This window comes from Hyperolius riggenbachi, chromosome 4 (genome assembly GCF_040937935.1).
Source record: "Hyperolius riggenbachi isolate aHypRig1 chromosome 4, aHypRig1.pri, whole genome shotgun sequence".
Lineage (NCBI taxonomy): Eukaryota > Metazoa > Chordata > Amphibia > Anura > Hyperoliidae > Hyperolius > Hyperolius riggenbachi.
The window spans coordinates 238,854,965-239,098,757 of NC_090649.1; the positions used below are offsets into that span (position 1 = coordinate 238,854,965).

At 43.1% G+C, this 243,793-nt stretch overlaps 2 protein-coding genes across 2 annotated transcripts; both read left to right on the forward strand.

Annotated features, from left to right (window-relative positions):
- Positions 1-8,039: 8,039 nt before the first annotated feature.
- Positions 8,040-136,917, forward strand: LOC137504766 (CD109 antigen-like). The gene is made up of 35 exons (XM_068233351.1): positions 8,040-8,157; positions 11,857-11,944; positions 12,438-12,528; positions 15,572-15,674; positions 15,770-15,879; positions 16,565-16,753; positions 18,364-18,459; positions 19,786-19,959; positions 20,131-20,287; positions 24,244-24,340; positions 25,222-25,342; positions 26,524-26,637; positions 29,700-29,927; positions 30,312-30,462; positions 31,958-32,143; positions 32,838-32,919; positions 35,709-35,940; positions 37,986-38,157; positions 40,903-41,093; positions 42,733-42,888; positions 43,059-43,124; positions 43,604-43,740; positions 44,001-44,151; positions 44,384-44,486; positions 49,381-49,570; positions 80,625-80,788; positions 82,088-82,116; positions 91,028-91,255; positions 107,365-107,490; positions 108,570-108,609; positions 121,196-121,283; positions 122,882-122,978; positions 124,755-124,857; positions 134,479-134,588; positions 136,816-136,917. Exons 1-35 carry the CDS (start codon positions 8,040-8,042, stop codon positions 136,915-136,917), a joined length of 4,590 nt encoding a protein of 1,529 aa, XP_068089452.1.
- Positions 136,918-143,850: 6,933 nt separating this feature from the next.
- Positions 143,851-243,365, forward strand: LOC137571816 (CD109 antigen-like). Its single transcript, XM_068281494.1, has 23 exons — positions 143,851-144,053; positions 146,419-146,511; positions 146,595-146,657; positions 151,057-151,239; positions 161,184-161,336; positions 161,475-161,504; positions 165,435-165,495; positions 165,875-165,998; positions 173,915-174,032; positions 180,713-180,826; positions 184,476-184,688; positions 187,873-188,020; positions 194,021-194,197; positions 205,112-205,193; positions 210,231-210,462; positions 213,807-213,978; positions 224,710-224,900; positions 228,499-228,654; positions 228,765-228,830; positions 233,526-233,659; positions 236,788-236,938; positions 239,283-239,385; positions 243,014-243,365. The coding sequence occupies exons 1-23, from the start codon at positions 143,859-143,861 to the stop codon at positions 243,205-243,207; spliced, it is 3,153 nt and encodes a 1,050-aa protein (XP_068137595.1). The 5' UTR covers positions 143,851-143,858; the 3' UTR covers positions 243,208-243,365.
- The last annotated feature ends 428 nt before the right edge of the window (positions 243,366-243,793 follow it).

The window sequence follows — 243,793 nt, forward strand, 5'->3', positions numbered from 1 at the left end:
GGATACACTTACCATTTGGTGCTCGGGCCTTTTCCTATGCAGCCCCTACTCTATGGAACTCCCTTCCACAATCAGTGCGAGAGGCTCCTTCTCTGGACAGCTTTAAAAAAGGCTAATAACTCACCTCTTTTCCCTAGCCTTTGAGACTGTATAATGCAGGGTTACAGCGCTTTGAGTCCCCAGGGATAAAAGCACTATAAAAATATTATTGCTATTCTTATTGTTGGTTAACCTTTTCTGGAGCGCCTGCATTAGATTCTACGCTGCACTGTGGCTGTTCTAGCCTGATGTGGTGTAGAATCTACAACGGCCTGCCGTTTCCGCTCCCGGAGGGGGAGATTAAGCTGCGCACCCGGAGGGGGAGATTAAGCTGTCATATAACAGCTGACATCTCCCCTCAGTGATCAGCAGCCATCGTGTATGGCTGCTGATCACGTGATCACTACGATCGACGGCGGATCATAGTGATCATTTTGACAGCAGCGGTGGCAGGGGGGAGAGAAGAGGATCCACTCACCTCCTTGCCGTTCCAGCGACGATCGGCGCCCCCCTCTGCTCTTGCCGGCATCTCCGCTCCTAATGTAACTCAGTTCCGGGTCCCGGCTTGATGACGTCATCAAGCCGCAACCCGGAACTGAGCGGCATTAGGAGCAGAGATGCTGGCCGGAGAAGAGGGGGCTACTGCGGCTCATCGCTAGAGCCTGGAAGGGGAGTGATGGCTGCTGGCGAAAGGGGGGACACCTGCCACCATGTGGGGACACTGCCCAGCCAGCCACAGAGGGGATCCGACCGCCTTACCCTCCCCCCCAAACGCGCACCCCCCCACCGCAAAATGCCTGGTCCTTAAGGGGAGTTAGGCGGACGGTCCTGAAATTGGTTAAATAAATGCAATGAAAAGGAAGCACCAGCAAAAAAAAAACCATTTAAAATATCAACCTGGGTCTCCCCATTGGTTTATTGATTAGAACCCATCTGAATCTTCCCAGAATATCATCACCAAATTCAAAGATAGTTGTTCTTGTTTCATCTCATCGCTACACTGTACATCCCGGGGACCCTCACAAAAGCACCTTTCAATACCATGCTGTGGTTTTCTATAAGTTCATTGACCTGAAAATGAGAAATAAGAATCCCTGCTGCTGAATAAATCAGCAGAAGTTTTGTAAAAAATCTAATGCCATTTCAGTATTAAGTAATAAAGCAATAGTAATAGTAATAAATAGTAATAAAGTAATAAAAATTACGTTCACGTAATCCACTCATTTATTTTTGTAAATTCAAGGTGAGCGTACATGTGTCTCCCGTACAGTGATATGGCCATTTCCGCTTTGCCATGGTTTTCACAAAACTTTTACATTTTTTGCTAGGATGACAATATCTGTGAAAATATATGGGCATGAGAAAATGCATTTTTGCCAAATGCATTGAAGTTTATGACCATGAGAAAATACATTTTTTTGTGCAAAAAGTTGTGGTCACGCATGTGAAAACAAAATGAATTGAATTCGATGGTTCTCATCTTCATGAGAATGTGTATCTTGTGAAAATCCATCATACTGTCACAAAATTACAAGTCATTGCAAAATTACATAGCAAGTTGTGATAATAAGAAAAAATTAATCCTGTAATAATTTGACAATTTTGCATCATAATGCAAGATTCAAGCTCACCGCTAGTTGCATCAGTATTCAGACAAAAACTGAATCAAATATTGATAGGAAGGTCGTCCGGTTTTTTGATAATTTTTTAAAATATGATTTAGTGTTTTCATTGCTTGAAACTTCTAATACATACAAATCTGTATAGTTTATGCTTTTATTAACAGATAATGTAGTAATGACGACAACTAAACCAGCATCAGTCAGTGATCTATACATAAAATAAGAGCATTAGTATTTTCAGAAATATGTTTTATTCATATACACTTCATCTTACTTTTACAGTAGCCTCTCCAGAACAGTTTCTGCACACCTGAATAGTGTTAGGATACATAACTGTTTTGGTCTAAGTTGTAACACTTGCTAAGATAGCTAGTTTCAGTGGAGGTACCACACGCACAATTGGCAGGAAATCCAGACAAAAAAAGTGAGGTGTCTGCCTTTGTGACAGTTGTTTGCAAGGTGTGCAGTACCAGTCTAGGTGTGAGCAGTCTGGTTTTGTCCTCTAGAGAATATATAAAGGGTCATTGGTCTGAAGAGCACATCATTTCATGCCACTGTATTAGTGATCCAGCACACTAGACACTTTTCAATTTCAGAGGAAGGATCAAGAAGATGTTCATTCTAGGGCCTTGTGTCCTGGGGAACACTGTGCTCCTCACACTATATTTGCTAAGCTGTAATGCCAGGTAAGTCATACATTCTTGTGAGTTATCTGTTTGGCTAAGGCTACCGTACTTATACGTGGAGTGATTTTTTTTTCTTAATCTGAACTGAGAGGAGTATGGAGAATACCATTGCAGACAATTTTTTGTTTTGTTTTGTTTTAAAGAAAGCCATTACTATTGTGTTGATCCTCTGCATTTTTATACTTTTCTTCTTGAACATGTATGAAGATCAGGCTGTCTCTCATGCTTGCATACTTGTTCCATGTATGACTCAAGCTACCATATTTCTCAGTTTAGTTGCCATTTATGATTCTTTACAAATCTAAGCATACACAAGATTTTATTGCTTTAATAACCTGCTGCAAATGGCTGGATATTTCAACAAAACATACTATACGTTCATTGATTTTCATTTTTAACGTTTGATTAATAGGTGACTAGTTTGTAGCTAATTTACTAAAAAAAAAAAAATCTACGGTAATTGTCATTCTGTCTGTGCAAATTACAATAAGAAAAGCAGTCTAAATTCTATAAGAAGCATATGGTTCTACATATTTACTTCAATGCACATTAGCAGGTTGTTCTGTCCTGATTAACACTCAAGCCCAGTTTTTGTTTGGAAAATGACATATTGGGCCATATCCTTTTAACTTTTCTCCTGAGTTTTTTACAAGTAGATATTCTTAAACCTTATCAATAAAACACTTTTATAGGGCACTTGAAGTGAAAGGTATTTGGAGGCTGCCATTTTTGTTTCTTTTAAAATAATACCACTTGTTTGGAGTTTCTGAATCATGTTTTTCAATAGTAGTAGTAGCAGCAGCAGCAGCAGTTTCTGAATCAGATTTTTGTCAGAAGCATCTGATCTGCATGCTTGTTCAGGATGTATGGCTAATGTAACTGGTATTGTTTAGAATTAAATAAATATGGCAGCCTCCGTATCCTTCTGACTTCAGCGTACCTTTAATGCTCTCACCATGCAAGAAATCACTTAAATTAGTTTGATATTACCTTTTTAATTACTTTTTTTTGTACTTTTTCCCTTGCTAATTACTGAAAAATTACGTTATAAGTAAGATGAAAAATTATCTACTTGGAGAAAACTCAGAGGAGAGTTAATAGGATATAGCCCAATACCTTAACATTTGTACAATTCTTATAACTGTCTATGCCCCCACTGAGAGAAGTACCATGACTTCTGATTTTGGTGACACCAAGGATTTTAATTTTGGTGTATGGTGTCACTGGGAAAGAACTGGGATAAGTGAGGGGTAGCAGTATAACTTTCCCTGTGATAGAGTTTTACCCAAGAATACATGTGTCATGGAGTGAGAAATTATACACAGCTGGGGCACAGACAGCAATAAGAACTTGAACAAGATTCTAACTCTTTTCAGCTCTATCTAAATCTAAAACACAAATTTTAGCTTCAGGCAATTTTAAAGAGACATTACACATTTGTTAAAAATACTAAATAATGTAGTATGACACATATAGTAGTGCTGCATGAGTCTTTCTGCAGTGTAATGTTACTAAAAGTGTATTTAAAGTTAATTCTGCAGCCAGCAAGTTTCAATAAGCTCAAATTGTTCCTCTTTGCATCCCTAATGACATACTCTCTGTACCATGTTGGGAGTACTATAAATTCTCAAACTGCTGCAAGAGTAATTGCTTGTACAGGGCAGGAGGCTTTGTCATTCCTTTTTAACAGCTGGACTAATCTAATGACTGGCCATACTCTTTGATATTTTGAGCTGGAAGTTTCAAGCACTACAGAATGCACGTGTTTTATTTAAACATAAAAACAAGTAATTGAGCTAAAAAAATTTCAAACAGAACTTTTAATATATAAAGTTAAACTTAAAACATCAAGTTTTTTTTTACTTAAAGGACGAGGCCTGATTTTTAAAAAATAAACAAAAAAAGTTAGATACCTGTGTGTTTTTGTAAGGCATGGAGGACGCCGTCCGCGCCCTCCGTGCCGTTCCGCCAGGTCCCAGCTGCTGAATATCCCCCCGAACGACCCCCGACCGCACGCCCCGGGTCGGGCTCTCCAGCCTTCACCAAGATGGCCGCCGGAGCTGGCCGCGGCTGCGCAGTCCACATAGCCGCGAGTGCGGCTGCGCAGCTCTAAGGCCAACTCCCCGATCCACGCTACTGTTACGTGGATCGGGGGGTTGGCCTTAGAGCTGCGCAGCCGCACTCGCGGCTATGCGGACTGCGCAGCCGCGGCCAGCTCCGGCGGCCATCTTGGTGAAGGCTGGAGAGCCCGATCCGGGCTGTGCGGTCGGGGGTCGTTCGGGGGGATATTCAGCAGCGGGGACCCGGCGGAACGGCACGGAGGGCGCGGACGGCGTCCTCCGTGCCTTACAAAAACACACAGGTATCTAACTTTTTTTGTTTATTTTTTTAAAATCAGGCCTCGTAAGTCCTTTAAGCTTCATTTCTTAAAGCACATCCAAGGTGAAAATAAACTGATGAAGAAAACAATTGGATCTATCCTCAGTCTCCTAAAAATGTTTTTTTTAGCTATCCCACAGTTTTATTTTATATTGAAATATAGTTTTTAAGTTTTTACTGTTTCATTGTCTCTGCTCAATGACACATTCACTGTCATGAGCTCAAATCTATGAATTATTATTATCTCTTTCCTGCTCTCAGAAGCCATTTTTTTTTTGAAAACAGTTCAAGTTTATTATAGAAAGGATCAAGTAGTACAATAATATTGTATATACAGTAGCAATATATAATGCTAAAAGTATGTGACATATACAATTATCGCATAGCATTGTCCAACACTTGAAGTGTTTTCTGATAACCAGATAACCACTAAGTAAGAAAAAAATAACACATAATACAAAGGAGAGGAAAATAAAGAGAAAATAAAAGAAAAGGGAATAAATAAAACCCATAATTAAAAAAAAAAAAAACAGGTATACAAGTACATTGCCCACTGCACAAGGGCAGAACTGATGAGGAGTAGGGACCATGCTGCCTCCGGTCTCTCAAGAGTAGAAGACTTTGAATACATTATGATTCTTTGTTTTGTTTTAACCACCAAGGTTATATATAGAGTGGTAGTGGGAAGAGAGAGAAGCTATATGTAGGAGTACTATAAGGCTCATAGCTTTGTATGCTGAGAGTCTAACCATGTCTTCCATATTGTGTTATATTTACGCAATGCACCTCGTTTTTCATAGATTGCTTTTCGTAAGGGGAGGACACCATTAACAGAAGCCACCCATTCCCTGCGAGTGGGTACTTTAGGCTGTATCCAGTATCTAGTGAGAAGTTTCCTGGCTATATGTAGTACTTCAATTGTGAATTGACGACTATATTTTTCTGTAAAGGAATCAGGGAAAATGTATTAGAGGCATACTCTAAGGTCACAGGTGATTGGACAGCCCATATAGTCATTTAGAAATTTAATAATTTGTGTCCGGTAAAGGTTAACATCAGGACAGGTCCAGATCATATGAAAAAAGGTTCCCCTATCAGTGGTACATTTGGGGCAATTAGGTGAGACATTGGGTTTAAATTTAGAGAGTCTTATGGGTGTTAAGAAGGCCCTGTGTATTATATACAGATAAATCAGACGATCAGGGGCGTGAGGGGAAACTAGGAGTACTCTATCAAGGGTGTCCTCCCAATCCTGCTCATCTATTGGTCCCACATCCATCTCCCATATAGCTTTACGGGAGTTGGCACGAACACTGGCAGTGGGAGTAACAATCACATTATATAAAGCAGAGATTAATTGTTTAGGGTTAAGACCATTAATTATATTAAGTATACTTGAATCCTTTAGTTCTGACGGAAAGAATTTAAACTGCACATAGATAGCATGGGATAGTTGCATATATTTATAAAAAGATGTATGATGAAGTCCATATTCCTCTGATAGTTGAGAGAACGATTTGAGTCTCGGTCCCTGTAAGAGTTGATAGAGATATTTTATGCCTTTATTAATCCAGAATCCAGAGTCTTCTATTTTGAAAAGTTCCTGTAGACATTTGTTCTCCCAAAGGGGGAGATACCGTATGACAAACTTATGAAGGAGTTTTACATGAGCTTTATCCCATACAGATAGTATTTGTTTCAAGGTTGGAGGAAGAGAGTGGAAATTAGTTATACCCTGTTTACCTTTTAAAACATTGTATACAGGATCTGTATATTTAACAGGTAGCTTTTCAAAGAGGAGGGTTTGCAATACCTGCTTATCCTCTCTAAACCCGGCATACAGGAGGGATAGTTGCGCAGCTAGGTAGTAAGAGTGACAGTCAGGCAATGCAATACCCCCTAAGTCTTTAGGATGCTGTAGGACAGAGAGAGACAATCTGTGTCGTTGGTGCGACCAAATAAATTGAGTCGAGTGTGCATTTAACTTAACAAAGGTGTGGGGTGGAAGATACACTGGTGAGTGCCATAATACATATAGAATTTTAGGAAGAATGTTTATTTTAAACATGTTTGCACGACCAAGTGTGGACAATGGTAGTTTTTCCCAAGTTCGAAGCTTGGTGATCATGGAATGTAACAGGGGTGAGGTTCAATGGGATGAAATCATCCAAAAGGCGAGAGATATTGATACCTAGATATCTAATTTCACTAACCCATTTAAGAGGCGTTGTAAGTTGGTCCGGAGAGGGAGAAAAGTGGTCCACCGGCAAGACATACGACTTAGTCCAGTTTATACGCAGGCCAGAAAATAAGCCAAAATGTTCAATGATAGAGAGGGCTGTTTGTAGAGATTCCCCGGGGTCGGCCATATAGAGAAGCATGTCATCCGCATAAAGACTTATTTTTTCAGAGATATGTCCCAATTCCCACCCACGTATAGTATTAGTATTCCGTATCAGTGTAGCTAAGGGCTCCAGTGCTAGGTCAAATAATAGTGGGGAGAGGGGGCTGCCCTGCCGAGTACCACGTTGGAGTGTCAAGGAGGAGGACAGCCAGCCATTGAGTTTTATTCTCGCAGTTGGTCTGTTGTAAAGCAACTTTACCCAGGAGGAGAACCCATCGCCAAATCCAAATTTAGAAAGTACTGCAAGTAGAAAATCCCATTCTATGGTATCGAATGCTTTTTCAGCATCTAATGAGATAAGTTCCTATATTTGAGTGATTGGCTTGTAGATTGATGAAAAGACGTCGTAGATTTAAAGCTGTGGATCTATTGGGGATGAACCCAGTTTGATCTCTATGTACCAAGGTAGGTATAACTGAGTTCAGTCTGTTAGACAGAATCTTAGCTAAGATTTTGACATCTGTTTGCAGCAATGAGATTGGGTCTCAGAAGCCATTTACTGACTTGAAAGTGTTTTATGGCTGAAATTACTTATCAGTGAGGGTTATGCTATAGTCTGACCCAGTCCAATCTAGTCCCGACCCAGGCAGAAACTTGCACACCTGATGTTTAACTTTTTCAGGCAGAGAAAGAAAAAAAGGAAGACAGCCTAGTTATTTGTGTGCTTGGCACTGTACATACACATGTCTATCGCATCATGTCACATGTCACCTCGGTTGTCCTTTAAGTGCAGATGATTTGTTTATTTGTGTTTTATTACATAAGTAAATCAATAAATTTATTAAAGCAAAATTACCTTATACATTCAGTATGTCTATATACATTTTATTAGTAATTCATAAACTTAAACCTACTTTATTTTGCAGCCCATCACATTATATTACCGTACCTCAGTATATTATTCCAGGCATGAATACATCTCTTGCTGTTCACTGGTTTGGACAGAAGTACCCTGAAATTATTGTGAATGCAGGAATTGCAGCTGGCTCCAATATTCTTGTCAATGCAAGTAAACTGTTTGCCAAAGGTAAGTATCTTTCTTTACAAAACTAAAACAAAAAATTGCTTTCCTAAAACAGAAAGAATTTGCGATAATTCAGGTTGGAGTGAGCTCGAGATGTCTCCCAGAGCACCACTGCTGAATATATGCAAATTAACCATTGTACCCTTAGAAGCTAAACACACCTCCAGAACCGCTGGAATGCAATGATGTGTCAGCTTGTTAAATTGTACAGAGCCATAATAATCCAACATGCATACAGACTGTTTCGGATTGTTTGATCCTCATCAGTGCATGGCATGGATTAATTTGGCTCTATGGAGTAGGGCTTGTAAACCGAGAGGTACAGACTAACCAGCAACAAAACTGTAATTACAAAATGACCCCCAAGCGTAGCTTCCCCATGAATTGGACAATGCTGTGTGTATACATTTACAAGCCTATTCAGTATGTAAGGGTAATTTATAATATTCAAAGCAACCAATCTTATTTCAAGCTTTTCCTCATATGACTGCGGAGAATTAGTATGTGATTGCTTTTGGCTTTTGCTTTGTGCAAATAGTCACTCTGCACTGCTTTATTTCATAAACCTCAATGAAGCTCAGACAAACGTCCTCCTAATAAAGGTAATCGATTAAGTGTTTCTTTCTTTAACTTTCAGATTCTGTTGGATTGCTTACTGTTCCGGCGGTATGTATCGAATTCCACATTATGTTATTTGCATTCCCAATGGATAAAAATCTAGCTGTTATTCATTTTAGTGTTAGAAATAGGTTAAAGAGAACCCGAGGTGTGTTTAAAGAATGTTATCTGCATACAGAGGCTGGATCTGCCTATACAGCCCAGCCTCGTTTGCTATCCCAAACCCCACTAAGGTCCCCCTGCACTCTGCAATCCCTCATAAATCACAGCCTTGCTGTGAGGCTGTGTTTACATATGTAGTGTCAGTCTCAGCTGCTCCCCCGCCTCCTGCATAGCTTCGGTCCCTGCCCCCGTCCCTTCCCTCCAATCAGCAGGGAGGGAAGGGATGCAGGCAGGGACTGGAGTTCTGCAGGAGGCGGGGAGAGCAGCAGACTGACACTATAGAGATAAACACAGCCAGCTCTGACAAGCTGTTTGTCAGCAGCGTGGCTGTGATTTATGAGAGATTGCAGAGTGCAGGGGGACCTTAGGGGGGTTTGGGATAGCAACAGAGGCTGGGCTGTATAGGCAAATCCAGCCTCTTTATGCAGATAATATTCTTCAAACCCACCTCGGGTTCTCTTTAAGGAATACAAATATTCAAGGACTACTAGAATTATATTTCAGGTATGTATTATAAAGTACTTTTTCAGCACCCAGCAAGGAAAGAAAATAAGGAAAACAAGTTGTGAAGTTTGTAACAATAGCTCCTTTGGCTGCAGAGGGCTTGCTTCTCTTCCCCCTTCTCCCAGTACTCCTTAGATAGCTGCTGTCTAATCCCTATATGCAAAGTGGTGCAGCAGAGAATGATTTTTTTTTCTGCTGCGGCACCGGCTTGGGACTAATCTCCTCTTCCATACAGCCAGAGTGTACAATCAGTAGTTCTACGGAGGTAGGCAGCAGCACAGTGTGCCACTGCAGTAAAGAGGATTACTAGATTCCTGCCACTGCAGTGAAGAGGAGAGCAGACTTGACACAGTCTTGGAGCAGGTAAAATACTTAGCTCTGTTTGGCTACCCTGAGGAGGGGGTAAGACGTCACATACTGGTTACATTCGGTAAGGGGGAGGAGAAAAATTAGTACTTATTTAGGTACTACATAATAGGGTAACAAAATTGACTGTGATATGATTTGGATATTATCTGTCACTCTGCAAGGTCCAGGTATAAATTATAAATATGACAAATAAGCACCTCTCTCTCTCTCTCTCTCTCTCTTTCTCATTTTTTTAATTGATCGCTCTTCTTGCAGATCCCATTGAACACAGCCTCAGATATCTACTTATTGCTTGTAAACGGATGTGTCCAGGGTACCATGGTGTTTTTCTATCAAATGCAAATACAAATTCTCACAAAGAATTTATCTATATTCATACAAACTGACAAAGCTACCTACAGACCCGGAGAAACTGTCCATGTTAGAGTGATTTCTGTAAATCGGGATCTGAAGCCATACTATGGAGAAGTAGACCTTCACATACGAGTGAGTATCATTTTTTCATAATGTAGTGGCCAAAATGTAGTAGTGTTTATTGTAGGCATTTCATCATACCTTTTTCTTTCTTAACAATAGGATCCCGAGGGCAATATTGTCCAAACATGGGTGAAAATGAATTTGGACCTAGGAGTTGCATCTACACAATTCATTCTGACTAGAAACCCAATGCTGGGCAACTGGACCATACAAGCTAAATCCAATGTAGGTGGACATTTGTAATTCAGACACCATACTAAAATTGCAGGCAAAACCATGCTAAATTGTGGAAATCAAAACACAAAGGGTTAGGCTGATGAAAACTTTATTGATGGAGAAAAGTAGATCTTAATTTTAATGACTGGGAGTCACAGAGGGATCAGAACTGGATAGAATACAGTATAGTTCTTTAGCTGTCTGGTGTACACCAATATTGGGATATTATCAGAAAAGCTGCTCAAAGTTTGTTTGACTAGGAAAACTTATGTAAAAGTTTTGCCTTATATCTAACGTTGCTTTTCATTTTAAATTTCAGACTTGTACATACTCTGCTTTGTTCTTTGTGAGAGATTACGGTATGTTTCATTTTATTATGTCTTTTCATGTCTGCCTGCTTTTTTTTATATCACTATATTTTTACTAATTAATTGTAAGTCACCATACTAGATATTCATATTATACCACAAACTAGTCAGCATCAGTGTAGCCATGTATCTTTTCTCCTGGAACATATTTTATACTTTATATCTTACTAGTGACCTTAGCCCGTTTAAAAATGGGCTAGGTCTGTCACTGTACATGCGCCCACATGCCCGCCCGTCCGTCCGCCCCTTGGCCCGTCATCCCTTGCAGCGCGTCACTCCCCCTCAGTGTCTCTGCGTCCCTGCACATGCGCAAAGTGCAAAAGGGACACACACACACATGGGATGCAGAGACACTGAGGGATTATTATAGAGGATTATATTTATATGTTCCTAACTTGCAGTCTGTAAAGAAACTGAACTTATCAAAATGAACAACTTCTAATTAGTTGAATGGCAGCTAATAAATAAACATGCCATGAGAAACTTTGATTGTCTAAAGTTGATTCTTTACATGAGTAAGTGGAGATTTGCATGACAGGAAAATGTTTTCCTTATCGCACTTTTATGATTCTAAAGATCATGTGGCACAGCAGAAATCAGAGGTGCCAAGCGTATTTTGGACTCCGTGCTGTGTATCACTCCAGTTGTTTATTGCCTGAGGAAGCGGGATTTTGCCCGTGAAACGCGTTGCAACTTGTCTTTGGAGTATATAAATAAATTATTTATTACTTGAATCAACAGTACCTGTGTCTGTTTTGGGTTGGCTGGTCCACCACCGCATCCCGAACGTTTTAAACGTTTTAATAACTTTTATCCTACTGGCGCCTCTGTACAGCTCTACACAGAAATCATAATTGGACAGTAGTGATAATTTTAATATGACTTTTATTTTTATTCAGTATGTTTATATTTATTATTATTATTTTTGCTTAATTCTCTGGGAAAGTTTTTTGTCAATAATAATAATTTTATTTTTATTTGTTCCCAGTTTTACCAAAATTTTCTGTAAAACTGGATGTACCATCAGTCTATGTTGTGCCAAAGAAGCTCAATCTTACTGGTACAGTCACTGCAAAGTAAGTCTGAAGCTTTGTCTGTTACTCTGTCTGTTACTCTCTCTCTCTCTCTCTCTCTTTCTCAATCTCTCTCTCGCTCTCTCTCTGAACTCTGGAAACCTGCTCTCTTTTGCAACAATATTTTTTTTTACAGAAATTTCAACAGCCAGGACTTGTTAAAATATTTTTGTGGCAACCCAATAGCAGATACTTTGAATAAATGCAGGGAAATAATAATTGTTTGCAATGAACTCCAGCCCTTTCCACTCTACCATTGACATGAAAGTGATCGTTTTTCCAGGTTTCCAAAGATTTAAAAAATTAGAACTTCTGTTTGTCATAACATGTCTTTACTAATTCAGTAGAAACATTTTAGGGTCTCATTGTTTTTTAAATGTACTTTCCTTAGTGCAATTTGCTTCTTTTGACTGTCTTGATATATTCACAGAATATAAACAGAAAACATAACCTTTTTAAGATGCATGTCACCTTTATATCTGTATTTTTCATTTAGGTACCTTTCTAATAAACCACTACAAGGCAATTTAACAATTACTGTGAAACCATATTACAGCCAGTCTAAGGATATTAATGAAACATATCAGGTATGTGCGATTTCGCATTCTTTGCATATTGTGTGTTGATTAGGTTTAAGCAGTACTAACATTTAGGGCCTGTTTCCACTACATAGCCGCATCACACCGAGGCCGAACTGTAACCAATGCATGGCAATGGAACAGTTTCCATTGCGTGCTGGTTGTGTGGAGCAGTGCAGAGCAATGCAGAGCGATCTGAGAATCTGCAGCATGCTGCAGATTCTCGCATGGCTGCATCTGCCCGCATCTGCGCCCTCTCTCCTCCAGTCACTTCTGCATTGGGAGATGCGGAAGTGACGTGACTGCAAGCAGAAGTGATGCGATGTGGCGAGGTAGCCGCATTCTCATCATTTCGCTAGTGGAAAAAAGGCCCCAAGTCTAAGGCTTTGTTCACATTGTCTCCACATAGAAACATTTAAAAAATGCACAGAGAAATACGCATGCATTTGTATGTGTTTGTCGTGTTTTTCACAAACGTTTTTGAGTGATTGACTTGCATTTGCATGCGTTTATGTGCGCTACGCACAGACATGCATGCAACAATGCGTGTAAAAAACGCGTATGGATGAAACGCGCTAAGGTGAATGAGGTCCATAGAAAATCATTGATTTTTATGCACCTCCCAAAACGCATGTTGCAGGCGTTGTTGACACCCGGACAACAACGTGTATAGTGTGAACAGGGACTTAGGGGCTTAACCACTATTAACCACTATTAAGATCGCCAGGGCGGCTGCGGGAGGGTTTTTTTTTTAATAAAAAAAAAACTATTTCATGCAGCCAACTGAAAGTTGGCTGCATGAAAGCCCACTAGAGGGCGCTCCGGATGCGTTTTTCTGATCGCCTCCGGCGGCCAGAAGTAACACGGAAGGCCGCAATGAGCGGCCTTCCGTGTTTCGCTTACCTCGTCACCATGGCGACGAGCAGAGTGACGTCATGGACATCAGCCGACGTCCTGACGTCAGCCGCCTCCGATCCAGCCCTTAGCGCTGGCCGGAACTATTTGTTCCGGCTGCGCAGGGCTCGGGCGGCTGGGGGGACCCTCTTTTGCCGCTGCTCGCGGCGCATCGCCGCAGAGCGGCGGCGATCAGGCAGCACACGCGGCTGGCAAAGTGCCGGCTGCGTGTGCTGCTTTTTATTTGATCAAAATCGGCCCAGCAGGGCCTGAGCGGCACCCTCTGGCGGTAATGGACGAGCTGAGCTCGTCCATACCACTAATTAATAGAAACAGGAAGACTTAGAGGTACATAAAAACTGCCATGCATAAAACCTAATCTCTCCACATAAATACTTGAATGAGGTTCTCATGAAGTGATTCTGAAATAGCAGACCAAGGGGTGCACACAGGGACCATGCACAGGTTATTGAAATGTACTGTAGTTGTACATGAATTATAGGGATCAGCATTTTTTTCCCCATATTCTACATTGCAAAGATAATAGGTCTAAATATCCGTATAACTGATTAGGTGCTATTGTTAACTGGATCCGGACCAACGTAGGTTGAATCTACGTCCAGCAGGTGGCGCTGCGGCCCTGACTGGAAGTAGATTCAACATCCCATTAACCACGTGTCCCCACTGTTACCGCGCAATTTGCTCGCCCTGCTGTCTCTATGACGGCAGAGCACTGTGAGCCAGTCAGGAGCTGTTTTCATTGGCTCCTGGCCCTGTAATCACTGTAAGCCATTCCCAGGGTAAGGAGCCAATGAAAGCGCCTCCTGACCGGTGCACAGTGCTCTGTCATTATTGAGACAGCAGAGAGAGCAGCCTGCGGCGGGGACAGAGCAGCGTGAGCGGCGGATTTTTGCGGCGATTCATCGGAAAGCGGCAGCTTACTGTACCAGCAGCCTCTGGTCCTTAAGGGGGCAGAGGCTGCTGGTACCGAAGTGGTTAAAAACTCATGGTAGTGAGTTATTGTCTACCTAAAGGCCCGTACACATGCCTGACTCGAGTCGGCTGAGGCGGCTGATAACGACCGCCACAGCTGATAATCAGGCATGTGTATGGCAGCTGCCGACCCCTGATCCCCATTCAGCGAGTGATCTGTCCAGCGGATCTCCTCAACCTTCTTGCGTGCTGTTCCCTGCCCACCAGTGACCCCAGTGATGCCGATCCACCACTGATCCCATTGTTCGTGCAGCTCTCGTGCCTGCCATGTGAAGTCATGCATGTGCCGATCATCATCCCTTCATCGTCATCCTGCATTGCAACACAGCATGTTGTCAGCTACGCAGCTGACATGCATGTGTGTAGCCCAGCAATTTTACGCAATAGGAACAGATCCTGATCCCCGACGTGCATCATTCATCAAAGGTGTGTATGCACCTTAAGGACCAGAGACCACTAGTACCAGAAGCTGCTGAATACCAATGAATCACCACAAATACCAGCCCCAACCGCAGTCCAAGCATCACACAAGGAACCTCAGGCCACCCACTCTGCCATCTCTTATGATGGCAGAGCTCTGTGAGCAGGTTAGGAGCCACTTTCATTGGCATCTGACCATGTGATCAATGTAAGCCAATGGGAGTTGCATACATTGATGACACTCACCGGCTCACAAGGCTCTGCCATCATAGCTATGGTAGGGTGAGTGAGCTGCAGTGGGAAGAGAGCGATCGGTGGGAGCAATGAGAGCTGCAAGATTGTGTGGCGGTGGTGAATTGAAATCTATACCCTGGCAGGTATTAGGGGATCAACAGGGCATAGATTTCAATCACCAGCGTCCGTAAGCGGTTAAACATGGTAAGCAGGTCTATAACCTTAGTCTATATGATCATGTTCCACCTCCAAATACATGTATTAAAATACTTTTAAGCTTTCTAGTGAAAACTTTTACTTGTTGTCATCAGGTTTAGCGTCAGTTGATAACATAGCAGAGGTTCAGGTAGAAATCGAGCGTAACCAAAAGTAGCTGAGAACTATTTGTGACTCCCAAGGGTCTGGTTAGGTAACAGTATAAATAAAGCATTGAGAGCAAAAACACATCTTACTTACTAATCATGTAGTAATAATACTTCAGCTGAAGATATATCTGTCCTTCTCTACATAGGTTTCAGGATCTGTAAATTTCAGTTTTGCTTATGCAGAAATACAAAACATTATATATCTGGAAGGATTAAATATAACAGCTTCAGTGACAGATCAATTCACAGGTAAGCAGAATAAAAAAAAGTTTTTTTCTGTTGATATAAACTGATATGCATATATTTATGGAAATTACTATACTATTTACTGTTACTTTGTATAGGTTTTGCAGTGGAAACATCATCCTATGTGAGAATCATAAATTCAGAATATGAAATAACCTTCATTGACCAACAACCACCTTTTCTGTCTGGTGGAAACTATACATCTAAGGTAGACTAAAACTAATACAAATATTGGGGTAGCTTATATTACTGGCAGATTATATTAATGTATGTGAAAGTGTTTGTGTTACTTCAGTCAGTTTCCATGCAGGTTCTCGGAAACCAATAGATAGAATACATTAGCTCACCTGGAAATTTATAAAAACTCTTCAGCATGTCTGCTGATTTCTAGCATTGCTGTCCATGCTTGGGATTACATTATAGACTTAAACATTGCACATCTGAATTTTGAAATCTAGGACCAAACCTGAGCAGTGTTTCCAGTGGTAAATTCAAAGGCTACTCCATACTATAATGCATTGAGCCCCATGGCAGCATGTTCATAGATAAGTAGGGCAATGGAATCCTATTTAGGAAAAACCTCCCCACAGTGACCATTTTTGTTGTGATAGGTATCCAAATCCCACCATTGACGCCAAATACAATTGATCTTTTTCACTTACCTCTCCTGATTTCTATTGCTAATAGGAAGAAGGAAAAGAAAGGAAAACTGAAGAATCTTGTTAATTTATAAGTTGTTGTGGTTACTTATTGCGGGCAGGGATAAGAGTTCAGTCCTTTTGTAACAACCATGAAAAATTTAAGAGGCTCTAATCTAAAACAAAACAAAACATAAAAAATTGACGTGATTTAGATGTACACTACATGTAAATGTTTATACTTTTTACTTACAGATGCAGATAAAAAGTACTGATGGAAAACCCTTAACTGAAGAGGAAAGGAAGGAAAATGTCACTGTTAGAATAACTCACTATATGACTTCATCTACAGAAACAAATGAGCAGCAGTATGTCATTCCAGAAAATGGAACTATCAATGTACAATTTATGGTTGACCCATCATTGCAAAGAGTAAACATTATGGTAAGTAAAGTACTCATTAAAAATATTATAAAATATTTTTATTAGTTCACAGATTGCCACCCCCTCCCTTCCTATCTGCAGAGCGCGTACGTTAAAAAAGGGCGCCGGAAAAAAAGGGCGCACGGTTTGAAACGATAAGCATGAATAAAGTTTAAAAAAAATTGTGCTATATTTCGTTTAAAAATAATGTTTTATAAAGTTATAAATCATTAAACAATGTGTATGAAATCGGCAATTGTAAAAACGTTAATCTTCCCTGTTTAAAAAGTGAAATTTATAATAACGTTTTAGAAAACATTAATAAGAATGTTACTAAAGCTATACCTAACCCTACTCTCACACAGAACCCTTCCTGTACCTATCCCTAACCCCTAGACCCCCCTGGTGGTGCCTAAACCTAAGACCCCCTGGTGGTGCCTAAACCTAAGACCCCCCTGGTGGTGCCTAAACCTAAGACCCCCCCTGGTGGTGCCTAAACCTAAGACCCCCCCTGGTGGTGCCTAAACCTAAGACCCCCCTGGTGGTGCCTAAACCTAAGACCCCCCTGGTGGTGCCTAAAACTAAGACCCTCCTGGTGGTGCCTAAACCTAAGACCCCCTGTGATAAGCATTAATAACGTTTTAAAAAATATTGTGCGGTTTTTCATTTAAAAATAATGTTTTAAAAAATATTGTACTGTTTTTCTTTTAAAAATGTGTAAAAAATTATAAATCATTAAATAATGTGTAATCATGAGAAGCAGTTATAAAACATTAAAAGTCTCCGGGCGCCACTTTTAAAACGTTATTTTTCTCCGGCGCCCTTTTTTCCTGTTGGGCGCCCATTAAACGATATTTATTATGGGAGTGAATGGCGGCGCCCTTTTTGTCCACCTGCCTCATGCGCCCAAATTTCCTGCTTCCCTGCAGAGCACCCCGATGTCACGTGGGAAGGAGGGGGGAAACATATGGACATCCTTACTGTGAAGACCAGCTAATAACGGGGAACTTGTGATGGTTCAGAAGAGCCCCATTTAAATGAGTTCACAACTCTGACTAGGGTTGTAGGACTGCCTGCTATAGTATCGTATAGAGACAGATAGGTATTACAATAGCTTCACAATAGCATCTCTGGACAAAAATGAAAAGTACTAAGATATTGATTCCAATACTTCTTTGATTGTAAATGCAGTGCTAAAAGTGGTCTTGTTAGCACATATAGACTGCACTGTTTGCTTAATGATTACTGAGCTACATACGGTATGCTAAAATATGAAAACTATAAATTCATTCAGTGCACATAATAATACCCATTCAAAGAAGGTCTCTGGTCTCCTAGAAATTCTGGGGCAACTTGAAGTTCTGCTGGCTGTCATGTGATAATGGAAGAATTATTCACTGTAACAAATGCATACTGTAATTGTCATACTAAAACAGGACATTTCCCCATATTTATTTTTTAGACACCTTTGTAAGAAAATATATTTAGATCAAATAAGCAAAGGTACCTTAATATATTTATTTAACTTTACACATACAGTATATAGGTGCAACATATTTTTATTTGTTACTGGTTAATTTTTCATTTGACTCCATAACATCTCCATCTTGTCTCTGAAATTTTATTTTTAGGCTATCTATCAAAGCTTTACTGAAAATGTTAACATCACTGAAGTATTAGCCAAAAATCCTTTTGTTCAGATCCAAACACCAGATTCACTTGTAAAGGTAACTGTTTAATACATATATATTTAAAATTAGAGACGTCAGTGGGCTTGATTCACAAAGCGGTGATAACTGTTAGCCAGCCTGTGAAAACCCCCTTAGCACCTCTAAACGAGCTTTTCGCGCGTAAAACTTTATGCGCATAAAACTTTACACGCGCACTGCACAGAGAAGTGCCCATTAAAGCCTATGGGACTTTGCACGCGCATAGGACTTTGTGCGCGCAAAACTTAGCGCACAAAACTTTGTGCGCGATCTGATTGAGAAATCTGGTGCTAACCTACTTAGCACCCTGGTTAGCACCTCTAAAGACTTTAGACGTGCTAAGTAGGTTAGCACCGCTTTGTGAATCAAGCCCAGTGTCTTTTAATAAATTATGTTTTGCTGGGTGATTTGATCATAGTGAAGATATCTATTTCAGACAGGGAACAGTACAGAGAATAACTGAGATCTGTTATCCTTTTTTGGAATATTAATTTCTAAAGTTGGCTGCATCGTCTACAGGCTATAATAAATTCACTTTTCATAACTCTTTACTGCTTTGTTTGTACAGTGTACATATGTGAGGTGGATGGAAAATCCATCTGCAGAATAAGACTGAGAGGATGGTTGTTACAGTGATTGCTTACCTTGTCTAAAGCCCAACAGAAGATTGAGAAGCAGCACTCAAAAGTTTTTACATAACAACATGTGTAGAAGTACAAAAACATTCTCTGTACTTTATACCACTATTTTAGCAAGTTTTAGCTGCATAACTCTTTTTATACTTGGTATGATCAACATAGTGTTTTACACCAATAGTTTAGAATAGTTTAAAATATGTATTAAGATTTCTTGACTTCATAAAAAATTGGAAGGGGGGGGGGGGGCAAGGGAGAGATCATGCAGCAGAGCACCAACAACATTTTGGGGATAAAGAGTCTATTCTTTATCCTGGTGGGACTATCTATCTATCTATCTATCTATCTATCTATCTATCTATCTATCTATCTATCTATCTATCTATCTTGTCTTTCTGTCTATCCGTCTATCTGTAAGTAAGTATAATACAGTCTCAGCCCCTCTTTTAAAATATTTATATATTTTTAATATAGGTTGGAACACCATTTGAAGTACAAGTTGATGTCCAAATAAAAGTCCAGGAGATTTACTATACAGTACGTATTTATATTAAATTATCTATGACTTGATTAAAAATGATCTTTGGATCAGCATGTCAGTTACTGAATAAGAGATTATCACACACTTCTACATGCATTGAATTTGAATGATAATCATGACTAAAATTTCAATTTATCCTAATTTAGTACATTCTTTCTTCTTGTCCAGGTTGTCTCGAGAGGATTGGTGGTGGCTGCTGGGAAAAATAGGACAACCTTCAGCCTCACACCTGAGAACTCATGGACTCCCAGTGCTCAAATAAACGTTTATTTGATTGATGATAAGAAGGGTATCATGCAAATTTCTAAAACGTTTGATATTAAAAGATCCTTAGGAAATAAGGTAACCATATAAACATTATGCTCAGAATTCTTGTTTGCTATTTATTTACCTAACAATATTATTATTACTATATTTATTGGATTTATATAGCACCAACATATTATGCATATGACATTGGTTTGTTTTTGGTAAGTAGAGTGTGACAGACATGTTTCCTTTGTAAAATTCTAGGTGGAGTTATCCTGGAGTAAAGCCACAGCAGATCCATCAAAACCTGTGTCCTTACTCATCACCGTGAAGGAATCGCGTTCTTTGGTGGGATTGCGAATTGCAGATAAAAGACCCACATTCGCTGACAGAAGAAATGACTTAACATCAAGCAGAGTGGGTTTGATTAAACATTTATGTGTGATTTTCTTAAAATGAATTTTATTCTCTTGGTCTCTGTTCACTTGAAATATCTCACATTTCTTTCCTTTTTCAAGTTTCTGAAGCTTGATTGGGTAATAGAAATATAACATTTACAATTTTTTCATGTGATGCATGCTATACCTTGCAGATACTACTGTAATGAAAATACAAAACTGCTAAAAAATGAGTGTTTTAAAAGCCCCAAAGCTTAAATTGTAGTTACAATAACCTTTGGTATCTCACAGCTTATAACAAAATGGTAAGTAAGGATAAAAGAAAGTGCATTTATTTAGGTTGTTGCTACTGTAATAAATTGATCACATTTTTTTTATTCCTAGATTTATGAGGAGCTGAATATATATTCTAAGGTATGTTTGTAAAAATAGACACTTTGTTAGGGTGGACACAGTCACAACTGGTTAAATCTACGAATAGACCAGGCAGCCCTGACATTATTAAAAGAAACACTGAACTAAGTGGAGTGCCAATTCGAATTTCCACTTATTTATAGGTATTATTCCACTAGCCTGCTTCAGTTTTTCTGGTCCTCATCAGTGCATGGCATGAAATGATATGGCTCTATGGGATAGAGCTTGGACCAGTACTAAGTAATACCCAGGCAGCCCATAGTGACCCTGAACCACCTGGAAGGTATAAGGGGCTAAAAGAGACTGAAAAGCCTTCTCACTAAAAAGCAAGAGGGCCTTTTGGTCTCTCTCTTTAAGCCACTTATACTTTCTTAGTGGTCTAGTGTCACTGTGATCTATGTGGGTATTCCTATTCCCTCTCTTACTTGTGACACTGACTTTGAAGCACCATAGGGCTAGGGCATAGGGCATTACATACCTGCAATAAATTATTTAAACATCTTTTGTCACCTTCTTTTACAGGGTAATACAGTACCGTTGACTGATGCCCCTTTGTATGAAACTTCCTGTAAGTTTTTAATAAGCATCTCACTGACTATGGAAAACATATGCGTATTACATCTTTTTCTGCAGGAATAAAGAGAACTATCTATAATGTAGCAACATTATTTCAACCCCTTTATGTACTATGCTTAAATGTTTGAATAACTCAATACTTTTAAAAATGTTTGCCTGTTATTCATTATACACCACTTATTATTGTAACAATATACTTACAGTGATTAAAAGTATTTCTCCCCCCCCCCCCCCCGAAAAAAGAAAAGACACTTCGGCCCCCCTCCCAAAGAGAGAAAAGACGACTAGCTTACAGCTAGTAACTTAAGTAGTAGAAATCCGACAGAACCAACACATTTTGGATTAGCCCATCTCCTCATGGTGGGTTTTCTTTATTATGAAAAGTACTCAGTGAATGGCAGTTGCAGCCATCCAACTGCCAAAAAAAGTGTGCAGCGAGGCTGGTCCTCATCTTTCTATAAATCTTTTTCAGGGATTGTCTTTATAAACAGTGGCTTAGCTAGATATTATGGGGCCCCATAGCAAAACTTTCATGGAGCCCTCAGATGTAGGCACCCTTAAGCAATGCCACCCACCCCTACCCTATGGATATGAGTTAATTGGGCAATTTACATTTTCTCATCTGATAAACACTTCCCATAGTTCATGGGCATTGAGACAAAGTCAGAGGGCAGAGAAAAACAAGTTAAGGGTGAATACATTAAGTACCACCTGGGCCCCCTATGCTCCAAGGCCCCATAGCAGTTGCTCTGTCTGCTATGGCTATTGCTAAGTTCCTGTTTATAAAGAATAAAGGCCATGCTGTGAATCCCCTATGGAGAGATGGACTAGCCCAAAACTTGTATGTTCTGTCAGATTTCTACTACTTACTAGAAGTGACAGCAACATAGGAGAAAAGTAATTTATGGCTCATTTTACTCAGAAAGAAACGTACTTATTTGTATGTGTTTACATATATTTAAAATGTTAAGACTTTTGCAACAGTGGTCCTGTAAAAGGAACCAGTGGTGATTTGGAGGGTCCTATATCTATTTCCATTTAATTGATACCAGGTACCTGGCAGTCCTGTCGATCTTTTGGCATCAGTAGTTTTAGTTGTGGCTTATCCAGTCAGTAGTGGATAATTGGTGTCAGGACACCTTCTGAGGAAAAGGCATAGGAAACAAAAACACGGGAGCCCAATAGTGTAATATGTTTAGTCAAAATTGTTAATGTAGAAGATAAGAATCTACTCACAAGAGTGGGTTGCAGAGGGGCAACCGACCACAGGAAGCAGGTGGAGACAATTAACCCGACTCCACTCGGGGAGGTCACTAAGAACCTGGATGTGGTCGCTCTCCTTGGAGAAAAGAAAGGAGGCAGATGTCCACCGTGGTGTAAACCACATATGTTCTGCCTCCACCCCTCACACGGGTACCCTATGGGGGTTAGGTATGCACTAAATGGTTTAAAGAGGCGCTCTGGTGGTATATATAAACTGCTTTTAAATGCTTTTATGTACCACCAGGGCGCCTCTTTAAACCATTTAGTGCTTTTCTAGTCAGACTTGAGTCAGAGCACCTGATCTGCATGCTTGTTCAGAGCCTATGGCTAAAAGTATCAGAGACACAGAATCAGGGGGACAGCCAGGTAACTTGCATTATTTAAATGGAAATAAATATGGCAGCCTCTACAGCACTCTTTCCTCGGGTTCCTTGAAAGGAGTTATCAGGCATTTATATGGAAAATAAGTGCTACTTACCCAGGGCTTCGTTCAGCCCCAAGCTCCCAGCATGTCCCTCACTGCAGCTCCGCCGTCAGCCATTCACTGCCGCTGCCTCCTGGTCCCCGGCGATGACGTCAGGCCGACCTGGAGGCCAGCCTGCGCGAGCGGTGCTGTCAATCACTGCCACGGGGACCGGAGCGTACTGCACAGGCGCAGAAATACTGCATGATTGACAGCACCGCTCGTGCAGGCGCAGTCAGGCCGACCTCATTGCCGGGGACCGGGAGGCAACGGCGTCGAACGGCTGACAGCAGAGCTGCAGCAAGGGAAATGCTGGGAGCTTGGGGCTGGGCGAAGCCCCGGGTAAGTAGCACTTATTTTCCATATATATGCCTGATAACTCCTTTAAAGAGTGAAGAGCAGAAAGAAGATGCATCAATTTGTTGCCACTTTTTCATCATTTCAATGCAATTTCAGGGCAGTATTTTTTCCCCACCAAGGTACTTATTTCTTTGCACTACGTTTCTATCTTATTTCGCCAGTGAAAATATTTATTCTCCCTGTTATAAATATTAAGGAGAATGACTAGTGAATATATTTTGAAAATATGAGAAAAAAAAATAGACTCTTTTTAAAAACAGTGCCAGCACAGTGTGACACAGAATGTCTTAAAGTAAACCAGAGCTGTAAAAAATAAAGATTTGATAACCACCCGCAGCTTCCTCCTGCAGCATAAATCCATATGAGTCCCACGCCACCCTGCCTCAGTATAACGTTCAGCCACGATCAGCCCCGGTAATAGGCTCAGTCGCGTCAGTCTACTGTGCATGCGTGGGAGGTCCGCGGATGCGCAGTAGACCTAGTCTGACGGCGCAGGAGGACAGCGTGGGACTCAGACGGGTTTATGCAGCAGGAGGGAGCTGCGGGTGAGTCTCAAATCTTTATTTTTTACAGCTATGGTACACTTTAAAGGCACATTTTAAACACCACACAGCTTTGAAAAATGTGTAGCTTAGCACTGGAGATGTCCGTATGCATATATGTAAGATGTTTCTTGCCTTCGCTTAAAGGCATGGATTCCAGATACATTCAAAATAGGACACAAGCAGCATGACTGCGCTCCCAGCAATCAGAACTGAAAGTGATTTTAGATGTTGGATCTTGGCTACCATAGTAGTATTCAACGTGATTTTTACTATACCTCATAAATTATTGTTGAAAGATGAAACATGGAATACATTGACAGCAAGCTAATTAACAGTTCTTTTTATTCATTCACTTTAGCATCCCCTCCTCACACAGTAAAAACGACTGAGCTGCATTCAGAAGAATCTGAACCTGTTTTTACCGAGATTTGGACTTGGCTAGAGACCAACGTAAGGTATGCTAAATAAGTTTCTTCTTTATAAGTGGACATTACGAAATAATATAAAACCAAATCACCATAATTCCCATGCATGTAGCTGAAGGGGCTTGAAGGAGACAAAAGGAAACCGAGAGCCCAATATAGTGTAGTATCTCAGTGACAATTAGTCAGGTGTACAGCAAAGTAATGGTTATACTCACAAATGTGGATCGCCACAAAGGCAACCACTGGATAAGCAGGCAAGGAGAATTATAACCTGACCTTGCTCAGGTTTAAGAAGTCGCTCTCTGTAGACAGGAAGGAATGGGGATACACGCCTCCACCAAGGGTGGACTAGACAATTTGTAAAGCAGTAACACAGAGGAGCCAAGTAGAGTAAAATCGATTAAAAACTGGTTAAAAGGGGGAAGTTGGTGGACTCACCTCCCTCGTGGAAAGAAAGACCAGACAATGGGACGTTACTCATAGTATAAAGTAACTTTTTATTAAAAGCTCCAAAGTTGCAATGCGTTGGATTGTGACCCGTGAAACACGTTGCAACTTTGGAGCTTTTAATAAAAAGTTTATACTGTGAGTAACGTCCCATTGTCTGGTCTCTCTTTCTACGAGGGAGGTGAGTCCACCAACTTCCCCCTTTTAAACAGTTTTTAATCGATTTTACTCTACTTTGCGCCTCTGTGTTACTGCTTTACAGAATGTAGCTAAAGGGAACTATTAGAGTTCTATTTGGTCTTGCTAGCTTACATAAAAAATGTATTTTTCTAGCGATCTTTACACTTCACTATTATATAGAAACTAGATAGTGAGTTATTGAAAGTTTGTTGATCCCTTGAAATACTGACTCTGTAATGTTTCAGATAATGACAAGACGTATGTAACTGTTTGTATTTAAACAGCTCAAGTCTAAAATCAAGCCTTCAACTGACAGTACCTGACAGAAATGCCACATGGGTGGCCACTGCTTTCGTTCTATCTGCAGAGCTTGGATTGGGGATAGCTGATGATGAGCCAGTGGAGGTGATTAATATATTTTTATATGTTTTCAGTTGTAAATATCTTATTTTAGGATTATGACATAGTCGCTTAAAAATGCCAATATCACAGCATATAATCTGCATGTTAGATATTCCTTCTGCCCAATTGGGATTGTTTCACACTTGTTAGATCAAGAAACAATTTCTCAGCTATTGGGAATATTAGAATTTGAAACCATATGTGCAGATTTATAATAGCATAGATGTAAACAAAAAGGCACAGGAGAATTCAGATGCCGGATATTACCGATAGTAGAATATCTGTAATTTTACCAATGTTCTACTCTAACACTAACTAATCTAATTCTCACACTAACCCTCCCCCCACCTACTTCTATCACTACTCTACACCCTCTATTCCTAACACTAAAATATCTTACCCCTGAAGTGGGGTTCATCTACATAATAGCAGGACCCCGGACGTCCGTTAACTTACCCTCCTCTGCTCCTCCGCTGGGTTCTCCAATATTTTTGGTGCTTGATGATACTATCTGGTTAGTTGCAACTGTCAAATGGTCGAGTTCCAGTTAACCAGGACTTTACTGTACTACAGATTATGAATTTCACTGTGTTTGTTTGTATGGTATCTGAATTGTTTTAAATGTCCATGTTTGACAACAGTCAAAAATATTTTTTTTTCTAACTAATATTGCATGAAAAGATTTGCCAGAAAAATTGTTTCTGCAAAAAAGGAAACACGCTGAATCAATTTTTTGGCATTTAATTTTCTCTTCAGTATCTTCCAGCTGCCTGCCACCCCTCTCCCTCAGTCCGTGTGATGCCCCACCTCCCTACTAAAGAGAGATAGCCATGGTAGGCTGACAGTCAGTATGGAGGCGTGGCTTCATTTCACAAGCCCATGTGATTAACCTAGTGATTCAGACTGAGTGGGAGGGAGCAGACAGCTGCAGGTCACAGAGGAGGAGTTAAGGATCTAATTAAGGGTTTTTTTTCTGCATTTTTAATCTGTTCTGTAGTTTCCAGGGGTGAGCTGTAGTGTTTAATGACACAATGACTTAAAATGTATAATAAAATAAAATAATATTTTATGATATAGTAGCTTTACAGTGATATGAAAGGCCTTTCTTTTTGTGATCTGCTTTGTTATAATATTTACTTTTTCTTCTAACACACTTTCTTCATATTTGTTCTTGATTTTTACAGCTATCAGTATATAAACCTTTTGAAGTTTCCATGTACATGCCACATTCTGTAACCAGAGGTGAAACATTTATTCTGGAAGTTACACTGAGCAATTCTTTAACAGAAAACTTACAAGTATGTCATTCTCCTATACATCCTTTATTGATCAATATTCATTTACACAATAAGTTTGGTTAAATTTAGCAGATCAAAATCCATATAAAATAAGATTCTTGTGTATATAGTAAAGCACATGTGCAGGATCTTCTCAAAAAAATAGCATATTGTGATAAAGTTCATTATTTTCTGTAATGTACTGATAAACGTTAGACTTTCATATATTTTAGATTGAAATACACACAACTGAAGTAGTTCAAGCCTTTTATTGTTTTAATATTGATGATTTTGGCATACAGCTCATGAAAACCCAAATTTCCTATCTCAAAAAATTAGCATATTTCATCCGACCAATAAAAGAAAAGTGTTTTTAAAACAAAAAAAGTCAACCTTCAAATAATTATGTTCAGTTATGCACTCAATACTTGGTCGGGAATCCTTTTGTAGAAATGACTGCTTCAATGCGGCGTGGCATGGAGGCAATCAGCCTGTGGCACTGCTCATGCGTTATGGAGGCCCAGGATGCTTCGACAGCGGCCTTAAGCTCATCCAGAGTGTTGGGTCTTGCGTCTCTCAACTTTCTCTTCACAATATTGCACAGATTCTCTATGGGGTTCAGGTCAGGAGAGTTGGCAGGCCAATTGAGCACAGTAATACCATAGTCAGTAAACCATTTACCAGTGGTTTTGGCACTGTGAGCAGGTGCCAGGTTGTGCTGAAAAATGAAATCTTCGTCTCCATAAAGCTTTTCAGCAGATGGATGCATGAACCCACATTTGAACCAGAAACAGCGGCTGAAGCGCCTGACCTGGGCTACAGAGAAGAAGCACTGGACTGTTGCTCAGTGGTCCAAAGTACTTTTTTCGGCTGAAAGCAACTTTTACATGTCATTCGGAAATCAAGGTGCCAGAGCCTGGAGGAAGACTAGGGAGAGGGAAATGCCAAAATGCCTGAAATCCAGTGTCAAGTACCCACAGTCAGTGATTGTCTGGGGTGCCATGTCAGCTGCTGGTGTTGGTCAACTGTGTTTTATCAAGGGCAGGGTCAATGCAGCTAGCTATCAGAAGATTTTGGAGCACTTCATGCTTCCATCTGCTGAAAAGCTTTATGGAGATGAAGATTTCATTTTTCAGCATGACCTGGCACCTGCTCACAGTGCCAAAACCACTGGTAAATGGTTTACTGACCATGGTATTACTGTGCTCAATTGGCCTGCCAAATTTCCTGACCTGAACCCCATAGAGAATCTGTGGGATATTGTGAAGAGAAAGTTGAGAGATTCAAGACCCAACACTCTGGATGAGCTTAAGGCCACTATTGAAGCATCCTGGGCCTCCATAACACCTGAGCAGTGCCACAGGCTGATTGCCTCCATGCCACGCCGCATTGAAGAAGTCATTTCTGCAAAAGAATTCCTGACAAAGTATTGAGTGCATAACTGAACATAATTATTTGAAGGTTGACTTTTTTTGTTTTAAAAACACTTTTCTTTTATTGGTCGGATGAAATATGTTAATTTTTTGAGATAGGAAATTTGGGTTTTCATGTGCTGTATGCCAAAATCATCAATATTAAAACAATAAAAGGCTTGAACTACTTCAGTTGTGTGTATTTGAATCTAAAATATATGAAAGTCTAACGTTTATCAGTACATTACAGAAAATAATGAACTTTATCACAATATGCTAATTTTTTGAGAAGATCCTGTATATGTCCCGCTTGTATGTAGGGATAAAAGACTTTATTACCATTGTACATAAAATAGCAAACTGTCTTGTAATCATCCACAGACACATAAGGACTATAAATTGACTTCGATAACAAGCATTACTGCATGGCAGCTGTTGATATAAATCAAGTAGATTGTATGTATTTCAAAACAAAAAAAATATATTTTAATGCCAATGTAGTAGCCGTAGAGTATTGCACTATGTTAGCCATCAGTAAAAGCAAGAGGTTTTGAATCAGTGTGATACCATTTATTGGCTAACTTAAAAGAATAAGAGTGAGCTTTTGGTTGTGCAGCCTTCGTCAGACTTCAGGCAAACAGGTATGCTAGCTAATTTATGACAAATAGCTAAGACTATTTGTTTGCTTATAGACAATACATGGGATTATAATAGAATTTGATGGGGGAAAAATCCAACATAGCAGTTTTTTTTGTTGACTCCAGATTGAAATGTAAAGATAATTTTTAATAACCTCAAATTGCAACATTGATCTACTTAATTATTAATGCTTGCTCTACTTACATAACATATGTATTGCACTGTCCACATTTTGATTTTAATGATTTTTCTATAGTAAAAAAAGAGAAAATCCCTCTTGAAGCCAATCCTGACGTCATTTCTTCCCTTACTCTGGGAGGAGGGTGGCCAATGCAAACACAGACAGTCTTCGGACACTCCCACCCAGCTCTGCAATAGAAAGTGCATTGTCATTGTATGACTCTGCAGCTTCTCAGCAAGAGAAATATTGACCAATCATAGAGGAACAGAGGTGTGAGAGGGGAAAACAGGAGGGAAAGAGACTTTAGCCAATCAGGCTGTAGTAGTTAAGTCTGAGGGGAAAGTAAAGAAGCAAAAAAGACAACACAGCAGGCCCTGCAACTTCCTTTGTGTGGCAGAGGTACCAACTAAGAGCCAGGTAAACTGGGGCATGATCTTTTATCAACAAGAAAAGTAAGCGTGGTTTTTAATTTTTGGATTGCCTGGTTAGCATTCTATTACTTGTTTACCAGATAAAAATAAAGAATTGATTTTTGATTTTAAGCCTGACAGTTACGCTTTAATAGTAATTTTGCATCTTAACTGTAATTTTACTGCAGCTTACTTAATGGAACAAGGGTCTGGGAATGTTTTGTGGATAACTGTACCCTACTTTCCAGACAGCTCTCAAGCATGTGTGAATGAAAATATAATATTAATTAGAATGAAATAAAGAAAACAAACAAAAAACATTGAGATGCTTTGCAGTGAGTTTCGATCCTTTATAGTGTTATGCTTTGTTTCTGTATTTCAACTAGGATTGTGGTTCTGTTTAAAATGTTTTGTGTTTGTTCAACTTTTTTGTGTTCACAGATTCTGCTCACTTTGGAAACCAGTGACTTATTTGATACAATCATACCAATTGATAACAATAATTTTGTAGCCATGGTAGCTAGCCAACGGAGAGTAACAGTTCCTAGCAGAGATGAATTGACTGTTCGGTTTCCAGTAAAACCAAAGACATTGGGGAACATCACCCTCACAGTTAAAGCAACATCAAATGCAGCTTCAGAGACTGCAAGCCGAAGTATCTTAGTAAAGGTGGGTGGGAGAAATGAATGTGCTAAAATTTATATTTAAAAAATCTGATACTTTCCAGTGCAGACATTCTTGAATCTGACTGATTGGAGTACATTTATGAATGATGCAATTTTTTGTTAGATCAACTAAATTACTGCACGCCTTAAAATGTTAATTTTTAAGAGCTTCTTTTTATAATTTGTTTCCATTTCATTTGGTACTAAGTGCGTGTTACAATAGAATTGCTCTGCATATTGAACAGAGTTTGTGCTTTCCACATTGGTTCGTGTGTGTGCATGTGTTTGCCCGCACTCATATGCACGCATGGATGCAAAGTATGTTATGATATTTACATTGCTATTTTTTCTTCTGCTGCTACATATGGATTTTTTTTCCCCTTTGAAGGCTGAAGGCGTGAAGCACTTCTTTACACAGGCTGAAGTTTTTGAACTTACTACATCTGGAAACTCACTTCAGACAATGTCAAAGAATTTCTCATTCAGTTTCCCAAGTGATGTGGTTGAAGGAAGTGAAGAAGCTTTTATCACAGTAACTGGTAAGCATTGTTAAATTCATAAGTATTTACCTTTTCCTTACCACAGCAATTTTAAAATACCTTGCTCCTCCCATTCATTCGCCAATAACTTTATCACCACTTATCACACCGACATGATCTATATATTTTTTGTGGGACAAACTAGGCTTTCTTTGGGTGGTACTTTTTGCTAACAATCATTTTATTTCTAATGCATTTTAAGAAGAATAAGAAAAACATGAAAAATGTCATTATTTCTCAGTTTTCAGTTATTATACTTTAAAATTTAAAAAGTGGACTGTAGATAAAGCCCACACATTTTATTTGCCCATTTGTCCTGGTTATTACATTTAAATTATGTCCCTATTACAACGTATGGTGACAACATTTTAATTGTGTATTTTTCATATTGTGTTTTTTTATACTATATCAATAATTACAAGACCTTATTTGCAAAAATAACATACATATTAAAAAGTTCCTAAGGTAAGTATACTATGTATTTTTTAAATGCTTTTTTACTTTGGTAACTATGGGGGAAGGAAGTAAAAGGGGTTAAAAACTAACTAGTATTTATTTTTTTGATGTAATATAATGTATGTAAGTGTATTTTTAATTTGTGTCCACTAGAGGTCCCCACACTTTATCCTGTGTACTGTTCAAAGTGTTGTATATGTGTGTTTTACTTTAATTTTATGAATGAACACTTGCATCTCACTGTTGTTGATGATAATTCTTTACAGGCTCTTTGATCAGCTTTGGGAACACATGTTCTCATTCACGATCAAGGACTGGTGGGACGGCGACAGAGGTGTGCGCATGTGACGAGCAAAAACAAAAAGAGGCCCATATCTACACCCATGATTCTTAAGTGAAGTTTTCAGGGGCGTAGATATGCGCCCCAAGGATCTGGAACTGGAAAATGTCCAGATTGGCTATCAGCTCAGTGTCCAGTGTCCACCATGAAATTGTGTGGAGAGATAAGTTGCAGGGTTTTTACATTTTAAAATCTATTTACCGTAAGGCATTTATGGATCAGCAACAAATTGACACAAATAACATCACCAAATTACACGTATTGCTATTTGTCTTTACATATCTATCTATGTATCTATATTATATCTCTTCCTGATGTTGCCACATGTACTCCCACTACCGTTTTCTGATCCTTGTGTGGTCCCATGATGTTGAGGTGATTAGCTAGTTCCCACAGGGTATTACCCCCCTCCCCCCTTATTGTCCACATCCTTCTGTGGAATTTTCTGTTTAGGTTTAGGAAGGCTTTTCATTCATACTCAGCAGATGTTTCAGTACACAATGTAGGCTACATGGTTGTGCCATTCAGTGCATGCTGTTTCTGCCTGCATCTTATCTTACACACTGCTACTATATTCTGATCTATCTGGCCTCTCTGCACATCTTTCATCTAGCATCCTGCAATATAAACACACGCAAGCAAACATACACACATGTACACACCATGGTAAGTTATGTAACTGTATTTTCTTTTATGCAGGAGATCTTCTTGGACCATCAATACCTTCATTAGCTGGTTTTCACTCACTCATCCAGATGCCATATGGCTGTGGAGAGCAAAACATGATCAATTTTGCACCGAATCTATACATTCTGCAGTATTTAATATCATCTCATCAGATAACAGAAGAAATCAAAGAAAAAACTGTAAACTTCATGCAATTAGGTAATTATTTTTCTATTTGGGTACACTTCAGATATTAAAACATGCTAATTAATGTGCTTAAACAAGGCCTGTCAGCACTTTTATTTGTACATATAGCATTTCTTCCTCTTCTTTCAAGCAATCTAAAGGATTTTTTATCTTTTAAATTTTGATTTTTATGAGCATCGGGTGGCCCAGGTATGAATGTTGAATGCTGAGCGTATGACACATTAAGGTCGCATTTTGTTGGTCAGAAATTTGTGGTGAATACCTGCTAGGCATTGCTGTCCTCCTGAGAATACCCGTATCACATCATTGAAGTATTTGTGAAATATGCATTTTATGTGATTGTACTGAGACATTATTTAACTTAGTCTTGAACCAATATTATACTGTATATAGGTATTTTACACTGATTACATTGTGTACCACTCATTCTATACTTAATAAAGGTCACCTTATTGGTATAAATACGACATCCTTATTCCCAGCGCTGTTTATCCTGATATATGCATGCCTTGTATTTTTAACCTGAGGTATAGCGGAACCTCTGGCCTATAATCAACAGCGGGTGAAATAAATCGCCTCTTCCAGAGACTATCATCCTCTATCCTCATCTTCCTCCAAGCACCTCTCTATATTGAATATTAATGCTAATTATTGTGTCAACACATAATTATGCTGTCAAGAAATTAAACTGATGACATTTTTTCAGGGTACCAAAAGGAACTAACATACAAGCGATATGACGGTTCATTCAGTGCATTTGGGAATGATGACACCGTTGGAAGCACTTGGTGAGGAAGCAAAATAGCACATACTGTGTTTAGTAAACTGCAACATAACACAATTGGCAAGGCCGGGCTCCCCTTTCTTGTGTAGCAGCGCTCCTTCCACTCCATTTGCAGCCAACTCTTCCATGTGTATCATGCGTTTAGTGTAGGCCCTCTCTTTCATAAACAGCTCCCTCAGCATTGGTCTCCCTGCCCCATTCTCAGCTGCCTCTTTTCTATGTAGCTACTCCCCTTTTATATTCAGGTGCCCCCTTGGGCTGCTGCCGCCCAGGGCCTGGGCCTTTGTGGCCTTTCCAGAAATCCATCGCCTGATAATCGCAGTTCATACACAAGCCAGAGGTGATCCCTCCTGTGCAGTACAGCATTCTACACACTATCTACACAGATTATGCAACGGTACAATATTTAGGCACCGCTGAACACAGTAAATCTGATGCACTAATCTGTTTTTGAATCAGTTATCACTTATTATTTCTCACTTTTTTGTTCGTATGTAACATCTTTTTAGCATCCATTAAGCAAAAGCATGTAGAATTTGGCTAAAGCCTAGAACACACATCTAATTTTGATTGGCCAATGACTGGCAAATGTTCCCACTTTCATGTAGTACAAAAATGAGATTTTGAATACTATGAACAGATTGTGCAGGTAAACTCTTATACTACACGAAAGTGTTAAAATTGGCCAATGAAAATCGAATGTATGTAGCAGGCTCAAAAGAGTTAAAGCTGGTACACACCTTACATTTTAATTGCCTTATCACTAACCATTTTTTTTAACCCCCATGTAGTATAATTGAAAAGGTTTGTACCAGGCTTAATAGCAAACTCTATGAAATTCAATATAAAGCCTGATACACATATACAATTTTGAAAGCCGATGATTGGTCAATTATACCACTTCCATGTAGTTTAAGAGCTTATCTACACAATCTGTTGATTGTATTCAAAATCGGTTGTTGTGAAAAAGAGGCTCTCACACATACTCATTTAAAGGACAACCAAAGTGACATAATGAGATAAACATGTGTATTTACAGTGCCAAGCACACAAATGACTAAGCTGTGTTCCTTTCTTTTCTTTCTCTGTTCAAAAAAGTTAAACATCTGGTATGCAAGTGACAGTTTCTTTTCGGGTCGGGACTGGATCGAGCCATAGCATAACCCTCACTGATAAGGAATTACAGTCATAAACCACTTTCCTGTCAGTAAATGACTTTTGAGAGCAGGAAAGAGATAAAAAGAGGCAATAGTTAATAGATTTGAGCTCTGGCATACTTCAATGCATGTGTCATTGAGCAGAGAAAATGAAACAGTAAAAACTTAAAAACTAGAATGAAATATAAAATAAAACTGTGGGATACCTAAAAAAGTAATTTTTGGAGGAGGATAGATACAAATGTTTATCTCATCAGTTTATTTTCACCTCGGATGTCCTTTAACCACTTGAGTACCAGAGGTTTATACCCCCCATCAAGCCATTTTGTACAATTCCGCACTTCACAATTTTAACGGTTTATTGCTCAGTCATACAACTTAGCACCCAAATGAATTTTACCTCCTTTTCTTCTCACTAATAGAGCTTTCTTTTGGTGGTATTTAATTGCTGCTGCTAGTTTTATTTTATTTTTATAAATAAAAAAGTAGCAATCTTTAAAGTGATCCTTAAGTGTATCAAAAAAAATGAGATTTACTCACCTGGGGCTTCCCTCAGTCCCTTGGAGCCGATCGGCTGCGAGGGCACCGATCGGCTCCAAGGGGCTGAGGGAAGCAGCAGGTGAGTAAATCTCATTTTTTTTATACACTTAAGGATCACTTTAAAACATTTTTTTTTTTATTCCCCGTTCCCCTTTAATTTGGCCCTAGACTGTGATACATACACTACACTATACATACATAGACATATGACTATGGTAGGGATTAGATTGTGAGCCCTTCAGAGGGACAGTTAAGTTACATGGCAATCTTTTTGTACAACGCTGTGCAAGATTGCAGCGCTATATAAATGTTTTTTTAAATTATAAATAGAAAGAACAGCCTGCCAGCGCCGATCGCAGACGGCTGGCTGATCGCTGCGGCCCCCTGTGTTTACAGACGGGAGCTCGCGCAAGCTCCCGTCTAATCTCTTTTCTCCTGAGATGATGCCATATGGTGTCGCTGAGGAACAACGGAGTCACTCTGCAGCCGCCAATCGGCGTTAGGCGATCGCAGAGTGGTTAATGGACTTGTATCATTTATATCTGAAGATACAATACAATAATACAATACAATAACATTTGTAGAGCGCTTTTCTTCCATAGGACTCAAAGCGCATAGATGCAGGTAGGTTCTCCCACAAACCTCTTTGTTACAGTGTTCAGTAAAATCCCTTGATTACCTATACAAAGGTTACTCGTCCCTAGAGATAGTGACTTAGTTGCATGTTTTTAATGGTTTTATAGGGGTTTTTTAGCACCTTATTCAGATTTATGTTTAACGCTCTAAAAAAAGGTATTGTATAGTTAATGTGAGAAAAGGAGTGGATAACTAATGAGAACATCTTAGTGCATCAGGGCCAGTGTTTCCTTCCTGGAGGGGATCCTGACCGCCTGAGTGAGATGCAACCTGCATCTTGTTTTACTATGATATACTTAAAGGACAACTAAAGTGAGAGGGACATGGAGGCTGCCATATTTAATTCCTTTTAAATAGTATACATACTGTTTCTATAGAGTGATTATAGATCTATTAGTTATTTGTCCTTATATTCACACATAATGTATGTATTTTGAATCCATATTTAATTATTTTTCAGGCTCTCTGCATTTATATTTAGATGTTTTCTTCAAGCTCGGGAATTTATATACATAAGTCCAGATATCTTAAGTGGAACGGTACAATGGCTGGTTCAGTATCAGAATATGAACACAGGTGAATTCTCTGAGCCCGGGCGTGTAATTCACAAAGAGCTCCAGGGGGGGCAGAATGGTCCCATCACCCTCACTGCCTACATAGTGACCTCATTACTAGAAGATGAGACATACAGGGTAAGAGGAACTCACTGTGAATGTAAATATGAAACTATTAGATTCTACAGGGTGGGTCATTTATATGGATACACCTTAATAAAATGAGAATGGTTGGTGATATTAACTTCCTGTTTGTGGCACATTAGTATATGTGAGGGGAAAACTTTTCAAGATGGGTGGTGACCATGGTGGCCATTTTGAAGTCAGCCATTTTGAATCCAACTTTTGTTTTCTCAATAGGAAGAGGGTCATGTGACACATCAAACGTATTGGAAATTTCACAATAAAAACAATGGTGTGCTTGGTTTTAACTTAACTTTATTCTTTCATGAGTTATTTACAAGTTTCTGAACACTTATAAAATGTGTTCAATGTGCTGCCCACTGTGTTGGATTGTCAATGCAACCCTGTTCTCCCACTCTTCACACACTGATAGCAACACAGCAGGAGAAATGCTAGCACAGGATTCCAGTATCTGTAGTTTCAGGTGCTACACATCTCGTATCTTCACAGCATAGACAATTGCCTTCAGATGACCCCAAAGATAAAAGTCTAAGGGGGTCAGATTGGGAGACCTTGGGGGCCATTCAACTGGCCCACGACGACCAATCCACTTTCCAGGAAACTGTTCCTGAAGCTGGCATGTTCCCTGATTTTTTTCCAGCAAGATGGTGCACCACCACAATATGGGTGTCAGGTCCAAGCATTCCTAGATGAACTGTTTCCTGGAAAGTGGATTGGTCATCATGGGCCAGTCAAATGGCCCCAAGGTCTCCCGATCTGACCCCCTTAAACTTTTATCTTTGGGGTCATCTGAAGGCAAGTGTCTATGCTGTGAAGATACGAGATGTGCAGCACCTGAAACTAAGGATACTGGAAGCCTGTGCTAGCATTTCTCCTGCGGTGTTGCTATCAGTGTGTGAAGAGTGGGAGAAGAGGGTTGCATTGACAATCCAACTCAATGGGCAGCACATTGAACACATTTTATAAGCGTTTAGAAACTTGTAAATAACTCATGAAAGAATAAAGTTACATTAAAACAAAGCACACCATTGTTTTTCTTGTGAAATTCCCAATGAGTTTGATGTGTCACATGACCTTTTTCCTATTGAAAAAACAAAAGTTGGATTAAAAATGATCGACTTCAAAATGGCCGCCATGGTCACCACCCATCTTGAAAAGTTTCCCCCCTCACGTAAACTAATGTGCCACAAACAGGAAGTTAATATCACCAACCATTCCCATTTTATTAAGGTGTATCCATATAAATGACCCACCCTGTATATTTTCTGCCCATCATTTTTAATGCTTGTAAAGAATATCTGAGCATTCTTATATGCTGAAATAGATTTTTAAGCCTAAATGTGTGTTATTTGTATAAAATAATTATATAATAATATAGTTTAATAGAAATGTAGTAATAGTGTAAGTGTAGTAATAGTGTAGTGTAATAAGTAATAATGGTGCAAGTTTCAGATGTGTCTCACATCAAAGCTATGCAGGCATCACATCTCACAAGATGCACTCTTTTATTCTCAAACCCTTTATGAACCTATGCTGAGGACAAGCTACTGTGCGTTCAGGGGCAGTTCCCTGCAGCCTGAGAGATGCCGAAGACTCCCTAGGCTTCCTCTAGCAGTTTTACAGATAGTTTATGATCTGCAACTGCTTCTGTCTCTGCTAGCATTCAGAAAGCTTGTCTGATTGAGACAGAGATGGACAGAGCTACAGATCATAAATGAATACTCACAGAGGAAGCCTCTGAGTCTTCAGCATCTCTTGAGCTGCAGAGAGAAAAACTGCCCAAAATGCACAGCAGCTCCTTCTCACCATAAGGTTTATAAAGGAGTTTGAAAATCTAAAAGTTAGAAGTAAGGCTGGAATTATGCGTAATAATAACAATAATCATAATATATATGGGCACTTTTTCATTTTAATTTGATATTTATTTTGAGTTTAATCCCACTTCAAAAAAACCTCTTTGTTAAACAATTACAATGTAAAAACACTAGCAAATTAGTTTACTGGGTGTACTAATTTATTGTGATTTTTTTTTCTTGTAGAACCTGTATATTATCAACATTCAGAAAGGTGTAGCGTTTATTGAAAAAAAATTTGATGAAGGAATTACCAGCAATTATACATTGTCAGTTGTTGCATATGCATTATCACTGGCTAACAGCAGCAAAGCAGCAGCAGCACTGAATCAGCTCGGTATGAGGGCAGATGGTACAGGTAAGGTTTATACACTGCAACTTGACAGTTTTTGAACACTTTTCAAGTTTCAACATTTCCGAATAAAAGCGAGTGCCTAGTAAGCTCAACATAAAGATGGGAATTTGGAAGGGACAAAAGTAACAACAACAAAAAACTTAACTAAAAAGCTATGCTAAGTATTAACTTGCCTTTTTGAAACAACCCCTTCTCAGAAGTACACGCATACTTTCCCCTTGCACTCTATCCCCTCCTTGCAGAGCAGCACAGCAGAGCAGTGTGATATTTACTTACTCATGGCTTACTTGCTTTACTCACTAATTATTATTTTATTTCACCACTTCATCCTACAGTGTTGTTTCACCTTATGCATTCGAACAACTTTTACCTCCCATTAATTCATCAATAACTTTATCGCTACTTATCACACTGAAATGATCTATATCTTGTTTTTTCCGCCACCATGTAGGCTTTCTTTGGGTGGTACATTTTGCTAAGAATTATTTTAATCTAAATCTATTTTAGCAGGAAGATTAAGAAAGAAATGGAAAATATTCATTATTTCTCCGTTTTGGCCATTATAGTTTTAAATTAATACGTTACCGTAATTAAAACCCATGTATTTTATTTGCCCATTTGTCCCGGTTAATACACTATTGAAATTATGTCCCTATCACAATGTATATGATATTTTATTTGGAAATAAAGGTGCATTTTTTTCAGTTTTGCGTCCATCAGTTAAGCCCATTATTTAAAAAATAACAGTAATATACCTGACTTTCAGTTTATAGAATGGATCTCATATATATATATATATATATATATATATATATATATATATATATATATATATATATATATATATATATATATATATATATATATATATATATATATATATATATATATAGTGGGTTGCAAAAGTATTCGGCCCCCTTGAAGTTTTCCACATTTTGTCATATTACTGCCACAAACATGAATCAATTTTATTGGAATTCCACATGAAAGACCAACACAAAGTGGTGTACACATGAGAAGTGGAACGAAAATCATACATGATTCCAAACATTTTTTACAAATAAATAACTGCAAAGTGATGTGTGCATAATTATTCAGCCCCCTTTGATCTGAGTGCAGTCAGTTGCCTATAGACATTGCCTGATGAGTGATAATGACTAAATAGAGTGCACCTGTGTGTAATCTAATGTCAGTACAAATACAGCTGCTCTGTGAGGGCCTCAGAGGTTGTCTAAGAGAATATTGGGAGCAACAACACCGTGAAGTCCAAAGAACACACAATAACACACAATAACTTGATCCCTGACCTAGGGATCAAGTTATTGAGAAATTTAAAGCAGGTTTAGGCTACAAAAAGATTTCCAAAGCCTTGAACATCCCACGGAGCACTGTTCAAGCGATCATTCAGAAATAAAAGGAGTATGGCACAACTGTAACCCTACCAAGACAAGGCCATCCACCTAAACTCACAGGCCGAACAAGGAGAGCGCTGATCAGAAATGCAGTCAAGAGGCCCATGGTGACTCTGGACGAGCTGCAGAGATCTACAGCTCAGGTGGGAGACTCTTTCTATAGGACAACTATTAGTCATGCACTGTACAAAGTTGGCCTTTATGGAAGAGTGGCAAGAAGAAAGGCATTGTTAACAGAAAGCATAAGAAGTCCCGTTTGCAGTTTGCCACAAGCCATGTGGGGGACACAGCAACCATGTGGAAAAAGGTGCTCTGGTCAGATGAGACCAAAATGGAACTTTTTGGCCAAAATGCAAAACGCTTTGTGTGGCGGAAAACTAACACTGCACATCACTCTGAACACACCATCACCACTGTCAAATATGGTGGTGGCAGCATCATGCTCGGGGGGTGCTTCTCTTCAGCAGGGACAGGGAAGCTGGTCAGAGTTGATGGGAAGATGGATGGAGCCAAATACAGGGCAAACTTGGAAGAAAACCTCTTGGAGTCTGCAAAAGACTTGAGACTGGGGCGGAGGTTCACCTTCCAGCAGGACAACGACTCTAAACATAAATCCAGGGCAACAATGGAATGGTTTAAAACAAAACATATTTATATGTTAGAATGGCCCAGTCAAAGTTCAGATCTAAATCCAATGGAGAATCTGTGGCAAGATCTGAAAACTGCTGTTCACAAACGCTGTCCATCTAATCTGACTGAGCTGGAGCTGTTTTGCAAAGAAGAATGGGCAAGAATTTCAGTCTCTAGATGTGCAAAGCTGGTAGAGACATACCCTAAAAGACTGGCAGCTGTAATTGCAGCAAAAGGTGGTTCTACAAAGTATTGACTCAGGGGGCCGAATAATTATGCACACCCCACTTTGCAGTTGTTTATTTGTAAAAAATGTTTGGAATGATGTATGATTTTCGATCCACTTCTCACGTGTACACCACTCAGTATTGGTCTTTCACGTGGAATTCCAATAAAATTGATGCATGTTTGTGGCAGTAATGTGAAATAAATGTGGAAAACTTCAAAGGGGCCGAATACTTCTGCAACCCACTGTATATATATCATTATTTGAAATGTATGCAGAATATATACTTATGTACAATATACTTTTTTCCTGTGTTACTTATTTTACACTCCAATTCTTTATATATATATATATATATATATATATATATATATATATATATATATATATATATATATATATATATATATATATATATATATATATATATATATATGTTGTCAAACAATGCTAAATTATACGCACTATTTCACATCACAGCACAGGTCAAGTTCTGGTCTTCACCTTCCAAAGCAACTAATTACTACTGGCAGCCGAGAACAACAGATATTGAGACTGCGGCTTACGCCCTGCTTTCCTACTCCCAGCAAAACAGAATTGTGGATGGCATCCCTGTGATGAAATGGCTGAGCCTCCAAAGAAGCCATCTTGGGGGCTATGGATCTACTCAGGTAAACAGCAATAAAAATGAACCAACAAACACTACAGTTAGTGAAAGTAGAAAAACCATGGTGAAATAAGTGACATATAAAGAACATGTATACAGTAGCAATAAAAAGTATGTGAACCCTTTGGAATTATATGGATTTCTGCACAAATTGGTCATGATTTGATCTTCATCTAAGTCACAACAATAGAATAGACAATCACAGTCTCCTTAAACTTATACCACACAAATAATTAAATATTTCCGTGTTTTGATTGAACACACCATGTAAACCTTCACAGTGCAGGTGGAAAAGATATGTTAACCCTTGGATTTATTAACTGGTAGAACATCCTTTGGCAGCAACAACTTAAACCGAACGTTTCCTGTAGTTGCAGATTAGACGTGCACAACGTTCAGGAGTAATTTTTGACCATTCCTCTTTACAGAACTGTTTCAGTTCAGCAATATTCTTGGGATGTCTGGTGTAAATCAGATCACATCCAAGGGTTCACATACTTCTATTGCTACTGTATTCACTGTATCCTGTATATGAATTAGTTTTCATGGGCATCGTGTAGGCACTCCAGTTTCCTCTTATACTCCCAAGACAAACTGGTAGATTAATTGTCTCCCTCCGAATGGGCCCTTGACTTTGATCGGGACAGTGGGGGACATTTATCAAGAGTGTCTGAGACAAAATATTGGTAGTTTTTTAGAAATCTCTGCAGAACTGTCTCAGGCATCACTAGATAGTGCATTTTCCTTCTAAAACTGTTGTAAAATAGGAGGCGTTAAGCCCCATCTACACGATGGGACATTGCAGCGATGTGGCGGCTCGATTAGCCGCCGGATCGCCTCTTCCGCGTGCCCGCCGCGTCCCCGCTCGCCGCGCGTGCGCCGGCATCAATACCCGCTCGATTCCTGCTCGTCCCCGCGCCGCGCCGCTTATCTTCCACTCGATTCCCTGCCATTGTCCCCTAGCGGGGAGCGAGCAGGGAATCGGCGGAAGCAAGATCCGTCCTGTCGGATCTTATCAATCGAGCCGCATCAGCGGCTCGATTGATAAGGAGCATCGCGGCCGCATCTACGCGTGTAGATGTGGCTTTAGGAAGGTTTATCAGACAGTGCAGTGTGTAAGGGAAATTGCTGTTGCTGAGGTAACCAATACATCTGCTGTATTGATACTCGCAGGCTGTGAGTGAGGAATTCAGCAGGGGGGTGGAGCACTTCACAAATCATGCCTTGTCTGTACTGATGCACTATCTGTAGAACTGCTATTAAGCACTTCTTAATCTGCGACAGTTTAGACATGGATTTGCAGTTTTCTTAACTGTGGTGCAGCTCTTAAAATTCACGCTAAACTAACGCTATGGCGTAGGGTTTAAGAATTTTCTTATTATCATGCAAAACAGTTCCCCTGCTGGTTAGAACTGTTTCAGAAGAAAAAAATGAAAAATCTAGATCACTGACCAGTAACTATGGTAGGTTAATTTGTGAGTTCCTCAGGGAGACAGTTAGTGACATGAATTGATCAATGTTTTCAGTTTAGCACTATGAAAAATGCCAGCACTATCATTACGGTACATAATGATAATGAAAGTATACATACAGTATATACAATATGGCTAGTCATGAGATTTCTAATACTTGTGTCATCATAGGATACACTCATGGCCCTGCAAGCTCTTTCCAAGTTTATGATACCGTCATCCTCCAGCAATACACTTCTTTCCATGACTATCACTGGCACAGGCATGCACATGCCAAAACAATTTCAAATAAACAAAGACAATATTATATTGCTGCAAAGTCACAAGGTAAGCTTTCTCTATGATCTGATTTTTCCACTGCATGTTAATCTGTGTATAGTAGTTACCACCAGTTTACTTTATGTATGCAGCCATGTATCCATATGTTCAGAAACCTGATATTTACATCATATGTAGTAAAATAAACTGTTATTTTTGTTATTTCCTCTAACTAATAGATTGAAGTCACTAAGTCACTGATGATTATTGTTACTGCTTCTGGAACAGGACTAGGTATTGTACAGGTAAGTCATTGTTTTTTGACATATTGCGGAATTTTGCTATTTATAATGCAATCATGCAACCTGAAGGCAGAAGCCAAGCTGTATTTTATCCACCGCAGTATACATGGTGGAGCTGGGGTTTGGCTAATCAGCTTTGCTAATAGGGGCTTAGCTAATCAGCGTGTCACCGCTTTGGGTCTATTTTTTTGACCAAAAGTGTGTGTGTGTGTGTGTGCGTGTGTGTGCGCGCACGCACGCACGCACTTGTGTGTGTGTGTGTGTGTGTGTGTGTGTGTGTGTGTGTAGGGGGCGGGGTTATGCATGAGCGGTCTAGGCGCAAGGATATACAGAAGATGAAGTTAGAAGAAGTTAGGACATTTGCTAATAGACATTGTATATATAGGTAAATACAGAGATTGATGTGTTAAGCACATTTGAACTTTAATTGTGTGCTTTGAATATTGTGACTAGCATGTATCTTGTTTATTATTTTTTTATAGCTTAACGTGGCATATAACAGGGAGTCACTATCAAGCCGCAGGCGAAGATCTCTCGTGTCAGAAGCGTTCACACTGGACGTGAGCACTAAAGAAGATACAGGCAACATTCATAGAGTATCTGTGAATATATGCACACAGTAAGCTTAACCTCACACACATCATATACTTTCATTTTCCATTATGTTGCTCCTAACATTTTTCAAATAAATGAAAGTGTCGGTGTAATTGACATTTTTTAAAACGGGGCCCTTATCAATAATGCAATATATTTACATTATATCATACTCATTTTCCCCCGACCCCCTACAGTATTCCTTTAAAGGACTTTCGACACTTGTTATTTTACTTCTGTTGTAGTGGTGATTACTTACATGGTGCTATATGTTTCTGTTCACAGATTCCAGGGAATGGGAAATGAGAGTGGTATGGCAATATTAGATGTTGGCTTACTGAGTGGATTCACAATGAAAACCAATGATTTCATCAAACCCAAATCTCTTAAACTAGTGGAGACACAAAATGACAAAGTTTACCTTTATTTTGATTCTGTAAGTTAAAATTGTTATAGATTTTGATATGCATGACAAGCAGTAGACTAAAATAACTAAATAAGTTTCTGTATTTAAAAAGTCAAACATATTGAAAAAGAAATATTAAATATTGGTTTAAGGTTTAACTGAGCATAACCTTACGTGTGAGATTAAATATAAGGATTTATTAATACTTGTAATATCAGAGTGATCATTTGTGATCTTGAGGAATGTTATGCTTTTTTTTTAGTTGACCAAGGATAAGCTTTGCATCTCAGTTCCAATGGTTCGCTCTGCAGAAGTAGCAAGTTCTCAAGATGCTGTGATTAAAGTTTATGATTACTACATGCCTGGTAAGTGCCGAAGAATGGAAATGTATTGTTTTGAGAACACTTTTAAATCTCTATTTCCATCTTTCATATTCAAGTGTACTGGACAGAGATGGTAAGGTGGATAAACAGAAATAAGACATCAAAATGGTCTCTATCCTTACCCACTGTTCTAAAAAATTGTGTTTTTTTTTCTGATTGTGTCAACTTTGGAGAGATTGTCTTAAGGCCTCGTTCACATTACATGCATTACCATCCGTATTTTGGCAACGCGTGTAGGAGGCAGGCACGCACAAACATCAGAAGTGCATAGACTGCACTGTCTGATGTTCACACTGCATGCGTTCCGTACCAGTGCAGTGGGCGAATGCATGCTACAAGCATTTTTTGGCAAAACCCGCTGCTGACCCATTCACTACAGTGAATGGGATCAGCCACGCAATGCATGCAGATGCATATGCGTTGCATTTTGATCACACGGACATCTGCGGGTGATGATGTGAGCCTTACTGTCTGTTCTCAGTTACAATTAAAGTGCGAGTCAATCGTCTTTCCAATGGGAATTCAGATAGCAATAAAATCTTATAAATCTTTGACCCTAATCAACTTTTTTCAAAGTTAACCACTTCCCAACTAAGGGGTTTTACCCCCTGACCACCAGAGCAATTTTCACCTTTCAGCGCTCCTTCCATTCATTCGTCTATAATTTTATCATTACTTATCGCAATGAAATGAACTATATCTTGTTTTTTTCGCCACCAATTAGGCTTTCTTTAGGTGGGACATTACGCCAAGAATAATTTTATTCTAAATGTGTTTTAATGGGAAAATAGGAAAAAATGTGGGAAAAAATGTATTATTTTTCAGTTTTCGGCCTTTATAGTTTTTAAATAATGCATGCTACTGTAATTAAAACCCATTAAATTGCCTATTTATCCCGGTTATAAAACCGTTTAAATTATGTCCCTATCACAATGTTTGCCGCCAATATTTTAATTGGAAATAAAGGTGCATTTTTTTCAGTTTTGCGTCCATCCCTAATTACAAGCCCATAGTTTATAAAGTAACAGTGTTATACCCTCTTGACATAAATATTTAAAAAGTTCAGTCCCTAAGGTAACTATTTATGTATTTTTTTTAAATTGTTAATTTTTTTATTTTTTTTTAATTACAAAAAAAAATTGGGGAGTGTGGGAGGTAAGGAGTTAATTTTTTGTGTAAAACTAGTTTATTTGTGTGTAAAAAATGCTTAGGGTGTAGTTTTACTATTTGGCCACAAGATGGCAACAGTAACTTTTTGTTTCATGCGACCTGCAAGCGTCCTTCCGGACGCTTGCAGGAAGTAGAAAGAGGCTGGGAGTGTGTTATTGCTCACAATGATCGCGCTGCTCAGCCGAGCGGCAGCGGATCATTGCGGGTCTTAGATCAACTAACGGGAATGGATTTTCCCGTTCGTTGATCTCTGGGCGAGCGGGCGGCGGCGTGTTTACTAGCGGCGGGCGGCGTGTTTACGAGCGGGAGCGCGGGCAGCGGCGGGAGTGCGCAAAGTACGGATTTCTCCGTCCCTGGGGGTTAAAGGATGGAAAAAGGGACGGAGAAATCCGTACGGGCGGGGGTAAAGTGGTTAAAATTTAAACTTCCACAAAACTGTGAGAGCTGTCTTTAATTCTACCAAAATGTTTATATTGCAAAATCTCATTAATAATTATCCCCACATTTTTAGGCTTCTTTCAAAGAGCCGGTGATTAAACACATATTAATTTTAGTAGCATGTTTCCTATTGCCTCACACCCCTTCCCCCAATCCTTCTCTTCAATGTTGATGGATTTGTCATGTTTATGGGGGTATGCATTGGTCCTGGATGTGCTATTGCATCAGCATCTGTGTGAATAAAGTCTTACAAGTAGTTTATTTTAACTACTTATGTACTATTTTGTAATTTGGTTTACCAAAGCGACCTTTGCTTTTATATATAAACCAGTATTAATTATTTCTCCAGTTATCACACTCCAACTCTCTCAGTCAACCACCTTTCCCACAGTCCTACCTTATGTGTCCCTGGCCAACCCTTTAGATTGTAAGCCTTTAGCAGGGCCTCCCCCCTCCCTTAGTGTGTCCTTCTTAAAGGGGCACTATGGCGAAAAATGGTAAAATTTAAAATATGTGCAAACATAGGCAAATAAGAAGTACGTTTTTTTTCCAGAGTAAAATGTGCCATAGATTACTTTTCTCCTATGTTGCTGTTACCTACTATAGGTAGTAGAAATCTGACAGAAGTGACAGGTTTTGGACTAGTCCATCTCTTCATAGGGGATTCTAAGCAAGGCTTTTATTCTTTATAAAGATATTCCCTAAAAAGGATTTAAACAATGATGCTAGCCAGTCTCCCTGCTCGCTGCACAGTTTTTTGGCAGTTGGACAGAGAAACTGCCATTCACTAAGTGCTTTTGAAAATAAATAAATCCCTGAGAATCCCCTATGAAGAGATGGACTAGTCCAAAACCTGTCGCTTCTGTCAGATTTCTACTACCTACTGTAAGCGACAGCAACATAGGAGAAAAGTAATTTATAGCTCATTTTATTCTGGAAACAATGTACTTCTTATTTGTATATGTTTGCACATATTTTAAATTTTAAAATTTTTCGCCATAGTGCCCCTTTAATCTTGCAACCCCAGCAATGACACCCTTCTCATGGACTAACTCGGACTTGTTTTGCCGGGTCTCTGTAAAACGCATTTTATACCCTGATTGCATGTAGGGATGCTCATTCGGATTCCGCGGAAATGCAATTTCCGAAATTCCGATCGGAAATTGCATTTCCGCATCGGAATGCGGAAATAGGTAATGTAAGTGCCGTAGGCGGATTTCCGCCGGAAATCGCGGAAATTTCCGCCGGAAATCGCGGAAATTCCACCCGACTTTAACATCGATTTTCTCAAAAACTATAAGGTCTTTTCGAAAACTTTTTTTTGCATCTTGTTCACAAGATTCGGTTTAATAAACCCTGAAAATTTGGTGTTTCTAGGACTTAAGGGGGCTTTGTTATTAACTATTAAAGTCGGTGGATTTTTACTGTAATGTAAAATGCAGAAAATCTGCATCTGCCTATTTTCTGCATTTTATATTACAGTAAAAATCCGCCGACTTTAGCAGTTAATAGCAAAGCCACCGTAAGTCCTAGAAACACCAATTTTTTAGGGTTTATTAACCTTTTCGGGACCACGTGCATTAGATTCTACGTCGCACTTGTGGCTGTTCTAGCCTGATGTGGCATAGAATCTACGCCGGCCCGCAATTTCCGCTCCCGACGCGATCGTGCGCACCCGGAGGGGGAGATTAAGCTGTCATATGACAGCCGACATCTCCCCCGAGTGATCAGCAGCCATCGCGTATGGCTGCTGATCACATGATCACTACGATCGCCGTCGGATTGTAGTGATCAGTTTGACAGCTGTGGCGGCAGGGGGGAAAAGAAGAGGATCCACTTACCTCCCTGCCGTTCCCGCGACGATCGGCACACCCCTCCGCTCTGGCCGGCATCTCCACTCCATCTGACGTCAGCCTGGTCCTTAAGGGGGGGTAGGTGGCCGGTCCCGAAAAGGTTAAACAGAATCTTCTGAACAAGATGCAAAAAAAGTTTTCAAAAAGACCTTATAGTTTTTGAGAAAATCGATGTTAAAGTCGGGCGGAATTTCCGCGATTTCCGGCGGAAATTCCGCATTGGAATGCGGAAATTGGTAGCGGAAGGCGGAATCGGTAATCGGTACATGACGGAATGCGGATTTACCGCGGAATCGGAAATTGGCATTCCGACCATCCCTAATTGCATGTATAACCTTGTGCTATGTTGTATAACCATTTGCTACCTCTCTGTCAGTCACTCCTTGTTGCAATGTATGTATCCCTATTTATTGTCCAGCGCTGCGTAATATTTTGGCGCTTTATAAATACAATAAATAATAATACTGAAACTATAAAACAAGATTCTCTGTAGACTGATGCTACTCAAATAGTATAACAGTTGTGTTGCCTTCCACATATATATAATGCTGTCACTTTTTCTGAAACACCTTATAAAGTGTATCAAATAAATCACATCACTAACTAGCCCCAGCATGACTTACAGTCCAAAGTCCAACCCCTGTCAAGGGCCAGTTTTGAAGGAAGCCAAATATACAAGCTCCATACAAACATGCAACTGGCTGAGATTCAGGCTTGGGACTCTAGTACTAGTATGCTTGCCATGTAGCTAATGTGACACCTATGACTTTATAATTTATGTGCCATGCAGTCAAAATTCTAATATGAAAATCTCCTCTGTCCTGGTGGGGGCACTAAATTTAGCCAATTCAATTCTCTAGTCACTGGTAAGTGAGCAGCTGCAGCTAATTGATCAGCAACTTCAGCTTTGATTGTCTTTCTCTTCCTGACTTAGTGTAAATATGCATGTTTGTCCATCACTAGAGATTTCCATTGCATCACAGTTTTTAGAATACTCTGCTTTAAATTTATGGTATTTTGAGTAACAACATCATTCCGAAATACTAAAATTTTGACTGTTTTAGATAACAGATCTATTATTAATGATTTTACTGGCTGAGCAGCATGGCCTCATGAGCAAAGATGTATGCAACAAGCCAATAAGCAGCAACAGCCATAGCTGCAAGGAAGTGAGAGGGCAACACCAGGACAATTAAATTAGATTTAACATAGGAGATTTGAATAGGAGTTCAAATCTTGTTTGGGTTCTCAATGTTATTTGTTCCCTCATCTGGGAGAATTTCTTAATAATGCCTAATAATCCAGAACGCTGCATCACACCCGGAGCGCCAACCCCTAATGTAAACTAGCCCTTAAGAAAGGTCACACTGTATAGATACATTTTTTTAATTAAATACTTTGGTTTTTTTTTGTAGAAATGATGGCAACACGCACATATAATTCCTTGACCATGAAGCGGATATCTCCCTGTGACTTCTGTGGATTTAACTGCAGTCTCTGTAGATCAAATATCTTAGTGATACCACGACCCCAGACCAGCAGTGCATCTGCCCCTGCAGTGCTCATCATGCTCTGGCTCTCTGTGATTTCTGTGTGCTCTTTATTGTAAGTGTTACTAGAATGTCACTGGTTTACTCCTCAGCTGAATAGTGTACTGGTTAAGAGTGTTGCCTTTGATGCAGTGCTCAAGCCTTTGACCAGAGTTTAAATTCCAGCTCAAGCCAGTACTTGAACCAGTAAAGTGTCTTTGGGCAAGTTTCCCTAATGCTCCTAGTCGCCTGTGGAGGGCGCTCTAAGTGGGTGCAACTCTGAAGTGCTTTGAGTCTCTGCATTTGAGGTTAAAAAGCTATAGAAAAATGTTCTGGAAAAGAGTAAAATACATTTTAGAGTTATTCCTTAACTTTCTATGTGTATTTATATATGTGTGTGTGCCTTATAACTAATGGAAAGCACTGTCCACTGTATACTTGTATTTATAATGTAATATTATTATGTTGGTATGTTTTACTGTCTCATGTAATGTTAATTGTTAACTGACTGTAAATAAAACTTATTCTGCAAAGGCTGTGGATTTTATTTATGGACTCATGAATAGAAGGATATTTCTAAAACACTAATAACGAGACGGCACAGCTCAGGGGCACCATCCTGTTGTTCACTAGGCAAATAATTTTACCAGTTAATGACATCACCAACATCATTATCCCTTAAAGTGGTCTGAAAGTCAGCATTTCTACTTTGTTCTAAAAGATTCCTTACAGCTTTAAAGCTACTATCCCAGAAAAAAATTGGAGCAGAACATCATTGAAATGGTTAAACACAGCACTTTGTCCTGCTATAGAAAGGCTATTCAGCTTCAAATCCACATCCAGACTGGAGATAACAGTACCTTTGTTTACATTTCGATGTTGATACATTTGTGTGTAACAACTCAAAACGCTCTTTAAAAAGCTCTCTGTGCTACATACAGACAGTTCAGAACAGCTCACTAGAAGATTTTAATATATAATAAAAGAAATCTGGAGTAAATCGTTAACAGTATTATTAAACCACACATGAATAATACACAATTAATGCAAAAAGGCAGCTTCAAATGAATGTCTACCCCACTGAAAATCTCAGAAAGTATTCCACACATTAACATGTACAAATTATATTGCACTAAATAAGTGCAGGATCAGAATCATACCAACAAACTTTTTGTTTTATGCAGTACTGGCTCAGAACCATACAAAAACGTTTTGTTCAGTTTTGATCCAGTTCTGTAAAATTCTTAAAGAAGAAACTTAAAGAGACACTGTAACTAGAAAAACGGCCCCTGGGGGGTACTCACCTCGGGAGGGCGAAGCCTCCGGATCCTAATGAGGCTTCCCCCGTCCTCCTCTGTCCCACGGGGGTCTCGCTGCAGCCCTTCAAAGCCGGCCCTACAAATCCATCAGCCTGTTCAATATCCAGCAGGGGCACTGTTGCGGCTTTCGGCTCCGAAGTAGATACCCGATCTCAGTCGGGCCCGTTCTACTGCGCAGGCGCCGGAGACTTGCGCCTGCGCAGTAGAACGGACCCGACTGAGATCGGGAATTTCCGCCTACTTCGGAGCGCAGCGCCGCTACTGCACCTGCGCTGGAGCCAGGAAGGTAAATATTTACACCGCCGACGTTCAAAGGGGCATAGCGGGACCCCCGTGGGACGCAGGAGGACGGGGGAAGCCTCGATAGGATCCAGAGGCTTCCCCCTCCCGAGGTGAGTACCCCCCCGGGGCCGTTTTTCTCAGTACAGGTTTTCTTTAACATCTCAAAATTTTGCAATTATCATTAAAGGTATCACTGGAATCAACGTTTGTTGATTTGATGTCTGCACTTGTGCTACACGACTAACATCAGACCATACTTCACTTACATAACCTAATTCCCATCTCTCTTTCCTCCATGGAAATAGAACTTGCCAGCCAATAATAATAATAATAATAATAATAATAGCAACATATTATGTTTTAAATGAGCTCCTGTAAGGGCCCGTTCAGACTGCATGCGTTTCCAGCCGCGTTTTGGAAACGCATGCAGGAGGCCGACACGCACGACATCAGACAGTGCATAGAGTGCACTGTCTGATGTTCACACTGCATGCGTTCCGGACCTGTGCGGTCCTGGAACGCATGCTGCATGCAGATTTTGTCAAAACGTGTGGCTGTCCCATTCACTTTTCAGTGATGGGATCAGCCACGCAACGCACACAAACGCGGATGGCGTGCGTTCTTACGCGTTGCGGTCCGCACGCGCTCCGCACGCATGGCCAACCGCATTTGTGATCTGAACGGGCCCTAATACTGCATGTTGTTTCTGACTACAGATACAATGTCTTCCTCTGGTGTACATATTTGTGCACTGTTTGATTTTTTTGCTCTTTACAGAAATGTTGCCTGATGGTCCAATTGATCTGATACACAAAACCTGTTCCCTGAGTTTAACTCATGGAAAATGAATCTGTTTCTTATTTGATGCATAATAAGTCACAAATATACATTTGAAATTACTAGAGTTAAAGCCTGGTTACAATGGTATAAGTATAAAGCTTGCAGCTGATAGCATTTTTAAAGTCTATTGCTGTACATCTGAAATGAAAGGGATTATTCATAAAAATTCTAATTTAGAACATCAGCATATTCTGTATAGTTAACAATTAGTTAAATCACCCCCTTTAAAAAAAAGTGAATGCTTTTGTGTTTGCGTAACTCCAAATAGATTTTGAAATAATCCCAAGGAATTTTGAATTTATTTGATTTCCAAATATTGTTCATTGATGTCAGTGGATGTTCTCTATGCTGCTATCTAAAATCTGAAATCATGCTAACTTCTAGGTGGTGAATAGAGAAGATTAATCAATTTTCCCAAGGCAAGCAGGGGAGTAGTAGACCCGGTGTAGGACCTTGATCATAATACGTTTATCTCTGGCTGAGATTCTTGCTAAACTGTGAAGGAGAGATCCTGGTCCTATTCCTCTGTATCAAGGTCTGGGTTGTCAGTTTGCAATTTACTAGTAGTTGTTTGCGAGCGTAAGGCCTGGTAAAGTGCAGACAGTGCCTTAGGAAAGTTCTCAGCCTTTGCGCGCGCAAAAGTCAGCGAAAAAGTTTGCACCGCTTTGTGAATCAGGCCCAAACTGGGCTTGATTCAAAAAGCGGTGCTAACTGTTAGTACGCCTGTGAAAACCCCTTTAGCACGTCTAAACGAGCTTTTCACGCGCAAAACTTTACGAGCGCAAAACTCTATGCGCGTAAAATTTTACGCGCGCAGGGCGCTCCACGCAAAGTGCCCATTAAAGCCTATGGGACTTAGCACGCGCATAGGACTTTGCGCGCGTAAAACTTTGCACGCGGTACTTAGTGCGCGATCTGATTGAGAAAACCGGTGTTAACCTACTTAGCACCCTGGTTAGCCTAAAGACTTTAGACGTGCTAAGTAGGTTAGCACCGCATAGGGAATCAAGCCCACTGGGTGCTAGAGAAAGAGCTGAGACAAATTAGGCTTTTAGTGTGTGATAATTTTGTTTAGTAATTACTTTATTTTCTATGCATTTTAAAGGGAAAATAAGGTAAAAAAAAATTGAAAAAACACTTTTTCTCCATTACATTATTTTAAATCGAAGATGAAAAATTATCTCCTAGGAGAAATCTCAGGTGAAAAAGTGAATTGCATATGGCCCTCTATATCTATTCTACTACTTATCATGGTTAAAATGTTACCACATAAGGGCCCATATGCAATTAACTTTTTCTCCTAGGTGATATTTTCACAGCATGTCATAAAATGTCTCTTAAGTCACCAGCAAGCGAGAAAATACTCAAAATAAATATGATAATACTTTTCAACAACTTTGAGGTACTTTTTTAATTGTAAAATGCTGAAAAGTTAGTTTCAAGAGAAGATGAAAATTATCTCCAAGGAGATAATGCAGGTGAAAAAATTAATTGCATATGGGCCAAGGGCCCATATGCAATTCACTTTTTCACCTGAGTTTTCTCCTAGAAGATAATTTTTCATCTTCAAATTAAAATAACTTTCCAGCACTTTTCAACGAAAAAAATTATCAAAAAGTAAATGAAAAAGGATTATTAAAATTATTTTGAGCATTTTCTTGCTTTCTGATGGCTTAAAATGCATGTTATTGACAAATTTAAAAATAACACCCAGGAGAAAACTCAGGTGAAAAAGAAAATTGCATATGGGCCAAGGGGTCATATGCAACTCATTTTTTCACCTGAGTTTTCTCCCAGGTGATACTTTCACAACTTGTAAATAAAATGCCTTTTGCTCCATCAGCAAGCAAACAAATACTCAAAATAATTTTGACAGTGCTTTGTTACCTAATTTTTGGTACTTTTTTCATCACAAAGTGCTAAAAAGTTATTTTAAATCGAAGATGAAAAATTATCTCCTAGGAGAAAACTCAGGTGAAAAAGTGACCTTTACCTTTTTCTCCCGAGTTTTCTCCTAGTAGTAAGCCAGAAAATGCTCAAAATAGTTTTGATAGTATTTTTTCTCCTACTTTTTGGTACTTTTTCGATTGCAAAGCGATGAAAAGTAATGCGAAACAGAAGATGAAAAATTATCTCTGAGGAGAAAACTCAGGAGAAAAAGTGAATTGCATATGGGCCAATGGGCCATATGCAATTCACTTTTTCACCTGACTTTTCTCCCAGGAGATAATTTTTCATCTTCGATTAAAATAACTTTTCAGTACTTTTCAACTAAAAAAAGTACCAAAAAGTAGGTGAAAGGGTACTATCAAAATTATTTTGAGTATTTTCTTGTTTTCTGGTGGCTTAAAAGGCATTTTACTGACCAGTTTAAAAATATCACCTAGGAGAAAACTCAGGTGAAAAAGTGAATTGCATATGTGCCAATGTCTCTTGTAGTTTTGCTAAAACTTTCCCAAGGTTGATCATAATTTTGAAAATCACTTTTTTTTAATGTTGGATTGAGTTTGCCCCTACCTTTTTTTTGTGATGTGTGTCTAAGCTTTAAGACACACCAAAATGTATTGTACAACTCGTCACGGTTAAAATGATACATGTGCCTCATTTAGTAACTGGTGGTGCATTCTCCACAACTACACTGGACTTATATATAGGTCCAGTTGTCATTAAGTGGTTAAGGCTTTTATTTATACAGGTCATGATGTGTAAAAGAAAAAAAAAGTAGTTTCAACTTCACAATCTTCTGTGTTTAGAATACATTTCATCACTAGTACAATTCACCCATGGTATTACTGAGTACCATACACAGTTGATTCTTAGGCAGGGAATCACAGGCATATTGCAGCGTACGGGAAGCCCCCCACCACCATACTAACAAGTCACTGAGCCCCCAGGAATCAACGTTATATGCCAGCATCCCCAATTTGCTTTTGTTTTCTGTGGTAAAAAAAATGGACAGCCTTCTGCTTTTTTTCAGCATATTGCACACATTTGTAATTCTGTTGTGTTTCACTGCCAAATGAAAAAAATTGTGTGCAGAAAAAAAATGTGATCGCACAGCACTGGAAAAATGACAAAACCCTGCCTTAAAGGGATTCTATGGACAAACAGGCTTTATAAGTTCAATGCATATAGAAATATAATTGATGATAATAAGGAGGGACTGGTCTTCATTTTTTTTGTACCCTGTAGATGTCTACTTCCTTCACTCTGACATAGCCTATGAGAATGCAGACCTCCTAAAACTAAAAGTCCACTAAAGCATCCATATTGGCGGCACTGCCCTGACTTGATGTCCCAAAAGTTGCTGCACTCACTTTTGGTTGATTCAAACTGAACAGCTTGATATTTGGGATGAATTTAATGTTGCCTTGAACTCAAACGGCAACACTACCCATAAAAAGCAACCCCCCCTTTAAAAACAAAAAAAACCTTTACACTACAGAACAGTTTGTAAGATATAAAACCACATGGTTTCAAAGTCCTTTTTTTTAACACCAATATTATACTCCACATCTAATTTTCAACCAATCTCTTTTTCTGTATTTCATCTTTCAGTTCTCTGACGTCACTGAAAAAAGCCCCGGTTTCTGGCCACAAAAGTGATGGAAAACTTGTTTCAAAGGGTCTAACACCTGGACAAGGGCATGCCGGAAGGGGATCCATGCCAAAAGTCCCACCAAACATTACAGAGTTCATGCAGAGTCAGATTTTAATCCCTAAAGGGCAGAACTCACAATACATTCCCACATTTGAGGAAATGGGCTGCTTTTAAATGTCCAGAGTGGTAATGTAAGGGTTATGCCCGATTCACACTGACAGACCAAACGCAGTGTTTACCGTGATTGAGTGCTAACAGATCTGTAAGGCATATAGCAGAGGCCAGAATAGGAAGTTAATAATGGAGCTATATGATGAAAACAAACTGACAGGCTCAGTGTACAGCCACTGGGCTCTGTGGAATATTAAACACAAAGACATGCAATAGGTCAGATACAATACAGTGATAACGGAGGCCCTGGAGCAGTAGTGATAGTACTCTGCTTGTGTAATGTGGCACACAATTATATCACTAGAAGTGGGCACAGGTGTGGGTCAGTGTCAGTGGGCTCTGTCTGTGGAGTATCAGACAGACACTGAGATATGCAACAGTTCAAACACAATACAGTGATAACAGAGGCCCTGGAGTACTATTCTGCTTATGTCTAATGTGACACACAATTATAGTAGTGGGCACTGGGCACAGCTCTGGGTGGGTGCCTGTGGGCTGTGGAGTGTTGCACACACACACACAATAACTAAAAAAAAAACAGCAAAAGGATAAAGTAGCCCTCAAAAGGGCTGTATCGGGTGCTTTAACAGCAAGTCAGTCAGCGAGGGTCAAAATAAACAGGCCTAGCTAATGCTTTCCCTATCTCCAGCAAGCTCTCTTCCTCCTACTATTCCAGCCGAAGACAGACTGGAACATGGCGGGTGCGAGTGCATTTTTATACGGGGCAGGGGGTCCGTGAGGGAGTGCAGGCTGATTGGCTGCCATGTGCCTGCTGACTGTGATGTAAGGGGTCAAAGTTTAGCCTAATGATGATGCATGGGGAGGGTCAAATATCGCCATGTGCTTGCCGCTCGCGTTGAGCATGAATATCTGATCTTCGCCGATTAGTGCTTGACGGTGAATCGTTCGGGCCATCTCTATTCCTCACTGCTATGCTGAGTAGGAGTCCTGCCATTGCCATGTTTACTTCCCTACTAGAGCTTCTTAGTAGTGATCCATTTTCCTGGACAGTGACAAATAAGCCCCAACAGGAAATTCAAATAAGTTTCAGAAGGGCTTATTTGAATTTCTTACCAAGCATTCCAGTTGTTCCTTACCAATGGACCAATGAAGGTGCTCAGTGGTAAATTGAAATAATAATAATAATATATTCCTGTAATATTAAATATTATGCCAGCTGGTATGATTTTGAGAGTGAAGTCTCATGTTCAAACGTTTTGTTTGTGGCTGCCATTTTGCTGGTGCTGACGACTAAAGGTGTTTTATGGATAAGACAACAAAAATCAGGAGAATGGTTTTGTGAAGTGGAGCTGATGAATTGAAGTCATGGATGCTTTGCAATATTCAACTTTTTTTAAAGTAGCCATTAAAATTATCTTGTTTCTTCTACCTACGTGCTGTAAAGTTAGCTAAAAGTAAAAGAGTTTTACAAATGTGTGCACCACAAATCTAAATCAAACTTGAAAATAAACTTATGAGATAATGAACTGAATGTGTTTTACAGCTAAGAAATAGAACATTAGTAGCAAAGAAAAGAGTCTCATATTGTTTTCCAGTGCAGGTTAAAAAACTTCAGTTGTTATCTATGCAAAAGAGCTTCTCTGAGCTCTTCGACCCACTGGGTCTAATACAGTCCTGTTTTCTGAAGCACTTAACCACTAGCCGACCGCTCCATGCCAATTGGCGTGAACGCGGCGGCGGCCCCAGGACCGCTCCACGCAGATTGCGCACGCATCTCCACTTGGAAGGTGGCGTGGAGCCCCGCCTTCAGTCTCCCAGTGGCTATCGCCGCTCGGAGACTGCTAGACGGCAAAATCGCTGTCTAATTAGGCTGTACGATCTAAGGCAGCGCTGTACTGGGGACAGCCGTGTGACACCGCACCCCCTGGGACACAGGAGAGCGATCGGCTCTCATAGGCTGAAGCCTCTGACAGCCGATCGCCGTGATTGGCTGGCTAGGGGGAGGGAGGGGGATTTCAGAAAAAAAAAATAAATAAATAGGTACAGTTATTTAAAAAAAAACATAACAAAAATATTTATACAAAAAAAATAAACACTGGGAGAGCGATCACACCCCACCAACAGAGAGCTCTGTTGGTGGGGAGAAAGGGGGGGGGGGAATAACTTGTGTGCTGAGATGTGCGGCCCCGCAGCAAGGCCTTAAAGCTGCAGTGGCCTATTGACAGAAAAATGGCCTGGTCACTAGGGGGGTTTAACACTGCGGTCCTCAAATTAAACAGCCATGAAACAGTGAGAGATAGCTTGAGATAAGGATTTATTGCAGGGTATTTCAAAGGGGTATTATTTCTGACTTGTTTTATAGCTTGAAAGACAGTGTGGTTTTAAAACTGCAACTGTGGCAGTATGTTATAAAATGTTATTAAAAAAGCTATATAAATGAAAATAAAAACATGAGACTCTTTTCTTTGCTACTAATGTTCTATTCATTATCCGTACTACACATACAATTCATTATATCATAAGGGTTTTTTTTGCTTCAGGTTTGCTTTATGATTAAATATTTTTATAGGCTTGTAAAAAGATAAAATATGTAGATGAATACTTGCTCCTTTAAGGCCTGTTTCAGACAGATAGCTGAACAGTTTGCTTGTCTGGCAGTTCAGCCCTCATCTGCCAGCCATGTGTGCCTTTTTTGGCTGCAATTTAATGCAGCCAAATGGCAGTGTTTGTAGCCCCACACGTGTCAGCTTTTGACATGTAGTGGAGTTAGCTGGTGGCAAAACAAAGTGGCATGTTGTGTCTGAGTACGGCACACAGGGGCCACCTCTCCGCTGCTCATGTCAGGTGCTAGCAAGAGCCCAGAGGGTGCACAGGAGTGGCTTACAGACAAGAATTCATTGCTTTCAGGTTCTTGTGTGAAAGCCCTGCTTCCTGAATAAAGTGACTAGGGCTATGAAAAATAACTCACATGTATGGAAAAAAAGAATGCAATCACAAATAATAAATGATTAAAGTGTACCAGAGACATTTCAAATGAAAGAAACCATACTTACCCTGGGCTTCCTGCCACTGCATAAACACGTGTGAGTCCCTCGCTGTCCTCCCACGGTCTGCCGTTCAGCCGTGATCAGCCCCGGTAATCTCAGTCGCGTCTGGTCTGGGTCTTCTGCGCATGTGCGGACTAGTGTTGGGCGAACACCTAGATGTTCGGGTTCGCGAACGTTCGCCGAACATCGCCGCGATGTTCGGGTGTTCGCGCCGAACTCCGAACATAATGGAAGTCAATGGGGACCCGAACTTTCGTGCTTTGTAAAGCTTGCTTAGATGCTACATACCCCAAATTAGCAGGGTATGTGCACCTTGGGAGTGGGTACAAGAGGGAAAAAAATATTTGAAAAAGAGCTTATAGTTTTTGAGAAAATTGATTGTAAAGTTTAAAAGGAAAAACTGTCTTTTAAATGTGGAAAATGTCATGTTTCTTTGCACAGGTAACATGCTTTTTGTCGCCATGCAGTCATAAATGTAATACAGAGAAGAGGTTCCAGGAAAAGGGACCGGTAACGCTAACCCAGCACCAGCAGCAGCACACGTGATGGAACAGGAGGAGGCGCAGGAGGAGAAGGCCACGCTTTTTGAGACACAACAACCCAGGCCTTGCATGAGGACAAAAAGCGTGCGGATATAGCAATGCTTTTTGCCGCCATGCAGTCATAAGTGTAATACAGATGAGAGGTTCAATAAACAGGGACCGGCAACGCTAACCCAGCAGCAGCAGCAGCACACGTGATGGAACAGGAGGAGGCGCAGGAGGAGAAGGCCACGCTTTGTGAGACACAACAACCCAGGCCTTGCATGAGGACAAGAAGCGTGCGGATAGCATGCTTTTTACCGCCATGCAGTCATAAATGTAATAAAGATGAGGAGAGGTTCCATAAACAGGGACCGGCAACGCTAACCCAGCAGCAGCAGCAGCACACGTGATGGAACAGGAGGAGGCGCAGGAGGAGAAGGCCACGCTTTTTGAGACACAACAACCCAGGCCTTGCATGAGGACAAAAAGCGTGCGGATATAGCAATGCTTTTTGCCGCCATGCAGTCATAAGTGTAATACAGATGAGAGGTTCAATAAACAGGGACCGGCAACGCTAACCCAGCAGCAGCAGCAGCACACGTGATGGAACAGGAGGAGGCGCAGGAGGAGAAGGCCACGCTTTTTGAGACACAACAACCCAGGCCTTGCATGAGGACAAGAAGCGTGCGGATAGCATGCTTTTTACCGCCATGCAGTCATAAATGTAATAAAGATAAGAGGTTCCATAAACAGGGACCGGCAACGCTAACCCAGCAGCAGCAGCAGCACACGTGATGGAACAGGAGGAGGCGCAGGAGGAGAAGGCCACGCTTTGTGAGACACAACAACCCAGGCCTTGCATGAGGACAAGAAGCGTGCGGATAGCATGCTTTTTACCGCCATGCAGTCATAAATGTAATAAAGATAAGAGGTTCCATAAACAGGGACCGGCAACGCTAACCCAGCAGCAGCAGCACACGTGATGGAACAGGAGCAGGCGCAGGAGGAGAAGGCCATGCTTTTTGAGACACAACAACACAGGCTTTGCATGAGGACAAAAAGCGTGCGGATATAGCAGCAATGCTTTTTGCCGCCATGCAGTCATAAATGTAATACAGATGAGAGGTTCAATAAACAGGGACCGGAAACGCTAAACCATCCCAGATGTTCATTGGTCATGTTACTTGGTTGGGGTCCTGGAGTGTTGCGTAGTCGTTTCCAATCCAGGATTGATTCATTTTAATTTGAGTCAGACGGTCTGCATTTTCTGTGGAGAGGCGGATACGCCGGTCTGTGACGATGCCTCCGGCAGCACTGAAACAGCGTTCCGACATAACGCTGGCTGCCGGGCAAGCCAGCACCTCTATTGCATACATTGCCAGTTCGTGCCAGGTGTCTAGCTTCGATACCCAATAGTTGAAGGGTGCAGATGGATTGTTAGACACAGCTACGCCATCTGACATGTAGTCCTTGACCATCTTCTCCAGGCGATCGGTGTTGGAGGTGGATCTGCACGCTTGCTGTTTAGTGGGCTACTGCTGCATGGGTGTCAGAAAATTTTCCCACTCCAAGGACACTGCCGATACCATTCCCTTTTGGGCACTAGCTGCGGCTTGTGTTGTTTGCTGCCCTCCTGGTCGTCCTGGGTTTGCGGAAGTCAGTCTGTCGGCGTACAACTGGCTAGAGGAGGGGGAGGATGTCAATCTCCTCTCTAAAGTCTCCACAAGGGCCTGCTGGTATTCTTCCATTTTGACCTGTCTGACTCTTTCTTCAAGCAGTTTTGGAACATTGTGTTTGTACCGTGGATCCAGAAGGGTATAAACCCAGTAATTGCTGTTGTCCAGAATGCGCACAATGCGTGGGTCGCGTTCAATGCAGTCTAGCATGAATTGAGCCATGTGTGCCAGAGTCCTACCAGAATCCTCATCATCCTCCTGTGAGCGTTGTGATAGTTGTTGTGATGCATCATAGTCGTCACCTTCTTCCTGGTCTGCTTCTGCTGACCATTCGCGCTGAATTGTGGAAGTCCAACGTGCACCGCTCTGGCCCTCGTCAGTGGTGGCAGGAAATTCCTGCTCCAACTCCAGCTGTTCCTCCTCCTCTTCTTCGTCATAGCTGCTGGGGCCAGCGTTTCCTGATGCGGATGGCCTGATGTTGGTACCATCACACTGATCGTTTTCTCCTTCAGATTCCCCCAGTTGCATCATGACAGCTGTTTCCTTAATTTTCAACATTGACCTCTTCAGTAAACACAGCAGTGGTATGGTAATGCTGACTGAAGAGTTGTCACTGCTCACAAGCAACGTGGATTGCTCAAAATTTTGGAGGACTTGGCAGAGGTCCAACATGTTGGCCCAATCGGATCCACAGAAGCTTGGCAGCTGGCCGGATGTGCCTCGGTACTGCGCCGTCATGTACTGGACCACTGCACTCTTCTGCTCGCAAAAGCGGGCTAGCATGTGCAGCGTAGAATTCCAGCGCGTAGGGACATCACACAGCAAGCGATGGTGGGGGAGATTGAAGCGCTCCTGCATCTTGGCGAGTGCCCCCGAAGCAGTACTGGAATTTCTACAATGTTTGGCCACTCGACACACCTTCAACAGAAGATCGGCCACGCCTGGGTATGTCCTCAGGAACCGCTGAACTACTAGGTTCATCACGTGCGCCAGGCAAGGGATGTGTGTCAGCTTAGCCAACTTTAAAGCGCGAATGAGATTACTCCCATTATCACACACAACCATGCCCGGTTTCAGGTCCAGCGGTGCCAGCCACAAATCCGTCTGTACCTTTATTCCCCTCCAAATTTCCTCCCCTGTGTGCTGCTTATCCCCAAGGCAGATCAGCTTCAGCAACGCTTGCTGACGCATGCCAACAGCTGTGCTGCACTGCTTCCACGATCCTACTGCTGCTGGTGCTGGGTTAGCGTTTCCGGATGAGGTACAGCTTTGAGATGCGTTGGAGGAGAAGGAGTCAGAGAGGTAGGTGCTGCTGTTGTTATCCAGTGGGAGGGACGGCGGTGCAGCTGTTTGCGGCGTGGGCAACACCCGCGCCGTAGCAGGTGAGGAATCGCTGCCAGGCTCCACAAGGTTCACCCAGTGCGCGGTAAGGGAGATGTATCGACCCTGGCCGAACGCACTCGTCCAGGTGTCAGTGGTGAGGTGAACCTTGCAGGCAACGGCATTCTTCAAGCTTCGGGTTATTTTGCTGACCACGTGCTCATGCAACTCAGGCACTGCAGAGCGCGCAAAGTGGTAGCGGCTGGGAACCACGTAACGTGGGATGGCCACTGACATCATGCCCTTGAAGCTGTTTGTCTCCACCACTCGATATGGCAGCATTTCGCAGGCCAGAAGCTTGGCTATGCTGGCTGTTACTGCCACGGCCCGGGGGTCATTTGCTGGAAATTTCCTCTTGCGCTCAAACATCTCCGAGACAGACAACTGAACCGTAGGGCTGCACACTGAAGGGCTGTTGGTTGTTGTGTTTGATGAACACTGGGAGACCTCAAGAGCACTAGTCCGGAAAGTGACAGTGTCAGCGTCGTCTGATGTTTGTGAATGTTGTGAACCACGCAATGGCTGGGCTACTGCTGCTGCTGAGGCGGGTCTGGTGGTGAGTCTGGTGAACCCAAGGGAGGCAGTGTTGCTGGTACCCTGTCCTGCCGCGTTTGCCCACAGAGTGGGATGTTTGGATAGCATGTGGCGGCTCATGCTGGTGGTGGAGAGGTTGTTAATACTTTTCCCCCTGCTCAGGCGGGTCTTGCACACCTTGCAAATCGCCATGGTACCATCCTCAGTGCAGTCTTCAAAGAAAGCCCAGACTTTGGAGCACCTGCCTTGCTGGCGATTTCTGTTTGCGCCTCTTTTGCCTCTCACTTGAACTTCCACGCTTGTGGTGCCTGAAATTGCGCGCCGCCTACCTTGTGGCACAAGGCGAACTCGTGCAGCAGTGGGTTCTTCAACAGACTCATCTGTGCTGCTGCTACGACGGCGATGTTCTCGTTCACAAACAAAATCTGGGTCTATGTCCACATTGTCCATACCCTCCTCTTCCATCTCCTCAAACTCGTAATATGTCATTGTGGGATGCCGCCGCCGTGGAGTAGAGCTCCCCAGAACAACCTCTGCGCAGCTCACTCCAACGTCGTCTTCCAGAGCTTCTCGGCCGACCTCCTGCAATTGCAACCCCTCCTGCCCAACTTGCTCTGGAATTTGGGCTTCAAAGTCCTCGGACTCGCCTTGTATTTCAGTGCCCGGTGCATTTCCCACAGTTAATGGTTGTGAATCCGGGCACAACATTTCTGGCTGTTCCTCCATTGACCTTTCAAAGGTGGAAGTTTGTTGGCCTGGGAATAGCTCCTGCGAATACCCCATTGTGTCCTGAGGTAATTCATCGGACTGGTTATCTGGCAGTTGTGTGCGTGGTGTCGCTGCCGGTTGTGTCAGCTTTGTGCCCTCTGGCTCCTTGTAACTGGCTGAGGACTCGGACCTCATGCGTGATGTGCTGGTGCTGCTTAACCCACTGCTGGATGCTTGAGAGGTCATCCAAGTAATTATCTGGTCCTTTTCTTTTGGATCTGTGAGGGTTGTTGTCCTGGACAACATGGGCGGTATTGAGTTGGGTGCTCCCCTGTGGCCTGTACGTGAACCGTCAGGGGAAACACCTCTTCCCTTGCCCCTCCCTCTTTCACCGGATTTCTTCCTCATTTCACATTTCACTATTCTTAAAGTACACGCTGACTGGCAGCAGTACAGTGGCAGTACAGAAATGCTATACAGTGGTGGGTGAGCGGTGTACCACTATTGCCAGCAGCGACACAGAGCACAATGCTATACAGTGGCGGGTGAGCGGTGTACTACTGTTCCCAGCAGACACAGAGTGGCAGTAAACACAATGCTATATAGTGTGGCTGAGCGGTGTACACAGAGTGGCAGTAAACACAATGCTATATAGTGTGGCTGAGCGAGCGGTGCACTACTGTTCCCAGCAGACACAGAGTGGCAGTAAACACAATGCTATATAGTGTGGCTGAGCGGTGTACACAGAGTGGCAGTAAACACAATGCTATATAGTGTGGCTGAGCCGTGTACACAGAGTGACAGTAAACACAATGCTATATAGTGTGGCTGAGCGAGCGGTGTACTACTGTTCCCAGCAGACACAGAGTGGCAGTAAACACAATGCTATATAGTGTGGCTGAGCGGTGTACACAGAGTGGCAGTAAACACAATGCTATATAGTGTGGCTGAGCGAGCGGTGTACTACTGTTCCCAGCAGACACAGAGTGGCAGTAAACACAATGCTATATAGTGTGGCTGAGCCGTGTACACAGAGTGGCAGTAAACACAATGCTATATAGTGTGGCTGAGCGAGCGGTGTACTACTGTTCCCAGCAGACACAGAGTGGCAGTAAACACAATTATTATTATTATTATTTTTTATTTATATAGCGCCAACATATTCCGCAGCGCTTTACAAAGCACAATAAGACGACAAGGGGAACATAGATACAACTAACAAATATACAGCAGAGTTCCAAGCAGCACAAATATTGTTACAAAAACAGTAAACATTAGGAGGATGACCCTGCCCTTGCGAGCTTACAATCTAATGGGTAGTGGGGGACACACTAGGTAAGGGGGTGGAGGATGGATGAGGCAGTGATTCTTTGCCTCTGATTACATTGTGACAAATAAGTAAATAAAGGGCTATAGAATGTTATAAGCTTGTCTGAAAAGGTGTGTTTTAAGAGTGCGTTTGAAGATGTCCAGGTTTGGAGCATGACGTACAGGCTGTGGAAGAGAGTTCCAGATAAGGGCTGATGCTCGTGTAAAGTCCTGGATGCGAGCATGAGAGGAGGTGATCAGCTTAGAGGCCAGGAGAATTTCTTGGGAGGAGCGAAGGTTGCGGGAGGGACAATATCTTGAGATTAGTGAGGAGATGTATGGAGGAAAATGCTATATAGTGTGGCTGAGCCGTGTACACAGAGTGGCAGTAAACAATGCTATATAGTGTGGCTGAGCCGTGTACACAGAGTGGCAGTAAACACAATGCTATATAGTCTGGCTGAGCGGTGTACACAGAGTGGCAGTAAACACAATGCTATATAGTGTGGCTGAGCCGTGTACACAGAGTGGCAGTAAACAATGCTATAAAGTGTGGCTGAGCCGTGTACACAGAGTGGCAGTAAACATAATGCTATATAGTCTGGCTGAGCGGTGTACACAGAGTGGCAGTAAACACAATGCTATATAGTGTGGCTGAGCCGTGTACACAGAGTGGCAGTAAACAATGCTATATAGTCTGGCTGAGCCGTGTACACAGAGTGGCAGTAAACACAATGCTATATAGTCTGAGTGAGCGGTGTACACAGAGTGGCAGTAAACACAATGCTATATAGTGTGGCTGAGCCCTGTACACAGAGTGGCAGTAAACAATGCTATATAGTCTGGCTGAGCCGTGTACACAGAGTGGCAGTAAACACAATGCTATATAGTGTGGCTGAGCCGTGTACACAGAGTGGCAGTAAACACAATGCTATATAGTCTGGCTGAGCGGTGTACACAGAGTGGCAGTAAACACAATGCTATATAGTGTGGCTGAGCGAGCGGTGCACTACTGTTCCCAGCAGCGACACACAATGACTGGGGGGACCCTGGCTAGCCTGGCTGGAGAGAGAACTACCCTGCCTGCCTACCCAAAGCTAAACCCACAGACAAATGGCGGAGATATGACGTGGTTCGGGTATTTATTTAACCGAACCACGTGACCGTTCGGCCAATCAGAGCGCGTTCGGGCCCGAACCACGTGAACCGTTCGGCCAATCAAAGCGCGTTCGGGTCCGAACCACGTGACGGCCAATCACAGCGCTAGCCGAACGTTTGGGGAACGTTCGGCCATGCGCTCTTAGTTCGGCCATGTGGCCGAACGGTTTGGCCGAACACCATCAGGTGTTCGGCCGAACTCGAACATCACCCGAACAGGGTGATGTTCTGCAGAACCCGAACAGTGGCGAACACTGTTCGCCCAACACTAGTGCGGACCTCCTGCGCATGCATAGTAGACCCGGACTGACGCGACTGAGGATATTACCGGGGCTGATTGCAGCTGAACGGCAGACTGCAGGAGGACGGCGAGGGACTCACATGTGTTTATATAGTGGCAGGAAGCCCCGGGTAAGTATTGTTTCTTTCATTTGAAATGTCTCTGGTTTCCATTAAGTTTAGGGGATGTGTGCTGGAATTACATCAATAAATACAACTATTAGTCTCTAGGGGCTTGGGGTAGCTGTGATAAGCACTACAAAATGAAGTATTGAGGTGAAATCTGAGTCCCCAGTAATGTAAAACCACTGTGCAGTCAGAAGAGTTTATAAATGTTGAGCTCTGGCAAACTGCTCTACTGATATAGAAGCATAACTGCAATTCCTTGGGAACAATAGACTAACAGAACAATAGTGTGCTCCAATAGGCATTCATCACTTTATTAAAAATCTCACCTCTTAACTACACCTACTTCATCACAGTAGTGGTATAGCACTTGGAAGGGTGAAAAATCTGCACCCAGGCTCTGTGTATCTGGCTCCTTAACTACTTGCCGTCTGCTCCACGACAATTGGTGTGTAAAGTGCGGCAGCCCCAGGACCACTCCACACCGATTGGCGTGAACGGCCGTGTATAGGGCTAGCAGGGGATCGCGCGCAGGCTGCGCACGCATCTCCTGCTTGGGGGGCGGAACTCCGTAATCGCCGCTCGGGAGACTGTTAGACAGCGAAACCGCCGTCTAATTACTTTGTACAGTGCTGCGATCTGCAGCAGCGCTGTACTGGGGACAGCCCCCCTGGGACACAGGGAAGTGATCCGCTGTGATAGGCTGAAGCCTATCACAGCCGATTGCAGTGATTGGCTGGCCAGGGGAGGGAAGGAGGGATATAAGAAAAATTTTTAAAAAAATAGTACAATTTATTAATAATTTAATAAAATAAATATTTACCAAAAAAAAAAAAAACACCTGGGGGGGGGGGGGGGGGGGGGGGATCAGACCCCACCAACAGAGAGCTCTGTTGGTGGGGAGAAAAGGGTGGGGGGGGGGGGGGATCACTCGTGTGCTGAGTTGTTTGGCCCTGCAGCTTGGCCTTAAAGCTGCAGTGGCCATTTTAGTAATAAATGTCCTGGTCACTAGGGGGGTTAACTCCGCAGTCCTCAATTAAAAGAGACAACAGATGAGACAGCAGACAACTATTGAAGAACACAATAGGGGTAAAGAGGCACCTCTTACCCCTATTGTGCTGAGTTTCACCCCGTCACATGCAGCTGTGAGAGGGGTCTGGCCTGGCCTCACATGGTGATAACCATTGTGAAGGCCAGCTTTTTACTATGAAGGAGAGCGACGGCATCCAGTTCAGCTTGGACACCCAAAGTGGAGTCGATTCAATTGTCTCCACCTGCTTCAAGCGGTTGGTTGCCTCCCTGCAACCTACCTTTGTGAGTAGCCCTTCTATATTCTTACATTTATCCAACTTCAATCAAACATACTATGCTATCTGGGCTCCCGTGTTTGTTTTTCGGTGTCTTTTTTCCTTTAGGGTGTCAAGACACCCCATCCTACCTCCTGAAGAAGAGAACTAGGTATGTTCAGGCTGGTAAGCAGCAATATGGCAGATGGGGGTCACTAACTTGCATATAGGATTAAGTATGTATCAGGAGGTATATAAAATCTTAGTTAACAACATTTCTGTATACAGTATATGTGAGGCTTAACTGCCTCAGGTTATACGATCAGATTTTTAAACAGAATTTTTAATTGGAGAAGCCTTTTTTTATTTTATTTACAACAACAGTATTATTTGAACTCTCAAAAGGTGGACGGCGCTTTTGTAGGCTTACTACCCGCAGCTAACTAGTCATGTGTGGGGACCCACTAACCCACACAAAAAAACACTATGTAATATTTGCAAACAGAAGAACTAGTTGCGCTGGGTATATATAATTTCACCAATCTAAATCATCAATAATAATTAGTGCTTATACACCTGATTAAAATTTGAAACATGCATAAATTCGCATACATTTATTAATACAAAAAACATATACAAAAAAATGAATGAATAAAAACTTCCACATAAAATGTTATAAAGCATCAGTTGGTACCAGTAATTGCATATTTAATCAACCGTTGCAATGAATATCACACTCATACGCTCACGCACACCCAGACCATCCAATATGTACAAAAAAGGGGATGTGGTTGATCTTTGTATCAACCAATTTGGAAAAATATATATAGAATGTGATAGATTAATTACAAAAGGGGAATTAATGTATTGTAATGAGGAATTGATGTATGGGGATGGACTTGTGTTTTTATGCACAGTCCCTCTCCATAAACCTACCAGTCTATTAGGATTTCTCTTTATCTTCCCAAATGGGTTGCTGGTTTGGTGATACGAGGAATCTAACTGTGTGTAGTCGTATAGGAGTATTCCCCTTGTCCTCGGTCCTGTTAGCTAGTGTAATACCTTTCCGATGGTATAAAAGCATAAAAATCAAGGAGTTCACTCTCTCAGAGTCTATTCCGGTTCTGTGCCGGTGTTTAGATCTAAGTTAAGGTAGCTTACCGTGTGGATTATAAGTATACTCACGCTCCCCTCTTGATTGCTGCGGGGTTGCGGCGAAAAGTTCTATTCTTGAGTCAGAGCTCCGGCCGGCAGCTCAATGACTCACAGTAGCTCTCGTCTCCCGTAATTACTATGTATCCACTTCCGGTGACGTCACCTACTCCCCGCGTCTCCGTTTGCTTGGATACCACTCTGCTGCCATCTGCTGCATCAAGCAACCGGAGACGCGGGCAGTAGGTGACGTCACTGGAAGTGAACTAGCTGCCACCCGGAACTACTACACTCTATTATCGTAGATACATAGTGATTACGGGAGACAAGAGCTACTGTGAGTCATTGAGCTGCCGGCCGGACCTCTGACTCAAGAATTTAACTTTTCGCAGCAACCCCGCAGCAATCAAGAGGGGAGTGTGAGTATACTTATAGTCCACACGGAAAGCTACCTTAACTTAGATCTAAACACCAGCACAGAACCAGAATAGACTCTGAGAGAGTGAAATCCTTGATTTTTATGCTTTTATACCATCGGACAGGTATTACACTAGCTACCAGTATTATTTGGATTGTCAGTCTGTCTACTAAGATTTGCATTGGACATTTCCTTGTTCTTATTTTACTTTGCTTTGTATTCTGCTGACATTATAGCTTTGTGGAAGTTCCCCCCTACATTGTCATGCCACAGAGATTACTATTATGTTTGTAAAGACAAGGTATTATGTATCAGTTTTTAAGGTTTTTATTTTTGGTTCCTTGACATCCTCATTTGTAATGACTGAGATAATGTTTACCATCCTTTGTATATTTCTTCAACTGAGGTATTCAATTTCTTTTTAACCTCAAGGCATGTCTTTTATTTTGTATACATTTATTGTATTGTATTGAATGTAAAATATCTTAGCTGTCTGTGCACAGGGGCAAACCCAGGATTTTTAAGGGGGGATTCCTGAAAGGTCTCCCTCAGCCACGTACAATAAAAGTATAATAATATGGTAGGACATCATGCTGGGTACACATAATGCAATTTCCCATCTGACTGACAGGATCTGACAATTATTTCTGAAATGTCCAATCTGCTCCCAATCGACAACGGGATTGATCAGGAGCAGTTTGGATACAGATAATAATGAGGACAGCCAACATTGGTAATGAAGGAAAAAGTGAAGCATTCACACCGCAGGGCACAGAGCTGTGTCATACCTAAGTTCTCTAGAGCTGCTCCATGCTCTGTACACAAGCTGCTGCTCCATGCTCTGTACACACGCTGCTGCTCCGTGCTCTGTACAGATGCTGCTGCCCCTTCCAAAGTTAACTGTAGCAGGGAAAGAAAGGGGGCAGTGCTGCGAGCGGCAGAATGCCTGCAGATATTTGGGTGTCTCAACTTGTGCCTGTCCCCAGACACTGCACCGGCCCTGGTCTGAGGGGGGGAATCTGGGCAGCTGTAATCCCCCCTGCATTTGCCTATGGTGCACTGTTCCTGTATTTCAGACCCTTTTATGTTGCTGAAATCAGCTCAGCAACACAACAAGTGTGCACAGCTTCTCCCTGAAAGTGATAATTTCCTTGGTGTACTACAGGGGTGCCCATTAAGTAGATCGTGATCTACCGGTAGATTGCAAAGGACTTTAGGATAGATCCCACACTGCCGTATACATTATACTCTGACTTGGATGAGCAGTGTAGAGGATTATGATGTTGTAAGGTGGGGAGTCATACATTTACAAGCATTATATAATACTGCTGGATACAATTTTGAGCATGATATTGTAAGCACGATACTGTGACTGTTTGGTCAAGCACTGTTCTATTTGGCTTACTGAGGAGGACTCTATAATATGATTGATTGACTGGCGGCTTGTGGTAATCACTGATAATCTGCACTTATGGTTTGTAACTGTTGGTAGATTCTACCTGGTAGATCATTTTCATTGAAAATTTTCAAAGTAGCTTGCAAGCTAAAACATTGTGTGCACCTCTGGTCTACTACCTTGCATCACGCCATATTAGATCCAATTCCACAGGGGATCTGATCCAGTATTGTGCCCACTGCTGCTTCTGCTTCTGACTTTATAGTGCTTTTTGCAGTACAAAAGTTATAAAGCGGCCTGTAATGTAAGGGGTTGCAAGGTAAAGCACCCACAGCATGCGATGGGGGCTGAAGTGGCCACCACTCTTTCTCTCCCTCTTCTTTTGCAGGTAATCAATCAAGCTATCTCTGGGCAGATTGCAGTCCATGTGCCTGACTAATTAGGCCACTTGTGAAAGAATGAAAGAGATTGCTGCTCAACTGTTATACGTTGCCAGAGCGGGCACCTCACAGGGTCTTTCATCCCGGACTCCAAGATTCCCCTACCCAACCCATTTATCTTTTCCGTTGGGTCTATTTTATCTGGTTTAGCGCAATGCTGAGCTAGTTGGAGCAGTTTGATTACTTAAAGAGACTCTGAAGCGAGTCTAAATTCTCTTTATTAACTTGTATTCATTTGAATCACCCTCAGCCCTGCTAAACCGCTGCTATCCCATGGCAAAACGAGGGATTTATACCCCCAAATCCCCTGTGCAAAATCCACAACTTTCTTGGTCGTGGATTTTGCTGCTCATGGAGGCAGAGCTAGGAGCTGCAGCTCTGCCTCAATGCGCGTCAATCTGCCTCTCCCCACCCCTCTCAGTGAAGGAAGACTGAGAGGGGTGGGGAAAGGCGGCGATCAGCGGGGATTGACGCGCGAAGAGGCAGAGCTACAGCCCTAAGCTCTGCCTCATCAGGAAATGCTCCCTGGACACAGGAGAGGGGATTTGGGGGGTATAAACCCCTAGTTTGCCGTGGGATAGCAGCGGTTTAGCAGGGTTGAGCGTGATTCAAATGAATACAAGCTAATAAAGAGAATTTAGACTTGCTTCAGAGTCTCTTTAAAGAGGAACTTCAGCCTATACAAACATAATGTCATTAAGTTACATTAGTTATGTTAATTAAAATAGAGAGGTAATATATCTTACCCATCCTGTTTTAAAAGAGCAGGCAAAGGTTTGTGATTTCATGAGGGCAGACATCTTTTTGGTTGAAAGGAGGTGACAGGGAGCATGAGACACAGTTCCAACTGTCCTGTGTCCTGATCACCCCTCCCAGTTGCTAGGCAATGAGAACAACAACATCAGAAATCCCATCATGCTTTGCATAGCATCAGGGGAAATATGCCCAGACAGTTTTCTTTGATGGGGTGCAGCTTAGCTTCTAAGCAGCTAAAATTTAGGCTTGGGTATGAAAAAAAGTTCTAATGCTGTGAAACTGTTAAAGAAACACCAAGCCTTTTCAGTGCTGCTGAGTAGATTTATAATCTGGAGGATCACTTTAAAGAGTTATTTATACTGCCGGGGCTGCGGCCAAGCAGCACAAGTGTTCATTATTGATGATACGTTTCAAGTTCAGTTACAAGTGATCTTTAATGATTTTCTCAAGTTTGCTGTTCAAGTTAAAATAAAGTTATCGTAATCCATAAAATAGCCACGGCCAGTTTCATACCATTCAGATCTCTGTGTGTTTTGTTTTAAAGTTATTTTAAGGTATGTGATGTATTTATTTTTAAGTATGTGATCTTAACCAGTGCAGCCTGCACTCCCATGTAAAACACTTGTCTGCAGCCCCTTGACTCTATCCTACTGATGGAGATAAGAATGTCCTTTCCTGATCTATGTTGTTTGATTGCTAAACTGATCAAATGTTGATTGCGAAAACCTACATAAATATTCATTAGATTCTTGTTTTGTTTTTGTTTTTTTAACCATTTCCGTACCAGCAGTCTCTGCCCCCTTAATGACCAGAGACTGCAAGAACGGTAAAACGCTGTCTCCCGGTGAATCGCTGCTCTCACCCATCACGCCGTTCTGTCCCCGCCACAGGTTCCTCTCTCTGCCCTCCCTATGATGGCAGAGTGCTGTGCGCCAGTCAGGAGCCGCTTTTTCATTGGCTCCTGACCCTGTCACTCAATGTAAGCCAATGGGTTTGGCTTACAGTGATGACAGGGTCAGGAGCCAATAAAAATGGCTTCTGACTGGCTCACGGAACTCTGCCGTCATAGAGACGGCAGGGCAACTGTATTGCAGCGGGGAGAAAATGGCGGAAGGGGCGTGACTGCACGGCGGGATGATTGAAATCTACGTCCTGTCAGATCCGTGCAGGATGTAGATTTCAACTGCGTCGGTCCGCAAATGGTTAATAATCTGATGTGTAACTTATTACAAATATTATTTAGTATATAAGTACCCTTAAAGTAAACCTGAGACAATGGCAAATAAAAGTTTTTACATACATGGGGCTTCCTCCAGCCATCTCCGCACTAGAGATGGGCCGAACCTCCAATTTTAGGTTCGCAAACCTACCCCTGAAAGTTCGGTTCGCGCAAACTTTCGCGAACCGCAATAGACTTCAATGGAGAGGTGAACTTGAAAATTTGGACGGAGACATTGTTGAGTGGCATACACGTCAAAAATCTCAATAAAAAACCTAGATTTGATGCAAACCACTGTTTTAAGGTCAGAAATCACATTGAATGTTGATTTACAGGCCTAAACTGCTTTACAACATCTTGCATATGTATACATCTATCAGGAAGTGTAGTTCCCTCCTTCCCTCAAAACAAAAAAACAGCAAACAGAGAAGCTTCCCCATATTGAAGCATTGGATATGGTAAAGTCTTAAGCCAATGGCCTCAATTCACTAAGATCATGCTAGAGATAATAAAGCAAGAGAAAACTTACCTCCACACGTGAGAGAGTTATCTTAACTCTTCATTCCTTAAGTTACCTCTCCTGTAGTTAGTTTACCTCCTCTGTAGTTAATTTACCTCCTCTGTAGTTATTTTCACATGCAGTTAATGAACAGCCTGTCTTTAACTCTGGAGTTATTTTAAGGATTGGAGAGTTAATTTAAAGACAGAAGAGTTAACTTTAGGCTTGCCTGAGGTAAAATGTTTCCTGAATACTACATGCCTTATCACCATGGTAACAACTCTAGAAGAGTTATTAAAGACAGGAGATAAGCTTATTGAATTGAGGCCAATGTGTTGTAAGACACAAGTAAGCTATCAGTAGATACCACTACTGATCTCTGCTTATCCGAAGCCACAATAGGTTCCATAGTAAAATACTTGGCCTGATTCACAAAGCTTTTCTGTTACATTATCCCACCTTATTTATTAACACACAATTTATCTCTGCTTAAATAACTTAACTCATGATTTACCTCTCCTTATCTAACTTAATTTATGGTTCAGCTCTCCTTATTTGACAGAACTCATGGTTCAGCTCTCCTAATTTGGCAGAACTCATGGTTCAGCTCTCCTTATTTGACAGAACTCATGGTTTAGCTCTCCTTATCTATTTATCTCATGAATTATCTCTCCTCATTTGTTTATCTCCTGCATTAGCACTCCTTATATGAAAGGAGATGAAAAATAAATAACCTTTGTGAATCAACCCCAATGTGTCTTCTGACTAGTGTTCTCACTACAAAACCTTATATAAACCCACTCTTTAACCCTCTGGGGGATAATCCCGAGCTGAGCTCGGGGTAAGCCGCCACAGAGGTTTTCTCAGGCCCTGGTGGGCCGATTTGCATAATTTTTTTTTGTTGCACGCAGCTAGCACTTTGCTAGCTGCGTGTATATACCAATCGCCGCCGCTCCGCGCTGATTCGCCGCTACTCGCCATGCCGTGCCGCCCCCCCCCCCCCCAAGACCCCCTGCGCAGCCTGGCCAATCAGTGCCAGGCAGCGCTGAGGGGTGGATCGAGACTCCCTCTGACGTCACGACGTCGTTGACGTCGATGACGTCATCCCGATCGTCGCCATGGCGACGGGGGAAGCCAAACAGGAAATCCCGTTCTGAACGGGATTTCCTGTTTGCTTTGTATGCCGGAGGCGATCGGAGGGGGTGGGGGGATGCCGCTGCACAGCGGCTATCATGTAGCGAGCCCTGGGCTCGCTACATGATTTAAAAAATAAAAAAAATTTAAAAATAGTGCTGCGTCACCTCCTGGGCGATATAATTGTATCCCCCAGGAGGTTAAAAACTATTAAAGATGATTTTGTCATGCCAAATAATCCACCAATACACACATCTAAAATGTGTTTTTGTTTGCTGAATTTTTAAGGATGCCCCTCTACAATCAGCTAACATGGTTTCCCCCAGTTTGACTGCTCTCTAACAGTTTATATCTGTTATATATAGATAGATAGGCAGATAGCTTCTAGTATGTTGCTGTTAACACAGTGTGTGTGTTTTCTTTTTATTTGAATAAGTTGTTGACAGTATCTATATGCTTGCCAACATTCCTACTAAACTCATTTTTGTGTTGACAACTGACACTGAAACAAATAGTGCTGAGCTGTCAGAATGATAAAGCAGCAGGTACTGTACAGGAGAAGTTGTTGTGCAGTGCAATCAAAAGCATTTGCTTTCCATTTTCTCTGTAATGCCTGTAACACACCATGCAATTTCTCACCAGATAGATGGTCCAAAAGATAATTTTCGACAGGTTCAATCTTATTTCAGATTGTTTTTCTAATCAATTTTGTATAGAAGTGATTGGAAAATCGATCAGAAAAATGATCAGAAATCAGATCGGACCTGTTAGAAATGATCTTTTGGACCTGTCTATATGATGGAGGATTGCATGGTGTGTACCAGCCAGGCATAAAATATGCATGCAGAGTCCTTCCAATAAGCCCTCACCTGGATCTCCCCCTCATTTTCTTAACTTTGTTGTAGAGTTTTTGCACTATGAAGATTAGATTACTGTAATATGACAAAATGTTAATTTCCTGTTAGAAAAAACAAACATATTTCTGTGGAATCTGGACTATGTGAATAGATTCCTCTATTAAAAAGAAAACAAAACAAAAAAGAAAACAAAAAACAAAGTCACTGGTCACTATTGTGGCACTTACTGGGCCAGCTTTGATGTGCCTGTCTTAATAAAGGCTGCCACTTTTGGTGTGCTGCTAATTCCAAAACACCAGCCAAATACATACCCGGGCAACCCCAGGCCATCAGCTAGTATGTAATAAAGAAAAAGGACTGTAAATGTGTACATAAAGACTGTGGGTGGCATGGTGGTATAGTGGTTAGCAATCCCAGCCAGGGAACTATCCCCTCGTGTCTGAGTGGGTTTCCCCTGGGTACTCTAGTTACCTCTCACTTCCTAAAGACATACATATAAGTTAATTGGCTTCCCCTAAATTGGCTCTAGGCTACGATACATACACTACATGATATATACATATGGCTAGGGTAGGGATTCAATTGTGAGCCCCTTTAAGTGCCTGGACAATATACTTTGTACAGTGCTGTGGAAGATGTCAGCTGTAACGATTGCGGAATTATTTCCGTGGTCAGCGCACAGGACGCGCGCCGACACTACGAAAATCCTCCACAAGCATGTAATCTAAGAGAACCCAGCTATGGTGCTATGCACCTGTAGAGGGACATTCCTACCGGCAGATGGAGCTGTGGAGTGCAGACAAACACAGCCTCTGCACTGCCACAGACGGCAGATGGGAATTGTACGAGTAGAAGTAATGTAGGGCAAGATCGCCCTTAAAGAGAGAGAACACAGAGACAGAATGTATGTGTGTCCACCAATCCAGTCGCCACCCAGCGACGGTGAACACACAACAATGAAAATGAAATGGGAACGCAATCGCAAGTGTAGCGATTGCCAATAGTGACACAAGACCGAACTAGACAGAGCACAAGTTTAGAGAAAGAGCACAGAGACAGAATGAAATGTGTGTCCACCAATCTAGTCGCCACCCAGCAACGGTGAACACACATCCGTAGAAACAAAGTATGAACGCAATCGCAAGACTGGTGATTGCCAACAGACACAAGACCAAGCAGGACAGAACACAAGAGTAGCAAAAGGCACAGCAAGCAAGAACAATCATAACATCAAGAAAAATAACAAACGCTAGCTAAACGCGAACACCGAACTCATTCGCAACAGCGAACGCGTTTACGATACGATCACCGTGCGTTAGGCGCCCGGTGATAAGCGTGCCACCCTAACTAACCAATGAAACACAAACACGAAATAGAGAACGCGAACGTTTGCTAAACAGTTACCTCACCGAGCCTACAGCAAGCGTTCGTACCAGACAAGACAAACAGATGGGGCTACCAGTAGCAACCGCAGCTCTGGCCTACACTCCCAGACAGACAGACAGATTTCCTGTCGACCGTTGCTGGCGACAAGACAATCGAGGCAGAGAGACAGAACAAGGCAATACAGATAATACAACCTGACTGCACTAGAAGGGATGCCTAGTGCAGTCCCAAGGATTTACTCTAAGATAATCTTTAGCAAAGAATAGCGAGGCTGATACTCTTGGAAAGTTAGCAGGAACGTTTGACCAGCAAGGGATTCTGGAAGAACATGGTATTTATACTGCAAGCCTTCAAAGGAAGCAGCTAGGCAATTTGCATGACAAGTGTATGCAAATTCCTCAGCAGAGTAACTCTGAAACTTGCAAAGCGAAGACAGGTCTCTTTTCCAGAGACCTGCAGCCTTCAGACCTAAAGAATGGACAAACAGCTGTCTGCCCATGCAGACAGCTGAGCAAATCATTACTTCAGCGCTATGTAAATAATAGAGACAATTTTGTTGGTATGTATGAAAAATTGGAACTTGAGTGATTTTTTTTAAGTAGGAGACTCCCTGTATGTACAGTAAAATGTGAGTGTTATAGCCAATAGTGTGCATATAAAGCTACTGCTGACATCTAAGGGAAATTTATTTGGAAATAATATTTGAAAGTTTGAGTGTCAGGTCCTTTAGTGAGCAAACATATCCTTTCTCAGTCTTTCCAATATGGGAATCCCATGTAATCAAAGGTAATAAATATCAGTGTCATACCCCATACTGTCCTCATTCAAACTACTGAAAGGAAATGTGTTGCAAGGAGGGTAAGGGTGATATCCAATACTCTTTTTTCAAAACCTATAGCAAGGTCTCCCTTTCAAAGCAATTAGATATTAACAGTTGCTAGAAAAATGTGAGCCATGCTCAATAATCTACCTATATATTCATTTGGAATGTATATTTATAAAATTTCTAAAAAAGAATAAAAAAAATCCCTGTGTCAAACTGTGATTTAATGCTGAACCTTTACAAACACAACCTCTTTTTCAGGTCCCTCTTCAGGGTGCAACTATAAGGAACACTTAACTGAAAAGCCAGGTACTTACCTGGGGCTTCTTCCAGCCTCTTGAAGTCCTCCTGCTCCCTTGCGGTGATTCTGGACTGTGTCGTTCCTCCGCTGCCCCCCTCCATAAGCCAGGGGACTTGATAGTCTCAGGCCGCTGCATATGCATGATGCCAGCTGTGCCCCTCCATTATTGTGCTCCTGAGGCCAGTTGCATTAAATTTTTGCTTACTGCAGAATGCTTCCGGCTACAGAAGGGCATTGGTGAAGGTGTATGGCACTGGGCCGCACATCCAGCATTCATCTGAGTGACATCAGGAGTACCGTGCAGCGTGGGATGACAGCAAGGGACCAGAAAGGCTTCAAAGGGTTGGAAGAAGCCCCAAGTAAGTAAGTGGATAATTTTTTTTCAGTTAAAGTTTCCTTTATGTGGTTAAGAAATAAAAGCCCTATCCCATAGCCATATCAATCCATACCATGCACTGATGAGGACCAAGATGATCGAAACAGGTTGTATGTACATTGGATCGGTGTGGCTCTGTTAAATGTATTAGCTACAGGCTCACAATACACCAATGGTTCTGGATGTGCTTTGCTTTCAAGGGCATAAAGAAATGATTTGCATATTCAGGAGTGATGCATAAAGGGAAACCACCGTTGCTCACTTACATCCGAATTATCACCAATACCTTCTGTTTTAAGAAGGTAAAATTACATTTAGCATTGCTTTTTAACAGAGGGCTTTTTGGTCTCTTTAAGCTCTGTATACCTTTCAGGTGCTTCTGTGTCACTATGAACTCTGTGGGTATTCCTAAGAAATGAAAGTGTAACTGAAGTCATTTTATTTACTTTATTTCCTATGAGAGCGCAGTTAATGACTTACACAAAAAGCAGCAATGTTAACATGTAAAATATGTTTTTACCTTTAAAAAAACTAAAATTTTCATGTTTGACCTACCCCCTCTCCTCATTTCCTTCTCTCCCGAGGTAATCTGTTACCTAGTGTTAACAATAACTACAGACCCGACATAAGAATGTAAACAAACATTGAAACTTGTGAGCAACAAGTGGGTTCAAAGGCACATTAAAATTGTCATGCCAGGTACTCTGCAAATACTTCTTGCATCTAAAGACATTTTTGTATGAAGACATTTGTTCAGAAATGTCATACCAAACAAACAAAGATATCCTGCGCTCCGAGTCAAAGTCGCACAGCCAAAGGAGGTTCCCCTTTACACTTTAAGCATTGCAGCGCTCCAGAGTAGGGTGATGTGTAGAGAAACTAAAATGAAATGGAGCGCGCCATAGTGCATTAAATGTTTCAGGGAGTTTTATTCACAATTAAAAGTTATACTCACAAACATTAGTTGTGTTTTTCGCGTATCAGCGGACAGCCAGCCGCTTATCTCGACACTGGAGGATGACGCGCTGTGGCCAGCAGCGCGTGTCTCGATGTCCTGGATACCGTCTAACTGGGAGGTGGGCGTGGCTGAAGTGAAGCAAGCTGTGCGCCGAAACGCGTAATGACGTCACATGCTTGCTTCACTTGAGCCACGCCCACCTCCCAGTGAGACGGTATCCAGGACATCGAGACACGCGCTGCTGGCCACAGCGTGTCATCCTCCACTGTCGAGATAACAGCTGGCTGTCCGCTGATACGCGAAAAACACAACTAATGTTTGTGAGTATAATTTTTAATTGTAAATAAAACTCCCTGAAACATTTAATGCACTATGGCGCACTCCATTTCGTTTTAGTTTCTCTAATGTCATACCAAACCCTGTGCCTATACACCACCTTACTAAACCCCTCTTTGCCATATTTCCTACAAAAAAAGTAGAATATACTGAGTTCTAGGAATGGATAGTTAACTCTTTGAAAGGGAAGAGGCATAAGGAAGTAAAATTGTTTATTTTCTTTGCTTCAGGTTATAAAAGGGGATTTTCCCATTGCTTTATGTTAATATGATATATATAGGTGTGTTTGTGTAAAGTATCAAATTCTCTGTCACTCACAATATCATGGCAGGTGCATCAAAAGACTGTTTCCTATTGGTCAGAACTCATTTATAAGTCCTGTGGGCAACTGTGAGTTTACCCTTCACAATACCATCTCCCATCTCAGAAGGAGTTCCAGGATGTGGTTGCCTCTTTTGAAACAGCTGATTCTAATTTATCCCTTTGTGTTGAGTGTCTGCTATGCTGCGTAAGTTACTTTATATGTTTCATTGCTATAATACTGCTTACAATTAAAAGATAAAATATGTATATAAAAACACTTTGGGTTAATTAAAAATAGCAAAACAAGACTTGAGGAACAAGTAACAATAGTGGACCTTTTTAAGAGAGTTCTAAATGCAGTAGCATGCAATAACATGGACTTTGATTTGGCAGGTAATATAAATGGACTTTAGAATTTGGTTTGGTAGCTAATATAAATGCAGATGCTTTAGAAAGAATTCTGTGCAAATGGTTATCTGAGCACACCTCTCATAGGGGGTCCCGATCGCTGAATAATATCTGTATGTTTAAGCCCTGGTAAATGGTACATACTTAGAACTGTCTTTGCTTTTACAGGCCTTCATTTTACATCATTATACCCAGAAGTATCATCAGCAATGAAGATACGAGGCTCGCTGTTCACTGGTTTGGCAACTACTCTGAAGTTCTTGTTACTGCAACACTTAGGCCTGCGCATGACAGAGCAGATGTCTTAGTTAAAAGTGAAATCTTTTATAATGGTAGGTAGAACATTATGAAGCTGAATTCTGACTCAAAGAATGGCAGCTGGGGTTAATAACTGACTTCATTACATCACTGTGATAATAAATATAAACCATTAATTCAAAGATCTGGGTAAAATTTCTAAGAAATGACATTTTATAGCCTGAAAAATACATGGTCACCGTTAAATGGAACCTGAGCTGAAGGGGGTATGGAAGCTGATTTGGTTATTATCCTTTAAACAATGCTAATTGCCTGGCTGTCCTGCTTATCCTCTGCCTTTAATATGCTTAGCCATAGACCCTGAACAATTATGTTGATGATCAGGTGCTCTGACTTATGCTGGGTACACACTATGAGATTTTCTGGCCGATTTACTACCAGATCGATTATTTCCAACATGTTCAATTTGCTTCCCGATCGATTTCCGCGCATTTTCCGATCGATTTCCTATAAAAGTGAACAGAAATCGATTGGAAAATGCTCAGAAATCGATCAGAAAGCAAATCGAACATGTTGGAGATAATCGATCTGACAGTAAATCGGCCAGAAAATCTCATAGTGTGTACCCAGTATAAAGTCTCACTAGATTAGCCATCTGCTTGTGGCAATGTGCATTGTTTAGCCAGACAATGTGCATTGTTTAATGGAAATACATGTCAGCCTCCATAGGCCTCTCACTTCAGGTTTGCTTTGACTGTGTCTTCACTCACATTATCATGGAAGGGATTGTTCTTGTTCACAACTTTCTCCAATGCTGCCATTTGCCTGGTTATATTGGTTAGGCATCGGTAGAGGGAGGGCTCATGTGAGAATAAGGTTAGGTTTAGCGATATTAAAATATTGCAAAAAATTACTGATCTTTTGCTGTTGAAGTTACCATTGCCCAATAGTAAGTAGTAATTTTATCAATATTCTACTAGCGGCTATTTCTGGTGCCCAAATTACCATGGCACCCTTTTTAGATGCATGTCCTTGTTGATGTTGCCCATATAATACCGCCTTTGTATCAGAGCTATCTCTTATAGTCACAATGATCAGTATTGAGATAAATTGGTAGTTCTCTTTTCCACGAAAGTACATTTTCCCATGAAGTCACAAGCCAACAAACAAAAGGGCACAGTCATCTATTTTATTGTAGCAGGAGCTATAAAGACTGGGGAGTGGGTTTGCAATTTGTTGCTGAGAATTAGACTGGCTAATCCAAAGGAAAGAAGAAGTCTCATGTTACAATACATGCTTTACAATGATAATTCTTCCTCTATGCTGTATTGTATATGTACTGCTTTGGACTCACTGCTTTTTTTTCTTTGTAGATACTGTTGGAATCCTGACTCTTCCTGCAGTAAGTAAATACAAATATAAAAGTAAAACATTATAACTCTGAACTACCCCTGTAAGATGCCACATATTAATAAGATGCATATGAATGGAGCAAAGTACAGTGATAACACACACAAACCATATTCAGTCTTGTATTGGTCTGTGTTTGATTTCATAGATTTGATAATATAGGTTATTTCACTTTTACTGTGGCTAAGCCAATTTTATCACATACTGAAAGTTCAAATATGGCGCCATGGCTTTCCCAAGAGTCAAATTACAGCAATCTGCACAGTGCATATATTCCAATTGCATCCAGGCAGATATGTCTAAAGCTCAGCAGTCTTATGTGCCCAGACAGGCTACAAAGATACCCAAAGAATGAGATGGGCAGTGCCCAATTTGGGTAATTTTGACTGACAGCTCCTGGGGAATCATTTACAGATATTCACTAGTCAGTGTTGCTGCCTCTAGTGAGAGGGTATTTCAGTGGGATAGCTAGAGATCATGGGGCCCCATAGCAAAACTTTTATGGGGCCCTCGGAGGTAGGCACTCTTAAGCAATGCCACCTTCCCCTACCCTATGGATATGAGTTAATTTGGCAATTTACATGCACTCAACACTGCACATAGTTTATGGGCACTGAATTACAGGGGATTACCGGGCTTTAGATTTACCACAAATTGGAAAATGTCTCTTTAAATCGTGGAGCGCAATAGCAAAAAAAAGTCGCTTAACTTATAATTGCTATGTATATATAGAGATATCGCGCTGCAGTTCACAGTTCCAATGCGATGAAATAAAGTTCACTGAGAAGACATTCCATCCAAGGGTCACCAGAAGCAAAACACTTGAAAAAGAGACAAACAAGAAACTTCATAGGGCAACACTGTTGATTTCAATAGGTTACCATCACCATGTACACCTGTGAGACCACAAAAACTTTCTCCCATAGGACACAGCACCTTATGAGTGACAGGCACCCCCCCCCTCCCCACTTAGCCTGCACTCACCCAGGCAATCTCTCAAACAAGAGGCATATGAATCGCTTTGGGGGGTTTGTTTATTCTCAATTGCATAGATTTCCCAGCCTTTCAGGTGCACTTCCGCAAAAGGAAGCGACCATAGCGTAATACTATTTATTTATAAAAACTTTTAAAAACACAGATTGCACTCACAATTTCTCAGAAGATACAAGTGCACAGTACATGGTGTTCCCGGGACACCGTTCCCACTGCATCAGCCTCTGTAAACATGAAGAGCGCCAATCCACGCCACCATTGAACACAGCACTTCCTTGCACCGCCGTAGGCTCCGCCCTACGCATTTCGTCTCGTAAGACTCATCAGGGGCTTCCGATTGGCTGCAAGGAATTATCTTTTAACCCTCCCACTCATTCCCCATTGGTCAAAAAACAGGAGTTGCAGTACCGGATCTTCCCCGTCTGCACCACCCTCCATTAAAAATAAATCTAATAAGCTTGTAGTACTCAAAAAGGACTGTCTGCGCCCCCTTCCTCCTAATCCAACGCTATGTCTGCAGTACCAGCTCTCACCTGTCTGCACCACCTTCCACTAAAATTCAACATCCTGCAGTACTTAAAGATAACTGTCTGCGCCCCCCTCCCTCTAATCCCTTAAAAAGGCTTGCAGTACCTTAAGGATACTGTCTGCACCACCTCTGTTATATTCACCACCTATACTTCTTACAGGAGGCTATCTGCGCCCCCTGTTTCCTTACTTGGAGGATAAATATAGAAACCATTTTCCCTAGGATAATCTAGAAGAAACCAGCCTCTCATACATCTGCCACCGCTACTGGGACTCACTCCACCACGGGAGCTATTAAGCCCCAAAGCCTGATGCACATATAAATCATAGGGCCACCTGAAAATTACGTATATAATAAAAATATAAAAAATTTAATAAAAAATTAATGAAAAATTTAAATAAAAATATGAAAAAAGTGAAAAAGACTTGAATTTATAAAACATTCATGAGGTAGATTCGAATGGGAACGAGTTCCTTCACAGTCTTATTCCTTAATCATTACTAATGAAACAATTTAAATCGATATCCACATTCATCCCTCCCGGTCTCAAACATCCTAGATCAAAGATCCACTTTGTTTCCATCCTAGATAGTTCCCTAACCTTGTTACACCCCCGCCATGAGGGCTTTAATTTATCAATAGCACAGAATTTCATACTCATCGGGTTACAATCATGCATACGTTTGAAGTGTAGAGATAGGCTATGTTTTTCATATCCACGCGTTATGTTATATAGATGCTCACTAATACATTTCTTTAGAGCCCTCGTGGTGCGACCTACATACTGTAGGCCGCATTCACACCTTATCATATAGACAGTGCAGTTTCTAGGTTAAATTTCTCCCAGGGCGAGTCTCAAAAAATACGCCCCCCCCCCCCCCCCCAAGAAATTGTGTGGCAGCCACCCTAGCCCCCCAGCTGGCCAACAAACCTCCTTTAGCTCAAGAGAACCCCCCCCCCCCAAGTGGCCCATGCAGGTCCTCCAAAGTCCCCTCAGCCAAAGAGAAAAATCTGAGGGTCGAGCCATCTCTACTGGACAGCAGTAGTGGTGGATTAGATAATAGGTGGCAGTGCGGTGGTGTAGTGCTTAGCACTCTCGCCTTGCAGAGCTAGGTCCTCTCAGCCAGGGCACTATCTGCATAGAGTTTGTAAGTTCTCCCTGTGTCTGCGTGGGTTTCCTCCTGGCACTCCGGTTTCTTCCCACATCCCAAAAATATACATATCAGTTAATTGGCTTCCCACTAATTTGGCCTTGGACTACAATGGACATTTGACATATGGCAGGGATTAGATTGTGAGCTCCTCTAAAGGAACAGTCAGTGACATGACTATGTACTCTGTACAGCGCTGTGGAAGGTGTCAGCGCTATAAAAATACTAATAATAATTAGTGGTCAAACTTGCTGGGTGAGTTCAATCCCACACGGGGTGTATGGTGGTGGAATCAGGATACAGCTGAGCGCTATCTTGTATACTGGAAAACTAATAATAATTAGTTCAGAGGACCAATACCTTTCCCACTTTGTAATTAGAATCCACTTGTAGTTAGTATTATCCTATACTACTCCCATCCCCCCTAGTATTCAGTGCTACACGCCACAACTGCCAATTAGTGAGTTAATAAAATGGATGCAAAACAAGCACTAATCATTAAGTTTGCTAAAGGAGGCCCAATATATAAAAAAAGGATAGGTAGAGGCTACATAATTATGATAGGATGTTAATTTTGTCACTAGCATTTGCCATAGCTAAAATGAACAGTAAAACAGACGTTAGAAGTTGAGTATTGGCTTGGGTTATTGGGTAGGGTTAGGTGAATCTTTAGTTAAAAGTTAGAAAACAGGAATGGTTTGGTGGGAAGAGATTTAGGGGTCAGGAAAGGTGGTAACATCAAGGTAGGTGGGGAGTAGGGATACGCCTTCTGATTCAGAGTGCTGTTCCAAATGATTCGGACCAGGACTCTAATCTCTAGGGAGGGTTAGGCATTGACAGAGTTGGTTACGTTAAGGCAGGGCCAGAGGAGGGTTAAGGCTCATACACACATCAGACTATAGTTTTTGGAAAGTGAAAGATCACAGACCAATCTTACCACCCTGCATGTAGTATGAGAGCCATACTCTACACAGTCTTTTCTATGGAGCTGAACTCCACATCAGAAAAAAATCTTTGCAAGATGCTGCACACACAGATGCTGTACAGACACAAAAGATCAGTATCTGCAAAAGATCTGTTCCTGCCAAAAATCCATTCCTGCAAATTGCAATGATAGTCTATGAGATCTGAAGATCATCATACACACATGATTTAACTGACATTCATCTGCAGATCAAGCAATCATCCGCAGATCTGAAAATCCATCCTGGTGGATCTGATCTGCAGATGAATGTCAGTTAAATCATGTGTGTATGATGATCTGCAGATCTCATAGACTATCATTGCAATTTGCAGGAATGGATTTTTGGCAGGAACAGATCTTTTGCAGATACTGATCTTTTGTGTCTGTACAGCATCTGTGTGTGCAGCATCTTGCAAAGATTTTTTTCTGATGTGGAGTTCAGCTCCATAGAAAAGACTGTGAAGGTATGGCTCTCATACTACATGAAGGGTGGTAAGATTGGTCTGTGATCTTTCAGTTTCCAAAGACTATAGTCTGATGTGTGTATGCACCTTTAGGCACCGCCAGAGTGGCTAAAGTTAGACATGGCCAGGGAGACGTTAGGGTTAGGCATGGCCAGGGGGAGGATTAGGGATCGCCAGGGTGGATAAAGTTAGACATGGCCATAGGGAAGGTTAAGCATTGTCAGGGGTGGTTAAAGAGAACCAGAGATGATGTAAAGAAAAGATGTTATACATACCTGGGGCTTCCTCCAGCCCCATACGCGCTGATCGATCCCACGCTGCCGTCCACCACTGCCCGCATCTACGAGAACCGGCTCCTGTCTCTGCCGTCAGTCGGACTCAGTCTAGCATAGCAGAAGTGCTCTCTTTGCGTATCTCTGGAGCAACCGCTGGAGAGATATGTAGAGGGCGCACTTCTCCTGCGGCAGCTGGCTCCAATGACGTCAGTGATGGGAGCTGGTTCTCGAAGTTGCGGGCAGCGGTGGATGGCGGCGTGGGATCGATCACCGCGTATGGGGCTGGAGGAAGCCCGAAGTATGTATAACATTTTATTTGCATCATCTCTGGTTCCCTTTAAAGTTAGGCATGGCCAGGGGGAGGGTTAGGGTTAGGCATTGCCAGGGGTGGTTAAGGTAAGACATGGCCAGGGGGATTGGTTAGGCATTGACAGGGAGAGCTCTTGAGACGGTTAGGCCAAAGTAAAATATTGATAAAGATTACCAAGATTTTACTATTAACTAATTAGGATATTGGTAATTGTATCTATATTTTACCAGCTGTATCTATATTTTACCAGCTTTTTCAAAGGTATGCCTGATGAGCACCTTTTTGAAGATGTGTTGTACATAAATACCAGGGGAGAGAGCATATATCAGCAGCAATGGACATTGCTGCAATCAATAAATCTGCTTGCAAACATAACCTGGTACACAAAAAAGTAATTTCAATCAAATGATTAGCACAATAGCACAGGTTCTTACTGCAAGTAAGCATCAGCAGTTGATCTCCTTGCTGGATGTATGTATATATCCTGCACTGTCCCATTGACTGCCTGACTAGTGACCCCAGAAGCCAGGGTGCTCTATCTGTCATTTATCTCTAGCCTGCTTAGGAATTTGACCTCCATCCTGCAAATAAACGCTGCCCACAGATCTTTTCATCCCAGGGTCGCCCAGCTAGCACCAGTATGCAGAGACTCGTGTGCTCGGTCCATCCATTGGGAAGAAAGCTTGGATTCTTAATGCAACTGCACTATGAATGACCTTTAAACCTCAGGGTCCCTGGCATCTGAGAGAATAGAAGAGGAGCGTGCTCTATCGTCTGCCTTTCCTGCAACTACTGACTGGAAAGAACACAGGAGCAGCTTGCCAGGTGGCCATGTGAAGCTCTGTCGGGAGAAGTGTTGGTTTCCTGAATGTCAGTGAGAGGATACAAATCACGCGGAAACCCTTCTGCTCTGCTGATTGGCCAGTGTATTAAAAAGGGTTGAGTCACATGTGAGGGAGCAGCGTAGAGGTTGCAGAATCCATCAGATCCCAGCTCTGCCGTGCAATCCCCTAGCTGTTCAGTGGCTGCCGGCCTGCCGCAGCCGCTACATACACCCGGCCACTTGCTCACCTTGTCATTCTGGCCGGACAACCAGGGGAAGAAAGCACGCAGGGGCCGACCAGGGGAACACACAGGAGGCAAGAAAACCAGGACTCCTCCATCGGCGCCTCTCTCTCTGCCTAGCCTGCAGTACCACTCCGACGTCAGCTGTCATCACGCATTGGTTGACGTCGGAGCGGAAGTAGAAAGCCGCTGGACACCCAGGAGGAGTGTGGGAAGCACGGTGATTGCGCTGGTGTACTTTAATCAGCTTGCACCGTGCGTCACCGGTTCAGCGGCTCCCTCTAGCTGTATCCTCCATCCTGCGCCCTCCTTCCTTCACCTGCCGACCTGCGCTCAGTGCCGTCGCACTGGCCGCACGGTGGTAGAAACGGCCCTGCATATAGACCACATGACTTGTATTACATGTCAAAAAGGGCCTTAATTTGAAACTCCTCCCATTCGCAAAAGATGTTATATTTTCAGTTCTGACACCCAAACCCCTTTCACATCCCCCACATCCCCTACAAGGATAAAACCCTGGTTTTTGCCACCCACTAAAACTTGTGGCCACAGGGGGTGCAACACAACTAGGGACTAGGGCATTCCTTAAATTAGGGGCCTTTCTGTATATAAAGGAAGGTTTAGATGGTAATACATTTTTAAGCACATGGTCACTTGTGAGAATTGGCCAGTTCTTTCTAACGATCTTTTCAACAGATTTATATTGTCTAGAGAAATCACTTAGTAAAGCCAACATTTTATTCCCACCAGTCCCAGTCGTCCTATTCTCCAGGAGTTTCCCTCTATCCATATTGGCTACATCATATTGAACCTGTTTTAGCCATACTGCATCATAACCCTTTTCCACAAACCTCCTAGTAAGCACTTCAGCCTGCATATTATAATCCCCCACATCAGAGCAGTTCCTTCTTACTCTTACATACTGGCCCCTAGGGACCCCCTTTAGCCAATTCCGATGATGGCAACTCTTCACATTAATGTATCCATTTCTGTCTGTGGGTTTAAAGAAACATCTAGTCAAAATCTCCCCCTCCCTTTTCATAATCTCCAGGTCCAAAAAATGGATACTCTCTCCATCCCATTCAGCTGTTAGGATGATATTTGGTTGGATGCTATTGATTTCTTCTATAAATGCGTCAACCTCCTGTCCCGTCCCCCTCCAAAAGATCAAGAAGTCGTCTATATACCTTTTCCACAAGAGGATGCGCTCAGGGGAAATCCCAACCGCCTCCTCCTCCCAGTCTGCCATATATATATTAGCCAGACTGGGGGCAAAAGTCGGAGGGTGGAGGAACACAAGAAAGGTAATGGTGAATACATTTAGTACCGCCTGGGCCCCCTATGCTCCAGGGCCCCATAGCTGCTACTATGGCTTTTGCTACGCCCCTGGGGTATTTTCAGTTTGTACTGCCCTCCCTAATCTCATCTCTATAGTTTAAAACTAGTTTGATCAGTTAAACCCAGGAAGCATGCTTGTGTGCATACATGAGGAATTCTTCAGTTGTCATGGTAATTTATATAGAAGAATCTACATGTAGGAACTTTCTATTTTTTCTATTTCCACCCTGCTGCCCCTCCATCTTCTATAAATGTCCTTCTGAGACTCCGACAGATCCTGCTGCTCATCATACCACTCACCCTTTCCCTTATTTGCTGATTGGAAGTGATGGGCATGGTTCCTACAATCACTGACAATCTCCCTCCCCGATATGTGCATAAACAAGAGCCTGAGAGAGGGGCACAGCAAATTAAGATCATTGCACAGGAATGAGAATGTTGGGGAGGCGCCCAATATATGTGTTAGGGTGGGTAGGACAAATATCTATACAAATAAATATATAAAAAGACTTATCTTACCTCTAATGAAGACTCACATAGAAGGAAAAAAGGAGTTTTTATTAGTCAAAAATAATAATGCTGTAAACACAATTCACGGATCTCTGCCTGTTTCCTTGGGTCAGCACAAACAGATAACCTTATCTATGGGCCGTGTGCCAAAGGCGACAACGCCGCACACGGCCCATAGATAAGGTTATCTGTTTGTCATGTGCCCATATTGGGCACATGACACATATTGGGCACCTCCCCAACATTCTTATTCCTGTTAATATTCCACACCTCCACATGAGGTGTAAATCCCCCACTACTTGCTGGCTAGTCCTCAAGTGGAAAGGACCAGAGGAGGAGAGCGCCCACGCAGCTCCAGAAGGATCCGGGACACCAAGCGGGAGCAGTTTTATTTCCGCATGCACATACGGTGGTAGTATTCACTACCCTCAACATTCAGTATTTATATTGCACCTAATGATATACTGCACCATCAGGCTCCTGGTCTCCCCTTATCTACAGACTAAGGGCTGGAACCCACAGGAGCGCTTTTGGCAGCGTTTTGGCAGCACTGCGATACGCTAGCAGTTTGCCAAAACGCTGGGCTAATGTTAATGGATGGGGCAACTTCCACAGGAGCGTTTGCGTTTCCCGGAAACGCAAACGCAGGACCTGCAGCATTTTGGGAGCGTTAGCGCTTCAATGTAAAGTATTGAAACGCTAGCAGAAACGCTCAGCAAAACCTAAACTGAGCGGTTTTGCTAGCGTTTTGTGGTTAAGCACACTGTAACAAAATGAAAAATAATTCACAGGACCAATCAGGATAAAAACGCAAAACGCAAAACGCTAGGCACCCGCTGGGGAAAAAAATACAATGTTGCAAAACACGACCAAAAACGCGCATGAATCCGCTTGCAAACCGCTCAGACAAAACGCTAGCGGTTGCGTTTTGCGTTTGCTGATTTCAGTGGGTTCCAGGCCTAAGGGATTTCCACTCCCTTTGTGAAGGGAATCCGTGTCACTTGACCTACTACATACTCAATAGGATCATTACAGGTGTTTTTAGGTGGTGGTATGGGGGGTTATGGAGATCTGATTCTGGACAGCAGGAAGGGAGTTTGAGTCCCTAAAAGGTTTGTAACCAGAATTCCTTTCTCCATGTGCCCTTTACACACATTTGGAATAAGTGCAGCTACATGCTTTTTCCATGTGTGTGCGCTGACACCAGACAGCATTGGAATTTTTTGTTCTGAGCACATATAGATTACTTTATTCTGAGCCATGATAATTGCTTTCACATCCTTTTTTTTTTTTTTTTTTTGCAGCTAACAGGAAATATATCATCAGAGTACTATCTGACCATAGAAGGATATCAGGAAAATGGTACGATTTTCAGCTCCGAATATATGTTGGAGACGATATGGAGGAACATTTCTCTCTACATACAGACAAACAAAATGACCTATAGACCAGGAGATACGGTCAAACTCCGTGTTGTAGCTGTGGATCATGAACTACAGCCCTATAATAAACTTATTAATGTAAATGTGATGGTAAGTTTTCATATTTTGCATTACCAAGTGATTAGAATTTGGATTTGAATCCTATGAAACACATGGGTATATAACTGATTTCCTGTTAAAGCAGACCTGAGTTCAGAACTTCCTCTCAATTCTAAAAGATACACAACAACATAATAACCTTTAAAGAGAAACAATTCTTTATTATAGCTGATACAAATCCTGCATAAAATCTGCAGTGTATCTACTTCCTGCTTTCATGGAAGAAGACATATTGCTAACATCCTGTGTTTACCAATTAGTTTCTCTGCTGTGACAGTCATCTGACACAGCTGGGGAATCAAATTACAACTTGTGATTAATCACATATGAGGGGCTAAATTATTATTATTACTAGCTGATTGCCCGGCGTTGCCCGGGTATGTATTTGGCTGGTGTTGGCTCCGCCTACTTTTTCTAACCCTAACACACAATTACTCACTGACCAAGTTTGTGAGCTTTGCGGTCTTTGGTATCAATAATCTGCATTGAAATGAAACAAATCTGATTGGGTGTGTGTGGCTCCACCCCCTTTTCTGAATTTGAACCCCAGTCACCCAATAACCAACTGTACCAGGTTTGAGGCCTGTGCCATTAACAGTTCAAGAATGGTAGCAATTAAATATTCCCCTTGAAAAACAACAGGTGAAGTTTGATTCACTTTTGTAGGCTCCACCCACTTTTCTGAATATTAATTTCAGTCACCCAGTGACCAACTGTGCAAAGTTTAAAAACCCTGCCATTAACAGAATGGCTGCAGTTTACATTTTCTCAGTGAAATTTGTATTTGTCTTCACCCACTGATGACCCGGCGTTGCCCGGGTATGTATTTGACTGGTGTTGGCTCTGCCCACTTTCTAACCCTAACGCACAAACACTCAATGACCAAGTTTGTGAGCTTTGGGGTCCTTGGCATCAATAATTTGTATATTTCCATAGAAATTAAACAAATCAGATAGGCTGTTTGTGGCTCCACCCCTCTCCAGCATTTGAACCCCAGTCAACCAATGACCAACTGTAGCAGGTTTGAGGCATCTGCTATTAACAGTGTAAAAATGGCAGCAATTTAAATATTCCACTTGCAAATCAACAGGTGAATTTTGATTGGCTACTATAGGCTCCACCCACTTCCCTGAATATTAATCTCAGTCACTCAGTGACCATCTGGGCAAAGATTGGGAACCCTGAAATAAACAGAAGGGCTGCAGTTTACACTTTTCCAGTGAAATTTGTTTTTGACTCCGCCCACTTTTTGTAACCTGGACACAAAGTCTAAATGCCCAAGTTTGTGAGTTTTGGGGTCCTTGGCATCAATAATTTGTATTTTCCCATTAAATGAAACAAATCTGATTCACTGTTTGTGGCTCTGTCCCCTTTTCTGAATTTGAACCCCAGTGACCCAATGACCAACTGTGCCAGGTTTGAGGCTTGTGCCATTAACAGTGCAAAAATGGCAGCAATTTTAATATTCTCCTTGAAAAGTGACATGTGATTTTTGATTGGCATTTTTAGGCTCCACCCACTTTTCTGAATATTAATCCCAGTCACCCGGTAACCAGCTATGCTAAGTTTGAGAACCCTGCTATTAACAGTGAAGACGGGCTGCAGTTTACAATGTCCCAGAAAAATCTGTTTTTAACTCCACCCACTTTTTGTAACCTTGACACACAGTCACTACTCAATGACCAAGTTTGTGAGCTTTTGGGTTCCTGGCATCAAAATTGTGCTAATATAAGCAGTTTATCCAGCAAAGAAATCTGGCTGTTTTTGGCTCCGCCCCTTTACTGAATTTGAACCCCAAACACTTAAAGGGAACCTGAAGTGAGTAAAATTATTTAAAATAAACACATGACGTCGCTGCAAATGAATATTACATACTTACCTCACTGTCAGTTCCTCTCAGAAGCTCACCATTTTCTCCTTACAGTGATCACTTCCAGTTCTGACAATATTTTGTCAGAACTGAAATATACCAGTTGCTGTCAGTTATATATCAGCAGCTGTCAGTTACAACTGAATGTACAAGGTAATGTCCATGTTTCCCTATGGCTCAAGTGAGCGATATTACAGTTTAACAGTGTGATGAGCAGGAAGCTGTTATGGGGTAATGGCCATTTTTAAAATGGAGGACGGAGAATTCCATTGATCACAGTGGACAAATGGGACACGGGAGAGGAGAAAGAGATTGGGGAGTAGACTGCACGGGAGGTAAGTATGACCTGTGCATGTTTATTTTGACTTTTTATTTTCAGTTCAGGTTCTCTTTAACGACCGACTGTAGCAGGTTTGAGGCCTCTGCTATTAACAGTGCGAGAATGGCTGCAGTTTCAACATTCCCCTTGAAAATCAATAGGTGAATTTTGATTGGCTCTTGTAGGCTCCACCTACTTTTCCGAATATTAATTCTAGTCACCCAGTGACCAACTGTGTGAAGTTTGAGAACCCTGCCATTAACAGTGTAAGAAAAGCTGCAGTTTACATTTCCCCATGTAAAAAGTTAGTTGTTTTTGGCTCTGCCCACTATTTCTAATCTTGACATACAGTCACTTAATGACCAAGTTTATGAGCTTTGGCATCAATAAGTTGCATTTCACCATTGAAATTAAACAAATCTGATTGGCTGTTTTTGGCCCGCTCCTTTCAGAATTTAATCCCCAGTCTCCCAGTGACTGACTGTAGCAGATGTTAGGCCTCTGCCATTAAGAGTGCATTAATGTCAGCAATGTAAATATTCCCCTTGAAAATCAAAAGGTGAATTTTGATTGGCTGCTGTAGGCTCCACCCACTTTTCTGAATATTAGTCCCAGTCACCCAGTGGCCAACTGTGTCACGTTTGAGAACCCTGCCAATAACAGAATGGCTGAAATCAATCTAACAAATCTGATTGGCTGTTTGTGGCTCCACCCCTATAGTGAATTTGGACCCCAGTCACCCAATGACTGACTGTATCAGGTTTGAGGCCTCTGCCACTAACAGTGTAAGAATGGTAGCAATGTGAATATTCCCCTTGAAAATCAATAGGTTCATTTTGATTGGCTGTTGTAGGCTCCACCCACATTTCTGAATATTCATCCCAGTCACCCAGTGGCCAATTGTGTAAAGTTTGGGAACCCTGCAATGTAAAAAATGAAGTTGTTGGCACTGCCCACTTTTTCTAACCTTGACATACAGTCACTCAATTATCAAGTTTATCAGCTTTGGGGTCCTTGGTATCAATACTTTGTATATTCCCATTGAAAAATAAACAAATCTGGCTGTTTGTGGCTCCGCCCCCTTCCTGAATTTGGACCCTAGTCACCCAGTGTCCAACTGTACCAGGTTTGAGGCATCTGCTTTTACCAGTATAAGAGAATGGTAGCAGATGAAATATTCCCTTTGAAAATCAAAAGGTGAATTTTTATTGGCTGTTGTAGGCTCCACCCACCTTCCAAAATCTTAATCTCAGTCACCCAATGACCAACTGTGCAAAGTTTGAGAACCCTGCCATTAACGGTGTAAGAAGGGTTGCAGTTTATATTTTCCCAGTAAAAGTTGTTTTGGCTCCACCCACTTTTTGTAACCTTGACACACAGTCACTCAATGACCAAGTTTGTGAGCTTTCAGGTTCCTGGCATCAAAAATGTGTGCATGGAAGCAGTTTATCCACTAAGGAAATCTGATTGGCTGTATGTGGCCCCGCCCCTTTAGTGAATTTGGACCCCAGTTACCCAATGACCGACTGTAGGAAGTTTGAAGCCTCTGCCATTAACAGTGTAAGAATAGCAGCAGTTTAAATATTCCCCTTGAAAATCAATAGGTGAATTTTGATTGGCTGTTGTAGGCTCCACCCATTTTCTTGAATCTTAATCGCATTCACCCAGTGACCAAGTGTGGCAAGTTTGAGAACCCTGCGATTAACAGTCTAAGAATGGCTGCAGTTTACATTTTCCCATTTAAAATGAACGGCTGAAATTTGATTGGCTGTTTTATGCTCCGCCCACTTTTCCTGGATTTGTAACCTCGGTCACAAAGTGACCAACTGTGCCAAGTGTGGGGACTTTGGCTTGATTACTGTGAGAATGGCAGCCTTTTACATTTTTTCCATTGACTTGAATGGGTGGAATCTGATTGGCTGTTTGTAGCTCCGCCCACATGTGCAGGGGGGCCGCGAGACCCCCAGAACCTATCATCCCAGGTAGTAAGGGATCTGTGTACCAAGTTTCGTTCAAATCGGTCAAGCGGTTTTCGCGTGATCGCGGCACATACACACACACACACACACATACACACACACACACACACACACATACATCCGATTTTATATATATAGATTATTAGACAGGCAAAATTCTCTAAATACATATAGGGTGCATTTCTATATGTTTTCCTTCTGTCCTGTGCAAGAGTTCAGGTCCACTTGAATACTTTTTTGAGTCTGTACTTTGTACTTTTTAGTGAGCTGGGTGTTTACCTTATGTTAGTTTAGGCATGTTGATGTGTGCATAAAATCATTTGTGTGAGCTGTAGCATTCTGTTACCCAATTATGGCTAAATTAAGATGTGATCAGTAATACAATCGCCAGTGGTGTAGCAATAGGGGGTGCAGAGGTAGCGACCGCATGGACCAAAGGGGCCCACTAGGGGCCCTCCTTCATTTATCTTATTAGCTTTTTTATTGGTGCTATGCTAATTATGAACTCCTCTATATGTGCATTAAATAATGGTAATCCTTAACAAACTGTTTCCTTACTCTGATTACACTTCTCTGACACTACACCTTTCCTTGGTGGGTTTTGAGGCTCCATATTAATAGAGTACTTGGGGCCCCATGTAAAACTCGCCCTGGGGCCCCAAGCTCCTTAGTTACGCCACTGACAATCGCACAACTGAATATAGTGCAAGAAAACCTTACATTGTAGTGGTCTTTGAATGAAAGGTTTCAAAAAATTATAATTGTAATCCCAAGTCTCATTTCCTTGTTAAGATGGTGGAGTGCAAGTCTTTTTCAGTTTTGTGCAGCCAGACTTCACAAAAGTGGAAGTTGTTCAGTTTTGGCTGCAGTGCTCTGAAATGACTGGCAGCAAATTCTCACATCTCACACTTGTATCTCTCAATTTCTGGTAAAAGCACTGTGGTAGGATATTTCAGTACACTCTCAAAAAGTAGATCCTGCCAAGTTATGCCCGGTAATACCCACATGCCTACATGAGTACTTATTGGCAAAGAACAGAAAGCATTGCAACTCTGGCTACTGACCTTCACTAATCAGCAATCTGACACACCCAGCAGGCACATTGTGCTGTTACTAATCCTGTGGCAAGGCTGTCTTCGCAGATACAACTAAAGAAAGAAATATGAATCGATGTTTGTTTGTAAAACTCATAGCAGGAAGCTGATACCATTTGTTGGTTAACTTTAAAAGATGTAAAAATGAGGCTTTCAGCCAATAGGCATTCTTCAGACTCTATTCATGTAGATTTAAAGAGACATGGATAGTGTCTATAAAAAGCTTATTGGATGAAAGCTTACTCTTTACATCTATTAACAACTTTGCACCTAGACCTGTTTTCCCCCCATGGACTAAAGCAGTTTTGATATTTTAGCTATGCCCCTATTTAATCAGCAATAACTTAATCGCTACTTATGAAACTTTAGTGATATATACATACATGGGGGAGAAACTAGGCTTCTGTGGGTGCTTTTTTCCCCCAGGAGTTATTTCATCTCATATGCATTTTAAATGGAAAAATAAGACAAAAATTGAAAAAATACACAGTTTTTCAGTTTTCACCTGTTATTATTTTAAAATAAAAAGTGCTATCATCCTATACAATAATTTCCCTGTCACTGCATCCACGGTGTCCATATCAGGGGTGCTTGCCGTGCATGCGTGGCAAGTGGTGTTGGGCGGGCTTTGGGCAGCAGTCGTAAAGGGCGGCATGGGCATGCGTGTGTGCAGGGGTCACGGTTGTGCACGCGCGCCATGTGACTGTGGTATGAAAAACCGTGTAAATGTAAACATGAGGAATAAATGGTTTATAGATAGCACAATAAGTTGCTTTATTATGCAGGTGGTGTGGTTTTAAAAATGAGTGGGGTTATATGAGATGGCAAAGCAGTATTTGTATCGTAATAACCAGTGGTGCTCAGCAGAGCTCGAATATTCGAGTAGCTCGAATATTCGAGCTCTTTTTCAGCTATCCGAGCTCGGTATTCGAGCTCCGAATAGCTGTAGCTATTCGAATGGGCTATCCGAGTACACTCGAATAGCCCATTCACTATTCGAGCTATTCGAGCAAACGGCGCTATTCGAGCTCGGTACCGAGCTCGAATAGCGTCATAGCCCAGATTGATGTCCTTAGAGCCAATCAGAGGGCTCCCAGGCCCTCTGACGGCAGCCAATCACAGAGGGGGACCCTGGCCAGCCCCTACCCTATAAATAGCGGCCGCCATGTTCCGTTTCTCCATGCTTGCCTGAGACTTGTACAGAGAGAGAGTTGCTCCTTTGTGCTTTGGCTTAGCAAGTGCTCTATTGTGATCATTTACCTAGCGTTTTTGCTCACCTACACCTGCCATATACACCTATATTGTTGTTAGTTAGATAGACATTGTATTTTAGTTAGTAGCTTGTGTGTTACATTAGAGACAGGCAGCTGCTGCAAGCTTACAGGTTTAGGCCTCAGGGGGGCCTTGCCTCTGTGGGCAGCTGTCCTCTGTTTATTTCTCTCATCTATACCAGTATTTCTGCTGTCCTTTACTAATAGTATTGTAGTTATACTGTACTAGGAGTAGGACACTCACTGACTGTCACAGTTTATAGGCTACTAGCTAGCTCCTGCGTGTGTGCACTCACTCACTGTCTGTGTGTACACACACTCTATTTCCTTCTGATTACTGATAGATTATTGTTAGTTAGTTGTACTTACTGTTACTACTTACTCTTACTGTACTAGGAGTCTAGGACACTCAGTCAGACAGTCACTGTGTTCATAGGCTACTAGCTCCTGCGTGCGGTCACTCACTGTCTGAGTGTACACACACCACCCACACTCCATTTCCTTCTGATCGCTGATTGATTATTGTAATTAGTTAGTTCTACTTACTGTTACTACTTACTCTTACTGTACTAGGAGTCTAGGACACTCAGTCACTGTGTTCATAGGCTACTAGCTCCTGCGTGCGGTCACTCACTGTCTGAGTGTACACACACCACCCACACTCCATTTCCTTCTGATCGCTGATTGATTATTGTAATTAGTTAGTTCTACTTACTGTTACTACTTACTCTTACTGTACTAGGAGTCTAGGACACTCAGTCACTGTGTGTTCATAGGCTACTAGCTCCTGCGTGCGGTCACTCACTGTCTGAGTGTACACACACCACCCACACTCCATTTCCTTCTGATCGCTGATTGATTATTGTAATTAGTTAGTTCTACTTACTGTTACTACTTACTCTTACTGTACTAGGAGTCTAGGACACTCAGTCACTGTGTTCATAGGCTACTAGCTCCTGCGTGCGTGCACTCACTGTCTGAGTGTACACACACCCACACTCCATTTCCTTCTGATCGCTGATTGATTATCGTAATTAGTTAGTTCTACTTACTGTTACTACTTACTCTTACTGTACTAGGAGTCTAGGACACTCAGTCACTGTGTTCATAGGCTACTAGCTCCTGCGTGCGTGCACTCACTGTCTGAGTGTACACACACCCACACACTGCATTTCCTTCTGATCGCTGATTGATTATTGTAATTAGTTAGTTCTACTTACTGTTACTACTTACTCTTACTGTACTAGGAGTCTAGGACACTCAGTCACTGTGTTCATAGGCTACTAGCTCCTGCGTGCGTGCACTCACTGTCTGAGTGTACACACACTAAATTTACTTGTGATTACTACTGATTATTGTAACTGCTAGTTGTACTTCCTGACTGTTACTACTTACTTACTGTACTAGGGGACACTCACTCAGTCACCTCACCAACCAACCCACTCCATTAAAGTACCCCACTTTTCACCCGCCCTTTTACAAAACTTTTGTCTATACGCCCAAAACATTTAAGATGTCTGGAAGTGGCAGCCAGCGCGGTTTGGGCAAGGGGAAGGGCAGCAAGGGAATCAGGAGGAGAGGGAGCAGCATTGTGGCAAGCCGCGGCCGCGGGCGCGCCACCATGCACAGTTCTGCAGCAGCAGCAGCAGCGTCAGTGGCTAACATTCCTCCCATAGCCACTGGCCGTGGACGCCTTGGGCGCCGCCCAGCAGGAGCATCTGCAACTCACGCTGCAGAGACACAGCAGCAGCAGCGTGTAGCACCTGCTCCCATTTTCCTCCAGCCGGGTCGGAAACGTCCCATTGAGGAAAAGGATGCAGACACTGTGGTGCAACTCATGACGGAGGATGAGCAGCCCGCCATCAGCTCTGCATCCGAGGCCTCCACCCTCACCACCACCACCACCCCTGTTCGCAGCAGCCGCCCAGCAGGGTCTGGGGAGGAGGCCAGTTCACCGTCACTCGCCGACCTGTCATTCAGCAGTCTTTTGACCCCAGGCATCATGAGTAAATTGTCTGCTGTTGTTGGCGATCTTGAGGAGGAGATGCTGATGGGCACTTTGGGGGATGAGGGATTGGACAGCAAGACTGTGGCGACAGTCAAGCAGCCCATCCATGCATCAGGAGAGGAGTTTGGGGGGTCCTCATCCCAGCAGGACATGTTTCAGGAGGGGGAGGATGATGATGACCCGGTGACAGACAGAGACTGGGTGCCACCACCTCCAGGGGATGTCGTCCTCAGCAGCTCTGAGGAGGAGGAGGAGGATGCTCTTGTGGGCCTTGCAAGGAGGCGCATCATTGCAAGCATTGGCAGCAGCAGTAGGCAGGTCCCACAGCCTGCTGGTGTCTCAGGCTCAGCAGCAGCAGCAGCAGCATCTGCCAGTACCACCACCAGCCGCACCCAAGCCCCCCAAGCCCCCCCCCCCCAACCACCACAGGGAGACAGGCAGCAGCGCTTCCATGCCGTAGGGGGATGTTTAAGTCACCAATCTGGCGATATTTCACCATGCCCACTGTGTACAGCAAGTACGCCACTTGCAACCACTGTCAGCGGAAGTTGAGCAGAGGTGCAGACCCCTTAAAGTTCTGCACCAGCTCGCTCATCAACCACCTTGCGGCTAAACATTTCCACCAGCATGAGGAGTTCCAGAGGCTGAAGGCATCTGGTGCTGGCAGTGGCACCACACCCATCACTGCACAGCCTTCAGCAGCAGCAGCAGCAACAGCAGCCACCCGCCCTCCTGCTCCTCCAGCAGCACCAGCAGGAGTGCGGAAACGCACTGCTCCTCCCCCCTCTGCAACTCCTGCCGCCGACACTGAGGCCTGTTCTGGCAGCCAGTCCTCAGTGGCCTCCTCTGCTGTGTCTGCTGATTCCCGTGTCAGCAAAAGGCCACGCCAGAGCCTTTTGAGCGAGTCCTTCCAGGGGGTGGTTAGGGCTCTGCCTCCCAGCAGCCGTCGCGTGCGGCAGCTGAACGGCTTGCTGGCACGGGCCATGTGCTCCCAACTCCTGCCGTACACGCTCGTGCAGGAGGGGAGCGACATTCGTGCGCTGCTTGCTTGCGCAGCCCCAGACTGGCAGCTCCCCAGCAGACACTTCTTTGCCCGCAAGGCCATTCCTGCACTGCACCGCTTTGTGATGGCCAATGTGGAGCGAGGGCTGGAGCACGCGGTTGGTGAAAGGACTCCTGGAGCAGCCGCTTCGGGACAGGCCGCTACCTGTCCTTCACTGTCCACTGGGTCAGCTTGGTGGAAGGGGGTGAGGATGGGAGAGCAGCAGCGGGCACAGCAGCAGCAGCAACACAGTGGGTGGTGCCACCCCGCAGGCTCAGGGGAACTGCAGCAGGTTCCTCCGATCCTCTGCCATCCTCCGGCACACCTGGCCAAACCCCCCGCCTCAGCAGCTGCGTGAAGGCCCGCCACTGCCAAGCGCTGCTGCACTTGGTCAGCCTTGGGAAGACCAAGCTGACGGCAACCCATGTGTTGGCCAAACTCCAGGAGCAGGAGAGGATTTGGCTGACCCCCAGAGGCCTCAGAGTCGGAGAGGTGGTGGCCGACAATGGGGCCAATCTGGTTGCCGCAATAGACAGGGGAAACCTGACCCACATCCCCTGTCTTGCCCACGTGCTGAACCTGGTGGTGCAGAAGTTCCTGCGCACCTACCAGGGGATGGGCGAACTGCTGGAAACGGCAAGGAATGTTGTGCGTCACTTCCGGCGCTCGGCTGCAGCCTGTGCGAGCCTGGAAGACGTGCAAAAGGAGCTGGATCTGCCACGCCATCGGCTGATCCTTGACGTTCCGACTCGCTGGAACTCCACCCTGGCGATGTTGGAGCGTCTGGTTGAACAGAGGCGCGCTGTCAAACAGTACCTTGCCCTGGCCACTGTTTCCGCAGCTCAGAGAAGGGACAAGACCAGCAACTTCCCGTCCATCGTCCCCGATGATGACTGGAGGCACATGCAGCAGGTGTGCTTAGTGCTGGCTCCCTTCCTGCAGGCCACAAACATGGTGAGCAGGGACCATGCTATGGTCTGCGAGTGGGTGCCCCTGGTTTCTCTGCTGAACAGGGCCCTCGATGCTTTGCTGGAACAGGGAGCGGCAGCCTTGGACCAGCAGGAGCGGCAACCAGCTGCGCAGTCCACCTCTGAGGGGGAGGAGGAGGAGGACTTGGTGGAGGTCCCTGACCTGGCTGCTGATGAGGGGGATCAGCACAGCGCAGCTGAGTTGGTGCGGGGGTGGAGAGAGGATGAGGCGGCAGAGGAGGAGGATGAGGACAGCACTGACGTCGATGTGCCAGCAGACGTGGCCCGCCTCTTCCCAATGGCAGCGCACATGCTGACGTGCCTGCGCAGGGACCCCAGGGTGATCCAGATGAAGCAGAGGGAGGACATCTGGATCAGCATGATGTTGGACCCACGCCTCAAGGGGAAGTTGAGCCAGTTCCTGCCGCCTGCAGGAGGAGACCCAGCGCAACAAATAAGGAGCTTGCAGCAGGCCCTTGTTGAGCGCTTGGAGGAAGCCTTCCCCCAGCCTTCCACCCCCACTGTCCAGCAGCCAGCACAGAGGCAGCAGCAGGTGCCTGCATCCAGCAGCAGCAAGCGCCCCACAGACCTGCTGTCTCTCAGCCACGAGCTCTACAGGACTGTAGAGGCTCCGGCAGCAGTGACTAGAGAGGAGATGCATGCAGCAGCATCCTCCTCCGGTCACAGCCAGCGCCTGACCCGCATGGTGGCTGACTACATGGGGTCGTACAGCGGGCTTGACAGCGATGCCCCTGTTGATCCCATGGAGTATTGGGTCAAGCGCATGGAGATCTGGAGCGAGCTGGCGCAGTACGCCCTGGAAGTGCTGTCCTGCCCCCCTTCCAGCGTGCTGTCCGAGCGCTGCTTCAGTGCAGCTGGTGGCGTGGTCACCGAGAAACGCTCACGTCTGTCTCACAAGTCTGTGGACAGACTGACGTTTCTCAAGATGAACCAGGCGTGGGTGGAAGGCGAGTTCCTGGCCCCTGTTGTCGGCGAGAGGGGGACATGAACTGGCTGCCGGAACCATCGTTAATGTGCCTTACCACCCTTTACCACCTCCTGGCTCCTGCTCACTAAGCCAGCCTGGTTCACTTTGACTATTACGTCGCCTGCAGCCACACATTTTACACCTACAGTGGGCTGCTGTGTACTGCCCTTCTGCTGTCTGTCTGTGTTTCCCACTGCCAGGGTACACAGATGATTTACCTTCTGCTGCCACTCTGCCACCAGCTATTACGTCAAACAATAGCTGCTCGCCTACTCCTCCATTCCTCCTCCTGCTGCTGCTGTCTGTCTGTGTTTCCCACTGCCAGGGTACACAGATGATTTACCTTCTGCTGCCACTCTGCCACCAGCTATTACGTCAAACAATAGCTATATTGGTTGCAAAACCAAAAACCAAAAAACCATAAAAAAAAAAAAAAGGTTTAATTTTTCTGAGGTGCCCGGGTTGAAAACTGTGTTTTCCCAGTTGTGTATTGGACACAATGTGGGCTGCACGACCGCTGTCTGGGACCTCCTGTTGTGTTTATTTACAGCCCTGGTATCACCGCTAGGTACCAGGGCTATTATGTCACGCTGCCTACCTGCTGCCACACTCACACTGCTCCTCCATACCTCCTCCTGCTGCTGCTGCTGCTGTCTGTCTGTGTTTCCCACTGCCAGGGTACACAGATGATTTACCTTCTGCTGCCACTCTGCCACCAGCTATTACGTCAAACAATAGCTGCTCGCCTACTCCTCCATTCCTCCTCCTGCTGCTGCTGTCTGTCTGTGTTTCCCACTGCCAGGGTACACAGATGATTTACCTTCTGCTGCCACTCTGCCACCAGCTATTACGTCAAACAATAGCTATATTGGTTGCAAAACCAAAAACCAAAAAACCATAAAAAAAAAAAAAAAGGTTTAATTTTTCTGAGGTGCCCGGGTTGAAAACTGTGTTGTCCCAGTTGTGTATTGGACACAATGTGGGCTGCACGACCGCTGTCTGGGACCTCCTGTTGTGTTTATTTACAGCCCTGGTATCACCGCTAGGTACCAGGGCTATTATGTCACGGCGAGCTGCCTGCCTCATTGACTGCCTGCTGCCACACACTCATCCTCCTCCTCCTGCTGCTGAATTTACCTCCTGCTGTCTTTGTGTTTCCACTGCCAGGGAGCACATACAATGGCGCTTCCAACATGCGTGCGCCCACCAGCTATTTGTTACGCTCAAAAATAGCTGCATTTCTTTAAAAAAAAATTGAAAAGAGAAATACGTGAAGAAGAATAAGACTATATTGAAAAGGAAGGAGAAGATGAAGAAGAAGAAGAAGAAGAAGAAGAAGAAGAAGAAGAAGAAGAAGAAGAAGAAGAAGAAGAAGAAGAAGAAGATATAGAAGAAGACGATATAGAAGAAGACGATATAGAAGAAGACGATATAGAAGAAGACGATATAGAAGAAGACGATATAGAAGAAGACGATATAGAAGAAGACGAACAAGTATATACAGTAACACTACTGAACAAAATTAAGGACACAACTTCTCTTTCCACATTTTTTTTTAAAGGAACATCCCCACATAATCACTTGCTGTTGTTACTTGGAAAAAAAGAGGTTTCTTGCATCATTCACCCTCAAAACAAGTGTTGGAAGCTATTTAAGGCCAATTCGAATAGTCAGCTCGAATAGTCAGCTCGAATACCGACTCGAATAGTGAGCTCGAAGTCCGAGGTCGAATCGAATAGTAAAAATTATTCGACTCGAATATTCGAATGACCTCGAATAATTTACTATTCGAATTCGACCAAACTCGAATTTTAAAAAGGGGTATTTGAGCACCACTAGTAATAACCCCCTCATTTTGTTAAAACTTGCCCTGTTAATCTAGAGGTCCCCCATCTTACTTATGGCTTTTTGGGAGGTGTCGGGCGGTGGGGGTATGAGGCAGATCAGTGATCAAGCACTAGTGTATTAGAACCTGGTACCTCCTTCACAAATGGCCATAGTGATTAGCACAAGAGTATGCTAACACACATGCTGTGCTCGTCTAAAGCAACGGACTAACACTCATGTTATTCTGGCAAATCGGTTGCCAGAAACAACGTGAATGTACTGTATGCCTGGCAAAAAGAGGTTAAAGGGCCCTTGAATTGAATGAAAATGTGTCTGTTATGGAATCCTAATACTGTCCTACTCTGCACTACTGTTTGTCAGTGCTCCCACCCCAGCTGTTGAAAATGGGGATTCTGAGCATGCACACTTTGAAAAATGCCACTAGTGCACGGACAGGAAGTTAGCCAATAAATGGTATTATCCTGATACAAAACTTCCAACTTTAAGGTAAAGAACACAGTACAATTTTCTACTGCTACTAAAAAAATTTGTAGTGTGTACATTTGAAAAAAGGGTTTGTTTTTTTTGTTGTTAAAGCTGAATAATACATGAAAGCATTTAGCCAGTGGACACATTTAGCTGCTTCATAAACACAATAGTGGAAAATTATAAAGCTGGCTCCTAAGGTTGTATGGAACAAATAAAAGGGAAATCTGCATCACATCTGCTGAGGATCTGGACAAATGTGGTTTTAGGAAACAAGGAAATCATTGCATTTTAAGTTTTGAGTGTGGAGAGCAAACAGGTGTGTGTGGTGGATTTACCATTCGCTTCTCACGAATCACAGTGAAAATTACAGAAATTTATATTTTCTTTATTATAAACAAAATCTAGATGTTCATGAGTCTGTATCCCAAATCTATATGTTTCAGTAACTTATAGAGGTCAAATCACTTGAAAAGTTGTTTGTTGAAATATTGGGGGACATAACATTGTCCCACTGCTGCTAAAGTAAACTGAAATATTAACCTCTTCAAGACCACAGGCTTTACCCCTCCCAAAGACCAGGCCATTTTTTGTAAAATAGGCCACTGCAGCTTTAAGGCCAAGCAACAGGGCCGCACAACACAGCACACAAGTGATCCCTCCCCCCTTTTCTCCCCACCAACAGAGCTCTCTGTTGGTGGGGGGTCAGATCGCCCCAGGTTTGTTTGTTTATTTTGTATAAATATTTTTTATTTTTTTAAATTACATTTTCCTATATTTTATTATTTTCTTAATTCCCCCTCCCCCGTCTGCTGCCTATCACAGCGATCGGCTGTGATAGGCAGACGGGGGGTGATACACGGCTGTCCACAGTACAGCGTTGCTGTAGATTGCAGCACTGTACATGCTAATTAGATGGCGGTTTCACCATCTAACAGTCCCCGAGTGGCGATCAATACTGGGAGACTGCTCCGCCTACCAAGCGGATATCCGCGCAGCTGCAAAAGCCAGCACCAGGACTGTACGCCGATTGGCGTTAGGCGGTCTTGGGGCTGTCGTCGCGTTCACTCCCATCGGCGTGAAACGGTCCTCAATCAGTTAACCACTTCACCCCTGGAGGGTTTTTCCCCTTGTGGACTAGAGAAATTTTCACATTTCAGCTCTCCTCCCTTTCATTCGCCAATACCTTTATCACTACTAATCACAATGAAATGATCCATACTTTGTTTTTTTTTGCCACCAATTAGGCTTTTTTTGGGTGGTATGTTTTACTAATAATTATTTTATGCTTAAAGGGAAGGTTCAGGGACTGTTTAAAAAAAATAAAAATCCGCATCCACTTACCTGGGGCTTCCTCCAGCCCGTGGCAGGCAGGAAGTGCCCTCAGCGGCGCTCCGCAGGCTGCCGGTGGTCTCCGGTGGCCGACCCGACCTGGCAAAGCCGGCGGCCAGGTCGGGCTCCTTCCGCGTTCCAAAATACGCCTCACGGCGGCGCGCTGACGTCATCGGACGTCCTCCGGGCTTTACTGCGCAGGCTCAGAACTACTGAGCCTGCGCAGTAAAGCCCGGAGGACGTCCGATGACGTCAGCGCGCCGCCGTGAGGCACATTTTGGAACGCGGAAGGAGCCCGACCTGGCCGCCGGCCTGGCCAGGTCGGCCACCGGAGACCACCGGCAGCCTGCGGAGCGGCGCCGAGGGCACCTTCTGCCTGCCACGGGCTGGAGGAAGCCCCAGGTAAGTGGATGCGGATTTTTATTTTTTTTAAACAGTCCCTGAACCTTCCCTTTAATGCATTTTAACGGGAATAAGAAAAAAAATTGGAAAAATTCATTATTTCTCAGTTTTTGGCCACTATAGTTTTAAAATAATACATGCTACTGTAATTAAAAGCCCCTATTTGATTTGCCCACTTGTCCCAATTATTACAACATTTACAACGTTATTTCCCTAGTACAATGTATGACGCCAATATTTTATTTGGAAATAAAAGTGCATTTTTTTCAGTTTTGCGTCCATCATTAATTACAAGCTTATATTTAAACCAAATAACAATAATATACTCAGGGAGACATTGCTGGATCCATCTTCCTGCATAACAAGGTGAGTATGTAGCTTTACTTCTGCAAGAATATCCACAGTATGTTATAAGTTATTGTGTGTGCAGCCTGTAATGCAGTAGAGATTGTCATGCACCAAAATACACAGCCTGGCTAATAATTCACCCATTTCCATTTATGTTTTCTTATAGGATCCAGATGAAAATATTATCCATCAGTGGGCAAAAAGAAAGCTAAACTTGGGAGTAGTGACTCTGGAAATGGTGCTTGCTAAATATTCTATGACTGGATCGTGGAAAATACAAGCAGTGACACAAGTAAAAAAAAAAAAAAAAAACTTTTTCAGGTTGTTTCAAAGAGAAATAGTAACATGGAGGTTACTTTTTAGGCCCCTTTTACTCAATTCAAGGGTATGGAGCATTTTACACTTGTCACGTCGTACCAGAAATTTCTGAATCGTTGATGAGCCAACGCAAAGTCTGCAGCGTATTACCTTGTGACTTCCAAGGCGACGCAGCAGCAGCGGAAATCATTGGATTCAATGGGTGATGCAGTAATTTAACCGACGGTAGCCCAGTGCGGCAGACGACGGAATCCCAGGGAATTCCAATGATGTACTTCCTGCCCAGAAGCAATTACATCAGTGAGCTGGGGGTGGGGTCGGAGCTATGCATATGACCCTGCTGGCACAGGGTCATATGCTTGTCATTTTTTGCGTTGAGGCAGAATGCAGCATGAACATTGCATTCCTACTGCAATGCAAAAAATAAGTGTAAAATTGACCTGAATAGGCAATCAAAATAAAGGTAAAGTAAAGAATAAAGTCTGACAGCTTATCTAAAATGTAAAAGGCCACATGATTAAATCCTTGATGGGCCCCTCAATGAGGGTTAGTGTGCCTCTGCCTCATAAGATTTTTTGTTTGCATTAGTGACAGTCCCATGGATCTCTCACCAGAAGATTATAATGCACTGCTTTCAGGAAATGCTACTCCCTATACCCATAGGCCTCAATTCACTAAGCTATATCAAATACTTTATCAAACGTTTGATAATTTACCTCATGGGTAAAATCTAATTTTGAATTCACTAAGGTGGAGGGTAAAGACCCCTCGTTCAGCCGCAGGATAGCGGCGTTTTAGCTGGGGCAAGCATGCCTATGTTGATTATAAGCTAAAAAGTGAGTTTTTAACTAGCTTCAGAGTCTCTTTAAGTGACAAGACAATATACTCTGTTCAGTGCTGTGAAAGATGTCAGCGTTATATAAATACTAAATAATAATTATTTCGCATATATTAATTTTTACGTGATTGTATACATATATATATGTATTTGAAGTAAAGTATCAGTAAATATTTCAAATCTTAAATCACACTTATTTTTGATGTTGCTTTTAGGACTTTTCCAGCATAGAATACTTTGTGGTTGATGAAGGAGGTGAGCTAAGCTTTCTGCTATTTCCTTCATGATATTTATATTACGGTCTGCCTTAGCTTCTGTTGTATGTTTCTGATATTCATTTTAAATTTCCCAAAATAAAATAAATAAGGTTTCTTTCTAAGAATTGTATTTTGTAGTCAGAGTTCTGTGAAGAACCCACAGCCAGGGCTGGCACTTCCATAGGCACAAAAGGAGAAATTATTCATGTCCCTAGAGCCTGTAGAGGCCCCAAAGTCTACTCTGTCAGCATCACCATGAAAGTGTGGCACACATCCGGTGTCACTGCCTGTGGGGGAAAGAGGGGGGGGGGGGGGGAACAAAGGCCACCTAATACTACTGATTGAGGGATTGGAGCAGGGGCGTAACTAGAAATCACTGGGTCCCCCTGCGAATATTTGGATGGGGCCCCCCCCATAGGTGCCAAATAATCGTAATGGGGCAGCGTTTCACTGTAAATTAATTGTAAAGTGGGCAGCATTTTACCAGACAATCGTAATGTGGGCCAGAAAATCGTAATGTGGGCAGAGTTCACCAGAAAATCATAATGTGGGCCTTTAGAAAATCGTAATGTGGGCAGAGTTCACCAGAAAATCGTAATGTGGGCACCAGTCACCAGAAAATAGTAACGTGAGCAACAGTCACCAGAAAATTGTAACGTGGACAGCATTCACCAGACAATCGTAATGTGGGCAGCGTTCACCAGAATATCGTAATGTGGGACAGAAAATCGTAATGTGGGCAGAGTTCACCAGAAAATCGTAATGTGGGCAGCGTTCACCAGAAAATTGTAACATGGACAGCATTCACCAGACAATCGTAACGTGGGCAGTGTTCACCAGAAAATCGTAATGTGGGCCAGAAAATCGTAATGTGGGCAGCGTTCACCAGAAAATCGTAACGTGGACAGCATTCACCAGACAATCGTAACGTGGGCAGTGTTCACCAGAAAATCGTAATGTGGGCCAGAAAATCGTAATGTGGGCAGAGTTCACCAGAAAATCGCAATGTGGGCAGCAGTCACCAGAAAATCGCCATGTGGGCAGCAGTCACCAGAAAATCGCAATGTGGGCATCAGTCACCAGAAAATCCTAATGTGGGCAGCAGTCAGTCACCAGAATATCATAATGTGGGCAGCACACACCAGAAAATCCTAATGTGGGCAGCAGTCACCAGAAAATCCTTATGTGGGCAGCAGTCACCAGAAAATCGCAATGTGGGCAGCAGTCACCAGAAAATCGCAATGTGGGCAGCAGTCACCAGAAAATCCTAATGTGGGCAGCATACACCAGAAAATCGTAATGTGGGCAGCAGACACCAGAAAATCGCAATGTGGGCAGCAGACACCAGAAAATCATAATGTGGGCAGCAGACACCAGAAAATCGTAATGTGGGCAGCAAGCACCTGAAAACCGTAATGTGGGCAGCAGACACCAGAAAATCCTAATATGGGCAGCAGACACCTGAAAATCGTAATGTGGGCAGCAGACACCAGAAAATCGCAATGTGGGCAGCAGTGACCAGAAAATCGCAATGTGGGCAGCAGTGACCAGAAAATCGTAATGTGGGCAGCAGACACCTGAAAATCGTAATGTGGGCAGCAGACACCAGAAAATCGCAATGTGGGCAGCAGTGACCAGAAAATCCTAATGTGGGCAGCAGTCACCAGAAAATCGCAATGTGGGCAGCAGTGACCAGAAAATCCTAATGTGGGCAGCAGTCACCAGAAAATCGCAATGTGGGCAGCAGTGACCAGAAAATCGTAATGTGGGCAGCAGACACCTGAAAATCGTAATGTGGGCAGCAGACACCAGAAAATCATAATGTGTGCAGCAGACACCTGAAAATCACAATGTAGGCAGCAGACACTAGAAAAAAAAATGCACCTGTGAAAAAAAACCAATTCACTTACCTGACAGAAGTCTTCTCCTCTCCCGGCATCTGGCTCGCAGCTCCCCGAGTCCTCCTGCAGCACATCTCCCGCGCTGACAGGCAGAGTGCAGGGCTACGGCAAGATGGCTGCCAAAGCCCTGTACTAGAGACACAATAGTCTCCAGTGTAGGGCTTCTTCGGCGGCCATCTTACCGTAGCCCTGCTCTGCCTGCCGGAGACTATGCAGGCTGCTGGAGCGGGGCTGCGGGGAATGAACTGGCGCAGTGTCTATTAGACGCTGCGGCCTTGCTGGGGGGTCCAGAGCAGCGCTCCCCCCACGCACAGTGAGCGGGCCCCAGAGCAGCCCCGGGCCCCCCTGCGGCTGAGGGGGTCGCATCCCCGGTAGGTACGCCGGTGGATGGGAGAAGGGGACTACATGTTAAGTATTTAAGTATTTCACATAAAACTGGCACTGCCTATGACATCATGACAGCATTATTGCAAATAATTTGTTAAAATTACACCCGTTGACTTTTCATATCGGTAGCACCGTTCATTTATATTTAATACATTTTCAGTGGTTTGGAAAGAGTATGCACAGTCCTCATTATACATTAAAAAGTTAACATTTAAGGAGATTTACTAAACTGTTAGATGATATTTTTTACATCTGTGCCTGGAGATAGTTTAGATTAGTCCCACCTACCTTCCCATTTGAATTAAGTAGCCTTTGTGACTGTGTTCTCCTCTACTGGTGTGTGTACCCAGGATGGGGGGGGGGATGTGTGATCTCTGCTCCCCATGAGCTTCTGGCTGCTGCTGTATTGCCGGGCTGCTGGGCCCTGTCCTCCTCCACCTTCCTCATGCCATGCACGTCCACCACCTCCTCCACTGGGAGAAGCTATGCCCCCACATGTCTGTCTACACTGCACTGGGACTAGTAGAATCTGGGAACCTCCAGGCACATCAAGACACTGTATTCACTTGCCAGCAGCGCAGCCAGCTAGCCAAAGTAAAGTAAGTGTGTGTGAGCACTCAGCAATAAGTTGAGAGTGAAGAAGGGACGTAACAATAGACCCTGCAAGGGATGTAGCTGCAGGGGGGCCCAGAAGCCGCAGGGGCCTCATGGGGGGAGAAGTTTATTTTCCTTGTCCTGAGAGACTGACAACTAATGGCATGGAGAGAAAAAATATTCTGCTCTCTGAACAGTTGTTCTAATGACTGCTTCTGCTCAGCCACAGATAATGAATCATACAAAGTTTTAAAAGTTTTGCAGGCAAAGATTTGTAGACAGTCCCTATTCAGTGTTCCGGAGGGTCTTGTGTACAGTGCCCTGCCCCCAGCCTCTCTATCCATCCCCAAGTGCTGTGTACTGTAGTGATGCTGGAGAAGTCTGTAGAGCCAATTCTGCTCCATCAGAGATGGACAGAGTGAATGTAATAAGCTGAGGCTGGGAGCACACTAGTCTGTCAGGTTTTTGTATGTGTTTTCTGCACACCATGTGTGTCTGTATGTGTGAAAATATGCAGGTTTTATCACAGAAGCTAATATAATTGATTGCGAAAATTCTCCCAGTGCTTCACTGCTGTCTGTTTTTATCTGCATGGGGAAAACACATTCAAGTGTGCACTAGCCTATTGATTAACATTGGTGCTCAGTTTACGTGTGCAGAAAGTGAGGGGGGGGGGGGAGGGGGCCCCATCTAAAGTTTTTCAGGGAGGCCTAGTGATTTCTAGCTACCTGGAGTAAAGTGATTAAATCTCACTAAAGGATACCAGAGGTGAACAGACCTATGTAAATGCTGGCAACAGGGATGTTTGCAAATGGGGCCTCATGCCCTCCGCTCCCCCCATTCATTGCCATCCCCTCCTCTCCTGTATAAAAGGCCCCACAAGTCAGCCAAGTCTGGTGGTGCGCATCCTTGATAACTCTCCCATGGCCAGGAGCACTCTGGCTATGGGTCTTTACATAGTGCACATGTGCTGGTGATTAAGGATGAACGCCACCAGGCCAGCGCTTACTCAGTAGTCTGTAACTTTAAAATAAAGTGTGTTCTTTTATTTTCCTGGGACTTTTTCCAGCCACTGTAATCTTGTATGTCCCTAGCTGTACTTCTGGTCCTCTTCCTTGATCTGTTGTGTGGCTTGTTAAAGTGAACAACATAGCTAAGTCGTGCATTTCTACACATGCTCTGGCCTGGTGGCATGTTTTTTTAGGTACTGTAGGAGGCGCTAGGTAAAAGGATTATAATCAAATTGGTTCTATATGGTAGGTACGACATTGAATAGAAAAATGGTGTGGTCCTACCTTCTAGGTGTCCCTTGTGGGAGATATACAAATCGAGGTGTATACTTATACAGTCAAGTTTTATTTGGGGCACGGACAACGCGCTTCACGGTCAAAACTGCTTCCTCAGGTCAATTGAGGTGCCTTAAAAATTACAAAAATAACACACAGCACTCAGACACAAGCGGTATAAAACATAAATAGTAAGTAAAAAATATACAAAACATAGAATATAGAGCATATTGGATACATAAAATATAAGTATATTAGATACATACAATATAAAAACATAGTATATAGGGCATATTGAAAACAAAAAATATAGCACATATGGGATACAACAAGAATATATACATATGTCTATATAGCAATTGGTCAGGTGAGGTACAATCAAATGCAGTAAAACATATACGGTAATATGTTGGAATCTATATTGCTTGTGCCCAGTACCCCTATGTTACTGAAAGAAGAAAGCTTCTAATATCTTAACTTAACAGTTAAGGTATGGGCCGTGAGATTACATCTATAAAAAACATATCTAAAAAAATATATATCATAAATAGTGTCTAAAATCTACAATAGCGATATGACTATAGGACTAAAAGTACTCTTATCATACAAAACGGCGTGGTATGCAGATATCCGTTAGGTAAAGAATACACATATATATTCCCTGTACGGGTGCACTCTATGGTATGTGGATTATATGTGTTGGCTGCGTTAGTCCTCCTGTACTAACCCACCTACTTTGTTCAGATGTGTATGTCCCTGTATGTCCGTCCCCGTGGGACCCTTGATTGGGGGGGGGGAGCGGAGGGGAGAGGGGAGAGTTGTGGGGGGTATATATGAGGGGAGTATTGTATTGTGGGGATCTGTGTCAGAGTGTAGTCTGTGTATAGGGACACCGTCAGTCAGCGTCAGCTAGGGTCTTTGTGTGCGCAGTGCACATCTGCGCTGTCCGCACCCTCTCATTAGTGCTACACCCGTCCTATTGTTTATATATTACTTCTATTGTGTATTCGCTGAATTGTACTGTAGTCTGTGTATAGGGACACCGTCAGTCAGCGTCAGCTAGGGTCTTTGTGTGCGCAGTGCACATCTGCGCTGTCCGCACCCTCTCGTTAGTGCTACACCTGTCCTATTGTTTATATATTACTTCTATTGTGTATTCGCTGAATTGTACTGTAGTTTGTGTATAGGGACACCGTCAGTGAGCGTCAGCTAGGGTCTTTGTGTGCGCAGTGCACGTCTGCGCTGTCCGCACCCTCTCATTAGTGCTACACCCATCCTATTTTATTCTATTACTTCTATTGTGTATTTGCTGACTTGTACTGTACTGTAGTCTGTGTATAGGGACACCGTCAGTCAGCGTCAGCTAGGGTCTTTGTGTGCGCAGTGCGCACTCTCTCGTTAGCGCTACACCGATCTCTGCTGTAGAGTACACCTGTCCGTCACCTCACACACCCACCACCACCAGTCCCACCCCATTAAAGTACCCCACTTGTTCCACCCGCCTTTACATACTAACGTTTTTTTTTTCATTTGTATAATATTTAAAATATACGATGTCTGGCACTGGCAGCCGCGGGTTGGGCAGGGGCAGCAAGGGCAGCAAGGGCTTCGCCAAGAGAGGAGGTCGTGGGCGTGGCAGCCATGCCACCACCACCATGCGCAGTTCTGCGTCTGCACCAGTGGCTATTCCGCCATTAGCCACTGGCCGTGGACGCCTTGGCCGCCCAACAGCTGGGAGTCACGCTGCAGAGACACAGCAGCAGCAGCAGCGTGTGGCGCAGATATTCCTCCCACCGCCAGGTCATAGCCGTCCTATTGAGGAGAAGGACGCAGACGCTGTGGTGGAACTGATGGTGGATGAGCAGGCCACCATTAGCTCTGGAACAGAGTCCTCCACCCCCGCCACCACTCCTGTTTGCAAGAGCAGCAGCAGCCGCCCAGCATTGCCTGGGTGGGAGGAGGAGGAGTGCAGTTCTCCAGCCCCAGTGGGCAACACCAGCACCCTGTCACTCAGCAGCACCTTCTTGTTATCCCCAAGCACAGCGGGGCTATGGAGTGCTGTTGCGGCAGAATTGGAGAAGGAAGGAATGCTGATGGGCACTTTGGGGGATGATGCTTTGGAAGGTCAGACAGTGGTGACTGTCCATCCGCCCATGCATGCAGAAGGGAAGTTTGGGGGATCCCAGCAGGACATGTTTGCGGAGGGGGAGGATGATGATGAAGGGGTGAAGGACAGAGACTGGGTGCCAGGTCCTGGGAGTGGGGATGTCATCAGCTCTGAGGAGGAGGAGGAGGATGAGTCTGTGGGCCTTGCTAGAAGGATCAGCATCGCAGGCATGGGCAGGATCACAAGTGGGCATGGTATGCAGGCCACACAGCCTGCTGATCCGGAGACGAGTTCTGCCAGTGCCACCACCAGCCGCACCAAGAACCTCCCCCCCCCAACCACCACAGGGGGAGACCAGCGGCAGCAGCACCTTCCAGCCGAAGGGGCAACTTCACCTCCCCAATATGGAATTTTTTCACCCTGCCATATGTGGAGTACAAGTATGCCACCTGCAACCAGTGCCGCAAGCAGCTCAGCAGAGGGAAGGAGCCCTCTGCGTTTGGCACCACCTCTCTGGTCAACCATCTTGCAGGGAAACACTTTCATGATGTTAGTTCTAATGACAGCGCACAATACAATGGGTGTGTTCTATATACCCCTCAGCATATAGAGTGTAATCACAATCTTAAATATAAGTCCTTATTAAGTTTCGTGATAGCAGTCTGTTTGCGCTTCCAGATAGGCGTCAGTTCCGCCTTGTTCAAAGTTCAGGTATAATCGGGTAGCGCTCCAGCTCACAATGATTCAACATTAAATGGCACTCAATAGTAACTTTCCATCTGGTATCACACTCACCCCGTCAGTTGACCACTGTTAGATTGGTCATCAATCGCTTGTGTGATATCCTGCACCGCCTGTGCTGTCGTTGCTCGTCACTCTCCTCCACTTCAATTCCAGTTCCTGATACTTCCTCCACGCTATGTACACCTCACTCTTTCTAAAAGCTTCTGAATACTCTATGCGTAATACCATATTCCATTGACTGACTTATGGTGTGTCTCCTTGCTTCTCTAGCTTCATATAGAACCGTAACCGAAAGTCAAAAAAGCACACTGGAAAAGAGAAGAAGGCTTCTGGGTGAGGCTGCTGAACTCCTTTTTTGAGGAGAGACAAAAAGGATCAAAGAAATCCTTTTTTGACTTTCGGTTACGGTTCTATATGAAGCTAGAGGAGCAAGGAGACACACCATAAGTCAGTCAATGGAATATGGTATTACGCATAGAGTATTCAGAAGCTTTTAGAAAGAGTGAGGTGTACATAGCGTGGAGGAAGTATCAGGAACTGGAATTGAAGTGGAGGAGAGTGACGAGCAACTACAGCACAGGCGGTGCAGGACATCACACAAGCAACGACAGCACAGGCGGTGCAGGATATCACACAAGCGATTGATGACCAATCTAACAGTGGTCAACTGACGGGGTGAGTGTGATACCAGATGGAAAGTTACTATTGAGTGCCATTTAATGTTGAATCATTGTGAGCTGGAGCGCTACCCGATTATACCTAAACACTTTCATGAGCATGAGGATTTCGTGAAGTTGAAGGAAGCTGGCAGTGGCAGTGGCAGTGTGAAGCCGTCGGCAGCAGCCACCCGCCCTCCTCCACCTCCTCCAGCAGCACCAGCAGGAGTGCATCAGCAACGCACTGCTCCTCCTCCCTCTGCAACTCCTGCCGCCGACACTGAGGCCTGTTCTGGCAGCCAGTCCTCAGTGGCCTCCTCTGCTCCCTCCACTGATTCCCGTGCCAGCAAAAGGCGTCGCCAGACCCTGCTCAGCGACACCTTCCAGGGGGTGGTCAGGGTTCTGCCTCCCAGCAGCCGTCGCGTGCGTCAGCTGAACAGCTTGCTGGCACGGGCCATGTGCTCCCAACTCCTTCCTTATTCCCTTGTGCAGGAGGGGAGCGACATGCATGCGCTCCTGATGTGTGCAGCCCCCAATTGGCCAATCCCCAGCCGACATTATTTTGCACGTACGGCCATCCCTGCACTTCACCGCTCTGTGATGGCCAATGTCGGGAGAGGGCTGGATCACGCAGTGAGTCAACGGGTCCACGTCACCATGGACTCGTGGAGCAGCCGGTTTGGGACAGGCCGCTATCTGTCCTTCACCGCGCATTGGGTCAGCTTGGTGGAAGGGGGTGAGGAGGGGGGAGCAGCATCGGGCACTGTCAGAGCAGCAGCACCAACAACGCAGTGGGTGGTGCCACCATGCAGGGTCAGCGGAACAGCAGCAGGTTCCTCTGATCCGCTTCCATCCTCCGGCACACCAGCCCAAACCCCCCGCCTCAGCAGCAGCGTGAAGCCCCGCCACTGCCAAGCGCTGCTGGAATTGGTCAGCCTGGGGAAGGCCAAACTGATGGTGAACCACATCCTGGCCAAACTCCGAGAGCAGGAGAGGAATTTGCTGACCCCCAGAGGCCTCAGAGTTGGAGAGGTGGTGTCCGACAATGGGGCAAACCTTGTTGCTGCCATCAACAAGGGAGACCTGACCCACATCCCCTGCCTGGCGCACGTCCTAAACCTGGTAGTCCAAAAGTTCCTGCGGACCTACCAGGGGATGGACCGACTCCTTGAGGCGGCAAGGAAGGTTGTGCGTCATTTCCGGCACTTGCCTGCAGCCGTGACGAGCCTGGAAGAGGTGCAGAAGGAGCTGCACCTGCCACAGCACTGGCTCATGCTCGATGTTCCAACTCGCTGGAACTCCACCCTGGCGATGTTGGAGTGTCTGGTTGAACAGAGGCTGGCTGTCAGCCAGTACGTTGCACGAGCAACAGTTGCCTCCCTCACTGCAACTGGGTGTGCCGCCACCAACCTCCCGTCCATCATCTCCACGGAGGACTGGGGGCACATGCAGCAGGTGTGCTCAGTCCTGGCACCCTTCCTGCAGGCCAACATGGTGAGCAGGGACCATGCAATGGTGTGCGAGTGGGTCCCCTTGGTGTGTGTGCTGGACAGGGCCCTGTATGCACTGCTGGAAGAGGGAGCGGCAGCCTTGGACCAGCAGGAGCTGCAGGCAGCTTCACAGGCCACCTCTGAGGAGGAGGGCTTGGAGTTGGTGGAGGTCCCTGACCTTGCTGCTGATGAGGGGGAGCAGCAGAGCGCAGCTGGACTGGTGCGGGGGTGGAGAGAGGATGAGGTGGAGGGGGCAGAGGAAGAGGAGGAAAGCACTGTCGGCTCTGGGGCTGCCGATGATGTGCCAGCAGACGTGGCCAGACTCTTCCCAATGGCAGCGCACATGCTGAGGTGCCTGCGCAAGGACCCAAGGGTCATCCAGATGAAGAAAAGGGAGGACATCTGGATCTGCATGATGCTGGACCCACGTCTGAAGGGAAAGCTCAGCCAGTTCCTGCCTGCAGGAGGAGACCGTGTGCAACAAATGAGGGATTTGCAGCTGTCCCTTGTTGAGCGCTTGCAGGAAGCCTTCCCTGAGCCATCCACCCCCACTGTCCAGCCAGCACAGAGGCAGCAGCAGGTGCCTGCATCCACCAGCAGCAAGCGCACACGCACCACAGACCTGCTGTCTCTGACCAACGAGCTCTACATGAGTGTAGAGCTGCCAGGGACTAGAGAGGAGGTGTCTGCAGCAGCATCCTTCTCCTCCAGTCACAGACAGCGCTTGACCCGCATGGTGGCTGACTACATGGGGTCCTTCAGCGAGCTTGACAGCGTGGCCCCTGTTGATCCCATGGAGTATTGGGTCAAGCACCTGCCGATCTGGAGCGAGCTTGCGCAGTACGCCCTGGAAGTGCTCTCCTGCCCCCCTTCCAGCCTACTGTCAGAGCGTTGCTTCAGTGCAGCCGGTGGAGTCGTCACTGAGAAGCGATCTCGTCTGCCTCACAAGTCTGTGGACAGACTGACGTTTCTCAAAATGAACCAGGCTTGGGTGGAAGGCGAATTCCTGACCCCTGTTGTTGGCGAGAGGGGGACATGAAGTGGCGCACACACACATTACACCTGCTGCTGCTGCTGCTGTATTTCATCCTGCTGACTGTGTGTCTCCACTGCCAGGGAACACATTACAAGGTGCTGCTGCCCATGCGCCACCAGCTATTACGCTCAACAATAGCTGCATTATTTTGAAAAAAATAAAAATAAATTGTAAATAATTTAGAGGTGTCCGGGTTGAAAACTGTGCTGTCCCAATTGTGTATTGGACACAATGTGGGCTTCACGACCGCTGTCTGGAACCTCATGCTGTTCATTTACGGCCCTGGAACCACTGCTAGGACCCAGAGCCTACTATGTCTCGCTGCCTGCTGCCAAATGCCAGTCTGCCACACACACTCATCCTCCTCACGCTGCCTGCTGCTGAATTTCCTCCTGCTGTCTGTTTGTTTCCACTGCCAGGGAACACATTACAAGGTGCTGCTGCCCATGCGCAACCAGCTATTACGCTCAACAATAGCTGCATTATTTTGAAAAAAAAAATTGTAATTAATTTAGAGGTGTCCGGGTTGAAAACTGTGCTGTCCCAATTGTGTATTGGACACAATGTGGGCTTCACAACCACTGTCTAGAACCTCATGCTGTTCATTTACAGCCCTGGAACCACCTCTAGGACCCAGGGCCTACTATGTCTCGCTGCCTGCCCTCCTGCCTGCTGCCAAATGCCAGTCTGCCACTCACACTCATCCTCCTCACGTTGCCTGCTGCTGTATTTCCTCCTGCTGTCTGTGTGTTTCCACTGCCAGGGAACACATTACAAGGTGCTGCTGCCCATGCGCCACCAGCTATTTCGCTCAACAATAGCTGCATTATTTTGAAAAAAATAAAAATAAATTGTAATTAATTTAGAGGTGTCCGGGTTGAAAACTGTGCTGTCCCAATTGTGTATTGGACACAATGTGGGCTTCACGACCGCTGTCTGGAACCCCATGCTGTTCATTTACGGCCCTGGAACCACCGCTAGGACCCAGGGCCTACTATGTCTCGCTGCCTGCCCTCCTGCCTGCTGCCAAATGCCAGTCTGCCACACACACTCATCCTCCTCTCGCTGCCTGCTGTTATATTTCCTCCTGCTGTCTGTGTCTCCTCTCCACTGCCAGGGAACACATTACAAGGTGCCGCTGCCCATGCGCCACCAGCTATTACGCTCAACAATAGCTGCATTATTTTGAAAAAAAAAAATTAAATTATTTTAGAGGTGTCCGGGTTGAAAACTGTGCTGTCCCAATTGTGTATTGGATACAATGTGGGCTTCACGACCGCTGTCTGGAACCTCATGCTGTTCATTTACGGCCCTGGAACCACCGCTAGGACCCAGGGCCTATTATGTCTCGCTGCCTGCCCTCCTTCTGTCTCGCTGCTGCTGCCCATGCGCCACCAGCTATTACGCTCAAAAATAGCTGCCTCCTGCCTGCATCAATTTGAAAAAAAAAATTGTACTTAATTTAGAGGTGTCCAAGACACATAATATGAAGAAAAAGAAGAAGAAGAAGAAGAAGAGGAGGAGGAGGAGGAGGAGGAGAACAAGAAGTCTTCCAACAACCATTTTGGACACACCTTCTCATGCCAACACTTTTCATGAAGTTAATTTACTATTTTTGATACCTTTTTTATAACTACTACATCACCACATAATCACTTGATGTTCTTCTTCATAAAAAAGGTGGTTTCATGCATCATTGACCTCCAATACAAGTTTTAAAAGCTATTTCAGGCCAGCTCGAATATTTTACTCGAATACAGACTCGGATAGTGACGTCGGATATCCGAGGTCGAATCGGATATTCGATTAACTCGAATATCAAACTTCGAGTGAATTCGGATAGTTTACTATCCGAATTCGACCAAACTCGAATAGGATAATGAGGTATCCGATCAACACTATTAGGCACCACCAGGGGGGATGGTTAGGGTTAGGCACCACTGGGGGGTTAGGGTTAGGCACCACCGGGGGGTGGTGGTTAGGGCTATGCACCACCGGGGGGTGGTTAGGGTTAGGCACTACCAGGGGAGTTGGTAGTTTTAGTCACTTCCAGGGATAGTTCTGTGTGAGGGTAGCTGTATTGTTGAATTACAATTTTTTACGTTAATATCTTTTCGTTACTAATTAATTCCCGTTTGTTTTTACAATGGTATTTATCGATAACCAAGTCTGACAACAATGTTTATCGTTATCAGATTTCGTTATCCACCGGCGCCATTTAGTTATCCAGCTGGGCCTTTTTTCACTGCGCCCTTTTTTCATGCGCGCTAATTATAATTGTCATCTTTTAACTTTATCATCTTTCTACTTTTCACTATTTAGAAGAAATGACTACAAAAACATCGAATGATCACAGAAGTTAACTTTTGAATTTTTTTTTCAGTTTTACCAAAGTTTGATGTCACACTTAAAGCCCCTTTTGTTTATATTGACTCAAAGAAGACAGATATTTCTGGAATAGTTACTGCAAAGTAAGTAATCCCATAAACATGTATTTATTTGATATTTCTGTTTCCAGTAATAAACAAATGGATATCAGATGTGTTTCCTGTTGTTGCTGAAAACACGTGAAAGTACTGTACATAATAATACCCACCAGATTAGGAGACTAACATTATAGCATTTCAGGAGGCTGTGTAGGCATCTCCACTCATTCTTTAGAAGAGGCTTTGGTCTTTTGGACTGTTGGAGGCTATCCAACTTTTTATATATATATATATATATATATGATATGTAGCTAATTATGTTGGCAAAGTAACAGAAACACAGATCTATTAGCACAAAGAATGTATGCAGTAACACACGGTAATACAATTTTTCATGTATGTCAGACAGGTATGGTTTAATAAAAGAGCTTCAATAAATTGGAAATTGGAATAATTACGATTTTGCTGAGGCATCTTTTCCTGTTTTACCAATTGTTGAACAAAAAAAACACAATGAAAATCGCATGCATTGTTTTTTTTTTCTGCACTTCCCAAACGCAAGCGCTCAAAAAACACTGTAGGCACTGAAAAATCGCAGGCGATTATAAAAAAGCACTGCAGCCAGTGCGTACAGACCCTAAATGTTACAAAACACAATCAATCGCTTCAAAATCACACTGTGAAAATCGCATTGCTTTTGCGATTTTCAGCACAAAAGTGCCCATATAGTGTAGCTTGTTTGAAAATGACCGGGTCACACATGCGCGGAAGCGTATTTTAGCAAAGCGCTTCCGCGCACTGTCAACGATTGAGCCACAGAAAGTGAATGCTAGAAAGACTCTGTATGGCCTGCTCCCAGAAGTGGATTACCACACCTGTTTTTTTTTGTCGGTGCTGTGCGGTCCCTGGACCACACTGCACCGCTACCACCAATATGCAGTGTGAAACCGGCCTGATCCAAAATTGCTACAAACATAGATCAGTGCTCCAGAAAACATGAGATTTTATGTTATTTAAGGTGTCTTTCCTGCAGCCAGCTACCTTTCTCCAAACCTGGCTGAATCTGAAAAGACAGTGTTTCTGTTTAAGTGACACTGCCTATTTATGTGATATGCTGCATTTTTTTTTGTATTAATGGAGAGGGGGGCTTCATCCAACATTTTGCTGGGTGGGCCTTCTTAGATCGCTGTTAAGTTCATGTAAATTTGGCTCCATCCATTCTGGTGCGTGGCCACAACCATTTTTCAGCTGGAGTGCCCAAAAGTGCCCCAGATCTCTTAGGAACGCCCCTGGAAGCTACATACACACATGCGATAACCATTATTTGAAATGGCCGATAAAAGTGTAGCAACTTGTTACTCACTTTCCACACCTGTACTAATCCACTGAGTGGCAGTAAACTTGGGCAGTCCCAGATCATTACCTAAGGATCCCATGGAATAACTGAGTATGCATGTCTGTTTGTTTTTACGTGTTTACAGGTAAGAAAGCTGAAATAGGGTTTGCTACTAATCCTTGCAATGTATACAGAGAATCAAAAGGAATACTATTTATCCATACAGTAGTAGTAGAAGCGTTTCCCATTCAAACATTAATCATAAAACTACTGATTTTCTTTGATTGCTTGTTTGTTTTTATTCCAGATATCCAAGTGGGAAGCCAGTGGCAGGCACTGTATCAATATTTGTAACACCAACATATATTTATGGGAATTCATATAAGGTTAATAAAACATTTGAGGTAATCATGACCAAACCCTTTCTTTCTAAAATAAAATTGTATTTGATTTAAAAAATACATTTTTAATGATGATAAAAATAATGATCCAATGGGTGTCTGATGTGCACAACTCAGTACCAGTGGCTGGACTGTCATAGCTTAACCTGGATGTGCTGTCCAGTGATGAGCAAAAATGCCAATATTCTCTTTGCATTCATTTTTGTGAAAATTATTGACTGTCAATCGAAAAAGCCGCCAATAATCACATAGTAATAAGTTTGTGAGGGTTTTTTTTGCGCTAAAAATAAATTATTTTGTGCTTTTTGCTATTGTTTTAATGATAAAAAGTAAAGATTTTCAGTGTTTTTCGTGAATTTTTTGCAAATTTGTTTCCTTTGACCATTTTGCAAAAGCTTCAATGTATTTTTATGAATATTTTCTCGAAATCGAAAACAGCATTTTTGATACGAAAATTTGCAATCAACACTGGTGTTGTCCTATGCTGTTCACTGGAAAACAAAGACATTTTTTTTAAAGCATCAACATCCAACTGTACCTCTGTCATTTACCAGCTGCTGTTCTTAAAAGGAATTACTACTACAGTTGTGTTCACCAAAAAATAAATAAGTTGACGTTAAAGAAAACCTGTAATAAATAAATCCCTCTGGGGGATACTTACCTCGGGAGGGGAAATCCTAAGGAGGCTTTCCCCGTTTTCCCCTGTCCCTCTGTTAGCCTGTCCCCTGAAATGCGGAAATGTAAATATTTACCTCTCCGCGATCCTGCACAGGTGTACTAGCGGCTTTCCATTTGGGTGAGGCGGAAATAGACAAACCCAATCGATCCTCTATACTGCGTAGGCACAAGTCCTTTTGAGCTTCGCTATTTCCGTCTGGCCCATAGGAGAGCCGCAACTGCACCTGCACTGGATCACAGAGAGGTGAATAAATCAAGCCTTGTCAAGCTTGTCGGGGTGGATTGCGGGTGGTTTCGGAGGAACCAGTGCTGAATTGCCTGCAGCTACAGGGATGAGTGAAGCCTCATTGGGACTCTGAGGCTTCCCCCTCCCGAGGTACGTACCCCCCAGGGGATGTTTTTGTTTTTTTAATACAGAGTCTCTTTAAACTTTTTTTGGCCTTTAATTATTATAAGATACCTGTAGAGGAGAATTCTGTCCAGGTGGTGCCAGAGGTCCACCTCAGCCAGAGGTGAAAGGCTTCTCCACTGAGGAACATGAGAACTTGTGTTAATGGGACAGTCTGCTGGCAGAATGCTGATGTGACAATGTGTTCCGAGAATCAGGGCCGGGCCGAGGCATAGGCTGGAGAGGCTCCAACCTCAGGGCGCAGTGTAGGAGGGGGCGCAGAATTCATTCAGCTGTCATTCCTAATTGTGTTTGAATTAGAAAGAAATAAGAAAAGGGGATACATGGCAGTGACTGCAAGCCAGATAACTAGATATTAAGGTGTTGGGGAGGTTGTGGGCCCTGTGGCGCCTCTTAGTCTAATAGCAATCAGTGTGTGATGGCTGGGGTGGGAGGGATGGGGGGCGCACTTTGGTGTCTCAGCCTTGGGTGCTGGAGGACCTTGTCCCGGCTCTGCCGAGAATGAGTGCATCACGCCTGCACATCGAGCTAGCCATGCAACCATCAGCCTGCTTCCCGGGCAATGGAATATCATTTGAATAGGGCGGTTCTGGATGGTTGTACGTCATGTAGTACATGAGGATGAGAAATAGCGTTAAAGTAAACAGTATTTTTTGTTTATAAAAATTAATTTGTGTTTATTTAAATTTTAGATTTCTGGATCTGTAAACTTCAACTTCAACTATACAGAACTTGTTAATGTAATGATGTGGGGTTCAGCAAATATAACAGCCACAGTCACAGAGGAGCTAACAGGTAGGGATGACTTTATCTTTGCAAAATTAAATTACAGTATATTCTGGCGTATAAGAATACTTTTTAACCCTTGAAAATCTTCTGAAAAGTCAGGGGTCGCCTTATACGCCGGGTGTCATTGATGCACCCTATCCTGTTACCGCTTCTCAGATCTCGCTGTTGAGGACTGTAGTGAAGCAGCGCAGGCACACAAGTGCGAGATCAGACAGGCAGAGAAGGAGGTAAATAGTATACAAGGGTGGGCCAGAAGGGTGAAAGAGGCGTGTTTTATGGGCACAGCGCGATCTATTCTTCCATACCGCTCTAATAAACAGGTAGACAAGGAGAGCTGACCAAACCACTTAGGGAGAGTTGACCAATCCAACCAGTCAATCGCCTATATACTGTTATATACTGGGTACCACATACAGTACAGCACCAGTATCTGCACCAGTACCACTACATAGTACCAGTAAATTATTTGTTTAAATTCTTTGGGGTGTGCATTGGAAGAGGGGTAGTCTTATACGGCGAGTATATCCCAAACTCTATATTTTAACTGGAAAAGTTGGGTAGTCGTGTTATACGCCCAGTTGTCTTATACCAAGGAGAGTGGTGAAGACCGCTCACCCCAGAAAGAGCAGTGCCAGACCAGGATAGCTGATCCTAGAAAATACTTGAAGACGAAAATGGTCCGCACAATGCTCCTAAGATCCTATATTTTATTTGTGGACGTATCCAAAGGTCAACACATATCACCAGCTGACATGTTTCGGACCTACTGGTCCTTATTCATAGCTAGAGTGCAAATAACACAAAAGGCCTCCTATATACCCTCCTTCGGTGGAGTGGGTGGCTCCCTAGACAATGTCCAGGGAAACACCCCCAGCCCCACACACAGGGGGGGATATGTACAATATAAAGTACAACACCTAAAAAGAAAAATAAAATAAGACAACATACTAATTGTTCAAAGCTAGGTGTTGAATTAAAACGGGAGGCCTAGAGGCATAACGTACAAAATTCCAATCAAATCCCACACCAGTATATAAATGTAGAAAAAATATATACATAATAAAACCTATAAAACTATATAGAAAATGTGATTTGTACAATTAAAACCATCAAGGAGCAGCATATGTAGAGGGAATATGCACTAGGTTAGAAGCGCCAGATCCCAGCGGGAGTTCATACCCTTTGGGAGTCTCGTGCCCATTCTGAAAATCCACAAAGCCTCCCGGCTCTTGAGCCGTTTAGTTGTGTCCCCCCCTCTCCGTGCAGGAAAAATTCTCTCCAAGCGTTTCGTTCTCGATAGCGAGAGCTACAAGATGGAGGCTCTGAGACAATTGGAGGACCCCACAGTTTATCAGAGACTCAAGGGAGACCCCATGAGACCTTTCCAGAGGGAGCTTTTTGAACTCCTGTCTTTTGGTCGAGATCTGGGTGTTTTGGATCAGAAACTTTTTGACTACTTGGCGGTGACCCATCCTGTTACCCCAATTTTCCACCACCTTCCCAAAATCCACAAGCCGGGCGCTCCCCCAGAGGGCAGGCCCATTGTGGCTGGCATTGGCTCTCTGGGGGAGCGCCTGAGCGAGTGGATTGATTCTCTGTTACAACCACTTGTGATGAGGCTTCCAGGCTTTATCAGAGACACAAAGCACTTACTTGCAAGCCTGGAGGGCTTCTCTTGGAACGATCATTTTGTGTGGGTGACAATTGATGTTAAGGCCTTGTATTCATGTATACCCCATGACCTGGCCATCCAAGCTATTGAGCACCACCTTGAGAAATACTCTGCGTATTCTGAAGACCTAAGATCCTTCATTTGTCTGGCCGTCAAGTACCTCCTGTCCCGCAATTATTTCATGTTTGATGGTGGCTTCTACCTCCAGAGGTGTGGCGCCTCCATGGGGGCTAAGTTCTCTCCGTCACTAGCAAACCTCTATATGGGTTGGTGGGAGGAGTGCCACATCTTTGGGGGTGAGAGCCGCCTTCTGGGGGATGTTGCGTGGTACGGGAGGTACATTGACGACCTTCTCTTGGTGTGGAAGGGTAACCCTGAGGATATCCCCCCATTTATGAAAGAGTTGAACACCAATATCTTCAATTTACAGTTCACCTCCAATTGGGGGGTGGGCTCTATTGATTATTTAGATGTTACTTTGGTGGGAGACTCCGATGAGGGGAGGATACACTCTAGGACCTACAGAAAGCCGTGTAGCGGGAACACCACCCTTCGGGCTACTAGCTGTCACCCAAAACACACTATACGGGGGGTCCCGGTGGGTGAATTCACCAGGGCCCGCAGGAATTGTTCGAGGGGGTCTTGGCTTGGGGAGGAGTTTGTAACGGTAGGGACCAGATTGAAAGAGAGGGGGTACCCCAATTGGATGATCAATAGAGCACAGGTCAGAGCCAATTCTAAAAGCAGAGATCTTTTGCTTAGGAATACGGGTGACTCGGATGCCAATTTAGGGGTTTCAAAACCCACTTTTGTTACAACATACAGTGAGGAATATGACAAGATTGTGTCTATCGTTAGGAAGTATCTCCCAGTATTGGAGGGTGATGAGGACCTACGTTGTGTTTTGCAACAGGGGGTACGCTTTGCAAGTAGGCGTGCTCCCACTTTGGCACAAACATTGTCTCCTAGCCTGTATGAGTCCCGAACCAGGTCTTCTACCTGGCTGAATGTGTTGGGCTCATACGGATGTGGAGTGAGAACATGTCACTATTGCAGGGTCCACACTCGAACTCGAGTTGCTACGTCAACATCGAACGGACGCAGTTTCCCCATTAGGCAATTCGTTAATTGCGGGACGTCGAACGTGGTGTATCTTATTACCTGTGGGACTTGTGCCCTGCAGTATGTGGGATGCACCACGAGACCGTTACGTGCTAGGATAGGGGAACATTACTGCGGTCCCGCTTGGCTTAGCTCCAACGTTTCCAATGTGGCGAAGCATTTTCGCCAGGTCCACCAAGGTGACATGTCCTCTTTTTCCTTCCATGGCTTGGAGAGAATTTTTCCTGCACGGAGAGGGGGGGACACAACTAAACGGCTCAAGAGCCGGGAGGCTTTGTGGATTTTCAGAATGGGCACAAGACTCCCAAAGGGTATGAACTCCCGCTGGGATCTGGCGCTTCTAACCTAGTGCATATTCCCTCTACATATGCTGCTCCTTGATGGTTTTAATTGTACAAATCACATTTTCTATATAGTTTTATAGGTTTTATTATGTATATATTTTTTCTACATTTATATACTGGTGTGGGATTTGATTGGAATTTTGTACGTTATGCCTCTAGGCCTCCCGTTTTAATTCAACACCTAGCTTTGAACAATTAGTATGTTGTCTTATTTTATTTTTCTTTTTAGGTGTTGTACTTTATATTGTACATATCCCCCCCTGTGTGTTGGGCTGGGGGTGTTTCCCTGGACATTGTCTAGGGAGCCACCCACTCCACCGAAGGAGGGTATATAGGAGGCCTTTTGTGTTATTTGCACTCTAGCTATGAATAAGGACCAGTAGGTCCGAAACATGTCAGCTGGTGATATGTGTTGACCTTTGGATACGTCCACAAATAAAATATAGGATCTTAGGAGCATTGTGCGGACCATTTTCGTCTTCAAGTATTTTCTAGGATCAGCTATCCTGGTCTGGCACTGCTCTTTCTGGGGTGAGCGGTCTTCACCACTCTCCTTGATCTCAATTGCTTCTGACTACCAGCTCCCCCATGAGTGATCCATCTCCAAAGGAATTGCCTGGTCAATATTAGGACTAATCCTCTAGGTCTCGCATATCTAGTTCTCATGGCACAAAAGGAGCAGCGTAACTTGAGGAGTAATACTAGTGCACAGGACTGCTACAGTAATGCACCCAGATCCAGACCGGAGGTGTACTCTAAAACCACTAAACCACCATCTATGAATCTTGCCAGCAGGGATGTAAAGACGAAACATAGAGATACCTTAAGCACCCAGCCGGAGATTCCACTGCGGGAGCCAATCGGAATTGGTAAATGTAAGCCCATGCCGCCCTCTGTTGTAGTTGCAGAAGTACATGCTGGGACTGACCCCTTGGCGGAGAGGAACTCACTTCTGGAGGGGGACGCCGTGCGTACACAGCTGCTGGAGGATGACGGAATTGCCCCGCATGTCGCTGCCCTGGAACGAGCGGGTTTCCGTGTTCGGGGTCTGACGGAGCAGAGGAGGAGACACTCTATGGGACCTGAGGTCTCATCGCGCGATGCAGCTCTGGTGATGTCATCACTTGGCGCCGGACCCAGGCGAACGGGAGAGGCCGCCGACATGGTAGTGAATGCGGGTGATGAAAGTGTCCAGTCCCGCCCGCACTGCAGACAGCTGGTGCAAGGTCTCCTGCAAGATTGGAACCATGACACGGCCAGACAGGAGGTAAAGGATGCCCCTCTAGCAGATAAGTCTGGAAGCATGCGCAGTGCGGAGTCACCCGAGAATGACAGGAGGGAGATGGATATGACTCTTGTGGAGTCTGCTTCTCAGACAGCGATATCACGGGTCCAGGAGGCCTCCCCTCCTGTTTCTGATAGCCAGCCTGCCGAGCACACATTGTTGCAGCAGGAGCAGGAGGCTACATGGCAGTGGCCTTCTGCTGCGGAGATCGCAAGGCAAATGCAAACGGCAACCTCCTCACGCCAGGAGTCCATCGTTTCTACCGATAACTGTGAACTCGAGGTCACAAGAGCAGGTGAGACAGATAAACATCTCATAGGTTTGGGGGATTTAGCTTATGATTCTACCAGATGTCAGAAGTTCGCGGCTGTGTTTTCAAGGCAGCCGTATGCCGTGGACTTTGAACCTGAAATAGGTTTGCGGACATCTTTTGCACAATTGGAGTCTCTCATTGAGAAGGAGACCAAGGTTTGGTGGGATTTGACCACATTAAAGCAATATGTAGCAGAAAAAATTATACCTAGGGGACTTCGTATCAAAAAAGTACCCACAACATTGTATTCTGAGCAATTTATAGTGGAGTGGAATGGGATCCTTACGGACTGTTCCCTGGCTTTGATGAGACTCATTATCTCCTATGAAGAAACCAAATTGGTGGACTTAAGGTTCAAAATTACTGATCTGGAAACAAATATTGTTAGATTTAAAAAATTTGAACAGTACGATAGATTGCATAACAGAATGCGTGATAACATTGCTAAATTAGAGTCCATCATTACCGAAACAAAAAGAACCAAGTACCTGAGAGATGTTGAGGATTATAGGCGTGAGGTGGTATATGAATGGGGAAAGTGGGAGTCCATGGCTAGATCACCAAGGTCACCGAGGCCTATTCTACGCAATTCACGAAAAAACCAGGGCAGACGAGTTAGCTTTAGCTCTCCGGAGGTGTCGGATCTCTCCGACTCCTCGGATCCCAGGAAATCGATCCAGCCTAGGAGAGTTATGGATAACAATATTTCTGCAACCTCAAAAAACCTCCAGGGCCAGGCCACCCCCTACAGGATACAGAGAAAGAGCCGCAGGAAGGGCAGGAGATGGGGAGACGGAAGACCAGACGGGCGGGAGTGAAACATAGGACCACAAGGGGTAGTCCAGGGAGGGTCACACCATGTAATGTAGTCAATCTATCAAAATATGAGCTCACTGATATGGAGAGGGATGTTCTCGCGAAGGGCCTCTCTTTCGCACCTACTAATCACATGGATGTATTTACAACTATTGTGGATGTGAATAGGTTTGTGAGAACTATCCTTCTGCGAAAACATTTCCTAAAATGTGAGAGTGGGATTCCTGGGACCAAGGTCACGGTGGGCGCTACTGATATTGGAGATTTTGAGGAAACCAGGGCCAGATGGGCTTTGGACTGCCTGGCAGCTGAAAACTCAGGATTAATCTCCTTAGATGATGTTAAGCCCATCCGTGCCCGGAACCCAGACTTCTACCCTCTAGCCAGCAGGACCCCCCATGTAGAGACCTTCCAGGAGTTGGTGGAGAGGGAACTGATAGAGCTGGAGGGTGCTCGTAGTTCTAGGAACTCCAATTTGTCGCATCGGGAGCGACAGGCCCTCCAGAGTCTTAAGAATAATTCTGACATTGTTGTTCGAAATGCAGATAAAGGGGGGGCCGTTGTCGTTCTCGATAGCGAGAGCTACAAGATGGAGGCTCTGAGACAATTGGAGGACCCCACAGTTTATCAGAGACTCAAGGGAGACCCCATGAGACCTTTCCAGAGGGAGCTTTTTGAACTCCTGTCTTTTGGTCGAGATCTGGGTGTTTTGGATCAGAAACTTTTTGACTACTTGGCGGTGACCCATCCTGTTACCCCAATTTTCCACCACCTTCCCAAAATCCACAAGCCGGGCGCTCCCCCGGAGGGCAGGCCCATTGTGGCTGGCATTGGCTCTCTGGGGGAGCGCCTGAGCGAGTGGATTGATTCTCTGTTACAACCACTTGTGATGAGGCTTCCAGGCTTTATCAGAGACACAAAGCACTTACTTGCAAGCCTGGAGGGCTTCTCTTGGAACGATCATTTTGTGTGGGTGACAATTGATGTTAAGGCCTTGTATTCATGTATACCCCATGACCTGGCCATCCAAGCTATTGAGCACCACCTTGAGAAATACTCTGCGTATTCTGAAGACCTAAGATCCTTCATTTGTCTGGCCGTCAAGTACCTCCTGTCCCGCAATTATTTCATGTTTGATGGTGGCTTCTACCTCCAGAGGTGTGGCGCCTCCATGGGGGCTAAGTTCTCTCCGTCACTAGCAAACCTCTATATGGGTTGGTGGGAGGAGTGCCACATCTTTGGGGGTGAGAGCCGCCTTCTGGGGGATGTTGCGTGGTACGGGAGGTACATTGACGACCTTCTCTTGGTGTGGAAGGGTAACCCTGAGGATATCCCCCCATTTATGAAAGAGTTGAACACCAATATCTTCAATTTACAGTTCACCTCCAATTGGGGGGTGGGCTCTATTGATTATTTAGATGTTACTTTGGTGGGAGACTCCGATGAGGGGAGGATACACTCTAGGACCTACAGAAAGCCGTGTAGCGGGAACACCACCCTTCGGGCTACTAGCTGTCACCCAAAACACACTATACGGGGGGTCCCGGTGGGTGAATTCACCAGGGCCCGCAGGAATTGTTCGAGGGGGTCTTGGCTTGGGGAGGAGTTTGTAACGGTAGGGACCAGATTGAAAGAGAGGGGGTACCCCAATTGGATGATCAATAGAGCACAGGTCAGAGCCAATTCTAAAAGCAGAGATCTTTTGCTTAGAAATACGGGTGACTCGGATGCCAATTTAGGGGTTTCAAAACCCACTTTTGTTACAACATACAGTGAGGAATATGACAAGATTGTGTCTATCGTTAGGAAGTATCTCCCAGTATTGGAGGGTGATGAGGACCTACGTTGTGTTTTGCAACAGGGGGTACGCTTTGCAAGTAGGCGTGCTCCCACTTTGGCACAAACATTGTCTCCTAGCCTGTATGAGTCCCGAACCAGGTCTTCTACCTGGCTGAATGTGTTGGGCTCATACGGATGTGGAGTGAGAACATGTCACTATTGCAGGGTCCACACTCGAACTCGAGTTGCTACGTCAACATCGAACGGACGCAGTTTCCCCATTAGGCAATTCGTTAATTGCGGGACGTCGAACGTGGTGTATCTTATTACCTGTGGGACTTGTGCCCTGCAGTATGTGGGATGCACCACGAGACCGTTACGTGCTAGGATAGGGGAACATTACTGCGGTCCCGCTTGGCTTAGCTCCAACGTTTCCAATGTGGCGAAGCATTTTCGCCAGGTCCACCAAGGTGACATGTCCTCTTTTTCCTTCCATGGCTTGGAGAGAATTTTTCCTGCACGGAGAGGGGGGGACACAACTAAACGGCTCAAGAGCCGGGAGGCTTTGTGGATTTTCAGAATGGGCACGAGACTCCCAAAGGGTATGAACTCCCGCTGGGATCTGGCGCTTCTAACCTAGTGCATATTCCCTCTACATATGCTGCTCCTTGATGGTTTTAATTGTACAAATCACATTTTCTATATAGTTTTATAGGTTTTATTATGTATATATTTTTTCTACATTTATATACTGGTGTGGGATTTGATTGGAATTTTGTACGTTATGCCTCTAGGCCTCCCGTTTTAATTCAACACCTAGCTTTGAACAATTAGTATGTTGTCTTATTTTATTTTTCTTTTTAGGTGTTGTACTTTATATTGTACATATCCCCCCCTGTGTGTGGGGCTGGGGGTGTTTCCCTGGACATTGTCTAGGGAGCCACCCACTCCACCGAAGGAGGGTATATAGGAGGCCTTTTGTGTTATTTGCACTCTAGCTATGAATAAGGACCAGTAGGTCCGAAACATGTCAGCTGGTGATATGTGTTGACCTTTGGATACGTCCACAAATAAAATATAGGATCTTAGGAGCATTGTGCGGACCATTTTCGTCTTCCAGTTGTCTTATACGCCGGAATATACGGGTAGTAGCATTTTCACTCTATTGATGTTGTAAAAGGACAGCTGATTCCCTCCGCATTCTATCATCATCCTCTTTTTGGCTCTGTATATTTAATACGCAGTTGTAATGCACAGCGTGGATGCAGCTGCATGATATGTCTATCACTATTGAAGAGTATTTTTGCACTTTTGAACATATAAGATAAAATACTATTTTTGCAATTGGTTTCATGAACTCTTTTTTTACTTCCATATCCTTGAAATTCATTGATGTGACCAGTGTAGTGGAACTCCACTAAGGATCTAATCCAGGAACATTTGTTGTAAAAGTCTCCCAGTATCTCACTTATCAGAACTGCAGTAAGAAAGAAATGGTGGCAGGGGCGTAGCAATAGAGGGTGCAGAGGTAGCAACCACATCGGGGCCCTTGGGCCAGAGGGGCCCCGAGGGGCCCTCCCTCAACTGTAGTATTAGCTCTCTATTGGTCCTGTGCTCATAATAGCCACTTCTATAGATGCTTTGAATAGTGGTAGTTATTAACAAACTGCTCCCCATCTCCTTTTTGCACCTCTGACACTGTAGTTGCCATTTGCAGGTTTTTGTGTGACGTATCAATTGTTATGCATAGAGTGCTTGGGAGGGCCCAATGTAAAACTTGCATCAGGGCTCACATCTCCTTAGCTACGCCACTGAATGGTGGCTACATTTTACAGTTTCATTGATCACTATTAACAGGTATTTATTAAATGTGCATCAAATGTGTTCTGTATTTGTTCACTGGAAGTTTAATTGAACAATTGTCCTGTTTAGTTTCTATGCATTTTTCTTGAAAATGCTGAACACTCAACATGTAATAATAATGACATTCAGAACATAAAACTAAGCATATAGACTAAATAATATGCAGCATTGTACACATGTCTGTATCAGCCAATTTCAAAAATGCAGCTTCAGTGAGCCCAGGGGATTCCCGAAGTGTAACACCTCCAGCTAGTGAAAGTCTAGGCACGTTCTCCCTGTCATGTCATACTCAAGAACGTGTTGCTATAGCTTTATAAGAAACATTATTATATTTTCAACAGAAGCAATTTGGTGCTCAGTCTTTGTATAGATCAAATTATGTGACTGTGATGCTGCCTTATTTTGGTAAAAGTAATTTATTATATATTCCTAGGAATCAAACTCAACGCAACCTCACAAATAACAAGATCTTATTATGAGTATACATTTATACTAAAAGACAGATATGGACAGTTTATTCCTGATACAAATTACACTGCAAAGGTCAGTACAAATTATTATTATTATTATTTTATGTAGTTGTACATTAAAATAAATATATTGGAATATATTGGAATACAGTAGTCTTAGTTATGTCATTAATTAACTAAAATGTAAAAACTTGGCTTGTTACATCAGGCCTCATGCCCGCCTTGGCCACAGGGACAGTTATCCTGCATCCCACCTTCAGCACTCAGTATGTCATTTGTTGGTACTATTGGAGTGTGCCATACTGTGTGCCTGGTGCCTGCCAGATAAATCATTGTTTTTTTAAATGTCATTAATTAAATAAAATGTAAAAACGTGGTTTTTTACACCAGGCCTTATGCCTGCCTTGGCCACAGGGACAGCTATCCTGCACCCCACCGTCAGCACTTAATATGTAATTTGTTCCTACTAAGATTGCAGTGTGCTACATTGTGTGCCGGCGCCTGCCAGAAATTAAAAATGTAAAAACTTGGCCTGTTACACCAGGTCGGCAGGTCAACCAGTCTCTGGCACACAGTGTTGGGGCTAAGGTCCATCTGATCACAGGCACCTGGGGCTTGATTCACTAACACAAATAGAGCGAGTAACCTGCTGTTACTCACGATATTTAACCCTGCGTGCCTTAATGCACACTATGGTTGCTATTGGCAGCATAGCGTGCATTATTACCTGTAGTCAGATGAGTGCTTGCTAATCAAGCACTTTGAGTCCGACAGGAGAAAGGCGCTATACAAATACTGCCATTATTACTGCCATTATTATTATTCCCAGCATAGCGATCGCTTGTAGCTAATGCCGGCTATTACCCATTAATGAGTGCTCCGAACATCCCGTCCTGGACCCCTTCAGGTCCAGTAACTTTAAAGGAAGTGGTCCTGACACTCTGATTGGCCCAATAGACTGCCTGTCACGTGACATCACTTGATGTTTGGGACATATTGGATGCCTTGAAACGTATGCAGGGCAAGGAAAACACTAGTCTGATGATAGTCTAGGATGTATATTAATGGAATTACAGGTAGTCCTCGGGTTACGTACACCCGCTTTACGAATGCCCCGCCGATACGAACGGCCCGCCGATAGCTCCGCCCCATCGATGACGTTATCGCGAGCGTCGGATTGCGGTGATTTAAATGTTTGGTACTAAGAAGTTACTGAAGGAAAGCAAATACCTTAGTACTGATGTCAAGGAGGAAGGGATTACAGACATGATTGTATGGACAATAATGATGTTGGAGTTTTCCAATGGGGTTAGAGAGAGTAGCAGCTTTGGAGGCAAGCCATTTACTTGCTTGTTTCATGCTTGTACTCTGTAGTCCCTCAAAACAGATTTAGATTTTTACTTTGTAATCATCTGCATTTGAGAAGAAATCTTAAAATGTAAAACACATACAAATAAGAAGTACATTTCTCCCAGAGTAAAATGAGCCATAAATCCTTTTCTCCCATGTTGCTGTCACTTTCAGTAAGTAGTAGAAATCTGACATTACCGACAGATTTTGGACTAGACCATCTTCTCATAGGGGTTCTCAGGGTTTTCTTTATTTTTAAAAGCACTTAGTGAATGGCATTTGCTCCGTCCAACTGCCAAAACAGTGTACAGCTATCAGGGAGGCTGGCCAGCATCTGTATAAACCTTTTTCAGGGAATGTCTTTATAAAGAATAAAGGCCATGCTTAGAATCCCCTATGGAGAGATGTGCTAGCCCAAAACCTGTCGGTAATGTCAGATTTCTACTACCTACTGTGAGTAACAGCAACATAGGAGAGAAGTAATTTATGTCTCATTTTACTCTGGAAGGAATGTACTTCTTATTTGTTTGTGTGTTAAATTTGAAGATGTTCGCAACAGTTCCTCTTTAAAGAGGCAAAACATAATGGGGCTGATTCATGAAGCTGCGCTCCTATAGCAGCACAAGCTCCATGACAGCACCACAAGCAAAATTCAAGGTTGCACGCTATGCTCGCTCTTGCAGCGTAGCGTACCTTCTTTAGTTAGGTGTGCTACTTACATAGCAACGTGCGTTCCTTTAGATGCCGGCTGCTGCTGTGAAGTATCACTACCGTGGTACTTCACTAAAGTGTACAAAGAAAAGTCCACGGTCCTCAGACTGTGTCCAATCGATCACGAGGAGTCACAGATTAAGGTAGGAGCGACATCAAGTCTCCAAATACACATACAATCCAATCTGGACTCGACCCGTCTGTGATAAATTTCAGCTTTTTTATTTGATTTTCAACAGTGGTTATACAGCAACAAAAAAGAACAACGTTCCGGGCTGTCTGCCCTTTCTCAAGTGCTCCACTTCACTAAAGTGGCCACTACTATGTTAAAGAGACAATGAAGCGAAAAAAAAGATGATAAAATGAATTGGTTGTGTAATACAGATAATTACTAGAATTTTAGTAGCAAAGAAAATATTTTAATATTTTTATTTTCAGTTATATAGTGTTTTTTTTCTAACATTGCATCATTCTCTAATATTTGCAGTTTAGACACTACTCAGCTATCTAAATGGGTTCAAAAGTTCACTAGCCTGCTCTGTACAATCTTCCCTGCAGAGGGAAAAAAAAGATACATTGGCTTCAATTCATCAAAGGGTGTTCGATAACAAAACCCCAGTCCTTAAAATACCGCATTCGGTATTTTACACTTCACTGTGCTAATTCATCAATATTTTCCCATGTGTGGTAGAGGTTCGTTAAGTTACCGAACTACTAGGCTACAATTCATCAAAGGCTGTCTGATAACAGCAGAGTGGTGCAGAGCAGCTTGGAATGTCCCTGTGTTGTTACAAGCTGATTACAATAGAAGGCATCCAGACATCCCTTTAGATGTAAACGTGTTATAGTTACTGTTATTTATACTGCCTCTGCTGCTCTGAATCTGTCCATCAGTCTTTCTTAACATTTGACTTATTTGCCACAACGTAGATGAACTTCCTGGAGACCTTACAAATGCCATGCTTGGTGATTTCACCACCAGCATCTTTGCATTATCAAACAGGGCCTGAAAGGGTTACACCACCGAAGGGAATCTGGGGATATATTATGTCCCGTTCTCTAGGCTCACTGCCTGGGGGGTCTGGAAGCTTGTGTGGAGAAGCCTGTGTGACCTATCAGCGGCACTTGCTGGAGAACAGGGGCTGTTTCTATTGGCTGCCTGCTCCTGCTAATCATGAAAACATTCACACAGAAGGCTTTCGAAGCCTGTAACGACAGGGGAGAGCTGGAGATAATCACCGAATGTGTTAGCGAATGTGGGAACCTTGATGAATTAGCACAAGTCGGTAATTTATCTCATTGCTCTGTCATTTCAGCTTCTCATTCGGTAACAGCTTTGATGAATTAACATTTTCTAAAGTGCTCCGTTAAGTCAGCTGTTTTCAGCATTACCGAATGCGGTAATGCTTGATGAATTGAAGCCATTGTCTTTTAAAGGACTTACGAGGCCAAAATGGGTAAAAAAAGCCAAGTACCTTTAAGATGTTTAAATGCACGGAGGGCGCCGTCCGCGCCCTCCGTGCAGTTCCGCCGGGTCCCCTTCCTGTGATCGCCCCCCCGTGCCGATCGCGACCACACAGGCCGGGTCGGGCTCTCGTTCCGCTCCCAATATGGCCGCTTCCTCTGGCCGCGGCTGCGCAGTCCGCTTGGCCACTAGTGCGGCTGCGCAGCTCTACGGCCAACCCCTTCGATCCACGCTACAGTGCGTGGTTCGGGGGGTTGGCCGTAGAGCTGCGCAGCCGCACTAGCGGCCAGGCGGACTGCGCAGCCGCGGCCAGAGGAAGCGGCCATATTGGGAGCGGAACGAGAGCCCGACCCGGCCTGTGGGGTCGCGATCGGCACGGGGGGCGATCACAGGAAGGGGACCCGGCGGAACTGCACGGAGGGCACGGACGGCGTCCTCCGTGCATTTAAACATCTTAAAGGTACTTGGCTTTTTTTTAGCCATTTTGGCCTCGTAAGTCCTTTAAAGCTTATTATCTCAAGTGTCTGGCAGAGTTCTCTGGGTCTTTGAAAGTCGTGGAGTTCAATTGCTAATTTGCATAGATAACAACTAGATTTGTGTCTCTGCTGCTAATGTTTTTTTTTCTTAGCTGTGCTACACATACAAATCATTATATCATAACTTTTTTTTTGCTTCAGTGGCTCTTTAATTAACATCGTTATTATGTTAATTACATAGTAACCACGTTCATTAACATAATAGCAGCCGCTCTAGTGAAGTATCACGGTTGCGATACTTCACAGCAGTAGAGATTCCCGAACCGTTCACCGGCGAACATCTCCAAATCCCTGGGGCTCTTACTACTTCCGGGTCGCACTGACCCGGAGTAGTACGCCTGCGCTACCCGGCGGAGCGCGTCCTACATCGCGCTCCTGTTGCTGGGCACTTTCTGCGCGTGTGCGTGACGTCATGAATGACGTCACGCTCATGCGCAGAGAGTGCCCGGCAACAGGAGCGCGATCTAGGACGCGCTCAGCCTGGCAGCGCAGGCGTACTACTCCGGGTCAGTGCGACCCGGAAGTAGTAAGAGCTCCAGAGATGTTCGCCGGGCGAACAGTTCGCCACATCTCTACACAGCAGTAGCCAGCATTTAAAGGAACGCGCGTGGCTATGTACGCAGCTTGTGTAACTAAGGAAGGCATGGTACGCTGCAAGAATGAGCGTAGCATGCAACCTTGAATTTAGCTTGCAGTGCTGTCACGGAGCTTGCGTTGCTGTTGCAGCGCAGCTTCAGGAATCAGCCCAAATTTTAGCAGCAGAACATTCCCATAAGACACAGGTGTCAAACTCCAGGCCTGGAAGGCCAGATCCATGTAAGTGTTTAGGATGGACTAAGAAAGAGAGAAATGTGTTCTACCTGATGGACCACACCTTTCCTGATTCAGTCCCATCAATTCATTTGAGCTGTGTCAAAAATGTGTGAGGACCTCGGCCCTCGAAGGACCGGTTTGACATCCCTGCCATAAGGAAATTTGAGAAGTTTGAAACAAAGCTATTCTACCCAACTGATCTCTATGAGAAATGTACTATGGTAATAATAATTGAGAATTATCAGATGTATGGATAAACAGAGCCAAAGAGATTCACTATCTTTTCCACAATGGCATGCACTTGAATAACGTTTGAATAAAGTATAGCCATGTGTATTTTTTGCCAAATGCGTAACTTTTGTGAATTAAGGTGGTAAAGTATGTCCACTAAACGTAAAATTAAATTGATATTATTCCCTTTACTGCACATGTTGCATCTATTTATTCAAATTTGATTCCACGGAAATGAAATTTCCGCATTTCAGATAGGAATTTGGCATTTCTGATCGGAAAATGGACATCGAAATTCACAGAACTCTGAAGCATTGGACCAATCAGAGAATGCTGCAAATATCGTATTACTGTGGTAATTTTAGACTAATCACAATACTGATTTTCTGTTTTTACGATTTCCATTTTTCCGATTTCCGTTTTTCAGGGTTTTTTTTTCATTTTTTTATTCTTTGATGCAAAAATGACTAGTTAAAGCGGACCCAAACGAAACATTTTTTTAATTCAAAATATTTAGTTGCACCACTCTGACACATACAAAGATAAATAAACACTCCTTCAAGCCTATGGGCATTTCATTGCATGCTTTTCACCCTTCTCTTTTCATAACTAGGGTAATACAGGTGGCAACTATTACTTCTGAGCTTAGTAGGGGGTTTCAGATCATGGGTGTGTTTGTCATCAGCTACCCTCCCTCACAGTGACGTTGTCTATGTGAAATCTCACACAAGCTGAGATAACCTCCCCTGTGACATCATCAGTAGCAGCCTGTTTTTTGTTTGTGCTTTTTATCTCCTCTACCAGTCTGCCGGATTCTGTCCCGGCAATATGAAAGGAAGAGAGGGATTTCTCCAATAAATGTAAAATATTTTATATTTGTCATCATGCAGCTGAAAAAAGGCTGCTATTTATTATTATAAGTTAGAAAATAGATTTTATTTTTGAAATCTTGTATTTTTAATTTGGGTCCACTTTAATTACTCCTCAAAAATCAAAATCAGAAAAATGGAAAATCAGAAATCTGAAGATCTGAAAAATGGAAATCAGAAAAACGGAAATTGACATTGTCGGAAATTGGAATTTCCGCTGAATCGGAAATTGACATTTCTGACCTTCCCTACTGCAGATTTCAGTTGGGTAAACTCTTACAGATGGAATAGAGAAATTATTTGAATGGAATAAGAGATAGAAGGATATCTCTCGGAGGGCTGGTGCACACCAGAAGAGCTTTTCTGAGCGTTTTGTGATTTTAAAACCTCCTGCTAATGTTATCCTATGTGTGTGTGCGCACACTGGAGCAATGTGATTTTGTAAAAATCCCCCAAAGCATTGCATTAGCACAAGCTTTTAAAATCGCTAGCGTTTAAAAAGCTCTTGTGGTGTGCACCAGCCCTAAATCCCTATAGTACTAGATCCAAACATCAGAGCTGCAAGGATGAGTTTGCAAAAAAAAAAAAAAAAAACCTCTACTTAGAGAACAAGTTAAAATTTGGGGATTTTTGGATTAATATGTAAGTCCAGATAGGGAGCCTCAATGTTTCTCCAGTAGTGCAATTCCATTTGCATAATCTGAACATCACATGATGTTCAGGCAGCGGTTCACAGTCATGGTAGTCGACTGCAGCTCACTGAATGAACTCAGGTGAAATCAGGAACAGAAAAAAGTAGAAATGAGGTTTCATTAGTGCTGCCTTACTGATCAGCACCTCACACTTTCTTCTTCAACACCTTCATGTTATATGAGGAGTCTGAGGGGTACAGATTTCTGTGGTCTGGCCCCTGCTTGTGACCTTTTTCTAACTTCTGCAATGGTGCAGTGGCTAGAATGGTGCATCATAGGGGACATGCTCACACTTTTTTCACATGGAAGTGCAGGTGAGAAGGGGACCTGCTAAAGCTTAAAACTAAGTTATTTTGATAACTAACCAGCGGTGCTGAGGAGGGTGGAAAGATCAATACAGTCGCACTAATGCAGCCTTACCATTGCCTAGAATTCAGGTCCAATTTAATAAAGTTCCAGTTTGAAGGTTCTGATTAATAAAATTGTCTAATGTGCTTTACTGTTTACTGGAGCAAATCAGGAAAACTATTTATATTAGATGCGTATTTACATCTGGACATGCATAGAGAACCACTGAAAAACAGAAAACTGGAATGCACAAATAATATAGACATGACCTGTCATATCTTTGTAAGACCTTTATATGTTAAAATTTTTCTCCTGGTGGACAGGGAGGCTATACAGTACCTAGGTGTCTGATCCTTAAAGTAAAACTTAAGTGAAAACAAAGGGGTAGAGTCATCAAGCTGTGCTGCTAAAGCGTCGCAGCTTAAAGGCAGTAGCGCGAGCTCAGCGCACGCTATGCTGCGGTAGTGCAGGTAGCGTGCACTGGTAACTTATGCTGGCTCCTCCGAACTAACAGTTGCTCCAATGAACCCGCCGGGTCCAGTGACCCCAGCACTTTGATTGGCCCAGTAGGCTGCCTACTGGGCCAATCAAAGTGCGGGGATCGCGTCCATTAAAGCCACTGGACTTGCCGGGGCTCAGGGCGGGTTCAGTGGAGAGGCCGTTAGCTCGGAGGAGCAAACGTAAGTTACCAGCTTCCGCTAGCTGCACTACCACAGCATAGAGTGCACTGAGCTCGCGCTCCTGTCATTAAGCTGCACTACTTTAGACAAGACAAATAAAATGTATATTGTGCTTTTCTCCTGGTGGACTCAAAGCACCAGAGCTGCAGCCACTAGGACGTGCTCTATAGGCAGTAGCAGTGTTAGGGAGACTTGTCCAAGGTCTCCTACTGAATAGGTGCTGGCTTACTGAACAGCTGAGATTCTAACCCTGGTCTCCTGTGTCAGAGGCGAGCCCTTAGCCATTACACTATGAAGCCACTTTAGCAGCTTGATGAATCTACCCCAAAGTGAAGAGATTAACAATTGTATCTATCCTCCTACTCCCAAAATTGGCTTTTAGATATCCCACAGTTTTATGTTCTTTTTAAGGACTTAAAAACAAAACAAAAAACAACAGATGTATTGTCTTGTCTGAGCTGAATGTAACAGTCTGACTCTGTGTCTAAAGGGGTCCATACACTGGTCGATTTCAACCATCGATCGACAGCTGATTCGACTGCTCTGATCGAATCGGCTAGAAATCGATGCAGCAGGAAGCATGATCAATCGGCCATTTTTTGGCCGATTTCGATCGATTTGCGCGAACAGTCCGGATCGGTACGAAATCAAGTTTGATCGGCTGCTGGCAGATCGATGGCCCATAGAGTTGCATTGGATCGAATAATGCAATAATGCATTTCAATCGATTTTCAATAGATTTCCTTCTGAAATCTATTGAAAATCTGTTCCTAGTGTGTGGCACACATCAGATAGATTCCTGTCAGATTCGACCTGACAGGCTTCTGTCAGAAATCTATCTGATGGTTGCATCTGCTCAAATCTATAAGTGCGTGGCCACCTTAAGGCTGCTTTCACAGTGCGACGTTACAGCCGCACGTTACAGCAGCCTGTAGCCCAACTCACAGTAATGTAAAATCAATGGGCTGTTCACAGTGCCCACGTTGTGTTAGAGTATAACGCTGCATGTTAAATGAAAGTGCAGCGTGCTGTGCGTTATACTCGTATTTGGCTGCGTTAGACTGTTTGCACATGCTCAGTAATGTTTTTTTTTTTAATGTGCCGCATGCACCGTTTTCGTTCCATCCATATGCGTCAAAAAGTATGCATCAAGTACACATCAAGAGACGCATACATAACGCAGTGCAATGTAACGTCTAACTTCAAAGCTAACATGCGTTGCGTTAGGGGCACGTTATGCGACCTTAAGGTCACATCAAACGCAACGTCTTAGTGTGAAACAATTAACCTTTTTATTTTACCAATCTTCTCCTGGCAGAGAACTGGGCTTCCTAGATCAAAGTACTTTATGACTGTTATTCCTTATCAGTAGTCCGGCTGGGTCCCCACTGGAGAAAAACTTTCAGTTGCATAGTAGAATTTTAACTCTTTCAGGCAAAGAAAAGCATCACAGCATATGTATTTGTGTGCTATGCACTGTACATACACATGTCTATCACATCCATTCACATGTCACCTAAAGTTCCCTTTAAGACAAATGCATGTGAGCCTGGTAGAAATGATCTTGTTTGGTAGCATCATGAAGTTAAAGTATAGCTTTAAAGCTGAATCCAATAACTGTGTTATATCACTTTCACAGATGAAAATCATGCGTGTTGATCAGCAACCATTATCAACAGAAGAAAAGGGAAGCAACATTTCTCTTAAAATAACACAGTTCTCTAACTATTGGTGGTGGTATAGCAGCATCAACTCTGTTGTTCAACGATATACAAAACCTCTAGATGATTTTCTCGCAATAAAGTTTGAAGTACTTCCAACAACTCAGATGATGACAATGGAGGTATGGATGTGAAACGTATCAACACAGGATAGTGTATCAGTAATGAACAGAAGTAGTTATTATTTTTTCATTTATATAGAGTCAAAATCTTCCGCAGTGCTGTACATTATATATATATAGAAGTTTAAAACTCTGTACATACAGTACATTGTGGCAAATGAATGGAGATTCAGAGTTGAAAGGAATCAACTATCTGGACTCCACCCTCATTCTCCCAATATGTCCAAATACTGCCTTATCTGTACAGTAGAGAATAGAACTAGCACACCCAAATGCAGGTCCTATATTCTCATAGCTCCCAACTGTCCCTTTTTTGGAAGGACAGACCCTCTTTGGGATCCCAGTCCCTCTGTCCCTTTTTCCTCCTCATTTGCCCCTCTTTCAGGGCTTTGTCCTTATTTCTATGTAAATATATATATATATATATATATATATATATATATATATATATATATATATATATATATATTTCTCTACTAAAAATGTGTTTGATTGACTCTAAACTTTATTCCCATCCTTTAAATTGATATATTACTAATTTTGAAATGTTACTATGAAGAAAAATGAACCAGGATAGAAAGGACCGGTGGGGTTTGAATTATAAAACATATTTTTCTTATGAAATCTTTATGGTATGCGTGACTTGGGGCGTGATCAGGAGTGTGGCAGGGGCATGGCTTAAGTGTCCCTCTTTCTCATCTCAAAAAGTTGGGAGGTATGTATTTTGGTTTATTCATCTTCAGGGTCCAGTGTATATATACATCTTCAGACAAGCATATGCAAACACCCCCTTTCTTTCCTGGCTATAGTTGACTTTGGATGTAGCAGCAACATGTGTAAAGAGCGTGGAGTAGCTCTGGGGAACTTGACAAAGCACAGAGCCAGGTATGAGCACAGCACTGTGCCCCTGCTGTGTGCTAGTAAAAAAGGAAATCAGGACCTTGCAGAAAGCTTCACTTCCCCTTCATTACAAATGTTGGCCGTCCTCATTATTATTTGTATTCATTTGCCCCTGAATAGGAAACATCAATAGAATACAGTATCAATAGGGTGTCATTTCCTTCAGTCCTTGCAATGGACATCTGCTCTACAGCTCTGAGGTGATAAATTAATTAAAAGGCAGTGGAAGCTGAATGTCATGATATCAGAGGATCTTTTGAAGTGAAACATCTGCTCCTTAATAAGATAAGTTAAGGAGATACTATTCTAGTCCCTTATTCATATTGAATAGATATACAATAAGAAAAAGATAATCAAAATAATGAATAACTTCACAAGATTTTTTTAGGTTTTTCTATCCAGTGGCGTAGTTGAGTAGCTTTGGGCCCCAGTGCAAGTTTTACATTGGGCCCCCAAGCATTCTATACTGGCTAGGGTCTTTACCTATTCTGTAAAGAGTTCAAGGCAAGACTCCTTAACACTGCAGGGTGGCCTCTTGAGCGCATCCTAGTGGCTGCAGCTCTTGGGCGCTTTGAGTCCAACAGGAGAAAAGCGCTATACAAATGTTCGGATTATTATCATTATTATACATAACAAATCTTATGTTGCAACACAGCCTGCCAAGGACACCCACATTATGAGAGGTATAAGCAGAGGAGGGGGACAGTTTTTTAATGAATACCACTAATCAAAGCATCTATAGAAGTGACCATTACAAGCATAGCACCATTGAAGAGCTAATACTGTGGCTGAGGGAGAGCCCCTAGTGGGCCCCTCTGGTCCAAGGGCCCCAGTGTGATTGCAACCTCTGCATCCCCTATTGCTATGCCACTGTTTATATTCATATTTTCAGTGCTTATAGCATGCATTTACCATGGACCACGTGTATTTTGCTCTTTGAGGTAGATCCTTACACTATGAACTCCTGTGCAGCTAGCAGAAGTATGGGGACAACATTAACCATAGCTGCAAACAAGCAGCATGAAAAGCATCCCCTCACTATAGCAACCACCAGGAGGTGGCGGGGAACGGAGGAAGTAATGGGTGTGCTGTCACTGGAGGGTGCTTAAAAGCTCCATGCTGAGCTCACTTGCACATGCATTTGGCTCCAGAATAAGCGGTTAACGCAAAACATAGGCTGTGCATCTCCTTGAACCTGCTTGCACTGCGCTGGTATGTATCTGTTCACAAAATAACTGCATTGGATTCTCAGCAGTGCTGCATCTACTGCAGCTTTCATTGATATTGAATACAATAAGCCCTTATTGGCATATATGCATCTCTCAGTATTAACCCCGAGGGCCTGCTACCATTATCTCTAAGCCACACTGCCCAGTTCTAATAAAACTTTAGTGAAGACAAATAGTGGCTATTCTGAGTTACATTTTGTACAGTAGTTCTAGTAATATGCAGTTTACCTTTTCAGGCAGAGTATCGGAACACCACACAAACTTGGTACCTTTATAAATCATACGGAATGAATTATATCGAGATATCAGACATATCTTCACCTGTACAGGTAATTTAAATTGGTCAAAAAAAAAATCTGCATCCAGATGTTACATTCAGTGAAAGATGCTTACATTTCTATTTTAATTTCAGGTTGGAACCCCATTTCAAGTGCAGACTGAAGTCTACCCTGAAGTTGAGGAATTATTTTATGTGGTATGTACAGCAAACATTTATTTATTTATTTTATCAGCGCTGCGTAATATGTTGGCGCTTTATAAATGACTTGACTTGATTGTGCAATGTAGTATACAGTATATACTTCTGGAATTGTGCACATATATTTCCCAGGTACAATAATCCTCTATAACAATATGCAAGTGTCTCTGCGCCCCTGTGCCTGACTTCCTGTGTGTGTGTGTGTCCCGTGCAGGCAGGGACGCAGAGACTGTGTAGAGTGGAGGGAGGACGGGGCCACAAGGGGCGGGTGTGTGCGCGCGACAGGCGGGCGTGTGCACGAGCGACGGGCGGCGCACGCTTGCATGCCTGGAGGAGTGCAGACAGACCTAGCCCGTTTTTAAACGGGCTAAGGTTACTAGTTCCTATTATAAAAGATGTTAAGAAAAACAAAAGTTTGCTTTCCTAAAACAGAAAGAATTTGCCTCTCGGATTTACAAGCCCTACTCCATAGAGCCAAATTAATCCATGCCATGCACTGATGAGGATCAAACAATCCGAAACAGTCTGTATGCATGTTGGATTATTATGGCTCTGTACATATTAACAAGCTGACACATCATTGCATTCCAGCGGTTCTGGAGGTGTGTTTAGCTTCTAAGGGTACAATGGTTAATTTGCAAAATTTCAGCAGTGGTGCCTGGGAGACATCTCGAGCTCACTCCAACCTGAATTATCGCAAATTCTTTCTGTTTTAGGAAAGCAAACTTTTGTTTTTCTTAACATCTTAGTAAGGGGGCTTTTAGGACCATTGTAGTCCCTTACACACTCCAATGAGTTCTGGGTCACCATGAGCTTGCTGGTTAGTCTGTGCTTATTATAAAAGTAAAGGTACTTGCAGCTCTCACCTCCACACTAGTGAGAAACACCACTTATAATGCCTCTCTTAGGGAGGGTTCACACTTGCCTACCTGCATGGAAAAACTGTTTGTTTTTGCACACTTTTTTCAGACATTTGTCATTTGTGTTTAAACATGTGCATACAGTAGCTAAATATTTCTAATGAGATATTGTGCTTGTTGTGTCAAAATATGCTGCACTGCTGTAAGTTTTGTTCTTGCATGCAAATACATGCAGTAGATGGGAACAAGCTCATCAACATACATCTGTTTTAAGTTATAATGTGAAGTCACTTGTGGGAAAACACATTCACATTTGAGAAGTGAGAACCCTACCAAAAAGGGAACCTGAAGCAAGAGAGAAATGGAGGCCACCATATGTATTTCCTTTCAAACAATACCAGTTGCCTGGCAGTCTTGCTAATTTCTTTGGCTGCAGTAGTGTCTGAATCACACCCCTGAAACATGTAGGGCAGGTAATAATCCAGTAAGACTTCAACCAGAAACATCTGATCTTCGTGCCTGTTCAGGGTCTATGGCTAAAAGTATTAGAGGCAGAGGATCAGCAGGACGGCCAGGCAACTGGTATTGCTTAAAAGTAAATAAATATGGCAGCCTCCATATTTCTCATATTTCAGTTTCCCTTTAAAGGACAATCGAGGTGACATGTGACATGATGAGATAGACAAGTGTATGTACAGTGCCAAGCACACAAATAACTAGGATGTGCTCATTTTGTTCTTTCTCTGCCTGAAAGAGTTAAACATCAGATATGTAAGTGACAGTTTCTGTCCAGGTTGGAACCCAGTCATACTGGGTCAGACTATAGCATAATCGTCAATGATAAGTAATTGCAGCCATAAAACATTTTCCTGCCAGTAAATGGCTTCTGAGAGCAGGAAAGAGATAAAAAGGGTCAATAATTCATAGATTTGAGCTCTGGCATACTTCAATGCATGTATCATTGAGCAGAGACAATGAATCAGTAAAAACTTTAAAACTAGATTTAAATATAAAATAAAACTGTGGGGTATCATAACCACGTAAGTACCAGCGGTCTCTGCCCCCTTAAGGACCAGAGAGCGCTGGTACAATACCGACGAATCACTGCACATACCCGCCGCAACCGCCATCACCGTCGGACGCCAGGATTCTCCTGACAGACTCTGCCGTCTCTATGACATGTGAGCCGGTCATGAGCCGCTTTTGTTGGCTCCTGACCGTGTCTATCAGTGTAAGCCTATGGGAGCGGCTTACATTTATAGACACGGCCAGGAGCCAATGAAATCAGCTCCTGGCCGGCTCACATGTCATAGAGACGGCAGAGCCAGTGAACTGTGGTGAGAGACGTCAGGTTTTAGCGGCGAGATCGGCGGGGAGCGACGGAAACGGCGGATGCACACATCGGCGGCTGATTGAAATCTACGCCCTGCCAGCCAGGTAACCACCAAAACAGGGCTTAGAGTTCAATCACCGTGGTCCTAAAGTTAAGTAGTTAAAAAAGTAATTTTTAGGAGAAGGAGGACAGATACAATGATGTTTTTCTAAACAGTTTATTTTCACCTCGAATGTCCTTTATGGATAACAAGAGGAATATGCAAATCAGTACGTTTTTCAAGTGAAAGAGAAAGTGGCAAGTGATCAAACCAAACATTATTTGGCTAGTGTACAGCTGCAGTATGTGGCTGGTTCCCAGTCCATCAAGGCCACTTAGGGCAATATAAACCAGGCACTAACTGGTTCAAGCATTTTGCCATATATTTTTTATTTAGAACACAGTCCTCCTGCTATGCCTTTGTATGCCAGTTATCCATCCAGAAATTCTGGTCCATTGCTCACCAATAGCTTGTTAATTTTCATATAAATCAGTCATATAATCCAACTAATAACAACAACCCCTGTATTTGGGTCAATGAATCACATGCAAAACCCACTACAAGAACTTATCCTTTTTAACCATTTCTGCCGCCCGGACGTGAAGCTCACGTCCGGGCGGCTGCGCTGCTGGCGAGCTCCTGCGTGCGATCGCGGGCACGCCCCCGTGCTGTGTCCCGGTAGCCCTGGGATCAGTGAATGGGAACATGGTTCCTGATCACCGATCCGTGTCCCCAGCAGAAAAACTGAAGCGCTCTTACTAGAGGCTTCAGTCTTTCTGCATGTAAAAAATTCCGCGTCCCCCTTGTGCTTCCGCTTAGCGAGAAGCACAAGGAGAAAAAAAAACCTCAAGGTGGCCATCTTGAGGCCAAATAGTAAAATTACATCTACATATTTTTTACATTACAATTTACACATATAATACCATTAAAAATTAACTGTTTATTTCCCACATCAAAATATTACCCAAATACAATTTTTAATGGAAAAAAAAATTACAATAAAAAAAAAGACATAAATAGTTACCTAAGGGTCTGAACTTTTTAAATATGCATTTGAAGGGGTATACTACGGACATTTTTAAAATTATAAGCTTGTAAATAGTGATGGATGCAAAATGGAAAAAATGGACCTTTATTTCCAAATAAAATATTGGCGCTATACATTGTGACAGGGACAAAATTTAAATCATGTCATAACCGAGACAAATGGGAAAATAAAATACATAGGTTTTAATTATGGTAGCGTGGATTATTTTAAAGCTATAATGGCCGAAAACTGAGAAATAATGAATTTTTTCATTTTTTTCTTATTAATCCTGTTAAAATGCATTTATAAAAAAATAATTCTTAGCAAAATGTACCACTCAACGAAAGCCTAATTAGTGGTGGAAAAAACAAGATATAGGCCTAGTGCACACCAAAAACCGCTAGCAGATCCGCAAAATGCTAGCAGATTTTGAAACGCTTTTTCTTCTTTTTCTGTAGCGTTTCAGCTAGCATTTTGCGGTTTTGTGAAGCGTTTTTGGTGTAGTAGATTTCATGTATTGTTACAGTAAAGCTGTTACTGAACAGCTACTGTAACAAAAAACGCCTGGCAAACCGCTCTGAAGTGCCGTTTTTCAGAGCGGTTTGCGTTTTTCCTATACTTAACATTGAGACAGAAATGCCTCCACAATCCAAAATCTGCAGCAGCCCGGGAGTATGCGTTTCTGCAAAACGCCTCCCGCTCTGGTGTGCACCAGCCCATTGAAATACATTACCCAAGCGTATCCGCAGCCGCAAGCGGAACGCAAAACGCAGCCGAACCGCTCTGGTGTGCACTAGGCCTCTGATCAATAAATTGTGATAAGTAGTGATAAAGTTATTAGCGAATGAATGGGAGGTGAAAATTGCTCTGATGCATAAGGTGAAAAATCCCTGCGGGCTGAAATGGTAAATTCTATTATTTTTGTAAATTCAGAGTCAGACAGCCTATTTTTTTTCTTTATAAATTCATACAGCCTACTCTTTTATTAATCTTCTTACAGCCTCCACTATGTTTTGATTTGACCCAGGTGAAGGTTGCAAACTTTTGTGTTCCAACTGCAACATTTAAAAAAAAAATCTAGACTTGATTTGCAAATTGCAATCAGTATCCAAACTTAATCTACTTAATATTTACAGGTAATGGCAAAAGGTGTGGTTGTGTCTGCTGGAAAACAAAAAAGGACTGCATTCAGCCTCACACCAGAGCAATCCTGGGCCCCCTGTGCAAACATCATCCTCTTCTGTCATGCTGTTGATAGCTATGTTAATATTCTGCAAATCTCTTCTGTGCTTCATGTCAAAGGCATGTTTAAGAACAAGGTAAATTTAATTTTAAGGTGTTTTTTTTTTTTTTTTTTTTTTAATATAACCACTTCCATACATTTGGATCGTTTTTATTTTTAACTAGCTGATTGCCCGGCGTTGCCCGGGTATGTATTTGGCTGGTGTTGGCTCCGCCTACTTTTTCTAACCCTAACACACAATTACTCACTGACCAAGTTTGTGAGCTTTGCGGTCTTTGGTATCAATAATCTGCATTGAAATGAAACAAATCTGATTGGGTGTGTGTGGCTCCACCCCCTTTTCTGAATTTGAACCCCAGTCACCCAATAACCAACTGTACCAGGTTTGAGGCCTGTGCCATTAACAGTTCAAGAATGGTAGCAATTAAATATTCCCCTTGAAAAACAACAGGTGAAGTTTGATTCACTTTTATAGGCTCCACCCACTTTTCTGAATATTAATTTCAGTCACCCAGTGACCAACTGTGCAAAGTTTAAAAACCCTGCCATTAACAGAATGGCTGCAGTTTACATTTTCTCAGTGAAATTTGTATTTGTCTTCACCCACTGATGACCCGGCGTTGCCCGGGTATGTATTTGACTGGTGTTGGCTCCGCCCACTTTCTAACCCTAACGCACAAACACTCAATGACCAAGTTTGTGAGCTTTGGGGTCCTTGGCATCAATAATTTGTATATTTCCATAGAAATTAAACAAATCAGATAGGCTGTTTGTGGCTCCACCCCTCTCCAGCATTTGAACCCCAGTCAACCAATGACCAACTGTAGCAGGTTTGAGGCATCTGCTATTAACAGTGTAAAAATGGCAGCAATTTAAATATTCCACTTGCAAATCAACAGGTGAATTTTGATTGGCTACTATAGGCTCCACCCACTTCCCTGAATATTAATCTCAGTCACTCAGTGACCATCTGGGCAAAGATTGGGAACCCTGAAATAAACAGAAGGGCTGCAGTTTACACTTTTCCAGTGAAATTTGTTTTTGACTCCGCCCACTTTTTGTAACCTGGACACAAAGTCTAAATGCCCAAGTTTGTGAGTTTTGGGGTCCTTGGCATCAATAATTTGTATTTTCCCATTAAATGAAACAAATCTGATTCACTGTTTGTGGCTCTGTCCCCTTTTCTGAATTTGAACCCCAGTGACCCAATGACCAACTGTGCCAGGTTTGAGGCTTGTGCCATTAACAGTGCAAAAATGGCAGCAATTTTAATATTCTCCTTGAAAAGTGACATGTGATTTTTGATTGGCATTTTTAGGCTCCACCCACTTTTCTGAATATTAATCCCAGTCACCCGGTAACCAGCTATGCTAAGTTTGAGAACCCTGCTATTAACAGTGAAGACGGGCTGCAGTTTACAATGTCCCAGAAAAATCTGTTTTTAACTCCACCCACTTTTTGTAACCTTGACACACAGTCACTACTCAATGACCAAGTTTGTGAGCTTTTGGGTTCCTGGCATCAAAATTGTGCTAATATAAGCAGTTTATCCAGCAAAGAAATCTGGCTGTTTTTGGCTCCGCCCCTTTACTGAATTTGAACCCCAAACACTTAAAGGGAACCTGAAGTGAGTAAAATTATTTAAAATAAACACATGACGTCGCTGCAAATGAATATTACATACTTACCTCACTGTCAGTTCCTCTCAGAAGCTCACCATTTTCTCCTTACAGTGATCACTTCCAGTTCTGACAATATTTTGTCAGAACTGAAATATACCAGTTGCTGTCAGTTATATATCAGCAGCTGTCAGTTACAACTGAATGTACAAGGTAATGTCCATGTTTCCCTATGGCTCAAGTGAGCGATATTACAGTTTAACAGTGTGATGAGCAGGAAGCTGTTATGGGGTAATGGCCATTTTTAAAATGGAGGACGGAGAATTCCATTGATCACAGTGGACAAATGGGACACGGGAGAGGAGAAAGAGATTGGGGAGTAGACTGCACGGGAGGTAAGTATGACCTGTGCATGTTTATTTTGACTTTTTATTTTCAGTTCAGGTTCTCTTTAACGACCGACTGTAGCAGGTTTGAGGCCTCTGCTATTAACAGTGCGAGAATGGCTGCAGTTTCAACATTCCCCTTGAAAATCAATAGGTGAATTTTGATTGGCTCTTGTAGGCTCCACCTACTTTTCCGAATATTAATTCTAGTCACCCAGTGACCAACTGTGTGAAGTTTGAGAACCCTGCCATTAACAGTGTAAGAAAAGCTGCAGTTTACATTTCCCCATGTAAAAAGTTAGTTGTTTTTGGCTCTGCCCACTATTTCTAATCTTGACATACAGTCACTTAATGACCAAGTTTATGAGCTTTGGCATCAATAAGTTGCATTTCACCATTGAAATTAAACAAATCTGATTGGCTGTTTTTGGCCCGCTCCTTTCAGAATTTAATCCCCAGTCTCCCAGTGACTGACTGTAGCAGATGTTAGGCCTCTGCCATTAAGAGTGCATTAATGTCAGCAATGTAAATATTCCCCTTGAAAATCAAAAGGTGAATTTTGATTGGCTGCTGTAGGCTCCACCCACTTTTCTGAATATTAGTCCCAGTCACCCAGTGGCCAACTGTGTCACGTTTGAGAACCCTGCCAATAACAGAATGGCTGAAATCAATCTAACAAATCTGATTGGCTGTTTGTGGCTCCACCCCTATAGTGAATTTGGACCCCAGTCACCCAATGACTGACTGTATCAGGTTTGAGGCCTCTGCCACTAACAGTGTAAGAATGGTAGCAATGTGAATATTCCCCTTGAAAATCAATAGGTTCATTTTGATTGGCTGTTGTAGGCTCCACCCACATTTCTGAATATTCATCCCAGTCACCCAGTGGCCAATTGTGTAAAGTTTGGGAACCCTGCAATGTAAAAAATGAAGTTGTTGGCACTGCCCACTTTTTCTAACCTTGACATACAGTCACTCAATTATCAAGTTTATCAGCTTTGGGGTCCTTGGTATCAATACTTTGTATATTCCCATTGAAAAATAAACAAATCTGGCTGTTTGTGGCTCCGCCCCCTTCCTGAATTTGGACCCTAGTCACCCAGTGTCCAACTGTACCAGGTTTGAGGCATCTGCTTTTACCAGTATAAGAGAATGGTAGCAGATGAAATATTCCCTTTGAAAATCAAAAGGTGAATTTTTATTGGCTGTTGTAGGCTCCACCCACCTTCCAAAATCTTAATCTCAGTCACCCAATGACCAACTGTGCAAAGTTTGAGAACCCTGCCATTAACGGTGTAAGAAGGGTTGCAGTTTATATTTTCCCAGTAAAAGTTGTTTTGGCTCCACCCACTTTTTGTAACCTTGACACACAGTCACTCAATGACCAAGTTTGTGAGCTTTCAGGTTCCTGGCATCAAAAATGTGTGCATGGAAGCAGTTTATCCACTAAGGAAATCTGATTGGCTGTATGTGGCCCCGCCCCTTTAGTGAATTTGGACCCCAGTTACCCAATGACCGACTGTAGGAAGTTTGAAGCCTCTGCCATTAACAGTGTAAGAATAGCAGCAGTTTAAATATTCCCCTTGAAAATCAATAGGTGAATTTTGATTGGCTGTTGTAGGCTCCACCCATTTTCTTGAATCTTAATCGCATTCACCCAGTGACCAAGTGTGGCAAGTTTGAGAACCCTGCGATTAACAGTCTAAGAATGGCTGCAGTTTACATTTTCCCATTTAAAATGAACGGCTGAAATTTGATTGGCTGTTTTATGCTCCGCCCACTTTTCCTGGATTTGTAACCTCGGTCACAAAGTGACCAACTGTGCCAAGTGTGGGGACTTTGGCTTGATTACTGTGAGAATGGCAGCCTTTTACATTTTTTCCATTGACTTGAATGGGTGGAATCTGATTGGCTGTTTGTAGCTCCGCCCACATGTGCAGGGGGGCCGCGAGACCCCCAGAACCTATCATCCCAGGTAGTAAGGGATCTGTGTACCAAGTTTCGTTCAAATCGGTCAAGCGGTTTTCGCGTGATCGCGGCACATACACACACACACACACACATACACACACACACACACACACACATACATCCGATTTTATATATATAGATTTGCAATTCAGAAATTGAATGCAAGCAAATACCATACTTTCGCCGTAAAGTGCTGAAAACAGAACTTTCACTTTCAGGTTTCCTGTATAAGTTACAAGTGAACGTAATTGTCAGCATTTATGTACATTTATGTACTTTAGATGCCAGAATAGGTTGGTAGTGTTATTTTTATTAGTACGATATATGAGGCTTCCTACCTAATAAAAGTGCAGGTGTCTGTGTCCATCTGCATCCGCGTGTGCTGCCACCATACTGCGCAAACTGAAGGCCCCAGGTGTGCATGCAAGCCACGTGGGGCCGCATCCACGACAAAACCTAGCGCCTGTTATTTAGCAGATGGGCCTAGTGGCTAGTGATAGTATAAAGTTCATGGTTTAAAGCTATAAACATGAACATGCAAATGAAGAACCTGAAATCCTGAACTCATGCAGTACACATTGGTATACCTATGGGATGTGCTAAAGGTGTGTGAGTGACTGACTAATAGAGATGGCCCGAACCTTCGATTTTCGTTTCGCGAACTTCCGCGAACCGCAATAGACTTCAGTGGGGAGGTGAACTTGGAAAACTAGAAAAATTTATGCTGGCCAGAAAAGTGATGGAAAAGATGTTTAAAGGGGTCTAACATCTGAGTTTTTGCATGGATGAGTGGGATAGACACCAAAAGTCCCGGGGAAAAATCTGGATTTGATGCAAAGCAGCGTTTTAAGGGCAGAAATCACATTGAATGCTAAATTGCAGGCCTAAAGTGCTTTAAAACATCTTGCATGTGTATACATCAATCAGGGAGTGTAATTAGAGTACCGCTTCACACTGACACACCAAACTCACTGTGTAACGCACCGCAAATAGCTGTTTGTGTTGTGACGGCGGTGCTGGACTGGCGCGCACCATGGCAAGAGTGCAGGCGATATCGGTTTTCAAGCCCATATGGTCGCCGGGCTGAGGTGATTGTCCAGCTGATCGAATTTGGTCTGTCCACAATGAAGCAACAACCTTATTATCTTGGGTGTGCCCCCCCGAGACACTCATATAGCCGGCGGTCATTGCTTCATTGTGATACGCAAGCCCCTTCACCGTGGCAAGGTAATGATCATGAAGGGGAATTGGCACATGTACATGCCTTTTGTTTTGTTGGTGCAGCCGCAGTGCAGCCAGAAAAATTAGGCAGGCATGTACACGCACCAGAAAAATGAGTATAGCGGCTGCTGCTAGCAGCGGCCTTAAAAATTCAGGAATCCGCCTGGAGTCCTGGACCCTGTTGGCAGTGGCGGAGAAGGCAGTCAAGAAGCCTGCAGGCAGAGATGCTATGTGGCGAGTGACTTAGTCTTGGGGAAGGCAGTCACACAACGTGCAGGCAGAAATGCTGTGTGTGGGGACTGACTTAGTCTTCGGTCAGGCCTGACCGTGCTTTGCAGACCACGTGGTCAGATGGTCCCTTGATCCAACGCTGTGTGCCAGAGATGACACCACTTGCCTTTCATCATCACGGTACAGTTTGGGTATCTCTTTTTTTGAGAAATAATTGCATATCTTCCACTGCGGTGTGTGAATTTGCTTTTGTGTCCTGCTTTCCCTCAGGTGGTCATCCCATTGCAGTTTGTGCTTTGTAATCATGTGCCTTCGTAAGGTAGTTGTCCCTACGCGGGTCTTGGTCTATCCACGGCTCAATTTTTGGTGGCAAAGAGTACAGATAGCATTGCTCTCATCTGAGGCAGACACACAAAAAAATTTCCACACCGCTGAGCCCTGGGGTGATGGCACTTTGGTGGTGGCGGCCGACTGAGTGTTAAGTGGGGTGCCAGAATCAGAGCAGGAGGAGGAAGATATGTCACGATTCCATGTGGAAGCTGAGAAAGATGAGGTGTTCTGTGTTAAATAGTCAACTAAGTCCTGACAATATTGGGGGTTGATGGCACGTGCCTTCTTCTGAACACTGTACTTTGGTCGCGGGCCGCACAAAATCACGAAAGCGCGACCTCGAACAGACCTGCCAGGTGGCCTGCCTCTGCCTTTTGTTTTGTCCATATTGGGGGGATGAAGTGAAAGGTATGCAGTGCACTGACTTGACTAATACAATGTGCAGTCAGTCACACAGGTGCAGTTAACAGGTATGCACGGAGTGGTATATCACACTGCGTGTGCTCACGTAGGTAGGTGGGTGCACTGTGAACAGGTAGTAGGTATATGCAGTACTGGGTATTACAATGTGCACCTGTCACACACACAGGTAGTCACTGAATGTGCTGGGCCTGGCAGTGGAACACACAGTAGGAATTACCAAGGCTGTCTATGCAACACAAGTGTCAGTGGGACACACACACAAAAAGAAATAGATCACAAGAACAAGATTAGCTCTCAAAAGAGCTGTTGTGGGGTGCTTTTTTAGCAATAAGAATCAGCAAAGAGCAAGCTAACTAAGCCTACAAGAGCCTAACTGAGCTTTCCCTATGAGAGTCTGCAGCAGCTATCCCTTCACTAATTACTGCAGGCACACGAGTGAGTGAAAAGCCTGACGTTGCCTGCCTTTTATAAGGGGGGGGGGGCTCCAGGAGGGAGTGTAGCCTAATTGGCTACAATGTGTCTGGTGACTGTGATGTAGAGGGTCAAAGTTGACCCTCATGATGCACTATGGGGGCAGACCGAACTTCCGTAAAAGTTCGTGGTTCTCCGCGATCGTGAACCCCCGGAAGTTCGCTGGGAACCGTTCGCCGGCGAACCGTTCGGGCCATCTCTACCGGTGTTATATTTCTGAGAGGTGGATGATATCACACATAGGCCTAGAGATGGGAAGAGCAAATATAAAAGAGGTATGACTGAACATGCATGGGGTACAGCAACTGAACCTTTACACATGTTGTACACATGGTAGTACACGGAAAACATGGGCTGCACATAAAAGGAGGCTGTAGTGCATAGGGGAGACTGCTGCATAGAGAGGAGGGATCTATTCTCTGAATTGGGGTAGAGTGGAGTAAGGGGCTACACAGAGCATACAAAGAGGATTGGTACGAGACTATTGCCTCAGGCGGATGGAAGGTTTGGGAATAAAATAAGAATATTGTTCTGTAATTAAAGCATTTTACATATCTTCTCCTTCAAATGTTACTGCTTGGAAATGTTTTAATATTCTATAGAAGATCTGTGTAGCCAGTAGAGAAGGCCCGAACGGTTCGCCGGCGAACGGTTCCCCGCGAACTTCCGTGGTTCGCGATCGCGGCGAACCGGGAACTTTTCCGGGAGTTCGGTTCGCCCCCATAGTGCACCATTAGGGTCAACTTTGACCCTCTTCATCACAGTCAGCAGGCACATTGTAGCCAATCAGGCTACACTCCCTCCTGTAGCGACTCCCTCCCCCCTTATAAAAGGCAGGCCCCGCCGGCCGTTATACTCACTTGTGTGCCTGCAGTAAACAGAGAAGGGACAGCTGCTGCAGTGCAGACTCTCTCATAGGGAAAGATTAGTTAGGCTCTTGTAGGCTTGTTAGCTTGCTCCTTGCTCATTCTTATTGTTAAAATAGCACGCCACAACAGCTCTTTTGAGAGCTAATCTTGTTCTTGTGATCTATTTTGTGTGTGTGTGTGTCCCACTGACACTTGTGTTGCATAGACAGCCTTGGTAATTCCTACTGTGTGTTCCACTGCCAGGCCCAGCACATTCAGTGACTACCTGTGTGTGTGACAGGTGCACATTACCCATCACTGCATATACCTATCTGTTGTTCACTTCAGTGCACCCACCCACCTACATGAGCGCATGCAGTGTCACTGTGCCTGTTGTTTACTGTGCACCCACCCACCTACGTAAGCGCACGCAGTGTCACTGTGCCTGTCCGGTACCTTTCTGTGTGTGTGAAAGGTGCACATTGTAATACCCACTGCATATACCTACCTGTTGTTCATTGTGCACCCACCCACCTACGTGAGTGTCACTGTGCCTGTCCGGTTGTCATCTCTGGCACACAGCGCTGGGTCAAGGGTCCATCTGACCACAGATGCCTCGTCTGCAAAGCACGGTCAGGGCAGGTACATTACTTATACAGCAAATGGGTCCTTACTTGGATGTGTGGTGGTGGTAGCCAGTTCTCAGGCTCCCACTCCGGACCGGAATCGAACCCTGATTCCCCAGCCATTATCCGTGGTCACTCACAATGGCAGACATGCCCTTCATAACAGATTCTCGTTTTTTAAATTAAATTTTCTGCTGGCTGTTCAGTACGAACAGCCAGCAGAAAATGTAATTTAAAAAAAATAGATGTAAGCTTTCACAATCTTAGAGAAAGAACCATCAAAAGTTGATAAGGAAGTCAGACATTACCTGATATCACTGAGGAAGTGCAATCTCGCCATGGTGCGTACCAGTCCAGCACGGCCGTCACAACACAAACAAGTGTTTGCGGTGCTTTACACAGTGAGTTTGGTGTGTCAGTGTGAAGCAGTACTCGAATTACACTCCCTGATTGATGTATACACGTGCAAGATGTTTTAAAGCACTTTAGGCCTGCAATTTAGCATTCAATGTGATTTCTGCCCTTACATTCTGCCCCTGACATTGAAGTCTATTGCTGTTCGCGAACTTTCGCGGAAGTTCACAAACCTGGGTTGCGAACCAAAAATTGTAGGTTCGGGCCATCTCTAAACACCAGTGAAAGCATTTCAGCCTAGAAACAAGGCTGGTATTTCTCTTTATCATTAGTTTACAGTGATTTGTAGTTGGGGTTTTGGACCAAAAGAGTGGGCCACTTCTTTGTTGAACAACATGCCAGCCCAATGCTTTGGCATGGAAGAGGTTGCTTTGAAAGCAGCACAGATGGTTTCAAATTTGAAAAGTAAATCCTTAAAAAGTACACTAAACTACACAAATGCTTTTAGTATTCACCTTGTTCAGTTTTTGGTGAGTTTGAGTTTAGAGTAGACACATACATAGCCCCCTGAACTTACATACATAGCCCCCGCAACTGTCAACTGCTGCTAAGCCTTGTCTAGGAAGGAATTTGAAAGTTCCAATCATTGTACTTTTAATCCCCATTTTCTCACATATTTCTCACATATGCTAAGTTTTGCAATTTTACTCATTTTTTGACTGGAAGTTTATCCTCACTGTGTCCTGCAAGTGAAAAGCTGAAGTCATTCAATGTCTGATATTTGCCTAGTTAAGGCCTCTTTCACACTACGTGCGATTCTGTTTTTTTTTATACAATCCGATTTTTTATTCTGATTTAAAAAGCACTGTATGCTGCTACGTTTTTTTAATTGGAATAAAAAAATCGCATCATACAAAAATAGGAATCACATGTAGTGTACAAGAGGCCTGAAAGGCTTTATAAATCAGGTTTTACAGAGGAACCCTAGTGAAAATAATGTAATAAAAAAGTGCTTCATTTTTACAATAATTATGGATAAATGATTTAGTCAGTGTTTGCCCATTGCAAAATATTTTAAATCTCTGATTTGCATTCTGACATTTATTACATGGTGACATTTTTACTGTTGGCAGGTGATGTAGCTGCTGCATGCTTTTTTGGCAGTTGGAAACAGCTGTAAACAGCTATTTCCCACAATGCAACAAGGTTCACAGACAGGAAACTGCCAGGAGTACCACGGTCCTCAGAGTTTCTTGTGGGAGGGGTTTCGCCCCCTGATGATCTGTTTGTGAAAAGGAATAGATTTCTCATGTAAAAGGGGGTATCAGCTACTGATTGGGATAAAGTTCAATTCTTTGTCGGAGTTTCTCTTTAAGTTCACAAAACAAGATTTAATCTGATAAAACAGCAGAACAATTTTCCAGTTAAGCGATTCAAGTGAGATTCTCAAATAACACATTGTTACAAGGTTGTAGACATAAAGCACATGTATACCATGCCATGTGATTTTCCATTTAAATTTTGTTTTCTTACCTCAAAGGTGTCTTTATCATGGAGTAAAAGCAAAGCACAGCCTTCAGAACAAGTGTCCTTACTCATTAATGTAAATGAAAGCAATTCCTTGGTGGGACTACAGGTTACCGATAAACAGGCCTCTTTTCGGAGAGATGATAAAGATTTCACAGCAAGTAAAGTGAGTATAATTTTAATAAGAGCAACAATTTGTATATTTTTGGAACATAATACATTGCATATTATTTTGTGGTAATTTGTCCTTAATTTAAAATGTGTGTTTTGAGAATAACTGTATCAAATGGTTTTGTTTCTTTAGGTGGAAAAGTCTTTTATGAGCTACACACAGGTATATTACACATATTTACTTAAATACTGTTTCGTTCTGTAAAATATATTTTATATAAAAGGACAGAAATGATTGTTTAAAAAAACATTCTGTAGCATTAGAGAAAAATGAATGTGGGAACCTAGCATAAGCACCTTAAAATGTGTAGAAAATAGTCTGCCAATTACTTGGGTCAGTATGTTAGATTTTGTAACCAGTAAATCTGATGCAACAATTCCGTTTCTGAATTCCCATGGTTGTGCTACAGCAGTGCAAACAACATTTTGCCAAGAAATAACCTTAACCTTCTGCCGCCCGCGTCACGCCAGTAGGCGTGGCCGCGGCGGCAGCCCCAGGACCGCCTAACGCCAGTTGGCGTAAAGTCCTGGGGCTCTGTTTAGCATGAGATCGCGCGCATGGTGCGCGCGCATCTCATGCTCGGAGGACGGAGCTCCGCCCCGCCTTCAGTCTCCGAGCGGCTATTGCCGCTCGGGAGACTGTTAGCCGGCGATTACGCCGTCTATTTACTTGGTGCAGCGCTGCGATGAGCAGCAGCGCTGCACTGGGGACAGCCGTGTGACACGGCTGTCCCCATGGGGGACAAGAGAGCGATCGGCTCTCATAGGCAGAAGCCTATGACAGCCGATCGCCATAATTGGCCGGCTGTGGGGAGGGAAGGAGGGAGGGAATAAATTTAAAGAAACAGGAGGTTTTAGGAAAAAAAACCAAACAATAATATTTATTTAAAAAAAAAAATGAACATGGGGGAGCGATCAGACCCCACCAACAGAGAGCTCTGTTGGTGGGGAGAAAAGGGGGGGGGATCACTTGTGTGCTGAGTTGTGCGGCCCTGCAGCTTGGCCTTAAAGCTGCAGTGGCCAATTTAGCTAAACATGGCCTGGTCACTAGGGGGGTTTAGCCCTGCAGTCCTCAAGTGGTTAAAGAGAAGCTGTCAGCCATACTATCTCAGAAAAAAAACCCACCTCAAGTAGATAAATACTTGCTCTACTTACATACTGTATGTATTGGCATTGCACTGTCCACATTTTGATTTTAGTGATTTTTCTATAGAAAAAAAAAAGAGAAAATCCTTCTTAGGATTTTCCATTTTGACTCTATCTTGAAGCCAATCCTGACATAATTTCCTAGCCATACATAAGGGCAGATTCGACCAAGAGACAAATCTCTCTCTAATCGAGAGATCTGTCAGCTCAGACTGATTCCCGATCAATTTCATGCTGAAATCGATTCGGAATTGGCCTTGTGATGCCGCAACGCTGTCCCCTAATGATAAATGTCCCCCTGGTGCCCTGTGCAAGGTATACAATACCTGTCCGCAGCCTCCGCTTGTCCCCCCCCCCTGATTTCAGTCCATACACGCGCGTTCCATTTGGTTTCCTAGTAATGGCACGTGTGTGTGATGTCATACGTGCGCCCTTACTAGGAAACCACGTGGGACACATGTGTTAGGACAGAGGAATGCGCCCAGAGCAGTGGAGGGAAAAGCGAAAGCCGCAGACAGGTAATGTATACCTTGCACATTTAACATTGAGTGGGATGCTCCCTCAAAACTCATTTTTTCTGACAAGCATATGCTTTAACCTAGGCCATTCCCCTTCAACCTCTCAAGTTTTACTCCTTACTAGATAATCTTAACAGGCACTTTGTACAGCACCATGGAATATGTTGGCGCTTTATAAATTATTATTAATAATAATAATAATAATAATAATAATAATACATATATATTAGGAATACTCAGTTTCTGTTTGTAAAATCTTTTAAAACATTACTTTCTGCTTTTAATTTAAGGGACCCTGAACAGTGATAAAAACAAAAAACAAAATCTGTGCTTACCTGGGGCTTCCTCCAGACCCACGTACCCCTGAGGTCCCTCAGCATCCTCTTTCTGCCCTCTGTGGTCCCGCTGGCGGTTCCATTAAGCTGGCCACTTTGGCTGAAGACATGAGCAACTGCGCATGCATGGCCCATCCATGCACCCAACTCGATCACGCCCCCATCGCCGTAAGCCTCCTGCACATGCGTGGTTCTTGAATGACTGAACCGAGCATGCACAGGAGGCTTACAGCAATGGGCGCGTGATCGGGTGCGCGGGCAGCCCATGCATGCACAGTTGCTCACGACTTCAGCCAAAGTGGCCAGCTTAACAGAGCCAAGAGCAGGACCAGGAAGGGGACCCAGAGGACACCAAAGGACCTGGGGGGGGGGGATAGAGGAAGCCCTAGGTAAGTGCAAGTTTTCATTTTTATGAGCTGATCACGGTTCCTTTAAATAAAAGTACTTATTTAGGATTATTTATGCATCATTTAGCATATTTTAAATCCATTACTCATTGTAATAGATTAAAGTGGGATGAAACTGCATATTAACTGAAAATAAAATAAAATATACATCATCCAAAAAGAAATTATGTATTTAGCTTACCTATCCTTTTGTTTTTAGTGTTCACTGATTTTGGAGAAATATGCTATGAAAAAAGAAAATAATATTTCTGCTCATTTCCATCTTTACTGTTTCTCTGTGATTCCAAAAGCGGCATCACCTCTGCCCTTTTCTTTCTTTCTTTCTTTTTTTTACCCCATATCAGTGTTAATTTACTGTTTATTTTACATATTACTGTCCTTCCCACAGTAAACACTACCTAGATAACAGACTTATATCACTGTGCAAACTCTTCTGCTGGGTACACAAGATACGTTTTTCTGCTCGATAGATGGATCCGATGGATAATTCCCGTCATGTCCGATATTCCTTCCGATCGATTCTGTGCTCGATTTCTCAAAGTGAATGGAAAAAGATAAGAAAAATGAAAAGAAGATAAGAGAATCAAACGCAGAATCGAACGGAAAAAACAATTAGGTGGAAAATCAAGCGGAAAAATTTATTGTGTGTACACAGCATTCAAAGGGAGGGGGATTCAACCTTCTGGTCATAGTGTCCTTATCTCATCTGAAATGAGAAGTTTCTGTTATTTGTATTTTGAGATAAGCTTGTTTACGGTAGCTAAAATAAACAAACAAACAAACAAAAAAAAACAATTGCACAATCAGGTGGAAAATCAAGCGGAAAAATGTATCGTGTGTACACAGCATTCAAAGGGAGGGGGATTCAACCTTCTGGTCATAGTGTCCTTATCTTATCTGAAATGAGAAGTTTCTGTTATTTGTATTTTGAGATAAGCTTGTTACGGTAGCTAAAATAAACAAACAAAAAAAAACCAAACAATTGCACAATCCTGTAGCCACTGCACAGCTAAGCAAAGGTACACAGACCAGGTAAAATAGGCCAGATAACCAGATAAAAAACAAAAAATAGGGAACATATAGGGACCTTTTTGAGAAAAAAAAACGGTTTAACATATTTTAATAGTTCAAGTACCCCCTGAACCCAATCCAACTATCCAAATGGGTACACGTAACACCTATTGAGAACCTAGGCTATATATCATAATATTGATTCTCTATTGTCTATAAAATTTCTCTAAATCACTAATTTGCAGCAAGTGTCCAGATCAATATCTTACTTTCCTAGTATGTATACTTATTCCAGGGGAAAAACAAAATGCAGAGGGTAGAGCATCAGCATCATAGCTAGAAAACTAACCATTATATAATTAGGAGATCGACATGATAGAATTCATAGCTTTCCAGTGATATCTGTATGTTCTCTTTCATCAGTGTAATGTCACCAAAGTATTGAACATTAATTATTTCTTGCTGTTGTTTCCCCCCTTTGCTCTATGTCTTATTCAAATTAAGTTCTGACCTTTTGGTATAAAATTTAGTACTTTTAGGATTTTTTTTGTTCTTAGATACATTATTTATGCGCAAACAATTTTATGACTGATATGATGTGTGCCTGTGGACTGTGGTATTGTATGTCAAAAATCACTGAAGATGTAACTAACTGTTTCACTTTTTATGCCACTAGCCTTGGGACTTTTACACTGTAACTGATGCCGCAACAAGCATGTACTATTTTTCAGCTGAAGGTAACTTTGCTTGTGATAAATATATAAACAAAATGTCCAGTCATTACAATTTTCTTACGATATTGGCAGTTGTAAATCACTATGACAAAGCTTACAGTGGACAAGTAACATCCTTTAGAAATGGATGAAAGATTACCTCGGGGGGTTCCTCCTCAAAACAAACAAACATGCGCTTGATAGTACTAGTTTCTAATATAAAAATCAAATCAATGCTGTTCTATGCTACCTCTACAAATAAAATTTTACTTACTGAAATGTTTTACTGGATGAAAGCTCAGGTTGTAACTTCAAAATGTATTGTTGAGATAATAATAAAAGAAAGAATTGTTAACTGTAACACAACTGTGGAATTAAAATGTTGCTCTTCTATTTCTCCCAGATGTTGACCCAACACCTTCTGGGATTCCAGGATTAAATCCAACAGCTTCCAGCATTCAAGGATCACCTACAAATGTGGAGGCACAGTTTGCTGAACCATGGATTTGGCTGGACACAAACCTTAGGTACACATCCACACAATTATAAAGTGCTTTGAGATGCATAATTTTCCTCAATGAATGTGATAACCATCCTTAAGACAAAGCAAAACAGGAGACATTATTCTATCTTATTTGGCATCTTATATTTTCACACCTGTTTCAGAGTACAGGGTTGGTTTTAGTTGAAATTGTCCCTAACCCTAAGGCAAAAATTAACATGCCCCCATAGCAGTATTAGATGGAATTTGCCCCCTCAATTTCCCAGATAGTGGTATTAGGGTAGCCTTTCCTCCTCCCTGCCCAACAATGCAGAGTGCACAGCAGATCGTTATATCTCACCTGTAGTCTGCAGGACTTCCTCCACCTCCTTTCTTCTCTAGTTTGCTCCAGCCTCCTATATCTCCCTGCCACCACTCCTACTTTCCCTGGTGCTACATGCTGGTGGGTCACAGGTACAGACATGCCACTGGGAGCAATGGGTACAGGAGTATGCCCTGTGGCAGGGAAAAGGAGAAGCACGCTGGCCAGACATGTGACATAAGATATGAGCTCAGTACTGTGCACTCTGCATTAACTCCCGGGTGCCACCCCTTTGATGGTGACACCTGCTGCGCCCCTAGATAGTTATGCTCTATAAAGGGGGAGACTTGAAGGCTCATCCAAGCTCTGAAGCTCTAGGCAATTGCTCAATATCCCCATGGAAGCACTGGCCCTGCCCCTGTCAGAGCATAATTATAAAAACAAGAGATAATATTTATAAATATTTATGCTGGGTATCTGATATTCAAAGAAATAACTGAGTTTCAAATCATCTTTTTTTTTTGCTTTAGAACACATCGCAGTGCTAATCCAAGTGGTTTCCTTTGTTTTTATGTGCATTACTAATACATCAGTTTCAAAGGGTTCCTAACAAAAAATGCTTGATTGCAGGGTCAGCTAGACTAGTCACTTGTTAAGTTTCAACCATGCAAAAGTAGTAGGAATGCTTTCTGCACATTGCAGCTAATTAGATATACAGTAACTTGGAAACCTCTAACTTTAGAAAGTTGAAGCTGGCTGCTAATTGCAAATATTTCTAATGGCATTAAAGTGGTCTAAACTCTGACATAACATTCAATAAAAGTGCATTTTCCTACTTTTTATTAGCTATACAGTTACCATATTTGCTTTTGTGCACATTTTCCATTTACATTTACAACTCCCCAAAGTTCAGTTTATCTGCTCTGAAAGCTGCCATTGCAATTTATTCAAGCTGCTTTTTATTATATATTAAAATCTTCTTGTGAGCTGTTCTGAACTGTGTGTATGCCTGAAGCAGAGAGAGCTCGTTTTCAGCTGTTACACACAATGTAACAACATTGGAATGTAAACAAAGATAATGTTATCTCCACTCTGGACGTGGATCTTAACCACTTTACCCCCGCCCGTATGGATTTCTCCGTCCCTTTTTCCATCCTTTAACCCCCAGGGACGGAGAAATCCGTACTTTGCGCACTCCCGCCGCTGCCCGCGCTCCCGCTCGTAAACACGCCGCCCGCCGCTAGTAAACACGCCGCCGCCCGCTCGCCCGGAGATCAATGAACGGGAAAATCCATTCCCGTTCGTTGATCTAAGCCCCACAATGATCCGCTGCTCTCCTATGGGCAGCGCGATCATTGTGAGAAAAAACAAAACACTCACAGCCTCCTTGTACTTCCTGCGAGAGTCCGGAAGGACGCTCGCAGGTCGCAATAAACAAAAAGTTACTGTTGCCATCTTGTGGCCAAACAGTAAAACTACACCCTTAGCATTTTTTACATAGAAATAAATTAGTTTTACACTAAAAATTAACTCATTACCTCCCACACTCCCCATTTTTTTTTTTTGTAATTAAAAAAAAATTAAAAAATGTACAATTAAAAAAAATACATAAATAGTTACCTTAGGGACTAAACTTTTTAAATATTTACGTCAAGAGGGTATAACACTGTTACTTTATAAACTATGGGCTTGTAATTAGGGATGGACGCAAAACTGAAAAAAATGCACCTTTATTTCCAAATAAAATATTGGCGCCAAACATTGTGATAGGGACATAATTTAAACGGTTTTATAACCGGGACAAAAGGGCACATACATTTCATGGGTTTTAATTACAGTAGCATGCATTATTTAAAAACTATAATGGCCGGAAACTGAAAAATAATTAATTTTTTTCCCACATTTTTCCTATTTTCCCATTAAAACACATTTAGAATAAAATAATTCTTGGCATAATGTCCCACCTAAAGAAAGCCTAATTGGTGGCGGAAAAAACAAGATATAGTTCATTTCATTGTGATAAGTTATGATAAAGTTATAGACGAATGAATGGATGGAGCGCTGAAAGGTGTAAATTGCTCTGGTGGTCAGGGGGTAAAACCCCTCAGTGGTGAAGTGGTTAAGCTGAAGGAGCTTTCCTGTGCAGGACAAAGTGCTGTGTTTACCTGTTAGAATGCTGTTCTGCTACAATTTTTTTGTGATAGTAAAACTTCTTTAAGGCTGTAAGGTATAGTTTAGCGTAAAGAAGAAATGCTGAGTTTCATACCACTTTAAGCTGCAAAATAACTTGTCTAGCAATGCCACGTTTCTAAAGGTGGCCATACATGGTACAATTTTTCATTTTTTTTCGATTAGATAATTTAGTTTGATTATTCAGTTAGATCAAATATAAAGATTTTTCCACCATGTCCGATCAGATTTTTCTCTAAAAACGAGATATGTTGTTTTTTCCCAAATGCAAACGCAGTGTTTTGGAGGCGATTACGCCTCAATATAAAGTATAGCAAGACAGTAAAATTGCTTTAAAAATTGCTAAACAGAACGATGTTTAAAAGCTGTTCACTTTCAGATTAAAGTGTACAAGAAATATAAAATCACTAAAATCAAATGCTCCAAAATTGCAAGGCATCAGTAGAAAATTGCTAGGCACAAGCCCAGAATTGCTACATTAAATCACTAAAAATGTATTTGCAATTACACTTAGCAAATTTTGGTGTGAACTAGGCCCCACTGTGGGTGCTCATGGGATGCTCTGATGACTCTATGTGCATAACCCCTTTAGCACTCAGCATTATATCTCCCTAAGGTGCGTCATGGACTCCTTCATTGATTTGACACAAATTCAGAATCAGCTTTATTTGCCAAGTTTAACGGTTGTTGCACCCAGAATTGTTTGTGGTACATAGGGCATTGCCAATTGAGCAGTTAGTAGACAGTAATTAACAAGTTAACCAGACAATCATTGCCGAATATGGGTAGACAGACATAAATTCATGGATGTCTGGGTTCAGTGATACTGAGGTTATATTTATCAGTTTTTTTAATTTAATCTAGATCTAGTGAAGTGAAATGGAAGTGGAATTTGTTGCACAATTAAGTGCTATACAGGCATCATCTGACATTATTTTCACTTTCCATAAAAAAAAAAAAAAAAAAATCCCTTGTGCATAAAATTGTTAGGTTTGGAAAAATTACTTGTGAAAATAAATTTGTAAATTGCACTTGTTTCCTCTTAAGTAGATGTCGTGAGCATAGAATTTTCAGTGCACGAACACGAACTTCCGAAAAATGTTCGCACAGGCGAATCTGGCGAACCGCCATAGACTTCAATGGGCAGGCGAATTTTAAAACCTACAAAGACCACAAAAGTGATGGAAAACTTGTTTCAAAGAGTCTAACAGCTGGACAGGGGCATGCCGGAGGGGGATCCATGCCAAAACTCCCACCAAAAATTACAGAGTTGACGCAGAGTCTGGTTTTAATCCCTAAAGGGCAGAAATCACATTATACACAGCTCTAGGTGTCAGTGATCTGTGGAGTGTCTCACACAGAGAATTGCATTAGTACTATCAGAATACAGTGAAATAATAATGTGCTGGAGTGGTTCTGTGCCTGCAACTAAATGAGGCAACAGCAGTAGTGTGTACCCAGCTCTGGGTGTCAGTGGGTGTGGAGTGTCACACAGAAAACAAAACCACAGGAAACCGATGTGCTATCCCTCAAATGGCCTGTTTGCTTTCACAGCTAATGGGGACAAAGACACAGGCCTAGCTAATGCTTTCCCTACCTATCTGCAGCAAGTCTGATCCTGCTCTTACTAACAGTCAGTAGCCAGCAGCGAATTAATCCAATATGGCCACCGAACTGCTCTTTGATGGGGGGGGGGAGGGGGTCCAGGAAGGGGTGCTAGACGATTGGCTGCCATGTAAAATCACAAACTCCGGTCCGCACAACAGCCGGGGTCCCCAGGTCTCTCTCACTAGCTGGGGCCCCCAAACCACCATGCGATAACTAGAGGGAAGTGTGGGCAAGCCCTGGACCTCTCAACTCCAGGGAACTCACCCCCACCACATCTAAACTGAATGCTAACTGCAACAAACACGACTTCCAGCTAGAGCAATCTCCTGCCTTTATCTGGTCAGCAGACGCCAGTCAGCCAATCAGGTGTACTGTTATACACCCTTTGCCTGCTGTACCAAATCTAGCAGGAATTGCATAAATTAGCATTCAGGTGGGAGGCTTCGGTTGGATGCAATCTTAGATCGTTTTACAGGGACGCCCCATGTAGGCACATCTCCCACACGGTCCCCTCCCTAACCACTCACCTGTCAACCACATCCTGGAAGCTGCAAAAAAGAAATGTAAAATTACAAACACTGGTCCGCACGACAGCCGGGGGCCCAGGTCTCTCTCACTAGCTGGGGCCCCCTAAACCACCATGCGATACCTAGAGGGAAGTGTAGGCAAGCCCTGGACCTCTGGTACAGCAGGCAAAGGGTGTATAACAGTACACCTGATGGGCTGCCATGTGTCTGCTGACTGTTAGGTAAGGGGTCAAAATTTAGCTCAATGATGATGTTTAGGGGGGCGAATCAAACACGCCAAATGTTCGCTGTTCGCCGCGAATGCGAACAGCTGATATTCGCGGAGTACTGCTCGCCGGCGAACTGTTTGGGCCATCTCTACTCTTAAAACATGACTTGAAATGTAATGTCACAGCAATGGAACAGTACTACTTTACACAAGCCTAAAATCAAATAAGCTGTTCTTACCTGAAATGAGATTCTGCAAGTGTGTCTGTATAATATTGTATACGTTTTTTTGCTCTCTTTCTTATATTGTAGTTTACAGTAGTTGGCATAACTTCTGAATGTCCCAGGTCAGAGGAATAGCCCAGTTGCTTTATGTGAGATCCCTTATAAGTAGTGATGAGCATGAATTTCACAGAATCATAATTTTGCATCATAATTTGCAATTACAATGCGAACTCGTAAAGCAAAATTCATAATTATATCATTTGTAATTGTAATCAGGAACCATCATTTCACAGTTTCTTGTAACTGTTTGTTAAATGTTGTGCCTACTTTAGCAGTTAATATATGAGCCTCTGATTTTAAAAATACACTGAAAAAATGGTTTTTGAACCATTTTTACTCTGCAGTTTTAAAATCAATTTTCTCAAAAACTGTCTGCAAGGTTGACTTGTTCCCACTATTTTCTCTAACGTATGTACCAATTTTGGTGACAATGGCATGTATGAGGGCTTTGCTATTAACCGCTAAAGTCAGCAAAAAATTACACGAAAATGGAACAAAATTATGAATGGATTATGCAAATCAATTGAATTTCCAAATCATAATTACGTGTGGCTGTAATTTGCAAAATTTTATATTAAATTTGGCATAATCGTAATAAGTAGAGTAAGTAGATTACGCTCAGCACTACTAATAAGTGTGTTTACGTAACCTATTTGTCATGAGGGCAAGTCTGAGGGGATTTCACCAACTTTAACCCACACCAGTACCAGTTCAAAATTTAGAACATTGGCCGTTATAGAGACTGCAATTATATGGAACATGGAACCTAAATACCTTTTTAACCTTTTATGGAATATGAAACCTAAATTCCGTATTTTCTGCCATATAAGATGCACTTTTCTCCCCCAAAAATGGGGAGAAAAAGTCCCTGCGTCTTATACGGCAAAGGCAGGGAATCCCCGACTTACGAAAGCCTGCAGATATGAACCACGACCCACTGCCACATTGGGGATTCCCTGCCTTTGCCTCCTCTCCCTCCACATGCCTGCACTATCTACCTCTAATCAGTTTAGACCCTGTGTGTGCAGCACCATCTGCTAAGTGTCCCCACCCCCTGTGTGCCTCTGCTCCCCCCCGCATTCCTGTCAGACGGGTGTCTACAGTCCTCACAGCGGCATGAATCGGGCAAGCCGCTGCCACTGCAGGCAAAGAAGGGGGTCCAGAACATTGCAGGGGGATAGTGGAGACCAGTAAATTAGAGGGGCATAGCGCAGGCATGCAGGGGGAGTGGAGACACGTGGGGGACACATAGCAGACGGCGCTGCACACACGGGGTCTAAACAGATTAGAGGGGGATAGTGCAGGCACATTGGGGGGGGGGGGCACAGGACACCAGGGTCGAGAAGTGGCACACAAAAGTACATAAGCGAAACATAAGGCACACAGGAAATAGACATAGGGCACACAGAAGGACACAGGGGGTACACAGGAGAAGACATGGGGCACACAGGAGACAGGGGGTACACAGGAGACAGGGGTACACAGGAGCAGACATGGGGCACACAGGAGAGAGACAGGGGGCACACAGAAGGGCACAGGGGGTACACAGAAGACATGAGGCACACAGGAGATAGGGAGTACATAAGAGAAGACATGGGGCACACAGAAAGACAGAGGTACACAGGAGGAGACAAGGACAGATGGAGCACACAGAAGGACACATGGCGCACACTGGAGGATACATGGGTAGACATGGGAGACACAGAAAGACACATGGGGCACACAGTAGAACACATGTGGGAGACATGGGGCACTCAGGAGGACTCATGGGGTACACAGGAGGACACCATTTTGGGGATAACATGTACAAGACGCTCCTGGAATATGGACGCACCAGATTAAAGGGAACCAGAGAGGAACGGGCTGAAAAAAAAAGAACAAGCTTTTATACATACCGGGGGCTTCTTCCAGCCCCATAAGCCTGGATCGCTCCCACGCCGCCATCCTCCGCTTCCTGGAACCGCCGTTACCGGGCCCGTCACTTCCGGCGTACGCGGCCAATTGTCCGCATCACAGGGGCTCCCTCCATACATGTACGCATGCGGCTGCACAGCAGGCAGCCACATGCGTACTTGTATAGAAGGAGCTCCGTGTGATGCGGCGAATCGGCCGCGTCCGCCGGCCGACTGGCCGACTAGCGGCAATGACGGGACCCGGTACCGGCGGATCCAGGCAGCAGAGGACGGCGGCGTGGGAGCGATCCGTGCCTATGGGGCTGGAGGAAGCCCCAGGTATGTATTAAAGCTTCCCCCCAACCTCTCTGGTTCCCTTTAAGTATATATTTTTTTTTCCCTGGTTTTCCCTCTAAACCTAGGTGTGTCTTAATATTCCGGAGCGTCTTACAGAACAGAAAGGTATTTAGGTTGTATTATTTTTATTTCATAACTCCTACTGGTACTTGGTGCTAAGGCACTTAAGTTGTAAACAGGATTAGTATACTGAATGTGATTGTTGTGTATTCTAACCCAAAGTGAATTTGGCTTTAAGTCCATAAAATACTATGGGCACTTTCACATGGATTTGCAGGCACATAACAAAAACCCTGAAAGAATAATATTATTATAAGCAATAGTGATGAATTCTCAGCTTCCATGAAGAAATGTGGTCTGAGAAAGCTATGAATGATCATGACTGGTGATCACCTAAACACTCGGCTATGTCAAATCATAAAAAGCCAACAAATGAACTTGAGGATTTGTTTAATGGGTACAGGAAACAATATCTATATATAATGCATTAAAAACTTACCGGCATGGAATGTGCAGTTGGTTATTTACATTTAACTTATTTAAACATATTTAATGCAACATTATGATCCCACAGCTCAAGAAACACCTTCAGTCTGCCACTATCTGTTCTTGACACTATGACATCATGGTTGGCCAATGCATTCGTTATTTCTGACAAGCATGGATTGGGGTTTACAGAAGAACCAGTTGAGGTGATAAATAACTGTAGAATGATTTTGGAATATGTTATAAGTGAATCCCCTCCCCCTTATTCTTTTACATTGTAAGCTTGCAAGGGCAGGGCTCTCTTCCCCCACTATGTGCCTTGCAATTTGTTATACATGTTATTCATCTTGTTACATTTGTCACTGTAATAACCAGTTCTGTCTTTTGCACTAGCGTCTATATTTGGTGTACACCATTGTCTGTATCATTATGTACCCCAGGTTTATTTCTTACTTTGTACAGCGCCACGGAATATGTTGGCGCTTTATGAATTAATAATAATCCATAAACCATTATCAAACTAATATGGTCACAATAAAAGCAGCCTGTGGTGGTGTATACACCTGTGATAAACTTGATATCACTTTCTGTATACCTGGTATCTTCTGGCGCAAAGCAATTGCAGGTACGATGAAGTGGTGAAATTGCTGTTGTGCTTCTGTGGTAACTCCATGGAGTCACAACTTCCAAATAAACAGTAACACAATGAAAAACAAGATGAAGACAACTGATAGTAAATGATGCAGGCTTACCTAGTGAGCAGAGTCTAGAGAGTCTCCTTGTGTTTACCAGAATACCCTACAAGACATGATGGCCTTGTATCCCTAGCTGGCTTGAAAGTTATGCTGGATGCACACCATGCGTTTCCGCTTTCGATGCGTCCGGCGATACGAGTCGATTCGATTATTTCCGACATGTCCGATTCGCGGTTCGATGGATCGTTAGGTCGATTTGCCATACTTTACATGGCATTCGACCTAAAAATAATCGAAATGCGCTCGGAAATAATCGAATCGACACGTATCGACGGACGCGTGCGACGCAGAAACTTATGGTGTGTATCCAGCATAAGGGTTAGATCTCTATCTATCGATTTATCTATCAATTTTTGTTCAAAACAAATACTAGGTGATAATCTAAAAGTTTAACTTTAGAGTTACGTTAATCCATAAATGTATTAACAGATATATATATATATATATATATATATATATATATATATATATATATATATATATCTTAATTTCCTTAACTTAGCTGTCCTTCCTGCAATTTACAGATCAGTGCACAAAAGAAATAAGTATATTAATAGCGTCTTCTTCTTGACACAAGACTTAAAGGAAACCTGAAAGGAGAGGTATACAGAGGCTGCCATATTTGTTTGCTTTTAAATGCTACCAGTCCTGCATCACTAGTGTCTGAATCACAGACCTAAAACAAACATGTAGCTAATCTAGTCATATTTTTGTCAGGAACCTTTTATCTACATGCTTGTTCAGGGTCTATGGATAATAGTATTAGAGGCAGATGATCAGCAGGACTGCCAGGCAACTGGCATTATTTAAAAGGAAGTAAATATGGCAGCCACCCCTCCCACTTCAGGTTCCCTTTACGCGATAGAAAAAATATCTACTGGAAATGTGCAATTTAAGTAATGTAAACAAGTCAAATACATATAATACAAAGAAATATACCACGTTCAATAAAAGGTACTTACCGGTAGCGAAAATATTGACTCATTATGGCAGAGACAAGATACAACAGGAGAAAGAGAGAATAAAGAGAAAGTGCTACATGAATGAATTTAGCTTAGGGGAATTCATATAATAAAGGATTAGAGACAAGAGCCTAAGCGAATCAGCAATCTTTTGATAAGGTGCAGAAAATAGGTTCAATTACAGTATGTGCTTATGTGCAGAGGGCTGTTTTAAAGGGGAACTTTAGCCTAAACAAACACACTGTCATTAAAGTGGATCTGAGGTGAATGTTTACTCATTGCATAATTGTGTTCCTTTCCAATTGTTTATAGGGCATTCCTCAAGCCAAATACTATTTGTTTTTGTTTTAATACTCTAATTCACTATAAACTAAATAAACCACACCCACAGGTTTTCAGAGAGAGACAGTGATTGCACACATATATGAACATAAGTGTGTGTCTCACATAAGGTGTACACACAAAGCTGTCTTTGTGCAAACATATATACATGTCGTGCACATCAATTTATGCAATTTAATTGTAAAATATGTACATAGTAAATATCTATAGAATATGCAAAATGTAAAAAATTGTATATAAAACACTGGCCAGAGGCATTAGTATATGTGCACCAGATGTAAATTGGTTCGAATAGATGTAATAAAAAATTAATGAATAAAATGAACATGCAAATATAAATATCAAGGGTACATTTACAGTTTACTACTAAAGTGTAAAAACGATAGCTTTACTATAGCTAATCCTAAGCCTTTTCTCACAGTGGACCCTCCCACTACTGATGCTTTACCTTAAAGCGGAATATAACCCTGCATTTCAACTTTGCTCTAAAACATTATTTACAGTATATTATATGCAACCAGCATTTTTTTTTTTTACTAGACCAGCATTGGTAGGGTTACACAGGGCTTTAAAGTCCCTAGAGATTTCTGCAACCGAATCCGAACTTGAGTTAGATACTTTTTGTTTACAAATATGTGTTTATTATGACTCATCTCTCTCACTGAGAAGGAGCTTGGAGGACAGCCAAAGAGATGTATCTATTGATAAACAGTTACACACTAACTAAATAGAATGTAACCATCTGAATGTCTGCACGGAACTTAAAACCTCTGTGTTTAACCCTTCCAATGCTGGTCTAGTAAAAAAAAAATGCTTTTTGCATATAATATGCTGTAAATAATGTTTTAGAGCAAAGTTGAAATGCAGGGTTATATTCCGCTTTAACCCCCCATGCCTAACCTTAACTGTACCCATTATTGCAAGCCCCCCACGCCTAACCTTAACCCTCCCTCCCCCATGCTTAACCTTAACTGCCCCTGCCGCAACCCCCCAATAGCTAACCCTTCCTACCCCATGTCAAACCATAACTATCCCTGCCGCCGCAACCCCTCCCCCTCCAGCTAATCTTAACCCTTCCTCTGCCATGCCTAGCCAAAACTGTCCTTGGCGCCAGTAAAAGAAAATAAAGCAAAAAAACAAAAAAGGCAAAAAAAAGACAAAAAACATATATTTTCTGACACTGCCATAGAGGCCCATTGTAATTACCGTCAAGGAGGGAAAATTTGGGTGCCTGCCTCCTGATATTTAATTACATTTTGCCCTTATGGTCAGGGGCGTAACTAGGCCCCACCGGGCCCCCCTGCAGATTTTCTGAGCGGGCCCCCCCCCCCCCCCGGGGCCCGCTCGCGGCCGTTTTGTGGGTGCTGGAGGGGTGGCAGCATGAGGGGAAAGCCTTGCCCACAGTCGGCGGGGAGAGGGGTAGTTCCCCCCTCTCCCTCACCTCGGGGCTCTCCCCTCTGCGCTCCCCTCCAGCTCGTAAGTGTCTGTGGGGCTGTGGTGGGCAGCGAGCGGCGGGCAGATACATACCTGCTTCCGTGCGTACCATCGGAGACTTCTCCCTCTAGCGGCTGACGTCACTTGTTGACAGAGGTGCCAAGCGTATTTTGGACTCCGTGCTGTGTATTACTCCAGTTGTTTATTGCCTGAGGAAGCGGGATTTTGCCCGTGAAATGCGTCGCAACTTGTCTTTGGAGTATATAAATAAATTATTTATTACTTGAATCGACAGTACCTGTGTCTGTTTTGGGTTGGCTGGTCCACCACCGCATCCCGAACGTTTTAAACGTTTTAGTGACTTTTATCCTACTGGCGCCTCTGTACAGCTCTACACAAACTGAACAGGTGGGTTTTCAGTCTGGATTTAAACACATCTAAGGGAAGGAGCTGTCCTGATCTGCTAAGGTAAGGAGTTCCAAAACGTAAGAGCAGCATGACAAAAGACACTGGGACCAAAAGTTTCCAAGTGGACTCTGGGTATGACTAGATTATTAGAACCTGTGGATCTGAGATTGCAGGGATTGCTACGCTGCTGTAACATTTCTTTCATGTATCCAGGGCCCAGATTATTTAGTGATTTAAATGTCAGTAGGCCGATCTTGAATCGGACCCTCCATTTTATAGGTAGCCAGTGAAGGGAGTGCAGGACTGGCATTATGTGGCAGTGATGGGGTTGGTTGGTTAACAGTCTGGCAGCAGTATTCTGTATCAGCTCTAGGCGGTACAAGTCCTTTTTTGGAAGGCCAGTGTAGAGAGCATTGCAGTAGTCCAGTCGGGATGTGATGAAGGCATGAACTAAGGTTGATAGATCTTCTGGGGGGATGAGGTGCTTGATTTTTGCGCTGCTCTTCAGGTGAAAATGGGATGATTTCACTACAGCAGAGATGTGAGTTCTGAAGTTTAAATCCCCATCAATTATAACACCCAGGCTACTCACATGATCAGAGCTGTGTAGATCCATGCCTCCTATTCTCAGTGGTGAAGACTGCAAGTTAAGTTGTTTTGTTGTCATGCGCTGCCCTCCGATCAGAAGGACTTCAGTTTTGTCTGCATTTAGTTTCAGCCGGTTGTCACTCATCCATTGCTGTAGTTCGCCTAAGCAGGCATTTATAGTTGGATTTGGGTCTGTCACACCAGGCTTGAAGGAAAGATATAGTTTGGTGTCATAGCAGTGGTATGTCAGGCCATGTTTTTGGACTAGTTTTCCAAGTGATAACATGTAAATTGGGAAAAGCAGGGGAGAAAGGATTGAGCCCTGGGGCACCCCAAACTTGATGGTAGAGAGGTTGACAGGAAGGTCCCCATAGACACTTTTTGGGTTCTGCCGCTCAAGAAGGATCGGAACCACTGAAGAACTATGCCATCAATGCCGCAGTATTTCTGTAGCCTGCTTATCAATATGTCATGGTCAACTGTATCAAAGGCTGCAGAAAGGTCTAGCAGTATCAGGATGGAGCACTCTCCTCTGTCTCTTGCCATGAGCAGGTGGTTGCATATTTGGATGAGAGCAGTTTTAGTGCTGTGATGTTTCCTTAAGAAAGACTGGAATGGGTCAGAACTGTTGTTTTGTTGGATTTTGGCTTATAGCTGGAGGTATACAGCTTTTTCAATTAGCTTACCCAGAAAGGGAAGGTTAGAGACAGGTCTGTAGCTGGTCATCGCAACTGGGTCCAGGGAGAGTTTTTTGAGGAGAGGCCTGATGATTGCTTCCTTCAGTAAAGCAGGAAATATCCCTGATTGTAAGGAACAGTTTACAATTTTTAGGAATACCGGTACAAACATGTCGGGGCAGTTCAACATGAATTGTGTTGGGCCAGGATCCAGGTCACAGGTAGTTTGGCGGAGGTGAAGTAGGATGCTTGATGTGACTTCTTCATCAATTTCTTTGAAGTTTGACAAAGGTGTTACGTTGTCTCTGCTAATGGTCTTTGGCTCTATATTGGGTTCAGATGTTGTAAGTTGGATGGCGGACCTTATAGCGGAGACTTTGTGTGAAAAGAAATGGACAAATTGGTCACAGGGATCCTTTGAAGACTGGTTATTAAGTTTCTGACATACCGGTTTGCAGAGTTTATACAATGTGCGGAACAGTTGGGCTGGTTTGTTAACTGCATTTGCAATCTCATGTAAAAGAAAGGATTACTTTTTCTCGGTGATTACCTTTTAGTAGTTCTTCAAGTGGAGGATTAAGGCATGTTTGTCTTCTGGGGGCTGAAATTTGTGCCACAGTCTTTCAAGTTTTCGGCCTTGGCTTTTGTTTTCGGCCTTGTCTTTTCAGCTCTTTTATAGAGTTATCAAACCACTGTGCGTGATGGTGTGGAGTAAGATATTTGGTGCACAGAGGAGCAATGTTCTCAAAGGTGGAGGACACACATTTGTTGTATGTAAACACCAGAGTATCAGGGTCCAAGGTGGAGTCAGTCAATTCATCAAAGCTGAGGTTATCTCGGATATGTTGTGGTGTTAGCCCTATTAAGCGGCGATATTTTATTTGGTTCTTGAACTGGTATTTGACAGCTGGTATTGAGAGGGAGAAGTGGATAGTGTGATGGTTTGACCAGGCAACAGGAATAATTTCCACACTGGCTATTGACAGGCCAGTGTGGAATATCAGGTCCAGAGTGTGACCTTTCTTGTGAGTAGCAGAGCTGATTGCTTGGGAGAAGCCCAATTCATTTATGTCATGAGGTAGCTCTCTTCCTAATTGCGACAAGTGGTCATCCATCCATGTATTGAAATCTCCAAGAACAATCCATCTGGGATGTTCCAGTGTTAGGTTGCACAGGAGATATACAAAAGTTCCTTAATGAAGGCCGAGTCCTTTCCTGGTGGGCGGTAAATTAGCAATATGTTTTTCTCAGCTGAAAGTTGCGCCCCCAAGCATTCAAACGAGTTGGTAGGTCCTACAGTAAGTGGTCTAATTTTCAAAGCTGATCTAAAGCAAAGTGCAACCCCTCCGCCCCTGAGTTCTTTCCTGTTGCAGTGTATCACGGAATGGTTTGTTGTCACGGTGGCCTCCAAGGTGGGGCCAACTGGTTCAGAAAGCCACGTCTCAGTCAGGCAGGCCAGATCAGAAGACTCTATTAGATCGTGTATGATCGCTATTTTGTTGTTTATGGATCTGACATTACAGAGAACTGCCTTGATGGGGCTACCCTGGGAGCTGAGGTCTGTGATTGAGGACTGCAGGAGGAAACAGTCTGTGTGGCTGGATCTGACATTACAGCACAACCCTTAATCCAAAACAGACACAAACATAGAAAGTGTCTTTTTGCCTATGTAATTTTAATGATGAGCATTTAATGTAATTTTTGTTATGTCTTTTTGCAGTTTCAAGTATTTCAGAATGTATCCATCACAGTGAATCTGCCTTACTCAGTAATCAGAGGTGAACTTTTCCTTTTGGAAGTTGTGCTATGCAACCATTTGAGAGAAAACCTGAAGGTACAGTATACAATATTACATCCAGTTTATGTTATGTTAATTTCTCTATACATTTCTCTTTATTTCAATTGAAAAAAGTGAAGGATAAGTGTACAAACAGTTGAGGATAGAATTGTTATATCACAAAGTTGGTGACTAATAAAAGCATGTAAAGAAACAGATATCTGAAGCATGGATATGTAAATATAGAATGAAGGAGAAGATATACATTGTATCCAGACATATATATCAGATGCAATTCTTGTAGATAGTCATCATATTTATACTATAGCATAACTCAAAGGCGAGTATGAAAATTACTCTTGTTCTCTACTGTTTGGGAGGATGGGTAAGGGGTAAAGGTAGGAAGGGAGGAGGGAGTATGTTATGTTAATTTCACTGGATTTATTAATAATGTCACAGTTAGCCTTGACTCACTTTTTATTACATTTGTTGTAGTGATGCTACAGTCATTTGTCGTGCAATTTACACATAAAAATGCAGCATGTGCTACATTTGCATTTGAGAAAAAATCAAATTGAATTAGTAAAAAAAAGGCATCCCAATTCTGTCGTCTTGCCTATGTCCTTGCGATCCGTGAATTCAGTGCCACCCGAATATCTAAGTTAATTGTGGTCAGTGGAAAAGAGCCCTTATAGGCATACATTGAAAATGGCTACAGCCAAAATTTGTTGCAGGGTGAAGCTGAAAGGTGGCTCATTCTGCACCCACTGAAACTGCTAGGTGGCGTTAATGAACCCCTAATTCAGGCTCTGGCTATTGCAGGAGTCATATTATCTAGTTTTTTTCTAAATTATCACCAGCACCCAAATTGGTCAAACTGTAATTCTCATTACAGCCCATGTCGGTGCCCAAATGATTGAAATTAGCTGATTCCCCTTATGGGGCACTATGATGAGGGACTATAAAATTTAAAATCCATATTTACATCTCCATATAAGATGTAACTTAGTCCCAGAGTATTGCTGTCCCTTACAGGAGGCAAGACAGGTTTTGAACTACTCATGGGGGATTTTCAAAAGCACTCCTTGAATGGTAGGGGTACAGCTCAACTGTCAAAATAGTGTACACATGAGTAGGTAGCATAGCTAGCACCTTTGTATAGATCCTTTCCAGGGAGTAAAAACAAAAGAATCTGGAATGCACTACTGAAGTATTCAGCAGTCATAAGTATTTATTTGCACTGCTAAATATTGCAGTAGCACCTTCCAGATTATTTTACCTGGTTATTATTGTTTTATAATATTGTGATCACTATTTTCTGGTTTGCAGCTGATGTTTATATCACTTATTCTATTAGCTTCTGACTTCAGTGCAACACTGATTCACATATCCTTTCCAGGCAGGGCAGGTTCAAGCCACAATGGTGCCCTGGGATGAAATTAACCTGGGGGCCCTCTGGCCCCAGCATATTCATCCTGCAGGGCCTCTGAGCCAGCTGCTGTGCCCCCAGATCTCCCCCAGTGCCCCTGCACTGTTTTTTGTCAGAATAGTAACTCACCTATCCCAGTACTCTGCTGCTCCATCCATCTTCATCCTTGCTGGGTGCCTCTTCCCCACAACTCTGTCCATGTTACTGTGTAATGACTGGTCACGGAGAAGAGGCAGCCAGCAGGGATGAAGACATGGAGAAGTGTGCCGGGATAGGAGAGTAGCTATTCTGGCAAAATGGTGCAGGTGCCCCAGGGGCACAAGTCAGGGAGAGACATGGTGGGCCCTGGGGCAATTGCCCCCTTTACTTCTATGGTAGCGCCGGCCCTGTTTCCAGGGAGTGCTCTCCAAAGAAGTAAAACTTTAAAAATCTCCCAGAAGGAGAGGTACCAATCCAAAACTGTCAGTTCAGCAATGAGAAGAGAATGGCTATATGGGGAACGCATCCACCTGTCCAGGATTATCATGGATGGCACACAAGTGCTGCCTGCCTACTGCAACAGATCCATCAGATCCATTGCAGACTGACATGTGTGAAAGGATCCTATTTATAAATTAATGTCCATTCTCAGCTCACGTGGAGAACACAGCCTTAGGGAACTGATGGCATAGATGAAGGGGAATTTTTCTAGGTAGCCTTTGTAGCTGTTGTATTATTTCAAATGCAGCACCTATATGAAAAAGTAAGGCTAGTGTCACACTGGGGCACTGCATTTCATATCCTGTAAAAGCAGAACTGTAACGGAGGGGAAAAGTCTCATCATGTGTTATGCACGGTGTATTACATACAGTGAATCTTACAATGCATAAAAAGTATGCTTCACTGCAGCAGTAAACACACACGTTGTCCGGTACTGCACAGTATGACTCTTATGTTGTTTCAAAGAATTCCACCACACCACACTGCTGATACTCTGATGTGAAAATCCAATTACTATATAATCACATTGGCCTCAATTCTGGTAGCTATGTAAGGTAAATATTTTTTTGTAGGTAAAATACCTCATGAGGTATTTTCCTCAGTTTTTTAGCAATTCTGAAATATTTTTCTCCATTTCTGAATATGAGGTAAAACATGAGGTAAATGCATAAAGTGAGGTAAAACATTAGGTAAGCAAGCAGTAAAAAAATAATAGTAGTCTTCAATTGTCTTCCATAAGCTAGGATAGTCTTTGGAAAAAAATTTTTTTTTGAGCGGGGAGGTGTATTTGATTATGTAGCAACCTATGAAAAGTATATTTACAGGCATCCCTTATAAAAAAAATCCAGTAAATATTTGGAGTTTTATTTCTACTATTCTTTTCTATTACACGGCCTGAATAGGAACTCCACGTAGGGCTGGTGCACACAAAAAAACGCTAGTGGATCCGCAAACGCTAGCGGTTTTTGAAGAGGTTTTTCAGAGCGATTCTAGGCATGTTTAGAGAGATTTTCTAAACATGCATAGCGTTTTTTGGAGTGTTTTTTGTGTAGCCTTTTTTTATATTTTGTTAGCCGTATCTGAACAGCTACTATAACAACACTTGGAAAACCACTCTGATCTACCGTTTTTCAGAGCGGTTTTCCACTTTCCTATACATTGAGGCAGAAATGCCTCAGAAATCTCAAAAATGATGCAGGACCCGAGTTTGAGTTTGTAGGAAAAACGAGCCGCTCTGGTGTGCACCAGCCCATTGACTAAAATTAGTCAAGCGGTTTTCCCCCAGAAAGTGTTTTAAAAACGCTCAGAACCACTCTTGGTGTGGACCAGCCCTAAAACAGCAATATGAACTCCACAAAAAACTGCAAAATGCATACAAATTGACTTTACCTCCAGGTACCGGCAGGTCTTAAACCGATCAGTAAATTATGTGCTAACATGCCCCCTAATTTCCATGAAAATAGCTATTTTCGGTAAATTACCTCATGAATTACCTCATAATTTACCTCATGAGGTAAAACATGACTAAAACCTACCAGAATTGCTAAATGTCATTACCTCATGAGGTAAAACATGACTAAAACCTACCAAAATTGCTAAATGTCATTACCTCATGAGGTAAATTACCTCACATGAGGTAATTTTGTTTGATAACCCTACCAGAATTGAAGCCAATTTTAAGTTTACTATGCTTTTATATTGTCTGACGCAGCGCAGCATGCCAGCATGGAAGTGTGAAAGTAGCTTCTGACATACTTTGACACACATTGTAAACAATATATGCATTAACATTTGCAGGTTAAAGTATCCTTGGAGAAGAATATGTTGTTTGATATGGGAGAATTAAATAATGGAAGCGCTGAGGCCCAACAGACTCTGGATGTTCCTAGCAAGGAAGAAAAATTGTTCCTGTTCCCAGTTAAACCCAAAAAAGTGGGTACTATCCCAATCACAGTAAAAGCAGTTTCTAACACCACTTCTAACACCGTAACCAGGAACATAGTAGTGAAGGTAAGGAATTGCTCTATATGCTTTTCGGCTGCATCCAGTGTAACTGCAATGAAATTAAAGTACAATTCCAGACTTTTTTTTTCCAACCAGTCTACTTTATTGGTATCTTAGTACCTACTGTATTGTGAAGATTCTCCCTCACATCCTGTTTGTACTGACATTGGTCTCTGGAACGGTATTGACAGGGACGGATTTGTACTCTTTACCACCCAAGGCCACTGCCAGCAGCCACCCCCTTCAGCATAGGTAGTCAGATGACCCTTCCCCCCCACCTCCGGTATAGGTAGCCAAATAACCCTTCCCCCTCCAGTTTAGCCAGATAACCCCTCCCCCTCCTTTCCTCTAGTATAATATGCCGGACCCTTCGCCCCCCTAATATAGCTTGCTGCCCACCCACCCTTGATCCTGTAGTGCCCTAGGCCATGGCCTATGTGGCCTTGGCTTAAATCCAGCTCTGGGTAATGAAGCAATCCTCCAAATGGGACTCAGAAGTAAAAATCTTAGTTTTTTCATTGGAAAGTGCTGAAAGGTTATTTTAAAGAGAAAATGAAAAATTATCTCCTAGGTGCACACTCAGTAGAAAAAAAAATACCTGCATGTGGCCCATAATCTTAATCTTACAACATACTACCTTATTTTTAATTGAATACATAATGCTGGATTTGCATGTCAGAAGATACAAGAAAACACTTATAGTAAAAGTGCACCTCAAACCCCATCCATGCATGTGACCCCTGTAACCACGGCCCTTTTTTACATTATGCAAACTAGTACATCTGTTCCTATTTGATTGTACTCAAAGGACCACTATTGTGGAATTTTTTTTTAAATACATAGGTGCACAAATACATATATGTATATCGAAGAGTAAATTGTACCGTAAATTGCTTTTTTTCTTCCTATGAAGCTATCTCTTACAGTAGGTATAATCAAACTGACAGTTCTCAAAGTTTCCTTCTTTTTAAAAGCAATCCCTGGCAAGGATCTGTGCAAAGATGCCGGCCAGCCTACTGGTATGCACACTATTCTGGCAGTTCTGTACTACTGCCTCCCAGGGAATGGTTTTGAAAATACATGTAAACAAATTCATTTGAATCCCCAATGAAGAGTCATTCTTGTCCAAGACTGTCAGAGCTGTCAGATTAATACCAGGCAGTAGGCACTATAAGTAACAAATACACTGGAAAAAAGAAGTTTACAGTACATTTTATTCTGGAACAAGTGTACTTTTCACATGCATGCATATACATGTTGTTTTTAACTTTATAAGCTTTTACAATAGTGATCCTTTAAATGGCATCTGATGTGAGAGGGCTATGGATGCTGCGACAATAGAAGCATTTAACAGTGTGGAAAAGAACCATTGCTCACTGCTGTATTAAAAGTATGAACCATATAAAAAATATGAACCATTTTAGGTATAAGAAAGTCTCCCGAGCTTTTATAGTATTAGCTAACTACACCATCGGGTCCAGGCATCTAATTATTTGGAAAAGACTTTGCAATTTCTTACCAAAAAAAAAGTTTATTACTTCTACCAGACCAGTAGAAGAAATTTTAGGCAAATTCAATTCTTCAAGAATTATTTTCATACGTTGATGGTTGATTAATTGAATTATAATCACCCAAATTATACAAAGACGTATAAATATTCACTAACTTTGTCTGCAAAATGTTGGGGATTATATATTTTTTATTTAGCAATAGAGTTAATAATATGTGGTATTCTAGCATTTATTCTCTGGCCTTTGATTCTTTGAGCCAATAATGCTCCAGACCTATTATTCTGGCTCTAATCTACCTAAGATGAAGCCTATACCTTTCAAGTCCTGTCAACAATTAAATCATTCTTCCTTATACATCTGTAGTGGATTTGACTTATGAAGCAATTCTAGTCTGTTTTAATCCTTTGTAGAAGAGAATTAACCTTGTCTGTTCCTGCTTTTTTGTTCCTTGCACATAGTTCAATCATTAACTTACATAAGCTTTATAAGCATTCCATATTATAAAGTTATCATCCACTAATCCATCATTGAATTTGATATTTTTTTTTTAGTTTATCTGCATTTTATTGATTGAGTGAAGTTTTAAGGAGCATATTAGTATTCATTCAATAGGTAAGGAACTTACCAGAAGAGCCAATGTCTTGGAACTCAAATTCTATGGGCGAACATAGTAGGAGAAATAGCCACTTTCACTACTTCCTGACACCGGGAGCAAAATACAATTTTGCAGTCCATAGACTGTAAAAGGAGAAGATCCACTTACCACTGCTGTTCCATAAAAAGTCCAATCTGTACCGTCCAAAAACGGACAATCAGCATAAGAAAAAGCTCATAAAGCTCATGCGTATCGGAGTGAATATGTCTCTTTAGTCACGGTGGCATAGTGGTTAGCTCTCTCGCCTTGCAGCGCTGGGTCCCTGGTTCGAATCCCAGCCAGGGCACTATCTGCAAAGAGTTTGTATGTTCTCTCCGTGTCTGCGTGGGTTTCCTCCGGGCACTCCGGTTTCCTCCCACATTCCAAAAACATACGGATAAGTTAATTGGCTCCCCCTAAAATTGGCCCTAGACCACAGTACTTACACTACATAATATAGACATATGGCAATGGTAGGGATTAGATTGTGAGCTCCTTTGAGGGACAGTTAGTGACAAGATATATATATATACTGTACAGCGCTGCGTAATATGTCGGCGCTATATAAATACTAAATAATAATAATAATAATAATAATACCGGTGAGCTTTTTCTTACGCTGATTGTCCGTACTTATACAATAGAGATTGGACCTTTTATGGAACATTGGTGAGTAGATCTTCTCCTTTTATAGTAGCACATTTTCTGATGGTATCATTGTAATAAATATGATAACCTTAAAATGTACATTATTTCAGGATAAATATATACTGTAGGAGGTCAACTTGACTTGCATTGTACCCAGCTAGAGGAATGACTCTGTAGCTAGCTGTATATCACAAGTAGCAAAAACTTGTAACTGCTGCACAATGCAAATCAGCTTCAGTCACCTGTGTGCCAAAGCCCTAAGGTTTTGTAAAATAAGAAATTAGTGTTGTTTGTTTAGTTATTATGAGCTTTATTATGCTAAGCGTTCTCGCATCTATTTCTGCAAATTTTATCTGCCTTATAAACTGCAAATATTATTTTGTTTGGCTTTCTTTAGGCAGAAGGATTGAGGAAGACATATTCACAGTCTACACTTTTTGACTTAACTACCCTGGGCCCCAATCTCCCACTATCAAAGACTTTATCGTTCACATTCCCACCTGATGTGGTGGAGGGCAGTGAAGAAGCCTATATAAATATCATTGGTAAGAATTTCTTTTATTGAATATTTATATCATCATTTCAGTGTACTTCAGAATATATCATGAATGTTGCAAGTTACTTCATCTAAGGCCTCTCTTCCACAGTTGGCTGAATTGCCACAAACACCTTCTGGCTGCAATTACATGCAGCTGAATGGAAGTGCTTGGTGGTAACACTCATGTCATATTTGATACTAGTGACCTTAGCCCGTTTAAAAACAGGCTAGGTATGTCAGCGCCAGTGGCATACCTAGGGCATTTGGCACCCGGTGCTGGGTATTAAGACCCCCCCCCCAAAAAAAAAGGCGTGGCCACAACCTGCAGCGTGCAAAAAATGGGCGTGATCATGATCAGATGAGGGCGGAGCTAACTGTAATTTAAAGTATTAGCTAGTATAGTTGCCCCAGTATAGCTAGTATAGTTGCCCCCAGTATAGCTAGTGTTGGTGCCTCCAGTATAGCTAGTATAGTTGCCCCCAGTATAGCTGCCCCCGGTGAAGCTAGTATAGTTGCCCCCAGTATAGCTAGTATAGTTGCCCCCTGTTAAGCTTGGAGGTGTATTCTCCACAGTCAGCATGCAACACATAAGCTGACATGAAGGAGGTACACACACCAGCACAAGGACTCAGGATATCCCCAGTTCAGTGGAGGAGAGGACTGACTCCAACAGGAGATTGTGGTGCACAGAGCCGGTGCAGATCCGAACAGCCACAAACAATACTTTCGTGATAACGTCTCAGCGCAAAGTAGCGCTGAGCGCATAAACCAGGACTGAGAAGATCAGGACAGGTAGACAGAAGGAACGCTTGGTTAACTAGCCACTACTTAGTGACAGCAAGCGTCCACAACAAGACAGACTGGAATGAGGCAGCCAATGCGTTGCAGCGATGGCGTGCCTCACAAAGACAGGACAGGATAGTCAGGAAATAGGAAGATCCAGATAGATGAATGTAACACAGACAAATAAACAATAAGTATGTTTTCCTAGCGTATTACAATTACAGCTATCAATGAAACTATTTGTAACGTCTGACTAACATATGTATATATCGGCAATGAACCGATATATGACATAAGCAGGAACACTGACTAGGACTGGAGCAATACAGGGAACAGGACTCAGAAGGATTCGCTATCTCTTCGCAGAGATGAACGCAATCCACAAACAGAACCAGGAGTAGGATACTAACTCAGCACTGGTGATCACGATACGCACAAACTACCAAGACGTGCTGGAAAACTGACTAACTGAACACAGGATATAAACAGTTCGTGTACGTATATATCAGCGTCACTGATGTATCAACGTAACACGAATACAAGGAAAATAATAAACGTGCTGGTATGCATATATATTGGCAATGAACCAATATATGATGCAAGACCAGCAAAGTATCTTTAGAACAAGAAACACGGTCTGGGGCTGAAGCAACAGCAAGACTAGCTACACTGAAACTATGATAGCCCGAGGAAACCCTGCAGGAAGCAGATCTTTATACTGAGGTCATCCAATGGGAGCAGACATGCAGATTCCCACACAGGTGAATGATAATCAGTCACAAGCTGACAGCAGGGAAAGGCAGACAAAGCTATGCAGCTTGCATGGAAAGAGATCAGAACTGCCCTAGCAGCAGCACTACTACTGCCAGCAATACCTGCTGCAGCAGCGATCATGACACCCCCAGTATAGCTAGTATAGTTGCCCCCAGTATAGCTAGTTTAGTTGCCCCAAGTATAGCTAGTTTAGTTGCCCCAGTATAACTAGTTTAGTTGCCTCCAGTATAGCTAGTTTAGTTGCCCCCAGTATAGCTAGCTAGTTTATTTGCCCCCAGTAAAGCTAGTATAGTTGCCCCCAGTATAGTTGCCCCCCAATATAGCTAGTATAGTTGCCCCCAGTATAGCTAGTTTAGTTGCCCCAGTATAGCTAGTTTAGTTGCCCCCAGTATAGCTAGTATAGTTGCCCCCAGTATAGCTAGTATAGTTGCCCCCAGTAAAGCTAGTATAGTTGCCCCAGTAAAGCTAGTATAGTTTCCCCAGTATAGCTAGTTTAGTTGCCCCCAGTATAGCTAGTTTAGTTGCCCCCAGTATAGCTAGTATAGTTGCCCCCAGTATAGCTAGTTTAGTTGCCCCAGTATAGCTAGTTTAGTTGCCCCCAGTATAGCTAGTTTAGTTGCCCCCAGTATAGCTAGTTTAGTTGCCCCCAGTATAGCTAGTTTAGTTGCCCCCAGTATATCTAGTATAGTTGCCCCCAGTATAGCTAGTGTAGTTGCCTCCAGTATAGCTAGTATAGTTGCCCCAACAATAGCTAGTATAGTTGCCCCCAGTATAGCTAGTATAGTTGCCCCAAGAATAGCTAGTATAGTTGCCCCCACTCCCCAGTATAGTTGCCCCCACTCCCCAGTATAGTTGCCCCAGTAGTATAGTTGCCCCTGGTATGGGGGAAGCTTGAAAGGAGGGGTGGCGGGGAGGGGGGCCAGACCCCCCACCTCCCTCACCTGGGTCCCCTCCTTCTGACGCTTCCCCCCTCCTAATTAGCAGCAGCTTTAGATAAGCGGGCAGGAGCGGGCGGAGAGGACTTACCTGCTTTCTGGCGATGGCGCACAGCGTCATCCTCACGTGATGCTGGTCTCCGACTTCTCTGTCACTCACTGCGCTTCCGCTAATCAGGAAGCACAGTGGGCGGTGGAGAAGGCGGAGAGCAGTGTCACGTGAGGATGACGCTGTGCGCTATCGCCTGGAATGCAGTAAGCAGGTGAGTAAGTCCTCTCTGCCCCCTCTTGCCCGCTTATCTACAGCTGCTGTTAATTAGGAGGGGTGAAGCGCCAGAAGGAGGGGACCCAGGTGAGGGAGGTGGGGCGTCTGCCCTCCCCCTCCCCGCCGCTTTCCCCACCACCCCTCCATTCTGTGTTGCTTTCCCCTCCTGCACAGGCCTCTGTGGGAGGCCTTGATGGAACCCCCTGGGGCACCCGACACCCGGAGCGGGGCGCCTCTTGCCGCCCTATGGTAGGAATGCCACTGGTCAGCGCTTGCAGTCGCGCCGGCCACGTGTACGCGCCCGCACCCACCCGCCACACACGCACCAGCCATGTGCGCACCTGCCCGCACACACACACACCTGCCCCTTCCTCCCCCAGCTCTCTTCAGTATCTCTGCGTCCCTCCCTGCACATGTGCAGTGCAAAAAAGCACTGACACACGGACATGAGACGCCTTGCTCTTTATTAGGTAGGATGTGCTACAATTACCTGGGGCAAAAAATCCTCTCTTGTAGCATATGAGGATGGCAACTGTCGGGCTTAAATGCATCTCCATAGGGGGCTGCCTGTACATCCCGCTAGCTATCGCCTGGTGAGCAGTAGCAACTGACAGGTGGGGAATTCACTGCCTTCAGCTGCCCATGGAAATGAGGCCTTAAGCAGATCTGAACGTACACAGTACTAAAAATGTCCACATTTTTGAACAAATAACAAGTTATGCCTATGCTAGGGCAAAGGTAGACAATACTGTACTTTGCTAAGCTGTTAACAGAGGACTTTTCACTTTCCGCAATGGCAAATCGAATTAAATTGAATAGAATCCCGATCGGACATGTCGGATTTAATCGGATCGTAAATAGAATCGTAATCGAATCGCACAAAGAATCGTATTGTGTAGATAGGGCTTAAAGCGAACATAAACACAGAACTTCCACTCTACTCTAAAAGATAAGCAACAGCATAATAACCTTTAAAGGAAAACATTTCTTCATAACAACTTACACTGGTCGATTTGCCATCAGATCGACCAGCAGATAGAGCCCTCTCTGATCGAATCTGATCAAAGAGGGATCGTATGGCTGCCTTTACTGCAAACAGATTGTGAATCGATTTCAGCATGAAATTGATTCACCATCTGTGGAGCCGCCGCCGCCGCACCCCGCCAGCTATACATTACCTGCTCCGGCCGGCGCGAGTCCCCCAGTCTCCGCTGTCTCTTCTCCGGTCTGGGCTCCTCCAGCTTCACTTTACTTCCTGCCGGGGGAAGTTTAAACAGTAGAGGGCGCTCTACTGTTTAAACTTCCTGCTGGGACAGGAAGAAGTGAAGCCTGCCGGACTCGGAGCCCAGCGCAGAGACGGAGCAGCGGTGACCAGGGGACTCGCGCCAGCGGAACAGGTAATGTATTGCCGCTGTATTGCGTCGGTTGTCGGGCATTCGAACGCCGCTATCGACGCACCACCGACCTGCCGGTAATCGAGCGAAATTTTCTGCATGGACAGGAACGGACAGAATCGACGGGAACGATCGATTTCGGACGGAAATCAATCGTTCGGTCAGCGTTTGCGCGACAATTTCATAGCCGATTCGATCACAGTGATCGAATCGGCTGTGTATCGGTGGGAAAATCGGTAAGTGTATGGGCCCCTTTACAGAGATCTTACAAAAACCCTTTAGTGCAGGTATGTCAAACCAGTCCTACGAGAACACATTCCTTTCTTTCTCAGTCCATCCTAAACACTGGCATGGATCTGGTCCTCCAGGCCTGGAGTTCGACACATGTGCTTTAGTGTTTACTTCCTGGGAATTCCTTGAAGGACAGAAAGGGCTATCATTCAGTGCTTACATATTAACACAGAACAAAGGCACACTGCAGCACAGTTGTCACCTTTGATTTGACTTGCTGATTACTTGCTGATAAGGACACAGACTGATTTTTTTTTTTTTTTTTTTACATATAAAAATATTATTTTTTATTGAATTTTCATAAAAAGTATTCACAGACAGAGTGTTCAAACAGTCTGATCTCTCTAAAGACACACCGTGTGAATTTCTCAGAAACTACTACTGTGCAAGAGTTTTGGTCCACTAAAGTGAAACCAAGGCGCAATACAGCCACGCTTGTGCATGGTGGGGAGCAAGGCCACAAGAACATATCCATCAAGCTTTTGTCAGATATGTTCAGAATTTCCAGGCGTGGCAGTGGTGGGGGCAAGGAGGAGATGGAAAGGAGATGGAAAGCCTCTGCACTATCTAGAGGTTTCCCTCTACCTAGGTAAGTATGTAACTTTTATTTTTATCTGCCTCGGGTTCACTTTAAAGAGAATCTGTACTCTAATATTCTTACACTAAAAAACATACCATTCTATTCTTTATTTTATCCTGTGCCCCTCTGTGCTGTTTCTGCCACTTTCTGCTGCAATCCTGGCTTGTAATTAACAGTTTTAGGCAGTGTTTACAAACAAACTTACCAGCTTGTGATAGGCTCACATAAACAGAGTGTGTGAGTCATACAGAGTGTGCAGGGGGCCTGCAGAGGGTGTGTATCGCTTCTATCCAATCACAAGCAGCCCTGCACATTCCACACATTCAAGCCTTAGCCCAACAGACACGACAGAGGAAAGGAGATAAGATTTATTACAGAGACAGTGCAATTAGGAAAGGCTGCAGTAAGCCAGAGCACATTAGAACAGGCATAGGAACTTATAGGATAGAAGAACTAAGGCTGAAAAATTTGTTACAGAGTCTCTTTAACTAACTATTCTAAATCCCGGTGGCTCTCCATAGCTTAGGGCTGAGTTTCCACTATGCACTTACGTGGAAAATATACAAATTAAATATGATAATTTTTATGCAAATTTTCATATGCTGCTAGCAGACTATTCCTCCTCCATTTCTTCCTATGTAAAATATATTCAAATTTTTGCATTTCACTTGCGAAGCCATGCGTAATTATGTTGTGAACGTGCATACGAAAAAAGGCAGTAGACTATTTTCAAGCAGCACATCTGGAAAGGAAATTCACAGTACATAGAAACTAACCTATTCACTATCAGTAGCATGTGTTCTAATGTGAATTTTTGTTCTGAAAAAATGCAGAAAAAAATCACAAAATTGGAAACCCAACCTATAGGCAAGCTGTGAATCTTGTCAGTAAGTCACAAAGTCTGACCATATTTTGTTGTCTTCTTCAGCTCTGCATAGATACTTCATGTGACCTAATTTATTTATTTTTTTTTTTTTTAATAAAGGAAATCTACTTGTGCCTTCACTCGACGGTCTGGAGTCACTTATAGAAATGCCTTGTGGTTGTGGCGAGCAGAACATGATTTACTTAGCCCCAGACATCTATGTCATGCAGTACTTAGAAGCAACTAACCAAGTAACAGAAAACATAAGAAAGAGCGCTGTAGAAAAAATGCGACAAGGTATATTATTGCATTCTTATCTCTTATGACAGTTACCTACTGTTACTGCTGACATTGCAAAAATGACTTAGCAGCTGACTTTCTACATAATGTTTACAGATGTTATAAGGAATTGAAAAGAAAGATAATAATGCATGCACAGAGACAATTTTATCCCTGTAGAGGCAGTATGGAAAGTTTGAGACAGATTACAAGATACCATCATAGACTACAGCTTGATTGCTATTAGTACAAGCATTAACAGTGTAACAGCTTATACTGTACTTTATATACAGAAAAACCTCTGATATTCAGAACTCAGTTAACCAGAATTCTCAAACAGCCAGAAAAAAAGAAATCCTGGCCTTGCAAGATGCATAAAACTGTTTTTAACCACTTGCCGACCGCGCACTCATACCGCGCGTCGGCAAAGTGGCAGCTGCAGGACCAGCGACGCAGTATTGCGTCGCCAGCTGCAGGCTGATTAATCAGGAAGCAGCCGCTCGCGCGAGCGGCTGCTTCCTGTCAATTCACGGCGGGGGGCTCCGTGAATAGCCTGCGGGCCGCCGATGGCGGCTCGCAGGCTAAATGTAAACACAAGCGGAAATAATCCGCTTTGTTTACATTTGTACGGCGCTGCTACGCAGCAGCGCCGTAAGGCAGATCGGCGATCCCCGGCCAATCAGCGGCCGGGGATCGCCGCCATGTGACAGGGGACGTCCCGTCACTGGCTGCACAGGACGGATAGCGTCCTGTGCAGCCCGGATCTCCAAGGGGGGGCCAGGTAGGAGAGGGAGGGGGAGGATTTCGCCGCGGAGGGGGGCTTTGAGGTGCCCCCCCCCCGCAACACCCGGCAGGCAGGAGCGATCAGACCCCCCCAGCACATCATCCCCCTAGTGGGGAAAAAAGGGGGGCGATCTGGTCGCTCTGCCTGCACGCTGATCTGTGCTGGGGGCTGCAGAGCCCACCCAGCACAGATCAGCTACAACAGCGCTGGTCCTTAAGGGGGGGTAAAGGGTGGGTCCTCAAGTGGTTAATATATGTGCAGTTTGATCGTCCCCAGGAAATCCTGGGGCAGGACGATCGCCCCACACTACTCCCACGTGCAGATTAATCTCTGGAAAATTGCACTGAAAGGGTAATATATGTAGTGCCGCCTCCCGCTCAGTGACACACTCTCTGCTGGACAGGAAGTAAATCACTGAATTATGCATGCTGCTCCACTGTCGTGTTTACTTACCACAATGCCATAGACTTGCATTTCTGCACAATCCCCGCGGTAGGCATGGATCATGGGGCAAAGCACTGCAGAGTTTGCGGTGGACTTGTGTCAATTACACTACTTCTGTCACACAGCATTGCGTCGCAATAGTGTGTAAGTCTCCTAGACTTACATTAGCCTTGCGACGAGCGGCAGTAGGGGCGAGTATCAAGATGCATAGAAATACCGTAAGTGTGAAAGCAGCCTTAAGCTACTTTTTAGGACCTGATTCCAATACATCCGGATCCAAGCTGAATCTGCAGCGTTTCCCCAGGTGGGTTGGACGGGAAAACGCTGCTTATCCCTGTAATGGTTTGCCATCCAGATGGCATTGCAATGCAATTCTAGACAGCACACTGCAGTTTTCTGCAGCATGCTCCCAATCTATACTGATGCGGATTCCATACTGCAGCAGCTTCACAGCAGTGTGGAAACTGAGGCCGAATCGGAAACAACTGCGGCTCATACTGGAAATAGACCCTTGAAGAGTTTATCGTAAGTATACAGTGTGGTGTAAAGAATTGTTTTTTTTTAGTTATGTCTATTTTTAACATTAACTCTCAAGCAACCAGAAACTACATTTATCCAGCATCAGCCGATCCCTGTTGGTGCGGAATAATGGGGGTTTTACTGTATTGTGGTACACATGCTTGTAAAATAAGAGTGTAAAATAAATACACTGCTCAAAAAAGTACACTGCTCAAAAAAAAAAAAAAATGGAACACTTAAACAACACAATGTAATTCAAAGTCAATCATGCTTCTGTGAAATCAAACTGTCCACTAAGGTAACAACACCGACTGACAATCAATTTCACATGCTGTTGTGCAAATGGAATAGACAACAGGTGGAAATTATAGGCAATTAGGAAGACACCCCCAATAAAGAAGGGGTTCTGCAGGTGGTGACCACAGACCACCTCTCAGTTCCTATGCTTTCTGGCTGAGGTTTTGGTTACTTTTGAATGCTGGCGACCACTCTTGTGGTAGCATGAGATGGAGTCTACAACCCGCACAAGTGGCTCAGGTAGTGCAGCTCATACAGGATGGCACATCAATACGAGCTGTGGTAAGAAGGTTTACGGCATTGATGTTTTGGACTGGCCCACCCATTCCCCAGACCAAAATTCAATTGAGCACATCTGGGATATCATGTCTCATTCCATCCACCCATGCCACATGCACCACAGACTGTCCAGGAGTTGGTGGACAATTAAAATCAATGGTTAATTATAAAAAAGGCCAGCTACTTACCTAAGGAGAGGGAAGGCTCAGGGTCCTAATGAGCCTACCCTTTCCTCTCCCAGTGCCCTCTTCGCAGTGGCAGCTCCTCCATTCAAATCCCCCGCCGCGGGGGACTTCAGAAATCTTCGGGAGCTGAGTCCTCCCAAAGACAGGCGGCTCCAAACTACGCACGCACGAGTACGTGATAGAGGGCGTTCGCACGTGCGCAGTTTGGAGCGGCCCGTCTTCGGGAGCACTCGGATTCCCGAAGACTGCCGAAACCTCCCTTCGGCGGTGGAAGTAGCAGTTTTTGACCAATTTAGTCAAATACTGCTACGGGGGAGCCAGCGCTGGAATGGGCACTGGGAGAGTAGCAAGGGAGGCTCATTAGGACTCTGAGCCTTCCCTCTCCTTAGGTAAGTATCTGGCTTTTCTTTTTATTAATCGGTACCCAATGACTTTAACCACTTGCCGACCGCACGCTTATACCGTGCGTCGGCAAAGTGGCAGCTGCAGGATCAGCGACGCAGTTCTGCGTCGCCGGCTGCAGGCTAATTAATTAGGAAGCAGCCGTTCGCGCGAGTGGCTGCTTCCTGTCAATTCACGGTGGGGGGCTCCGTGAATAGCCTGCGGGCCGCCGATGGCGGCTCGCAGGTTAAATGCAAACACAAGCGGAAATAATCCACTTTGTTTACATTGTATGGCGCTGCTGCGCAGTAGCGCCGTAAGGCAGATCGGCGATCCCCGGCCAATCAGCGGCCGGGGATCGCCGCCATGTGACAGGGGACGTCCTGTCACTGGCTGCACAGGACGGATAGCGTCCTGTGCAGCCCAGATCACTGGGCATGACAGGTAGGAGAGGGAGGGGGGGAATTTCGCCGCGGAGGGGGGCTTTGAGGTGCCCCCCCCCGCAACATGCCTGCAGACCGGAGTGATCAGACCCCCCCTGCACATCATCCCCATAGGGGGGAAAAAAGGGGGGCGATCTGATCGCTCTGCGTGCCCGCTGATCTGTGCTGGGGGCTGCAGAGCCCACCCAACACAGATCCCAACAAACAGCGCTGGTACTTAAGGGGGGGTAAAGGGTGGGTCCTCAAGTGGTTAAAGAGAATCTGTATTGTTAAAATCGCACAAAAGTAAACATACCAGTGCGTTGGGGGACATCTCCTATTACCCTCTGTCACAAAAGTGGTTAAAAACAGTTTTAAAAAGTTTGTTTATAAACAAACAAAATGGCCACCAAAACAGGAAGTAGGTTGATGTACAGTATGTCGACACATAGAAAATACATCCATACACAAGCAGGCTGTATACACCCTTCCTTTTGAATCTCAAGAGATCATTTGTGTGTTTCTTTCCCCCTGCATCTCTCATGCACTGAAGTTTCAGGCTGCTCTTTTCTTCCTGCAAACAGCTTTGCCCTTGTCTGAATTTCCTCAGTATGTGAAAGCCCCGCCAGCTCAGAGGACGATTTATCCAGCTTGTAAAAGATAAGAGAGAAGAGAGAAGCTGCCCTAATCTAAATAATACACAGGCAGTGTGCATAGAGGGGCCTGGAAGGGGGAGTTCATAGCAGAACCACAACACTGAAGAACTTGGCAGCCTTCCAGACACAGGCCGACAAGTCTGACAGGGGAAAGATACATTGATTTATTACAAAGACTGTGATAGCAGAAAGTGCTGCAGTAAGCCAGAACACATTAGAATAGCTTTTGGAAATTGTAGGATGATAAAAAACAGGATGCAATTTTTGTTACAGAGTCTCTTTAAGTCCAGGTCTGGGAGGAGATCCCTCAGGAGACCATCTGCAACCTCATCGGGAGCATGCCCAGGCATTGTATGGAGGTCATCCAGGCACATGGAGGCCACACACACTACTGAGCCTCATTTTTCTTGTTTTTAGGACCCTACATCAAAGTTGGATCAGCCTGTAGTGTTTTTTTCCACACACACTACTGAGCCTCATTTTTCTTCTTTTAAGGACCCTACATCAAAGTTGGATCAGCCTGTAGTGTTTTTCCACTTTTATTTTAAGTGTGACTCCAAAACCAAACCTCCATGGGTTGATAAATTTGATTTCCATTGATAACTTTTGTGTGATTTTCTTCTCAGCACATTCAACCATGTAAAGGACAAAGTATTTAATAAGAATATTTCATTCATTCAGATCTAAGATGTCTTATTTATGTGTTCCCTTTATTTTTTGAGCAGTGTATTTTGCATTATTAAACAAGGCAAACTTAATAGTATGCTACTACTGTAACACAGAATTACAGTTGGCCTAATATACAATAAAACTGCATCTCCCAGTTCCAAAGTTTTCATATTTAGTTATTAGTGTTTGTTCAAAAGTATTGGTGTCAGCATAATAGTCTCAATTATCACCTGGATTAATGCTAACTCAGTGACTAAAGCAGAGCCGTTTTTAAGCAAAGGCTTTCCAGGGCTTTGCCTGGAGTGCCATTGTTCCTGGGGGCGCCATGCCACTCCCCCACAGGTGTTTTTGCCTCCTTCTGTCCCCTTGTACTTCCTTTAGTCCCCTGTGCCACTTGGGCCCCCGTGTGTTCCTCTGTCCCCCTATGCCTCCTTCTGTTCACCTGTGTGCCTCCTTCTGTCCCCCTTTGTGACTCCTTCCATCCCTTTGTGCCACCTTCAGTCCCCCTGTGCTACCTCTGTCCCCCGTGCGTCCCTTTGTGCCTTCTTCTGTCCCCTTGTGCATCCTTTTGCTAAAGCAGCACAGCTTGAGGGAATGCATGTTAAAATGAAGGCGCTGCCACTACACCTTACATAGCAGCGCACATTGCTATGTAAGGAGCGTGCCTTCCTTAGTTACAACTTTGCTTACATAGCAACATGCATAACTTTAAATGCATTTGGTCCTGTAAAGTATCACAACCACAATACTTCACTAGTCCCTGCTACTATGTTAATTAACATGGTTACTAAGGAAGGCACGTAACTAAGAAAGGCACGCTCCTTACATAGCAGCGAGCGCTGCTATGTAAACCGTGCATAGCCTCTACTTTAGCGCAGCTTAAGAATCAAGCCCATAATGGCAACCCAAAACCAGAAAAGTTTGAGTCATCTGGGGCTTCTTGCAGCTCCTAGAAGTCTATCAGATCCCATGTAGAGATGGCCCGAACGGTTCGCCGGAGAACTTGTTCGTGCGAACTTAGCTGGATCAAGTTCGCGGTGAACTGCAAACAATTAGCGAGTTTGACTCGCCCCCTATACTAGACTTCCCAGTCTGCTGCTGTCCTTTCCATAAGATCACGACCCGCAGTGGGGTCGTGGTGTTTTGCATGTGCACTCTGGGACCGCTTTGTGCTTGCGCACATGGGAGCATGGTGACGAGAGGCTCTCGGCGTGTGCCTGCATACACAGAAGACCACAAACCGAACACAGGTCATGATCTTACAGTGGGGACAGCGGCAGAGTGGGGAGCAGTGGAACTTTAGTGTGGGACCTGATAGACTCCTATGGGCTGCAAGAAGCCCCAGGTGAGTAAAACATTTATGTTTTAGGGTTGCCTAATGTGTCCTTAAGTCTATTAGTGCAGAGGAATATATTTGAACTCAATTCTGTCTTTAGAATTTTAGTGTGCTTATGCTTAGAATGAGTGAAATGTTTTAAATGAAGCCTCTGATCAATATCATAATACAGTGGGATGCGAAAGTTTGGGCAACATTGTTAATCGTCATGATTTTCCTGTATAAATTGTTGGTTGTTACGAAAAAAATGTCAGTTAAATCTATATATATAAAATCGGATGTATGTGTGTGTGTGTGTGTGTGTGTATGTGTGTGTGTGTGTGTGTATGTGCCGCGATCACGCGAAAACCGCTTGACCGATTTGAACGAAACTTGGTACACAGATCCCTTACTACCTGGGATGATAGGTTCTGGGGGTCTCGCGGCCCCCCTGCACATGTGGGCGGAGCTACAAACAGCCAATCAGATTCCACCCATTCAAGTCAATGGAAAAAATGTAAAAGGCTGCCATTCTCACAGTAATCAAGCCAAAGTCCCCACACTTGGCACAGTTGGTCACTTTGTGACCGAGGTTACAAATCCAGGAAAAGTGGGCGGAGCATAAAACAGCCAATCAAATTTCAGCCGTTCATTTTAAATGGGAAAATGTAAACTGCAGCCATTCTTAGACTGTTAATCGCAGGGTTCTCAAACTTGCCACACTTGGTCACTGGGTGAATGCGATTAAGATTCAAGAAAATGGGTGGAGCCTACAACAGCCAATCAAAATTCACCTATTGATTTTCAAGGGGAATATTTAAACTGCTGCTATTCTTACACTGTTAATGGCAGAGGCTTCAAACTTCCTACAGTCGGTCATTGGGTAACTGGGGTCCAAATTCACTAAAGGGGCGGGGCCACATACAGCCAATCAGATTTCCTTAGTGGATAAACTGCTTCCATGCACACATTTTTGATGCCAGGAACCTGAAAGCTCACAAACTTGGTCATTGAGTGACTGTGTGTCAAGGTTACAAAAAGTGGGTGGAGCCAAAACAACTTTTACTGGGAAAATATAAACTGCAACCCTTCTTACACCGTTAATGGCAGGGTTCTCAAACTTTGCACAGTTGGTCATTGGGTGACTGAGATTAAGATTTTGGAAGGTGGGTGGAGCCTACAACAGCCAATAAAAATTCACCTTTTGATTTTCAAAGGGAATATTTCATCTGCTACCATTCTCTTATACTGGTAAAAGCAGATGCCTCAAACCTGGTACAGTTGGACACTGGGTGACTAGGGTCCAAATTCAGGAAGGGGGCGGAGCCACAAACAGCCAGATTTGTTTATTTTTCAATGGGAATATACAAAGTATTGATACCAAGGACCCCAAAGCTGATAAACTTGATAATTGAGTGACTGTATGTCAAGGTTAGAAAAAGTGGGCAGTGCCAACAACTTCATTTTTTACATTGCAGGGTTCCCAAACTTTACACAATTGGCCACTGGGTGACTGGGATGAATATTCAGAAATGTGGGTGGAGCCTACAACAGCCAATCAAAATGAACCTATTGATTTTCAAGGGGAATATTCACATTGCTACCATTCTTACACTGTTAGTGGCAGAGGCCTCAAACCTGATACAGTCAGTCATTGGGTGACTGGGGTCCAAATTCACTATAGGGGTGGAGCCACAAACAGCCAATCAGATTTGTTAGATTGATTTCAGCCATTCTGTTATTGGCAGGGTTCTCAAACGTGACACAGTTGGCCACTGGGTGACTGGGACTAATATTCAGAAAAGTGGGTGGAGCCTACAGCAGCCAATCAAAATTCACCTTTTGATTTTCAAGGGGAATATTTACATTGCTGACATTAATGCACTCTTAATGGCAGAGGCCTAACATCTGCTACAGTCAGTCACTGGGAGACTGGGGATTAAATTCTGAAAGGAGCGGGCCAAAAACAGCCAATCAGATTTGTTTAATTTCAATGGTGAAATGCAACTTATTGATGCCAAAGCTCATAAACTTGGTCATTAAGTGACTGTATGTCAAGATTAGAAATAGTGGGCAGAGCCAAAAACAACTAACTTTTTACATGGGGAAATGTAAACTGCAGCTTTTCTTACACTGTTAATGGCAGGGTTCTCAAACTTCACACAGTTGGTCACTGGGTGACTAGAATTAATATTCGGAAAAGTAGGTGGAGCCTACAAGAGCCAATCAAAATTCACCTATTGATTTTCAAGGGGAATGTTGAAACTGCAGCCATTCTCGCACTGTTAATAGCAGAGGCCTCAAACCTGCTACAGTCGGTCGTTAAAGAGAACCTGAACTGAAAATAAAAAGTCAAAATAAACATGCACAGGTCATACTTACCTCCCGTGCAGTCTACTCCCCAATCTCTTTCTCCTCTCCCGTGTCCCATTTGTCCACTGTGATCAATGGAATTCTCCGTCCTCCATTTTAAAAATGGCCATTACCCCATAACAGCTTCCTGCTCATCACACTGTTAAACTGTAATATCGCTCACTTGAGCCATAGGGAAACATGGACATTACCTTGTACATTCAGTTGTAACTGACAGCTGCTGATATATAACTGACAGCAACTGGTATATTTCAGTTCTGACAAAATATTGTCAGAACTGGAAGTGATCACTGTAAGGAGAAAATGGTGAGCTTCTGAGAGGAACTGACAGTGAGGTAAGTATGTAATATTCATTTGCAGCGACGTCATGTGTTTATTTTAAATAATTTTACTCACTTCAGGTTCCCTTTAAGTGTTTGGGGTTCAAATTCAGTAAAGGGGCGGAGCCAAAAACAGCCAGATTTCTTTGCTGGATAAACTGCTTATATTAGCACAATTTTGATGCCAGGAACCCAAAAGCTCACAAACTTGGTCATTGAGTAGTGACTGTGTGTCAAGGTTACAAAAAGTGGGTGGAGTTAAAAACAGATTTTTCTGGGACATTGTAAACTGCAGCCCGTCTTCACTGTTAATAGCAGGGTTCTCAAACTTAGCATAGCTGGTTACCGGGTGACTGGGATTAATATTCAGAAAAGTGGGTGGAGCCTAAAAATGCCAATCAAAAATCACATGTCACTTTTCAAGGAGAATATTAAAATTGCTGCCATTTTTGCACTGTTAATGGCACAAGCCTCAAACCTGGCACAGTTGGTCATTGGGTCACTGGGGTTCAAATTCAGAAAAGGGGACAGAGCCACAAACAGTGAATCAGATTTGTTTCATTTAATGGGAAAATACAAATTATTGATGCCAAGGACCCCAAAACTCACAAACTTGGGCATTTAGACTTTGTGTCCAGGTTACAAAAAGTGGGCGGAGTCAAAAACAAATTTCACTGGAAAAGTGTAAACTGCAGCCCTTCTGTTTATTTCAGGGTTCCCAATCTTTGCCCAGATGGTCACTGAGTGACTGAGATTAATATTCAGGGAAGTGGGTGGAGCCTATAGTAGCCAATCAAAATTCACCTGTTGATTTGCAAGTGGAATATTTAAATTGCTGCCATTTTTACACTGTTAATAGCAGATGCCTCAAACCTGCTACAGTTGGTCATTGGTTGACTGGGGTTCAAATGCTGGAGAGGGGTGGAGCCACAAACAGCCTATCTGATTTGTTTAATTTCTATGGAAATATACAAATTATTGATGCCAAGGACCCCAAAGCTCACAAACTTGGTCATTGAGTGTTTGTGCGTTAGGGTTAGAAAGTGGGCGGAGCCAACACCAGTCAAATACATACCCGGGCAACGCCGGGTCATCAGTGGGTGAAGACAAATACAAATTTCACTGAGAAAATGTAAACTGCAGCCATTCTGTTAATGGCAGGGTTTTTAAACTTTGCACAGTTGGTCACTGGGTGACTGAAATTAATATTCAGAAAAGTGGGTGGAGCCTACAAAAGTGAATCAAACTTCACCTGTTGTTTTTCAAGGGGAATATTTAATTGCTACCATTCTTGAACTGTTAATGGCACAGGCCTCAAACCTGGTACAGTTGGTTATTGGGTGACTGGGGTTCAAATTCAGAAAAGGGGGTGGAGCCACACACACCCAATCAGATTTGTTTCATTTCAATGCAGATTATTGATACCAAAGACCGCAAAGCTCACAAACTTGGTCAGTGAGTAATTGTGTGTTAGGGTTAGAAAAAGTAGGCGGAGCCAACACCAGCCAAATACATACCCGGGCAACGCCGGGCAATCAGCTAGTATATCATATAGGAGACACACACAGTGATATTTGAGAAGTGAAATTAATCTTATTAGATTAACAGAAAGTGCGAAATAAATGTTAAAATAAAATTAGGCAGGTGCATACATTTGGGCACTGTTGTCATTTTATTGATTCCAAAACCTTTACAACTAATTATTGGAACTTAAATTGGCTTGGTAAGCTCAGTAACCCCCTGACCTACATACACAAGTGAATCCAATTATGAGAAAGAGTATTTAAGGAGTCCATTAACAACCAACAATTTATACAGGAAAATCATGACGATTAACAAGGTTGCCCAAACTTTCGCATCCCACTGTATATGTGCATTACTGTGTCATTGCCCCTACTTACTTTAAAATGACTCAGTACTAGGTACTTACTCCATACTCAGTATGTGTTGAAGTGTTCGATTAGACCTGCACAGAAATGGTGAGCAGTGCAAATATTTCACAACAAAAGAGAAGAAAAGGAACATTTTTCTACACAGCGATTAGCATATACTGAGGTAACATGCACATATTATAAAATGGTGTTAAAATCAATGATTACAGTTGTATCCATTATTGGTTAAAGCACCAATAGAAGTAAATCTGAATACAATAGAAGTACATTGACATTGAGACCTGCATGCAGAGCGCATCCATGGAAACACATCTATTATATTTAATATGAATACATTTCTAACTACTTTGTATAGTAATTTACTATATCATCTGTCATGATTATGTTTTAACCTAGGTTATCAAAATGAATTAATTTACAGGAGAAATGATAGTTCTTTCAGTGCTTTTGGCATGTATGACACTTCTGGAAGTACATGGTACGTTTTTCTGTAAAGTATTTTTAATCATAGCATTAAATGCATGGGTGAAACTATGTTTAGATGTGGTTAGAACTATGTATAGATGTGGGTGGAACTATGCCTAGATGTGGGTGATGCTTTAACCAGTGTCATAGCTACAGACCTACGGTTGTTATGCAGAATTTGGATCTGCCCTTCACTCACCTACTCTGCTTCCCACCTCAAATTAAAAAATACAGGAGCTCAATATTCAATAATTCACTTTAATATCATGGCAAAAATATCACAGATCTGGAATGTATATTTACTATCTTAGAAATCTTTCCAGATTTGTGTTCCCAGATAAAGCAATTAAGTGTCCAGTTGACCCCAGATACAAGTTGTAAGGAGCCATTTGCCTTCAGATAAAAAAATACGTAGCTACCTGACCCAACATAAACTAATGACGTTTGCCAGGTCTCCCCAGACATAAACATTAAGTAGTCATGTGCCTACAGATAAATAAAATAAGCAGCCGCGTGCTCTCACTTAAAAAAAAAAATGTAGTAGCCAAGTAGCCAAATGTCCCAGAAAAAATATTAAGTAGCCAGCTGTTCCCAAGATACAAGAATTAAGTAGCCAGGTGCTCCTAAGAAACCAGACCCAAGTAACTATGTGTCCCCAGATAAAATAATAAAGTAGATTACGGTAAATATTGTACAGAATTAAACACTGCAACACAATGAGGTTAGTTGGTGAATGCTAAAGGCTGTGCCTCTGTCTAAGAGAAATGGAAATTCAAACTGTGTGGATGAAGAAGCAATAGAAGCAGGCATTAAGACAAGACAAGACAAGACAAATAACATTTATATATTGCGCTTTTCTCCTTGCGGACTCAAAGCGCCAGAGCAGAGCAGCAGCCACTAGGGCGCGCTCTATTGGCAGTAGCAGTGTAAGGGAGACTTGCCAAAGGTCTCCTACTGAATTAGTGCTGGCTTACTGAACAGGCAGAGCCGAGATTCGAACCCTGGTCTCCTGTGTCAGAGGCAGAGCCCTTAACCATTACACCATCAGCCATGGTGTGATTAACATATGATAAAAGAGGCCATTTATTGAAAACGTACATATACGGAGAGTCTGAAAAGTCATACTGCATGAGCACATGACCTATAAAGCCAAGCAGAGTCTTTGTGCATATATGTCTTACATAAACGGTATCTCTAATTAAATGTTAGTACCAACTTTTATTGCTTCTCTGTCCACATAACAAAAATTGAGTAGCTATGTGCCCCAGATACAAGAATAATTTAGCCATGCATCCCCAGATAGCAGTGGTAAGTAGCCATTGTTTACCTAAAGATCAGTGTTATGCTGGGCATACAAGGTACGTCTATTCCTGCTAAATCGAGCCGCTGGCTCGATTCCGTCGCATCCCCGCTTGTCCCCGCTGTTGCCTGGATCGATTTCCGCTCATCCCCGCGGGCGCTTATCTTCTGCTCATTTTTTTCTATTGTCCTGCCCGCGGTATCGAGCGGGGAATCGATCCGGCAGGTGATTGGGCACGTCGGATTTTTATCAGCGGCCCCCATCAGCGGCTCGATTCAGCGGGAATAAACATACCGTGTAGTCCCAGCATTAGGTAACCATCTGTACTGTGTAGACAGCAGTAATAGATAGCTGTTTGCGCCCCTGAGACAGCAGTATTAGGTAAACATGCATCCCCTCCCCAAGATGGCAGTATTAGGTAGCTTTGTGAGGCCTCCCAGATAGTAGTATTAGGTAGCTAGAGGATTACAAGTAAGGTAGCCATTTGCACTCTCCACACCAGGAAGCAGTATTCAGGGGCAAACGCAGGATTTTTAAGGGGGGGGTTCCTGAAAGGTCCAGAAGCACGTATGTCCCCGAGTGCTTCCGAATACAGGTGGCTCCATACTGCCCATGCACAAAAGTGCGCTGGCGTATTACGGAGCTGCCTATCTTTGGAAGTACTCAAGGACACTAGTGTTTCTGAGGGCTTCTGGTAGCAGCAAATGTGAACGGGGTACAGCGCTGGAACAACTCCCCAAGAGAGGAACAGGAGATAGACTTAGTTTGGACAATTCAGTGGAATATGCTACATAGTTTCACATAGCGCAAGCGATACCCATATGATGCAGGGATATATGCATCTGCGGAAGATGTCGGCGCTACATAAATACTAAATAATAATATTTTGCCTCACCAGGATTGCACTTTTATTTAGCTTTCCTGTATGACAAGAACACACAGTCAGGTCTAGGGGAAGAGGGAAACAAAGGTGAATGAGGGAGGGCTGGTGCACACCAAGAGTGCTTCTGAGCGTTTTTCAAATCAACAGTGATTTGAAAAGCGCTTGGCTAATGTTACCCTATGTGGGTGTTCCCACAGCAGCGTTGTGATTTTTTCAAAATCGCAGGTATACTGCATGTAGCATGTTTTTGAGCAATTCATTTAAAAATCGCTCTGAAAATCACTTCACAAAATCACACTCACAAATTGCTAGCGATTGCTATTGTCATTTTGGCGTTGCACTAGCCCAGAGAGAGGAGTGGAGAAATTGAGAATAGCCTGAGATGGAGCAGAGAACTTATCTGTATTGCAGTCCCACATCACACAGGCTACTTGTCTGTAATAGGACTCCTGTCCCTGCCAGTCTCTCACACAAGTCAGAAAGAAGCCCTCCTGGAGTCTAGGGACTGTCAAAAACTTTTCAGCTTGTTATCCACACCTTATCCACACATGCAGTCATTATAACAATGGGGAGAGACCAGACAGATGTTTGCCCACAGACCCTGAGTCCAGGCAAGCTCTGCATCATGCTGTGCATATTTACCAGCTTGCCTGCACTCTAATTTCATCATGTCTGACACTTCTGTGCTGTGGAGAGTCCGGGACTTTATAATCAACATTCTCTCACTGCAGGCTGCATCTTCTTGTGAGGGAAGCTCGGCTGCCTCTCTCATTCTATTAGCTGGAGGGAGGCACCAGAAGTAAGAAGGGAGGGAGAATGAGGCTGTTTATATTATGCAGGCTTCCCTGGCTGAATACACAGCTCAGTGCAGGGGGGAGGTTCCAGACACCCGGAATAGCCCCCTGAGTTCGCCAGTGGTATTAGATAGCCATGCGTGCCTACTACACCAGATTATTGTGTTAGGTAACCCTGTGTGCCTCCCCACCACAGGTAGCGGTATTATGTAGCCATGTGTTTCCACCCACCCCAGACACAGTAACAATAGGTTGCCTTATGTGCATGCCCCCTTCTAGATAGCAGGATTATGTAGCCATGTGTGTGCCCACACCTCCAATAGTAGTATTAGGTAGCCATGTGTGCCCCCTCCTTACCCCAGATAGTAGTATTAGGTAGCCGTGTGCCTTCCTCCCCACCCCAGTTAGTGGTATTAGGTAGCCATGTGCCTCCCCTCACCCAAGTTAGCAGCACTAGATAGTAATGTGTGCCACTCCCAGAGTTAGCAGAGCAGAGCACGGTGGAATCTCTCACCTGTTCCGCCGCTATGCTCCCTGCCACATCCTGTGTTCCTGACCACCTGTGACTTTGTACCCACAGGCCTCATGTGATCCGTGGCTATGCTTGCCTGTTGGACCATGTAAACGGTTCTGCTGGGAGTCATGGAGATGCTGGGAAGCACAGAAAAGAAAGGAGGACACGAGGTGGAAATGCGAGCCAGACTCTGCTACTGACTCTGCATTTCAAGGCCTTAGAAGGGTCTGCTCCTGGAGCACAGCCTTGTTGTGATTCGGACTTTTGCAGCAAGAGCTCCTAGCGTAATGGAAAAATAAAATGCCGGGATAATTTGGTCAATGATGAAGCCTTTATTAGAATACAGGCAATAATGTTGATATTCTACTATTGGGTGCTGGATAATTCTGATAGTAGAATATCAGTAATTTTACATATATTCTATTATCACTTTATCTAACCTTCCTCTTACACTAACCCGCCTCTCTCTACTCCTAACACTAACCTACCAGTATCTCAGTCTAAAACTAACTTACCCTAACTATCTCTAATACTAACCTACTCCTTCCTACTCCTAACACTATCCCCCACACCTACGGCTTACACTTGCCACGAATAACCTCTTTCCACCCCCATCTATGCTGCAATTTCCCTTACTTTTGGTCCCTCTGCCACCTCAGCACTTTGGCTATAATCGTTGCCTCCATTGCCAATGTCTATAGCCGCAATCAGTATTGTTATCTATGTGGTGCCCAAGTTTATTAGCAGCCAGCCAGCCACGAGCACCCAAATTTCCGCTTTTGTGCTCCTATGCCAGTGAATGTAACCTAATATAGTAGCCTTGACTACCTCACAACAGTCACAAAAATAACTAAAAACATTAGCCTGAACTTATTTGCTAGTGGCACAAGGCTCATTAATGCAACAACAGTAAAGTTGACACCAGTAATAGGTCAACTTACTGTCACAATTTCAGTCATTTGCCAGCTACTGTTGTACTGAGAATTCCCCTAATTTCCAATGGCATATACTAATTGTGAGATTGCTGTACATAGAAGTCTTTACAGTCCTTAATTTTGAAATTGGTGTTTTCATTTATCTACGCCCAGTGGCGTAGCTAAGGAGCTGTGGGCCCCGATGCAAGTTTTACATGGGGCCCCCCAAGCACTCTATACATAACAATTGATACGGCGCACCAAAACCTGCCAATGGCAACTAGAGTGTCAGAGGTACAAGAAGGGGATGGGGAACAGTTTGTTAATGATTACCACTATTAAAAGTATCTATAGAAGTGATTATTATGAGCACAGTACCAATAGGGAGCTAATACTGTAGTTGTGGGAGGGCCCCTCGGGGCCCCTCTGGCCCAAGGGCCCCGATGCGGTCGCTACCTCTGCACCCCCTATTGCTACGCCCCTGTCTACGCCTCTACTTGAATTGTTTGCTTGTTGCTGTAATATATGGTATCCGAATAACAATATCCTTGAGATATAAATATATATATGTATGCATTAGTACTATGAAAATTTCAGTATGGTTATGTTATAAAAGCCTTTCCCAACACTTGTATTTTTTCCCAGGCTTTCAGCCTTTGTGCTCAGATGTTTCCTTCAGGCCCGGCCATATATTTACATAAATCCAGATGTTTTAAATCAGACAGTGAATTGGCTGCTCCAGTACCAGGATATAAGGACTGGGATATTCTCTGAGCCTGGCCGAGTTATCCACTATTCACTTCAGGGTGGGCTGAATGGTCCGATCACCCTCACAGCCTACATACTGACCTCACTACTGGAAGATGTGCACTATGCTGTATGTATTGCATGATTCATACACACCTATTTACACGTGTTATTCTAGTGAATATCGTCCTCAAAATAGATCTTTTACTTTTCTTGCAGAGTGAGAAAGAATTTAGAATTATGAAAGGATATACATTTCTGTTTCACTGTTGTCTGCAACTTTAAAATATTTAGCATGTCTTCCTTTTTTCCTGTTGTATCGATCAAATTTAATAAGATATGGCAAGAAAAAAATGTGTGAACTTTCCTCTGTGCATTACCATGGCTCTTATGATCCAGCTCCCGTTTCTACACTTTCTGTAGGGTTATCTCAGTTGCCCAGCAATTACTGATCAACAGACAGTTTCACTTTCTACCTATGTAAATGAGTGAGGGCATCCACACAATGGTTAGGCCTCGTTCACACTGCATGCGTTGTCGTCCGTATTTCAGAAATGCGTGTGGCAGGCCGACACGCAGGAACATCAAAAGTGCATAGACTGTACTGTCTGATGTTCACACTGCATGTGTTCTGTACCAGTGCAGTGCACGAATGCATGCTGCACACATTTTTTCCCAAAACACACGGCTGACCCATTCACTTTCAGTGAATGGGATCAGCCACAAAACGCATGGAAACGCAGATGGCGGGCGATTATATGCATTGTGTTCCGATATCACGGCCATCTGCGTTTGATAATGTGAACAAGGCCTTAGGGTTGCCATTTGTTAGTCAGAGATCAGATCCACTGCATATAATATCTGACAGGCATTGGCACCTTCCCTGGTTTAAAGTTATTTAGCTGAGTAATTTCTGTAATGCCATCACCATTAAATGCAGGTGGTCCTTGTCAATGCATGGCGCAGTTTGACTATCATGGAAGACCCCAGTGCACGTTGTTCCAAGTGCTCATTTCTCTTCCCCAGCCCCTGGCCATATATTCCTGATACTTGCATTCTACCTGATACTTGTGTGGATGTGTTGAGTTAAACATTGAGCTCCTCTACCATCCATTCAGGGGAGTGTGGCACTGGTGCACCCAATTGCAGTCCCTCCACTCACTGCCTGCCATCCAATCCTGTGGCAGTCACCGTAAAAGCCAGGAATTGCAGCTTAAAGACTCTCTGGAAAGAGAGGTTTAAACTGACAGGGAGAAAAATGGCCCAAATGAAGTTTAAGGCTGCTTTCACAGTAAGACGTTACAGACGCACGTTAGTGCAGCCTGTAACGCAGCCCACCGCACAGCAATGAAAAATCAATGGGCTGTTCACAGTGCCCACGTTGCGTTACATTGTAACGCAGCAAGTTAAAAGAAAGTGCTGCATGCTGTGCGTTATACGCGGCTAAGCCGCGTTAGACTGTTTGCAGATGCTCAGTGATGTTGGAGGAGGAGGTCTCCCCTCCTCCTCCACGGCCAGCCACATGGCTAATTAATATTCACTGCACTGTGACGTGCAGTGTTTACTTCCTGGAGTGGCCGCTCTGTGCGGCGATTGGCTGGTGGGACCACGTAATGCGGATCACTTGGTCTCCGCATCGCACAGCACAAAAAAGGCGCACCATGCAGCTCTTGGTAGTGTCCTCCTCCAGCACCACCAGGCATTGCGTTAGGGGCACGTTATGCGACCTATAACGTCCCCTTAAACGCAACGTCCTGGTGGGAAAGAAGCCTAAAAGCTTGGAGATTAAATACGAGTAGGGCCCTGATGTTTTCCACAGTGCTTTCCCATCACTACAAGTCCACAGAATGAGATCTGACATACTCCTGCACAGATACTGGGCTTGATTCACAAAAGAGTGCTAACTGATAGCACGGCCTTTTTCACGCATTTTGCGTGATCGTAATTTTTTGCGCAAAACGATATTGTTTTGAGCGCAACTGTGAATTTTTGCGTGCAAACATTACCGTTTTGCGGGAAAATTCGCACGAAAACGGCCGTGCTATCAGTTAGCACTCTTTTGTGCATCAAGCCCACAGAATGCAAAAAAGGAAATGTGTTTTATTTTTTCCCTAGCTTACAGCAGTATCAGACTTAACAGGACAGAGTAAGGTTTAGCACACAAACCCCTATAGATGTCTCAGTTTCAGGTCCAGAATTTGCATGGAAGTGCAGCACTCTCTTGTTGGTTGGGTTCTCGGTTTGAATTCCAGCTAGGACACTATGTGCATGGACTTTGTATGTTCTCCCTGTGTCTGTGTGGGTTTCATCCGGGCATTCTTGTTTCCTCCCATAGATGACATATGTTAGGGATTAGGAGGGCATATTATGTAGGGGCCAGGCAGTTGGGTGCAGGGCGAACCGAATGATGCCTCTCCCTGCAACGGCTAAACTCACCGGCGGCATTAAATGCTATTCTCCCTCTGAGTTGTAGCAGGGAGATGTAAGTCGGGGTCTGCTGATTGCCGGAACCCCAAATTACTCTTACGCGCCCCACGTAGCATAGCACTAGCGCCATCTATGGCTGCGTCCAGCTTCAGCACTTGGCACTGGGCGCCAAAATGAACTGATTCGAGGGATTAGATTGTGAGCCTCTCAGGGGGACAGTTAAGTGACAAGACTATATACTCTGTACAGTGCTGCAGTGATGTTAGCACTATATGAATACTAATTATTAATAATTATTATTTTATAAATAGGTGATATTTCACACCTAGGGCTTTATTCACAAAGCCGTGCTAACGCATAGCACGACTGTGCTATGCGTTTAGCACGCAATGTGACGCGCGTGAAGGTTTACGCACGTAAAGATTTACGCGTGCGCGCTAAACACTTTGCCGCGTTAGCACGTGCACGTAAATGTTTACGCACGTAAACCTTCACACGCGTCACATTGCGTATTAAATGCATGCGTGAATCAAGTCCCTTGTCAGTAAAATGCCTTTTAACCCCCAGCAAGCAAAACATTCGCAAAATAATTTTAATAGTGCTTTTCAACTACTTTTTACTATTTTTTTCCATTGTAAAATGCTATTAAGTTATTTAAAAAAGAAGATGAAAAATCATCTTCTAGGAGAAAAAGTTCATTGCATGTGGACCAGGGTATCACCACCATCAGCACTGGTCATAATATACTCACTGCAAGAATCACTGCATCTGTGGTTCCCCGTAAATTGACCATAGAGTATGAAAGGGATATCAACTTTCTTTGACTGTGTTAGTACGGTCATTAGTAATATGAATTATTTGTTGTATTTTCTAAAGCACTGTGGAAAATGTCAATGCATATAGATACAGAATAATAATAATAATAATAATAATACTCATCATCATCATCATCATCATAGTAGTAATAATAATAATAATATGCAAACAATGCAAGAAACTCACAAAGTTATTAATGTTTTGGTATTTGGATTATGCATTTGTTTTCAGAGACTTTATGAATCCAGAATTCACAAAGCAGTCCAGTATCTTGAGGAACAATTTCAAAAAGGAATTGCCAGCAATTATACTTTGTCCGTTGTTGCATATGCATTATTACTGGCCAACAGCACCAAAGGGGCCGCAGCTTTGGATCAGCTTAATTCAAGAGCTACTGTTTCAGGTAACTCCACTGATCAATAAATAAATAAATAAAATCATACTTTAATCCCATTAATTATAAACGGATTGCTACAAGGAGATTTACAGAAAGTGTCTATGTAAATGAAAAAGTAAATGCTTGCTGTACAGTTCAGCCTCTGATCTGTGGGGCAACAAGTACCATCCGGTTGCAATTGAATGTACTCACATGTATGTCAGAGGATGCTATATAGTGCGGTTAAACCACAGCAACAAATCATGTCATGTAATGCCAATTAGTTGGATGCCACCTACGCAGATGTACATGCAAAATCTGGCATGGTTGAATCTGCCCATACATCTCTAGATGTATGGGCAGTCTCCCTCCTAACTAAACAATCCTCTGTGACACTATCACTGAATAGACTGCAGAAGCTTCTTCTCACCATGCAGAAGTGTGTCCTGGTGTTCTGGATTTTCCAATTCCCTCAGGAATGTCCATCTGCTGCTGTGCTGCAGCCCCTCTTTTCTGCACAGAAGAAATCTGTCCTGGACCTTCTCTTCTTCCACACAGCACATCCTGCTAGTGCTACTCCAACGAGCTCAGCATCACCAGCTGAGCAGACACAGGAAAGCTGCTGACAGCAGGAACCCCGGCCAGCTAGATATGTGTGTCTGGAACTTGTATATATGGAGCAACATGTTTTATGAAAGTCCTCAATCAACCCATCATATGCATTACATATATAGATAGACAAGAGAGATCTGATTACTATCTGTTTCGCAAAGTGGAACAAACAGGCTGAACTGGGGATACTCTGACTCATCAGTGTCAAGTGAAAGGAGACCTCTGCTTGTTTTCAGCGTAGTGGCATGTCGCTTCACAGAGAGACCATACAAACTTTATGCAAATAGTGTCCTGGCTGGAAATTGAAACTGAGACTATACTGCTTCAGAAGAGAGTGCTAACCAGTTGGCCACTATGCTGCTCCACAAATGTTATTGTATTGTAATTAGTATCCCCTTCTGAATTGTCAGTGGTTAATTAAAATACTTTATTTTTAAATGGTTAACAGGTTCCCACAAGTCCTATCCACTTGCAAGGGATCTAATTACAGCTAGCATCTTGCCATGGACAGCCTGGTATGACAAGGTAGTAGGTCTCCCTCTTTACCAGAACTGACTGTGCATCAGCATCACATCATGTCTAGTTAAACAGAAATCGTATGAGCCAGGGAGACATATTTGCTTGTAGAGCTGACTTCCAGTTCTGACTTTACATGCAAGTTTCCTCTGACCATTTAAAAGGAACCTAAGGCCCGGTTCACATTAGCGGTCGCCGTCCGGAATCGCCGTGCCGGAGCCGGACCGCATGCGGAACGGACGGAACGGACGCACGGCATAGCAATGAAAGTCTATGCGTCCGTTCACATGCGTCCGTTTCGTCCGGACCGGATCCGGACCGGATCCGGACTCCGGCGTAAGACCCAACATGCGCTATTTTTTGGTCCGGCTCCTCCGGCAGACGTATCCGGAGCGGAGCCGGACTGCACCGTCCGGCCAATACAAACCAATGAGAACCGGAGAGCGCACAACACACTGGCTATAAAATCCGGATGTTCTACCCCACTTCCTATGCGTATTGTAGCGGCGATTTTGGATGGGGACACATGGGCAAGCATTTTGGAGTGAAGCAGCAGTGACGTTTAACGTGCTGGAGATGTTGGCAGTATGTCGGAGGTGGAGGTGAGTTCTAAACAGCGGAGGGCCTGATTCCACAGGTCCACCTTCTGCTGACCTCCCAGACCCCAACATTTTTATTTTATTTCTACTCTCTTTTGCCAAATGGATCCGGATCGCATCCTGATGCACACCTGATGCAACCTGACCAGATCCGGATCGGATCCGGATCAGAACCGTACGGTTCCGATCAGGATCCGGTCCGGATCCGGTCAGGTCATCCGGTCCGTTTGGCAGAGAACCGCAAGTGTGAACCGGGCCTAAACTGAGAGGGATATTGAGGTTTCCTTTTAAACAATACCAATTGCCTGGCAGTCCTGCTGAGCTCTTTGGCTGTAGCAGTGGCTGAATCACACACCTGAACAGGGGCGGACTGACAACTCATGGGGCCCCCGGGCAATAGGAGATTATGGGGCCCCCATACCAGTGTTTCCCACCTTTCACGTTATATTTTTACAGACTAAGATATAATAATTTATTGACAACAGTAAATATGTTATATTGTGATATTGTAAACTGACAAAAAATGGGTGTGGTCACGCAACAGAATGTGGGCGTGGTCATGGGTGGGGCAAAATATACATGACCTTAGCAGTGGTGTAAAAGGTCTGCCGGGAAAGTTTGAACTCTGCCATAGTGTTTCCCCCCAAAATACATGTAATCTGACAGCATTTCACCAAAAATCCATGCAATTTGGCAGAGGTTCCTCCAAAATACAGATAATATGGCAGTAGTTCCCCCAAAATAGACGTTATCTGGCAGCAGCGGTTCCCCCAAATACACATAATTTGGCAGCGGATCACCAAAATACATGTAGCAGCAGTGGTTCCCCAAAATACACAGAATCTGGAAGCAGCAGTTCCCCCATTATACACAATCTGGCAGCGGTTCCCCAAAAATACACATAATCTGGCAGCTGTTTCTCAAAATACGCTTAATCTGGCAGCAGCAGTTAAAATAGTTAATCTGGCAGCAGTTCCCCCAAAATAGGTGCCCCCAGTATAGGTAACCAGGTCAAAAGGTATCCCCAGTGGAAGTATCCAGGTCTATAGGTTTTCCCAGTGCAGGTATCCAGGTCTATAGGTGTCCCCAGTATAAGTAACCTAATCTACAGGTGTCCCCAGAATAGATAACCAGGTCTATAGATGTTCCCATTTAAGATAGCCAGGTCTATAGATGTCCCCAGTTAAGATAGCCAGGTCTATAGGTGTCCCCAGTATAGGTAGCCAGGTCTACAGGTGTCTCCAGAATAGGTAGCCAGGCCTATAGGTGTCCCCAGTACAGATAGCCAGGTCTATAGGTGTCTCCTGTATAGATAGCCAGGTCTTTAGGTGTCCCCAGTATATGTAGCTAGGTCTTTAGGTGTCCCCAGTATAGCCAAGTCTATAGGTCTCCCCAGTATAGCCAGGTCTATAGGTGTCCCCAGTATATACAGCCAGGTCTATAGGTGCCCCCAGTATATACATCCAGGTCTATAGGTGCCCCCAGTATATGTAGCTAGGTCTATAAGAGCCCCCAGTATATGTAGTCAGGTGTATAAGTGCCCCCAGTATATGCAGCCAGGTGTATAGGTGCCCCCAGTATATGCAGCCAGGTGTATAGGTCTCCCCAGTATATGCAGCCAGGTGTATAAGTGCCCCCAGTATATGCAGCCAGGTGAATAGGTGCCCCCAGTATATGCAGCCAGGTGTATAGGTGCCCCCAGTATATGCAGCCAGGTGTATAGGTATCCCCAGTATATGCAGCCAGGTGTATAGGTCTCCCCAGTATATGCAGCCAGGTGTATAGGTGCCCCCAGTATATGCAGCCAGGTGTATAGGTGCCCCCAGTATATGCAGCCAGGTGTATAGGTCTCCCCAGTATATGCAGCCAGGTGTATAGGTGCCCCCAGTATATGCAGCCAGGTGTATAGGTGCCCCCAGTATATGCAGCCAGGTGTATAGGTGACCCCAGTATATGCAGCCAGGTGTATAGGTGCCCCCAGTATATGCAGCCAGGTGTATAGGTGACCCCAGTATATGCAGCCAGGTGTATAGGTCTCCCCAGTATAGCCAGGTCTGTAAGTGCCCCCAGTATATGCAGCCAGGCTTGTAGTGTCTTCAGGAGGGGAGACAGCCAGTGAAGGAGGGCAAATTGCATAGCAGAGGAGAAGGGGGGAAGTTCCCCCCCCCCCCTTCTCTCACCTTGGGGCCCCCCTTCCTGGCTCTCCCCTCCGTAATCTGCAAAGTGCAAACAGCTGGAAGCGGCTGACAGCGGGCGGAGACTTACCGCTGTTCAGCCACCGGAGGGATCGCTGATCTGTGTGCCGCTAGTCTGGGCTTCTCAAGCCCAGACTAGCGGCACACAGATCACCGATGCCTCCAATGGCTGAACAGCGGTAAGTCTCCGCCCGCTGTCAGGTGTCAGCCGCTTCCAGGTGTTTGCACTTTGCAGATTACGGAGGGGAGAGCCAGGAAGGGGGGCCCCAAAGTGAGAGAAGGGGGGGGGAACTTCCCCCCTTCTCCGCTGCTATGCTCATCGCCCTCCTTCACTGGCTGTCTCCCTTCCTGCTCAGGGTTCTCTGGCGGGTGGCGGGCCCCCCCCTGACCACGGGCCCTCGGTCCGTGCCCGAGTGCCCTAATGGTCAGTCCGCCCCTGCACCTGAAACCAGCATGCAGCTATTCCAGGCTGACTTCAGTCAGAGGCTCAGAGCACCTGATCTGCATGCTTGTTGAGGGGCTGTGGCTAAAAGTATAATGCTGGGGAATCGATACACGCAGGGGCGTCTCTAGCCATTTTGTCACTCCAGGCGAGAAATCCTGTGGCACCCAACCCCCCCCCCCCCCCCCGTGATTGCCCCCAGTCCCATACCCCGCACCCCTCATGGTGAACACCACTCCTGTGGTGAACCCCACCCCCAAGACCCCCGAAAATCATAATGCAGCAGCGTTTCACCAGAAAATGTACTTATTGCGGCATGGGTTCACCAGAAAATAGTTGTTATGCAGCAGAGCGTTTCACCATAAAATATACTTATTGCGGCATGCACTCACACACACCACACACAGTACACACACACACTATACACACACACACACACACACACAGTGTACACACACACACACACACACACACACACACACACACACACACACACACACACACACACACACACACACACACACAGTACACACACTGCACACAACATACACACTATACACAGTACACACACACACACACACACACTAGACATGCACAGCACAGTACACACACTATACACACACACACACACACACAGTACACACACTGCACACAACATACACACACACAGTACACACACTGCACACAACATACACACTATACACAGTACACACACACACACACACACACACTTTAGACACGCACAGCACAGTACACACACACACACACACACACACACACAGTACACACACTGCACACAACATACACACACACACACACACAGTACACACACTGCACACAACACACACACACACACACACACACACACACAGAGCACACTATACACAGCACACAGTAGACATACACTATACACATACAGAGATAGGAGGAGTGGAGTGAGACTGAGAATAGCCTGAGATGGAGCAGTTTATCTGTATTGCAGTCCCACATTACACAGAGACTAGTTGCTGGTAATAGGACTGCTGTCCCTGCCAATCTCTTACACAAGTCAGCAAGCAGCCCTCCTGGAGTCTAGGGACTGTCAAAACTTTTCAACCTGTTTAAGACCTTATCTGCACATGCAGTCATTATAACAATGGAGAGAGACCAGACAGATTTTTTCCCACTGACCCTCCAGACGAGTTCTACATCATGCTGTGTATATTTACCAGCTAGCCTGCCCTCTAATTGCACTTCTATCAGCTAGCCTAGTATTTTACATTGCCTTACATCAACAAACCTGAATACAGCAGACACAGGACCAACCCTAAATCATTGAATGAAAGGCGGCCTGGGGGGAAGTCAATGCCTGGCTGCTACACAGTCTCTACATCCACGCAGTTAGCAGTAGCAGAGAGAGAGGGACTGAATTCTCAGGAGTTGGACTCAGGAGCTGATGATGCTGTACTCCTCGGATCCCTGACTAGGATGAGTGCCTTCTCTCACTGACTCATTCATTACTGTGGTTCTTTGAATCATTGAGCTGAAGTCCAGTCAGCCCCGCTGCTGCTGTGTAAACTGACACCTGAGTCAGCTGAGAGGCATTTCTTCTCTCACTACTCAGTGCAGAAGCGCCTTTGCCTCTTCCTGTCGCCTTAGGCGAAAATTTATAGCTGCCTAATGGCTCGGACGCCTCTGGATACACGGTACGTTTCTGTACCGTGTATCGAGCAGCTGATCCAGCCAGCTGATAATATTCAGCTGGCCTGATCAAGCTGCTCGACCCCCGCCCACTCAATCCGAGCGGTAATCGATTTGCGCGCACACACGGACGAGCGGGGACGCGGCTGAGGTCGATCCGGTGGCTAATCGGCCGCCGGATCGACCCGTGTATTCCAGGCATTAGAGACACAGGGTCAGCAGGAGAGTCAGGCAACTGGTATTATTTAAAAGGGAAAAACCCATATCCTTCTCAGTTTAGGTTCCCTTTAAGCCCATGAACTGCTAATTACGTGGCTGGCAGCTGCTTAGTTGCAAATCAGGGGAATTTTGCATAAAATTTAGAATGGAAGGCGTATTTCTTCTTACTTGTGTGAAACAATATACCTCTGGGATTATTCAAATTACATTTCTCCGAAAAAAAATACCTTTTTAGATAGAATATGCCTTTTCATGCGAAAAAAAACCCCAATTGTTAACAGAAAAATCTTGTTGAAAGAAAAAATTTCTAGACATTATGTAAATGTTATCTGAAAAAATGGAAAAGCGAAGGAGCGCTCCATAGTGTAAAAACAGATTTATTAGGTTAAAATGCGCAAATCAATGCACTTACTAGACAGTAGATGCATGCAAGCATATCAAATGAGGGCGAAGCCCTATTCCTGGAACCCTGGGGCGCCACCTTCTAAGCCCTCCATGGCCTGCGGGGGTCGTTGTCCTGGTGGAAGGGATGGGGGCAACTGTCCCAGGGGCCTTGCGCGTGCTGGCAGCGTCACAACGCGTTTCGGCGAATCCTCGCCTTCATCAGGTCTGACCTGATGAAGGCGAGGATTCGGCGAAATGCGCGGGGGGGGGGCACACTCCATAATAAGGTCGTTGCTTCATTGTGGACAGACCAATTTTGATCAGCTGGACAGTCACTGTTCTGTCATTCAGCTACCTCAGCCCGGCGACCATATGGCCTTGAAAACCGCCACGGCCTGCACTCTCACCATGGTGCGCACCAGTCCAGCACGGCCGTCACTACACAAACAGCTGTTTGCGGTGTGTGTTACAGAGTGAGTTTGGTGTTTCAGTGTGAAGCAGTACTCTAATTACACTCCCTGATTGATGTATACACATGCAAGATGTTTTAAAGCACTTTAGGCCTGCAATTTAGCATTCAATGTGATTTCTGCCCTTAAAACCCTGCTTTGCGTCAAATCCTGATTTTTCCCTGGGACTTTTGGCGTCTATTCCACTCCACCATGCCCCCCTCCAGGTGTTAGACCCTTTGAAACATCTTTTCCATCACTTTTCTGGCCAACATAAATGTTTCTAGTTTTCACAGTTCGCCTCCCCATTGAAGTCTATTGCGGTTCACCGAACTTTTGCGGAAGTTCGTAAACCGAAAATCGGAGGTTCAGGCCATCTCTAGTGAGAGAAGGAAGAGAGGTTGCTGCACAGATTAGGGAAAGCTTAGTTAGGCTGTTGTTAGGCTTGTTAGCTTGCTCTTTGCTGATACTTTTTGCTAAGAAGCACCCCAAAACAGCTCTTTTGAGAGCTAATGTTCTTTTGATGAGTTTTTTTTTGTGTGGCCCACTGACACTTTCATATACAGCCCTGTAGTCACAGCTGGCCCTTGGTAATTGCTATACTGTGCAAGGGCCAGCACATTCAGTGACTACCTTTTCCCTGCACCTGTGTGGGACAGCTGCATATTTGTAATACCAGTCACTGCATACCTGTTCATGTGTACTGCACCTGCGTGACAGCAGCATGCAGTGCTATATATACCAGTCAATGCATACCTGTTCACGGTACCTGTGTGTGTGACAGCTGCACATTTGTAATACCAGTCACTGCATACCTGTTCATGTTTACTGCACCTGTGTGACAGCAGCATGCAGTGTTATATACCAGTCACTGCACCTGTGTGTTTGACAGGTGCATATTTGTAATACCAGTCACTGCATACCTGTTCATGTTTACTGCACCTGCGTGACAGCAGCACGCAGTGTTATATACCAGTCACTGCACCTGTTCACAGTACCTGTGTGTGTGTGACAGCTTCACATTCGTAATTCCAGTCACTGTATACCTGTTCATGTTCACTGCACCTGTGTGACAGCAAGCAGTGTTATATACCAGTCACTGCATACCTGTTCACGGTACCTGTGTGTGTGACAGCTGCACATTGTATTGATACCAGTCACTGAATACCTTTCACTGCATCTGTGACTGCACATTGTATTAAACCTGGGAGTCAGTGCATACCTTTCACTTGGATGGATGGCAGACTTGCCCTCCATAACAGATTCCTGTTAAAGGCAAGTTGTGTCATCTCTGGCACTCAGCGTTGGGTGAAGGGTTCATCTGACCACAGATGCCTGGTCTGCAAAGCATGGTCAGGGCAGGTACATTACTAATACAGCACATTGTGTCCTTCCTTGGATGTGTGGTGGTAGCCGCTTCTCAGGCTTCCACTCCAGACAGGAATCAAACCCTGATTCCCCGGCCATTATGGTGCAGAAAATACCAAAGAAAGTTGACCACACAGTTAAATGGCAGACTTGCCCTCCATAACAGATTCTTGTTAAAAGATTTCAAGTGTATTCATCATTATACAGGGCCTCGAAAGAGTCCTGTATTGTTATTTTTCGTCACGACCTCCCCGATCAAGGACTTGCGTGCCGTGACTTCTGCCTTCCTTCGATGTGTGGTGATAGCCGTTTCTCAGGCTCCCACTCCGGACTGGAATTGAACCCTGATTCCCCGCCTGTACTCTTTCTTTAACAATGGTAGAGAAAGAACCATTGACAGTCTGAGCAGCGATGAACCCCTGGATTACTGGGTGCGCAGGCTTAACCTGTGGCCAGAGCTGTCACAATTTGCCATCCAACTTCTGGCTTACCCTGCCTCAAGCGTCCTAGAAAGGACCTTCATCGCAGCTGGAGGCATCGTCAGTGAGAAGAGAAGTCGCCTAGGTATAAAAAAAAGTGTTTAATACCTCAGCTTTATTAAAATGAATGAGGCATGGATCCCGGAGGGCTACTGCCTGCCCGAGGACTAAGTCAGTCCCCACACACACAGCATCTCTGCCTGCACGCTGCGTGACTGCCTTCTCCGCCACCACCAACAGGGTCCAGGACTCCAGGTGGATTCCTGAACAAAAAAGAATAATAATTTTTCTGGTGCGTGTACATGCGTGCCTAATTTTGCTGGATGCACTGGGGCTGCAACAACAAAACAAAAGGCATGTACATGTGTCAATTCCCCTTCGTGATCGTTACCTTGCCACGGTGAAGGGGCTTGCGTATCACAATGAAGCAATGACCGCCGGCTATATGAGTGTGCCGGGGGAGGGGGGCACACCCAAGATAATAAGGTCGTTGCTTCATTGTGGACAGACCAAATTCAGCTGGACAGTCACTGTTGTTCTATCATTGAGCTACCACAGCCCGGCGACCATTTTTCGGCTTGAAAACCGCCATGGCCTGCACTCTTGCCATGGTGCGCACCAGTCCAGCAAGGCCTTCACTACACAAACAGCTGTTTGCGGTGCGTTACACACTGAGTTTGGTGTGTCAGTGTGAAGCAGTACACTAATTACACTACCTTATTGATGTATACAAACGCAAGATGTTTTAAAGCACTTTAACCTCCTTGCCGGTTATCCCGAGCTCAGCTCGGGGTAACCTGCGCAGGAGGATTTCTCAAGCCCCGCTGGGCCGATTTGCATAATTTTTTTTTGTTACAAGCAGCTAGCACTTTGCTAGCTGCTTGTAACTTCCAATCGCCGCCGATCCGCCGCAATCCACCGCGCCGAGTCGCTCACCCCCTGCCCCAGACCCCTGCGCTGCCTGGCCAATCAGTGCCAGGCAGCGTTGAGGGGCGGATCGGGATTCCCTATGAAGTCCCGACGTCCATGACGTCGGTGACGTCATCCCGCCCCGTCGCCATGGCGACCGGGGAAGCCCTGCAGGAAATCCCGTTCTGAACGGGATTTCCTGCTTACTCTGATCGCCGAAGGCGATCGGAGTGGGTGGAGGGATGCCGCCGCTCAGCGGCTATCATGTAGCGAGCCCTAGGCTCGCTACATGATTAAAAAAAAAAAAAAAAACCTACTGCGCTGCCTCCTTGCCGGAGGAATTGAACCGGCAAGGAGGTTAAGCTTCCACTTTAGCATTGCAATGTGATTTCTGCCCTTAAAACGCTGCTGTGCGCCAAATCCAGATTTTTCCCCGGGACTTTTGGCGTGTATCCCACTCCGCCATGCAAAACTTCAGGTGTTAGACCCCTTGAAACATCTTTTCCATCACTTTTGTGGGCAGCATAAATGTGTGTAGTTTTCAAAGTTCGTCTCCCCATTACAGTCTATTGCGGTTCGTGAAGTTCGCGCGAACCCGAAATTTTGCGGAAGTTCGCATTCGAGGTTTGCAAACCTAAAATCGAGCCATCTCTACCATAGCTTTGCTAAGCAGCGGAGAATTCTGCAGTGATAGAAGTGGGGCAACAAATAACCATGGAACAACTCTGACATTTTACGAAGACTGATTGTTTCCTAAAATTCTTTTACATTTTTTTTACAGTTTTATATTTGATTAACATTACAATAGGTGAACAAATGGAGGAATGTATTAGCATGTACAGTACACATTCTTTGCCTAAATTGTTTTGCACATCTTTAATGAATACATTACTTTTATTTATTTAGGATCATCCAAATACTGGTCTGCACCATTGGAAAAAGTGGCCTACTACTGGCAGCCAATGACAGCAGATATTGAGACAGCAGCTTATGCCTTGCTTTCCTTTCACCATCAGAGTAGAGTTGCTGATGGCATCCCAGTTATGAAATGGCTGAGCCAGCAAAGGAACCATCTTGGGGGGTTTATATCTACCCAAGTAAGTCTTTCAATTTAATGACTTTTTGTGTTTTTATGAAAGTCGCTTGATGCATGTTTTGTGAACTATTGTAACACACTCAAGCCTGCTAAGTGATGTATCCAAACTCCATCTGCTTGTTCTACATGTCACAACTCCACTGGTCGAGTATGAGCCGGCGACAACACTGGTAAAATGCTCTTTTAATTAATTATATATATGTAAGGGATGGATAGTCACCAGTGTACCAACGTTTAATGACCTTTACAGAGTAGACAGATGAGGTACAGCTGTAGTGTACAGAGAGAACCTATGTTGTTGATTCTATTAGATAGTCCAGTTGAGGTATAAAGAAAAAAGGCAATAGGTTGTGGTGGGTCTCTATGTGTTTCCGACATCACAAATTATAAATCTCCCTTGTAGCTATCAGGCAGGTACTACAATGAGTTTGATTTCGGTACCCTTACATTGTTCAATCATTCTGTTTATATATTACTTGTGCTGCCTTACAATGTTCAGGAGTAGTAGGTGTTAGTGTATAACGGCTGTTAGCTATTAATGTTTTTAGCCAGTAGGTGGGGGCATTCTCCTGCTCACCTTTGTAAATTGTGGCTAACTTGAAAGTGACAACCCCAGTCCATCTAGTCAGTGTGTTGTCCTGGTGATGATCCGCTGGCTCATTTGGTATGCAGTATAACAGGCAAACTTGATACTCATGGTTCCTCCTCCTGCCATCTGCTCCCCTTAGGTATTTGGTATCCCTCTGCCTTCAAGCCCCATTCCCTGCAGTTTCCTGGACCTGGTCTTATGGGGGTAGCATGGAGTTGGTTCTGAAATAATCCTTATGTCAGGGCCAACAAAAAACATGAGGTGTGAGAACACTTTTGTCCAAAAAAGACAAACACTTTCAATAATAAAATAAATACATTGACCAATTCTCCAAGCCTACTGCCCCTGCGCAGTACAGTCCGGTCCACGTGGTGGTGATTGGCAGTACGGCCTGACGTCATCACCGCAGACCGGGAGGCAGAGGCAGCGAACGGCTGCGGGGGGCGCTGCGGCGAGGGACATGCTGGGAGCTTGGGGCTGGATAAAGCCCTGGGTAGCTTTTATTTTAGCACTAAATGCCTGATAACTCCTTTAAGCGCTTTCTCCACATGTGTTAGCTACTTAGTTAACACCAGCTCACATGGTCCCTGGCTGTAAGAATATAAATCTGCCCCCCTCTTACAAAGCTCCTTCACCAGTTTCACATGTCAAGGGGCTCATCCTCACATCTGCAAAGATGTAATCTATGGAGATGGACCATGTTGGTAATTTTTAAGCCCCCTTTAATAAAATAATCCCGTCCTTCTTCACAGGGCCAGGGGTTTGGAATGGATACAAAGGAACAGTCACATTCCTTTCCCAGTCTTTAAAGGTTCTAAATCTAAAATGACATTTCCTTCAAAAATAAATAAATAAAAATCTTATTTTTCTCATGATGTAATCCACTTCTAATGAGCGTCCCTAATCTTTATTCCAACTCTTCTTGAAATCTTTATTAAAGCACTCCTCCAACCAGAGGCAAAACTACTAATCCCTGGGCCTTTTTATCCCATGTGCCAGAGGTCATAAAAAAGTGTGGTCATCGTGATCCTCCCACTAATAACAAGTGTGGCCGACAACATATGATCTAAAGAATGGACCCTTGTATTGGAGAAATGGTAACTTGTTGGGGCCTCCCACAGTTACGTCCTTCATCCAACAACTATCCATTCTGTCCCATTCTTCCACAATCCTAATAGGGCACCATGTCATAAATGCTGCATTCATCCATCTAGGGCTCACTTTTTTCTGCCACTATTGTGAAGTTTCATGTTATTCCTTAAAAAGCATCTTTAAATCTACCACAGGATTTCCCATTGGTCTGGTAAACCAACTAAATAGAATCCTTCCTGGCAGTTCCTGCTGATTATTCTGATAAGTTAGTTCAACAGAGGATTTGGAAACCTGGTGGGAAATTAAAAGATGCTTGTTCCCGGGCTCTATTTTAGTATTGTGGTGGAGTGCGGCAGAGCAGACAGTGATACACAGGCTCTTTAGCCAAGATAAAAAAAACCCCTAAGGAATAAGGTTATTGTTAAAAGCTGTTGGACATGCATTACACCATGGGGTAGCAAGGATGTTTTTTTATTATTATTATTTTCCAGAAAATGTAATTTTATTTAACAGTGTCAGATTTTAAATTTACATATAATCATTTGTAGGAATGAATAAGGACTACTATTGTGCCCTTATACTCATTATAAACCCTTGGGTGTAAAGTGATATCTGTCAGCTCTCCGGAATTGGACCTACTGGAGCACATTCAGCAGAAATCTATTCTGTCTATGAATCACTGGCAATTCCAAAAGTGCATGCTAAATTTCCAGGGCAATTTTCATACGGGAAAGCAGCGCAGGGCCAAAAATTGCTTTCCCTGAAAACACTCTGGAATTCGCTCGGCTTTTAAGAGGCAAAAAATGCTAGCATTTTTTAGAGCATTTTGCAATCACCTGCGGGTCACAGGCCTTAAAGAGGGCTTCCAGATTTCCCCATAAGGGTCCTTTTACACTATATCAGTTTCTCCCAGTTATAACTGAAAGGACAACTGATTTTCAAAGTAATGTCCATGTTTCCCTATGGTTCAGTTCACACTATATACATTTTAACAGAAAGCTTTTTCACAATGAACTGCTATGGAAAGTTATAATGCATCAGTTTTTCAGCATATAGTGTAAAAGAGGCCTAAGGTTTTTTGTTGTTGTTGTTCTTCTTTTTTGCTAATTTAATAAAATATTTTAGAAAATAAAACACACCATTTTGCGTAAATCAAAAGATCCATTCTGAGCAAAGTGATTTGTCTTATTACAAAAGTACAGCAAGTGAGGCACAGATCTGCATTTATTTTTTGCGTTAAACAATCTCTCCAAAGTAAAATCACTATTTGAATTTGAAAAAAAAAAATATGGGGATGATATAAAGACATTCAAGCCAATTGTTCTCATATGGCTGTGCAAGGTAATTTTATTGGCATGTGTTAAAGTGACGCTGAAAGAAACATATGAAATAATGAATTGTATGTGTAGTCCAGCTAAGAAATAGGGCATTAGCAGCAAATACATTATTATTCTATTGTTTCCAGTACAGGAAGAGTTAAAAAACTTCAGTTATCTATGCAAAAGAGCTTCTCTGAGCTCTGTGACCCAACTTGGGTCGGCCACAGTGCTATTTTCTGAAGCACTTATACATCAAAGAAACAGTGAAAAACAACGTCATGCGATTTTACTGCAGGGAAGTTAGCTCTGCTCTGTTTCATAGTTTAAAATTCAGAGTATCATTTGTCAATTGCAAATATGACAGAATTATGCAATGTCATGAAAAAAAAAAAAAAGCTATATATCTAAAAATAAAAATATGAGAATATTTTCTTTGCTTCTAATGTTCTATCAATTATCTGTACTACACATACAATTCATTATATATATATTTTTTTTCTGCTTTTATGTCAATTGAAATAATTGCTGTTAAACAATTAACATTGTATCGGGTTACATAACATATTCATATTTAATTTTTTTATCTCTTCTTCTCCAAGGACACTGTTATGGCTTTACAAGCTTTGTCCAAATTTTCACTTTTAACCCACTCTAATGAAACGTCCCTCACTATGTCGGTTACTGGACCAGGCACTTCTAAGCCCAAAGTATTTGAAATCAACAGTGAAAATATCATGTTATTACAAAGCACTGAGGTAAGTTATTCTTTGTAGAAATAGCACATTCACAAGTACTCTGCTAGCACTTCAGTCTGTCTGTAGAAATTGGAGGAAATAAAATGTTAATAATATATATTTCCTTTCAGATTGAAGTTTCCCAACCGCTATCAGTCAACGTAACTGCAGTTGGAAGAGGACTGGCTATTGCACAGGTACACCATTAAACACTATTGTCTTGTGTTCAGCAGTAAAATAAAATCTGTACTCCCAAAAAGCAATTAAAGCAAGATGCGATCTAATGGATGAAATGATTGATGTGAGCAATTTCCCACGTGGTTGATGAGTATGACCACTTAGCTACACTGCCTAAAGATAGCCATACACAGGGCAATTATAGGGGCTTGATTTGATCGCATAGTGAATGCTTCATTCCATACATGATGGCAAGCTCTGCTATATTCCAGGAGAAATCTATCAAGTTGCAAGCATTGTTCTGCACGATGCATTGCAACGCTATGGGCCTTTGGTACTCCATTGTCTCTGCCCTTATTACAGTGAGATTTTTCAACATGTGTCATTGGACTTTGGATCAGAAAACTGCAGGAACTCAATCAAAAGTTCATAAATATGGACTTTTGATTGATGGGGCAGTAGATTATGGGCAGATTCAATCAAACTGACCGAAACTGCTAGAAATCCATCAGAAAAATCAATGCCTGCATGCCCAGCTTAATGTTTACACTCACTGCAAACTATGGTGATGTTCGAACACTACAGTCTCTATCATTTGAATTCTATTCATAACAACAACAACAACAACAAATAACATTTGTAGAGCGCTTTTCTCCCATAGAACTCAAAGCGCATAAGCATGGCTCAGACCATCGTGGTACAGAGGAAGAATTTTATAAGTCCGGAAATGCCAGGCTAAACAGGTGGCTTTTCAGTCTGGATTTGAATAGCTCCAGGGATGGTTCTGTCTTTACTGGGTGTGGCAGGGAGTTCCAAAGAGTAGGGGCAGCATGACAGAAGGCTCTATCTCCAGATTTTTTGATGTGCACTCTGGGAGTGACCAAGTTTATAGAACTTGCTGATCTGAGGTTGTGAGAGGTGTAGTGCAGCTTCAGCAAGTCCTTCATGTATCCAGGGCTCAGATTGTGCAGGGATTTGAATGTCAGCAGTCCAATCTTGAAGAGTATTCTCCATTCTACTGGTAGCCAGTGCAGTGAGCGAATAATCGGTGTAATGTGACAGTGGCGAGGCTGGTTTGTTAGCAATCTGGCAGCAGCATTCTGCACTAATTGCAGGCGACGCAGGTCCTTTTTGGGGAGGCCAGCATAAAGGGCATTGCAGTAATCCAGCCGTGATGTGATGAAGGCGTGAACTAGGGTTGGAAGATCCTCTGGGGGAATCAGATGTTTAATCTTTGCAATGTTCTTCAGATGAAAGTAGGAAGATTTAACTACAGATGAAATTTGGTTCTTGAAACTCAATCCCCATCGATTAGTACGCCAAGGCTGCGCACAAGGTTGGAGCTGTTTATGTCTGAATTCCCAATCCTGATTTGTGTTGCTTTAGGATAGAGCTGTTTTGATGGTGAGCACTGGCTTTGGACAAAGAGGACCTCAGTTTTGTCAGCATTCAGTTTCAACCAGTTATCATTCATCCATGCCTGTAGCTCAGCTAAGCAAGAGTTTATTTTTGGAGTAGGGTCTGTTCCACCAGGTTTGAAGGACAGGTATAGCTGTGTGTCATCGGCGTAGCAGTGGTACATCAGGCCATGTCGTTGGATAAGTGTACCGAGTGGCAACATGTAGATTGCAAACAGCAGAGGGGATGGGATTGATCCTTGTGGCACTCTGAATTGTAGAGGTGCAGGGTTGGACATTATAGGTCCTAGGAATACTCTCTGTGTTCTGTCAGTCAGGAATGATCTGAACCACTGGAGGACTGATCCACTGATGCCACAGTACTCCTGTAGTCTGTTAAGCAGGATTTCATGGTCAACTGTATCAAAAGCCGCTGTGAGATCCAACAGGATTAGGATGGAACATTCCCCACTGTTCCTTGCCATGAGCAGATCGTTGCAGACTTGCATGAGGGCTGTGGTGTTTCATAAGAATTAAAAGGCAAGCTGTAAAAACAAAACTACCTGCCTCTTGAAGGGCTGCATTATGGGGTTGGTTAGCTATTTAAAAGGAACCTGAAGTGAGAGGCACATGGAGGCTGCCATAATTATTTCCTATTTAAACAATACCCGCTGCCTGGCAGTGCTGTTGACCTTTTTGGCATCAGTAATGTCTGAATCACACACCTGAAACAGGCATGTGGCTAATCTTGTCTATGGCAAAGAGTATTAGAGGATTAGCAGGCAATTTGTATTGTTTAAAAGGAAATAAATGTGTCAACCTCCTTTATCCCTCTCACTTCAGGTGTGCTTTAAAGGATTACAATGTGAAACGGTATCCAAACACGATCCTAGCAGGGCCAAAAAAAGCATTCCTATCTCAGATATACGAGAGAGACAGAAAAGAGACAGTGGTTTCACACATTTGTAAATACATGTTGACCAGCGATGCCTTGCTAAGGCTGTCTCTTTTGTCCCCATAGCATATCTTCCAACTTTCTAAGATGAGGAAGACCTTTATCATCCTTAAAATACCCCTGACCTCGCTTTAAAATATCTTATGTTTAATGTTTTTTTATTTGCTGCACCTACTGTATCTCCCCCTTTATAGCCCCCCTGTCCCCCACTCTGCTCATCCTTAATCTTCGACTTGAGCAGAACGTTGAGGATGGGCGTCATCAGGAACTCCCCCTCCACTCGCCGCCGGTTATAGCTCCTATCTGCACAGCGCACTGGGAAGCTGCGCTGTATGCGATCTTGAGGTAGTTTAGCTCGGAATGATAGTAAACTAATACAGCTATTAGTACGCTATCATTCTGAGCTAAATTACCTCAAGACCACACACTGCACAGCTCCCCAGTGCACTGTGGAGATAGGAACTATTAGTGATGAATGGAGGACGCATTCCTAATGATGGGCAGAGAGGAGGAAGTACTGACATTTCCTCCTCTCCGCTCATCCATGAGCTCTGCATTATGAATGATCAGAGCGGAGTAACGGGGGGCGCTAAATGGGGAGAATGGTGCTGTGAATCTTATGTCACAGAACAGCAAATAAATAAAGCATTAAATACATTTCATTAAAAAACGAGGTCAGGGATACTTTAAGTCACGCCCCAGCACCCCTCTAGTCATGCAAACCACAAAGAAGTTATGAGTAAAAGACATATTTATTGAATTTAATCTATACTGGTCTGGAGGCACGGCGGCCCCTTTTGCCTCATTGGCAGTGCCGGCCCTGGTCTTCTTGACAGGATAATAGCATAAATTTGACTGCACCCACTTAACTGGTACATTTGTACTGCCCACTGCAATAAAATATGATGCACCTGTCTATTTACTTACTGCCTAATCAAGTAACCACTTTATCCACTACTACAGTATATCTACGTCCTGTGTGACTTCATCTAAGCCGTGAGGATGTAGATATACATCTTGTAGCAGAAGCAGGGCTGTGCATGATTCGGCATTACTCCTGTGCACACCTCTGGCACTATGTGATGCAGCACTAATTGGTGAAAGGAAATATATGTTCCTTGAGCCAATAAGATTGTTTTTCACCATTAAAATGTTTTTATTGCATAGTTCATAGTGAAAAATACACACTGTAGCTTTATTTCAGTTGCAAATATCCGTACCATAAACTGTGACAGGAACTTAATCTAACTTTTATGATGAACGGTAGAAATAGCCAAACAAAATGTGTGTTTTTTATCCACAGTAGCGGTTTTTATTTTTAAACTGGAATTGGTAAAACTGAGGAATAATATTTTTTTTTTATTTTTTTTCCTCTTTTTTCCCCATTAAAATGCATAGAAAACAAAATAGTTTGAGGGAAAAAAAAATGCCATAGAATGAAAGCCCAGTTTGCCTTGAAAAAAATAATCTATATTTCATTAAAGCGGAATATAACCCTGCATTTCAACTTTGCTCTAAAACATTATTTACAGTATATTATATGCAACCAGCATTTTTTTTTACTAGACCAGCATTGGAAGGGTTACACAGGCCTTTAAAGTTCCTGGAGATTTCTGCAGACGCATCCGAAGCTGACATAGATACATTTTGTTTACATAAATGTATCTAAGTGTTGAATGTGACTCACTCTCTCTGACTGAGAAGGAGCTGGAGGACAGCCAAAGAGTGTGTAACATTTCTCAATAGATACATTTAACTAAATAGAATGTAACAATCTGAACTTCTGCATATCTCTCCACGGAACTTTAAACCTCTGTGTTTAACCCTTCCAATGCTGGTCTAGTAAAAAAAAATGCTTTTTGCATATAATATGCTGTAAATAATGTTTTAGAGCAAAGTCGAAATGCAGGGTTATATTCCGCTATACTGTAAGTTGGGATAACGTTATTGCTGATTAAATAGGGACATAGCTGAAACGTCAAAACTGCTCTGATCCATAAGGGGGAAACAAGGTCTAGATGCAAAGTATTTAAAATTTACAGCTGCGCAAATCATCATGCTTTCAATCAATAACCTATCTGAAATCTATCAGCATATTATTGATTAACAAGGTGTTGGTGCATACAGCAACTTGCATTTGTCTACTAGGAGCACTGTAATGACTTACATTTTTATATAGCTTGTATATACTGTATGTATTGTTTACAGTGTGTGACGACTAAAAGTTTCTTCTGTAATCATTTAGGAGTTTTATATTTACTTGTTTTATATATTTATATATTGACTGCTGATAACCTCGCACTTCAAGACATTGAAGTCCTGGCCTTTGCACTGACATGCAAAGTATTAATTTTATATTACAGCTTAATATACTATATAACCTTAAAACAAGCTCCAGGCATAGGAGTGCTGCTGCGTCAGAAGCATTCTCATTAGACGTGAAGGTAGAAGAGGACAAAGTCTACACTGATCGTCTTTCCACAGAAATATGCACAAGGTATGTCTGTTAGGCTTCCTCAAATAGCTGTCATGTGCAGTATTTTCATTCAGCTTTCCTTTTGAGGGGTATTCTCCTTTCATAACATTACCTTTACTTAGAGGGCTTTTTGGTCCTTTGTAGCCCCTTACACATTCCTAGGTGTTCTGGTTCACCATGATCTTGCTGGATAATCAGTAATTTTGTATTTGTACAGACTGTAAGTTATAATATTACTTACATCAGTTCATGTAGTATGTAAATGTACAGCATCAACAATAGAAGCAAGACTAAGAACAGCCATACATACACTTTTGTTAAATGCTTTGTGAAGTTATAGGAATTTTCTGTACATCCTCATGAATGATTCTTAAACTGTGATTTTATCCTCATAAACCGTATTTTGAGGTATTAAGGAAATAAATACTTTTGCAGCACTGTAGTCAGGGGCATAACAATAGACCCTGCAAGGTATGCAGCTGCAGGATGGGGGGGGGGGGGGGGGGCAGAAGCCACAGGGGGCCCTGTGTGTGTGTGTGTGGGGGGGGAGAAATTAATTTTCCCTGTCCTTAGAGACAAACAACTAAGGGCATGGAGAGAAAAAACGTTTCGCTCTCTGCACAATTGTTCTAATGACTGCATCTACTCAGCCACTGATAAGGAATCATATGAAGTTTTGTAGTCAAAGATTTGTAGACAGTTCCTATTTAGTATACAGCAGGCTGTTGTGTACAGCACCCAACCCCCATCCTCTTTACCCCTCCCAACGTGCTGTCTGCTGTGTCCTGTAGTGATGCTGGAGATGTCTGCAGAGCCAGATCAGCTCCATCAGCGATGGACAGAGTGAGTGTACTAAGCTGAGGCTGGGGGCACACTCATCTGTCTGTATTCTGTATGCGTTTTCTGCACCCCATGGGCTTGATTCACAAAAGCACTAGCGTAATGGTTTTCACGCGCGAATGCAAATTTCTGTGCGCAAACGTGAACGTTTTTAAGCACAAACGTTAATGTTTTCACACGAAAAAACACGTTTATGCATGAAAACGTTTACACTTTCACACGAAAAACGCTATGCGCATTATTCGCGCAAAAAGCTAGTGCTTGTGAATCAAGCCCAGTGTGTGTCTATATGTGAGAAAACATGCATGTTTTATCACAGAAGCTGATGTAATTAATAGAGAAAATGTGTGCAGTGCTTCATTGCTGTCTGTTTTTATCTGCACGGGGAAAACACATTCAAGTGTGCACTAGCCAATTAAAGAACATTCTCAGTTTACCTGTGCAGAAAGCTGGAGGGGTGCCCAGTGATTTCCAGTTATGCACCAGATTGTAGTCCATTGTTTACAGTGCTTCAGAAAAATAAACTCTGACATGTTTTTTAAACACCAAGGAGTTGTGAGTTTAATTGATACACAGTGTAGAATAGGTATGTTCAGCTGCTATCCCCTACTGGATTACTTGCTGACCAATGATAAATTCCCAACCCCCTCAGAGGCATACATTACAAAGGTGTCTGTTAAAAAGGTTGCAAGAATTAGCTGGTAGTGGAATATTGGTAAATTTACTGATATTCTACTACTTCAATTATATAGTAAAATATCAGTAATATTTACCAATATATTTCTATGACCTAACCTCTTCCTGCTCTCCCACAGAACCCATCCCGGTGGTGCCCAACCCCCCCCCCCCCCTTTGGGCAACTAACCTTAACTCTTTTGTGGTCGCCTAAACGTAACCCCTGGCATCCTGTTAAAAAGGGCATGCCCTCTGTATCTGCAGTTTGCATGGCGAGCGCCCTTTTCAACAGGATGCATCTTGCGTACCTTTTAAATTGCTCCACCTCAGAGATGAAAGTTGTAACTGTGACTAGGGTTCACCCAAGGTCAGTACCCAAAGTAAGAGGAGCTCCTCTGCAGTACCATTAAAATGAACAGACTTATATATATACAGTATATATATTAGAGCTGCTTACTGTTCATCTAGTTGATACTAGTCTAGCATTTCAAAATAAATACAACAAATAAAAATCCTTGTTTTAGAATGGTACTTGCTTGCTCCATTGTGAAGTAAATTGTGCATATGTTGAATAGGCTGTGCAGCACACAGCAAGCAACCTTTTATGTCATGATGTTATGCAATTGAAATCTATGCAGAGTCCTACAGGAATGACTTCTGGTCATAGCTTCTTAACTCCAGAGGGGCACAAAACGTACACACAGAGTAGAGACTGACTCATGTGGACAGACTTTCTGATAGGACACTGATGCAGCCAGCTGCTCTGCTGCAATAGTTAAGAGAAGGATGAGAATGTGCTTGTTTTGTCTTTAAATGGCTGCACAACTCCTGTACACAACTCTGGCAATATGCCATACCTCTAATATAGACAAGGACTTTTTAAGCACTATATTTAATTTATTTTAACATAAGGTTAAGGTTATGAATTGTAAGTGTTAGTGAGAATTTAAAAGTTAGAGTTAGGCACTAAAGCTCAACACACACCTTGGTTGTACAGATTTACCAAATCTATGTAGTATACGGGCCAACAGATTGAAAATACCTTGAATGCTTGATTGGATAAGCGCTTATACTACATGAAAGTGGTAAGATTGAACAACCAAGATTGTATGGTGTGTGTTGAGCCTTAGAAGGAGAGCAGGTTGCATTTAAGCATATCCTGACGAGGTTTAGGATTTGGCATATATTGCATGTTAGCGTTTGCACCCAAAAGCCACACCACAGAAACCATAATAGCAATACAAAAGGGAATGTTCCCAATGACCTAATGTCCTCTTCACTTATAATTACCACCTACCATTCAGGACTTGAAGTCATCTATAGAGCTTCTCCAATAGCTGGGACTCTCTCTCACATATAATTAGACCTTTATTCATTCTAACAGACCACCAAACCCACATCTACTGTATTTTGTGTTGTTGTACCACATGCATTTTAAGCTCCATTGAGCAGAGTCCTGATCCTCTGATAGTTTGCACTTGTTGTGTTAGTTTATAATTTGCACCTTCAGTTATTTATTTTTCATGACTACATCAATTGATAATAGTTAATTGAATAATAATGGGCCTTTGGCAGAAGGCAAATAAGCATATATTCATACTTCTCCCTTTCCCCCATTTATTTCTTATTCCTAGTTACCTGGGGAAATGGAACCAGACTGGTATGGTCATTCTAGAAGTTGGATATGTCAGTGGATTTGTCATGAGTCTTGAAGGAATTCCCATAAATGGATCAGTGAAAAAGGTGGAGACCAATACTGAGAAAATTTTTATATACCTGGATTCGGTAAGTATTGAAAGCTTTGTTACTACATTCACATACAAAAGTTGAGTACTTCTTACTCAACAATTGCTTCATTTTCTGAAAACCAGCCTCGTCTCATCTATTTTCTAGTCCTTAAGGGCCATATCCATGCCAGTGTTTAGGATGGACTGAGAAATAGAGAAATGCAATCTATTTGATGAACCACACCTTTCCTGATATCAGTGGCATAAATAAAAATCATGGCCCCCTCCCAGCAAAACTATAGTAGAGCCCCCAATATTCACACCCCTTCCCTTGCCATAACCCCTAGTGACCCTCCCAGCCTGGGACCCAACTTGCAAGGGTTATAAAACAAATGTGGACATCATAATCTTCAAACCCATAACAAGTGTAGCCTGATATGAAGGATGGACCCCCTTATCGGAGGGAGTGAAGTAGTAGTTGGGGCCCACCTACAGCTTTGGGCCCTCTGCAGTCACAGGGGCTGCTCCCTTGTAGTTACGCCCCTGCCCGACTCTGACAAAAATGTGTGAGGACCTCAGGCCTCGAGGACTAGAGAGTTCAACATCCCTTTTCTAGTGTGATGTGTAATAAGCCCACATTAATGTCCGTGCAATGATACAGAAGGGAACTGAATGTTTCACTCATTAGAGACTTTCAACGCTTTTACACATTTTTATGTGACTAAAGATACTTGCAGCATTTCAGCAGTCATATCTGTAACCTTTGATATTACTGTTGAGATTATCAGAAGGGAGAGTGATCTCTGACAGCAGGCAGACATCGCAGTTCAAACCATTAATTGGTTCATCCCCCAGTTATAGAAGCTGGAAATTAGCACACATAAATCCTGCTAGCACATAGGTTCCGTCCAGCTCATATATCAGTTCAGGCATAGAACATTGATTATTAGAGCTGGTCAATGAGAAGCTAATAATTCTGACAAATTCAATGTAAATCATGTGCCGCTTGGAATTGGGCCAGATAAAATAAGCAGGAAGTGTATTTGATTTGCTCAGTTCCAAGCTGCATACAATGCGTATTGAATTTACATTCAAGACAGAATTATTTGTAACTCATTGGCCATTCTTGTTGGTAACTAAAGCTGAAGGGGACTTACATGATCTCTCCCTGCTTGTTACCAGTGCTTATGCCTTTCTGTGTTCTCATACCATTTTTGTTTTTTCATTCTGTTCTATCTTTAGTTCTCATGTTCAGCACATTGGAAAGCTTCTCTTGTGCAGTACTATTAACTGTTGTATTGTTTGTTTTGTATTCTTATAACTTGCATTCTCTTGTACAGCACCACAGAAGATGCTGGCCCTATACAAATCAAAAATAATAATGCAGCAACTAAACCAATGGGTAGAGATGAGCGTAATGACTTAATTACGATTTCGCGAAATTTTGCGTAATTAGTGTAATTACGATTATGGCCATAAGTACATAATCGTAATGAAGAAGGATTTCGCGAAATTCCGCGTAAGCGTAATTTTCGCGTAATTTTCGCATTACAGTGGGTATCGCGAAATTACGTTTGCCTTGCATGCAACCGTTTGTAAGCGTAGTTACATAACGTAATTTCGCGATAGTTCATATTACTGTAAGCGTTAATTTTCGCGTCGTTTTCGCGTTACGGAATGCTATTTCGCTTATAAAATTCGCCATGTAGTGATATTTCACATCAAAATTCGCCATGCAGACGAAAATGCCTTTGGCGAAAATTCGCGAGCAACCCTGCTAACAAGTAATTACGAAATTCGCGAAATTACGAAGAAATGCGAAATTACGTTATGGTTTACCGCGAAATTACGTTATGGTTTAACGCAAAATTACGTTATGAACGAAACGCGAAATTACGCGTTGAAAATTACGCTTACGGTATTTTCAATTACGATTTTAATGGCAATTACGCTACCATAATTTCGCATCGTAATAGCAAATTTCGCATGCGTAATTATAGTAACGCGAAATTTCGAAAATTTCGGCTCAACACTACCAATGGGCTCAGGCGACCACATCAGATAATGAGCAGTGCTGAGTGTTATTAGTGTTCAGCAAGGTGTAACAAGCAGTGCCAATTTATTTAGCTTTAGTAAACTTTAGTGCAACAGGCCATATGAACTGAATTATACTGTGTCCCCTTGCAGACTGGGTTGCTTGTTAATTTTTAATGCAGGCACTTGTGCTAAATTTAATACAAACAGCACAATGAACATAGCAAACGTTTGTGCATTTGCCAGGCAAAGGTTTTCAGAGCAATACGCTTCTCCGTAGATATATGGGAAGCAAAGTCTTTTTTTTTAAATGTAACATATACTAGTAATGCGGTAACAATTCTAAGATGTTTAATATTACCTTGCAGGTGACAGCAAACCAAACTTGTTTACATATCCCAATGGAGCGCGATTTTAAAGTCGCCAGTTCCAAAGATGCATTGATCAGAATATATGATTATTATAACCCAAGTAAGTGTTAACATTTCTTGTATGATATCTAAATTAAATGAAAACTAACATTTCCTATATATGACAGTTCAGTCTACCTACCTGTCAAACATTGTTTTCAGTAGTGAGAATAAAGGTGCTTTCACTCTATGGACACTGTGTTACACTATGTTGCTGCATGTGAATACACTGTTCATACATTTTGGACATGTTAAGAAATAACAAATATGTTTTCTAAGCACAGAGTATGCCTTGTATTATACAACACACATGGGGCTTGATTCACCAAACCATAATAACTGATATCACGGTCGCGCTAGTGTTTTGCACGTAACGATTTTCGTGTCTGCGTTTTTACACGAAAATTTGCGATTGCACACGAAAATTGTTAAGCGCGTTATAACGTGCACAAAACGCTTGCGCGACCGTGATATCAGTCATCACGGTTTACTGAATCAAGCCCCTGGTGTGAGCATACCCTAATGCGTACCTTTAAAGTATACCTGAAGTGACATGCGACAAGGGGGCTGATTTATGAAACCTAATTTTTACAAGCAGTGCAATACTTCACTAGCACAACTGGTACTACATTAATTAATCACTTATTCCACCACTACAGTATATCTGCGTCCTCAGTAACTTAATTAAAGCCACAAGGACGCATATATACAATTCTACATTGCAGCATAACTGTGCACGATTGGGCGCACTCCTGTGCACGTCCCCCAGGCACTTACAACTGCATTACTAATTGGTGAAAGGGACCATGTTCCCTTTAAGCCAATTAGGGATCACACACCCCAACCTGACACATCTGGCTGTATTGAGGGGTGCTGGGGGAGGGGTGGAAAATACAGTGACACATCTGGCTATACTGGTGGGGCTGATATTGGGGGACACACTTGGCTATAGTGGGGGGGCTGATATTAGGGACACATCTAGCTATCTATACTTGGGGGGGCCTAATAATGGTGGTATGGTCTTTATATACTGTAGCACTTTTTATTTTTAAACTGGAATTGGGTAAACTGAGAAATAATGTGTTTTTTCAATTTGTCCCATTAAAATGCATAGAAAACAATGAAAGTCTAGTTTGTCCTGAAAAAAATATATCTAGATCATTTAGGTGTTGTGAGTATGGATAAAGTTATGGCTGATTAATTAGGGACCTAGCTAAAACATCAAAACCGCTCTGGTCCATAAGGGGAAAACAAGGTCTGGATGCGAAATGGTTAATGTAGTAACAGCTGTGCTAGTAAAGTATCCTGGTTATGCTACCAGCACATCGTGTGGCAGTAGGAAGGATTTTACGTAAGAGAAAAGAGCACGCTGCGCTGACAGGACTGCACGTAGCGTGCACTCGCTTGTATTAGCCTATGCTGCCTGTGTATGAAAGGTTTCATAAATCAACCCCATGATGAGATAAAGATAGGTACATGTAGTTCTACAGTTATCTATGTTTGTAGAAAAACTTGCCAAATTTAGCTTCATGTCCTGAAAAGTAAACAGAAGGCAAAACATTTTTAACTGACTGAGAAAATCCTGTTGATAAGGTGCTGGAAAATGTAAATGGTTATTGTCTCTGTTTGTTTTGTAGCTCAGCAAATCAAATTTTACTTTAGATGCCCATTGTTGCTATTTTGAATGCAGTCTTAAAAATGAGGCCTTTAAACTGAAAATGTTAATGTGAAATAAATCAGAGCAGGGGAAGAGGAATAGTTAATGATTGCAAAGCAAACCTAGAGGTGTGATATTTACCAATGTAACATAAATAAAGACCTGGTGCAGCAGTTTAACCTCCTTGGCGGTAACCCCGTGTGTGACACGGGGTAAGCCGCCGGAGGGTGCCGCTCAGGCCCTGCTGGGCCGATTTTAATAATTTTTTTTTTGCTGGACGCAGCTAGCACTTTGCTAGCTGCGCCAGCACTCTGATCGCCGCCGGCCCCTGCCCGATCGCCGCTATCTGCTGCGGCGCGGGCCCCCCCCCCCCTCCAGACCCCAGCGCTGCCTGGCCAATCAGTGCCAGGCAGCGCCGAGGGGTGGCCCGGGACTCCCAATGACGTCCCGACGTCAGTGACGTCGGTGACGTCATCCCGCCCCGTCGCCATGGCGACGGGGGAAGCCCTCCAGGAAATCCCGTTCTATGAACGGGATTTCCTGATCGGAGATCGCCGAAGGCGATCGAAGCGGGCGGGGGGGTGCCGCTCAGCAGCGGCTATCATGTAGCGAGCCCTCGGCTCGCTACATGATTAAAAAAAAATTTTTTTTTAAAAAAACTGCTGCGCTCCCTCCTGGCGGTATTTTTCATACCGCCAAGGAGGTTAACACAGGGCCTGGATTGGCCCCTCTAACCCAGAGACCTTGGCATGGTTGCATCTTCTGCATCCCCTATTGTCGCAGCACTGGAAAAAAAAAATCTGCGTTACACAGTTCCAGATCCTTGGTACATATATGTTTATATGCCCCTGTAAACTTTACTTTGGGATCAGGGGCATAATATATATATATATATATATATATATATATACACACACACACACACACACACATATACTGTACGTTCTTCCTTGTTTTCATCATGCCCCAACCCCATCCCACATGCAAAGGCGTGCCCATGCCTCCATCCCGCAAAACACTGATAACTGAAAATAAAAGTAAACACACGCTCACTTTCTGTGTACTGCTTATACAGTACATACACAAACACTGGTCCGCATGACAGCCGGGCGCCCCAATCTCTCTCACTGGCTGGGGCCCCTAAACCACCATGCGGTACCTAGAGGGAAGTGCGGGCGAGCCCTGGACCTCTGCTTATACGTACACAGGGTAAAGTGTAGGGACATGTAGGAAAGAAAAAGTAAAATTTCACTAACATACATTAAAAAAAAAAAAATCTCCTGTAACAGTATTGGCCCCTTCTACCCCCTCCCCCATAGTTACCCAAATAAAACACTTGTAAAAACAAAAACAAAAATGACAGAATTTAAAAAAATGCATATATAGTTACCTTAAGGACTTTTAATATGTATGTCATGAGAGTACATTAGTTTTTTTTGCAAGTAATGCTGGGGAAACACGGTACATTTCTGTACCGTGTATCGAGCAGCTGATCCGGCCAGCTGATAATATTCAGATTGGCTAATCGGCCGCCGGAACGCCCCGTGTATCCCCAGGATAAGATGTTGTAATTATTAATATAGTATAAACAAACACAAAATGGAAATTTACTCCTTTATTTGTAAATAAAATATCACCAACCATACATTGTACTAGGAACACAATTTAAATGCTGTAATAACCAGGGTAAAAAATGTCTGGGTTTAATCAAAAGTAGCACATTTTATTTTCAAAGTATAATGGCTGAAAACTGATATGTAATCACTTTTTTTTCTCCCCCCCCCCCCCTTAACGTACCACCCAAAGAAAGTCTAGTTTGTCAAGCAAGAAACTATATAAAGATAATTTAGATGTGATAAGTAGCAATAAAGTGATTGGGGAATGAATGGCAGGAGAGTAAAATGTAACATCATGGTTGAGAGCATCATAATATGAATGTCTAAAATTTTATTTGCAAAATACAATTTCTATAAGGAGAGACAAAGCAGTATTATACGTATTACAACTGAAGTGGTTGTTTTTTCCTCTCTAGGTGACTTTGCCTCAAGAACATACAATACAGTTCCAAAAGACATATGTGAATTGTGTGGGACCAACTGTGATTTTTGCACTGTTTCGAAAACCTTGGAAGCATATAACAGTGCCGCCTCACCTGCATATTCCTTGTTTTGGTGCTGCATTGCATTGCTGATTTACATTTTCCCATACATTTCATTCCCCTTCTAGTTCCCCTGTCCCACTACTGCCTTGCAAAATGTTTGTCATCAGTGGGTGGCCAGGTAAGGTTCCAGGGCTGCACTGAAGAATAACAGTTATATTTCTAGTTACTAGATGTGTCTTATAATAACTTATCAGAGATAGCTCATTTCAGAATAATCATTGAATTACTACATTTAAAACTACATTTAAAACTTTAAAATTTAAATATTTGATTCAATAATAATTTTAACTGTTTTGTATAAGGTTTTAGGCACTAGTGACCAGCTTTTAGGCACTGGATAAGTGATTTTTGTTTCTGCTTATTTGTTGAAAAATGTATCTTTGTAATAAATCATATTCTGACAGCCTGAAAATGTTTTTCCCCTTCAAAAGCTCTTCCCAGTCATTCGGTAATAACTTTATCGCTAATTATCACACTGAAATGATCTATATATTATTTTTTGCGGGATAAACTAGGCTTTCTTTGAGCAGTACTTTATGCTAAGAATTATATTATTTTATATTCATTTGACGGGGAAGAAGAAGAAAAAAATGAAAAAAAATCACCATTTCTAAGCTTTCAGCCATTGAAGCTTAAAAATAAAATGTGCTA

Bases quoted from the DNA above. Each gene is read 5' to 3' on its own strand.
- LOC137504766 (XM_068233351.1), top strand. From the start codon at position 8,040: ATGAATACATCTCTTGCTGTTCACTGGTTTGGACAGAAGTACCCTGAA. The intron at 24,341-25,221 runs GTATGCTAAATA...GTATTTAAACAG, and splicing joins TGGCTAGAGACCAACGTAAG to CTCAAGTCTAAAATCAAGCC. The intron at 122,979-124,754 runs GTAATCATGACC...TTTAAATTTTAG, and splicing joins AGGTTAATAAAACATTTGAG to ATTTCTGGATCTGTAAACTT.
- LOC137571816 (XM_068281494.1), top strand. From the start codon at position 143,859: ATGCGTGTTGATCAGCAACCATTATCAACAGAAGAAAAGGGAAGCAAC. The intron at 210,463-213,806 runs GTATGTATTGCA...ATTTGTTTTCAG, and splicing joins TGGAAGATGTGCACTATGCT to AGACTTTATGAATCCAGAAT. The intron at 239,386-243,013 runs GTAAGTGTTAAC...TTTCCTCTCTAG, and splicing joins ATATGATTATTATAACCCAA to GTGACTTTGCCTCAAGAACA.